Source organism: Balaenoptera acutorostrata, chromosome 4, assembly GCF_949987535.1.
Source record: "Balaenoptera acutorostrata chromosome 4, mBalAcu1.1, whole genome shotgun sequence".
Classification (NCBI taxonomy): domain Eukaryota; kingdom Metazoa; phylum Chordata; class Mammalia; order Artiodactyla; family Balaenopteridae; genus Balaenoptera; species Balaenoptera acutorostrata.
In genome coordinates this window covers 24,457,852-24,746,209 of record NC_080067.1, presented here as the reverse complement: position 1 = coordinate 24,746,209, position 288,358 = coordinate 24,457,852, and the positions used below count along the sequence as shown (strand labels likewise).

Here is a 288,358-nt window from a genome sequence, read left to right as displayed (position 1 = left end):
GATGTTCAAGGGCTTCCCTGGTGGCGCAGTGGTTGAGAACCTGCCTGCCAATGCAGGGCACACGGGTTCGAGCCCTGGTCTGGGAAGATCCCACATGCCACGGAGCAACTGGGCCCGTGAGCCACAATTACTGAGCCTGCGCGTCTGGAGCCTGTGCTCCGCAACAAGAGAGGCTGTGATAGTGAGAAGCCCGCGCACCGCGATGAAGAGATGGCCCCCACTTGCCACAACTAGAGAAAGCCCTCGCACAGAAACGAAGACCCAACACAGCCATAAATAAATAAATAAATAAATAAATAAAGACTTTCTAAAAAAAAAAAAAAAAAAAAAAAAAAAAGATGTTCAACATCACTAATTATTAGAAAAATGCAAATCAAAACTACAATGAGGTATCACCTCACACCGGTTGGAATGGCCATCATGAAAAAGAATACAAATAATAAATGCTGGAGAGGGTGTGGAGAAAAGGGAACCCTCCTATACTGTTGGTGGGAATGTAAATATTCTCCACTATGGAGAACACTCCCACTCCTGGGCATGTATCTGGAGTAAACCATAATTTGAAAAGACACATGCACCCCAATGTTCATAGCAGCACTATTTGCAATAGCCAGGACATGGAAGCAACCTAAATGTCTATCAACAGATGAATTGGTAAAGAAGATGTGGTGTATAAATAAACAATGGAATATTATTCAGCCATAAAAAAAGAATGAAATAATGTCATTTGAAGCAACATGGATGGACCTAGAGATTATCATATTAAGTGAAGTAAGTCAGACAAAGACAAATAACATATGATATCACTTACATGCGGAATCTAGAAAATTGATACAAATGAACTTATTTACAAAACAGAAACAGACTCACAGATTTAGAAAACAAATTTATGGTTACCAAAGGGGAAAAGTGGGGGGGAGGGATAAATTAGGAGTATGGGATTAACATACACACACTACTATATATAAAATAGATAATCAACAAGGACCTACTGTATAGAACAGGGAACTCTTCTCAATACTCCGTAGTGAACTATATGGGAAAAGAATCTGAGAAAGAATGGTTATATGTATATGTATAATTGAATCACTTTGTTGTGCACCTAAAACTAACACAACATTGTAAATCAACTATACTTCAATAAAAAATAAAAATAAAATAAATTAAATAAATACATAAATAGGAAAGAAGTGATAAATCTCCTTTGCAGAAGAATTCCAGATAATTTATGTAGATATTCCCCTGTGTTATGGGTTGAATTGTGTCCCTCAAAAAGATATTTTAAAGTCCTAAACCCCAGACTTTCTGCCTGTGACCTTCTTTGGAAAGAGTTTTGCGGATGGAATCAAGTTAAGATGACGTCATTAGGGTGGGCCCCAATCCAATGTAACTGGTGTTCGTATCAGAAGAAAAGGCCGCAAAGACAACAGGGGGAGAACACTGTGTGCCAGTGGAGGTAGACTGGAGTGATGCATCTACAAGCCTGGCAATGCCAAGGGTCGCCAGCAGCACCTGATGCCAGGAGAGAGGCATGGAGCAAATTCTCCCCTAGAGGCTTCAGTGAGAACATGTGGGAGAATAAATTTCTGTCACTTAAAGTCACCCATTTATGGTACTTCGTTACAAAACCCTAGGAAACTAAGTCATTCATCAAGGAGCTAGAGCATAATTCCCCAGTCCTTAAGTGTGTGTTGGGCATAGTGGTTTCCTTCCAAAGAGCACAGTGTGGAAAGGGGGAAAAGAGTAACTTTCCAATGGAGAAACCTGACAGACATGACCTCAGCCAGGTGATCAAGGTCAGTATCAACAGAGATAACTCATGTTGATAGTGTGCACCTTCATATGATACAATGAATATTGGACTTTATCTTTGTGGTCTTCCTCGCAAGAACCCATAACTCCAGTCTAACCATGAGAAAAACACCAGACAAATTCCAACAGAAAAACATTGTACAAAAGGGACTCATGCTCCTCAAAATCGTCAAGGTCATCAAAACCAAGGAGAAATTCTCACAGCCAAGAGGAGCCTTAGGCATGATAACTCAGTGTAACTCAGTGTAATGGGATCTTGGATCAGAAAAAGGACATTAGGTAAAAATTAAGGAAATCTGAATAAAGCATAGTTAATGATTAATGATTATTTATCAATATTGGTTCGTTAATTGGAGCAAAAGTACCATATTAACGTAAGACGTTAATAGTAGAGGAAGTTGGGTATGTGGGAACTCTCTGTACTAGCTCCTCAATTTGTATGTAAGTCTACAACTGCTCTAAAAAATAAAGCGTATTTAAAAAAAAATTTTTTTTTAATGACAAAAAAAGCCAATGCTGCAAATATGTCAGTATTCTCCAAACTATAAAGGTTGACAGATTTTTTTTAGAAAAGAGATCAAATTTTCTCTGGTGCTCACTCAAAGAAACTTTGGCCTTGGCTCTTCATACCAGTGCTGGTGGTCGCTGTAACAGGGCCACTTGTCTTCTACTGAAGCTTTGTGTTTTTCGTGACAGGACTGTTCCCTGTGTCACTTGATGACTGTAGATGAAAGATCAGGACCAGAAAACCGATCTGACCAGGTGATCTCTTAGGAGTATGCAGAAGTAATAAACAATTCTAGGTAACACACAGAACTTGCTATGTAAGTATTTTAATTATAATGACTCTTTTTATCCTCACAATATCCTTATAGAATAAATATCATTAATTTCCCACATTACATTATGGAAACTAGGGCACAGAGAACTTTAATAACATGCCCAAATCATACAGCAAGTAAATAACCTAGCTGGGATTCCAACCCAAGCCAGCTAGCCCCAGACTCTGGATCTAGACATTATAGCATACTGTGGGAAGCCAAAATGTAATAGAGAATTTCATGATAACTTATGAAATCAGGGGAAAAGCGTGGCTGGAGGGATTATGCAAGTCATAATAAACTATTCCAAACCTGTTACTATACATTTGTATAGGAAGCATAACATAGGGATCAAATCAACTATACTTCAATAAAAATAAAAAATAAAAAACAAAGCAAAACATAGGGATCAAAAATGTGGGCCCTGGAACCAGACTTCCAGAGCCTAAATCCCAGCTCTGCTACTTACTTGCTGTGTGAACAAAGCAAGTTACCTTCTGTGGTAGCCAGAATAATGGCCCCTTCAAAGATGTCCATGTCCTAATCCCCAGAAACTGTGAATATATTAGGTTATATAGCAAAGGAGAATTAAGGTTGCAGGTGGAATTAAGGTGGACTAATCAGCTGGCTTTAAGATACAGAGGTGGTTCTGGGTTATGCAGGTAGGTCCAGTGTAATCACAAGGGTCCTTAAAAATGGATGAGGGAGACTCAAGTGAGATTCAGTCAGAGTCAGAAGAGATGTGACAATAGAAACAAGATCGGAGAGATGCTATATGAGAAGAACTCGACCCAGCATTGCTGGCTTTGAAGCTGGAAGGGGACCATAAGGCAAGCAATGCAGGCAGCCACTAAAAGCTGAACAAGGTCAGGAAACAGATGTTTCCCTAGATCCTCCAGAAGTAAAGCAGCCCTGCCTGCACCTTGATTTTAGTCCAGTGAGATCCATTTCAAACTTCTGACCTCCAGAATGCTAAGGTAATAAATGTGTTGTTTTAAGCCACTGAGTTTGTGGAGTTTTGTTACAGCAGCAATAGGAAACTAATACACCTCTCTATGCCTCAGTTCCCTCACTTATAAAATGGAGAAAATAAAGTTATCTCATAGGGTTATGGTGATGATTAAAGAAAATACAGGTAAAACCCTTGGAAGAGGGCACAGTACATAGTAAGTTGCTCAAGAAATGCTAGAAAAATACTAAATATAAACAGTTGAGGGAAGGAACCACAGTGGATGCTAAAAATATTAGGTGAAATATTGTTCAGGAACAGGATGTCACAATGGTGACCAAAGGTTACCCCACAGTTTACATACTCATTGCAAAGGGGGAAGTGACTTTATGATGGAGAAATCTGCAACCACCACCTAAGCTCAGTCTTCAAACATAACATCACTGAAGGTGGGACCCCAGACGTTGATGTCCCTCCTGATAGGATGCAATTTAAAGTACAACATTGACTTTGAAATACTTCTTACTAAAAAAAGTTAACCTGAATCGAATCAAGCTACAGAGCTGACTTTCCATTTGCAGGAAATGCAAGGAATAGAGGAGGAAGTTAAATAACAACATGAAGAAACATTGAGATAAATCCTGTACGTGGGGATACTCTACAACTGTCCTTTTCTCTTCAAAACTGTTGTGTCATGAACCAAAAAAAAGGTTGTGAAGAGGTGGTTCTCGACTCTACCCGTCATTCAGGAGCCCAGGCCTCTCCCATCTGTGATGCTGCCATGGTTCACACTCCTCCTATAAGGAAGGAGAAGGGGGCAGGATGTTGCGGGATGGCTTTTAATACCATGCCTTAGAGTGGCATACTTCAGCTGCCACTTACATTTCTTTGGCCATCACTTCACCTGGCCCGTACCTAACTGGAAGAGAGCTGGGAGATGGGCCTGGACTCTTGGGAAGGTCAAGAAAGGGGTATGGTGACCATCCAACCAGACTCTCCACACACTTTAACACCACTTACCCCCAGTAATGCAGCGCTCAGCGTGGCCTCTGCCAGGCAGTCCTAAGCCATGCACACCTTCAGTGCCATGGTATTCCTCGATCTGAGATGGACCAGCAATCCAGGGTCCTCCCTTCCCCCTTCACCCCACACAGCCAATCAGTCACAAATACCAGTGTCTCCACCTTTACATATCTCTAAATAACCTTCACCTCTCCCACTGCAACTGCCAGAACCTAGTGCAACAGACTGTGGTCTGGCCTCCCTTCATGCAAGGATCCTGCTCTTGGAGGAGCGGGCGGGAGGTGGGACTATATTCTTGCAACAGGTGGCAAGTGAGCAAATAAATGGGCAAGACAACTTAACTTGCTGTGAATAAGACAGAGACTGAAATGGTAAAGAATGACTCTTTGGGGTGAGGAGGAGGAGTGAATTTATATCGGGCTGTCAGGGAAGGCTGCACTGAGGAGGTAGCTGTGGCAGAGAGAATCATCCAGAAAAGCAATATTCCTATTTCTGTGTGCTGTTGCAGAACCCTGCCGCTCCCCCTTCAAGTGGTAGAGCCTGTGTTTCCTCCACTTGAACTTGCACAGCTGTTTCTTTTTGTTTGGGTTTTTTTTTTTTTTTTTTTAATTTATTTATTTATTTATTTATTTATTTATTTACGGCTGTGTTGGGTCTTCGTTTCTGTGCGAGGGCTTTCTCTAGTTGTGGCAAGCGGGGGCCACTCTTCATCGCGGTGCGTGGGCCCCTCTCTATCGTGGCCTCTCCTGTTGCGGAGCACAGGCTCCAGATGTGCAGGCTCAGTAGTTGTGGCTCATGGGCCCAGTTGCTCCGCGGCATGTGGGATCCTCCCAGACCAGGGCTCGAACCCGTGTCCCCCGCATCGGCAGGCAGACTCCCAACCACTGCGCCACCAGGGAAGCCCTGTTTGGGTTTTTAAAAAATATTTATTTATTTATTTACTTTTTGGCCGCGCAGCATGTGGGATCTTAGTTCCCTGACCAGGGGTGGAACCTGCGCTCCCTGCAGTGGAAGCCTGGAGTCTTAACTGCTAGACCACCAGGGAAGTCCCTGGACAGGTGTTTCGACTTGCAAAATTAATAAAGTACAATAGAAGTGATGCTATGTGACTTCTTAGACTGGGTCATAAAAGACATCACAGCTTCCACCTGACTCTCTTGGGACCCCTTGAACAACCAAGGTCCCTTGCCTTCAACCCTGGTTTAACTAACAGACGACTGCCAGCCCCAGTGTGCCAGCCATGGAAGTGAGCCATCTTTGAAGCAGATCCTCAGATCTCGGTTGATTTGCCCCAGCTGTTGCCATGTGGAACAAAGATGCATCTTCCTCATCAAGCCCTACCCATATTACAGACAGATAATAAGCGAAATAGATAACTGCTGTTCTGAAGCCACTGAGTTTGGGGGTGTTTCATTAGGGAGCGATAGTATTGAGTTAAGTTCTAAATACTAAGGAGCCAGCCATGAAGAAATCTTCACAAAGCATTTTAAGCATTGCTAGCAACAAATCCCATGGCTCTAAGGCAGGAACAAACTTGGCACACTGAAGGAGCAGGTGAGGCCATGTGGCTGAGAGCAATAAGACGTGTGGCTGGAGAGGAAGGCTGGAGCCATATGCAGAGCCTCGTGCACTGTGGTGAGAAGTCTGAAATGTATCAGAAGTTCTGTGGGAGCTTTTGGAGGGGTAAGAGCAGAAAAACAGTGGGATGGGCTTGTCCCTGAAAGATGGCTCTGGCTGCTCTGGGGAGAGTGATCTACAGAAGGACAAGAGTAGAAGCAGGAGGACCAGTTAGCCCATCACTGCAGTTGTTCAACACGAACACAACGGTCACTAAGCGGTGAAGAGAAGAAAATAGATTCTGGGCACATTCTGTAGACACAACAGGCCTTGTTCTTTTGTTTTTAATGAATTTTTTTTAAAAAATATAGTTGATTTACAAAGTAGTGTTAATATCTGCTATACAGCAAAGTGATTCAGTTATATATATACACACACACACATATACCTTCTTTTTTATTTTTTAAATTTTTAAATTTTTGATTAAATTATTTATTTATTTATTTATTTTTGGCTGTGTTGGGTCTTCGTTGCTGCGTACGGACTTTCTCTAGTTGCAGCAATTGGGGGCTACTCCTCATTGTGGTGCGCGGGCTTCTCATTGCGGTAGCTTGTCATTGTTGTGGAGCACGGGCTCTAGGCACATAGGCTTCAGTAGTTGTGGTGCATGGGCTCAGTAGTTGTGGCTCACGGGCTTAGCTGCTCCGTGGCATGTGGGATCTTCCCGAACCAGGGATCGAACCCATGTCCCTGCATTGGCAGGCAGATTCTCTTTTTTTTTTTCCTTTTAAAAACATTTTTTTTTATTATGAAACATATCATACAAACAGAGAATTATTTAAAACTTACATGTTCAACTTAACAACTAGGTATAAAATAAACACCCTTGCCACTATCACCCAGGTCAAGGCAAGAACATGGCCAACAGTCCAGAAGCACCCCCAGTTATAATTATTTTTCAGTTGAATTAGTTGTCAACACTTCAGATTCAGGAGATTTTATATAAAAACCCATTTTCTGGCCTCTCTTGAAAAATCAGACAATGCAGTCGCACTGGACCCACATCCAGCAGGCAGATTCTTAACCACTGTGCCACCAGGGAAGTCCCTATACCTTCTTTTTTTAAAATTATTTATTTATTTACTTTTGGCTGTGTTGGGTCTTCGTTTCTGTGTGCAGGCTTTCTCCAGCTGTGGCGACCGGGGGCCACTCTTCATCGCGGTGCGCGGGCCTCTCACTGTCGGCTTCTCCCGTTGCGGAGCACAGACTCCAGGCGCGCAGGCTCAGTAGTTGTGGCTCACGGGCTTAGTTGCTCCGCGGCATGTGGGATCTTCCCAGACCAGGGCTCGAGCCCGTGTCCCCTGCATTGGCAGGCAGATTCTCAACCACTGCGTCACCAGGGAAGCCCCCCTATACCTTCTTTTTTTAAACATTCTTTTCCATTATGGTTTGTCATAGGATATTGAATATAGTTCTCTGTGCTATAAAAGGACCTTGTTGTTCATTCATTCTGTATATAAAAGCTCACCTCTGCTAACCCCAACCTCCCACTCCATCCCTCCCCCAACTCCCTCCCCCTTGGCAACCACCAGTCTGTTCTCTATGTCCGTGATTCTGTTTCTGTTTCATAGGTTCATTTGTGTCATATTTTAGATTCCACATATAAGTGATGTCATATGGTATTTGTCTTTCTCTTTCTGACTTACTTCACTTAGTATGATAATCTCTAGTTGCATATACAATAGGCCTTGTTGATACACAGGATGAGAGGTGAGAGATAAGGAAAAATGAAGGTGAACTTCTAGTTTTTTCTCTCAAGCAGTCAGGTGGATAACACTGCTACTGGCTGGAAGGGGAGGACTTGGGGAGGAGAAGGGTTGGGGTGGGGAAACTTCCCTTTCCCTCAGGATATCCAATTTCAATGTGGTTGTAGAAAGAATTTCAAGCTGCTTAAACAATGTTCACTAAGTTATGGGGAGGCAAGTATAGAGCTTCCGGGTCTGGTGGGGTTGGAGATTCTGATAACTACTTGACTTTCCTTAAGAGCTCCTTTCTGTTTGTTTGCCTATATAGCTTTAAGATCCTCCATGCAGAGTGTGGTTATTATAATTACTATGGCAAAGATCCCAGTTGGAAGCTAAAACACACCCAGAGGAGGAAATTGAACTCAACATGTGGGGGACCCAGCCAAGCACTTTCCCCAAACCGGATTCCATTAGCTAGTCTGGAGAAGAGTCCCTGAGTGACCAAGAGAAGGGGACCAGGCCTTAGGTGCCTACTGGAAGAATGGCTAAGAAGAGTCAGGGGAAAGAAGGATGAACTTCTGGAAGGACTCTTAATATAGGCAGAAGACCCAGACTGTTGGAAGCAGCTGCTGGGTCTCCTATGGGGAGAGGGAGGAGAAGGGGACATGGGGCTGCCCAGCAGCAGAGGAAGCAATCTCAGGCCAAGCCACACCTAGATGCCTTCCTTAACTTTCCTCTCCAGCCCGAGTTCCAGGAGCTTGCCTGATCCACTCAATTCCCTCCCTCGTTGGAGACATCTCTGAAGCTCAGAAGGAAACTGCTCTTCACCTGGTCTTCAGTGAGGGTCATTCACCTCCAGGCTTCATGGAAATCACCTCACAGGACCCCAGGTTGGACGGGTCAACAGAGGGAAACAGGGTATCCAGCCAGGCTCTCTATACAGGCAAAGGATAGGCAATCACAACAGCAGGGACAAGGACACTCAGTGACCTGGACTGTCTTTGCTGATTCCCACTCAGAGTCCCAATTCTACTGATTCCTCTCTCCTGTATTTTTCAAGTTTGCTTCAACTTTCCACCCCATTGTCTCCTCCATGGGCCCACAGTACTTGCTGCCCAAATACTACTTCTTCCCACTCTCTCTCCAAAATATGGTAAAGGGTCTCAAGATTAACCATGAGCCATCAAACAGCCAAAGATAACTCATACCTGGGAATTGCTTCATTTATTCATTCAACAATTATTTATTGAGGTCCTACCATGGGTGACTGTTAAGGAGGTTATTGCAGTAATCCAAGTAAGAGATGATGGAGACTTGGGCCAGTATGGTAGTAGTGGAGGTGATGAGAGGTGGTTGGATTCTGGATATATTTTGAAAGATAGAGCCAACAGGATTCCCTAATGGATTGGACATGAGGTACGAGAGACAAAAGAAGAGAAAGATGCTTCCAAGTTTTGGGCCTAAGCATCTAAAAGGGTGGTGTTGCCATTTTCTGAGAGAGGAAAAACAGCAAGACAAGCAAGCTGAAAGAACTAAATCAAGAGCTTGGTTTTTGAACATATTAAATTTGAGATGCTTATTTAGACATTCCAGTGGCAATATTCAGTTAGCAGCCTGGAGTTCCTGAGAAAGGTTCAGGCTGGAGATAAAAATTTTCAAAACCTTATCCTGCCTTACTCTGCTCATAAGCAAAAAGAAATGTTGGAATCAGAGGGAAACTGCAGAATTTCAACCAACAAATAGCAGGAAGCATAACACCAACCAAGATATCTAGAAATGTTGTGGTTGGCATTGTCTAACAGAGTTGGTGAGCAACTTCTCTCAGAGACTGAATGAGATCATGTATCTAGAGTTCTAAGCTCCTATACAATGGGCACCATCACTGAAAGTGTCTGCAGTGGTCCCCTGCCCATAGAGACTGATGTAGGAATAATCTTACCCCCCTAAAATGGAAATGGACCAATGGCCTTTCTAGATCTCTTCTCTCGCAAGGTCAATATCACTATTTAAAACCAAACACCCTTTCCTCCCTCAATAAACTTTCTCCTCTCTTCCTTCACCTTGGCCTATCCCTTCTCCTACTTAGAAAATAAAAGCTATCATCCACATTAATGAGGACAAACAGAGGGTAGGGGTAAGGGAGTAGGGAATAAGACATGACCATACCTAGCAATAACCAACCTTAAATTTCTTGTTATGTGTATTTTATTTTATTTTAATTTTTTATTTTTGTCTGGATTGGGTCTTCTTTGCTGCGCACGGGCTTTCTCTAGTTGCAGCGAGCGGGGGCTACTCTTCATCGCGTTGCCCGGGCTCCTCACTGCAGTGGTCTCTCCTGTTGCAGAGCACAGGCTCCAAGCGCACAGGCCCAGTAGTTGTGGCTCACGGGCTCCAGAGCACAGGCTCAGTAGTTGTGGCACACAGGCCCAGCTGCTCTGCTGCATGTGGGAGCCTCCCGGCCCGGGGATCGAACCCGTGTCCCCTGAGTTGGCAAGCGGACTCTTAACCAATGCGTCTCCAGGGAAGTCCCTGTTATGTGTATTTTAAAACAAAATTTTTTTTGCAACTTTTGGAATTTATTTGGATTTGCTTCTTTTTTTTTTTTAAATGTATTTTATTGAAGTATTGTTTTTTTTTTTTTAATCTTTTTTTTTTTATTTATTTTTATTTTTTTAATGGCTGTGTTGGGTCTTCGTTTCTGTGCGAGGGCTTTTTCTAATTGCGGCAAGTGGGGGCCACTCTTCATTGCAGTGCGCGGGCCTCTCACTATCGCGGCCTCTCTTGTTGCAGAGCGCAGGCTCCAGACGCGCAGGCTCAGTAATTGTGGCTCACGGGCCTAGTTGCTCCGCAGCATGTGGGATCCTCCCAGACCAGGGCTCGAACCCGTGTCCCCTGCATTGGCAGGCAGACTCTCAACCACTGCGCCACCAGGGAAGCCCTGAAGTATTGTTTTTTTTGTTTTTTTTTTTTTTGTGTGATGGGAAAATTTTTTTCTTTCTTTTTTTTTTTTTCAAACATCTTTATTGAAGTATAATTGCCTTACAATAGTGTGTTAGCATCTGCTTTATAACAAAGTGAATCTGTTATACATATACAATATGTTCCCATTTCTCTTCCCTCTTGCATCTCCCTCCCTCCCACCCTCCCCATCCCACCCCTCTAGGTGGTCACAAAGCACCGAGCTGATCTCCCTGTGCTATGCGGCAGCTTCCCACTAGCTATCTATTTTACATTTGGTAGTGTATATATGTCCATGACACTCTCTTACCCTGTCACATCTCACCCCACCCCCTCCCCATATCCTCAAGTCCATTCTCTAGTAGGTCTGTGTCTTTATTCCCGTCTTGCCACTAGGTTCTTCATGGCCTTTTTTTTTTTTTCCCTTAGATTCCATATATATGTGTTAGCATACTGTATTTGTTTTTCTCTTTCTGACTTACTTCACTCTGTATGACAGACTCTAACTCCATCCACCTCATTACAAATACCTCCATTTCATTTCTTTTTATGGCTGAGTAATATTCCATTGTATATATGTGCCACATCTTCTTTATCCATTCATCTGTCGATGGACATTTAGGTTGCTTCCATGTCCTGGCTATTGTAAATAGAGCTGCAATGAACATTTTGGTACATGACTCTTTTTGACCTATGGTTTTCTCAGGGTATATGCCCAGTAGTGGGATTGCTGGGTCGTATGGTAGTTCTATTTGTAGTTTTTTAAGGAACCTCCATACTGTTCTCCATAGTGGCTGTATCAATTTACATTCCCACCAACAGTGCAAGAGTGTTCCCTTTCCTCCACACCCTCTCCAGCATTTATTGTTTCTAGATTTTTTGATGATGGCCATTCTGACCGGTGTGAGATGATATCTCATTGTAGTTTTGATTTGCATTTCTCTAATGATTAATGATGTTGAGCATTCTTTCATGTGTCTGTAGGCCATCTGTATATCTTCTTTGGAGAAATGTCTATTTAGATCTTCTGCCCATTTTTGGATTGGGTTGTTCGTTTTTTTGTTATTGAGCTGCATGAGCTGCTTGTAAATCTTGGAGATTAATCCTTTGTCAGTTGCTTCATTTGCAAATATTTTCTCCCATTCTGAGGGTTGTCTTTTGGTCTTGTTTATGGTTTCCTTTGCTGTGCAAAAGCTTTTCAGTTTCATTAGGTCCCATTTGTTTATTTGTGTTCTTATTTCCATTTCTCTGGGAGCTGGGTCAAAAAGAATCTTGCTGTGATGTATGTCATAGAGTGTTCTGCCTATGTTTTCCTCTAAGAGTTTGATAGTGTCTGCCCTTACACTTAGGTCTTTAATCCATTTTGAGTTTATTTTTGTGCATGGTGTCAGGGAGTGTTCTAATTTCATACTTTTACATGTTCCTGTCCAATTTTCCCAGCACCACTTATTGAAGAGGCTGTCTTTTCTCCACTGTATATGCTTGCCTCCTTTATCAAAGATAAGTTGACCATATGTGTGTGGGTTTATCTCAGGGCTTTCTATCCTGTTCCATTGATCTATATTTCTGTTTTTGTGCCAATACCAAACTGTCTTGATTACTGAAGCTTTGTAATATAGTCTGAAGTCAGGGAGCCTGATTCCCCCAGCTCCATTTTTCGTTCTCAAGATTGCTTTGGCTATTCGGGGTCTTTTGTGTTTCCATACAAATTGTGAAATTTTTTGTTCTAGTTCTGTGAAAAATGCCAGTGGTAGTTTGATAGGGATTGCATTGAATCTGTAGATTGCTTTGGGTAGTAGAGACATTTTCACAATGTTGATTCTTCCAATCCAGGAACATGGTATATCTCTCCATCTATTTGTATCATCTTTAATTTCTTTCATCAGTGTCTTATAATTTTCTGCATACAGGTCTTTTGTCTCCTTAGGTAGGTTTATTCCTAGATATTTTATTCTTTTTGTTGCAATGGTAAATGGGAGTGTTTTCTTAATTTCACTTTCAGATTTTTCATCATTAGTGTATAGAAATGCAAGAGATTTCTGTGCATTAATTTTGTATCCTGCTACTTTACCAAATTCATTGATTAGCTCTAGGAGTTTTCTGGTAGCATCTTTAGGATTCTCTATGTATAGTATCATATCATCTGCAAATAGTGACAGCTTTACTTCTTCTTTTCCGATTTGGATTCCTTTTATTTCTTTGTCTTCTCTGATTGCTGTGGCTAGGACTTCCAGAACTATGTTGAATAATAGTGGTGAGAGTGGGCAACCTTGTCTTGTTCCTGATCTTAGTGGAAATGGTTTCAGTTTTTCACCATTGAGGACAATGTTGGCTGTGGGTTTGTCATATATGGCCTTTATTATGTTGAGGAAAGTTCCCTCTATGCCTACTTTCTGCAGGGCTTTTATCATAAATGGGTGTTGAATTTTGTCAAAAGCTTTCTCTGCATCTATTGAGATGATCATATGGTTTTTCTCCTTCAATTTGTTAATATGGTGTATCACATTGATTGATTTGCGTATATTGAAGAATCCTTGCATTCCTGGGATAAACCCCACTTGATCATGGTGTATGATCCTTTTAATGTGCTGTTGGATTCTGTTTGCTAGTATTTTGTTGAGGATTTTTGCATCTATGTTCATCAGTGATATTGGCCTGTAGTTTTCTTTCTTTGTGACATCTTTGTCTGGTTTTGGTATCAGGGTGATGGTGGCCTCGTAGAATGAGTTTGGGAGTGTTCCTCCCTCTGCAATATTTTGGAAGAGTTTGAGAAGGATAGGTGTTAGCTCTTCTCTAAATGTTTGATAAAATTCGCCTGTGAAGCCATCTGGTCCTGGGCTTTTGTTTGTTGGAAGGTTTTTAATCACAGTTTCAATTTCAGTGCTTGTGATTGGTCTGTTCATATTTTCTATTTCTTCCTGGTTCAGTCTCGGCAGTTTGTGCATTACTAAGAATCTGTCCATTTCTTCCAGGTTGTCCATTTTATTGGCATATAGTTGCTTGTAGTAATCTCTCATGATCTTTTGTATTTCTGCAGTGTCAGTGGTTACTTCTCCCTTTTTCTCTTGATGAGTCTGGCTAATGGTTTATCAATTTTGTTTATCTTCTCAAAGAACCAGCTTTTAGTTTCATTGATTTTTGCTATTGTTTCCTTCATTTGTGTTTCATTTATTTCTGACCTGATCTTTATAATTTCTTTCCTTCTGCTGGCTTTGGGGTTTTTTTGTTCTTCTTTCTCTAATTGCTTTAGGTGCAAGGTTAGGTTGTTTATTCGAGATGTTTCCTGTTTCTTGAGGTAGGCTTGTATTGCTATAAACTTCCCTCTTAGCACTGCTTTTGCTGTGTCCCATAGGTTTTGGGTCGTCGTGTCTCCATTGTCATTTGTTTCTAGGTATTTTTTGATTTCCCCTTTGATTTCTTCAGTAATCACTTCGTTATTAAGTAATGTATTGTGTAGCCTCCATGTGTTTGTATTTTTTACAGATCTTTTCCTGTAATTGATATCTAGTCTCATAGCGTTGTGGTCGGAAAAGATACTTGATACGATTTCAATTTTCTTAAATTTACCAAGGCTTGATTTGTGACCCAAGATATGATCTATCCTGGAGAATGTTCCATGAGCACTTGAGAAAAATGTGTATTCTGTTGTTTTTGGGTGGAATGTCCTATAAATATCAATTAAGTCCATATTGTTTAATGTATCATTTAAAGCTTGTGTTTCCTTATTTATTTTCATTCTGGATGATCTGTCCATTGGTGAAAGTGGGGTGTTAAAGTCCCCTACTATGATTGTGTTGCTGTCAATTTCCCCTTTCATGGCTGTTAGTATTTGCCTTATGTATTGAGGTGCTCCTATGTTGGGTGCATAAATATTTACAATTGTTATACCTTCCTCTTGGATCGATCCCTTGATCATTATATAGTGTCCTTCTTTGTCTCTTGTAATAGTCTTTATTTTAAAGTCTATTTTGTCTGATATGAGAATTGCTACTCCAGCTTTCTTTTGATTTCCATTTGCATGGAATATCTTTTTCCATCCCCTCACTTTCAGTCTGTATGTGTCCCTAGGTCTGAAGTGGGTCTCTTGCAGACAGCATATATATGGGTCTTGTTTTTGTATCCATTCAGCCAGCCTGTGTCTTTTGGTGGGAGCATTTAATCCATTTACATTCAAGGTAATTATCGATATGTATGTTCCTATTCCCATTTTCTTAAATGTATTGGGTTTGTTATTGTAGGTGTTTTCCTTCTCTTGTGTTTCTTGCCTAGAGAATTTCCTTTAGCATTTGTTGTAAAGCTGGTTTGGTGGTGCTGGATTCTCTTAGCTTTTGCTTGTCTGTAAAGGTTTTAATTTCTCCATCGAATCTGAATGAGATCCTTGCTGGGTAGAGTAATCTTGGTTGTAGGTTTTTCTCCTTCATGACTTTAAGTATATCCTGCCACTCCCTTCTGGCTTGCAGAGTTTCTGCTGAGAGATCAGATGTTAACCTTATGGGGATTCCCTTGTGTGTTATTTGTTTTTTTTCCCTTGCTGCCTTTAATATGTTTTCCTTATATTTAATTTTTGACAGTTTGATTAATATGTGTCTTGGCATGTTCCTCCTTGGGTTTATCCTGTATGGGACTCTCTGTGCTTCCAGGACTTGATTAACTATTTCCTTTCCCATATTAGGGAAGTTTTCAACTATAATCTCTTCAAAAATTTTCTCAGTCCCTTTCTTTTTCTCTTCTTCTTCTGGTACCCCTATAATTCGAATGTTGGCACGTTTAATGTTGTCCCAGAGGTCCCTGAGACTGTCCTCAGTTCTTTTCATTCTTTTTTCTTTATCCTGCTCTGTAGTAGTTATTTCCACCATTTTATCTTCCAGGTCACTTATCCTTTCTTCTGCCTCAGTTATTCTACTATTGATCCCATCTAGAGTATTTTTAATTTCATTTATTGTGTTTTTCATCATTGCTTGGTTCCTCTTTAGTTCTTCTACATCCTTGTTAAATGTTTCTTGCATTTTGTCTATTCTATTTCCAAGATTTTGGATCATCCTTACTATCATTATTCTGAATTCTTTTTCAGGTAGACTACCTATTTCCTCTTCATTTGTTAAGTCCAGTGTGTTTTGAGCCTGCTCCTTCATCTGCTGTGTGTTTTTCTGTCATCTCATTTTGCCTATCTTACTGTGTTTGGGGTCTCCTTTTCACAGGCTGCAGGTTCGTAGTTCCCGTTGTTTTTGGTATCTGTCCCCAGCGGCTAAGGTTGGTTCAGTGGGTTGTGTAGGCTTCCTGGTGGAGGGAACTAGTGCCTGAGTTCTGGTGGATGAGGCTAGATCTTGTCTTTCTGGTGGGCACGTCCACGTCTGGTGGTGTATTTTGTGGTGTCTGTGGCCTTATGATTTTAGGCAGCCTCTCTGCCAATGGATGGGGTTGTGTTCCTGTCTAGCTAGTTGTTTGGCATAGGATGTCCAGCACTGTAGCTTGCTGGTCATTGAGTGAAGCTGGGTCTTGATGTTGAGATGGAGATCTCTGGGAGATTTTTGCCGTTTGGTATTACGTGGAGCTGGGAGGTCTCTTGTGGACCAGTGTTCTGAAGTTGGCTCTCCCACCTCAGAGGCACGGCCCTGATGCCTGGCTGGAGCACCAAGAGCCTTTCGTCCACACGGCTCAGAGTAAAAGGGAGAAAAAATAGAAAGAAAGAAAGAAAGAGGCTATAATATAGTGAAGTAAAATAAAGCTATTGTAAAGCAAAGCTATACAGACAAAATCTCACCCAGAAGCATATACATATACACTCACAAAAAAAAGGAAAAGGGGAAAAATTAATATCTCCTGCTCCCAGAGTCCCCCTCCTGAATTTGGGCTGATTCGTTGTCTATTCAGGTGTTCAGCAGATGCAGGCACATCAAGTTGTTTGTGGAGTTTTAATCCGCTGCTCCTGAGGCTGCTGGGAGAGATTTCCCCTTCTCTTCCCTGTTCGCACAGCTCCTGGGGTTCAGCTTTGGATTTGGACCCGCCTCTGTGTGTAGGTCGCCTGAGGGCGTCTGTTCCCCGCCCAGACAGGACGGGGTTAAAGGAGCAGCTGCTTCGGGGGCTCTGGCTCACCCAGGCCGCGGGGAGGGAGCGGTACGGAGGAGGCGGGGCGAGCCTGCGGCGGCCGAGGCCGGCGTGACGTTGCACCAGCTCGAGGCGCGCAGTGCGTTCTCCCGGTGATGTTGTCCCCGGATCCCGGGGCCCTGGCAGTGGCGGGCTGCACAGGCCACCGGGAGGGGCGGTGTGGAGAGTGACCTGCGCTCACACACAGGCTTTTTGGAGGCGGCAGCAGCAGCCCCAGCGTCTCACGCCCGTCTCTGGGGTCCGCGCTGATCGCCGTGGCTTGCGCCCTTCTCTGGAGTTCGTTTAGGCGGCGCTCTGAATCCCCTCTCCTTGCGCGCAGCGAAACAAAGAGGCAAGAAAAAGTCTCTTGCCTCTTCGGCAGCTGCAGACCTTTTCCCGGTCTCCCTCCCGGCTAGCTGTGGTGCGCCAACCCCTTCAGGCTGTGTTCACGCCGCCAGCCCCAGTCCTCTCCCTGCGATCCGACCGCAGCCTGAGCCTCAGCTCCCAGCCCCGCCCGCCCCGGCGGGGGAGCAGACAAGCCTCTCGGGCTGGTGAGCGCCGCTCGGCGCCGAGCCTCTGTGCGGGAGTCTCTCCGTTTTTCCCTCTGCGCCCCTGTTGCTGTGGGATCCGCGCTGATAGCCGCGGCTCGCGCCCTTCTCTGGAGTTCGTTTAGGCGGGGCTCTGAATCCCCTCTCCTTGCCCGCCGCGAAACAAAGAGGCAAGAAAAATTCTCTTGCCTCTTCGGCAGCTGCAGACTTTTTCCCCGGACTCCCTCCCGGCTAGCTGTGGTGCGCTAACCCCTTCAGGCTGTGTTCACGCTGCCAGCCCCAGTCCTCTCCCTGCGATCCGACCGAAGCCCGAGCCTCAGCTCCCAGCCCCGCCCGCCCCGGCGGCTAAGCAGACAAGCCTCTCGGGCTGGTGAGTGCTGCTCGGCGCCGAGCCTCTGTGCGGGAACCTCTCCGCTTTGCCCTCCGCACCTCTGTGGCTGCGCTCTCCTCCGTGGCTCTGAAGCTTCCCCCCTCCGCCCCCCGCAGTCTCCGCCCGCGAAGGGGCTCCTAGTGCGTGGAAACCTTTCCTCCTTCACGGCTCCCTCCCACTGGTGCAGGTGCCGTCCCTATTCTTTTGTCTCTGTTATTTCTTTTTTCTTTTGCCCTACCCAAGTACGGGGGGAGTTTCTTGCCTTTTGGGAGGTCGGACGTTTTCTGCCAGCGTTCAGTGGGTGTTCTGTAGGAGCAGTTCCACGTGTAGGTGTATTTCTACTGTATCTGTGGGAAGGAATGTGATCTCCGCGTCTTACTCTTCCGCCATCTTCTCTCTTTTTCTTCTGAAGTATTGTTGATTGACAATGTTGTGTTAATTTCTGCTGTACAGCAAAGTGATTTAGTTATACATATATGTACATTCTTTTTCATATTCTTTTCCATTATGGTTTATCATAAGATATTGAATATAGTTCCCAGTGCTATACAATAGGACCATTTTGTTTATCTATTCTATGTATAATAGTTTGCATCTGCTAATCCCAAACTCCCAATCCAACCTTTCCCCAACTCCCCCTCCTCCTTGGCAACCACAAGTCTGTTCATTAAAAAATTTTTTTTAATTATTGTTTTGTTTTAAGATATTTGCTATCAACGTAATTGTCCTTTTATTGTTGGTTATTTGTTTTTCTTTCTGTATGCTTGGGTGTTCTTTCATCCTCTTGGATTTTTTTTTTTTAATAGACTTTTTCAGAGTTTTAGACTCACAGCAAAATTGAGTGGAAAGTACAACGAGTTCCTATTTAACCCAGACCTCTACACACACACAGACTGTCTTTACTATCAACATTAGTCACCAGAGTGGTAGGTACATTTGTTACAATCGATGAACCTACATTAACACATCATTATCACTCCAAGTTTATAGTTTACATCAGGTTTCACTCTTGGTGTTGTACATTCTATGAGTTTGGACAAATGTATAATGCTATGTATCCACCATTATATTATCATACAGAATAGTTTCACTGCCCTAAAAATCCTGTGCTTCACCTATTCATCCCTCCCTCCCCAATAACCCCTGCCAACCACTCATCTCTTTACCATCTCAATGGTTTTGCAAAACTTTTTTGCATTCTTCTGGAATGTCATATACTTGGAATCATACAGTATGTAGCCTTTTAGGATTGGCTTTTTTCACTTAGTAATATGCATTTAAGTTTCCTCCATATCTTTTTACAACTTGATAGCTTATTTCTTTTAGCACTGACTATTCCATGTATTAATGTACAATGTACACGTTGTGTGATGTACCATTGCCTACTTACCCATTTACCTACAGCCTTCAGTAGTTGATCATGCATCTGTGTTGCTCTCAAGATGCTATTAATATGGTCTCCCTGCCTTCAATCTTCTGCAGTTTCCCTAAAAAGACTGTAGGTTTGGGGAATTCCCTGGCGGTCCAGTGGTTAGGACTTGGAGCTTTCACTGCAGTGGCCCGAGTTCAACCCCTGGTTGGGGAACTAAGATCCTACAAGCCATGCAGCACAGCAAAAAAAAAAAAAAAAAAAGACTATAAGTTTAGATTTATTTTTTTTTATTTTTATTTATTTTTATTCTTGAGATTCATTCTGATTTCCGAACCAGAGAGTTCATATTTTTCACCAATTCTGGAAAATTTCTCAGGCATTTTGTGTTTGAATAATATCTCTTTTCTATTTTCTATATTCTTTTCTTCTGGAGCCCAGTTGTCTATGTGTTAGACCTCTCATTGCATCATTCATGTTTCCTAACATCTCTTTGTTTCTCTGTTTTGCATTCTGAATAATTTCTGCAGCTGTATCTTCTAGTTTATTAATTCCCTCTTCAGTTATATCTAATTTGCTTTTTGACCTGTTCATTTGGTGTTTTATATTTTTTAATTGTAAAAACACATAACTTAAAATTTATCATCTTAACCATTAGTTAGCATACACTTCAGTAATGTTAAGTGTATTCACATTGTTTTGCAACCAATCTCCAGGACTTTTCCATCTTGCAAAACTGAAACTTTATGCCCATTAAACAACAACTCCCTGCATTCCCCTCCCCCTGGCAACCACCATTCAACTTTCCATCTCTATTAATTTAACTAATTTAGATACCTCATATAGGTGAAATCATACATACAGCATTTGTCTTTTTGTGACTGGCTTATTTCACATAGCATGATATCCTCAAAATTCATCCATGTTGTAGCATGTATCAGGATTTCTTCCTCTTCAAGGCTGAATAATCTTCCATTGTATGTATATAGCACTTTGTTTATCCATTCATTAATTAGTTGACACTTGGCTTGCTTCCACATTTTACCTATTGTGAATAATGCCACTATAAACATGGGTGTGAAAATATCTCTTTGAGACCTTGCTTTCAATTCTTCCAGATACATACATACTTCCAGAAGTGAGTTTGCTGAATCATATGGTAATTCTAGTTTTAATTTTTTGAGGAACTGCCATAATGTTTTCCACAGAGGCTGTAACATTTTACATTCCTACCAACAACGCACAAAGCTTCCAATTTCTCCATGTCCTCATCAACACTTGTTATAAAGCACAACTGTCCTGGATCAACAAACACAGACAATTTTGAAGTTCCTCATTTTTTTTAAATTTAATTAATTAATTTATTTATTTTTATGGCTGTGTTGGGTCTTTGTTTCTGTGCGAGGGCTTTCTCTAGTTGTGGCAAACGGGGGCCACTCTTCATCGCGGTGCGTGGGCCTCTCACTATCGCGGCCTCTCCCATTGCGGAGCACAGGCTCCAGACACGCAGGCTCAGTAGTTGTGGCTCACAGGCCCAGCTGCTCCGCGGCATGTGGGATCTTCCCAGACCAGGGCTCGAACCTGTGTCCCCTGCATTGGCAGGCAGATTCTCAACCACTGCGCCACCAGGGAAGCCCGAAATTCCTCATTTTTGAAGGAAGTCTCCAACCACCCCATTTGTGGTTAATTGTTCGTTGGCCAACCTGAGCTATTGACTCCTAAATAGGGAGTTTCATGGATGTGTGACAATAACTAGTGGGAGAGTGTTTCCCCACAGCTTCTGGAGATCAGTCCCCAGAGAAACCTGAGAATACAACTCTGGAGAAAAGTTGGAGGAGGAAGTGACTCCTGAGCAGCTGAGGACCACAGCTACTTCCTCAGGGTGACCAGAGATTAGCAGGTCCTTTGAACAGGTTTCTCTATTCCCTTCCATTTCAAGGACAAGAGTTCCTCTGCCCTTGTCAGAGAATAGACACCTGCTGTGTTCATCTAGAGGAGGATCCTAATCAGAGAATATTCAGCCTTTAGAAAATGGAATGAACTCCCTGGTGGCCCCGTGGTTAGGAATCCACTTCCACTGCAGGTGGCACGGCTTCAATCCCAGGTCATCCCACAAGCTGCATGGCGTGGACACCCCCGCCCCCAAAAGAAAGAAAAAGAAAATGGAGACTTTCTTCGGTGGAAAGAAAGCTGCACTGAGAATCTGCAGCTCAGAACCCTGGATTTCAGTTCTGCTACTTTGGCTCAGAGGTTGTGTGATACGAAGTAAAGTTCCTCCAGGAATTTCCTTTTTCATGGAATACAACTCACTCACCCGCTCTGGACCCAAGGGGGAGACAATGGCTCTCAGAATGCTCTGAATGCCTGTTCTGGTTCAAGTGTGCCTTGCTCTTTTATCATTCATATAGAGCAGTGAAAAGTCCACCTTTATGAGAAATCTGCATTACTATGTGGTTCCTTCCACCACAAAAAGCCAGGCAAAAATATGACCATGTGTGATCCCTGCTCAGGGAAGTACATAGAAATTAAATGACTTGTGCTACAGTAGTGAGACTACTGGGTGGGAAGGGGGAGAGTTATGGGGGCATGAGAGTTTCTTTTTTTAAAGTTAGCTCAACCTTGTTGTTAAAGCTTCTATTTAACGGTAATATTTAAACACAAATTAAAAATTATACAAGTCTTATAAATAAATTATTCCAGTTTATGTAAGGGTGCAGAATGTGAAAAACCCACCCACCTACACTCCACCACTCAATAATTTATTGCCTATGGCAGTAGGCTGGGTACCCCAGGAAACAGACTGTCAGACAAACTTGTGTGCGGGTGGGTTATTGGGAAGTACTTTCAGAAACATCTGTGAGGGAATGAGAGAAGCGAGACGTGGCCAAGAGAGAAGTTAGGTTGCCAAGTAGTAGCAGGTTGCAACAGAGGCTGCAGCAATCCCTGGGGGAGCTCTGAAGCTAGGATTGCCCTTCATAACTGTCCCAAACTGAAGCAAAGAAGACACGCATTTGTACTGCATAAGAACCAGTCACTGGATGCAATCTGTCCCCAGGGAAGGGCTTAAACTTGGCAACACAGCTACGTGCAGCTGAGGGCAATGTCTGGAGAGGCACTCTGCATAAGTTGTCAGCAGGAAACATTCCTGGCAAATGGGTGAAGTGCCTTGGTCTTAAGAAGGTGCATCTGGATGACACTACACAGTATCCAGGACACCCCTCCCCTCGTACTCCCTTCCCCGGAAACAAAAGCCGTGACAGTTAAAGGTGTATCCCTCCAGAACTGGGTTTTTGAATTCATATCTATTTTCATACATGGGCATATACGTATATAACTTTTCTTTTTTTAATTCAAGAGATTCATAAGATATACATTGTTCTGTTGTTTTCTTCACTGGTATTGGAGATCTTTCCACTAAGGTACAAATAGCTCTCTTTCTTGCTCTCTCTCTCCTTTTTTTAGACAACTGCATAATATTTCATATTGTGGATGTTCAATTTTATCGAATGCTCTTTTGACATCTATTGGAATGACAATATGGTCATCCTCAAGCTTATCTGAGTCTCAGGATTGTTCAGATTGAAAATGCATGAGCACAGAAAAGAACATTTTAAAAAATGATCAGTGAGGAGAGCTGCCTTATCAGATAGCAAATCACAGTAAAAGGCAATAGTAATTAACACAATATGGTATCATAGAATATCCAAAAACAGACCCTGTGTATATATGAAAATACATTTAGTTTATAATAAAGATGACACTTCCTTTTTTTAAAAAAAATATTTATTTATTTATTTGGTTGCACCAGGTCTTATTTGCAGCTTACCAGCTCTGTAGTTGCAGCACATGGGCTCCTTTGTTGTGGCATGAGAACTCCTAGTTAAGGCATGCATGTGGGATCAATAGTCCCCTGACCAGGGATTGAACCCGGGCCCCCTGCATTGTGAGCACGGAGTCCTAACCACTGCGCCACCAGGGAGGTCCCAAGATAGCACTTTCAAATCAATGAATTGGAATGAGTATTCAGTGCCTGGTACTGGGCAACTGAATATCTGGAAATTAAGATATATTCTACCTCACACTCTATACTAATAAAAATTCCAGACAGATTTAAGAGCACAATATAAAAACCCATAAAAGTATTATAGGAAAATAAGAAAGTATTACCATAAACTCAATTTATAATGGAAGGTTTTCCTAAGTATGAAATGAAACGCAGAAAACATGAAAGGAAAATTTGGCAATTTTTATTGCATACATTTTAAAATCTTCTATGCAACTAAACACAGACACACACACAAAATAAAAAACAAGATTAAAAGACAAGTGATAGGGGCTTCCCTGGTGGCGCAGTGGTTGAGAATCTGCCTGCCAATGCAGGGGACACAGGTTCGAGCCCTGGTCTGGGAAGATCCCACATGCCGCGGAGCAACTAGGCCCGTGAGCCACAACTACTGAGCCCGCACGTCTGGAGCCTGTGCTCCGCAACAAGAGAGGCCGCGACAGTGAGAGGCCCGCGCACCGCGATGAAGAGTGGCCCCCGCTTGCCGCAACTAGAGAAAGCCCTCACACAGAAACGAAGACCCAACACACCCAAAAATAAATAAATAAATAAATAAATTTATAAATACAAAAGACAAGTGATAAACTGGGAAAATCATATAATTGTCCAAATCACTAATACACAGGATATTCAACCAATAAAGAAGAGACAGTCACAAATTGTAAAAGATAATAAATGTGTAATTTATAGAAGAGATATAAACATCCAACAAAGATATGAAAAGTTACTCAACCTTCCTAGTAATCTGAGAAATGTGAATTAAGACAACATAATACAATTTGGGGGGAGGAGGGCAGAATTATCAACAATTTAAACATCCGATAATATACATTACTGGCAAGCTATGGAAAAATGGGTGCTGTATTTTATTGCTGAGCAGAAAATAAATTGGTGAAGTCTTTTGGAAGGGCAGTTTAGCAAGTTCTATCCAGAATTTAAGTGGATAGATCTTTAGCCCTTAAATTCTGCTTCTCTAAATTGATCCTAAAGAAATACACACGTACACAAGTTAGTACATGCAATTATATTGAATGCAGTAGAGTTTGTAATTGAAAAAAGACTTTTTGAAATGACCTAAACATCCATTAATGAGAACATTTAGTCAAATTACAATACATTCATGATACAAAATTAAACAGCAATTTAAAAGTGATAGACCGGACATTAAGTCTTCAATATACAGTGTTAAGAGAAACAAGCTTGATCATATGTTTAAATATATGTACCCATGCATGTCTACAAATACAATAAATTTTAACAGTGGTTATAAACTTGGGAGGGAACTGGTATTGACTGGCCCTTAGGTGAAGTGATCCTTTCACTTTTATATGTAGTTGTCTGTGTGATATGAAAATTTTACACTGAGCCTACATTACTTTTGTGATTTAAAAAACAACTTAAAAAAGGAAAAGGTAGGGACTTCCCTGGTGGCTCAGTGGTTAAGAATCTGCCTGCCATCGCGGGGGATATGGGTTCGAGCCCTGGTCCGGGAAGATCCCACATGCCAATCCCACATGCCACAGAACAACAAAGCCCGTGCGCCACAACTACTGAGCCCACGCACCTAAAGCCAGTGCTCCGCAACAAGATACCCGCCCCCCCCCACCGCTCACCGCAACTAGAGAAAGCCCGCGGGCAGCAACGAAGACCCGATGCAGCTATAAATAAATGGAAAAGGTAACACCTACTGGTAGAAAGGATATAAAGAAAACTGAATCACTTTGCTCTGTACAGCAGAAATTAACACAATATTGTAAATCAATGATATGTCAATAAAAAAGAATAATTATTTTTAAAAAAGAAGAAAAATCAGCTGTAATCTCATATTAAAAGAAAAATCTGGGGCTTCCCTGGTGGCACAGTTGTTAAGAATCTGCCTGCCAATGCAGGGGACACAGGTTCGAGCCCTGGTCGGGGAAGATCCCACATGCTGCGGAGCAACTAAGCCTGTGTGCCACAACCACTGAGCCCGCGCGCCTAGAGCCTGCGAGCCACAACTACTGAGCCTGCGCACCTAGAGCCGTGTGCTGCAACAAGAGAGGCCACCGCAATGAGAAGCCAGCGCACTGCAATGAAGAGTAGCCGCCCACCCCCCCTCCACCCCCCGTCACCGCAACTAGAGAAAGCCCGCGCACCAACGCAGCCAAAAATAAATAAAATAAATCAATTTTTAAAAAATTAAAAAAAGAAAAATCTGTTAACATTTTAATGTTAATCTTTTCAGCTCCTTTTTTATGTATGACTAATTTTTTAACCTAGTTGATAGACTGAATGGTATTCAAATTCTGTTTATCCTTCTTTCTTTAACTTTCTCTGGAGCTTATCTCTAGTCTGGAATTCTCCCTCTTCCTTTGAAGTCACTATCTTCATTCCAGCTCTGCCTTTGGGTGAAAGACAAGGCCACTAGCTCAGGAAGGACTCTCCCTTGCTGACGACTTTAAACTCCAGATCCTAGCCCCAGGGCACAGGAATGGCCCAGCAGGAGTCACTATCTTCAGACTGCTCTGGGGCAAGCAGGAAGAAAAGGCATTCCAAGGTGCAGGACTGATAGGGCTTGAGGATCAGAAAAGGGGACTGAGGATCCCCTGGCTGTGGCTGACGTTGATTATTGAAAAGAACTACTCAAAAGACAACAATTAGTAAAAGAAGTATCCCCAGGTGAGACTGGTCACTGCTTCTGCCAGGATCAGGACCCCACAGAGTCTAAACTTTGCTCCCTTTAATCGGGTTGCAAGGTGGTGTGAACCGGAATAAGGGCGTTTACTGCACCATGAGCTCTGGCAGTCAGGGATTCCTTAACACTTGAGCCTAATTCAGGAAGGAAAGTGTTTACCTAGACCACAAGGGCAAATCTACATTTCTGGTTTAGAAAAGACCCTTGGAAAACGCTCCTTTAAACTTAACCGCAGGAGGAGCAGGCCAAGCTTCCGTCAGAGTCTTAGCCAGAAAACTACTCCTTAGGGGTTCCAGCTGCGCCTGCGCAGGACTGCATCTGCTGGGGTGAGCAGAACCTGCACCCGGGTGAGCGGGCCCTGACGTCTGGAGAAGGAGCCACCAGTTACACTAGCATCTGAACTTTATATAATAGTGATCTTGTACACTATGGGATAAGAATCCATGGATAAATTTATAATCAGAGGAAATAAACATTTAGTATACAAGAGTCAATAAGGAGATGAAAATCCATTACAGAACCAAAAATGAAAGTTACCGAGATTGGTTCAAAATCCCTTAACAGTAATCATTTTGCAATAGCTTCATATATCAAATCATTATGTTGTATACCTTAATATAATACAATGTTATGTCAGTTATAGCTCAGCAAAACTGGGAAACGATAAAACATAAAATCCTCTTTGGGAATTCCCTGGTGGTCCAGTGGTTAGGACTCCGCACTTTCACTGACGAGGATGTGGGTTCAATCCCTGGTCCGGGAACTAAAATCCGCCAGCCGGCCAACATGCCCCCCCCCCCAAAAAAAAATCCTCTGGTCCTCTGCTGTCACAATCTAGACCCTAGAATATTTTAGAAGTTCCTATAGCAAACATACTTGCTGATTTATAAATGAACACTACGGCAGTAATATTGTCTTTGCAATGGCCAAGGTCTTCATGATTAAGGTTTGGACCTGCCACCTCTTTACATCCCCTGCTCTTTTACCATAGTCTGAAGCTTCATAAATGTTTTTGGTTGATGGCAAAGCTGTTGAGTTTCAGTAGACAAATCTGATTATTCTCCCGAAGGAGTGGGAAAAAGGCACAAATAATTGACTCCATGAATATATTTGATTTTGAAGTATAATGGGATAATTTTATGATAAGTTCGCCTTGGTATTCACTTTACTAATAGTTCCTGAGCATAAATTAATGACTAGGAAGCTGCAAGTGTCCCTAGAAGATTCTTTCAATAGGAAGTTCCTCTCACTGCCCCCTTGGGGCATGTGACAGAAGCTCTGCCAATCAAATGCTGTCTCCCAGGGCTTTGATATTTCAACAAAAAGGAGAGGAGGGGTATAACCTTTGGTCTCAGTGGACTAAGAGTGGGGTAGGCTCTAAAGACCAAAAGGAATTTACTGTCCATATAGTAAACTCAAAAAGGGACACTAGGATTCAATTCCCTCGTTAAATTATTCATTTTACAAACACTTACTGAGCATGCAATGTGTACCAGGCATTGTACTAGATGTTTGCACATACTCATTTCATTTAACAGACGAAGACAGATTCAAAAACTTTCAAGATGGGCTTCCCTGGTGGCGCAGTGGTTGAGAGTCCGCCTGCCAATGCAGGGGACACGGGTTCAAGCCCTGGTCTGGGAGGATCCCGCATGCCGCAGAGCAGCTAAGCCCGTGCGCCACAGCTGCTGAGCCTGTGCTCTGGAGCCCGCGAGCCACAACTACTGAGCCCGCGTGCCACAACTACTGAGGCCTGCGCGCCTAGAGCCCGTGCTCTGCAACAGGAGAAGCCGCCACAATGAGAAGCCCATGCACCACAACGAAGAGTGGCCCCCACTCGCCGCAGCTAGGGGAGGCCCACACGCAGCAACGAAGACCCAATGCAGCCAAAGATAAATAAAATAAATAAACTTATTAAAAAAAAAAAACTTATTAAAAAAAAAAAAACTTTCAAGAAACTTGCTCAAGGTCACACAGCCAGGCGAGGATCCAGGCCCCTGAGTCCATTCTAGTGCTTTATCTTCTATTCCACAGCTTACGCCAAGGCTTGCCCACATCTAGTTTTAGGGGTAAAATGAAAGAAAAACACCAAACAGATTCTTTTTAAACAGATGAGGCTGACTTAAAAAGTAGAATTAACTTTATTTCAAGTGAGTATTAAAACTTATGTACAGTCCCTGAGAACACATGGCTGGTAGGGGTGGAGACTGGAAGGGAGATTTCCCGGGAAAGAATGGGTGAGGCCACACGCACACACACCAATACACACAAAACAGAATTCTCCCCCATCAGAGGGGATGAACCTCAAACAGCCAATAGAAAGCTGACGGTTGAGGTGCTTGGAATGAAAACGGTTAACAGTTAGCCTGCCAAGTGAAAGAAACCCAGCTCTACTAGCTTAGACAACCACAGAAACAGCCTCAAGGGCAATGGCAAGTAAGACTGACTCTCTCTTTCTCCCCTTCCTTTTCTTGTCTGTGCATCTCTCTGTAGGTCAACCACTTTGTCTCAGTCAAGTTTCTACAAGTGAATGGAACAATAGCTGTTGGCAGTTTTCAGACTGCACCTCCCACCCAAGAAGAACTTTACACCTTCCCCTAGTGCCAGTTCAAACATCCTGGTGTAGTGCCAGAGTGTGTGTGTGTGTGTGTGTGTGTGTGTGTGTGTCGTTAGCAGTGAGGGAGGGGGAGGCAGCCAGTGGTGATAATTATCCAGGAGAAATGGGGAGATATGAGCCTGCAATGAAAACATTAAATGTCCTCCACATGGAGTTATCATTCTAATAAGCCTCTGTTCTTTCTGGTTATAATTGCATCATTGTCTCCACAAGTTCAGGAAAGAAGTGGCTGAAACAGGAGGTTAATCAGCTCAGCTGTATCCCTCATCTACATTAACAGCATCATTATTTTCATTTATGGGTCTATTCTGTTGATTAGCTTTTATGCCTATTAGCTTTGACGGACTGTGACGTATGGAAATGTGAGCGTGCTGATCATCTCTGATAACCATCCTAGACTTTTCTGTAGATTTTCTTTCTATATTGACTCAACTTCTATTTCTGTATGTGGCCCATTAACAAGAATAATTCCAAAGACTTAAATATAACATTTCAGAATTGATCAAGCATGTTATATCCCAGTAGGTAGATTCAAACCGATGTTTGCTTGCACAAGAATTCATTATACTGTATAGCAAAGGGAACTATACCCAATCTCCTGGGATAAACCATTATGGAAAAGAATATTTTAAAAAATGTATATATGTGTATAACTGAGTCACATTGCTGTATAGCAGAAATGAAGCACAACATTGTAAATCAACTATACTTCAATTAAAAATATAGATTAGAGGGCTTCCCTGGCGGCGAAGTGGTTGAGAATCTGCCTGCCAATGCAGGGGACACGGGTTCGAGCCCTGGTCTGGGAAGATCCCACATGCCGTGGAGCAACTAGGCCCGTGAGCCACAACTACTGAGCCTGCACGTCTGGAGCCTGTGCTCCGCAACAAGAGAGGCCGCGACAGTGAGAGGCCAGCGCACCGCGATGAAGAGTGGCCCCCGCTTGCCGCAACTAGAGAAAGCCCTCGCACAGAAACAAAGAATCAACACAGACAAAAATAAATAAATAATAAATTAATAAGTAAATAAATAATATATATAGATTAGAGCCCCATATTTGTATTTTCCTCCTCATTTAGCGTAGGATAAAAAGGGGGGAGCAAATTGGGGTGGGAGTGTGGGCTGGATTGACTCCCTGCCTTATCACACACCCTGTGACCTTGGGTAGGTCCTTTAGTCATTTAAATTTCCTTTTCATTCTCTCTGAAATGGTTAACATCACCAATTTAGGGATATTGGGAGGAGTAGAGATAACAGATGCTTAGCACAGGGTATGGGAGGCTTAATAAATGGTGCTTATTGATTTTAACCAAAGCCATTCTCCTACAATGCCCTGAGAGATCTTTATCCCAGGTTGGGAGGACTCAGCAGTGCTCCACTATACACTCATTCACCTGTCCAAGGTACATAGAAAGCGATCAATCATCAGTTTACTGGGATATTTCCTCTCTGAGCCCAAATTGCCCTGCACAGCTCATGGTCCATTTGATCTTCCTATTGCACTGCTGTATGACATAGCTTGCATTGTTAACTCAGACTGTTAACTCTTACATTGTACAATGTTTCACCAACAGTTGCCAAACTGACCTCATTTCCTGCCAAGTTAACCTCATTTCCGTTTTTGATAGGGTTGCTAAACTGAACGGATTCCGAGAATACTGCAGACACAGTATTATCTGGGTTCTGCCAGGGGTACGATAAGGTCCTGTGGTGTCTCTGTGGCCAGGATGGCCAAAAGAGTGGGGAGACAGTGTAGATAGCAGGAGTCATAACTGGCTGGACAGTTCCTCCAGAAGCCCTTTGATCAGACCAAGAAGTTTGGTTGTGGGAAGTAGGTGGGTACAGAGAGGTCAAGCTGGGAATAAGAACTGAAGTGGTCATGAAAAATATCCTCCAAAATCTAGAGTAGGACGCCCTTTCACTCATTCACAGAGCAAACTGAGTGCATGGGCAGGGCACTGTGTAAGGCTCTGGGGATAGAAGAGAACAAAACAGACATGACTTCTGCCTTTTTGGAGCTTACATTCTAGTGGTGGGGAGAGAGACAACAAACACACAAATCATCTGGAATTTCTAAAACTGATGTGATACCAAGAAAGTAGCATGACTTGGGGCAGGAGAGGGGTGCTCCTTTAGGTATGATTGCCCAGTGAGCTAGAGAATGAGTAGCCAGCTGTGTGAACTTCTGGGGCCATAGCCAGCTAGGCGGAGGGAAGAGCAAAGGCAAAGGTTCCGAAAAGAGAACGTGCAGGGCTTCCCTGGTGGCGCAGTGGTTAAGAATCCACCTGCCAATGCAGGGGACAAGGGTCCGAGCCCTGGTCCAGGAAGATCCCACATGCCGTGGAGCAACTAAGCCCATGCGCCACAACTACTGAGCCTGAGCTCTAGAGCCTGTGAGCCACAACTACTGAGCCCGCGAACCACAACTACTGAAGCCCGCACGCCTAGAGCCCGTGCTCCACAACAAGAGAAGCCACTGCAGCGAGAAGCCCGCGCACTGCAACGAAGAGTAGCCCCCGCTCGCCGCAACTAGAGAGAGCCCATGCGCAGCAATGAAGACCCAACGCAGCCAAAAATAAATAAAATAAATAATTTTTTTTAAAAAAGAGAGAGAGAATGTGCTTGGTATATTAAGGTCTAGAAAGAAAAGCAGGTCTGGGGAGCAGAAATGGGGTGGCGAGGGGCAAGGAGTGGACCTTCTAGTGAAGAGCCTCCCAGATGATGTGCCCTAGGGGGTTTCACAGGGCCCCAGCTGTAGCTCCCTCAGCAAGTCAGCAGAAATAGGGCCTGGAGCAGCCTGATTCCCTCCTTACCAACACCATCACCTTGGACTGCAAAAAGTTCATCTACTTACCCCAGTGTTCAGTGCACATTTACAATTTCCTTTGTGTTCCATGATGTAGAAGGTTGGGAAGCACTGATGTAGCTTTTTGTAGATCATGTTTAACACTTTAAATGTTAACGCCTGTATAGTCTCAAACGACAAAATTAGAACTACTGCCTAGAAAATATAGAGAAAGAGATATACCTCAAAACAAGGGGAACTTTAAAAACTATCAGAATCATCCAATGATAGAATGTGTTGCCTCAAAAAATAGTCTGATAGGAAGAGGAAAATACATATATTGGGTAGGAAGACTCAATATTATAAAGATGTCAATTCACAATAAATCAGTCTACACATTTAACATAACCAGGATTAAAACATCAAGTTTTTTTTAACTACACAATTTTTAAATTTATATTCTAAGAATATCTGGGAAAATTCTGGGAAAAAAAAAGATGACCATCTCTTCTAGGTATTAAACATATTAAACACAGAATAATAAAAACAGTATGGTAAGGGACATGAGGAAAGTTAAAAAGAAAACCACAGTCCCAAAATGGCATCACTCATGTTAAAAGCCCATGACACCAAACCTAGATTTAATACCTGATCTAATTGCAGTTTCAACCTCTCCCAGAAATGTAATCTTAACCAACCAGTCTGGAATTTTCCGATCAAGCACCAGTAAGGTAATCTGTCACATGGGCCCTCTCCCTTTCCACCCCGCCTTCCCCAACCAAGAAGAGCCAATCTGCATGACAAAACCTTTGCTGTTCCCTTCCTCTAAAAAAAGATGCCCTAGCCTAAAAATAATCTTTTCTTTTCTTTTGCTAATAGCTCCCTTTCCCCACCCTTCTTCCTATAAAAACCTTCCATATTGTACAACTCCTTGGAGGCTCTTCTAGTTGCTAGATGAGATTCCACCCAAATCATGAATCGCCTACTAAAGCCAATTAGATCTTCAAATTTACTTGGTTGAATTTTGTTTTTTAAACACTAGGCAGGGGACTTCCCTGGTGGTGCAGTGGTTAAGAATCCGCCTGCCAATGTAGGGTACACGGGTTCCAGCCCTGCTCCGGGAAGATCCCACATGCCGCAGAGCAACTAAGCCCATGAGCCACAACCACTGAAGCCCGCGAACCGCAACGAAGAGTAGCCCCCGGTCAGCGCAACTAGAGAAAGCCTGCACCCAGCAACGATGACCCAATGCAGCCAAAACAAAAAACAAACAAACAAACAAAAAACACTAGGCAGATAAATCAATGAAACAAAATTAAAAGCCCAGAAACATATATATGTGTAAAATTTTATATATAATTTGTATATATAAATTTAGTTTATTATAAAGATAGTATTCTAAAAATAGATTATTCAGGGAATTCCCTGGCTGTCCAGTGGTTAGGACTTGGTGCTTTCGCTGCCTTGGCCCAGGTTCAATCCCTGGTCAGGGAATTAAGATCCTGCAAGCCACGCAGCGTGGCCAAAAAAATAAATTAAATAAAAATGGATTTTTTTCTTTTTGGCTGTGCCGGGTGGTTTGTGGGATCTTTGTTCCACAACCAGGGACTGAACACGTGCCCCCTGTGGTGGAAGCACAGAGCCCTAACCACTGGACTGCCAGAGAATTCCTAAAAATGGGTTATTCAGTAGAAGGTGTTAGGAAACTGAAGAGCAATCTGGAAAAGAAATACAATTGGATCACTATTTTATAGTCTAAAGGAAAATAAATTCCCGATGGAGGAAAGGTTGGAATGTGAAAAGTGAAAGAACAAATGTACCAGAAGAGAACGTGGTAGAATTTTTGAATCTTGCTATAGACAAGCTTTGCTCAGTATGGTAAAACAAACACTAAAATAAATAGATAAAACAAGATGCTGTAAAAGAAAATACTAATAAGTTCCAGCTTCCCCCCCCCCCCAGTTTTACTGAAATACGATTGGAAAGTGAAATTGTATATATCTAAGGTATACAACATGATGTTTGGATATACATTGTGAAATGATTACCAAAATCAAGCTAATTAACAAATCCATCACCTCACCAAGTTACTTTTTTTTTTTTGGTGATGGTGGTAAGAACCCTTGAGATCTACAATGTTAGTTGATTTCAAGTATACAATACATTATTATTAACTCTAGTCACCATGCTATACATTAGGTCTCCAAAAGTTATTCATCTTATAACTGAAAAGTTGTACCCTTTGACCAACATCTCTCCATTTCCCCCACCCCCAGCTTCCAGTAATGAGCATCCTACTCTGTTACTATGAGGTCCATTCTTTTAGATTCCACATATAAGTGAGATCATGCAATATTGGTCTTTCTTTGTCTGGCTTATTTCATTTACATTCACTGAATTGAACAATTAAAAAATTTAAAAAAAAATTTTTTTAATTCCTGCATGGAAAAAGAAAGTCATAAGAGAAATAACAAACTGGAAAAAATTTTCAATTTAAATTGTTCTTATTTAAAAAAACATATGTATATATAAAGACTAATATTTACAAGAAAAGCAACAAGGAGAAAAAAAATAGAAAAACAGGTAAAGGATATGAACAGACGGCACACAGAAAATAAACACAATGACTCTCACATATATGAAAGATGCTCAGCTTCATTCATAAGAGAAGTGCAAATGAAAACAGCTAAAGGTAACTATTTTTAACCTACCAAGTTGGCATAAGTTAAAAAAAAAGTAATTAATATCCTAGTAATAGCATGGGCATTACATAATGCCAGCTCTCATAGTTGATGAATGGAATACAAATTGATACAACATCTACTGAGAGCAACTGGCAATATCTATCAAAATAACAAATGTTATTTGTTATTTTGATCCAACAATTCTACTTTTAGATATTTATCCCACAACCTTGTGTGCACGTGAAAAAAGATGTAGTGTAGTCAAAGTTATTCATTGCAGCCTTGTCTGTAATAGCAAAAGGGCAGGAACCCCAAAATAGTCATAAATAGATTGATTTATTAAATTATGACATATCCATACAATGAAATGCTATGCACCTGTTAAAAGGAATAAAGCAGCTGGCTCTAAGTATGGAATAATTTCTAAGATATGTAATTAAGGGGGAAATATTGTATTTAATCTGCTAACACTTGTGTTAAAAAAAAAAAAAGAGGGACTTCCCTGGTGATCCAGTGGTTAAAACTCTATGCTTCCACTGCAGGGGGCGTGGGTTTGATCCCTGGTCAGGGAACTAAGAACCCATATGCCACGCAGTGTGGTCAAAAAAAAAAAAATAATAATAATAATAATAACATATATACTTGTAAAACGCACAGACTATCCCTGGAAGGATACATATAAAAGTAGTAACAATGGCTGCCTCTGGGGAGAAGAACTGAGGTACTAGAGGGAGAGGGATAGAAGAGACTTTCTTTTCATTGTATATTCTTTCATACCCTTTGATTTTTATATTGTATATGTTATCTAATTTTAAAAATAGATTACAATTGAAAGTATGGGGTGAAAATGTCCATATATGTGTTTGTACAAGTATAGAAAATAGCCATTCTTAGCATCCTGTAACAAATGGTAGGGAGGTGGGGGATTTGAGGTGAGGCTTGACTTTTTACTTTGATACTCTGCCGTATTTTTTCAATGTGTTACATTAAGCACATACAGCTTTTCTAATTAAAAAAATTAATAGTAGTTTTCTCACCAGAGGAGTGTTGGTACAAAGCTGAAAAGACTATTTGCAGAGTACTTTGTATGGGGAGTTCCACCTTGGTAGGGAATTTCAGACCAGATGGGTCTTTAAGCAGATTTCAACATAAAACATTCCTTAGTTCTATGATCTATAATTCTAGGTGGACGGGCCTTATTTCTCCAACTGGATTATAAGCTCTTTAAGGATGGGGAGTGTCAATTTTGCTTAAAAAGAAAAAAATGTCCCTCATCTCTTAGCACAAAGGTACATAACTTGCCAAATAAAGTCTGTGACTTGAACGAAGGGACATCTATTTTTTTCACAGGTGACATAATGCAGATTCAGTGCCCAGAGTTGTTAAGGTCACATATTGTTGTTCCTTTCCTATCACAAAGAGAAATGTAATACAGTTTTACTGGTAAAGAAGGCTTAGTCAGCACATTTTGCTTTGGGTTTAGTAAAACAAGAATTTATTTGGTCAAAGTTAGTGGACCAAGAACTGCTGGCCAGCACACCACGGTGATCTCCATTTACGTAATGCCAACAACAGGACTGTAGGTCTGGAGCCTGGGACTTTTCCCTGGGCACCCACTTGGGTCTCTAATTATCATCAATCCTTCTGGCATCAAAGTAGAGTCATAACTCTTTTTTTTTAAGTCACAACTCTTATAGTCAATGTGTACTGAATAAACGACTGTGCTAACGTACGAATACATGCCCAAATGAATAGATGGATCAATTATTGGGTAAATAAGTGCATAAATACATGCATTAATTAATGAATGAAACACTTTCTCATGGGGCAGACAGACATACTATGTATGGGTCATGGACGCTGACAGACCTAGAAAGTAGAGATAGGAACTATGGAGTGACAGGCACTCGGAGCAGTCCCCACGGCTGTCCACAACCTGTACCTGTTTGACTGGAATGGAGTGTGTCTGCATTACTGCGAGTGGCACCGCAAGAAGCAAGCAGAGGGCTTCCCTGGTGGCGCAGTGGTTGAGAGTCCGCCTGCCAATGCAGGGGACACGGGTTCGAGCCCTGGTCTGGGAGGATCCCACATGCCACGGAGCAACTAGGCCCGTGAGCCACAATTACTGAGCCTGCGCGTCTGGAGCCTGTGCTCCGCAACAAGAGAGGCCACGATAGTGAGAGGCCCGCGCACCGCGATGAAGAGTGGCCCCCGCTTGCCACAACTAGAGAAAGCCCTCGCACAGAAACGAAGACCCAACACAGCCATAAATAAATAAATAAATAAATAAATAAATACTTTAAAAAAAAAAAAAAAAAAGAAGCAAGCAGAGATCCCCAAGTAGGAGGAGTACAAGCTGATGTACGGGATGCTCTTCTCTATCCTTTCCTTTGTCAGCAAGATGTCCCCGCTAGACATGAAGGACGGCTTCCTGGCCTTCCAAACTAGACGTTACAAACTCCATTAGTACGAGATGCACGCTGGGATCAGCGCTGTCATGAATACTGACTTGGGCGTGGGACCCATCCGAGATGTGCTGCACCACATCCACGGTGATCTGTACGTGGAGCTGGTGGTGAAGAATCCCCTGCGCTTGCTGGGCCAAACTGTGCAGAATGAGCTCTTCCGCTCCCGACTGGACTCCTGTGGCCACTCTCCGCCCTTGTTCTCCACCTGGGCTGGCTGAAGGAAGAACACCCTACCTCACCCCTCAGAAGAATCCCTGTCTGTCTGGGGACCTTCCTAACCTGTTTCACCCGAGGGCCCCCTACTGCAAATGCCACCACCCCAGCACCCCCAGCCCAGTGAAGCTCCTCGGTAGCCCTCCCAGGGGAACAGCCTAAAGCCATCCCTGGTGCCCTCCCTGGCACAGGAAGAAAGCCTACCAGAGCCCCTACACCTCCAAAGCAGGCCCTCTCCAGTTTTATCCCCTACCTGATGCTTCGAGAAGTACAGAATAAACTTCTTATCACTTAAAAAAAAAAAAAAGAAGAAGAAGAAGAAAGAAGGTAGAGATAGACACAATGAGCACAATGAGCTCAAGACTGGGGCCCGTCCTGTGAGGACCACAAGCGGCCCCATCTCCTGGTCAGTGCCTAAGAGTGTGCCCAGCCAAGCAGAGTACATAGCACAGGGTCAGAGCCATAAACGCCCAGATGGGCGCCCACCAAGGAACCTTTTATCCCTCCTAAGGGCCAAGATTAGGCTGCCACTTCAAGAAATACCTACCCGGGCTTCCCTGGTGGTGCAGTGGTTAAGAATCCGCCTGCCAATGACACGGGTTCGAGCCCTGGTCCGGGAAGATCCCACATGCTGCAGAGCAACTAAGCCCATGCGCCACAGCTACTGAGCCTGCGCTCTAGAGCCCGCGAGCCACAACTACTGAGCCTGCGTGCCGCAACTACTGAAGCCCACGCACCTAGAGCCCGTGCTCCGCTACAGGAGAAGCCACTGCAATGAGAAGCCCGCACACCACAATGAAGAGTAGCCCCCGCTCGCCACAACTAGAGAAAGCCCACGCGCAGCAGCAAAGACCCAACGCAGCCAAAAATAAATAAATACATAAATTTTTAAAAATTAAAAAAAAAAAAGAAATACCTACCTAAGCCCTCTGATTAAAAATATTTGGTTTCCTCTGTATTTGGCTCTTTATGATTCCAGATATTTTATCTCCAGTTTTTTTCACAACAGGAAACATGTATATGTCAAAGTGTGGTCATATCAAAAAAAATTTTTTTTTGCCACTTAACCTCTCTCTCCCTCTTTCTCTCTCTCTCTCTCTCACACACACACACACATCAGAGCAACAGAAAATGGCAATTACATCTCAGAAGTTTACAAAGTCCAAAAGGTGGTCAAGATAAATGGCGATATAACATTCTACCTTGATGAAAGGTATCCAGACTCACCTATTAAATTGGCAAAGGTTTTTTTTTTTAATAAGAATGCTCAGTGTTACTATGGTCAAAGCAGCTCATTTGGCAAACTCCTGCTGGTGGTGATATAAACTGGGAAAACTCTTGGGAGAGCATTGGGCCATCCATCTTGAAAGCTTTAACAATATTCCTACCCTATGTCCTAGTGACCTCACTTCTCACAACAGCGATGTGATGCAAAAGAAATAATTCTTTATTCTTAGAACATAATCCCAAAGCATTTTTTTAAAGACTTAAAATAGCAAACCCCAGCCATCCACCCTCATCCGCCAGGCTCTAATCTCCTTTCCCTGCTTCTCTTCATAGTACATATTATATATTCATGTGTTTGTCTGTGTTTCCTCCCCACCCCTCCCAAAGAATCAAAGCAAACTGTGTCCCTAGCGCCCTTGAATAACTCCTTACACATAGTAGGTACTCATAAATATCTGTTTAACTAATGAATTATTTATAATAGTGAAAATTAAAACAAATTTAAAAATAGAGTAATAATGATTAAGTACATTTTGGCAGTCCTTTGATTGGCTATTGTGTAGTCATTACAAATGTAATTATAAGAACTATATCAACTTGCAAAATAAATATACTGTTAAGGGAGAAATCAAAATGCAAAACAGGGGATTTCCCTGATGGTACAGTGGTTAAGACTCCACGATCCCAATGCAAGGGGCCCGGGTTTGATTCCTGGTCAGGGAACTAGATCCCACATGCTGCAACTAAAAGATCCCGCCTGCTGCAACTAAGACCTGGCACAGCCAAATAAATAAATAAATATTTTAAAAATGCAAAAAAAAAAAAAAAGCAAAATAGTATGTAGGTGTGGTTGATTGTTACAGTAATGACCCCAATGAACCATGCCTACCTGTATCTGTATTTTCTTTAAGTCTCCTCTCACACTGACTCTGGGCTTCACCATGTGACTTGTTGTGGATGATGGGACATGAGCAAAGATGATTCTGGCAGCAGCTTGAAAAATGTTTGCACAGTGGGTCTTGACCTCTCTCCCTTGCTGCTTTTGGAACCCAGCTGCCCAGGTAGCATGCTGGAAATATACCACCCAGCCCGTAGCCAGCGCCAGACATTGAATGTCTCATTCATTGAATGAGGCCATATTATACAGCATCCAGCTCTAGTTGAGCCAACAGAAGACTGCAGTGGCATGAATGACCCTAGTTGATAATAGCAGAAGAAACGCCCAGCTGAGCTCTGCTCAAATTGATGACTCACAGAATTGTGAACAAGTGAAAGCGTTGTAGTAATAAGCAGCAAGTTTTGGGGTGGTTTGATATAATATCTGCTTTGTTGAAATAGGTGTGCATATGGAGGAAAAAAGTACAGTGCTGTTTACACAGAAAGAACTCACAGCAATCCTGTGATGAAAGAAACTCAGGTGAGGAGACCTCTTGACTAGGCATGACTTACCAGGCACGACTCTGTCGCACAGAGACCAATATATTCTAGAGGAAAAACAAGCACACAAATGAGTACAGAAGTTCTGTTTAGAGTGATGAAAAAGTCTTGGAGATAGATAGTGGTGACGGTTGTACAGTATTGTTAACGTAATTAATGTCACTGAATTGTATAACTTAAAAATGGTTAGTTAAGGGATTTCCCTGGTGGTCCGTGGTAAAGGATCCGCCTTCCAATGCAGGGGACTCCAGTTCGATCCCTCGTCAGGGAACTAAGATCCCACATGCCTCGGGGCAACTAAGCCCGTGTGCGCCACAACTACTGAACTCACACGCCTCAACCAGAGAGCCCGCATGCCGCAAACTACAGAGCCCACCACCCTGGGGCCCGTGTGCCACAACTAGAGAGAAGCCAGAGTGCAGCAACTAGAGAGAAGCCCGAGTGCTGCAACGAAGAGACTGTGCACCGTAACAAAAGATCCCGCATGCCTCAACGAAGATCCTGTGTGCTGCAGCTGACCCAATGCAGCCAAAAAAAAAAGGAAAATAAATAAACAAAATAAATTAATATTTTTAAAAAATGGTTAGTTAAAATGGCACATTTAGTGGAATTCCCTGGCTCTCCAGTGGTTAGGATTCTGAGCTCCTACTGCAGGGGGCACGGGTTCGATCCCTGGTGCGAGAACTAAGATCCCACAAACCGCAAGGCATGGACAAAAAAAAAACCCCACAAAGAAACAAAACAACCGCCTGCCCCGAAACCATATAAGCAAAGTCACCTATCACAAACTTCCTCCAAAGATGGCAATCTTTCCCTAACATGCAATACAATTGGTTCCTCAGCCACTGTGAACAGCTCTTACAGTGGGCCAATATCCACCCAGGATTACTTTCTGTCTTTCCCTGCAGACCTCGGCTGAGTGATGCAACCTGGTCCTGCCATCCTTTCAACAGCTCTGAATGTCAGGATGGGGTGGTGGAACTTACCTTCCTCAAAGGAACCAGATGCCAGTTGGCCGATCCCCACACCCACCGTTCCTCACTCTCTCCCGTGAGGCACACACTGCACTTAGCCATGCCCATGACCAAGAATGTTCTTTGGTTTCAGAGCATGCTTCCTTGCCTCCTGCAGCAAGATGTGACAGTCACCACATCATCTGTTACTCACCACTTTGCCCTCTGCGCTATGCCAACCCTGGCTTTAGACAGCTCTGTGAAACCGACGGGCGGCATTCCTGGCTGAAACCTCCTGCAGAGGAAGCGAAGGGGGATTAACAGGGCACCTCACTCTCACTCTCCCTGAGAAGGAGCTCTTCCGCAAGGTCCAGGGCCCCCCTAGTTTCCTGCATCTGGCTGGGGTTCCTCACTGGATAGCCAGCGAGCCCTCTCACAGGAAAGGTGTTTGCCCAGTGCCTTCCCAGTGGCTTTTGCCCTAAACTTGAATCTGGTGGCACTGACTCATCCTTCCCTTGCGGCACCGATACTCAATACTAGGCCACGGCAGCCGCCGTGAAATACCGGCCTGGCTTGTAGCTTTCTCTTTTCCTCTCCCGATCCTGCCTGGGCTCAGACCCGGCTGCCTACCTCAGCTTTCCCCAGTGCCTGTGCAATTCACCGCTGAGGTTTTTTACTTTTTTGCTTCCCCGCACAAGTGAATATTTGTTACTAATTTCCCCACTCTTTTGTGGGCTGCCTTTAGCCCTTCTTTCTGGGAGCTACTTTACCTCTGCTCCAGGGTCCTGGTAATTACCCTTCTAACTCAATTAGATGACCTTATTCTTTCCCACTTCCTCTTTCCTTCCATTGTTATGCAGAGGGAGGGGAGGTGGCTGAACGGGGGCGGAGAATTGGATTAGGTAACAGGGTAACTCAGCAGCTGTCTTCGGGGTTCTGCCTCTGCCCCTGCTTCCAACGAGCCCCACACCCGCTCCACGCTGTCTTCCCACCTGCAAAACCAGGAACAAAGGAGCCAGGAGTGTGGGAGAAATGAATAAGGGGGCCTTGGCTGAGGCAGTGGAGAGGAGGAAAAAGTTTCCCTCTTAGGGCTCCTGGCTGGGTATGAAAATTAAACTGACAAAGACGGATTAACAAGAGAACAGCATACAACTTTTATTAAATTTTTATTAAATTCTTCGCAAGAGAATGAAGACCTGAAGAAGTGACCAGAGCAGGAAACTTTTTTTTTTTTTTTTTTTTGAGCAGGAAGCTTTTATATCTCTTAGACAAATAGTAAATGTGTGAAGAATTAACAACACAAAGGGGTTTGGGCTAGGAGTAGTAAATGGTGAAGAAGTAACTAGGAAGATAAGGGTTAGTTTAACCCAGTTTGTTTATACAGCCTCCGTCCCAAATTCCCTGTCCCTGGTGACAAGAAAGTCCTCCTTCCTCCTAGTACAGGGAGGGTACTTTTCACATGGGAGTTTTATGACCTGTTTCAGGGAAGAAGGGCAGGGAGGTCACAGAGTGACCCTCCTGCTCCTGCCACTTTTTAAAATTCCTTCAGCTTAAAATACTTAATACGCCAAGGTGCTATATTTTGGGGTTGCGTGTCCTGAACCCTGTCAGCGTCTTACTACGATTTCCTCAGATGAACGGGAGATTGTGACATTACAAAACAAACGCCAAGAGACTATATACAGGAAGAAAACAGTAGTGTTGGGAAGAAAAAGTAATTTGGTTCAGGGAAATCGATGCGGAGAAAATTTATATACAACCTCCGTCTTGGACTACATTCTCAAGTGATTATTCTTATCCTTCTGGGGGGACACACACCCCTTTGAGATGAACGATAGAGGATCATATCCCCAGGAAAATACATGTAAACACAGAAACCAAACATTAGGGGCTCACTACCTCCTTGAATCCTGGCGGCACAGGGTAAGTGGGTAATTTCCGTCTTTGTAACCCCATCTAGAAGCTCAGTGTGGTTTGGAGAAAGCATTCATTTGTTCATTTATTCAACAAGTAACTCTTTGAGAAACTTCCAAGTGTCAGGCCCCACGCTGGGCCACATTGTGAGGCAGAAAGAGGTGAATCGGACACAGTGCCTGCTCCCGGGACGCTCACGGTCTGGTGGGGAGACCTACAGAGAGCGCACAATGAGGGTAACAGTGATGGAAGAGGCAGCCGAGCGAACGGTGGGAGCCTGGAGGGAGGGGGCAGAACTGCTTCCCACCCTTCCCCCTTCTCCCATCCCCCAGCAGTCAGTCCTGCACCTCTGACTACAAAGCAAAGTGGTCTGAAAAAGCCCAAGTATGCCCTGAGGGGCTAGCTGAGCGGTCCGGGTCTGAGCTCTCACGCCCCACCCACGCCCCAGCCAGCGTTCACACCTCCACTGGGATGGACCCGTTTTCCTCTCTCCCCAACAGGCTCCCTGGGTGCTGTCCATTCACAGCCAGCCCACCCCCCGCTACCCCATCTGGGGCTGTTCTCAGCTCCCCAGGCCAGCTTTTAAATAAGTAGCCAACCCCCCATTGCACTCCCTCCTTTCGTTGCTTAAACCCTATTCATTTTACTAGTTAAGCTGCAGGGAAATAAGGAATAACAAAAATAACTAACTTTAAGGAAGTTACAGATTTGCAAGAAACCTGGGGAGTCCTGGTATGAGCTGGTCTTTATTCACTTGATGGAAGGCTGGGCTGGGCTGGGCTAGGCTGGACCTGGCCCTGCTTCCTCTCACCTCTTCCCTGAATTCTCCCTTCTTAGAGTCCCAGGGAAAACCCACTTGCTACAAGTTTGCGTGTCAACCATCCTGCCTGTCTGGGTTGGATGCTAAGCTACTCCACTTATTCCAGCTGCTTCCCTATCACACCTTTGGCTACTGGAGCCCCAGAGCACCCATTGGAAGACTCTGGTTGCCCCTCTTCCCTTCCTGGTTTCAGCTCTTGACTCCTGAGGGAGAAAGTCCCTTTCCTCTTTGGTTTTGTTTTGGTTTTTAAAAATATATTTATTTATTTATTTTTGGCTGTGTTGGGTCTTCGTTGCTGCGCACGGCCTTTCTCTAGCTGTGGCGAACGGGGGCTTCTCTTCGTTGTGGTGCACGGGCTTCTCACTGCAGTGGCTTCTCTTGTTGCGGAGCACGGGCTCTAGAGCGCGGGCTCAGTAGCTGTGGCGCACGGGCTTAGTTGCTCCGCGGCATGTGGGCATGTGGGATCTTCCCGGACCAGGGCTCGAACCCGTGTCCCCTGCATTGGCAGGTGGATTCTTAACCACTGCGCCACCAGGGAAGCCCCCTGGTTTTGCTGTTGTTGTTGTTGTTGTTCGTTTTTCGTCTCTTTTCTGAATGTTAAGGGCCCCTATACTGTAAACTCCTTGAAGGCAGGGACTGTTTTCATCTCTGCTCTCCTAGCTTCTACCACAGGGTCTAAGACATTCCAGCTGCTCTGTGACTGTCTAACTCAGCATGTGTTAATTTATCCATTTTATTCATTTGTCTTGACAGTTCAGTCCCTTATATCTAATCCATGACCAAGTACTAGCAGCTCTACCAAAACTGTTCTTAAATTTGCTTCTCTTGATCTCTATTACTGGCACCACACCTTCGTCTAAGCCACTCTAGCTAGATATTTTTGTAGCTGGGAATATACCATAGCTTCCCAGCTTTCTCTAAAAACTCCTGTAAACTTTCTTCACTCAGCTGATACAGTAATGATAGAGAGAGAGAGATGGAGTTTGAGAGAGAGAGAGAGAGAGAAGGAAGGAAGGAAGGAAGGAAGGAAGGAAGGAAGGAAGGAAGGAAGAGAGGGAGGGAGGGAGGGAGAGGAGAAAATGACCAACCTCATAAATCTGGAACTCTTGAAACCTGGCATATTCCAGGCAGATTTCCCATTCGTGGAAGTATTGTGTCTGTGACCCCACAAATATTTCTGTTCTTCTTTTAAAAAAGAAATTAATTGGCTTTCTACCCTTCCTTTCACACTTGCAGTCAGTTGCAAATAGCAGAGAACCAACTAAAACCAGCAATAGGAAAGAATGGAGTTAATAGCTCAAACAATTTTGAAGTGTTGCTGGTCTGCTGGCTTGAGGCCAGTCTGGACCCAGTTTCACTTGATGTTCTTTCTCCTTCTATTGCTCCTGCTTTTAGCACTCTCTTCTTCTGTATGTCGGTTTCATTTTTTTTAACCCACTCTCTTCACACAATGACATAGAGCTCTGGCTTTACTTGATATTACAGAGAAAAAGAGACCCTTTCCACATGCCAATTATAAAGGTGACCTCGATTGGTCCAGTTAGAGTCACCTGCTCAGACTTCCCTGGTGGCACAGTGGTTAAGAATCCGCCTGCCAATGCAGGGGACACGGGTTCGAGCCCTGGTCCGGGAAGATCCCACATGCCGCAGAGCAACTAAGCACGTGCGCCACAACTACTGAGCCTGTGCTCTAGAGCCTGTGAGCCACAACTACTGAGACCATGCGCTGCAACTACTGAAGCCCACGTGCCTAGACCCCATGCTCTGCAACAAGAGAAGCCACTGCAATAAGTCCACGCACCGCAATGAAGAGTAGCTCCTGTTCGTTCACTGCAACTAGAGAAAGCCTGCGTGCAGCAACGAAGACCCAACGCAGCCATAAATAAATACATATATTAAAAAATTAAAAATAAAAAAATAAAATAAAGTCACCTGCTCCTCCCTGAACTAATCACATTCATCACTGTTGTCAGGAAGGTGCAGAGCTCTGATTGGCTGGGCCCCAACTCACGCGTGTGGGATAAGCGCAAAGCTCCCACAAAGCAGTCCTACCAGGCCCATGTAGAATAATTGGTCAGGGCTTCCAAAGGAAAAGCTGGGACACAAGCAACACAGGTCCAGGCCCCTTTTTGCAGAGTGGGTATGGGGAGGGATTTTACATGTGCCCAACTCTTTCTTGCCTCTGTTCATTGACATGAGTGCTCTTTCCTCTGCCTGGAATGCTCTTCCCACTCACATCCTATGTACCTAACTTCTACATGGACTTTAGGTCTCAGCTTAAATGTCACTCCAAAAGATGCCGCCCCTGACCCCTTACATTGTTATCTATATCTGACTGACATTCTCATGGCAATTTTTAAAAAAATTATTATTAAAGGTCCTTTTTATCTGTAAGACTCTGACTCTGAGTATTGAACACCCACATCATGGAAGGCACTATACCCGATGTTGGCTTTTTTTTAAAAAAATTATTATTTATTTATTTTATTTATTTTTGGCTGCGTTGGGTCTTAGTTGCAGTATGCGGGATCTTCGTTGAGGCACGCGGGACCTTTTTTTGTTGCAGCACACAGGCTCTTCTCTGCGGCACGCGGGCTTCTCTCTAGTTATGGAGTGCGGGTTTTCTCTTCTCTAGTTGTGGCGCACAGGCTCCAGGGCACATGGGCTCTGTAAGTGTGGTGCGTGGGCTTAGTTGCCCCACGGCATGTAGGATCTTATTTCCCTGGCCAAACATCGAACCCACGTCGCCTGCATTGGAAGGCAGATTCTTTACCACTGGACCACCAGAGAAGTCCCTAAAAGATTATTTTTAATTTAATTTCATTTTGGCTGAAAGTCTGTCTCCCTCAGTAAGCTCCACCAGGGCAAGGATTCCCTCAGCTTTGGCTCTTAGTTTTGCTCATGATTGCATTCCTAGCTCCTGGTTCAGTTGCACATGGTAGGTATTCACTCCTTCATTTATTCAGAAATAAATAAATAAATAAAAGGGGGTGAGTGATAAGTGCTAAAGATTCAGGTAAATAAGATATATGTATCCCTGACTCAAGGAGTAGCAACTTTTATATTTGCATTAGACCAATGTTTTTCTTTTTTTTATTTCGTTTTTTTTTAAATTTAATTTTATTTATTTTTTTATATGGCAGGTTCTTATTAGTTATCTATTTTATACATATTAGTGTATATATGTCAATCCCAATCTCCCAGTTCATCCCACCCCACCCCCCTGCCACCTTCCCCCCTTGGTGTCCATACGTTTGTTCTCTACATCTGTGTCTCTATCTCTGCCTTGCAAACTAGTTCATCTGTACTATTTTTCTAGGTTCCACATATATGTGTTAATATATGATATTTGTTTTTCTTTTTCTGACTTACTTCACTCTGTATGACAGTCTCTAATCCATCTACGTCTCTACAAATGACCCAATTTCATTCCTTTTATGGCTGAGTAATATTCCATTGTATATATGTACCACATCCTCTTTATCCATTCATCTGTCGATGGGCATTTAGGTTGCTTCCATGACCTGGCTATTGTAAATAGTGCCGCAATGAACATTGGGGTGCATGTGTCTTTTTGAATTATGGTTTTTCTCTGGGTATGTGCCCAGTAGTGGGATTGCTGGGTCATATGGTAATTCTATTTTTAGTTTTTTAAGGAACCCCCATACTGTTCTCCATAGTGGCTGTATCAGTTTACATTCCCACCAACAGTGCAAGAGGGTCCCCTTTCTCCACACCCTCTCCAGCATTTGTCGTTTGTAGATTTTCTGATGATGCCCATTCTAACTTAGACCAGTGTTTTTCAAATTGCAAGACTAAATGGATGGTGAAATTAACTTGGTGGATTGCAACTACAATTTTTAAAACATGAAACAGTATAGCATAGAAAATAGAAATGGCCTAGAAAACATCAGAGTGCATCACACATGATAAGGGTGTTATTCCATCACAGTTTTATTTCAGCGTGTAATATAAATACACACACACATACACACACCTCCTTATGTATTACTTACTGGGTTGCAGTAAAATGCTTCTTTTACTAGAGGGTGGGTCAAAAAGTTTTGGGAGACTTGCATGAAGCTGCTTGGACTGAAGTGTGATAAGATAGTATCTTTCCTGTTCAGATCAACCCAGAGCTCCAGATGTTGTCATGTCATCACTGGAAAATAACACATGGGAAGCTCATTCTCATTCAAAAACCCAGAGTGGAAGTAGAGACACAATTTCAGGATGCTCTTGTAGGGTGAACTCTGGGTTTCTGTGCTTTGGTTGGCTTGTGTTACATCCTCAAGGCCATTTAATCATATGTACAGTTAAGTGTGTTTTCTCTATTCTTTCTTTTTCAAATAACAGATGACTTAATGGTTTTCAAAGTTGAATACAAAATTTTAAAAAACTTTTTCTTGCTGCCACATATGGTTGGGCCATAAACTGCATATTCCTAGAAATCACTGAATTAATTAAGATCCTGGAGGAATAGAACTCAGGGAGACTGGGGTGGTGTGAGTGTGGTGTGGAAGGAACTGGGGCTATTGTCCTGAACAGATTGGGCTTGAATCCCTATTTCAGGACTTGCTATGTAGATTCGGGTGAAGGGATCTAATACGCATTTGCTAAAGACTCATTCAGAGCAAGGCCCTGTGTCAGCTGTGGGAAGTACAGAAATAAACACTATACCATCCACTGTCTCCAAGGAATATACAATCTGGTAGGAGATACAAGTACAACTGAGCCTCAGTTTTCTCATCTGGAAAATGCATATCATAATAGACCTTCATTCGGTCTATTAGGAACATGAAATGAACAAATTCAGATACTTAGCTTGGTGTTAATAGACAGTAGAGAGGCACGTGATAAATGTTTTCTATTCAGCTTTATAAAATGAAAAAAACAGTCTTCAATGTTTATAACATCATATAGAAAATCAGATGCTGCAAATCAGGTGCAGTTCTGAAAAGCTAGATATGGAAATTCGTAACTGAATAAAGGTCTGTGAAAGCAGATGAGATGTAGATATAGTTGTAGATGAAAGAAAGTGTGTAAATTCTGAATTATTTTAACGGTTTTCCTTTGGGTTATGTGTTTCCTCTGTAGAGTTTCTCAAAGTTGGGTCTATATCAGTAAGATATAGGTTTGCTGCAGTTACAAACAACTCCTAAATCTCAGTGGTTGGATATGGCGAAGGTTTATTTCTAGTTCACGCTCAGTCGGCTCCTGTCAGCTCTCCAGGGTAGCCATCCTTCATGTGTTGTCTCCAAGATCCACAGCACTGATCCTTTCTTGTGGTACCTTTACATCAGCATGTGGGAAAGAGGACCTGGAGAAAAACACACTCCATTGCGCTCTCTCCTTTTTTTTTTTTTCCCGACCATGCTGCAGCTTATGGAATTTTAGTACCCTGACCAGGGATTGAACTCGGGGCTTCAGCAGTGAGAGTGTAGAGTCCTAACCACTGGACCGCCAGGGAATTCCCTCGCACTCCATCTCTTAAATGCTTCCATTGAGAGGTAGCAGATGCCACTTCTGCTCACATTTCATTGGCCAAAGCAAGCCTTATGGCTCTGCTCAACTGTAAGGATTCCATCTAACTTCAAGGGAGCAGGGAAGTACAGTCCTCCCAAGCGCTCTGCAGGCGAAGAGAACTGGAAGTATTAGCAAGTGGTAGTAACCTCTCCTGAGGGTCTCATACTGTTACCAAGGCTGTTACCCCAGAATCATACTCCTGCCCCTCCCTCAAATGCAAACCAATTAGTCTTATCTACGTTTCAGGAGGGAGCTGCAAAGAGAAGAAAACAAGAACTGCTTAGGCCTAAGATGGTGTAAGATTCAACTTCCAGTAGATCTTGAGCCTCATTATATGCTCAATGTGATGCATTAGCATGCTCAATGACACAGCCACCAGGCCATGACAGTTGACAATTACCATGACAACAACCAGAAAAGCCCATGCAAGGACTGAAAAGGAGATCTGCATCAGTTCCAGGTCCAAACTACACCCCTGTTCTAGGATAACTCATGAATATTCCTCCTACTCTTTCCAAATCCCTCCCTTCTACTTTGACCCTCCAATATATTTGGTGTCTCCACCAGAATTGGAATGAGAAGTTGATTTGTGAACTAGGTTCCTGCTTCTCCATTTTCTGGCTATTGAATAAAGTTTGTGCTCTTCTAGTCTCAGTATAGGTTTCGTTATTGGTTGTGGGAATCTGGTTGGAAAAAGAACCTCCCTATCTGAGACAAGGGGTCTCTGGCGCAGGTTCAGTGGACCAATTTGGCAAGAATACCATGGTTCCTGCACTCCAGCTGGTCTTTTTGGTTTTTCAAGTGGCCGTGCACAGGACCCTCGCCTTGGCTGTTTTTTCTGATTGCAATACTCTGGGCCCCCACTCTTTGCCTGGTTTCATCTTCCTTCAGACTGAGGCAAGTTTTCCCTTCCTTAGAGAAACTTGCTTTCTCCTCTCAGTAAATTCCTCCGTTATTACTTACTTTCAAAGTGTCAGGCGCTCCCCACCTTATGACACTTAGCTGTAATTTGCAGTTAATCATGAGATGACTTCATTAATGACTGTTTCCTCCTTTGCAGCAGATGCTGTAGGAATCATGTTGTTTTGTGCACCCCCATATCACCACCATTTATCCAGTGCCTGGGACTGTTGCTGGTGAATGAAGAAGTGAATATTCTCAAAAGTCTGGGACAATTTTTTTTTTTTTTTAACCCTTCAGTCTGTGTATTATTGGAATTTAAAAACACTGTTTTCGGGGCTTCCCTGGTGGCGCAGTGGTTGAGAATCTGCCTGCCAATGCAGGGGACACGGGTTCGAGCCCTGGTCTGGGAAGATCCCACATGCCGTGGAGCAACTAGGCCCGTGAGCCACAATTACTGAGCCTGCAAGTCTGGAGCCTGTGCTCCACAAGAGAGGCTGCGATAATGAGAGGCCCACGCACCGCGATGAAGAGTGGCCCCTACTTGCGATGAAGAGTGGCCCCCACTTGCCACAACTAGAGAAAGCCCTCTCACAGAAACGAAGACCCAACACAGCCATAAATAAATAAATAAATAAATAAATAATTTAAAAAAACAGAAACAAAAAACAAAAAACACTGTCTTCTATGAATTTCTCTCGGTATCTGTTAAGGAGACACTTGACAAAAACTTGCTGATTTCATTGTGGAAGTTCTGTCCGGATGGAACATCCCTGAACCCTCTGAATATGTAAATCTTATTTTTAAAAAATAAATTTATTTATTTATTTTTGGCTGCGTTGGGTCTTTGTTGCTGTGCGCGGGCTTACTCTAGTTGTGGCGAGCGGCGGGCTACTCTTTGTTGTGGTGAGTGGGCTTCTCATTGCAGTGGCTTCTCTTGTTGCGGAGCACAGGCTTTAGGAGTTAGGGCTTCAGTAGTTGTGGCATGCAGGCTCAGTAGTTGTGGCTCGCTGGCTTAGTTGCTCTGTGGCATGTGGGATCTTTCCGGACAGGACTCGAACCCATGTCCCCTGCTTTGGCAGGCGGATTCTTAACCACTGTGCCACCAGGGAAGTCCCCAGAATGTGTAAATCTTGATCCTTGTAAGAGGAACATTTATCCACCCCTTGACCAATCTGGGGGATTGAGGACTAGAGGGGTCATTTCACATTTTGCTCTTGTCCCCAGTCTTTCAAATTGAGCAATCCAGGTTTCTGTTTTCCAGAGCCATCCTGTACCTGCTATTTTCCCCATTCATTTGCATAGGCATTTCAAGACTGCTCTAGACATGTGAGCTCGGCTTGATTGAAGTATCAAGATTTGCTACAGGGACTTCCCTGGTGGTCCAGTGGGTAAGACTCTGCGCTCCCAATGTAGGGGGCCCGGGTTCCATTCCTGGTCGGGGAACTAGATACCCCATGCTGCAACAAAGATCCCACGTGCCACAGCTAAGACCCAGAGCAGCCAAAATAAGTAAATAAATAATTAAATATTTTTTAAAAAGTTGCTACAAAAAATCGAACTGTCTCTTCTACTTACATTTTGAAATATAGACTTGATTAAGAAGCAGAAGTAAAGTCAACTCTTTGGTTTGGTGTTTGCTTAAAGGAAAAAAGGCTCTGATGAAGCTCATTTTTTAGCTAAAGGAATTCCCTTTGAAGTTAGGGCTTTATTTTGCAAATATAAGGCTCTGTGAGCTACCAGAGGAGCTGAGTATAGGCTCTCCAATAAAATTTCAGTAGTGGGTGAATCAGGGTGAAACTGCAAATAGGCCACTGGCCAGTTTGAGACATTTCTGCCTCTGATGCCTTCTTAATGGGCCACAAATTTCTGGATTCCAGCTCTTCAAGGTAGCAGGTTATTTAATATGTTAATTTAATTACATTGCATCCTTTCTTATAGAAACAGGTTAAACTGCAGTTTCAGGTGGCTTGTCCACAACAACAAACAGGGCGGAGCCTTTGTTGATAAAGAGCTCACATTCCACAAGGCAGAGTCACACCCAAACCCCTTGGGAACCAGGGCTACAATCTTTGATCCAGCTAACCCTGCATACCAGAGCTAATTGGTTTTAAAAGTGCCTGATTTATTATTTTTCAACATTCAACTTATATTTCTTTAGTGAATGACACCATTCTAGACTTGCAAGTTAATGAGGCTGAAGACAATTTTCGCTTAACATACAGTGTGATCAGGATTCTCAATTTGCAAGGCTCGTCCTTGAGTGGTCTTCCTGTCCTTCTAATGCACCCACTGCCTCACTGGCTCCCTTACTAGGGCTCCACCCCTTCCTTTCTTGTTTTTTGCCTCTCCTTACTCAATGATGGTCAAACTTCTGGCTAAATTACAACTCTTTTATATGCTTTCTCTATACATATATTTATCTATATATATTTATATAATAGGTAATATGTGAGCATGATAAAATTTCAAATAGCATAAAAGACAATAACCATAAAAATTAATTCCCCCTTCCACTCTTGTTTCCCAACCTCTAGTTCTCCTTTTCCCAGGCAATCAATCACTGATAGTTTCTTCTGTCTTTCTGATAATAATCTATGCATATACAAATAGTAGCTGACTTTACTGTTCTGCATCTTGCCTATTTCATTAAATAATATTTTGGAGATTGTTCCAGATCAGTTCATATAGAAACACCTCATTATTATTATTTTAAAAATAAATTTATTTATTTTCTTTATTTTTGGCTGCGTTGGGTCTTTGTTGCTGTGCGCGGGCTTTCTCTAGTTGCAGAGAGCGGGGGCTACTCTTTGTTGCGGTGTGCGAGCTTCTCATTGCGGTGGCTTCTCTTGTTGCGGTGCGCAGGCTTCAGCAGTTGTGGCTCACAGGCTCTAGAGTGCAGGCTCAGTAGTTGTGGTGCACGGGCTTAGTTGCTCTGCGGCATGTGGGATCTTCCCGAACCAGGGCTAGAACCCGTGTCCCCTGCGTTGGCAGGCAGATTCTTAACCACTGCGCCACCAGGGAAGCCCCTGCCTCATTATTTTTACAGTTGTATACAGTCATATAATTCACTTATGACCCGTTTGTATGTATGTGTGTGCTCACCTGTGTGTGTAATTGTTTTATTGAATTTCCCTTCAAAGCCTTATATATATCTTACTTTGCTTTCCAGGAGAATGTGTCTGGTTCCCCCTGAGTCCCCTCTGTCCTCCACTGCCTTTCACTTTCTGTTTCCTTTCTCCCAAGGTTCATGGCCTTGATGTGTGTGTGTGCGCGCGCGCGTGTGTGTGCGTGTGTGTGCGTGTGTGTGTGTGTGTGTGTGTGTCTGGGCCTTTTTGAAGTGGTCTTTGAAGGCAGTTGGGGAAGAGGAGGGGAGAGAGAGGCAGCATGCCAATAGCTGTGGCAGGACAGGATGTTTGAGGCTTTGTTGGCTCTCTCTGATATGGAGACCAGCATCCAGGCCTCCTTCTTCAGAGTTTGGGGATGGTAAGTAATTTGTTCTAGGACTTTGTGCAACTCCTTTCATCTTTAAGGGCTTAGATTTCTCCCAGTGTAAGATGAGTAGGCTATACAATGTAATTTCTAAGTCTCCAAGCTCCAAGCTCTAAAATTCTAAGAAAATAAGCTCTCAAGTATTCTGCTGGTGGGAGTGTAAAGGATACATTCCAGAGAGAGGGCAATTTGGCAATATCCTTCAAAATTACAAATACCTATACCTATTGACCAAATAATTCTACTTCTAAGGATTTATTCTGTGGTTACACTTGCGTATGCACAAAATGGTATAAATTCAAGGTTGTTCATTGCAGCATTGTTTGTATATCAAAAAATTGGAAATAGTCTAAAAATATTCATCAGTAAGGGATGAGATATAGTATTGATATATCCTTGCAATGGAACATTATACAGCCAGAAAATAGAATGCAGATACAATGAAATACTGTATCACAATGAGAATGAGCAAAATACAGTTATATGCAGTAGTGTATGAATATCAAAACAGTGTAGAGGAAATGTAGGGCAAAAGAAGCCAAACTCAAAAAGAGCACACACTGTATGAATCTATTTAATTAAAGTTCAAAAACAGGAAGAAGGAATCTCTAGTGATAGAAGCTGGATTGTGGCTATCCCTGGGGGCAGGGCAGTGACTGAAAGGGATCAGAAGTGGGTTCTGAGATATTTGTCATGTCCTCTATTGATTTGAGAAGTAATTACACAGGTGTGTTCCGTTTGTGAAAATTTATGATGTGGGCAGTATTTTCTATTCTGCATAGCAGTAACAATGTAAAAGAATACATAAACTCTATAAGCACTGATATCAAACAACCTGATAGATATTATGTGAAAAAAAAACTAAGCATGAATCAAACACTTCCATATGTGTTAAAAAATGGAGAAATATACCTGTACTTGCTTATATATGTATACAATACTTCTGGAAAGATGCTCAAGAAACTGACAACGTTGGTTGTCTGTGAAGAGCGAGTAATAGCTGAGAGAGAGACTTTTACTGAACGTTCAGTTGTACATTTTGGATTTCAAACCATGCATATTTATTACTTATAAATTGAAGAGGAAGCACTCAAAGTCTAAAAAGGAAAAATAAAAAATGTTTGTGAGCCTAGGAAATACTCAGAAGTAAGGAAGTACTCATAAGTAAGAAGAAGGAAAATAGGGGGAAAACACCCCCTAAAAAACACCAAAAGATTATGTATTGAATATATAACTCAGAACTCAGTAGTGGGGAAGTAGAGAACATTTGAGTCTTCTAAAATTGAACAGATAGAACCTTTTCTTTATGTTCACCACTTTAATCATGATTTAAAAACTAGTCACAAGTTTTTTTTTTCTTTAAAGCTGTATTTATTAAAGGCATAAGATAATACAATTTTTTTTAAAGTTTTGGTTTTTTTGTTTTTTGTTTTTGTTTTTGTTTTAATTTTTTATTTATTTATGGCTGTGTTGGGTCTTCATTTCTGTGCGAGGGCTTCCTCTAGTTGCGGCAAGTGGGGGCCACTCTTCATCGCAGTGCGCAGGCCTCTCACTATCGCGGCCTCTCTTGTTGCGGAGCACAGGCTCCAGACGTGCAGGCTCAGCAATTGTGGCTCACGGGCCTAGTTGCTCCACGGCATGTGGGATCCTCCCAGACCAGGGCTCGAACCCATGTCCCCTGCATTGGCAGGCAGATTCTCAACCACTGCTCCACCAGGGAAGCCCCAATTTTTTTTTCACATCTTTATTGGAGTATAATTGCTTTACAATGTTGTGTTACTTTCTGCTGTACAACAAAGTGAATCAGCTATATGTATACATATATCCTGATATCCCCCAAACAATGGTTTTAACAGTAAGATATCAAATATCTATAAAGACATTTCAGCCCTCTGAGCTATCCAATGTGATCAGCCTAGTGTAAATTCTTCAATCCCTTTCTCTATGCCCCCATGGATATATCTATAAATGGTCAGCAATATACTAACAGGATCATACCACTCTTTATCTCTCTTCAATTTGCTTTTCCACTTTAGCAATATATCAAGGACATCCCTCTGGGTCAATACAGATAGGTCCAACTAATTTTCATCATTGATCAGTGTATAATGCTGCAGAGTATGGAGGGAGTACAATTGGTTCATATATTCCATTACCTATGGACAATCACATTGTTCCTAGTTTGTGTTTGTTTTGCACTTCATGTAACACAATAAGCATCTGTGTTAGTTTCCTGTGGCAACTTTAACAATTACCACAAACTGAGTGGCTTAAAATAACAGAAATTGATTCTTTCCCGGATTTGGAGTTCCAAGTCTGAAATCAATGTGTTAGCAGGCTCTGCAAACCTGTTCTGTGGCCCCCTCGAAGCTTCTGGTAGCTGCCAGCAATCCTCGGCATTCTTTAGCTTGTACATGCATCATTCCCAACTCTGCCTCATTCTTCACATCCCCTTTATCTCTGTGTCTCCATCTCAAATCTTTCTCTGCCTTTCTCTTGAAAGGATGCCTGTCATTGGATTTAGGGCCCACCCCAAATCTAGGATGATCTCATTTCAAGATCCTTAACTTAATTACATCTGTAAATATCCTTTTCCCAAGTAAGGCTGTGCTCACAGGTTCCAGGTGGACTTCTTTTGGAGGGCCAACATTCAACCCACCACAGCATCCTTGGGTCCATCCTTATAATTAGTATTTTCTTTAGTTTTTCTATAGGGCAGAGTTAATGCATTTTTGGGTCAATGGATAGGTATATGTATTTTAAATATAAATAGGTATTTCCAGATTACTCCTAGAAAGTTTGTGGCAATTTACACTCCCATCAGAGCTTGTTTCCTATGTATCATTGATTGCTCTTGCTAATGTTTGCCAGTCTAATGAGTGAAAAATGGATTACTGTTTTAATTTGCTTTCCCATGACTATTAGTGAAATAAGCGTCTTTTTAATGAACCATTTGGATTTTCTCTTCCATTAATCGCCTGCTCGTAGACGTTGCCTGTATTTTAAAAACATTGAACTATTTGGCTTTTTAAAAATCCATTTATAGAGACTCTTTTACGTTAGAGATATAATGTGTTTGCCATATGTTTTGTGCAGTTCTATTCCGTCTATTGTTTTTTGTTTTAACTTGTCTTAGTGTGATGTTATGCAAAACTTTCAAAATATTTAGGTAGAAAATTTTTTTTCTTTGATGATTCTGAGCTTCCTGTCTTGCTTAAAGTTATATTACTACTCTTTAAAAAATTTCCTCTAAGTCTTTGTTTTGGATATTTTTAAGTCTTTAACTCTTCTGGAACATATTTTTGAATATGGTATGGCTCTAGATTTATTATGAAGTCAATTAAATCAGGATCATTGATCAAATAAACTATTCTTTTATCACAGGCTTGTTTGCCACCTTTGCTTTATATTAGGTTTACTTGAGATTCCATCCCAGACTAAACTATTTGCCTGAGCTATTACAGTAGCAATAAGTTACAATAACCGTACAATATAGTAGCTTTACAATAAGTTAAATTTTTGGTTTTCAGTAAGTGAAATTGAAGTGTGCCATTAAGAAAGAGGACCATGAGATTTCCCGGTTGAGGTCAAAAGATAACAGGAGATAAGGTATGCGAACAGGGCTGGGTAAACTGTAAGCCTCTGCAGATAAATGTTAGTTATCGCAAAAATGAACACACAGAAAAAGAATCTTGGGCTTGGAATGCTGGACTTTTGCTTTATGACCAGTGCAGGGATTGAAGGGCCAGCTGTGGGGCAGCCGACCTAGCGGCCTCACCCCCAGAAGAGGAGTGACACAGGGGGAGAGGGAAAAGCAAAGTGTAGGGCCCAGGAACCGAGATATCAGTTCAGAGTCGCAGAACTGGGGAGAGTGACTGGGAAGAGAAGGCCAGCAAGGAAACTAGGAACAGAGAAATCTCTCGGAGGCGGCTACGAAGGCCGGGGCAGGTGGTGTGTCTCTCCTGAAAGCGGCTTGCCGGGGATTCCCGATTCCGAGTCCTCCGGGAGTCTCAAAGAGGAGCAGAACTGCCGCACAGCAGCGCCGCTGCTGGGCGGGCAGCCGGAGAAAACTAGACAGCGGTTCAGCCTCCCAGCAGGCACCAACGGAAAGGACTAGGCGGCGGTTTCCCTCCCAGCGGGGACCAGCTCTGCCCCGCCCAGCCCGCAGACCTGGGATTGGCCGGAGCGGCTCACGGGGCGGGGCGAGGGCTGCTGGGAGGTGGGCCCGTGAGGCGGGCGCGCGCGCGCGCGCGCGCGGGCACGGCGGCGGCGCGCGCGTGCTCCGTCGGTCGGTGCGGCGGCGGCGGAGCTGGCCATGGCCGTGGGCGACGGGCTGGTGTAACGCCGCGCGGGGCAGGCGGGTGGCGACTGAGAGAGACGGGCATGGGAGCGCCGCAGCTGGACGGTCGCGGTGGCCTGAGCTGCTAACCGCGCACCTGGAGCCTAGAGCCGGCGGCAGCGGCGGCGGCGGCGGAGCGCCGGGCAGGTGAGTGCAGTGGAGCGGGACCCGGATGCGGCGCGGCTGAGGGGCGGCGCGGTCGCGGCGGGCCTCTGAGGTGCCCCCGCGCGGGCCGGCGGCGCGCTCTTGCCCGCCACAGCCTGCGGCGCCGGCGACTGAGTGGCCGCTCTGCGCTTCCTGCCGGCGCCGAGGACGCCGGCCCGCGGGGGTGCCTCGCTCGCTTGAGGCCCTCCCGGGGCTCTGCAAGGTGAGCGGCTCTCCCCGGCCTCCGGGCGGCAGGGACGCGGCCCTTTGGGTCGCGTTCCTGAGGGGCGTCTGGGGAGAGGCGGCGTCCTCGCCCCCTGTGTCTGTGCGGACACCCGCGAGCTCCTGATCCTCAGATGCCTTTTTGCGCAGGGTGTATTTTAGGGGCGGGGATCCTGGACTGTTGGGATAGGGTCGTGTTTTCAAATCCCGGCGCCGCCACTGAGCAGCCCTGGGGCCTTGGGCCAGAGTATCCGGATTTGTTAGTGGGAATAATTATACGTACTTAACAGGGTTGTTGTGAAGCTAGGACAGGATGATGTACATGACCGAAGAGCGACTGCTCGGTCAGTGGTAGGCTGTTAGGAGTAACTGTTGCAGCATCTTCCCTTGTTAGCTATTGCTGATTCCTGGCTGCGGGTGTACTTTTGGGGGGCACATTTATTTCCGAAGCGCTTTGATGTTGCAGTAACCTCCACTGGAGTTGCTTAATACAGGAGCCTGTTATCTTAACAGTGGCCAAAATACGAATCCTATAGCCTCATCCTAGAATGCTGGAGTCTCTTTTTTTTTGCTAAGGCTGCCTTGGAATACCTGTCTCAGGTACCGAGTGGGAATTGCTGTTTAAATAAAACAGCGAGTTTAGGATTCGCTTCAGATGCAAGGTGGTGGGATACAGTAAACTTGAAGTGCTTTGCTGTTTAAATAATCTTAAGTGACACTTAAACTGTCACTTGTTACAGAGTATAAACAGAGAAAAATATGAAAACAGACTTCTTTTTTTGCATTGCTACATACGAAGGGAGTGACAAGTGCTTTTGAAAACATCATCGTGGGCAGTGTTACTGTCTGGTGAAGTCATCATAGTTACATTAGATGAGTACTTATTTTGAAGCACTGAATGGGTGTTTGGAAATATGATTCCTAATAAAATCATCTCCAACGAGTCAGAATTCTCAGCAGTTCATTAATCATTTGGGGATTTTTAGGTTACATTGTAAGATTTTTATGGTAAAAGCAGAACTGCTTAAGTCATGATAAAGTAGCATAGGAAAGGGTGGTCAGGATAAAGATCTTAACCTAGTTCCAGAAGGCAAGTGTGGAACAAAGTAAAAATCTTAAGCTTTAAAACTGGGATTGTATTCACTAAAGCAGAAATGACTGAAATCAAAAAACTTTTTTGTACAACCCCTGATTCACATCCTAATGAGGGTCTTTTACCTTCAGAGTGGGTTTTTTTTTTTTTTTTTTAATTTATTTATTTTTGGCTGCGTTGGGTCTTCGTTGCTGTGTGCGGGCTTTCTCTAGTTGCCGCGAGCGGGGGTTACTCTTCTTTGCGGTGCGCGGCCTTCTCATTGTTGTGGTGGCTTCTCTTGTTGCGAAGCTCAGGCTCTAGGCGCATGGGCTTCAGCAGTTGTGGCGGGCGGGCTCAGTAGTTGTGGCTCGCGGGCTCTAGAGCGGAGGCTCAGTGGTTGTGGCCCACGGGCTTAGTTGCTCCGCGGCATGTGGGATCTTCCCGGACCAGGGCTTGAACCCATGTCGCCTGCATTGGCAGGTGGATTCTTAACCACTGCGCCACCGGGGAATACGAAAGAGTGTTTTTTAGAAGTGGAGAATATCGAGTTGGGTTTTGATTTATTGCCTTTTTTCACCTCTTGTCTGTATTTCTTGCTTTTCTTAGGGACTCATCCATAAAGGCTTTTGATCCAACTTGCTTTGTGAATGTAAACAAAATACATAGAAAAAAGTTAAAAAAAATTTTTTTTTTTTTTTAAAGGATTTTCTTATTTATTTATTTATTTATTTATTTATTTTTGGCTGTGTTGGGTCTTCGGTTCGTGCGAGGGCTTTCTCCAGTTGCGGCAAGCGGGGGCCACTCTTCATCGCGGTGCGGGGACCGCCCTTCATCGCGGTGCGCGGGCCTTTCTCTATCGCGGCCCCTCCCGTCGCGGGGCACAGGCTCCAGACGCGCAGGCTCAGCAATTGTGGCTCACGGGCCCAGCTGCTCCGTGGCATGTGGGATCTTCCCAGACCAGGGCTCGAACCCGTGTCCCCTGCATTAGCAGGCAGATTCTCAACCACTGCGCCACCAGGGAAGCCCGAAAAAAGTTAAAAATTAACCTTGTAATCTAAATTATCTTCTTCCTTGTAGTCTAATTGTGTTCTTCCTAAATTATAACCTTCCCTGTTGTCTCACTGGTGAACCCAATGGTAGAAGCACTGCTATCCACTGTGAAAAGGCTAGGGGTCAGAAGTCACATCTTGGCTCTTAGGCCTGGTCCTGGGTCCCAGATAGTGGGTCTTTGGGGATGTCACCCAGTCTTCCTGGGCCTCAGTTTTTTTGTTTGTTTGTTTACAGAATTTGAGAGTATGTGGCCAGCAGGATGGGAGGGTGGTGGTGGATTAGAGTATCATATTATATAAAGGAACCTTCCAGGATACTCCACTTTTATGGTTTTTCTTCTCTTCACTCTGTTTCTCTATCTCTTTTGTTGACTTTTCCTTCTCTTCATGAATTCAAAACATCCTAATGCCTCAGGGTGTCCAAGCCCGTCCCTCTACTTTTTTCTACCTGTATTCTCTCTTAGTGATCTCATCAAGTCCTGTGGTTTAAATACTATCACCGTGCTGTTGACTCTCAGATTTTTATCTCCAGTTCTGAACTTCACATTTCTTCTATCTGCCTACATATCTTCACTTCATTTGTCTATCTTAAACTTGACATGTTCAAAGTGGAGCTCTTGATTTCCATTCTTCAACCTGTTCCTTCCCCAGCAGTCTGCATTTCATAAGAGCACCCCTCTACCCACCTCTTCCACCTACTTAAGTGAAAAATCTGGTGGTCATCCTTAATTCATCACTTTGCCTCACTGCTCCCCCACTGCCTCACACAACCAGTCCTTCAGCAAACCCTGTTGATTTTGCCTCCAAAATGTATCCCGAATATATTTACTTCACTTTATTTTTTATTTTTTAAAAATATTTATTTATTTTTTGGCTGTATCGGGTCTTAGTTGCGGCACAGGGGCTCAATAGCTGCAGAGCGTGGGCTTAGCGGCCCCGTGGCATGTGGGATCTTAGTTCCCCTGACCACGGATTGAACCGGCGTCCCCTGCATTGCAAGATGGATTCTTAACCACTGGACCACCAGGGAAGTCCCTACTTCACTTTATTTTTATTGTCACCACCCCAGTTGTTCCTAGGTAGTAGCTTCCTAACTAGTCTCCTTGCCTCTGGCCTTGCTCTCCTACAGTCCATTTTCAGACAGCAGTCAGAGTGATCTTTACTTACTCTCCTGCTCCAGGGGCTTCTTATTGCACTAAAAAGTAAGTCCAAACTCTACCTGCATTATCAGCTAATTATCTTGCTTATTTTCTTGTTTATTTGTTTATGGTCTTTTCCCTCCAGCATATTATAATCTCTCTGATGGAAGGGACTTGGTCTTCCCTGGGGTATTCTCAGTAACCAGAACAGTGTCTGGAAAATTTAACTAATGTTGAATGAATGAATGTGTGAATGAAATACATTATAAAATCTTCCGATTCCAAGTATAACATGTACTGAACACACTTGACCCTTTTTTGGTCCCAGATTTGTGCAAATGAGGAAGTGATCACAGGGCCTAGAGTTATTCTATTAGGTATCCTTACTTTCTCAGTCTTCATTAAGGTACTGTACCTCCTGAAAAGGCTAAGCATTTAGACGTCAAGCCGTTAATAACAAAAACAAATGCGGATTTCGTTCATTGTATACTGGATCATTAGTATTTTTGCGAATAAGAAACCATACAAGTTTTCCAGCCTTGTTTTGTTCTTTAGAAGCGTTGAATTTTGGTCTTGACTGGAGGGGACTGGTTCTATAGAATGTGGTAGTTTAATCCAGTATTGCATACCAAATCCTATAGGGTAGCAGTTGCAATTTTTACAGAGAACAGGTGTTTTTTTTTTTTTTTTTTTATAAATTCTTTTTTAAATTAATTAATTTATTTTTTAATTTTTGGCTGTGCTGGGTCTTCATTTCTGTGCTAGGGCTTTCTCTAGTTGCGGCAAGTGGGGGCCACTCTTCATCGCGGTGTGCGGGCCTCTGACTATCACGGCCTCTCTTGTTGCGGAGCACAGGCTCCAGACGCGCAGGCTCAGTAGTTGTGGCTCACGGGCTCAGGTGCTCCGCGGCATGTGGGATCTTCCCAGACCAGGGCTCGAACCCATGTCCCCTGCATTGGCAGGCAGATTCTCAACCACTGCGCCACCAGGGAAGCCCCAGGTGTTTTTATTTATTTCAATTACACTATTTTTAAAAAATCTGAGCCCCCCCCCCAGCTTGTGTGCATTTATGTAAATATCCTCTGAACCATTTGATTCAGTTATCATATCTTACCATATCTTGGAGAGATAAGTCCCTGTCATTTGGCTTCTGTTAACTGCTCACTTGCAAGCTTTGTCATGTTGTAGAAAGAGGCAAATAATTTAGGATTTCCCCCAGACTGAAGCCCTAAAGACTATCTAGTAGGTTTGTGAAGAAAGAAGGGTATGGAAAAATCAAGGTGTAGAATTCCATTGTCAGAGTAGATAATAGGGAAAAGATACGTTGGAGAAGGAAATCCTAGACTAGAAGAATAATACTGGAAATTTAGTAGAAAAGAAGAAGAAAAGGAAGATAAAGGACAATATTATAGATTTTCAGGCTTGTGTGGGGCAACTTTGCTTCTCACTCCTTTTACCTCCTCATCTCCCTCTCCAAATTTTGACACTTTTTTTTTTTTCCCTCTGCCTTCTCTCCACTCCCTGATTTGTATGGGCTGTTTTTCTAAGGAGTGCCTATGTGCCTTTGGTAGTCTGATGTCTGCAGGGACATCTTGTGTGAAAGGATACTATCCTTTCTTGAAGAGGCCTTTCTGCTTTCTCATAATCAAAGTCTGACTTCCTGGATTTTCCAGCCACTGGGTCGGTCCAGCTTTACCCTTTGGAGTGACTCTAAACTGGTGTACTTCCTTTTTAAGTTGTTCTCTCATATATTCCATGGTAACCTTTATGTTATCATCTCCAGGTTAAATAATCCTGAGTCACAAGCTTCCAGTTGAGAGGAAAAATGAAAGGTATTAGATGTATGGTTGGGTGTGTATAGTGTGTTACCTACCAGTTGCTCTGATAATGCAGGTTGCGTATCTCTAATTTAGACCTTTCTTTTTCTGAGTTGATAGTTTTGTTTTTTTTTTTAATAAAAAAGACATTTCTAAAAGAGTGACATTGAATTTTAAAATTTTACAAAAACTTTTTCATGTACGGTCCTATGAGTTTTAACACATGCCTAGAGTCTTGTAACTAGCACCACCGCTAACAGTGTACAGAATAATTCCAACACCCCAAAGAATTCCCTTATGTTACCCCTTTTACGGTCAGCCTCCCTTCATTTTTTTTTATTTTTTAATTTATTTATTTATTTTTGGCTGTGTTGGGTCTTCGTTTCCGCGCAAGGGCTTTCTCCAGTTGCGGCGAGCGGGGGCCACTCTTCATCGCGGTGCGCGGGCCTCTCACTGTCGCGGCCTCTCGTTGCAGAGCACAGGCTCCAAACGCGCAGGCTCAGCAGTTGTGGCTCGCGGGCCCAGTCACTCTGCGGCATGTGGGATCCTCCCAGACCAGGGCTCGAACCTGCGTCCCCCGCATCGGCAGGCAGACTCCCAACCACTGCGCCACCAGGGAAGCCCCCCTTCATTTTTAACACTTGGAATTATTTTTTTATTTTTTTGGCCACCACGTGGCTTGTAGGGTCTTAGTTCCCTGACCAGGGGTTGAACCCAGGCCCTTGGCGGTGAAAGCGCAGAGTCCTAACCACTGGACCGCCAGCAAATTCCCTGGATTTATTTGTTTTTTTAAAGGGAAGGTCTCTCATGCATAGAATATGTTAGAACTTGGAGTAAGTGGTTAATTGATCAACCTAATTGTTGGTTTTATTTTAGAAATATAAATAAAAGAACTTCAGTCTTCAACATAACGGGTTTACATGCAGTAAAGTAATAAACTTTGTAGATGGAGGAATGTTTAACAGGCTTTAAATTAAAAAAAAAATTATTGTATAACTTCTGGAACCTGTCAAGTGAGGCAAATCCCATAATGTCAAGTTACAATAGGGAGCATCTAACAAAGAAATTTGGAGGCTAAGTCTGTGATAAAATCATAAAGGATGGCATAACATATCTTCTCATGTGTGATAAACCCAGAATCCCATTTACTGCAATCGCAGGGTAAGCTAGGGTAAACTGGAGATTAATTTTGCCAAGGATTATGTTATGAAGTCTCAGCTTTTCTCTCTTCTCTCTCTCTAGCATTGTCACCTCTGCTAGCCTATCCATTTTATTCCAGCACTTAGTTGTTTCAGGTATTCAACTCTTCTAGGGTTTGAGGGAAAGATGTGCTATCTTTATAGCTATGGTGTATTGCAAAGGTAGCTTTCCATTATTCGTTTAACTTGTTTCCAGCCTAAAGCAGTCAATAATTTAGAAATTCCCTCATTTCCTCAAAAAATTTACACATCCTTCCCCTGAGTCCTGGCTCCATGATCTGTCTTGCCCCCACTTCTTCACCAAGAATGTATATTTTCTTATTTTCTTGATTATTTAATTTAAAGTAGGTCACCTGAGGTTATTATTATCTGTTGAGCCTTTAATAGGGGAAATTTACTGCCAAAATAAAGAAAGTTAATCTGGCAGTTCCCTGTGTTGTGGTATTGTTAGAGCACAGGTCAGCAGCTCACAATCCCCTACTGCAAACCCCGGAGGGACTGCTGCATCCCTGACCCTGTAGCTTGTCTCCTGCTGCTCTGGCTACTTGGGAGACCACCAGGCAAATGCTCATTTGCCTTCAATGGAAATGCGAACCTGATTATCCATGCCTTCAGGAGGAGGATTATGTGGATTAAAAGAAATCCATGGGTAATCCAGAAGCTTTATTTAAACTGCAGTTTAACCACATTCCTGACCATAGTTTTTCTTTGCATTTCTAATAACTAATTTATAATATTTACCAATTTCATGTTTACCTCTTTGTACCATTTAGAAGTAATGGTAGTTATGAAGTAGAGAAGATGTGGGAAGGGACAAAGGAGTTAGATAATCTACAGGCATTGCCCCACATAACTTGGTGTTGACTGGATGGTTTAACCAGTAAGGTTTAGTAACGCTTACTAGACCTTGAAGCCCTGAATTCCATGAATTCCTTACCTGCTGAGCCACTGGAAGAAATTTGAGGTGACTGTCAACAAGAGGCCAAACTCCGTTTTGAGACATTTGTACTTTACTAGCTTAAATGATTGAGCTTTTGTGATTTACATGAGTATTGCAGATTGTCAGAATTATAAATCTACTGCAATTTGAAGTTCTCTTTAATGTTTATTTAATCACTTAACCTGTTAAACATTTTCATAGGAATTAAAATGAAGACCTGCTGTTTGAAATAGAGGTGCTCATTTCTTGTAGCCAGGCCACTATTTACTACCTCTGACATGTTACTTACATGTAGTTACACAGTGACTAATTTCTATTAAATAGTTGAAATATGGTCATTTAAAATTGCTTATTCTTGAACTACTGATTTAGTGTAGATCTTGTATTCAGATATCATACTATTAAAATCAGTGTTTTCCTCTGACTTTATAAATCATTACAAATTGCTGCCCTTATGTTATCTGGACACAAATTTATTTAAAACTTATTTCTGCAGTTGTATATTTTCAAAAGTTAGGTTCCATGTTTATCAGCTACATGGACATCATTCCTCCAATGAGATTCATTGTTGTTAATTATTAGAGGCATGTCCTGGGGAAAACCAACTGGAGTTCTCTTAACACGCTTGTTTTTTGCACTGTGAGCCTAAGGAAACATCCATAGAAGATGGTTGTTGATTTTGGACAATGTTATGATCAATTATAATTATTTTATTTTTGTTCTTTTGATGGCTGTGGAAATTTCACATTTTCATTGGAAATCATTAGTTGTCTTAACTCTTGATGTACTTCACCCACCATTCCATTATTAGATTATTAAAATTTTCCCTAACTGAGAGGCTTCTGGGTTTTAGATTCTCATTCTACCTACAAGGAATGTCTACTCTGTGTGTGTGTGTGTGTGTGTGTGTGTGTGTGTGTGTGTTATAGAGAACTATATATGCTGTACCAACGAGTAACAATTGTTTTACCTTTAACTTATGAAGAATGTACTATCTTCTCCTTGAGAGCCAGGCAATTATTTTTTAATCAGTGACTTCTTTAATTCTATGCATTCTGTTGTTACCTGCTTCCTTTTATCAATATGTTCTTTTGTCATTTAAAGCTGTGACTGTCAATATAGCCTATTAGAAAAACTCCTCTGTGTGATTTACTGTATAGGATTAAACTATAACCAAAGTTAACATTATTGAATGCTCACCTATGTGTCAGGTTATGCTAACTCCTCTTTGTGCATTATTCATTTTATCTTCATAAGAAACTTGTAATGAAGGTACTAATGATATTCTCATTTAAGAAATGAAGAAACTGAAGCTTTGGGAAGTTAACATGCCAGGTGGCACACAGCTTTTAAGTGGGAGAGTCAGGTTTCAAACTCAGGTCTGTATGACTCTAGAATTTATGCTTTTGCTTATTTATTTATTTTTAAATTTATTTTTTATTGAGGAATAGTTGATTTACAATATTATATAAGTTTCAGGTGTACAACATAGTGATTCACAATTTTTAAAGGTTATACTCCATTTATAGTTATTATAAAATATTCCCTGTCTTGTACAATATACTCTTGTAGCTTATTTATTTTATACATAGTAGTTTGTACCTCTTAATACCCTACCCCAGGAGTCCCCAACCCCGAGGCCACAGACCGGTAGTGGTCCAAGGCCTGTTAGGAACTGGGCCGCACCGCAGGAGATGAGTGGCAGGTGAGCGAGCGAAGCTTCATCTGCTGCTCCCCATGGCTTGCATTACTGCCTGAACCATCTTTTGCATTATGATCTGAACCGCCCCCTGCCCCCCCCCCACCCCGCCCCGTCCCTCCCCTGGCCGTGGAAAAATTGTCTTCCACGAAACTGGTCCCTGGTGCCAAAAAGGTTGGGGACCGCTGCCCTACCCCATCTTGCTCCTCCCCCCTTCCTTCTCCCTACTGGTAACCACTAGTTTGTTCTCTATATCTGTAAGTCTTTTTTCTTATATGCACTAGTTTGTTTTAATTTTTATATTCCACATATAAGTGTTATCATACAGTATTTGTCTTTCTCTTTCTGACTTATTTCACTTTGCGTAATATCCTCCATATCCATCCATGTTGTTACAAATGGCAAAATTTTCTTTTTATTTATGGCAGAGTAGTAATCCATTGTATATATATATACACCACTCTTCTGTATCCATTCATCTGTTGATGGACACTTAGGTTGCTTCCATATCTTGGCTATTGTAAATAATGTTGCTGTGAACACTGGGTTAGAATTTATGCTTATAACTGATTGCCTCAGTAGTTTTTTTATTTGTTAGGTCCTTCGGAGGAAGGTTGAAAGAGACTATATATATATATTTTTTTCTTTTTCTTTTTTTAAGAGGGCTCTTTCCTTTTTTATTTTTTAAATTTATTTTATTTATTTATTTTTGGCTGTGTTGGGTGTTCGTTGCTGCGCGCGGGCTTTCTCTAGTTGTGGCGAGCAGGGGCTACTCTTCATTGCAGTGAGTGGGCTTCTCATTGTGGTGGCTTCTCTTGTTGCGGAGCATGGGCTCTAGGCGTGTGGGCTTCAGTAGTTGTGGCTCGCGGGCTCTAGAGCGCAGGCTCAATAGTTGTGGCGCATGGGCTTAGTTGCTCCACGGCATGTGAGATCTTCCCAGACCAGGGCTCAAACCTGTGTCCCCTGCATTGGCAGGCAGATTCTTAACCACTGTGCCACCAGGGAAGCCCAAGACTATATAAGTTTAAAGTGTTGTTTTTTAGTGTAATAATCACCAGCTTCATTTTACAGTACCTGGGTATTTGAAATCAGGAAGCAATTTTCTAATCATTTAACCATTAACTTTCATTCACTACTCTTAAACAAGTTTTTATGTGTATAGTCCTGTTTTATGGATTAGAGTTAAGAGTTAAACAATGAATTAGTTATGTGATATAGTGTACCTTTTTTATTTTTTAAAAAATATTTATTTATTTATTTTGGTTGCACCGGATCTTAGTTGCGGCATGCGGGATCTTTAGTTGGGGCACGTGGGCTTCTTAGTTGTGTCATGTGAACTCTTAGTTGTGGCAGGCATGCGGGATCTAGTTCCCCGACCAGGGATCAAACCCCGGCCCGCTGCATTGGGATGGCGGAGTCTTACCCACTGGACCACCAGGGAAGTCCCATACCTTTGTTTTGAATGTAAGATGAGCTTTTCCTTTTCCCTTGGCTTTACAATTGGACTGTGGTTTTGTGGTTTGTCATATATGTGTAAGTAACAAAAATACTTAATGTATGACTTCGTATAGTTAGAGGTCCTAGTCTGCTTGTGTAGATCATCTTTACAGAGTTTTTAAATAAGAAAACACCAAGTTTTTTTTTTCTCTTCTGCTTAGGTAATTTGTTTGGGTGGTATATTAAAACATGTTGCTAAGCTTGATCCTAAATTATTGGGAATAGAAGAAGTTAGACATAAATTTACTTTTTTTTTTTTCATAAATTTACTTTTGAATAAATGAACCAATAGACTACAATTGTTAATACCTTAACTTAAAAAAATAGTGAATTGAGAAGCATTAATACTATTTGGCCTTTTTTTTCATATTCACATGAGAAAGGAATGTGAGCATTAACATTACATCTACCATTAGTAGTACTCAGACACATAGAAGGAGATGCATAGGACACAATGGAGGTTTTCTTTCTAGCTCTGGAGCCCAGTTAACTTGTTTCAGGCAAGTTTCTGGTTGTGATGCCATTATAAGCCATTATGACAGCACGTCCAATCTGCAAATGGGGGATTTGTGATTATTTTCTTTACTGCTGAAGAGTTGAGCTCTTACTGAGTATGCCTCTTGCCATAGACAAGCCGTGAGTGGGCTCAAATTGGGGCAGGTGGGTCACTTTTCCCTCTTAGAAGTCTGAACCTTTTTCTGTTGACAGTAATCTCAGTGACTCACAAATGTTATTTTAGTTACCTAGTTCGCCTTTAACATTATTTCCCAAACTGTGTATTATTTTACAAAATAAAAAGCAAGCACTTAGAACAGGAAAATCCTATCTTATAAATTCCATAATAATTATTTTGAGCTAATCACTATTTTGAATTCATTTATAAGCAATGGTTTCTATAGATGAGAACTGTGTAGTTACAAATTACAGGTATTCTTTCGTCATTCCTGAGTGGGTGTGGAGACCTAAAGCCACCGATGTATTATCCATTTTGAAAATGAACTATTTAATAACTTAAGAGAAGTTTTGGACTGACTACATCTAGTTAGTTGGATGCTAAGGTTGGGATCTAATTTTAGTAAAGGAAAATATTTTTAAGGAATACAATCCTTTTTGAAGTCTTCATATATTATTGACAGTGTCAATAATGTTTGCCTTAAAATGTAATCTTAAAAGGTAGCAATTTCTTTTTTTAGAAATTGCTGAGGTCATTTTATTTTATTTTTTAAATTAATTAATTTTATTTTTGGCTGCATTGGGTCTTTGTTGCTGCACGCGGGCTTTCTCTAGTTGTGGCAAGCGGGGGCTACTCTTTGTTGTGGTGCGCAGGCTTCTCATTGTGGTGGCTTCTCTTGTTGTGGAGCACGGGCTCTAGGCACGTGGGCTTCAATAGTTGTGGCACGTGGGCTCAGTAGTTGTGGCCCACGGGCTCTAGAGTGCAGGCTCAGTAGTCGTGGCCCACGGGCTCTAGAGTGCAGGCTCAGTAGTCGTGGCACACGGGCTTAGTTGCTCCACGACATGTAGGATCTTCCAGGACCAGGGCTTGAACCCATGTCCCCTGCATTGGCAGGCAGATTCTTAAACACTGCACCACCAGGGAAGCCCTAAAAAAATTTTTTTTTATTTTTGGCCGTGCCACACAGGTTGCGGGATCTTAGTTTCAGGACCAGGGATCAAACCTGCGCCCTCGGCAGTGAAAAACGTAGAGTCCTAACTGGACCACCAGGGAATTCCCTGCATTATTATTTAAAATGGAAAAATTCTTTATTTTTTAATGTACAAAGTTTATTTTTTTCAGGAATTTAAAAATACGTACCAATTTAAACTGAATACACATTAAGTTAGTGTTTTATTTCCTAATTATGCAGTTGATATTATAAGGAGCTGCTCCATTCAGTTAAAAACTAATGAATAGGGCTTCCCTGGTGGCGCAGTGGTTAAGAATCCGCCTGCCAATGCAGGGGACACAGGTTCGAGCCCTGGTCTGGGAGAATCCCACATGCTGCGGAGCAGCTGGGCCCGGGCGCCACAACTGCTGAGCCTGCGCTCTGGGGCCCGCGAGCCACAGCTGCTGAGCCCGCGTGCCATAGCTGCTGAGGCCCTCGCACCTAGAGCCCGTGCTCTACAACGGGAGAGGCCACCGCAATGAGAAGCCTACGCACCGCAACTAGAGAAAAGCCCGCATACAGCAACGAAGATCCAACACAGCCAATAATAAAATAAATAAATTTATTAAAAAAAACAAAAACAAAAACCTAATGAATAACATCAACTTTTTCTGGCTTACTTTTCTGAAGATAATTGGTACATAAACATATAATTTTTTCCTTTTTATTATTTATTTATTTATTTATTTATATTTTGGCTATGCCGTGTGGCTTGCAGGATCTCGATTCCCCAGCCAGGGATTGAACCCAGGCCACGGTAGTGAAAGCCCATAATCCTAACTACTAAACCACAAGGGAACTCCCTAGATGCAGCCTTTCTGAAAGGATACCGAAAAACTGCTATACGTTGGTTGCCTCTGGGGAGTGTAACCTCGGATGCTGAGAGACATTTGTGGTAGGGAGACTTTATTTTGTATATCCTTTTGTGCGTTTGAATTATGTGCCTTTGAATTTCTTTTTGTGATTTTGAATTTTGAATTTATGTAATCAATGCATGTAACTACAAAGTAGAGAAATTCAGCTATTTTGATGATTAAAAAGGTAATCTTGTAAGGTATTACAAAATTAAACACAGTGGACACTATAATGTTTAGTTTAAGTATCCTTAAAGCTTAAGAAAATTGTATTTATTCTGTCTTCTACATTGACTTGTATTATACCTGTACAATTAATGCGTAGGTGGGTAAGATGGAGGTCTAACCCTGTGTTAGGCATATTAATAATGATAGCCAAAGTTTATGGAATGCTTACAATATAGCAGGCACTTTGCTAAATCCTTTATGGTGGCATTGCTTGTTTGCTGCTTTCCCTCTGAGGGAAAGTCTATTATCAAGAATATTAATTTTTCATTTCAGTTGTTACCTCTTTCCTATATTGAGTTGTCAAAAGCAATTTTAGGGGCTTCCCTGGTGGCACAGTGGTTGAGAATCTGCCTGCCGATGCAGGGGACACGGGTTCGAGCCCTGGTCTGGGAAGATCCCACATGCCGCGGAGCAACTAGGCCCGTGAGCAACAATTACTGAGCCTGCGCGTCTGGAGCCTGTGCTCCGCAACAAGAGAGGCCGCGATAGTGAGAGGCCCGCGCACCGTGATGAAGAGTGGCCCCCACTTGCCGCAACTAGAGAAAGCCCTCGCACAGAAACGAAGACCCAACACAGTCAAAAATAAATAAATAAATAAATAATTTAAAAAGCAATTTTAGGGCTTCCCTGGTGGGGCAGTAGTTAAGAATCTGCCTGCCAATTCAGGGGACATGGGTTTGAGCCCTCCGGGAAGATCCCACATGCCATGGAGCAACTAAGCCTGTGTGCCACACTACTGAGCCTGCACTCTAGAGCTTGCGAGCCACAACTGCTGAGCCCACGTCCCACAACTACTGAAGCCCACGCACCTAGAGCCTGTGCTCCGCACCAAGAGAAGCTACCACAATGAGAAGCCTGCACACCGCAACGAAGAGTAGCCCCCGCTCGCCACAACTAGAGAAAGCCCGCATGCAGCAACGAAGACCCAACGCAGCCAGAAATAAATTAATTAATTAGTTTTAAAAAAAGTAGTTTTAATATCAAATCCTCACTGGTGGCAGTTCTCAGATGTATTCACATTTTTCTACACACCAGGATCCAAAGCTATTACTGTCTCTTTGAAGGAGATATCAGATTGATCCAGGATGAGCAGGATAATTATTTTAGTCAATAGTTTCTACTCCAAACGCTTCAATCTTTTTATCAGACTGCTTTAGCAGCTATTAAAATTTGTCTGAAATTTAAAAAATAGATTAATTTGGTTACCTCTAATCATCATATTATTTGGAGAATTGCTCAACTGTCCCTTGATTGCCTTTGTACAAGTAGCCCAAGATCCTTGGAGTAGAATTATAAAATATACTTCTGTGATCTGAGGGCAGACTTGGAAGGATTCCCTTCAGAGGTAGGGAGACAGGGAGGGGAGGTATTACAATATGCAGTCCAGAAGAGCAGTGAGGGATGCTTAACTATGACAGTGGGTTTGAGAAGGGGAAATTTGCATTAGAGATATTGAACATTTTTTTTTAAAGATTTATTTATTTATTATATATTTATTTAATGTATTTTTGGCTGCATCGGGTCTTAGCCGCCGCATGAGGGATCTTCGTTGTGTTGCGTGGGCTTCTCTTTAGTTGTGGCATGCAGGTTTTCACTTCTCTAGTTGTAGCGCACAGACTCCAGGGCGCGGGCTCTGTAGTTGTGGCGTGTGGGTTCCAGAGCACGTGGGCTCTGTAGTTTGCAGCACGTGGGCTCTAGTTGAGGTGCGTGAACTCAGTAGTTGTGGCATGCGGGATTAGTTGCTCGGCGACACGTGGGATCTTAGTTCCCTGACTAGGGATTGAACCCGCATCCTCTGCATTCATTGTAAGGCAGATTCTCCACCACTGGACCACCAGGGAAGTCCCAATATTGAACATTTTGCAAGTTACTGGGTTTCTAGAAGGAATAGAAACATCAGGAGGAACAGGAAAGTTTCCTTAATTTTGTTTAACAGGACTGTGTTTAGGTACATATATGTGTGTGGTGTGTAAGAGATTCACGTTTTGGGTAATTTCTTCTGTTAGGAAAAGTAATGCTTTTAGAAAAAGATAACACTCCTGCTACTTTCAGGTTTTATTAAAAAAATAAAGTTAATGGGAATTAGCTTTTAGGTACATTTCACCTTTCCTGAGATGTCCCTAGTTATTCAGTAACCATACGCTAGTTGTAAAAAATTCAAATAAAGAAGGAAAATACAAGAGAAAGTGAAAGTCCCCTTTCAGACCTTTCTATTCCAACCTCCTCTGATCTCCCCATTCCCATTGCCCTCCTCAGAGATAATTATTGTTGTTTTTTTTAACATCTTTATTGGAGTATAATTGCTTTACAATGGTGTGTTACTTTCTGCTTTATAACAAAGTGAATCAGTTATACATATATATATGTCCCCATATCTCTTCCCTCTTGCATCTCCCTCCCTCCCACCCTCCCTATCCCACCCCTCTAGGTGGTCACAAAGCACCGAGCTGATCTCCCTGTGCTATGTGGCTGCTTCCCACTAGCTATCTATTTTACGTTTGGTAGTGTATATATGTCCATGCCACTCTCTCACTTTGTCCCAGCTTACCCTTCCCCCTCCCCGTATCCTCAAGTCCATTCTCTAGTAGGTCTGCATCTTTATTCCCGTCTTGCCCCTAGGTTCTTCTGACCATTTTTTTTTCTTTTTCTTTTTTTTTTTAGATTCTATATATATGTGTTAGCATACGGTATTTGTTTTTCTCTTTCTGACTTACTTCACTGTATGACAGTCTCCAGGTCCATCCACCTCACTACAAATAACTCAGTTTCGTTCCTTTTTATGGCTGAGTAATACTCCATTGTATATATGTGCCACATCTTCTTTATCCATTCATCTGTCGATGGACACTTAGGTTGCTTCCATGTCCTGGCTATTGTAAATAGAGCTGCAGTGAACATTTTGGTACATGACTCTTTGAATTATGGTTTTCTCAGGGTATATGCCCAGTAGTGGGATTGCTCGGTCGTATGGTAGTTCTATTTTTTAGTTTTTTAAGGAACCTCCATACTCTTCTTCATAGTGGCTGTATCAATTTACATTCCCACTAGCAGTGCAAGAGGGTTCCCTTTTCTCCACACCCTCTCCAGCATTTATTGTTTGTAGATTTTTTGATGATGGCCATTCTGACTGGTGTGAGATGATAAGAGATAATTATTGTTATACTCAGGCATATAGCCTGCATTCCTTTCTCTGTACATTTTCATATATATTATCTATCTATTTATCTATGTGTTTTTCTGGGTTATCTTTCCTTTATTTCTTTGGCACAAAGTAGTAGATACATGTATATTTTCTTAATTCCTCTTCTTTCTTATACAAAGAGTAACATATTACAGATATATAATTTATTTTAAATAGGATCATTTTACATTTTCTTTAAGTATCTCTTTTATATTTGATTGAAGTTTACCAAGGCAGTTATCATTTTTGACTTTAACACGTATTTTTCCAGTTTATTATTTTTTAAAATTATTTTTTGGCTGCGTTGGGTCTTCGTTGCTGCATGCAGGCTTTCTCTAGTTGCGGCGAGAGGGACCTACTCTTCGTTGTGATGTGTGGGCTTCTCATTGCGGTGGCTTCTCTTGTTGCAGAGCATGGGCTCTAGGCACGTGGGCTTCAGTAGTTGTGGCTCGTGGGTTCAGTAGTTGTGGCTCGTGAGCTCTAGAGTGCAGGCTCAGTAGTCGTGGCACATGGGCTTAGTTGCTCCGCGGCATGTGGGATCTTCCCGGACTAGGGATCTAACCCGTGTCCCTCTGCATTGGCAGGCGGATCCTTAACCACTGTGCCACCAGGGAAGTCCCCACGTATTTTTCTAACACCTATTTATGTTTTCAGATTTATGCTACACAGACTTTTTCCTTAAAGAGATTCTTTGAAATCTCTTCAAATTGGGGAGGGGATATGTGAACAGGGGAAACCTAGAGACACAAATGTGGTTGGCTCTTGGATTGGAAGAATCAACATTGTGAAAATGACTATACTATCCAAAGCAATCTAAGATTCAGTGCAATCCCTATCAAACTACCAGTGGCATTTTTCACAGAACTAGAACAAAAAAAGTCACAATTTGTATGGAAACATAAAAGACCCCGAATAGCCAAAGCAGTCTTGAGAAAGAAAAACGGAGCTGGAGGAATCAGGCTCCCTGACTTCAGACTATACTACAAATCTGCAGTAATGAAGACAGTATGGTACTGGCACAAAAACAGAAATATATATCAAAGGAACAGGATAGAAAGCCCAGAGATAAACCCACACACATATGGTCACCTTATCTTTGATAAAGGAGGCAAAAATATACAATGGAGAAAAGACAGCCTCTTCAATAAGTGGTGCTGGGAAAACTGGACAGCTACATGTAAAATAATGAAATTAGAACACTCCCTCACACCATACACAAATGTTGTTGGCAAAATATCATTTAATCTCATAGGTTCTCAGAATTTAAGAGAAGACTTAGGAATCACTTAGTTGCTAGACTAGGAAACTGGGTCTCTTGACTTTACTGTTCAGGCGGACTATCTCCAGTGTTCTGCGTTTCCACTTACATAGAGTTTCACTCTCTGGAACTCTGGTGAGAAGATGGAGATAGAAGAATGGATGATAGTACCATTGCATGGTTTTAGGCATGTTTTTTAACCAAGCAGCTATAGAGTAGTTGCTTAATGGATCTCTGTCAAGCTGGAGGGCTATCAGACTCACTGAAAGATATTTTTTATTCAAATTATTAACTTTTTTGGTTACATGATAGATACTACTTTCAAAATTTGAAAGTACCAAAAACACCCTTCCTCTCTTCCCTACAGGCAACCAAAGCCATCAGTTTCTCATATGCCCTTCAGGGAGATTTTGCTTTTTCCAGTATATACATGTGTATGTATTCTACTCTTCCACACACTGTTTATGTAAATATCATATTCCCTTCTTTTAAATTACATAAATAATTAGTAGAGGTTGGAATTACGGAGGGAAAGGGAAACTGATGTATATTGTACCATGAATGATAGCTAGCCTTGATCTACAGAGATAATATGCATAGCTCTTTAGTTGATCTGTATAAGGTATTCTTTTTTTTTTTTTTTTTTTTTTTAAAGGGAACTCTGTTTATTTATTTATTTTTGGCTGTGTTGGGTCTTCGTTTCTGTGCGAGGGCTTTCTCTAGTCGCGGCAAGTGGGGGCCACTCTTCATCGCGGTGCGCGGGCCTCTCACTATCACGGCCTCTCTTGTTGCGGAGCACAGGCTGCAGACGCGCAGGCTCAGTAGTTGTGGCTCACGGGCCTAGTTGCTCCGCGGCATGTGGGATCTTCCCAGACCAGGGCTCGAACCCGTGTCCCCTGCATTGACAGGCAGATTCTCTACCACTGCGCCACCAGGGAAGCCCCTGTATAAGGTATTCTAAGACCAGTTATTACTTCCTTCATCCATTGCTGTACTCAGTAGACTTGATTCAGTTTTGCTTCTGCATTTTTTTTTTTTTTTTTTAAATTTTATTTATTATTTATTTATTTATTTATTTTTGACTGTGCTGGGTCTTCGGTTCGTGCGAGGGCTTTCTCTAGTTGCGGCAAGTGGGGGCCACTCTTCATCGCGGTGCGGGGACCGCTCTTCATCGCGGTGCGCGGGCCTTTCACTATCGCGGCCCCTCCCGTTGCGGGGCACAGGCTCCAGACGCGCAGGCTCAGCAGCTGTGGCTCACGGGCCCAGCTGCTCCGTGGCATGTGGGATCTTCCCAGACCAGGGCTCGAACCCGTGTCTCCTGCATTAGCAGGCAGATTCTCAACCACTGCGCCACCAGGGAAGCCCTTGCTTCTGCATTTCCCTCACTAGGTATATGTGAAAAAATTCTGTACTTTTTTCTTTTTTCTATATAAGCATTTAATCCTTTCACTTCATTTCTTTTTTTTTTTTTAATTTTACTTTTTGGCTGCACCGTGCAGCATGCGGGATCTTAGTTCCCTGACCAGGGATGGAACCTGTGCCCCCTGCAGTGGAATCTCAAGAGTCTGTTAAGTGCTGGACTGCCAGGGAAATCCCCTCTCTTCATTTCTTTATTTTTTGTTATATATTTAGTAAGCAGTTACTGTCTACTATCTGTGGAGTCTACTGCTGTTTCCTCCCCCCCCCCCATATTTTTGGCAGCAGCTTTATTGATATATAATTTGCATATAATACCGTTTATCCATTTCAATTGTACATTTCAATTTTTTTGTATATTCAGAGTTGTGCAAACCTACCAAAATCAATTTTGGAAAAATTTTATCACCTCAAAAAGGAACCTTTTGGGCTTCCCTGGTGGCGCAGTGGTTGAGAATCTGCCTGCCAATGCAGGGGACACGGATTCGAGCCCTGGTCTGGGAAGATCCCACATACCGCAGAGCAACTGGGCCCGTGAGCCACAATTGCTGAGCCTGCGCATCTGGAGCCTGTGCTCCGCAACAAGAGAGGCCGCGATAATGAGAGGCCCGCGCACCGCGATGAAGAGTGGCCCCCACTTGCCACAACTAGAGAAAGCCCTCGCACAGAAACGAAGACCAACACAGACATAAATAAATAAATAATAAATAAATTAAAAAAAAAAAAAAAGGAACCTTTTAGCTCTCATTTTCCAATCCCATCCTTGCTCCTAGCCCTATGCAATGAATAATTTATGTCTGTATAGATTTGCCTATTCTGGATATGTCATATAAATGGAATCATATAATATGAGGTCATTGTGAATGGCTTCTTTATCATGTTTTCAAGGTTCATCCATACTGTGGTATAAGTACTTCCTTTTAATTGCTGAATAATTCTGTTTCCTTTTTCAGTTTCACTAATAAATGTGTTTTGCTAAGTATTAGGGCTGTTAATCAGGAGTATCCATGCCCTAGGTTTTCCTTCTGTGTATTACCTAGTTGTTAACATTTTGCTGTGTATTGGTAAATCTCTAATAGTATTGGCAAAGCGAGGGAAAAGAGTGGGCTGCTTGTTAATATTATTGGCAAGAGTTTTATTTTAAAAGGAGTGCGAAACTTGGGAATTACTCTTAGATTTAATTTTTCATGTTTTTTCCCACAACCCCTAGTATTTGTTTATTTTTCTCAGGAGAAGGATTTATTACTTGCACAAATAAGGAGAACACTGGGGGTCTTTTCCAAAGCAGTGTCTCTTCTATTATTTATTATTTAATAAATTTATTTAATATATTTATTTATTATTTACTTGAGCTAATAAATACTGTCTATAATATCTCCACTTGAACTTAAATTAAGATGGAAGATAGTCAGATGTAGAATTAGAGTGTTGGAAAAGAGACAGTTTCATATCTGGAGCACTCCTATTGTGAAACCCAGTCCAGACTAGTCTCCCGTAAAGAGTTTCACAGAACACCTTGAGTTGCCTTAACTTAATCTCAGGTATTTTGTGGTGTCCCCCCACCCACCCCCCTGCATGGCTTGCGGGATCTTAGTTTCCCGACCAGGGATTGAACCTGCGCCCTCAGCAGTGAAAGCTGGAAGTCCTAACCATTGGACCGCCAGGGAATTCCCAATATTTTAAATAGTGATTTCCGAGTTAATCTATCAGGCATCAAAGAACATTTAACATATGTTATTCTTTGTAAAGAGATTGGTTCCTGAAGTGTTTTGTTTTTGTTTTTGTTTTTTTGGCTCTGATGGGCTTTTTCATGAATAGACAGGAGGTTTTTTTTCCCCCCACATAAGTATTTTAAGATCTTTTTCAAGAACATGAGAAGCATCTCTTTAGCCAGATGATGTCTCTGTTGAATTTTCAGGAGATGGAACTGGTGTGGTAAAAACTCATGAGTAGGCTTAGTTGTCTTGCTGCATCACTGCTCAAAAGTGTGATCCCAGTGCCCATTGCCATGCCCACTGTTATAGCCTTCAGAAATCAAAAGTTAATAATAAGAAAATGTGGGTTTGTATTTTATCTTCATTTTTCTATTAGTTCTTTTTATTGTATTTTAGGAAAGTATTGGATTGCTTCAATTGCGGGGGAACCCCACTAGTTCATTACTACTGACAGTTTGAAAAGCACAAGGAACTGTCAAATGTCTAGGCTCCAGCTTTCAGGGAGCCCCTGGTTACGTGGATTTAGGTTTTCAGGATTTTATTTTATTTTATTTTTTTTCAGGATTTTATTTTTAATTGAAATTTTAATTGAGATAATTGTAGATTCATATGCAGTTGTAAGAAGTAATAGAGGTCTTTGTATACTTGACCAGGGTTCCCCCAGTGGTGACATTTGTAGAACTATAGTATAGTATCATAACCAGAATATTGACATTTATACAATCTACTAACATTATTCAGATTTCTCCAGTTTTACTCATACGTGTGTGTAATAAGTTCTACACAATTTTATCACCTGTGTAGGTTTTTCTGTGCACCATCACAGTGAAGGAACCTAACAGTTCCAATGCCATAAGGATCCCTTGTGTTGCATGTTTATAACCACATCTACCTCTAGCACCCACCCTGCCCACCTCCACTCCCCGCTGTGGTTCTTTATGTAAATGGAATCATTCAGTATGTAACCTTTTGAGATTGGCTTTTTTCACCTGGCATAATTCCCTGAAGATTCATCCAAGTGTTGCATGTATTAGTAGTTTGTTCCTTTTTATTGCTGAGTAGAAGTCCATGATATGGCTGAACCACAGTTTGTTTAACCATTCACCTGTTGAAAGATTTGGATTGTTTCCAGTTTTTGGCTGTTAAAAATAAAGCGAGTATGAACATTTGTTTTTTGTGCGAACATAAGTTTTAATTTCTCTGGGATAAATGCCCAAGAGTGCAGTTGCTGAATTGTATCGTAAATGCATGTTTAGCTTTTTATAAGAAACCGCCACAGTCCCTTTTATCATACAAGAACTAAGAGAAGCCTTCTCTAAACAGATGCTAGCTGCAATATATAAACAAATTCTAGCTGAGCTGCTGTTCCAGTTGAAGTAAGCTTAGAGTTCCACCTGCTTGATCACCACCCAGGGACTGTGCCAGCCTTATCTGCTCTCTTCTCCCAGGCTGGAACTCAGAACTGGACAGGTGAAGTGACTTTAAAGAATTAAAAAAAAAATTCAGAAGTGATTTTAGGCTTATTACTGGCAAAACTGGTATTGGAACTCAGGTTTCTTTCTTTTTTTTTTTAGTTTTATTTTTATTATTATTATTTTTAAAATACGTATTTATTTATTTATTTTGGCTGCACCGCATCTTAGTTGCTGCATGTGATATCTTTAGTTGCAGCATGTGGGCTTCTTAGTTGCAGCATGCGTGTGGGATCTAGTTCGCTGATGAGGGATTGAACTCGGGCCCCCTGCATTGGGAGAGTGGAGGCTTACCTACTAGGCCACCAGGGAAGTCCCTGGAACTCAGGATTCTTGATACCTAGTTTTTGTTGTCTTTATAAATCAGTTATACTTTCATATGTATGGTTTGAAGGATCAAATAGTCCTCCAAGGTTTGTTATAAAAAACAATAGCATTTTTTGAGGGTCTATACAGTATCCAAACAGTGTTTGAAAGTAATGATACAGTCCTGTCCAGTTGATTTAAAACTTGTGTCTAAATTGTCATCAGTGGCACATTGCAAGCAACAACATTAATAAAAGTATAACTTCACAAAAGACAAAGAAAAACAAACAAACAAAAAATAGCATTCTGCTGCCTCACTCCCATCTAAAGTAATTGTACCAGAACATTTACCATTAACATATATATATTATTTGGTACTGAATTATGTTCCTTTTATTTCTACTTTATAATACTTAGGACTCTTCCTAACCTATACATATTTAAAATTATGTTTAATTTGCATTATCTGAAAATTATGTTTCAGAATGATAAAGGGATATTATGAAATAATTGTTATTTTAAAAAAAGGGAGCACTGGGTCTGACGTGACTGAGAACCCGAGGATAGGTGGGATGTGGTGGTGTGTAGCACAGGGGAAACGTTTGGTGGCAGGGAGCCTGGCATCTTGGAGAAACGGAAAAGGAGGCCATATATAGCTTGAGAGGAGAGGGAAAGGGAGAGATGTGTAGAATAAGGGATGTATAGGATGAGTTCAAGAGGGAGGTAGAGTCTGTGTTGGACCTTGTAGGAAGAAGCTTGGAGATTTGTTTGACTAGAACAAAAGCTGGGGTGTTGTGAGGTATAGAGTTGTTTGAACAAGCGAAATTATATCTGAAATGGACTTTAAAGATCATGTAATTTAACCATCCCATTTTACATAAGAAAATGAAAGTGAAGGGAACCTTCCCAAGGTAAAACAATTAACAGATGAGCAGGAGCTTGAACTTGATGGTGTTAGTTCATTAGTTTGGGAGCATTTCAAGTTTTGAGCAAGAGAATTCCAAGATGGAGGAGATGGCTGGATGGCTCTGTGCAGGCTGGAGGTAGTGGGGAATGAGCATCCGTGAAGTCAGGCCCGTGATTTTATCCTTTGGTTAAATAGAATCACTAAGTACGAGTTCGATCTTGACTTATGCTCAGTTATTTAATAGTTTGTGTGTTAGTGTGCTTGTCTCCCCTTCTAGATAGTATGCCCTCTGCTTTTACTTCCCATACATGCTGGCTCAATAATTTATTTTTAAGTAATGAGTTTTACACTTATGTTCCCCCAGCATCAGGATATAAATTGGGCCACCAGCTTACTAGAATCTTCATTTCATCTTCCTGCATTGACTTTTTACCTGGTTATATATTTTGGTTCAATAGACTAATGGTTACCTGCAAAGATTAGTTCATGTTCTCTATAGCAAAGCTCTTCTCTAGCAACCGTACTTTAAAATAATACTGAAAATCAGGAAATAGGAACTCTGTGGTTGAGATCTTGTTCAGAAGATTATTTTTATTTTTTTAAATTTATTTATTTGGCTGCACCGCGTGGCTTGTGGGATCATAGTTCCCCGACCAGGGATTGAACCCCGGGCCCTTGGCAGTGAAAGCATGGAGTCCTAACCCCTGGACCGCCAGGGAATTCCCCAGAAGATTATTTTTAAAAAAGAGTTTACGTGTACTTAATTCTCTTTAGTATTAGCCATGTTTTGGTCCTTCACTGGTGGCATTATGTGCTCACCCAGGTTGGGTGAATAAGCTCTCAAGAATCCCTGGTATTATTTTGTGACTCAGAGTGAGTGCAGGCCCATTGTTACTAAGTAAGTAAGTAATAGTCTCCAAGGAGACAACCACCTTCCGGCCTTTAACTTTTATTTATATTTTAATTAACATTTTATTTATTTTTATTTTCATCTGCGTTGGGTCTTTGTTGCTGTGCCCGGACTTTCTCTAGTTGCGGTGAGCAGGGGCTACTCTTTGTTGCAGTGTGTGGGCTTCTCATTGCGGTGGCTTCTCTTGTTGCAGAGCACAGGTTCTAGGCACGCGGCCTTCAGTAGTTGTGGCAGGCGGGCTCAGTAGTTGTGGCGTGCAGGCTCTGTAGTTGTGGTGCACGGACTTAGTTGCCCCGTGGCACGTGGGATCTTCCCGGATCAGGGATCGAACCCATGTCCCCTGCATTGGCAGGCCGATTCTTAATCACTGTGCCACCAGGGAAGTCCCTATTTTTTTAATTTTTAAAAAAATTTGTTGAAGTATAGTCAATATACAATATTATGTAAGTTATAGGTGTACAATATAGTGATTCATAATTTTTAAAGATTATACTCCATTTATAGTTATTATAAAATATTGGCTGTATTCCCTGTGTTGTACAATGTATCCTTGTAGCTTATTTTATACATGGTAGTTTGTACCTTTTAATCCCCTACCCCTATCTTGCCCCTCCCTGCTTCCATCTCCACACTGGAAACTGCTAGTTTGTTCTCTATATGAGTCTGTTTCTTTTTCATTACATTCATTAGTTTGTTGTATTTTTTAGATTCCACTTATAGGTGATATCATACAATATTTGTCTTTCTCTGTCTGACTTATTTCACTTAACATAATGCCCTTCAAGTCCATCCATGTTGTTGCAAATATCAAGATTTCATTCTTTTTCATGGCTGAATAGTATTCCATTGTGTGTGTTAGGTTGCTTCCATATCTTGGCAATTGTAAATAATGCTGCTAGGAACATTGGGTGTGTGTATCTTTTCAAATTAATGTTTTTGTTTTTTTCTGATGTATCCCAGGATTGGAATTTCTGGATCGTGTGGTAGTTTTATTTCTATTTAACTATTTTATTTAGGTACATATTTATTTTTAATAGTTGATACATACATATCATATAAAATTTAAAACAAATACAGTGAAATGTAAGTCTTCTGCCTCTCATATTCAGGAGGAAATCACTCTTAAGTTTTTGTGTGTTGTTCCTTAGATAACCTATGCCTTTATGAATGTACACACGTGTAAACCCCCGCCCTCACAAATGGTAGAGTGGCATACTCATTGTTCTTTGTGTCTTTTTTTATTACTTAAAAAGATATTTGATATTATGGATCTGTAGTTTCAGAACTGCTTTATTCTTTTTCATGGTTTCTTAGTATTCTGTTGTATCAATATAACATAAATTTTCTCTATTTGTATATGAATTGACATTGAAATTGTTTTTAATCTTTTGCTATAGTTTTGACTAGTTTTGAAGTGGCCAGATTTGAAATCAAGGTTTGCAAGGTATGTGTGGGCACAGAGAGAGAGAAGGGCCATTATAATGATTGAGACAAGGGAGGAGGATGAGTAGGAGAAAATCTAGAGAGCTAGGAGAATGAAGGAAGAGAAAAAGTGAAGCAGAGAGGAATAAAGAATAGGAGTGAAATAGCCCAGGTCTTTCCAAGGCAGATACTAAAACCAGACTCAACCTTTCTATTACTGTCTTGGAACCAGACGGTTCCAAGTTATTAGCCATGTGATCTTGGGCAAGTTATCTGTTCTCTCTGTGCCTCCATTTCCTCATTTGCAAAATGGGATAATAACACCTCATCATATGTTAATAACACATACAGCTCTTGTTACAGCATCCATCCACATTGAGAAAGCTTTCTGCTCCCTCCACCCCCAGCTTTGCTCTTATTCAGCCTTTTATAACTCAAGTGTACTCCTCTCCAAAACCATCTAGGTTGCACCAAGAGCCCCACTTCTGTATCCTGTACCTTTGTCTTAGATTTCACCTCATTCCTTTGAAATTCCCATATCTAATTATTTACCCCTGTCTGAGGGTGGGGAACCATCTTTTGTAGTGTCTTGTATAATTTGGTTTCACCCTGCAACCACCACTAAAATACTTAGCACAGTGCCTGGCATATAGTAGGCACTTGATAATGTTTGACCTAAACTGAAGAAAGCCTTGGGCCTTAGGAACATTGAACCTAGAGAAATGCTAATCTTTCCACCCTTTCCCCAGCCGCCCAGTTTTCATTCCCTGAGGCAACCGTTTTTCCTCGGTTTATATAAACAAATATATATATATATATATATATATATATATATATATATATATATACCTACACACATATTTATATATTTCCCCTTTTTAAAAGTAAAACAATAACATACTCTAAACATTGTTATGCACATTGTAGTCATCCCAAAAAGGAATGAAGTTCAATTCTGTGGGGACTTCACCCAAATGAAATTGTAAGCATTGGTAGATTTTTGTGTAAGACTCTTGCTGGAGTGTGGATAGGTGTGATTGGTGAGTCTACCATCTACCAGTTACAGTGAGATTGTAACAGCATTTTTTTCTGCACAACAAAGAAGCTTTGTAAATAAAATTTTAGCATTTTGAAAAAAAATGGTAGGCACCATTTAATTTTTTTAAAATTTTGAGATAATTGTAGATTCACATGTTGTTGTAAGAAATAATATGGAAGAATCTTGGTTACCTTTTACTCATATTTCCCCAGTGGTAACATCTTGCATAACTATAGAAAAAAATCAAAGCCAGGAAATTGACTTTGATACAGTCCATCCACCTTATTCACAGCTCACCAGTTTTACATGTACTTATTTATGTGTGTATTTAGTTCTGTGCATTTTCATCACATGTATAGATTTGTGTGATCACCACCACAGTCAAGATACAACAGTTACATCACAAGACTCTCCCATGCTACCTCCATCCCTCCCACCCTTTTTAACCTCTGGCAACCAATAATCTGTTCTCCATCTCTATGATTTTGTCATTTTTAAGAATGCTACGTAAGGAATTCCCTGGCGGTGCAGTGGTTAGGACCCAGCACTTTCACCGCTGGGGGCCCAGGTTCGATCTCCCTGTTTGTGGAACTAAGATCCCATAAGCCAAGTGGTGTGGCCAAAAAAAAAAAAAAAAAAAAGAATGCTATATAAATTCTCTCAAAGGTATGTGCCCTTTGAGATCGGCTTTTTTTCATTCAGCATAATGCCCTGAAGATCCATCCAAGTTATTGTGCATTATCAGTAGACATTCTCTTATATAGCCATAGTATAGTTATCAAATTTAGGAAATATAACATTGATAAAATATTATTATCTATAATCCATATACCAGTTATACCAGTTGTATTAATTATACTCTTTATACTATTGCCACCATTGCCCAGTCCAGTATCACATTATGAGTATGATTGTCAGGTCTCTGTAATTTTCTTTAACATGGAACAATTCCTTTTTTTTGTCTCTAATAACTTTGATATATTTGGAAAATACAGGTCAGTTTATGTTGTAGAATGTCCCTTTTTTGGGTTTGTTGTTCTTCATGGTTAGATCCAGATTATTCATTTTTGTCAGGAGAAACATGGAAATGATATTGTATATCCCTCAGCATATGCATGATGGCAGTTCATTCCATTGTTGGTCATTTTAACTTTGATTACTTGATTAAAGTGATGTCAGCCTGATTTCTCCATTTAAAGTTATTAATTTTTGCTTTCGTCATTGATAAGCATTTTCATGGGAGGATACTTTGAGTCCAAGTAAAGACCCTGTTTCTCATCAAACTTTCACCAGTGTTAGCATCCCTTGAGGTTTTTTTTTTTGTACCTGAATTATTATTATCATGGTTGCAAAACGGTGATAAACATTTAAAGGCCAGCAAAAAGGCAAAGCTAACTTCCACTTCAGCATCCAGTTAACAAAGAAGAAAAAACAATTCTTTCTTATATATATGTTAATAATATAAAAACAAGCCTAAAAAGGCAAGGGGTAAATCGTATAGAAAAGGATAATAAATTTAAACCCTCCCCAAGAGTATAATTTTTAAGAGAAAAATGTTACAGTAAGGGGTAATTCTTTTATTTTTTAATTTTTAAGTTTTATTTATTTATTTTTGGCTGCGTTGGATCTTTGTTGCTGCATGCAGGCTTCTCTAGTTGCAGCAAGTGGGGGCTGCTCTTCGTTGCAGTGTGTGGGCTTCCCATTGCAGTGGCTTTTCTTGTTGCGGAGCATGGGCTCTAGGCGCGTGGGCTTCAGTAGTTGTAGCACGCGGGCTTCAGTAGTTGTGGCTTGCGGGCTCTAGAGCGCAGGCTCAGTAGTTGTGGCACACAGGCTTAGTTGCTCCACGGCGTGTGGGATCTTCCTGGACCAGGGCTCGAACCCGTGTCCCCTGCATTGCCAGGCGGATTCTTAACCACTGCGCCACCAGGGAAGCCCAAGGGGTAATTCTTGAGAAGTTAAGATTGCATCGTGAATTACAGAATGATAAAAGCATGTTTGAGAATCTGAAGGCAGAGGTAGTTTAAAAAAGTTTTTTTAGGACAATGTTAGGTTTACAGAAAAATTACAGAGATTGTCCAGAGTTCCCATATACTCTGCATCCAGTTTCTCCTGTTATCAACATTACCGTGGTACATTTGTTACATTTAACAAACCAGTGTTGATAAATTGTTATTAACTGAAGTCTATATTTTATTCAGATTTCTTTGGTTTTTACCTAATGTCTTTTTTCTGTTTTCTCATTTTGTCCAGGATACCACATTGCATTGAGTTGCTGTATTTCCTTAAAGGTCCTCTTAGCTGACAGTTTCTCAGACGTTCTTTATTTTTGAAGACCTTGACAGTTCTGAGGAATACTGTTCAGGTGTTTTTGCGCAGTATCCTTCAATTGGATCTCTCTGATGATTTTTTAAAAATGATTAGACTGTGGTTGTGACTTTTTGGGAGGAAGACAACAGAGATAAAGTGCATTTTCATCACATACTATCAACATGACTTACATTGTTGATGTTGAGGGTGATCACCTGGCTGATATGGTGTTTGTCAGGTTTCTCCATTGTAAAAGTTATTGTTTTCTTCTCCTTTTCATCTTATGCTCTTTGAATGAAAAGCACTATGTGCAGCCCACACTTAAGGAGAGGGGCGTTGTGCTCCATCTCTTTGAGGGGGGTGCGTATTTACATAAATTACTTGAAATTCTTCTGCATGGGATATACATCTCCTTCCCAACTCCCATTTATTTGTTTGTTTAGTTATTTAGTGTGGACTTGTGGATTTTTATACTTTAGGTTACAATTCAATACTACTTAATTTTGTTGTTCAAACTGTTACAGCTTGGCCACTGGGAACTTTTTCAGTTGGCTTCTGTGTCCTTTTGACATTGTTGTTGTTGTTGTTTTAGCACTTTCTTACTTTCTTGTACCACAAAATGTTCAGGGCTTATCTTGTTTATTTCCTTCTTCACTCCTAGGATCAGTCATTTCTCCAAGGGGCCCTGGTTCCTTTCATTGGAGGATGGTATTTAGAAACTAAGATCTGAGCATTGTGTGCTTATTACTACTAGGGTATCGTTGCTCCTAGGCCTTCTTGGCTGACAGAGCAAGGAAATATGTGAATATCTGAACCTGTGAATATATAATTTCTATAGATATTTCTTTTATTTTGTTTATTTTTAATTTTTTAATTTTTAATTTTTTGGCCATGCTGCGTGGCATGCGGGGTCTTAGTTCCCCGATCAGGGATCAAACCCATGCCCCCTGCAGTGGAAGTGTGGAATCTTAACCACTTGACCACCAGGGAAGTCCCTTGTTTTAAAATTTTTTAGTTATTTAAAATTTAAAAAAATTTTTAATAAATATTTTTATTTTTAACCATCTCATTCCATGTTAAACTAAACATGAGTCTCTACTAATGTTTCCAACTCTAAACCATCCCAGCTTCTTGTTGCTTAACTGTCCCACTGCAATGGTAAGTAACCTGGCTTTTGGTTTTGTTAACAGTGTCTTTCACAGAACAGAAGTTTTTAATTTTAATTAGTCCAACTTACCATTTTCGCCCCAATGGATCGTACTTTATTTTTCTTTTTTTCCTTTTTAAAAATTTTTTGGCCATGCCATGCAGCACGTGGGATCCTAGTTCCCCAACCCGGGATCGAACCCGTGCCCCCTGCATTGGAAGCACGGAGTACTAACCACTGTACCGCCAAGGAAGTCCCTGGATCCTGCTTTTGATGTTGGCTGGAAAACTCATAGTGAAACCCAAGGTCACATAGATTTTCTCCTGGAAGTTTCATAGTTTTGCATTTTACATCAGAAATAGCTTTTTGAGCTTCTTTTTTTCTTTTTTTTTTTAAAGTATTTTTATTTACTTATTTATTTGGTTGCACCGGGTCTTAGTGGTGGCAGGCGGGCTCCTTAGTTGTAGCATGTGAACTCTTAGTTGCAGCATGCGTGTAGGATCTAGTTCCCTGACCAGGGATCGAACCTGGGTCTCCTGCATTGGGAGCACAGAGTCTTACCCACTGCGCCACCAGGGAAGTCCCTGAGCTTCTTTTAAGTGAGAGATTTTTACTAGTTGAATAAGTAATATATTTTGGCTTTTTCTTTCTCCTTTTAATTTTTTGGATGGGATATAGATGTCAGTCTTAAGTTTCATGGTTAGAAATGGTGAAATGAAATTTTAGAACTTTAGAGGTGAATAAAAAGTTCCAGTAATTTCAGAATTGAAATACCATATGTCATATGGAGAAAATAAATCTATCTTTTCCCAGCCGTTACTCTGATTGAGGGTACAAGACATATACAGTACAAATCAACATTAAGAGACAACATATAGGGCCTTCCCTGGCGGCGCAGTGGTTAGGAATCCTCCTGCCAATGCATGGGACACGGGTTTGATCCCTGGTCCAGGAAGAACCCACGTGCCGCGGAGCAACTAAGCCCATGGCCACAACTACTGAGCCTGTGCTCTGGAGCCCGTGAACCACAACTACTGAGCCCACGCACCACAACTACTGAAGCCTGCGTGCCTAGAGCCCGTGCTCCACAAGAGAAGCCACTGCAATGAGAAGCCCACGCACTGCAATGAAGAGTAGCCCCTGCTTGCTGCAAGTAGAGAAAGCCCACGCGCAGCAGTGAAGACCCAACTCAGCCAAAAATAAATAAATAAATTTATTAAAAAAAAAAAAAAAGAGAGACAACATATAGGGTAATGTTTAATTGTGTTTTAAAAAACCCTAAAATTCTGAGGGGACCAAGGTCAATGTGAGCTAGACTAGTAAGGGAAGGCATCCTGGAAGCCAGACTTGAATTTGGTCTTGAAGGACTTGGCGATAAAACTTTCTTAATTGAGGGGTGGGACAAAATGTAGATTGTAGGCAGTAAGGGAGCTAGGGGGGAAAGACAGATGGAGATAATCTTGGCTGATGAGGAAAGGAGAAAAAGGATGGAAGGAAAGAAAGGAGACATGTGAGGTGTGTGTTTTTGCATTCAGAGGTGAAAGATCCGATTGGTAGAGGGGATTGAAAATTCCCTTTCCTGTACTTGGCAGGAATCAGATGCCTCAAGTATAGGAATTAGATGCCTCAAGATGCTGGATTTTGTGGTTTTTAAAAAAAATTTATTGTTTTTGAACAAGTAGTACACTCCTATGATTCAAAATTCAAAAGGAAACAAAGAGCATACAGTGAAGTCTCCTTTCTGCCTGTCTCCCAGCTACCCAATTTGCATTCCTTAAAGCAACCAGTGATAACAAATGCATTTTTCCTAAGTGCTGTATAAGCAAATATATTTGTATTTATATATTCCCCTTCCTTTTTTTAAAGAAACAAAAACATAGCGTTCTCTAAACATTGTTCTGCACATTGCTTCCGGCCCCACACTTAATGTACCTCTACTTAATGTGATGTGTCAACTCATTCATTCCTGGGGTGCCTCTTTCTGCTGAGCATGTATAGTTATCATGTGGCTGAATGAATGAAACAGTGATAGTCCTCTGAATGTTTCTTTTCAAGTCTGAAAATCACTGAAGATTTTATAAACAAACCACTGATGTGCTTGTAATTGTGTGTTAACATGTCTATCTCTTAGTCTATGTAGAAACTGTTGCCCTGCTGATCGAATTAAGGAAATCCTGATTCTTTTTGTAAGGGGAAGAATCCTTTTGAAATGGGAAGTGGACTTCCTAATGCTGATTTTAATACTTACTGAGTTTTCTTTTTAATTTTATTTATTTATTTTATTTATTTATGGCTGTGTTGGGTCTTTGTTTCTGTGCGAGGGCTTTCTCTAGTTGCGGCAAGCGGGGGCCACTCTTCATCGCGGTGCGCGGGCCTCTCACTATCGCGGCCTCCCTTGTTGCGGAGCACGGGCTCCAGACACGCAGGCTCAGCAATTGTGGCTCACGGGCCCAGCCGCTCCGCGGCATGTGGGATCTTCCCAGGCCAGGGCTCAAACCCGTGTCCCCTGCATTGGCAGGCAGACTCTCAACCACTGCGCCACCAGGGAAGCCCTTTTTTTTTTTTTTAAAGAACTGGCTCTGCGGGCTTCCGTGGTGGCACAGTGGTTGAGAGTCCGCCTGCTGGTGCAGGGGACACGGGTTCGAGCCCCGGTCGGGGAAGATCCCACATGCCGCAGAGTGGCTGGGCCTGTGCGCCACAACTACTGAGCCTGCTCTCTAGAGCCCGTGAGCCACAACTACTGAAGCCCGCACGCCTAGAACCTGTGCTCCGCAACAAGAGAAGCCACCGCAATAAGCCCACGCACCACAACGAAGAGTAGCCCCCGCTCGCCACAACTAGAGAAAGCCCGCACACAGCCACAAAGACCCAAGGCAGCCAAAAATAAATAAATAAATAAATTTATTAAAAAGAAAAGAACTGGCTCTGGAGTCAAACCGCCAAGCTTTTTTTAAAAAAATTTATTAAATTAATTTTTTTGGCTGCGTTGGGTCTTAGTTGTGGCACTCAGGATCTTTCGTTGTGGTGGGTGGGCTTCTCTCTAGTTGTGGCACGCGACCTCCAGAGAACGTGGGCTCTGTAGTTTGCGGCACACAGGCTCTCTATTTGAGGTGCGTGAGCTCAGTAGTGTGGCACGAGGGCTTAGTTGCCCCAAGGCATGTGGGATCTTAGTTCCGTGACCAGGGATTCAACCCGCATCACTTGCATTGTAAGACGTATTCTTTACCACTGGACTACCAGGGAAGTCCCCTTACTGAGTTTTCTAAAGGCTGGTGCTCCAAGTATGCTAGGAAAGAAATTGCAGAAATTAAGAATTCTTAAGGAATTGTGTGTCATGCATTTAATGACCAGATTTTAGCTAATTTTATAGAGATGTTCTTAACAGTTGGTGAGAATATCAAATGAGAATAATAATCATTGTTGTATCCACTGAATTTAAAGGCCATATGAGGGCTTCCCTGGTGGCGCAGTGGTTGAGAATCTGCCTGCTAACGCAGGGGACACGGGTTCGAGCCCTGGCCTGGGAAGATCCCACATGCCGCGGAGCAGCTGGGCCCGTGAGCCACAATTACTGAGCCTGCGCGTCTGGAGCCTGTGCTCCGCAACAAGGGAGGCCGCGATAGTGAGAGGCCCGCGCACCGCGATGAAGAGTGGCCCCCGCTTGCCACAACTAGAGAAAGCCCTCGCACAGAAACGAAGACCCAACACAGCCATAAATAAATAAATAAACAAATACTTAAAAAAAATTAAAAAAAAAAAAAGGCCATATGAGGCTTTTCTTTTTGCGGGGGGAGGGCGCGTCAGGTGGCAAGCGGGATCTTAGTTCCCCGACCAGGGATTGAACCCATGCCCCCTGCATTGGGAGCTCGGAGTCTTAACCACTGAACCGCCAGGGAATTCCCTGAGGCTTTTTGAATAGGTCACATAAAAAATAAATAAAAATGAGAATATAGTGAAATTGTAGTGAACATAATGGATAATAGTTTCTCTCCCCTTCACAAAAAAAGCCTGTTTTTTTTTCTTCCTTTTTTTTTTTTTTTTGGCCATGCCACGTGGCTTGCGGGATCTTAGTTCCCTAGCCAGCGATTGAACCCAGGCCATGGCAGTGAAAGCGCTGAGTCCTAACCACTGGATCACCAGGGAACTCCCGGAAAAGTCTGTTTTCTAAACTATGCCATTATTATTGTTCTGTGAATCTTGTTCTAAGAGTATGCCAAAGTGAATGTCTTTGTGTGGTACCATATTTACAGGTTGTGGTGCCAGTGAAAAATATGTCGTGATTTTAACTACTAAAAGTTTAAGTGATCTGCTTTTATAAAACATAATAGGAACTGGGAAATTATTTTAATGACTATTTTCTAAAATATTCACATGGCTTTTTCTCTTTAAGAGGTCAAGTAATTTGTCTAGAAAATGTAACAGTATTAACCTGTGTTGTAAGTGATTTAACAGTAATTGAATGCTTTGCTAATATGATGTGGAATACTAGTGAGCTGACCCTGGTCAAAATTCAGACCTTTGGAATGTCAGATTTGTTCTTCCAAGAGGTTGGGGCTTTCCTAGGCACGCAAGGTAGAGACTTCCTGAAAATTATGGCAGAGAGCCTCTGCATTTTAGAGCTTTATTTTACAGTTGAGAATGGAGACCTAGAGAAGGAGGCCACCACCTCTAGGGTGTGCAGGCAGTGGCTTCCCTAGGGCCACAGGCTCCTTTAGCTCTGCATTGAATTTACCCTTCATGCTTGAGAATTGTTCCAAGAGCTTTTCTCATCGACTTGGTTAGTGTGACATCCCACCCTAACCCCATCCCAGGCCTTACTGTAAAAGGATTTCTTTTTCCCTGGCACAAGTACTTCTTCAGATACCCAATTAATGAACAAACCTAGAGATGTTGGTTGAGCATTGAGGTATTGGGCTAGGTATAAGTGAGAGAGGCAAATATGTGTCCTATCTTCAGGGATGTTATGATGTTGTTGTTTAATTGGATCGGGAGGGTGATGTTCATTCATAGAAATGTAAGGAGGCATTGATTTGAAATCAAACAATGCAAATAAAGACAGGAAATATGTTTTTCATATTCTAATTGGGTTGACAAAATTTTAAGAAATTCATAAGCTGAGAATACCTGTTTGATCCTTAGTCATCCATCACTGGAACTCGCCCTCCCTTGACACAACCCCCCCTCCCCCATTTTTTTTTAAAACAGTGGTTTAATTGTCTTGTTGCAGAGGTGGTACTTTTATTTAGTCAGAATGCTGGAGCAGTGGGTGTTTGTTTATAGTCTAAGATGCATTTTAGGGTGTTCTTTTTTCCCTCAGGGCTGAACTTTGTAAAGTTCTAATCTGGTATGATTATGCTAGGTCTGAATGTATCCTTTATTCTACTTTTAGCATTGCTGTCAATTTATCATAAGATTTTTCTTTTATACATTTCTGTTAGCTGAAGAGTTGGCCATGGAAAATCTGCTTCATTCACATATACCTTTGTCTATTAGAGTGTGTGAATATTTTCCTATATTTACCATTTATTCATGGAATGTTTATTGAGAAGATATATGCTCTATGCTGTATGAGGCGCTGGGGATGCAAAGTTGAAGAAAGCTCATGGCTTGAAGGAACTTTAAGAGAGTCAGACAAATGAACAGATAATTCTAATACTGTGTGTTACGTGCAAATGATAGAGCCTCTTCAGGGTATTGTGGGAGGCATAGAATGGAGCAGTGGTTCTCAAAGTACAGTCTGGGGACCTCTGGAGGTCCCCGAGCTCTTTCTCAGAGATCTGCAAGGTCAAAACTATTTTCATAACTTAAGACATTATTTGCTTTTCTTTTGCCCTTATTTGTTTACAAATATACGATGGAGTTTGCCAGAGGCAATATAAATTGTAATATCTCAGTAGATTGGGTGCAAAGCAGAGATGAGAATCTAGCTGTCTTCTATTAAGGCAGACGTTAAGGAGATTTGCAGAAGTGTAAAATTGTATCACTCTTCTCACTAAAGGTTTTCTTTGAAAAATATGGTTTTTAAAACTAAAATATGTTTAAAAATAAAATGTTTTTAAGTAAACATTTAATAGGTTTACTATTTTTTACATGAATAAAAATTTAAAATCCTTGGTTTTAATTTCAAATTCAGTAAATATTGATAGATATAACCTACATAGACAAGAGCTTTTGAGTCCTCAGTAATTTTTAAGAGTGTGAAGGGAAGCTGAAACCAAAAAGTTTAAGAACCACTGGAATAGAAATTTCTAAACTGGTCCTCAGGAGAGAGGTGGGCAAGGAAATATTCCTGTGGGATGTGATACCAGGGCTTAGTCACAGGTGTTTAAAAAACTGCCAGCTGTAATGTAAAGAGGGAGGGAGTTTCAGAAGATAGGTAGGAAGAGGTGGATCACAGAAGACCTTGTATGACAGACTGAGAAGTTTGTTTCCTCTCCCATAATCAGAAATAATAGTTTTTAAAATATGTTAATTTCTAACCTTACATATGAAGTGCTATTGGAAGCTATTTTACTATATATGTATTTTTAAATATAAGGAGGTTAGAAGATTGTGTTTTTGATTTTATTTGCTAAATTGGCTGTCAGCATTTTGTATATCAAGGCTGTTCTTTGCTTACAATACTATTCAACATTGACAACAGATGAATAATCTGTGACTTCAAGTCCTTAAAGAAATTATTGTATTTCCTATAAAATGTGGGTTTCAGGTAACCATTTGTCAGTGATACCAAATTCTTGTAAACTGTTTTTAATATGTCAGTTATGGTTGTAAGTTAATACTGACACTTTCTTCTGAACCTAGAGATTAAGTTAATAAGAAAACTCAGAGCCTAATGTTCAAATAGAGGACCAATGAGAAAATATTAGAAAAGCATATATCTGATAAGGAATATATATAATAATATAAAGAACATTTACAACTCAATAATAAAAATTTAAATAATCCAACTTAAAAATGGGCAAATAAACTGGTTTGAATAAATGTTTTTCCAAGGAAGATATAAAAATGGCTAATAAGCACATGAACAGTTGCTCAACATTATCAGTCATTAGGGAAATGTTAATTGAAACCATAATGAGATGCGCTTCACATTACAAGTATGGCTATAATCAAAAGGTAGACAATAACAAATGTTGCATGTGGATTTGGAATCCTCATACATTGCTGGTTGGATTGTAAAGTAGTGCATCTGTTTTGGGAAAGCACTTTGTCAGTTCCTTAAAAAGTTAAACAGAATTACCATATGACACGGCAATTCCACTGCTAGGTTTATAGCCAAGAGAATTGAAACACATGTTCATACAAAAACTTGTACATGAGTGTTCAGAGCAGTCTTATTCATAATAGCCAAAAAGTGGAAACAACCCAAATGTCCACAGCTAATGAATGGATAAGCAAAATGCATTTTATCCATACAATGGAATAGTATTCAGTCTTAAAAAGGAATGCAGTTCTTATACATGCTGCAGTATGGATGTTCCTTGAAAACATTATGCTAAGTCAAAGAAGCCAGTCACAGAAGACTGTGTATTGTATGATTCCATTTATATAAAATGTCCAGAATAGGCAATTCCACGGAGAAATATTTGAAACAATTTCAGACTTAATAGAAAAGTTTAAAAAATGATAGAGTTAAAGTTATATGGATTACAAGCGATCCTCAAGACTTTTCGTATTTTCCTGTGGAAGAAAAAAACATGTAAATAATAAATGAGAATTGCAAGTACTATTAAGTATTATGAAGGTAGTAAAGTGGTAGGGAATGAACCAGGTTACAATCTTAATTGTTGTGGTACACAGGAAACTTCTTAGAAGAGGTAACTTTTGAATTGAGACATGGGTGTTAGAAGGTGGCAGATAACCTGGGGCAGAACATTCTAAACTGAAAGAATAGCAAGTACAAAAGCACTAAGTTAGGAACAAAGTAAGTGTGAGAGGAACAAAAAGCAAATCATTATGACTAGAAAGAAGTCAATGAGGAAGAATGGAAGATGAGGTCAGAGGTAGACAAGTACCAGATCATAAAAGGTCTTTGTAGTGCATAGTTGCAACTCAGGTAGGGTTACAATAGGAAGTTTTGGAAGGTTTTAAGCAAACAATTGGAGTAATCTGATTTCTGCTCTGTGAGGTACATTGTAGTTACTCTGACACAGACAAACTGTAGAGCAGCTAGAGTGGAGGCAGAGAGACTGATTAGGAGGTTGTTGAAGCAGAACAGCCCAGAAATGCTGATAGTGTCTTAGACCAACGGTCCCCAACCTTTTTGGCACCAGGGACTGGTTACGTGGAAGACAATTTTTCCACGGAGGGTTGGGGAAGGGGGTGGTTTCAGGTTGATTCAAGCGCATTACATCTATTGTGCACTTTATTTCTATTATTTTTACATTGTAATATATAATGAAATAATTATACAACTCACCATAATGCAGAATCAGTGGGGCCTTGAGCTTGTTTTCACTTGCCACTCACTGATAGGGTTTTGTTATGAATCTGCAAGCAATTGATTTATTATGGTCTCTGCAGTCAAACCTCTCTGCTAATGATAATCTGTATTTGCAGCCGCTCCCCAGCACTAGCATCACTGCCTCAGCTCCACCTCAGATCATCAGGCATTAGATTCTCATAAGGAACACGCAACCTAGATCCCTTGCATGCACAGTTCACAGTAGGGTTTGCTCTCCTATGAGAATCTAATGCTGCTGCTAATCAGACAGGAGGCGGAGCTCATGCGGTAAGTGAGCGATGAGGAGCAGCTCTAAATACAGATGAAGCTTTGCTTGCTTGCCCGCCTGCCACTGTGTAGCCCGGTTCCTAACAGAGTATGGACTGGTACCGGTCCATGGCCTGGGGGTTGGGGACCCCTGGCTTAGACTGAGGCTATGTCAGGGACAGTGGGAGTGTTGGTTGAGTTTGGTATGTTTTGGCTGGTAGAGCCAGTTTTTTTTCTTTTTTTGTCTGAGATGTTGTTTGAGGGGGAGCAGAACAGGAGGATATCAATAGTTTACACTGTTAAAATATTGGAAACAATCTAAATACCCATAAACAGTGGTATATCTACACAGTGAAGTACAGTCCAGATGTAAAAAAAAGAATCAGGAAGATCTCTATGAACTGATACAAAGTAATTTCCAGGATTGTTAAAGAAAAAAAGCAGAGTACAAAAGAATAACTATCTTTTATGTTGACTAGATTAACTAGGATGTATTTAAAAGGCATCCTTAAAGATTGCTTTTCTCCTTGTTTCCCAGCTTTTGCCAGTATTTGATAAAATTTGAAAACCCGTTTTGAATTGTAAACACCTGTCTGTCGCACAATTCTTAGGTGTATTTGAATACTTGATTATTCTGTTTTCTGCTTCCTTTTCCTCAAGCCACATGGGACAGCCCATATTGGAATGTCTGTATCAGTTAGTGTTTGAGACTCTGGGAGAAATGCTTGGTCCCTATAACGCTATCTACCTTCTTAGAAAATGTTATATATACTTATTTCTTGTTATCATTATATCTCGTAATTTCTTTAAAACAAAAAGTGAACAAAAGTTCATAAAAATTTAGCACTCCAACATCAGCTGTTTTTCTACTTTATTACCATTTTTTTGGGGGGGGGGGTCATGCCACGTGGCATGTAGGATCCTAGTTCCCCGACCAGGGATCAAACCTGTGCTCCCTGCAATGGAAGCATGGATTCTTAACCACTGGACTGCCGGGGAAGTCCCTTTATTAACTTTTAGTAGACATACTTAACTTTTTACATAGTTTTATGTAACACTTCTAAAGTGACTGAGATGTTTTCTTAATATTTTCAGTGATTTTATATGTATGAAAGCTTTACATCTAAGATACTGATATATTTCAGTAAGGAAAAGTGTTATTGGAGTTGCTGTTTTCTTCAAAACAGGGACTGAATGAAGTAAAATGCCTTTGGGGTTAAGCAGAACGTTAAGTGGGATTTTAGCTACACGTGTAGTTTCTTTAATTCATTCAGTGAACATTTTTGATTACCTGCCCTAATCAAAGGCATTTTGCAGGTACTTGGATTGTAAATATGAATGACTCTCTACTTGCTCTGAGGGATCCACAGTCCTGTAGGGGAGATAAGCAAACTAATATTTGTAATGCACTGTAATAAATGAGTTACGTACAAGTCACAGCAGGATCCCATGGGAGTAAGCCTTGGGGGATCAGAAAGGGCTCTAGAGAAAATGCCACCTGAACTGGTGTAGGTGCATAGGAGCTGGCCTGATGGACAGACAGCAGCATCTGCACAGAGGCTTGCACCCCAGACTCTCTCATACTTAATCTTGTTGTTACCAGAATTTAGTCAAATAGTGTCTTGCATTTTAGGTAAATGAGAGATGGATGATATAATTCAGTATGGAGGACAATTCAGGATAGGAATTATCTCATTGTTTTCGTTTAAGGAGGAGATACTATTGGCGGCAAACACTAGATGCCTCCCTTTTGTACATTCCCTTATTTATTAGACCATGATTTAGTTGTTAGGGTGAATTACTGGTGAGTACAAAAGACTAACCCCTGGACTTACAAGTGAGAGTGCGAGAATCCTTAGGTGAGGCTTTTGTTCAGAAGAGACATGAGGCTTTATATAACTAGGGGAGAGGAGGTTGACCCTGACTCTGAGAGAAGCAAAATGGAATTTTGGAGGAAACATGCTTTCTCAAGGAAACTAGTATTAGAGATCTTGGGCTGATGACTTAGGCCAGATAGATGTGTTCACACTACAGACTTCAGTGAGATGGATAATGTTGTTGCCTCAGTTACAGAGACAGTAAAAGAATAGTTTTTGTCATCGTGTGTGTATGTTGATAGTATTTGGACCCTATTTTGGTTTATTAATTTACTAATCTATGTATAATAGTAATAGATTCCCATGGGATTAAAAACCTTTTCAATATAAGAAAGTTGAACAGTAGAAACTCTCCCACCTCTAGCCCTCAGCCACCCTGTTCCTATTTACTGCATTCCTCCAACACTCCACTCTGTCCCGGAAACTATTTATTAGCCTCTTATGTATTCTTCTAGAGTTTCTTTACATAAATAAAGGCAATAAAAGTACAGGCACTTTTTTCTATCCAAAAAACTCACCAACTCCGAAGGTAGTGTATTATACCTGTTGTTCTGCAGATTGGTCTTCTTACCCTCCCCTTTGTACATTGTGTTTTTTACTTAACAGTGGAGATCTTTACCAAAGATCTTTCCATAGAGTATATCGTTCTGTTTTGTTTTTTAACTTGTATGATTTCCCTTTGGATAATTTATTTAACCAATTCCCTGTTGGTAGACGTTTGGCTTGTTTCTGATTTTTTATTATTGTAACAGTATTGCAGTGAAGTACCTTGTACATATGGCATTTTGCCCATATGCAAGTATATAATTATGGAATAAATTCAGATGTGGTATTACTAATAAAAGGCCATATATCTTTGTAATTTTGATAGATATTGCTAAATTGCCTTTATATTTGGACCCTGACTCTCCCACCAATGAAAAGGGATAATGTGTGTTTCTCTCCCCCCTTCCCCAGCTTTATTGAGACTTAATTGACATATAACATCGTGTAAATTTAAGGTATACAATGTAATGATTTGATACAGGTATATATTGCAAAATGTTTACCACAATAAGGTTACATAATTCACATACTTACCATTATGTTGTTGTTATGCCGGATGATGTGTATTTCTTCACAGCCTTGCCAACAATGTACCATGGCAAACAGGTTGAAAATTGTGTAGTTTTAATTTGCATTTTTCTAATGAGTGAGGTCGGGAGTCTGTCCATATTTTTAAGACTCCCCCCCCCCCCATGTTCTGTGAACTTATTTCATGGGGTTTTTGAAGCAGAAATTGTTATCCTTATTTATACTTTTTTTTTCTAATTCAAGTGTAACATATGTACAGCAGAGTGTATAAATCTTAAGGGTGTAGTGAGGTGGATTTTTATGAGCCTCTGACACTCATTCTGGATGTTTTTTGGTGATTTTTACCAAAAGATGTCAACAAAGATTTCAGACTACAGCCAGGATATATATTCTTTTTTCAAATGGTCCTTACATGGTTTGTGTACTAAAATATTAAAGGTTGTAGTTGTCTTATTAGGACATCAGGAAAAAGAATCAAGTTCACATGAGGCATTCCTGCTACCTGATGGTGACTGTAAGATGCATTTCTATATCAAAGGTGTTAAAATGTGGAAAACACTTCATCTTAAAAATAATGAAATATGTTAGATAATGCCAGATTGGTTTCCTTAGAGGTCATACTAATTTATACTGTCACCAGGAAGGTAAAATGTTTTGGTTATTCCACATAATCTCAAACAGTTGATACTGTCAGATCTTTTTGTCAGTCTAACAGATGCGATATAGTGGTTCACTGTGTTTTTTTTCTTTTAACTTTTTTCAGTGAAGTATAACACATGCAGTAAATGGCTAAAAATCATCAATATATAGTATCATGATTTATCACAAAGTAAACAGATCCATGTAACCATCACCAAGAAGTAGAACACTGCCAGGAGACCAGAAACTCTCCTTATGTGTACCACCTCCCACCCCACTCACTTCTGCTTGCTTCTTTCCCAAGGGTAGTCACTATTCTGACAGCTAACACCCTAGAATTAGTTGTGCCCATTTTTTGAATGTTATATACATGGAATCAAGCAGGTATCTCTCTCTGTTCTCCACCATGTGAGGATACAATGAGAAGATGGTGGTCTGTAAACCAGAGGGAAGTCCCTCACAAAGAACCTGACCATGCTGGCACCCTGATCTCAGACTTGCAAGCTCCAGAACTGATGTTTGTTGCTTAAGTCAACCCTCCCCACCCACCCCGCAAAAAAAGCAAAAAACCCCAATGTGTTCATGAGATTTATCCATGTTATGTGTAGTTGTGAGTTGCTCCGTGTAGCTTAGTAAGATGAACAAAGGTATATTCTCATTCTTACGGTGTGTAAAAGAGTGGTTCCCATTATTTGTGTGTGTTTGAGGCACACTTCTGGTTTTTATTTTTTTGAGGCGTTTGCAAATTATTTTTATTGCTGAAATATCTTTTTTAATTCAGATGCTCATATCTAAATAGATTTAAAAAAGTGGTTTTTGAATCCTTTTTCTGGATTATTTATATTTGTAATATGTAATAGATTACTGTGGTTCAAAGATTAAAAAGTATAAAAAAAGTAAACAGTTTCCCACCCTTTTCCCAGCTACCCAGTTCATGTCTACCCCAATTCCCTAACATTTCACTCTGCCCAGGAAACTAATGTTACTAGTATCTGTGTAATCTTCCAGTGCTTCTTATACTTAGAAGCAAATATGAATATAGATTTTTATTTCTTTACATCTTTATCCCTTTGCCAAAGACACATCATAGCAACTATCCTGTGCTTCTTTTTTTTTTTTTTTTTGCTTAACAGCTTGCATATTTTTATGTATCAGACTGTGTTTATAAAGCTCTAAGGTACTAAATTCATTTTCATTGCAATATAGTATTATATTGTGCTAATGTATCATAATTTATCCATTCTGTTTTGGGTTTATACTTTTTGGCTAGTCTGAGTAATGCTGCTGTGAACATTCTAGTAAATATCTTTTGGTGAAACGTGTACACATTTCTTTTGGATTTATATCTAGGGTGGAATTCCTATGTCATAAAGAATGTAAATTTCCATTGCTCTCCATTTTCAACAAGCCTGGGTATTATTAGTTTCTTTAATTTTTACCTATCCTGGTGGGTACACAGTGGTATCTTATTGTGCTTTTAATTTTTATTTTCCGGAGTACCAGTGAGATTGCTTTTATTCCCCCCTATGTTTACTGGCTATATTGGTCTTTTGAGAAACTGTATTTTTAAAAAAGCCAGAATATATAATCTCCATTTGTTAAACAAAAAGAAAGAAAAACAGACTAACAGACTCATACACTAGCAGTCTTTTTTTTTTTTTAATAAATTTATTTATTTTATTTTTATTTATTTTTGGCTGCGTTGGGTCTTTGTTGCTGTGCGTGGGCTTTCTCTAGTTGCGGCGAGTGGGGGCTACTCTTCGTTGCAGTGTGTGGGCTTCTCATTGCGGTGGCTTCTCTTGTTGCGGAGCATGGGCTCTACGTGTGCGGGCTTCAGTAGTTGTGGCTCACAGGCTCTAGAGTGCAGGCTCAGTAGTTGTGGCGCACGGGCTTAGTTCCGCGGCATGTGGGATCTTCCCGGACCAGGGCTTGAGCCCGTGTTCCGTGCATTGGCAGGCGGATTCTTAACCACTGCGCCACCAGGTGAGCCCCACTAGTAGTTTTAATCTGGTTATTTCTTGGGTAATGGAGAAATATTTGATTTCATGGGTATCAAAGATTTTTTGCTTTTTTCTTTTTGGCTGTGCCGTGTGTGGGATCTTAATTCCCCAACCAGGGATTGAACCGGCACCCCCTGCAGTGGAATTGCAGTCTTAACCACTTGACGGCCAGGGAAGTCGTCAAAGAATTTTTCTAAAAAATTATTTATTTATTTATTTTGGCCATGCCATGCATGGCCTGTGGGATCTTAGTTTCCCTACCAGGGATCAAACCTGTGCCCCCTGCATTGGAAGTGTGGAGTCATAACCACTGGACAACCAGGGAATTCCCTCAAAGAATATTTTTGAGTGTTCTAATTGCATTTTATAAACATAAATGTTGGAATAGAAATTGCATTTCTTTGATGTAGGGCTAGGACTTTGTGGTAGTATGTGAAGAGTACTGTGGGTTCAGTAGGAAAAGGAGAGAGATGAGCACCTCTACTACGAAGTGATTTTTGGAATTTATTTTTTAATAATACTATTATTTTTAAAATAGCAACATTGTTACTGGTTTGTTTATTTTATTTTATTGAGATATAGTTGATTTAGAATATTTATAGTAGTTTCAGGTGTAGGTACAACATAGTGATTCAAAATTTTTATGAATTATACTCCATTTATAGTTATTGTAAAATATTGGCTATATTCCCTGTGCTATACAATATATATTTGTAGCTTATTTACTTTATACATAGTAGCTTGTACCTCTTAATCCCCTACTTCAGTCACACCCCTCATCCCCCCCACTGGTAGCCACTAGTTTGTTCTCTATATCTATGAGTCGGTTTCTTTTTTAAAATTTAAAAAAAAATTTTTATTTTTGGCTGTGTTGGGTCTTCATTGCTGTGTGCGGGCTTTCTCTAGTTGTGGCGAGCAGGGGCTACTCTTCCTTGAGGTGCGCGGGCTTCTCATTGCGGTGGCTTCTCTTGTTGCGGAGCACGGACTCTAGGCGCATGGGCTTCAGTAGTTGTGGTGTGCGGGCTCAGTAGTTGTGGCTCACGGGCTCTAGGGCGCAGGCTCAGTAGTTGTGGCACACGGGCTTAGTTGCTCTGTGGCATGTGGGATCTTCCCGGACCAGGGCTCGAACCTGTGTCCCCTGCATTGGCAGGCGGATTCTTAACCACTGCGCCACCAGGGAAGCCCCCCCCCGCCCCCGCTTTTAAACAACTATTTATTTATTTATTTAATTTTTGGCTTTGTTGGGTCTTCATTGCTGCACACAGGTTTTCTCTAGTTGCGGTAAGCAGGGGCTACTCTTTGTTGTGGTGCGCGGGCTTCTCATTGCGGTGGCTTCTCTTGTTGTGGAGCACAGGCTCTAGGCGTGCGGGTTTCAGTAGTTGTAGCACATGGGCTCAGTAGTTGTGGCTCACGGGCTCTAGAGCACAGGCTCAGTAGTTGTGGTGCACGGGCTTAGCTGCTCCACGGCATGTGGGATCTTCCTGGACCAGGGCTCGAACCTGTGTCCCCTGCATTGGCAGGTGGATTCTTAACTACTGCACCACTAGGGAAGCCCTAGAAGAGTACTTTTGCTTGAACAGGGACCAGAGATAGAACCTGTGTAGGGGTTTTGGTTTCATCATCTGATGTTCTCAGTGCTTGGATGAGCTTTTGAAACTCTCCCACCACCCCTTTAAAGTTTAATGAATATTTGTCCAGAACTTTTTTCTTCTAATAAATGCTGCTTGATTTCTTTTCACAGTGAAGTTGTGAGTGGATCTTCATGGTAAGGTTGTTAATAACATTGTTTTTACCTAAAGGATTATTAGGAACTTTAAGAATAAAGTTTATTGAATTCTGTGTTTGAAGAAATCAGAGTAATTTTGTTTACTGTCCAAGAAGACTAAGCAGTATACTTACATTCATTATTAACCTATATTGTATCAAATTGGTTATTATTTTTTGCTTTCCTTTTCTCTTTTCCCTTTTAAATAGACATTATTTTTTTAGAGCAGTTTTAGTTTTACAGTAAAATGGAACAGGAAGCACGTAGAGTTCCCATTTATCCCAGCCCCCCCACCCCCCACCCCCCCCCACACAGCCTCCTCAGCTGACAACATCCTGCACCAGAAATTTGGTTATTTTTGAGTTGACTAATTCCTTTACTTTTGGGAAAGTAAACAGTTTGATACATTTTGACATCATTCTAAAATTTGTTTTATAACTTTCCTTTCACTTTAAAAAGCATATTATTGACCTTATTTCAAAAGAAGACAAGACTAGAATAAAATTATTTGCTTCCTAGCCAAATTTTATTTTGAAGGTTCCAAATGAAAAAGATTTTCAACTTTAATAACAGCAATCATGCTCTCCTTTGATTCCTGCTAATTTAATGAAACTTGAAGATTTTCCAGCCTTTTCTCCCTTTTTTTTAAACATAAAATGTTCTAACCAGATGGTTAAAATTTTTTATTAAAATTTCTGACTTGGAGTATTACTGACAAATATAGACAATTCCAGACTTGGCATGTGGCACAAGTTCCAGTCCAATTTGGTTTTTAAAAATTAATTAATTAATTAATTTGTTTGGCTGCGTTGGTCTTAGTTGCGGCACGTGGGATGTTCCTTGCGGTGTGTGGGCTCTTTGTTGTGGTGAATGGGCACCAGAGCATGCGGGCTCAGTAGTTGCAGCGTGTTGGCTTAGTTGCCCTGCGCCATGTGGGATCTTAATTCCCTGACCAGGGATCGAACCTGTGTCCCCTGCATTGGAAAGGCGGATTCTTAACCACTGGACCACCAGGGAAGTCCCTCCAATCCAATCTGAGTGGGCTTGCCCAGAAATGAGTTCAATGATAATGATTAGGACGCTACTGTCACAAAGGTCATAAAGTCCCGAAATGTTGTTTGTGAAGAATGGGACATAATGGCTGAGAGGAGAGAGCTGTGAGCTCACTGATCTTTGGAAAGCACTCATGAATTAGAGCTCAGATGAAAAGGCAAAGCCATAAAGTTTTATGAAGTCTATAGGATTTTCTCAGTCAGCCAGAAAAGTGACTCAAAAAATGATTGATATTTTTCACTACATTAAAATTAATGTCCCTCTAAAAACACCATAAGGAAGATGAAAAGATAAACCACAAACTTGGGAGGAAAATTGTAATATATGTAATAGAGGATTAGTGTCCTGAACAGGGCCACCTTTATGGATGTACAACCTGTGCAGTCACACAGGGCCCCACACTTATTTTAATGCTAAGCTGTTACTGTCTTGAAATTAATTTTTGAATAAGTGGCCCTGCTTTTTTATTTTGTACTGGGCACTGCAAATTATGTAGCCAGTCCTGGTCCTGAATATACAAAGCATATTATTTCATAAGAAAAAGACAATCCAATAAAATTGTCTAAAAACTCTGAACAGAGGAATGCAGAAAGGAACATAGATCATTAATAAACTTGTGAAAAGGCCTTCAACCTTATTAGATCTTAAACCTAATCAAGTACAAACAGATTACAGTGTGATACCATTTTATGTATTCTGTATTGCTACAAATTAAGGAATCTGACTCTACCAGGTATTGGAGAAGATGTGTTAGCGATTCATATACTGCTGGAGAATTGGTAAGGTGATTCAGTTGAAGACATGTTGGCATTTTTGGTAAACTTGGGAATTTGGATGTCCTATGTATGACTCACCAATTTTCCACTTCTAGGTTTAAAGCCTAACCCTAAAGAAATTCTTCTGTAAGTGTACCTGGAGACCTGTATAGTAATGTTGATAAAAGCAAAAAACTAAACCATACAAATGTTTGTCAACAGAGTAGATAAATACACTGTGGCATATTTATATAGTGAAATACCATATAGAGCAATGAAAATGTAACATGGATAAAGCTCAGAAAAATATTGAGTGAAAAAATTCAAGTCGCTGAAGACTTCATTCATATTTAGAAAAATATTGAGTGAAAAAATTCAAGTCCCCGAAGACTTGGTATGCTATGATAACTTAGCATACCAAGTTATCAAGCTGAAAAAGGGAGCAGGGGACACAGAACTAAACAAAATATTGTTTAAGGACATAATACATATGTGACAAAGTATGTTTTAAAAAGTAGTGGAATAATAAATATTTAGGATAAAGGTTGGGAGGAGAGGAGCATGTAGGTAATGTTACTGATGTTCTTATGTGGCGTGGTGATTTACAATTTACAGTGTTCATCTTAATGCTTGCTTACATTCATCTTTCCATATATTTTGTGTGTGTCAAACATTACATTAAAGAAGAAAAGGGGAAAAATGAAATAAGTTACTCATGGTTAGTAGCTTATGATCCAGATGGAGGAATAAACTGGGAAATAGAAAGAAAACTAGCATATTACAGAAAAGAGGTTTCAAGAAAGAGGAGGTAATCTACATAAGATAATTCAGATAGTTGCACAGGACGTCCACTTAACTCCCTTACAGCTGTAACATTCTGTAACTTAAATATTGTGGTTCATGTGTTTTCTGTATTTTCCCCATATTTAAAAATACAGTTATAAGCAATTATGTCATGTAAGTAGTAAAATTACTTTTAATTTAGTCCATTTAGGTGTTAATATCTTTTATCTTCACCCTTTTTGGCAGTATATCTTCTAATCTGAAAAAGTCTTCCATGAAAACTTCACTTTTAAAAAATAAGTAATGCCATCTGTTTTCCTAAAAGACTGAAATGGGGGCTATCATTTCAAGGTAAGTATCCAATTTCGTATCTTTAATTACTTATATTATTTTTTCAGAAGTTAAGTAAAGAAGGAAGATGTGAATCTTGCTTAGATCCTAAATCTTTTAGTTATTCTGGGGTGGGGATGGGAAGGAAGTCCTAGGCCTTGTTTTAAGATAGTCAGGTACTTAGGATTATGTTTACCACAGATTAAACCCAACTTTATGAAGGAGAGAGGAGGGGTCAGTAATGTTTAAAGCTTTTTAGAGAGGTTAATTGAAAACTGAGAGCCTTTTGGATTTGGCAGTTAGGAGGTCATTGCTGACCCCAGCAGAGGCCATTTCAGGACAATGTTTGTGGCTGAAAATAAGTTTGCAGTAAAGAGTGAAGAGAAGGTGATAAAGTGAATATTTTAGCTCTTAAGTGATTTATTGAACCAATATACGGAATGTACTTAGGATGCAGCAGTCATTTCCCCAAGCACTGGAGTTCTAGTGTGACAATATATATCTTTGTTTAAGCCTCTTGTAGATAATTTAATGCCCAAATATTTTTTCTCCAACTTTATTTAGATATAATTGACATACAACATTGTGTAATTGCTGAACTATCTTACGCCATTTTTTACTCTTGTCTTCTGTGTAATAAATTACATGATCTACCCTAGTTATACTGTTAACGAGGGCAGATATTCTCTGCCTGGGGAATGTTAACTTGTGTGTTAGACTGGGCTGATAGTCTAGCAGGCAAGTTAGGTGCTTAGCACTTGTCACTGTGATAAGTGATGCAAAAGTGAAATAATGACTACCTGAATGAGTGGTGGGAGTGGAAGCTGGTGGTCTGTGAGTTCATTTGGCAGGATTTCAAAGGCAGATTTGGCAGGGAATATGGAAGAAAGAAATCATATATATGAATCTAAGATTTTGAGTGGCTACAAGTATGATGGTACCATAACATAAGTAGGGAAACCACAAGGAAAGACTGGTTATTAGGGGGCAAGTGGATGGGACTATAACATATGAATTCTGTGAGACACATTTTGATTTTGGAGGTACAGGTAGAACTTTCAGAATATCTCCTTAAATGTGGAAATATGAGACTAAAATTTAGAAAAAAGATAATTTAGGGCCCAAAGATACAGATTTTGGAGCAATTCACATAGAATTTAAGCTGTGGAAGTAGATAACATTTCCAGTATCCTAGCAGAGAGAAAAAGGTAAAGTACAGAACTTTAAATGTTGTTAAAAAGAATCAGTAAAGGAAAAATAAGAGGAAAGGTATGAAGGTATTGTGTCTTTCTTTGAAGCATAATGAAGAATTTCAAGGAGAGGTTCTTGAGAGGGATGAGATGCTTAGAAAGATTTAGGGTTTTAATACCCTAGAAGGGCATTAAATTTAATTAAATTCAAGAACCCCTCTAGGGCATTAATATAACCTAATAATTAATAATTATTAGGTTCATTATGTAATAAAATAAGATAATTATTAAGAGGTTCTTGATAACTGAGAGAACAGATTGAGTAGACCAGGATGAATTATAAGAGGTTAAGTAAATGGTTTTACAAAATACAAAAAAGGATGAAGTATAAAATAGAATGTTTTTCAAGAAGTTTGTGCAGGAAATGAGACAGTGATCATTTTGAAGAGTTAGCCACATAGAAGATATTTTAGCATTAGCACTTGGTATATTTTAGGTGAAAGGGAATGATCCATCAGAGTAGTTTAAATATGTAGAATAGTTTAAATATTAGAGTGATTAATTGCCTGAAGGAGGTAAGAAGGTTTGAGATCAAGGACCTGGGCAAAGGGCTTAACTCCTACAAAAGAGTAGCAGCCATTCTGCTTAGAAACCAGAGGAAGGGAAGAGAGGATGAATCAAGGAGTTTGTAGGCAAAGAGGAAGAAAACTGTAGAATTTCTTATCCTGCTTTTCAGAATAAGATGGGGATTGAGGTTATCTACAAGGCAAATAATCAGTGGTGGGATTGGGATTCTGGAAGGAGAAAACATTTAGGAAAAATGTTGTAGAGTAATTTCCAACTTCAGCAGATATTCATTGGACACCTGCTTTGTGCCAGGTGTGTTTTTATTTATTTATTTTGTTGCGTCGGGTCTTAGTTGCAGCTCGCTGGCTCCTTAGTTGTGGCATGTGAACTCTTAGTTGTGGCATGCATGTGGGATCTAGTTCTCGGACCAGGGATTGAAGCCGGGCCGCCTGCATTGGGAGCGTGGAGTCTTAGCCACTGTGCCACCAGGGAAGTCCCGATAAGTTTTCTTATGAAGCCGATTGTTGAAACGAACAATAAAAATACCAAATTGTAATGTGATCTGAGGAGGGCAGTTGATAAAGTGACTTATTGGCTACTTCTGAGGAGATGACTTTAAGGTAAGGTATGAAAGACAAGGATTCAGTCACCTGAAAATAAAGCTAGCATAAAAATCTCAAGGTAGAAATGAGCTTGATGTATTTGAGGAATGGAAAGAAAGCCAGTGTTCTGGAACAGAGTGGATGAGGACCATAGAGTCATGAGATGAAGTTAAAGAAGTAGGCAGGGCCAGGCCATGTTGGTTCCTATGGTCATGGTAAAGAGTTTAGACTCAAGGAAATCTTTTAAGGAGAGGTTTTACACAGAAAAGTGTCATGATATGATATATGTTTTAAAGATTCCTCTGGCTGCTTTATTAAAGATGGACTATAGGAGTACAGGGGAAGCAAGGAGATCAGTTAAGAGACTGTTGGAATTGACCAGGCCAGAGACCATGGTGGAGGAACTTAATATGATCACCAGGATAGGATAGAAAGGATTGTTGACCAATCATAAAGGCTCAGTTCAACATAAACAACTTGACATGGCAGGCAGTGTGAATTTAGCTAGCATAACCTTTAAGATGGAAATGAGAAATTTGGCATTGGTGGTTGGAATAACCGTCTGTGGAGATATAGGCTTGGTAAAAGGTAATGCACAAGGGACTGGAGGCCATGATTGGTTCAACACATATTTATTGAATAATATATTCACCTCCTAATATACCAAGAACTGTGCTAGCTGCTGGGGTTATAACAGTCAACAAAAACAGAGGCTCCTTTCTCATGGAATTGATGTTCTAATGAGGGTGGGGAAGATAACAGTAAGTAAATATATACTGTGTTAGATGGTAATGAGTACCATTAAAAATATATTAGGGAAATGTATTAGGGAAAGGTAGATATTGACGGCGGAAGGGTAGGCTTACTGTTTTATAAGGTGTGGTTAGGGAAGCCCTCTCTAATTAGGTGACATTTGGGCTCACAGCTCTAAGTGAAGTTAAGGGAGCAGACCAGGTAGATACGTGGGTTAGGGGTGGGGGAGCTGAGGGTGGACTGTACTTGATGTGTTCTAGGAGCAGTAAGAGGGCCAGTGTGACTGGAATGGAGTAAGTGAGGCAGGAGGAAGTAGAAGCTGACATTGTGAAGGTAGAAGAGCTAGAGTCAGGTTGTAGACTTTGGGTTTTCTTCTTTTTGATGGTGGAGATGCAGATCCAGGGGTGAGGATACAGGAGGGGTGAAAGGCAAGGCTATGGCTGAGCAGTGTAGCTTGTGGCTAACCGTGAGGCCAGATGTTTGAAGTGTCTGAGGTAATGATAAGAGAAGGGGATGTACAATAAAACAGATTTTTTTAATCCCACAGGGAAGTAGGAAGAGTAGAGAAAGGTGGATTGGATGCATGAAGGCCTTGTAGTTCCTGATGAATAAGTTTATTTTGATTTGGGTTTTTAAAATTAATTAATTAATTTTTAAAAATATCTATCTATCTATCTATCTATCTATCTATCTATCTGGCTGTGCCGGATCTTAGTTGCAGCATGCGGGATCTTTTACTTGCAGCATGCGGGATCTAGTTCCCTGATCAGGGATCGAACCCTGGCCCCCTGCATTTGGAGCGTGGAGTCTTAACCGCTGGACCATCAGGGAAGTCCCTGGATTTGGGTTTTTTTAAATTGTAAAATGTGCATAACAAAATTGACCAGTTTGACTTTTTTTTTTTTTTATGATAAGTTAACACTTGCTATACATGAATTAGGTAAGCTTCTTCATGTGTACAAAGCATCTGAATGTTCAGTTTCATCTGCACAGTATTGCTCACGTTTCTTTACTCAAAGCAGATATAGGGACTGAGATGGATTGAAAGAATAAGTTGGCTCATTTCACATTGTCAGGGGGGCCTTCTCTTGCTGTTGCTTCTATCTGTAAATTGAGAAATGAAATACCCAAGAGTACTCCCTTTTAAAAAACTTTAATAAAAAGGGGATTTCCAAATCACATCATGATTGATTGAGAGATGGTGTCAGAAGTACAGAAGCAACACTCATGATCAGTTAAAGACCTTTCCCTGGAAATTCCCTGGCAGTCCAGTGGTTAGGACTCCGAGCTTTCACTGCCAAGGGCCCAGGTTCAATCCCTGGTGGGGGAACTAAGATCCCGCAAGCCACGTAGTGCAGCCAGAAAATAAAATAAAGACTTTTTCCTCTAAATTGAAGGAAGAGGTCTGGTTACTTTGCTCATTGACATTGAATACTAAGAAAGAAAACCCCACAGCTATAGAACTCCAAATTGTCTCTAAATCCAGTGCTCCTTAGCTGCCTAAAGCTAATGAAGTAAAAATACATTAGCCTCACCCTTGACATTTTCAGATTTAACATATTCAGAGATCCTCTGTGATCTCCAAAACACATGATTCCAAATTGTGTCCCAGTAAAATGGCATTTATTACTAGTGCATCATGACAAGTACTCAGCATGAGTGAGCTTAAATAAATGTTAAGCATCTACAACTCTATGTGACTTTACTGTTCTTATTTTATCATCATATTTCATACTATCAGTAACTTCCTTCTGAAATAAGTAATGAAGGAATTTTATAAATTTCATAAATGAAGGAATCATTAAATTTGGGATATGTACAAATGTGGGCATTTGGAAAGAGCTCAATGTGTTCTTCCTGAACATTGACAATTTTAACTGTTTTTATTTTAATTTTTTTAACTTATTTTTAATTCTTATTTTTATTTTATTTTTTTGGCTGCGTTGGGTCTTTGTTGCTGTGCACGGGCTTTCTCTAGTTGTGGCGAGCGGGGGCTACTCTTTGTTGTGGTATGCAGGCTTCTTCTCATTGCGGTGGCTTCTCGTTGCAGAGCACGGGCTCTAGGCACGCGGGCTTCAGTAGTTGCAGCACGCGGGCTTAGTAGTTGTGGTTCGCGGGCTCTAGAGCACAGGGTCAGTAGTTGTGGAGCACAGGCTCAGTAGTTGTGGCGCACAGGCTTAATTGCTCTGCAGCATGTGGGATCTTCCTGGACCAGGGATCAAACCCATGTCCCCTGCATTGGCAGGCGGACTCTTTAACCACTGCGCCAGGGAAGTCCCTCACGGTTTTTAAATGTACAATTCCCTGGCAGAAATATATTCACAGTGTTGTGCAACCATCACCACTATCCCTCTCTGCAACTTTTTTATCAGCCCAATCCCTGATAACCATTATTCTACTTTCCGTTTCTGTGAATTTGCCTATTCTGGGTAGCTCGTATAAATGGAATCATACAATGTTTGTTCTTTCATGGCTGGTTTATTTCACTTAGCATAATGTCCTCAAGGTTCATCTGTGTTGTAGCGTGTATCACAGTGTCCTTTTTAAGGCTGAATAATATTCCATTGTATGTACATACCATATTTTGTTTATCCGCCCATCTATTGAGGGAAATTTGAGTTGTTTCCACCTTATGGCTATTGTTAATAATACTGCTATGAACATGGGTGTACAAATATCTGTGTGACTTCCTCCCTGCTTTTAATTCTTTTGGACATATACCCAGAAGTAGAATTGCTGGATCACATGGTAATTTTGTTTAAATATTTTAAGAACTGCTGTATTTTCTTCCACAGTGGTTGCACCATTTTACATTCCCACCAGTAATATACAAGGGTTACAATTTCTCCACATCTTTGCCTGGATTTGGTTTATAGTTTGTTTTTGGTTTTGAACAGTGGAATGTTTTAAGTATATTTATTTCCTTAAAAGAAGGTTTATCTTAGATCATTTTCTAGTAGGTTTAGAAGTAACACATCCTCATGCTCTGCTATAAGGTCGGAACTGGTAAAGAAAGTTGTCACCTGGTTAAATTTTAGTGAGAGATCCTCACAGGAATTAAAATTATGGACCCTTGAAAAGAATTCATTGCCAAAAACTTATGGTTATTCTGTCTATGTAACCTGGCTGTGGTGTTTAATGTACCAAGTACCTTCACTTGGCTTAGGAGAAAGCTATGTGTTTTGATTACTGGGCAGGAATAACTGTGATCTCCCAGGATTGGACAAGATGATTAAATGAGTTAGAATGCTTTTTTCCCCCAAAGGATACACTTGAAAATTGGAAATTTTATAAGGAGGTGGAGAAATTTTCATCATGCTGTTGACTGACACATTTTCTGTGTAACAGTTAGGAAAAGACGTTCCTTGTTCAGATGGATACTAGACTGATAAAAGTTATTAAGGGAAAAAAAAAGTGCTGATGGGATTACAGCTCCTGCAGAGAGGATTTTGAAGCTTTGTACCTTGTTTGCAATTGTCATTAAGATTTGGAAATTTTGAAATAGATCATATTCATGCTTCAATGTTGTTATAGTCATGCTTTTCCTTGGTAAATCACGTTTTAATTTTAAAAAGTTTACTTTAGAAGCTTCTTATCATGTTACATGAATATTATGAATAAACTGAGTGGTTTAAACTTGCCTTCCAGTTTTTACTAGTTCCTCTTCCCCCAGTTCTTTGTCTTTGATTCAGGATTCTTCTTCCTTAATATGCACTGGATGTTTCTGCATTAGAAAAATGTTCATAAAGATTATATTGTTGAGTGCCTACTGTTTCTGGTTCTTTGATAGCATGCTTTTTGCTTTTTCTCAGAAAATAACTGTGGTTAGATTGTCATATAGTCTACCACAGACAGTAAGGATATTGTGAAAGAAATTCTGGCTATCTGTGTAGCATGACCTTTCAAAACTGTTTTCTTTGCTGTAAGCATCTCACTTAGCCTTTTGACTGCCACATGACAGGGGAAGTGGTATATAAAAGGCAATATAAATGGCTGCCTTGTTGATCTCAGTACAGTTTTCCAATATAAGAGCTTGCTAAACAGTCACATGTTATCAAATATCATCATTTTGTTTATGTAGAGGATGAACTAGTTTTATGCATTATACACAGAGTACATTTTAAATGTAATTTTTAAAATAAAATAATAGTAAATTATAATTGTAAAAATTGAAATGGAAAATCATTTATGTTACTTTGAAGGAGGATCTAAATTTTTTTTTTTTAATTTATTTATTTATTCATTTTTAGCTGTGTTGGGTCTTCGTTTCTGTGCGAGGGCTTTCTCTAGTTGCGGCGAGCGGGGGCCACTCTTCATTGCAGTGCGCGGGCCTCTCACTATCACGGCCTCTCTTGTTGCGGAGCACAGGCTCCAGACGCGCAGGCTCAGTAATTGTGGCTCACGGGCCTAGTTGCTCCGCAGCATGTGGGATCTTCCCAGACCAGGGCTCGAACCCGTGTCCCCTGAATTGGCAGGCAGATTCTCAACCACTGCGCCACCAGGGAAGCCCAGGATCTAAATTTTTATTCAGAGTTTTAAGAATTATTAATGAATGGAGATTATTATATACAGCTGATGACTACACATCTACTATTTTTGTGGGCAGAGATTTTAAAGCAACTTTGGAATTGTCTTTCTGTTGTTCCTGAGCAACCAAGAGAGTCTTTAAAACTGTGAAAGGGCTTAGAGAACATGAGGAAGCACCAGTCTGATTTTAAACTTTAATCTTATTTTCACTAGTAGCTTAGCTCTGTAATGTATTTATTTATTCATCAATCAGCAAATAGTTACTGATGTCCTGTATCAAGCACTGTGCAGAAAGAACCGCAAAGATGAAAGAGCCTATACCTGTCATTCAGGAACTCACTATCTAGGTTTCAGCAAGGGTGGCAGGAATGGCGATGAGCAGGATCACAATTCCTTGCTGTAGATGCTAATGTCACTTCCCTCCTAGAATCTAGAGTTAAAGACAAAGGTGATAAGGAGAAGTAGTTAGGGGCATGAGGATGGTCAGGATTCTTAGGTAGGAATAGAGGAGAAGAAGCAACTGTGGGTGATAGCAAAAATCTAGAACTTAGGTTTATCATTAACACTGAGGTCATAGTCACAGTAAAATGGGGAGTGGGTTCCCATCAAATGGATTCTCCACACCAGATGCTGCCGAGGGGCTTTACATCTGTTATCGCTGTTAATCCATTTTAAAAAAGTGTGAAATTTAGCATCTATACAGAAGAGCACATGAGAACTTAAATTTATAGTTTAAAGAATGATGAAAAATGAACAACTCTGCATAACAGCCAGATCAGTAATGAGTGCCTTCTTCGATCATATCTCCTTCCCTCTCCCCAAGCTATACTTTGCTGAAATTTTTGTTATTTTTTTAAGCTTTTCTTTATAACTTTACCATCTGTTTGCATCTCTGAACAATATTTGACTTTATGGAATCAAATATTCTTTTTTGATTTTACATTGTTAGTACGGTTCATTCATGGTGATGTGTATAGCTGTATTAATTTCCTGTATTGTAAAGTATATAATTTATTGATCCATTCTATTAATGCACATTTAGGTTGTGCTTAGTTTTTGGATACTGTGAAAAATTTTACATTGAATACCCATGTACGTGTGACAACCTTGGATAAGAGTTTTTCTAGGATGTATACCTAGTAATGGAATTTTTTTTTTCTTATTTTATTTATTTTTGGCTGCGTTGTGTCTTTGTTGCTTTGTGCGGGCTTTCTCTAGTTGTGGTGAGCAGGGGCTACTCTACATTGCGGTGCGTAGGCTTCTCATTGCTGTGGCTTCTCTTGTTGTGGAGCACACGCTCAGTAGTTGTGGCGCTGGGCTTAGTTGCTCCACGACATGTAGGATCTTCCCGGACCAGGGATGGAACCCGTGTCCCCTGCATTGGCAGGAGGATTCTTAACCACACTGCCACCAGGGAAGTCCACTAATGGGATATTTGATGCCAAACTTCTTGGAAGAGGTTGAATCAATTCATTCTCCCTCCAGCAGTGATCTATGAAATGGTATCTCATTGTGGTTTTAATTTACATTTCTTTGGTGACTAATGAGGTTGAATATTCCACCCCCGCCCCATATGTTTATGGGACTTTTGGCTCCTGTGAAATTTCTATTTAATTATTTTGCCCATTTTTCTGTTGGGTTTGTGTTCTTTGCCTATTCATTTTCTCACTGTAGTGTATAAAAATTAATTTATTCGATCAATTTTTATTCACTTGTTTAACATTCTTCATTGAGTCTCCTCTTGTTTTTTGGATGAAGAGCAATACCTTAATGTGGCCTACCAGAATGGAGATTTGGCCAACCCCTCCACTACCATTCTGCCTCTGTTTTCCATCTCTCTGTTCCAAAGGGTAATCTTTGAATTCCTCAAATACTTAAGCTTTCTTAGGTCTTTGCATATGTTCTTTTTCCCTTTGCCTAGCCAGTTTCCTCTTCAAGTCTCTGTTAAAATATCCCCTTCTCTTGGAAAGCGCTCTTGGCTCTACTTGCCTCAAATTCAGCATACTTTGTGTCTCTACACTTACTTATGAAAAATAAAGTAATTTTAGTCAGATGACTAGTCAGGAGGAGAAAGAGAGCTGTCAACATGTTCATTTCTACCAGGGGATTAAAAAATGTATGTGTAAAGTGATAAACAAGGATTAAAGCTGTTGAGTTTAAATAGTGAATGATTTGGGGACATCATAATGTTAGCCTCATCAATGTTGTTGCCCACTCCTCTTCATAATTCCGTTTTCTGTTTGGTTGGAGAAGGGTGATAAGGAAAACACAGTGGTAGAGTACACAGAGCATTGGACTGAATGTAACTGAGGGAGCATATATGAGGTTTTTTTTTTTTCTTTTTTTAAATTGGAACAGTTGATGTACAATATTATGTTAGTTTCAGGTGTACCACATAGTGATTTGAAATATGCATACATTATGAAATGATCACCAAGATAAGTCTAATAAGCATCTATCCCTATACAAAGTTGTTATTGACCCTATTCCTTATGCTGTATATTATATACCCGTGACTTATTTATTATATAACTGCAGGTTTGTACCTTGTAATCCCCTTCACTTATTTTGCCCATTCCTCACCCCCCTTTCTTCTGGCAAACACCTGTTTGCTCTCTGTATCTATGAGTCTGTTTTCATTTTGTTTTATTTGTTTGGTTTTTATTTATTTATTTATTTTTTTAAATTTATTTTTTTTTAAATTTATTTATTTTTGGCTGTGTTGGGTCTTCATTGCTGCACGCGGGCTTTCTCTAGTTGCAGCGAGCGGGGGCTACTCTTCGTTGCGGTGCGCGGGCTTCTCATTGCAGTGGCTTCTCTCATTGTGGAGCATGGGCTCTAGGCGCGTGGGCTTCGGTAGTTGCGGCACACGGGCTCAGTAGTTGTGGCTCACGGGCTCTAGAGCACAGGCTCAGTAGTTGTGGCACATGAGCTTAGTTGCTCCGCGGCATGTGGGATCTTCCCGGAGCAGGGATCGAACCAATGTCCCCTGCACTGGCAGGCGGATTCTCAACCACTGCGCCACCAGGGAAGCCCTGTTTGGTTTTTAGATTCCACTCGTGACTGAGATCATGCAGCATTTGTTGTTTCGTCTGACTTATGTTACTTAGCACAATGCCCTCTAGATCCAGTCATGTCGAAAATGGCAAGATCCCCTCCCCCCTTTATGGCTGAGTAATATTCCACTATAGATATAGATATTACATCTTCTTTATTGATTTGTCTATTGATAGACACTCAGGTTGCTTCCGTATCTTGACTGTTGTAAATGATACTGCAGTAGACATTGGAGTGCATATATCTTTTTGAATTAATATTTTGATTATTTTCGGACAGATTACCCAGAAGTGAAATTGCTGGCTCATATGGCAGTTCTATTTTTAATTTTTTGAGGAGTCTCCATACTGTTTTCCAATAATGGCTGCACCAGTTTACAATCCCACCAACAATGCACAGTGTTCCCTTTTCTCCACATCCTCGCCAACACTTGTTACTTGGTTTTTTGTTTGATGATAGCCATTCTGACAGGTGGAGGTGGTATCTCATTGTAGTTTTGGTTTACATTTCCCTGATGATTAGTGATGTTGAGCATCTTTTTAATGTGTCTGTTGGCCATCAGTATGTCTTCTTTGGTAAAACATCTGTTCAGGTTCTCTGCCCATTTTGTAATTGGATTGTTTGTTTTTTGATGTTGAGTTGTATGAGTTTATATTTTGGGTGTTAACCCCTTATTGGATATCTTGTTTCTAGATATCTTCTCCCATTCAGTGGGCTGCCTTTTCATTTTGTTGATAGTTTCCTTTGCTTTGCAAAACCTTTTTAGTTTGACGTAGTCCCACTTGTTTATTTTTGGTTTTGTTTCCCTTGTCTGAGAAGACATACCCCCCAAAATATTGCCAAGACCTATGTCAAAGAGCGTGCAGCATGTGTTTTCTTGTATGAGTTTTATGGTTTCAGACATTTAAGTCTTTAATCCATTTTGAGTTTATTTTTGTATACTATGTAAGAAAGTAGTTCAGTTTGATTCTTTTTCATGTAGCTGTCCAGTTTGCTGAACAACATTTATTGAAGAGGCTCTCTTTTCTCCATTGTACATCCTTACTTCCTTTGTCGTAGATTAATTGATGTATAAGTGTGGGTTCATTTCTGGATTCTCTGTTCTGTTCCTTTGATCTGTGTGTCTGTTTTTGTGCTAGTACCATACTGTTTTTTTGTTTGTTTTGTTTTGGCCATGCTGCATGGCTAGTGGGATCTTAGTTCCCCACCCAGGGATCAAACTGGGGCCCTTGGCAGTGAAAGTGTGGAGTTCTAACCACTGGACGGCCATGAATTCCCCCATACTGGTTTTTTCTTTCATAAAAATATTTATTTATTTATTTATTTATTTATTTATTTATTTATTTATTTGGCTGTGCTGGATCTTAGCTGTGACATGCCTGATCTTCGTTGCGGCGTGTGGGATCTTTACTGCGGCATGCGGGATCTTTAGTTGCGGCATGCCAACTCTTAGTTGTGGCATGTGGGATCTAGTTCCCTGACCAGGGGTTGGACCCGGCCCCCTGCATTGGGAGTGTGGAGCCTTAGCCACTGGACCACAAGGGAGGTCCCCCCCAATACTGTTTTGATTACTGTAGCTTTATAGTATATGTAGTTTTATTTCAGGGGGCATGATACCTCCAGCTTTGTTCTTCCTCAAGATTGTTTTGGCTATTTGCGGTCTTTTGTGTTCATATGTGATTTTTAATCATGGCCTTGCAGCTACCTAAACTATGTGTTTCACTAAATTAGTGAAGTCCAAATTGCTACAACAGACTGAAAATGAATAATATCTCAAACATAATAGATGTTTATTTCTTACTCATGGAATAGTCCAAAGTGGATGGTCCTCTTTGGTAGGTGGCTCTATTCCAGGTGGTTTCTTTCATCTCATGACTCTTTCTTCCTTTGTGACCAGTGGAAGAGGAAAGAGAAGGTATAGGTGGCATACAAACTTTCTTAAACGCCCTAACCTGAAGTGACACAGGTCATTTCCACTCAACATTCCACTGGAGAGAACTTAGTATATATATGATCATTCTTACTGCACAGGAGGTTGGAATATCTAGTGTGCCAAGTGCACAGCCACAGTCCCATAACTGTGGAAGGAGATAAGCAGTCTCTGCCACAGTGGTCTTAAGAAAGTCATCTTATTTCTGTAGGTCTTAGTTCTTAATGTATAAAATAAAAGATATGTACTCAGAAGATTTATAACACACACATCCTACTTCCGTAGTGATTCACATTAAAAGGCACAAGGAAAGTGTTTCTATTGTGTCTCCATTCACCTTCCTTATTTATTTAGTTGCACCGGGTCTTAGTTGTGGCAGGCGGGCTCCTTAGTTGCGGCTCCAGGGCCTCTTAGTTGTGGCTCACCAGCTCCTTAGTTGTGGCAGGCAGGCTCCTTAGTTTAAGCGGCTTGCTGGCTCCTTAGTTGTGGCATTCGAACTCCTGGTTGCAGCATGCGTGTGGGATCTAGTTAGTTCCCTGACCAGGGATTGAACCCAGGCCCCCTGCATTGGGAGCGTGGAGTCTTATCCACTGCGCCACCAGGGAAGTCCCTACATTCACCTTCTTATGCAAATTTTAAGGAATATGAGGTGATAAAGCTACTTTTCATCACTGTTGGTTCCTTGTTATCACAGCCAGGCTGCTTATAGTTCTGTAACTTTATCCAGGTCCTGGGTACAAACCTCATCATGGTCCTATAGTGAATGGAAGCTTATTATGGGAGATGAAATAATTCTGAGGTTATGTATTTGTGCCAAGTTGTAGACAAATATATTATTTGGTTTTGAAATATTAAATTAAGAACTTGTTTAAATATTCTATATTTTCTTTGGAAAACATAAGAATTTTACATACAAACATCTAATTAAGGAAGCTGACTAGAGCTTGTATCAGTTTGTTCATAAATTTGGATTCTACTTTTCAGTAGTTATGATTTCAAGAAAATTGTCTTCATAGTTTTTGTAACTGAAGTTTGATAGATCAAAGTTGAGTAATGGAAATATACCTCCTTTTTTGAGGGAAATGACACTAAATTACTAGACAAGATTATAACTGGTGATTTAATTTTAGCTTTTATTTCTCAGTTCCATTTAAATATCAATAGGATTTTGGTCTGAGTGATTATAATTTCAGAGGTTAACTTATTTGCTAATATAATGAAGCTATTTGTATATAGGTAGAAAAGATTTCTTATGAGAAATGCCATTGAGAAAAATATGTATTTAAGGAAGTGTGTGTGTGTGTGTGTGTTTCAAGAAACAAATGAGGGCTTCCCTGGTGGCACAGTGGTTAAGAATCCACCTGCCAACGCAGGGGACACAGGTTTGAGCCCTGGTCCGGGAAGATCCCACATGCCATGGAGCAACTAAGCCCGTGCGCCACAACTACAGAGCCTGCGCTCTAGAGCCCATGAAGCACAACTACTGAAGCCCGTGCGCCTAGAGCCCGTGCTCTTCAACAAGAGAAGCCACCGCAATGAGAAGCCCGCGCACCGCAACTAGAGAATGCCTGCAGGCAGCAGCGAAGACCCAACACAGCCAAAAAAAATAAATAAATTTATTAAAAAAAAAAAAAAGAAACAAATGAATCAATTCTTGGCTGTAGTATAATTTATTCTCTTAACCTAGTATATCCAATTATCTATTGCTGTAACAAACTATCACAAAACTTAGTGCTGTAAAACATCCATTTTGTTATTCCTTTGCACTGTGGTCAAGAACTTGAACAAGGCACAGCAGGGTAAGCTTGTCTCTGGTTCATCATGTCTGGGCCTTAGATGGAGAAACTCAAAGTCTGAGGGTCGGAGTTGTAAAGGCCTAGTCACTAATAAGTCTGGCTGTTGGTGCTGGCAGTCATTTGGGGTTGGTCAAAGCACCTATATATGGCTCTTAAAATGAGCATCTCACAAACAAGTGTTGGAATAGATAACAAGTGGAAGCTGCCAGTTTCTTAAACCTGGGTCTACTAGTGTATTACCTCTGCTTTATTTAATTGGTCAAACAGTCACCAAATTCAGATTCAAGGGGAGGGAACATAGCCCTCACTTCTTAATAGGAGGAAGGTAAAAGAATTTGGGGGCTTGTTTTAAATTCATTCCAGGTCATTAGGCAGAACTCCTTATCATGTAATTATAAGTCTTTTTGAGCTAGTTTTCCATGCTCTGTTAGATAATTTGTTCTTAAAGCTCTCTTTCATTGTGAATGTTTTAACCAATACATTTTAAAATTCCTTGAGAGTATTCCCTCAGTTTCCACATGATTTCAGTTTTGAAGCTGAGAAGTGATGTGAAATGGACCTCTAATGGTAGCTTTTACTTAAAAATTAGACAGCCTAAAATAAATGGATAAATTTCCAGAAACATACAACCTTCCAAGACTGAATGATGAAGAAATAGAAAATCTAAACAGACTGATTACTAGTAAAGAGATTGATCTGTAACAAAAACCTCTCAACAAACAAAAGTTCAGGACCAGGTAGCTTCACTGGTGAATTCTACCAAACATATAAAGAAGAATTACCAGTCTTTCTCAAATTCTTCCAAAAAATAGAAGAGGAGGAACACTTTCAAACTCATATTATGAGGTCAACATTACCCTGATACCAAAACCAGACAAGGACACCACAACAAAGGAAAATTACAGGCCAATATCCCTGATGAACATAGATGCAGAAGTCCTCAACGAAATATTAACAAATCAAATTCAGCAGTACGTTAAAAGAATCATGCACCATGATCAAGTGGGATGTATTTCAGGTATGCAAGATGGTCCACATTTGTAAATCAGTCAATGTGATAACACCACACAGACAAAATGAAGGATGGAAATCATGTGATCATCTTAATAGGTGGAGAAATTTGACAAAATTTAACATCCATTTATGATAAAAACTCAACAAACTGTGTATTTAGGGAACGTACCTCAACATAATAACGGCCACATAGGACAAGCTCACAGCTAACATCATACTCACTGGTGAAAAGAAAAAGCTGAAAGCTTTTCCTTCAAGATCAGGGACCAAAGATGCCCACTCTTGCCATTTTTATTCAACATAGTCTGGAAGTCCTAGTCAGAGTAATTAGGCGAGAAAAAAAAAAAGGCATCCAAATTGGAAAAGAAGTAAAACTGTCCCTATTTACAGATGACATGATATTCTATATTGTATATAGAAAACCCTAAAGACTTCACCAAAAATATGTTAGAGCTGATAAATGAATCTAGTAAAGTTGGCAGATACAAAAACCAATATACAAAAATCTGTTGCATTTCTATATGCTAACAATGAACTATTAGAAAGAAAAATTAAGAAAACAATCCCATTTACAATTGCAAGAAATAGAGTAAAATATCTAGGAATAAATTTAACCAAGGAGGTCAGAGACTGAAAACTTTAAGACATTGATGAAAGAAAGTGAAGAAGACACAAATAAACGGAAAGATATTCCATGCTCATGATTTGGAAGAATTAATGTTGTTAAAATATCCATTCTGTCCAAAGCAATCTACAGATTCAATGCAATCTTTATCAAAATTCAAATGACATTTTTCACAGAAATAGAACAAAGAACCCTAAAATTTCTGTGGAACCACAAAAGGCCGCAAATAGCCAAAGCATTCTTTTTTTTTTTTTTTAAAGCATTCTTGAGAAAAGAACAAAGCTGGAGACATTATACTTCCTGATTTCAAACTATGTCACAAGGTTATAGATATCATAATAGTATGGTATTGGCATTAAAAACAGACATATAGACCGATGGAAAATAATAGAGAGCCCAGAAATAAATCCATGCATGTATGGTCAATTAATTTATGACAAAGGAGCCAAGAATATACAATGGAACATGACAGCCTCTTCAGTAAAAGGTGTTGGGAAAACTGGACAGCCACATGCAAGAGAACGAAACTGGACCACCATCTTACACCATACACAAAATAAACTGAAAATGGATTGAAGACTTAAATGTTTTAGACCTGGAACTATAAACTCCTAGAAGAAAACATAGGCTTTAACCTCATTGTTGTTGGTCTTGGTGATGACTTTTTGTATTTAACATCAAAAGCAAAGGGAACAAAAGCAAAAATAAACAAGTGGGACTACATCAAATTAAAAACCTTCTTCAGGGAGTTCCCTGGTGGTCTAGTGGTTAGGATTTGGCACTTTACTGCCGTGGCCCAGGTTCAGTCCCTGGTTGGGGAACTGAGATCCCACAAGCCACATGGCATGGCCAATAATAATAATAATAAAAAATAAAAAGCTCCTGCACAGCAAAGGAAACCATCAACAAAAAGAAAAGGCAACTTAGCAAATGGGAGAAAATCCTAAATGCAGAACGAGTGTTGTATGTGGAAAAAAGGGAACCCTTTTGCAGTGGTGGGAATGTAAATTGTTGTAGTCGCTATGAAAATAGTTGGAGGTTCCTCAAAAAATTAAAAATAGATCTATCATATGATTCAGAATTTCTTCTTCTGTGTATTTGTCTGAAGGAAACAAAAACACTAAAAGATATATGCGTCCCCATGTTTATTGTAGCATTATTTACAATAGCCAATACATGGAAACAACCTAAGTGTCCATTGATGGATAAATAGATAAAGAAATTGTGGTGTATCTATATCTATCTGTAGATAGATAGATATAGATACACACACAAAGGAAAATTATTCAGCCATAAACAAAGGAAATCTTGCCTTTTGTGACAACCTGGACGGCCCTTGAAGGCATTGTGCTATGTGAAATAATTCAGACAGAGAAAGAGAAGTACTGTTTGATCTCACTTATATGTGAAATATAAGATAAGCAAACAATCAAAAAACCCCAAACTCATAGATATGGAGAACAGGTTGGTTGTTGGTTGCCAGAGGCAGGGGAGTGGTGGGGGATGGGCAGAATGGGTGAAGGGGATCAAAAAGTACAAACTTCTCATTATAAAATAAATAAGTTATGGGGATGTAATGTACAGCATGGTGACTATAGTAAATAATACTGTCGTACATTTGAAAATTAAGAGAGTAGATCTTAAAAGTTCTCATCACGAGAAAAAAAATAATGCCATTTTAGAAATAGTGCTGTTTGACGTTTTTGAAACAAAATGTGATTTATTAGATTACCTACGATGTAGTCTTGTAAATTAAATACAGCACAGTATCCAAAAGCCGAGTTTGAAGCATAAATAGATGAAGATTTCAGATTTCTTTGGAACCTAGAAATAGTGACCTATGATGAATTATTATCCTCCAAGCCGCGTAACTCCCAGTAAGGCAATGAAGGGGTTTCATGACAGTGATACTGTGGTGCTACCTCACCATTTCAGGTGAGGTCTCCTGATCCCCAGCTAATACTACTTTCTGTACCACTTTGTGAAGTTTAAGCAGGTACTCCATACCTCCCCTTTTCAATATGCCATCCTCATCTCTTGTGGTTGAGATTCTGTGTGGGTTGAGGTGGAAAACACTGAAAGCAGTCATGTAAGCTTCAGTATATGTCTTTATTTTACATTCCCCAGCAGTCTGAGAAGGAGCACCTTCTGAACGAAACAGAACACGTACCTCCTCCCACTAGTCTCTCTCTCAGCAGACCTCAGTGCTCTGGTACACACTGGGTTGCAAACTTCTCCGTTTTATTTTTTTGATCCCCTCCTCCCCCAGTCAAGTGTGTGATATGGCATCTTAAATAGAACGAGTACTTAGTAAATATTTGTTAACTTGCATTCCAATCATTTTTGCTCTCTTCTCTCTTGATTGAGGCCTAGCACTGAGATGACACTATCAGCCTGCTTCTCCTGATATGTTCTGTAGAGAGAATAGGCAGTGAAAGAAAAGTTGGTACCAGGGACAGATATCTCTTCAATTTTTCCTAGGTTTTTTTTTTTGTATTCCCTGTTTAGTGTCGGTAGTAAAGGGGCTGTGAAAACTACACACAGAAGCATTTTGTCATTCATGGCTGGATAGTTTACGAGGAAAATTGGTCTCCAAGGAAGAGTTTTAAAACAGACAAACAAGTACCTGCATAGACCAAACTTACACCAGTATGCAGAAGAGTAATCCTGAAATGGCTTGGGAGAAATGCTAGCATTTTAGGACTCTCTTTTAATTTTTACGTTGTACAACTTATGTTCAAAATGACAGCAGACGGAAATAACTAAAAGGTTCAGAGCCTGGGATAGTGCTTTTTCTACAGCTGTAAGCTATTTAACATTCTTCTCATGTTACTGTTTGCCATTCAGATGGCTTTCTGGCACTGGAGCAGTTCCTAGATGTTGGTTAGTTACTCACCAGCATCACTACACACTTGTACAGTCTGGCTCATGACTCACTCTCACAGCACTTATATGTGGGTACCCTTTGCTATACAGTCATTGCTGATTATTTGATGTCACTTGTTATAAACAAGTACCAGGATTGATTGAATACCATGTCTTGAATAAAGGTTTGTTGTCATTTAAAAAAAACAAAAAAAAACAAAAACAAAAAACAAAAAAAAACCCACCCTGGTTAGTCTGTTGGTTCCATTGCTACTGGATTGAAAAACAGAAGCAGTTGTCCAGACTATGAAACTTTTCTCTAAAGTATGTATCCCACGATAGGTACAAAATTGTATCCAGTAAGCCAGAATTATTTGCTTCACTTTAGTGCTATTACCTAAAATGATTAAAATGCAAAAATGGGCTACACAGAAGTCAGAATTCCTGAGAGATGAGGGAGGGGGTTGGTATCTGGAACAAACATCCAAGGAATCTCTGAGGTGCTGGCAGTGTTCTAATTCTTGACCTGGCTGGTGGTTTGTTTTACAGGAATTCGTTTGTTACTTTTCTGTTTATGTATTATTTTAAACAAGAAAAATATTTTAAAATAGAAAGTACTTGCCCATCATGTAGGAGAATTCCCTCAGCTGTATCTTCAATGGCCTACAGAAGGTCACCATATTTTATAGTAGATATTAGTAGTAAGTCTTTGTCCTATTAATATGATATATTTAGGAAAATAATCAACCTAAAACATGGTAACTGTCTACCAGTGATTGAAGTAGGTTTAACAGTTAGTTCCCATGCCCCAAATACTATTCATTTGGAAGTGGAAGAGAAGGGACAGGGTGAAGGGAGAACATTGTGGGAATGAAATATATCTTTCTTGGTAATATGTATCCAATTAGAATAATTTATTATTTCTTGTTGGTAAGTATGATTGAACATTTAGTTTAGAATACAGGAGAGCAGACTGAAAACTAGGAACACTGAAAAAAATTAATTAGCATTATTTAATAAAAATTAAATATTTGAATCAAAACCACTTAAATAATTTTAAATTGAGTATCTTAAAGAGGTTAGCAGTATACAATCTATTGGAATAGTGGGGTGATGTGACTTTTTTTTTTTATAATCTTTGTAGGAAGATTGTTAACATTCTTTAGACCTGGGAATCTGCTGAATTAAATTTTTTCATTAGCCCATTTGGTCTGAAGAAATAATACCAATAATGTCCTGTCTCCACTCCCCATTGGAGTCATTGTTATGGATTATGTATCTAAATTTCCATTTATACTTTTATCTGACAATAATGACTTAAAAAGTTGTTGGGAATGTGGGAGTTATTTAAAATTCTCTACTATCTTTTAAATAATTCTAATTTATATGACTTGTTTCAAACCTTGTTATTTGTTCAGAGATTATGAGTGGAAGGAGCAAGAAAAAGGTAGTGTAAAAAGTATGAATTGTAGAGCACGCTGTGGTTTGATGTTCCACATGCATTTTGAGATTCACTGCATTTCTAAACCTGTCTTAAAGCATAGACTACTGCTCAGACTCTGCTGCGACTCTGCTGCTCTGTGTGACCTTCAAGATTGTAAGTTCTCAGACGATAGGCTTCTGGGATTAGCCTTGACTGATTTTGGAGAGGCCTAAATTCTTACCACATAAAAATCCTCAATAGAGAAAGATACCATACCAGTTAGAAATGAAAAACACTGACACTCCAAAATGGGCCATGGGTGACAAAAGTTGGTTTAATTTGATTTAATTTATTTTAAAAACAGAATGTCTTTTATTTGAATACTGAATACATTATGTTAGTACACAGAGTATGCTGAGAATGGAATTTTTTAAGGAAAAAATAACAGCAATACAATTAAAATGGAAAAAACGTAGTTCCTAATAATTTTTTAATATAACATGAATGACAAATAGATATGTCAGCATTCTGTGAAGTCCACTTAGGGCATTACATTACCTGATAAACTGTAGTTTAATTTAAATTTACTGCAGATGAATATTTGGAATTGGAATGTATTTGGAATTTTTTTTCCCTTGGAAAACAGGGTTTTATTGTGGGGTGCTCTATTTTATCACAGTAAGAATTATTCTCAAAGCAAATAATCTCTAAGTTACTGAAGTATTCAGTTTATTTGGATAGTAGACTTATGAAAAGTTTCAAAGCCTAAGGTAAGCAAGCAACAAGTCAATAAAATCACAACTCAGTTCTAACATTTTCATGTGGTATCATTCACTATGAAATGCAAAAAGACAATGTTGACGTGAAATGACCTCTAACATAAATTACATCAGTGTGATCAAACATATACAGAAATATAAATTCTAGTAAATATAAAAAATTTTTGATTTTTTTTTTTTAACATCTCAGGCAAATTTTATTTATAAGCCACATGCCTAAAACCAAAATATGGAGAGATTGAAAATAACCCACTTCTCTTTTCAGCAGTTGCCCACTGCTTTGAGTGTATAAGGACTTGGGAGAAGAAGAGGAAGGCACGATGTTGTGGGCGGTCCCAAGTAATGCTTCTCTTGGGTCTCCTTTTTTCTCCAGAAGAGCTGTGGGGCAGCCCTCATGTTATCTGTCCACTCACCCCTACAGTACTGGGCTCAGTCTGCTGTGTTATTATTATTATTTTAAAAAATTTTTGGCTGCGTTGGGTCTTCCTTGCTGTGTGAGGGCTTTCCTCTAGTTGTGGTGAGCAGGGCTACTCTTCGTTGTGGTGAGCAGGGGCTACTCTTCGTTGCAGCATGCAGGCTTCTCATCGTGGTGGCTTCTCTTGTTGCGGAGCATAGGCTCTAGGCACTCAGGCATCAGTAGTTGCAGCACGTGGGCTCAGTAGTTGTGGCTCACGGGCTCTAGAGTGCAGGCTCAGTAGTTGTGGTGCATGGGCTTTGTTGCTCCGCGGCATGTGGGATCTTCCCGGACCAGGGATGGAACCCGTGTCCCCTGCATTGGCAGGCAGATTCTTTAACCACTGCGCCACCAGGGAAACCCTGCTGTGTTACTGTATACTGGAATACATCAACAGCAGCAAGGCAAAGAGCAAGGCCTCAACTCAAAAGTCTTTTGTAAGACAGTTCTTTGAGAATGGTGTCTTACCCTCCTACACTCTGCCTGTTCTCTCCCTCCCCGTGGAGTTCTTGTAGTCTTTAAAAAATTTTTGATTTTACAAGTAATCAGAAATGCAGATTAACTCAGATAACTTTAAATAATTGGCTAAGATTAAAAAGCTTTATTACAGTTCTGTTAATGGATACTGTGTACATCCATTAATGTAGTAGGGATACAAATTGGTAAAACCTTTCTTGAAAGTACCTTCTAGGAAGTTTTGCTATATGTATAAAGAATCTTAAAGAAGTTTATAATAAAGATTCTAAACCCTGTTAGACCCAACCCCCTTTTTGTAGTATGTTTTATAATACTTGTTTTACTATACTGAAAAGAAATTTATAGGTAATATAATCTACTTACACACATAAGAAAAATATGCTTTAGCTATAATATAAAGAAAGTTCATTTGTGATAAAAAATAGTGTGCTATTTACATGCTAAAAAATATGTGAACCCTCAGGTACAACTGTAGTAGACCATAGTCAGATTCTTGTATCTGTAGTTAGATCATTTGTGAATGCATTGACTACAAGTAAAGACTGACACAGGGATGTTGTGTTGGTAACTTAAATTCCATGAGAAGTACATGCAACTGCTATTTTTGTTCTACATCATGGCTCACAAAATAACGAACCAAATGAAAAATCCTTACTCTGGTTGCATGGCTTTTCATTCACAAACAGAACAAAAAGTCACTGAACACTTCTCTCTCAGGAGCCGTGATAGATACTCCAGGGGTTTTGGGCTTCATAAAGCAAAATGTCTACTAATGTACACACGAGGTAGGAATTGCTCTGTCATGTTCTATGCCATTGACATTATGCAGCGCCCAGTGTGTAGTTTGATGAAGGAATTTTTTCTTTTTTTTTGTTTTGAATTTTATTATTTTATACAGCAGATTCTTATTAGTTATCCATTTTATACATATGAGTGTATATATGTCAATCCCAATCTCCCAGTTCATCCCACCACCCCCGCCCCCGCCACTTTCCCCCCTTGGTGTCCATATGTTTGTTCTCTACTTCTGTGTCTCTATTTCTGCCCTGCAAACCAGTTCATCTGTACCATTTTTCTAGGTTCCACATTATATGCTTTAATATACAATATTTGTTTTTCTCTTTCTGACTTACTTCACTCTGTATGACAGTCTCTAGATCCATCCACGTCTCTACAAATGACCCAATTTCATTCCTTTTTATGGCTGAGTAATATTCCATTGCATATATGTACCACATCTTCTTTTACCATTCGTCTGTCGATGGGCATTTAGGTCGCTTCCATGACCTGCCTATTGTAAATAGTGCCGCATTGAACGTTGGGGTGCATGTGTCTTTTTGAATTATGGTTTTGCTCTGGGTATGTGCCCAGTAGTGGGATTGCTGGGTCATATGGTAATTCTATTTTTAGTTTTTTAAGGAACCTCCGTACTGTTCTCCACAGTGGCTCTAGCCATTTACATTCCCACCAACAGCGCAAGAGGGTTCCCTTTTCTCCACACCCTCTCCAGCATTTGTTGTTTGTAGATTTTCTGATGATGCCCATTCTAACTGGTGTGAGGTGATACCTCACTGTAGTTTTTTTTTTTTTTTTTAAATGACATCGGAGGAGGTCAGAAATGGAGTGACATCCTGCCGAAGTTTTTTTTTTTTTTTTCTTTTTTCTTTATTTATGGCTGTGTTGGGTCTTCGTTTCTGTGCGAGGGCTTTCTCTAGTTGTGGCAAGCGGGGGCCACTCTTCATCGCGGTGCGCGGGCCTCTCACTATCGTGGCCTCTCTTGTTGCGGAGCACAGGCTCCAGACGCGCAGGCTCAGTAATTGTGGCTCACAGGCCCAGCTGCTCCGCGGCACATGGAATCTTCCCAGACCAGGGCTCGAACCCGTGTCCCCTGCATTGGCAGGCAGATTCTCAACCACTCTGGTTGGTTTGTTTTTAATATTGAGCTGTATGAGCTGTTTATATATTTTGGAGATTAATCATTTGTCTGTTGATTCATCTGCAAATATTTTCTCCCATTCTGCGGGTTGTCTTTTCATCTTGTTTGTGCTTTCCTTTGCTTTGCAAAAGTTTTTAAGTTTCATTAGGTCCCATTTGTTTACTTTTGTTTTTATTTCCATTACTCTAGTAGGTGGATCAAAAAAGATCTTGCTGTGATTTATGTCAAAGAGTGTTCTTCCTATGTTTTCCTCTAAGAGTTTTATAGTGTCTGGTCTTACATTTAGGTCTCGAATCCATTTTGAGTTTATTTTTGTGTGTGGTGTTAGGGAGTGTTCTAATTTCATTCTTTTCCATGTAGCTGTCCAGTTTTCCCAGCACCACTTATTGAAGAGATTGTCTTTTCTCCATTGTATGTCCTTGCCTCCTTTGTCATAGATTAGTTGACCATAGGTGTGTGGGTTTATCTCTGGGCTTTCTATCCTGTTCCATTGATCTATGTTTCTGTTTTTGTGCCAGTACCATATTGTCTTGATTACTGTAGCTTTGTAGTGTAGTCTGAAGTCAGGGAGTCTGAGTCCTCCAACTCTGTTTTTTTCCCTCAAGACTGCTTTGGCTATTCGGGGTCTTTTGTGTCTCCATACAAATTTTAAGATTTTTTGCTCTAGTTCTGTAAAAAATGCCATTGGTAATTTGACAGGGATTGCATTGAATCTGAAGATTGCTTTGGTAGTGTAGTCATTTTCACAATATTGATTCTTCCAATCCAAGAACATGGTATATCTCTCCATCTGTTGGTATCATTTTAATTTCTTTCATCAGTGTCTTACAGTTTTCTGCATACAGGTCTCTTGTCTCCCTAGGTAGGTTTATTCCTAGATATTTTATTCTTTTTGTTGCAGTGGTAAATGGGAATGTTTCCTTAATTTCTCTTTCAGATTTTGTCATCATTAGTATATAGGAATGCAAGAGATTTCTGTGCATTAATTTTGTATCCTGCAACTTTACCAAATTCATTGATTAGCTCTAGTAGTTTTCTGGTGGCATCTTTAGGATTCTCTATGTATAGTATCATGTTATCTGCAGACAGTGTAGTTTTACTTCTTCTTTTCCGATTTGTATTCCTTTTAATTCTTTTTCTTCTCTGATTGCCGTGGCTAGGACTTCCAAAACTATGTTGAATAATAGTGGCGAGAGTGGACATCCTTGTCTTGTTCCTGATCTTAGAGGAAATGCTTTCAGTTTTTCACCATTGAGAATGAATTTTGCTGTGGGTTTGTCGTATATGGCCATTATTATGTTGAGGTAGGTTCCCTCTATGCCCACTCTCTGGAGAGTTTTTATCATAAATGGGTGTTGACTTTTGTCAAAAGCTTTTTCTGCATCTATTGAGATGATCATATGGTTTTTCTTCTTCAATTTGTTAATTTGGTGTATCACATTGATTGATTTGCGTATATTGAAGAATCCTTGCATCCCTGGGATAAATCCCACTGGATCATGGTGTATGATCCTTTTAATGTGCTGTTGGATTCTGTTTGCTGGTATTTTGTTGAGGATTTTTGCATCTATATTCATCAGTGATATTGGTCTGTAGTTTTCTTTTTTTGTAGTATCTTTGTGTGGTTTGGGTAGCAGGGTGATGGTGGCCTCATAGAATGAGTTTGGGAGTGTTCCTTCCTCTGCAGTTTTTTGGAAGAGTTTGAGAAGGACGGGTGTTAGCTCTTCTTTAAATGTATGATAGAATTCACTTGTGAAGCCATCTGGTCCTAGAATTTTGTTTGTTGGAAGATTTTTAATCACAGTTTCAATTTCATTACTTGTGATTGGTCTGTTCATATTTTCTATTTCCTCCTGGTTCAGTCTTGGAAGGTTATACCTTTCTAAGAATTTGTCCATTTCTTCCAGATTGTCCATTTTATTGGTATGGAGTTGCTTATAGTAGTCTTTTAGGATGCTTTATATGTCTGCAGTGTCTGTTGTAATTTCTCCTTTTTCATGTCTCATTTTATTGATTTAAGTCCTCTCCCTCTTTTTCTTGATGAGTCCGGCTAAATGTTTATCAATTTTGTTTATCTTCTCCAAGACCCAGCTTTTAGTTTTATTGATCTTTGCTATTGTTTTCTTTGTTTCTATTTCATTTGTTTCTGCTCTGATCTTTATGATTTCTTTCCTTCTGCTAACTTTGGGTTTTGTTTGTTCTTCTTTCTCTAGTTCCTTTAGGTGTAAGGTTAGATTGTTTATTTGAGATTTTTCTTATTTCTTTAGGTAGGCTTGTATTGTTATAAACTTCCCTCTTAGAACTGCTTTTGCTGCATCCCATAGGTTTTGGATTGTGTTTTCGTTGTCATTTGTCCCTAGATATTTTTTGATTTCCTCTTTGATTTTTTCAGTGATCTCTTGGTTATTTAGTAACATATTGTTTAGCCTCCATGTGTTTGTGTTTTTTACATTTTTTTCCCTGTTATTCATTTCTAATCTCATAGCATTGTGGTCAGAAAAGATGCTTGATATGATTTCAGTTTTCTTAAATTTACTGAGGCTTGATCTGTGACCCAAGATGTGATCTATCCTGGAGAATGTTCTGTGTGCACTTGAGGAGAAAGTGTAATCTGCTGTTTTTGGATGGAATGGCCTATAAATATCAATTAAATCTATCTGGTCTGTTGTGTCATTTAAAGCTTGTGTTTCCATATTAATTTTCTGTTTGGATGATCTGTCCATTGGTGTAAGTGAGCTGTTAAAGTTCCCCACTATTATTGTGTCACTGTCGATTTCCTCTTTTATAGCTGTTAGCAGTTGCCTTATGTATTGAGGTGCTCCTATGTTGGGTGCATATATATTTATAATTGTTATATCTTCTTGGATTGATCCCTTGGTCATTATGTAGTGTCCTTCTTTGTCTCTTGTAACATTCTTTATATTAAAGTCTATTTTATCTGATATGAGTATTGCTACTCCAGCTTTCTTTTGAAGATATTTTCTTGGGTCCTTTCTCCCTCTCTTCTCCTTCTGGGACCCCTATAATGTGAATGTTGGTGCGTTTAATGTTGTCCCAGAGTTCTCTTAGGCTGTCTTCATTTCTTTTCATTCTTTTTTCTTTATTCTGTTCCGTGGCAGTGAATTCCACCATTCTGTCTTCCAGGTCACTTATCCGTTCTTCTGTCTCAGTTATTCTGCTATTGATTCCTTCTGTTGTATTTTTCATTTCAGTTATTGTATTGTTCATCTCTGTTTTTCTTTATTTCTTCTAGGTCTTTGTTAAACATTTCTTGCATCTTCTTGATCTTTGCCTCCATTCTTTTCCGAGATCCTGGATCATCTTCACTATCGTTATTCTGAATTCTTTTTCTGGACGGTTTCCTATCTCCACTTCATTTAGATGTTTTTCAGGGGTTTTATCTTGTTCCTTCATCTGGTACATAGCCCTCTGCCTTTCATCTTGTCTGTCTTTCTGTGAATGTGGTTTTTGTTCCACAGGCTGTAGGACTGTAGTTCTTCTTGCTTCTGCTCTCTCCCCTCTTGGTGAAGGAATTTTGCAGTAGCTCGTTCTTCTTTCTCTCTGAGTATTGTCATTAACGTTATCATTGGAACCTTTTTTTTTTTGCAGTTGTGAAATTGTGTTTGTTTTGTTACAAGGAATGTAACTTTAATTTTTGCCCCTCTGATTTTGGTCTCTTTGAATTAGTTTTGAGCCACTGATCCTAAGGTGAATGATACAACATAATACTAACAATAAATACTTAACAAAAGTAAATGCTGTAGCAGAAGTGAAGTAAAAATATATTTGCTAAGATTTGGAAGCATCCCATTAACTGTTATCCAAGGGAAATTGAACAACACAGCTCTGCTAGCATAGAGTTGTGTTGTGGGATTTTTGTAGAAAATGTAATTAATTTGGGGAAATGTATGTGAGCAAACCACCTGTAGGTCACTAGAGACCATCTTTTAAGAAATACTGTTTTAATTTCTTTCACATCAACCAAACAAGACTGATGATTTATGCTGTGACTAGGAGGCATGGCTGTTCCTTTTGTTGGAAAGAAACTGGTCTCGCTGTAAATTAATATGTCATCAATTATTGAGATTTTGTATTTTGTTGTTGTTGTTTGTGTTTTTGTTTTTTGCCACACGGCATGCGGGATCCTAGTTCCCCAACCAGGGATCAAACCCATGTCCCCTGCAGTGGAAGTGCAACATCTTAACCACTGGACTGCCAGGGAAGTCCCTTGAGTGCTTTTTTTTTTTTTTTTTAATATTTATTTATTTATTTTTAGCTGTGTTGGGTCTTCGTTTCTGTGCAAGGGCTTTCTCTAGTTGCCGCAAGTGGGGGCCACTCTTCATCGTGTTGCGTGGGCCTCTCACTATCGCGGCCTCTCTTGTTGGGAGCACAGGCTCCATATGTGCAGGCTCAGTAGTTGTGGCTCACGGGCCAAGTTGCTCCGCGGCACGTGGGATCTTCCCAGACTAGGGCTCGAACCCGTGTCCCCTGCATTGGCAGGCAGATTCTCAACCACTGCACCACCAGGGAAGCCCCCCTTGAGTGGTTTTTTATGTGAAGTGCTATGCAAAGTTCTTTTCTGTATGTGCTGTTTTATTTAATCCTTTAACTTTGCAGGGTGGAAAGTTCTTATTCATAAATTAGTTGTCCAAGGTTATGAAATCCAAGCTATACAAAAAACACGTTGGTGAAACAGTATTACAAAAAGGACTACTTAGTGTTTCAATAATAAATCTTTGTGGATCTGGATATTAATGAACTTCATACTAGATAAAGAGAATGACAGAATGACTGGTTCAGTGACTTAAGATTAGACTTTATTTTAAATATTCAAAATAGAAAAAGTAACATTTACATACTAGATAATTTTATGAAATGATTCCTTTATTGAATTTGAAATTTATACTTTGGAGCTATGTCTTTTAAGATCTTAGGATAGTAATCTGGTTTTTGGAGGGGAATTTAGTAATATTATATATTTTATTTAAATTTGTACGATTTTAAAATTAAAAAAAAATTTTTATTTTTGCCATGCCACGCGGCTTGTGGGACCTTAGTTCCCCAGCCAGTGATCGAACCCGGGCCCCCTGCAGTGGAAGTGTGGTGTCCTAACCACTGGACTGACAGGGAATTCCCTGTACTATTTCAGGTTTAGATATATACTTTCCTCTTCAGGATATTTACTGTGATTACCAGCTGTTTGTGCATTATAGGTTGCTTGTTGGGGAAAGTTTTAAAAGAGAGGAATTGCTTAAGCAAGACAGGAGTTAGTCTTGTCAGTGTCTAGGTTAGACAGAGAAGCCGTCTTGGTATATTAAGTGTTGTGGTTTTAAAAAATTGCTCTGCATTCATAGACATTGAAATAAATCTGGCTTATAAGAAATATGCTTGTTTTACAGAGACATATTAAGTATTTATAAATGTATTCTATTTATATTAACATTAACTACTAAGAATGAAAATCTGACATTTGGAAGTACTGATGAACACCAACATATTAAGAATAGCTAGCCTAGCTCTAACCTGTGTTCTTCCTTTGGACTATTCTAAGTGTCTTGAATAATAGAACTTTTTAAAAAAGTATATAATATGTATGCTCTCATTAATAAAACATTGAAAAAAGCAAATATTTATTTATAGTTACTTTTGAACTATATTAGTATATTTCCTTCCATCTTTAATTTCTTTCTTTTGTTCTTTCAGTTTTGTTGAGATATAATTGACATCCAGCACTGTATAAGTTTAAGTCATACAACATGATGATTTGACTTACATACATCATGGAATGATTACCACAGTAGATTTAATGGAAATCTGTTATCTCATATTGACACAATATTAAAGAAATAGAAAAAATATACATTTTTTCCTTATGAGAGCTCTTAGGATTTACTCTCTTAACAACTTTCAGGTATAATGTATCGTAGTGTTAGTTATTTTCATCATGTTGTACATTACATCTCTAGTACTTATTCATCTTATAACTGGGAGGTTATACTTTTGACTAACTTCATCTAATTCCCCCTCCCTCCCTTTCCCCCTCCCAGCCTCTGGTTTTCCAGCCTAAATTTCCATGCATTAGATTGTACTTACGATTTTTTCCTTTTTACAGTTAACAGAATTCTAATTATACTTTTTGTACTGCTTTACATTTTACTCTATCCATATCATCTATAAACATGTCCATAGTATTGTACAAATATGACAAACTTCAGTATAAATAGCTGCTTAATATGCCATCAAATGGGTATATCATTGTTTGTCTAACTATTTCTTGATATTTGGACCGTTAGGTTATTTGCAAGTTTGTCACGTTTGTATGTTTTTGCTTTGTGTATGAAAATTTTCCTGAATTCAAGTTTTTAAATAGGTAAATTACTGGGTTAGTAGGTTTAAAAAGTTTTCAAGGCTCAATGCATATTTGCAAATATTTTCTAAAGGCTATTTAGAGTGCCACCTTCTTCTTCTTCTTCTTCTTCTTCTTCTTCTTTTTTTTTTTGCCACACCACGCGGCATGCAGGATCTTAGTTCCCCGACCAGGGATCAAAAAACCATGCCCTCTGCAGTGGAAGCGGGGATTCGTAACTACTGGATCACCGGGGAAGCCCCCACCTTCTATTTTAAGAGGATAAATTTGAATGTTATTTCAATATAAATGATAAGGTATACAGTACTGTTTTAGCAGTTATTCTTTAATAATTTGTAGAATTACTTTAGAGAGATCTTTTACATGGAATTACAGTGATTCAGATAAAATAACCATCTTTAACAAATGGAGTTCTATACTGTGCAGTTTTTCAGTGTTCAGTATAATGCATACTTCATTGTAAACAAATCAGCAAACAAGGCTGATTTGTTGTCTTTGAACAGTAGAAGTGGGGGGAGGGGAAGGACAGAAACCCAGATAAATCAAAATCCCGTCACTTAAATTGTCTGTGATTGAAACCTGAAGGTTGAGATAATAAATGTGGTGTTCATGATAAGTGCACTGCCCCTTCCAGTTATTTTATGAACATTAACCTGTCTTCTAGCTATATCTTATAATAGTAAAGAAATAAATACTAGGTAAATACTATTGCATTTAATATTTTTAAAAAATTCACTTTCAATCTCTCAAGTTTTTTTTCCCATGATTTTCCAAAGAAGTTTTAGTGTGAACTACTTGTTCATCTGTCTAGCAAGTTTATGTTGGTTTCTACTTATCACTTGATTGAAAGAAGTAAAATCCTGTAGTTCTGCTGGCACATTGCTAGGGAAGCTGAGAATGTCTAAACCCTTTCCTCTCTTTCTGCTAGTGAACAATTGACAGGATATGGGTTTGTAATTACAGTCTAAGTGTTTAGTTGAGTTAATTGTCACTACTGAAGTTCCTGTGCCCTCTGATAGCTTCCTTGAAAAGTTGTTTTCATAAGTAGTTTCATGCTTGTCCTCAGCCTTTGATCATTTGCTTAATGCTCAAACAAAAGAGTGATACCAGACTGAGGTATGGTCTTGTGCTTGCTGTACTAGGTTAACCCTGTGCTAGAGTCACCCTGTGAAGGATTGTTGTGCTAAGGCAACCCTGTGAAGAACATTTCCTTTAAAGAAGGAAAAAAAAAAGGTAAAGAAATAATAATTGTAAAGTATGTTAATTGCTTGGAAAAAAATCTTACTTCCGTCCTGGCTCTGTTTTTGTATCACCTGGGTAATTTACTTGATTTATCTGGGCCCTAGTTTCCTCATCTTTAAAATAGGAAGGGTCTGTCACTCCTAAGGTACCTTCCAACCTGAAATTCTAAGTTACTTCTCGGGCTGGACTCTTGTGTGTGATGCTCCCTATAAACTAAGGGTGACTAAGGGAAATAGGAACCAGAATATATTTATTTTCAATTATGTAGCAGTAATTTCATTTTCTTCAGAATATCTTTATAAAAGATTTATCTGTTGCCACTTGGTTTGTTACCTTATTTGTTTAGCAACAGTGTCAGTTTTAGATCAGATAAAGGACACACTATTTTTAATTACAGCACAGCACATTTTGTGAGTATGCCCCCTCTCTCAATACTTACCTTAAAAGTTATGTGTATAGGGATGGGATAGGGAGGATGGGAGTGAGGCTCAGGAGGGAGGCTCAAGGGGGAGGGAATATGGAAACATATGTATACATATGGCTGATTCACTTTGGTGTACAACAGAAACTACCAGTATTGTGAAGCAATTATACTCCAATAAAGATCTGTTAAAAAAAAAAGAAAATATTGTACGGTACAGAGAAATACAGCCATTATTTTGTAATAACTTCAAATGGAGTGTAATTGAGTATAATATATAAAAACATTGAATCACTATGTTGCACCCCTGAAACATTATATTGTAAATAAACTAAAATTTAAAAAAATAAAATTAAAGGTTAAAAAAAGAAAAAAAATGTATATGTATACGTATAGCTGATTCACTTTGCTGTACAGTAGAAACTAACACAACATGTAAAGCAACTACACTCCAATAAAAATTTTTAAAAAAGTGTTATGCAAGAAGCTCTTAAGTGCTACAAGTTACCCTGTAGTTTTTTGTTTTGTTTTGTTTTGTTTTTTAAAGGAATTTTAAAATTAATTAATTAATTAATTTTTGCCTGAGTTGGGTCTTTGTTGCTGCGCGCGGGCTTTCTCTAGTTGCGGCGAGCGGGGGCTACTCTTCGTTGCGGTGAGTGGGCTTCTCATTGCAGTGGCTTCTCTTGTTGCGGAGCATGGGCTCTAGGCACGCAGACTTCAGTAGTTGTGGCGCACGGGCGTAGTTGCTCCACGGCATGTGGGATCTTCCCAGAGCAGGGCTCAAACCCAGGTCCCCTGCATTGGCAGGCGGATTCTTAACCACTGTGCCACTAGGGAAGCCCTGTTTTGTTTTGTTTTTTTAAAAAACTATGGACTTCATTTAATAATAGTACATTGGTTCATCAGTTGTAACAAATGTGTTGCACTAATGTGAGGTAATAATAGGGGAAGCTGTGGGGGAGAACTATCTTACTTTCTGCTCTGTTTTTCCATAAACCTAAAACTGCTCTAAAAACAATTCTATCAATTATTTTTTTAAAACTATAAATCATTAAGACATAGAGGAATGAGGTGTCTCTTAACTTGGGGGGCCATTTTTTCTTTCTAAAATGTTAGAACTGGTGCACCTGTCTTTCTCTACTGATTAGAAAGGAACTAGGAGGAATTGAGAAGAGAACCATTATTCTCCTGTATCAGACAGAAATAAAAGTGAATTGTAGCCATCAGTTCCTTTCTGCACACTCCAAGCTGGGAGATACAGGAGAAAAAAGATCCTTCTTTGACTTTTCTGCTGGGTAATAGATGGCTTATGTTCTTTTTTTTTTTTTTAATTAATTTTTATTGGAGTATGGTTGCTTTACACTGTTGTGTTAGCCTCCACTTCATAACAAAATGAATCAGCCATACACTCCCCTGTAGTTTTAGTTAGACTACCCCATCAGTATGTTTAGTAAGGGTCTTGAAAACTAAGAGCCAATTATACTGGCCTTACATTCCTCTGATTGTTTAGGGGGCTAAAGTTTTCTTGACTTACAGCTTCTTTTACCCTTCAAGAATTAGCCAAAGACAACATAGCCAAACACAAGAAACACTATTGATTGTCAAGTAGAAATGTATGGGAAATTATGTTCATTATTGTTTTAAATACAGACTACAGTTAGGTCTAGATGAATTGTGAGACCCCATTAATCCTTTGAGAAATAGTAGGAATTGTCCTAGAGCAGGGGTTCTGAAACTGGACAGTGTGAAATCCCCCCCTGTAAGATACTTTTGAAATTTGTAGGGGGTGATATTGTTGTACCTGTTGCTGATACAGTGATTGGGGGAGGTGCTACTGTTATGTAGTGGTTAAAAGTCTTATTATTATCTGAGTCTAGATCTGAACTTTATTTATTTACATAAAAATATAATACACATCATTTTTTACATGATTTTAATACATTAATTTTGGAAGATATAAACTTGGAAGGTAAAGATTTGTAAAATCAATGGCACCAGTGGCTTTTATGGCGTTTGATCAGTCTGCATTTGTAGTTGTCACATCCATGGTGAGTCTATGTATAGATTCAGACCTCTGACTACTTCATTGTGTAGGGGTATGGTTATGTCCAAGTATTCACATACTGAAATATACAGTCTTATTTTCTTTTATTTTCCCTTTATATTATAATTAGGACATGATATGAGTATATTTTGAAATTGGCTATATATGTATGTAAATTATATGAATAATTTCATTTCAGATTTTTAAAGTATTTGTAAAATACTTATTTAGAAAGAATATTGAATATGAAGATTGAAAACCAGTCTCTTAGGTAGTATTTAACTTAAAGTACTTTGAAAACCTTGAGAAGTGGCCTAATAAAAGTGCTTTTATTAAAGTGACACACAAGTACAGCCTATATGTTAGGCTGTAATTACATGGTATATGTCTATCTGTAGTGTTTATAAAGTCTGACAACCATTCTAACTCAGTTTTTAGTAACTTATTAATATGATAATATCAAGGTAGAAATTTATGTACCTGGACGTAACCTTTCATTACAGTTCACTTTCAGTATCTACAGAGGTTTGGTTCCAGGAGCCCTCACTGATACCAAAATCTGCTGATGCTCAAGTCCCTCATATAAAATGGTTTAGTATAATGAATACAGTCATTATACTGTATCTGTGAAATTTTTATACGTGGTTGGTTGAATCTGCGGATGTGAAAGCCATGGATACAGAGGGCCTACTGTATTCCCTTTGATAATTCACTCCTTTTTGAGAAAAACATTTCTAGTTCTCATTTAAACACAGTATTGCTTTTCAAGCATCATCAATATTTTGATGAATCATTAGAATCTTTCTGATGATTTTATGTCAAAAAGTTGATATTTTCAATATGAGAATTTTGTCCTTGAAATAGAAGATAGAGGGATAAACAACAAGGTCCTACTGTATAGCACAGGGAACTATATTCAATATCCTATGATAAACCATAAAGGAAAAGAGTATGAAAAAGAATGTACATATATGTGTAACTGAATCACTTTGCTGTACAGTAGAAATTTACACAACATTGTAAATCAACTATACTTCAATAAAATAACTTTTTTTGAAAAAATTAAAGGTAGGGGAATTGATTTTGGAGATTGGTGTGATATTGCTTCAGTAAGCAAAGAGCATGGTTAACTGTAAAGCTAAAGGATTAACCTTTACGATGCATTCTGAGATGGCAGGAGAGAAATACTTGACACTTGCAATTTACTTTGCCAGTTCCTAATGCTATTTATTTATTTATTTTTAGCTGCGTCGGGTCTTTGTTGCAGCCTGCGGGTGTCTCTCTAGTTGTGGCACGTGGGCTCTGTAGTTGTGGCACGTGGGCTCCAGAGCGCGTGGTGGGCTCTGTAGTTGTGGCACGTGGGATCTTAGTTCTCCGACCAGGGATCGAACCCGCATCCCCTGCATTGGAAGGCGGATTCTTAACCACTGGACCACTTGGAAAGTCCCTAAATCACATTTCTAAGGGGGACTTCCCTGGCGGTCCAGTGGTTAACGCTCTGTGCTTCCACTGCAGCGGGCATGGGTTCGATCCCTGGTCGGGAACTAAGATCCCGCATGCTGCGCAGCGCGGCCAAAAGAACAAAAAAAAAAAATCACTTTTTTAATGATCTAATATAATTGTTCTAGTGATTTCTGTAGAATTCGAATTCATTCAGCCAGAAGTAAATATTTATTGAGCCAGAAATAGTAGGAGGTTGGGAAGTTCTCACTAAGCAACAAGCTTCAATATAGTGTGCTCCTGCTTTGACACAGATATGCCCTGGTGCTTGGGTGCACAGAGGAGTATTAGGGGTGGATTCCAAGAGTCTAGAAGACTAAGAGTTGGTCAGGACATATGTAGCTGAGGACAACCTAGGGAGAGGGATGATAGGTTTAAGGTAGGAGGCAGGAGAGAGTATGGGAAATGCTGGCAAGTATCGGCAGTTCAGCAAGGCCGGATTAAGGATAGTATGTGTGGGAATGTTGAATGACAGATCTAGAAAGTAAGGAAGGTAGGGGCCCATGAATTCATTCTTGTAATTCATTTTAGGTATGACTACTTCATCAAGAAATTCTTAAATCTGCCATAGTGGTTTTGCCTCTAATACCCGAGAAGTTTAGAATTTGAATCTGGGGAGTTGATGCTGTTGGGTAGTGAGGTGCAATATGTCTCCTTGAAAAGGTTGCTGCTCTGGGCTCCAGAGGCTCAGGAAGTCTCATCATTTCCAGTTGTCTGGTAAGGGTGAGGTCTCAGAGTTTTTGTTTTTATAGTTTCGTGCTCCTGTATTACTATGGATATTCATCAGGTGATTTGGCTTCAGTTGTGAGAATCTTGCCAAAAATCTATGCTGAAGAAACCAGGGGAGTATACAGGTTTATCTTGATTGTAATTCTGTGACAGTTGGCTGATGTTTCATAAACTCATCTCAGTTTTAAGTGCTAACTTTAGTTTGTCCTGTCAGCTTTTGTTGACAACTCCTAACTCATATGTAATACTTGGTGTTCAGGAGATGGCTTTCCCCTGTTTGTCTTTGCATGGTGGTATTTGAAGGTAAGCAAAGCATGGTCTTTAAAATTTGATGTAGCATGTTTTCATTCCTCAGATGTTTCTTGAATGCCTAATACTTGGAAAGTTGAGAAGCTCCTCCACTGAAGACAGTCTCTAAAGGCTGTTCTGCAGTGATTTGCCTAAAGCCTTTCTAGGATCAGCGACAGTTAATGACATCTGTAGTAACTTTGTGTAGTTTTGTTCTTGTCTGTGAAAGTTTATCAGTTTAGAATTTCTACGTATAATGATTGCTCTGTACACTTTGGTGAGAGACAGTATTTTAAGAAGCATGGCACAAGACCTCAAGGAGCTTACAGTCAACGTAATGTGGTTTATTATGGTTAAATGTCTCAGACTCTTTTTATGGTGCTTTAGTAGTTATTATGTAGAGTGTGGTGTTGGGCTCACCCTGTAGAGTTAGACCCAACTTCAAATCCGAGGACTGCTGTTTTTTATCCATGAGATCTCAGATTTTCTAAGTCTCAGGTGCTTCTTGAGGAGTAGTAGTATTACCACAGGGTAGTAGTAAGGATAAAATATAGTAATGCATGTAAGACTTTAGTAGAATGCTGACACATAGTAAGTACTTACCTTTAGGTGTTATAAATTCAATTATCCTGTGAGCTTTTTTTTTTTTTCCTTTTTTTTAATTGTTGGAGTAGGGATAATAGTGTTTGGTCTTAAGTTCATTAAACAATTACAGATGGCTACTATCTGCTAATCACTTTTGGGGAAACAAAAGTAGTTGAATATATGTGGTTCACAGCTCAAAAGAACTAACAGTTTTTGAATTAAAAAAATTAGTAAGTAGCAACAAACATTGGGCTTATTATATTCCAGGCATTCTTTACTCAGTGTTAATAAGTATGCTATGAGGTAGTTACTGTTGTTTTCACCATTTCACAGATAAAGGAATTTAAGTAGGAAGAAGACATGTGATTTGCCCAAGATCTCTCTGCTAGCGGAGTGATGGAGCCAGGTTTTACAACTAAGCTGTTAGACTCTGAGAACACAATCTTTAATCGTTGTTCTGTTCTGCCTACAGAAACAAGGCTTGTTTATGACAGTGTCAGTGTGGTGGATCTAGGCTATGGGGTGTAAGAGTTAGGAGGAGGAATCAGTAATGGCCAGGATGTTCAGTAAAGGGAGAAAGCTGTCATTTAGCAGAACTTGCAATGTGTCAGGCTCTCACATATTAGCTCCTTCATTTGTCACAGTGTTCCCAGGAGGAGCATTTTATTATGAATCCCTTTTTTAGTTAATGGAGGCTCAGGAAGTTTAAGTGACTTACCAAAATTCACATAGCTGGTAAATGGTATAGATGGGACTTTTTTTTTAATCTTTTTTTAAAAAAATTTATTTATTTTAGTTATTTATTTTTGGCTGCGTTGGATCTTTGTTGCAGTGCGTGGGCTTCTCATTGCAGTGGCTTCTCTTGTTGCGGAGCATGGGCTCTAGGCGCGTGGGCTTCTGTAGTTGTGGCACATGGGCTTCAGTAGTTGTGGTTCGCGGGCTCAGTAGTTGTGGCTCACAGGCTCTAGAGTGCAGGCTCGGTAGTTGTGGCACGTGGGCTTACTTGCTCCGTGGCATGTGGGATCTTCCCGGACCAGGGCTCAAACCTGTGTCCCCTGCATTGGCAGGCAGATTCTTAACCGCTGCGCCACCAGGAATGTCCTTAGATGGGATTTAACAAAATCTTTTTTACGAAAATAGCAACCATATACAAAAGCAGAGGAGTAATACAGTGTACTCCTCATCACCCAGCTTCAGTAAATACCAACATTTTGCCTCTCATTTCATCTATTTCTGTCACTTTTAAAAACAGTTTTATTGAGGGATAATTGACTTAAACTGCACATATTTAAAGTGTATACTTTGATATATTTTGACGTATGTACACACCCCTGAAACCATCATCACCATAATCAAGGTAAATAAACATATCCACCACTCCCAAGAGTTTCCTTGTGTCCCTTTGTAATCCCTCCTTCTTACCTCTTCCTGCTTCCCTGCCCTCTCCCACACAAGGCAACCACTGATGTGTCACTATACACGAGTTTACGTTTTCTAGACTTTTATATAAATGGAGTCATACAGTATGTACTCTTTTTGTCAAGCTTCTTTCACTCAGCATAATTATTTTGAGATTCATCCACATTGTTGAATGTGTCTGTAGTGGATTTTTGTTTGTTTGTTTTTGCTTTTTTGAGTGTATTCCATTGTATGAGTGTACCACTTTTTAAAAAATTCATTCACTTGTTGATGGACATTTGAATTTTTCCCAATTTTTGGCTTCTATAAATAAAGCTGCTATGAACAATTATGTACAAGTTTTTACATGGATATATGCCTTCATTTCATTTGGGTATATATTTAGAAGTGGGATGACTTGATCATATGGTAAGTGTATGTTAAGAAACTGCCAGACTGTTTTCCAAAGTAGCTCTATTGTTTAACATTCCCACCAGCAGTGTATGAGAGTTCCATTTCCTCTTCTTCCTTGTCTACACTTGGTATGGTTGGTCTTTTTAATTTTAGCCATGTAAGAGGTGTGTAGTGGTGTCTTACTGTTGTTTTAATTCATATGACTAATGATATTGAGCCCTTTTGTCATCCATCTATCTCCTTTGATAGCCTCTGTTCAAATCATTTGCCAATTTAAAAAAACTGAGCTGTTTTTCTTTTTTTTAAAAACAAATTTAGGAATTCAGGATGTTCTTTTTTTTAAATTTTTATTTATTTATTTATTTATTTATTTTCAGCTGTGTTGCATCTTCATTGCTGTGCGTGGGCTTTTCTCTAGTTGCAGCGAGCGGGGGCTACTCTGTTGCGGTGCGCGGGCTTCTCATTGCGGTGGCTTCTCGTTGCGGAGCACGGGCTCTAGGCACGTGGGCTTTAGTAGTTGCGGCACGCAGGCTCAGTAGTTGTGGCACACGGGCTTAGTTGCTCCACGGCATGTGGGATCTTCCCGGACCAGGGCTTGAACCCGTGTCCCCTGCATTGGCAGGCCAACTCTTGGCCAGTGCGCCACCAGGGAAGCCCTGAGCTGTTTTCTTATTATTGTATGTTGAGGGTTCTTTATGTATTCTGGATACAAGTTCTTTATATGATTTGTAAGCATTTTCTCCTGTCTGTGGCTTGTCTTTTTATATTATGGGCAGTGTCTTCCTTAAGAGCAGAAGTTTTTAGTTTTGGTGATGTTCATTTTATCAATTTTTTATTTTATGAATTGTGCTTATGGTGGTGTATCTAAGAATTCTTTGCCTAATCCAAGATCACAAGATTTTCTCCTATGTTTTCTTCTAGAGGATTTACAGTTTTAGTGTTTACATTTAGGCCTACAATCCATTTTGAGTTTATAATTTTTGACGTGAGATATGGATTGAGCTTCATTTTCTTAGCATATGGATGTCTACTAATTCCAACACCATTTGTTGAAAAGACTTTCTTTTTTCTCATCGAATTACCTTTACATCTTTGTTGAAATCAGCTGCCCATTCACATTTTAAAAAATGGAATAATTTAAAGCAAATGCCAAGCATAGTGTCATTTTATCCCTATATATACTTCATTATGTGTCTCTGACTGATAAAGACTGGTTTTTAGAAATATAACATTCCACTATTATACTTCACAAAATGAACAGTTTCCTTAAAATTATCTGATATTTAATCCATATTTAACTTTCCCAGGTTGTTTCAAATCAGTCTCTGAAGTTGACCAATAAAGGGTTTTTCTCTATCATTATTGTCTCATATTTGTATATATTTGATGTGTTTCAATCCATGGATGTCATTATTGTTTTTGATGCCCCAAAATGCTTCAAGTTGGCGCCTGTCTCTTTTGACACGATACTTGAATGTTTTGAATAAATGGGATTTGAACCTTGTTTTGTTCTTTTGTTTTTTTTAACTTCAGTGCCCATGTTCTTCCCAGGATTATCGTTGTGCTTTCTTGACTGAAGCCCTTAAGAAATAGATGAGACTTAAATGGCCCAGTTGAAGGGTGCATTTGTTGGAATACTGGTTTGGTACGGGCAGTGTCAACATATCTGTGAACATAGGTCTAGCAGCAGGAGGCAAAAGGCACTTGTGGCACAAGAGCCTAGATTGTGGAGTAGTCAGAGAAGCAAAGAGAAACAGGCCAGAGTCATAGCGTAAAGGGCCTTGCCAGCTGGTTTGGGGGATTTGGTCTTTTTAATACTTTGGTGGTGGGTCATGGGACTAAGTTCATGACATTTTGTTTCTCTCGTGAGCTTGATAGAAAATTATTTTTGAAGGAAGGCCCTCTTTTTTTTTTTTTTTTTTTTTTAAGGATTTTCTTTTTAATTAATTAATTAATTTATTTTTGTCTGTATTGGGTCTTCGGTTCGTGCGAGGGCTTTCTCCAGTTGCGGCAAGCGGGGGCCACTCTTCATCGCGGTGCGCGGGCCTTTCTCCATCGCGGCCCCTCCCGTTGCGGGGCACAGGCTCCAGACGCGCAGGCTCAGCAATTGTGGCTCACGGGCCCAGCTGCTCTGTGGCATGTGGGATCTTCCCAGACCAGGGCTCGAACCCGTGTCCCCTGCATTAGCAGGCAGATTCTCAACCACTGCGCCACCAGGGAAGCCCGGAAGGCCCTCTTGATTGCCATTTTTCATGGAGTTTGCCAAGAAAAATTTGGTTGAAGAAGCGGATATCAATTCTCTAAGTAAAGTCTGGAGAGAATCCCCTATTGAGTGGTTGTTAACTGGATTTCTCAGGAGCCTGTACTCCTTAAACCTTTCATCTTTCACATGTCATATACTTATTATGTTGAATTTGAATCAGTATGGTATATATACATAATTTATGTAGTGATAACCAAAAATATTTTTAAGTTACAGTGGCTTACTCTTGCTTAACTTAATTGGGCTCCTGTTACATTGTTGGCTATATTGAAATCCAAGGACTAATTATGGATTGGTGAGCTTTATCATGTTTTAGTATAAAATTTGGCTAATTAATTCACTAAGTTTTACTTACTGATTTCTAGAGCCCCATGGTTATGAATGTGCTTCCGCTTCATAATGCCTCCTGCTATGGCAGACATCCTTGACATCTGGGCAGTGGATTCACAGATAGCATCTGATGGCTCCATACCCGTGGATTTCCTTTTGCCCACTGGGATTTATATCCAGCTGGAGGTACCTCGGGAAGCTACCATTTCCTATATTAAACAGGTATGTTATCAGGCTGAATTTCTATAAACATAGCTTACTTACTATATCACTTAGGGGAAAATGTTCCTCCATTTTAGAATGTTATTAATGTAAATCATATGGTAAATTTGAGAGAAGTTTATAAGTCATTACATGTTAAAGATTTTGATCCATACTGTGTCTTGGATCTTGTTTATTGGCTATATAAAACGTTCTCATTCTCACTCCCACTCACTTTTAATTTTTTTTTTTTCACTTTTAATTTTTAAAAAAATCCACGTGTGATACCTGAATGAAGACAAATTAGCTTATGTTAGCTAGTTTGAAAGGTTTGTTCAGGTTATCAAAAGGAATTTGACATTGTTCTAGAAAGTTTTATTTTGAGGTAAGATCTTTGTACTAATTGTCTTTGAGCTTATCACGTTTGTTTTTCCTCAAGTGATTTTTCGTTGGTTGTCTCTTCTCTCCTTTTCCTTCCCATTCTAATCCCCATTTTCTGTCCCCATCCCCACTATTTTTCATCGTCACTCTGGGGGAAAAAAAGGTTTTCTGCTGTTCAGTAGATTTTTTTCCCCCAGTAATGAATGCTGTGTCCTCATTTGAAAGCAAATTCTTTCACATAACAAGGCTTGCATGTTTTGTTGGATGATTTTTTTCAAGCGAATTGGTGAGTACTATTGATTTGTGAAGATTATGACTTATAAGTAAAATTATTTTCCTAAACTTTCTCTTTAATGTTTTTCAAATAGCTGAACCCAATATGGAAATTGGGGTTTATGATATATTTAAGAAAAAGTATTTATGACAAACCTTTTTAAAGCGCTTGACTTTGGACAGCCTTTTAACTCTTTTCCAAGCTTCTTCATCAGGGAGACATAAGAATTCTAGAACTGCATAATCCCTTAAGTGAAAAGGATCACTTTTTAATTGTTTTAGGCACCCTACAGGGGCAGATAGTGCACTTATTTTTATAGTCACAAGTGACAGGTATGGATGCCTGTGGCTATAGCTGAAGCTGAATTAACCATTGAAACCTTGCTCCTTTAAAAAAAACTTATTGTTGTAAAATATGTATAACATAAAATTTACCGTAAGAGTCATTTTTAGGCACACAGTTTCTTGGTATTAAGTATATTCACAGTGTTGCCCAATCCATCACCACTATCCATTTCCAGCACTTTTCATCATCCTAAACACAGACTCTGTACTTAGTAAATAATAAACTTCCCCTCTCCTAGTCCCTGGTAATCTCTGTTCTAGTTTCTGTCTATATGAATTTGTTTATTCGAGCTACCTCATGTAAGTGGAATCACACCGTAGTCAACCTTTTGTGTCTGGTTTTCTCAATTAGCATAATATTTTAAAAGTTCATTCATGTTGTTACAGGTATCTAAATTTCATTCCTTTTTAAGACTGAATATTATTCCATTGTATGAATATACCACATTTTGTTTATTCATTCATCTTTTGATAGACATTTTGGTTATAATCATCTTTTGTCTTTTGTGAATAATGCTGCTCTGAACATTGGTGCACAAGTATCTGTATGAATCCCTGCTCTCCATATGTTGGATCATATGGTAATTCTGTTTTAACTTTTTAAGAAACTGCTAAACTTTTTTTTTTTACAATGACTGTACCATTTTACTTTCCCACCAGGAGTGCAAAAGGGTTCCAGTTTCTCAAAATGCTAGCCAACACTTGTTTTCCTTTTTTTTTTTTTTTTAGGTAATAACCATTCTTATGACTGTGAAGTGGTACCTCATTTTAGTTTTTATTTGCATTTCCCTAACTGCTAATGATTTCAAGCATCTTTTCATGTTCTTATGGACCATTTGTAGAATTGTCTGTTCAAGACCATTGCCTATTTTTTAATTCAATTGTTTTCTGTTGTTGAGTCATGGGAGTTCCTTAATGTATTCTGGATGGTAATTTCTTAGCAAACATATAATTTGAGAATAATTTCTCCTATTCTGTGAGTTGCCTTTTCACTTTCATAATAGTGTCCTTTGATACAGAAAAGTTTCTAATTTTGATGAAGTCCAGTTTACCTATTTTTTGTTATTTTTTTTTGCCTAGCATCAATTTCTCTTGTTTGTTTTATATAACTGAATCTGAGGATTGGCCACGATTTTTATCCCTCAGCTGTTGGCTTTTGTCCTGGTTGCAGTTAAAATATGTAATCCACCTTGTGTTTGTGTGATGACCTTTTATATGATCTCATCCAGGAGACTTCAGGGGAGCTCATGAGAAATTGATTCTGCTCATCCTGACAGGACAGTGCTAGTTAATGGAGATAACTCTGGTGAATAGAAAAGAATTCAGGACAAAAATAATGTAAATTTTGTATGGAGGTGATAGATGATACATACTTTAAATGTTCTTTTTTTTAAGTAGAAATTATTTATGTTCACAAGAATGCTAAATATGGAAGTCTTCAGTGATTTGTATTCTTCATAGATTTTCACGTTTAATACTTTTGTTTATATAAATGCATTTTTTGGCATTATACCATTATATTACTTTACAAAAATGGGTTAAATACCTTTCATATTCTCTTACAATTTGCTATTTTTAAAAGAAACCAACCTTAATATATCTCGTATAGCTTTCCATGTTACCGTGTTTTTCTGTTTAATTTTCACAGTTCTGTAATATTCCGTAATTCACTTAACTGATCCCTTATTGCTAAGCATTTTGCTTGTCCTCAGTTTTTGAGTTTTCCAAAGAGTGCTGCAGTGAGCATCTTTGTAGATATATCTTTGTACACTTGAGCAAGTATTTCCATTTCAGAAGATGTCTTATTACTTTTTCCTGCAGATGTTATGGAAACAAGTTCATAATTACCCAATGTTTAACCTCCTTATGGAAATTGACTCCTATATGTTTGCATGTGTGAATCAAACTGCTGTATATGAGGAGCTTGAAGATGAAACAAGAAGACTCTGTGACGTCAGACCTTTTCTTCCAGTTCTCAAATTAGTGACAAGAAGTTGTGACCCAGGGGAAAAATTAGACTCAAAAATTGGAGTCCTTATAGGAAGAGGTAATTTAAAAAATTCTTATTATGAATTTTTAACATGTTTGTTGCTATCTGTATAAACATGTAGTCAGTATGATCTGAGACGTTGCTTTGCAAGGTGTGGTCCATGGACCAATGCTGGTCTGTACATTGTTACCAGTCTGAGATAAAGTAAGTATAGAAATCAAGAATAAACTTTTATAGCGATGTGATATTGCCACAACATCCAAGGGTGTGTGTATTTTTTATCTTTTTCTTTTCCAGTGACTTATTTTTTTTAAATTTATTTTATTGAAGTATAGTTGATTTACAATGTTGTGTTAATTTCTGCTGTATAAAGAAGTGATTCAATTATGCATAAATATACATTCTTTTCCATATTCTTTTCCATTATGGTTTATCACAGGATATTGTATATAGTTCCCTGCACTATACAGTAGGACTTGTTGTTTATCCATTCTATATATAATACTTTGCATCTGCTAATCCCAAACTTCCAATCCATCCATCCGCCCCCCCCCTTGAAAACCACAAGTCTGTTCTGTATGTCTGTGAGTCTGTTTCTGTTTTGTAGATAAGTTTATTTGTGTCATATTTTAGATTCCACATATAAGTGATATCATATGGTGTTTGTCTTTCTCTTTGTGACTTACTTCACTTAGTATGCTAATCTCTTGGTCCATCCATGTTGCTGCAAATGGCATTATTACATTTTTTTTATGGCTGAGTAGTATTCCACTGTGTATATATACCACATTTTCTTTATCCATTCATCTGTCGACGGACATTTAGGCTGTTTCCACGTCTTGGCTATTGTGAATAGTGCAGCTATGAACATAGGGGTGCATGTATCTTTTTGAATTATAGTTTTGTTTGGATATATGCCCAGGAGTGGGATTGCTGTATCATGTGGCAACTCTATATTTAGTGTTCTGAGGAACCTCCATATATTGTTTTTCACGGTGGCTGAACCAAGTTACATTCCCACCAACAGTGTAGGAGGGTTCCCTTTTCTCCACACCCTCTCCAGCATTTATTTGTAGACTTTTTAATGATGGCCATTCTGACCAGTGTGAGGTGATATTTCATTGTAGTTTTGATTGGCATTTCTCTAATAGCGATGTTGAGCATCTTTTCATGTGCTTGTTGGCAATCTGTATGTCTAGTGAATTATTTTTATTTTATAAAAGTATTGGTTTTTTGCAAATTTGAAATTAAAAAGTTGTTCCTTTGCCTCAGGTACTTTGAGAAGCCCCTTTTTAGAGATGCATCCTCAGTTTCTTGTGAACTACCCCTGTAGTATGAATGTAATTTATGCACAACTCTCTATGCTAACCGAGACTTTAAGCTGATTGATGTTTCCATAAATTTTACTCCATAAGTAAAATTATCTTTTTTAAAAAATTATTAATTAATTAATTTATTTATTTTTGGCTGTGTTGGGTCTTCCTTGCTGCGCGCGGGCTTTCTCTAGTTGCAGCGAGCGGGGGCTGCTCTTCGTTGAGGTGCGTGGGCTTCTCATTGCAGTGGCTTCTCTTGTTGGGAGCGTGGGCTCTAGAGCGCAGGCTCAGTAGCTGTGGCGCACGGGCTTAGTTGCTCCGCGGCATGTGGGATCTTCCCGGACCAGGGCTCGAACCCGTGTCCCCTGCATTGGCAGGCGGATTCTTAACCACTGTGCCACCAGGGAAGCCCTAAAATTATCTTTTAAGTAGAAGTTACTTTTATAGCAAGTCAAGCTATATCATGCCCACATTATTCTTTGCATATTAATTTCAGGGAGAATTGTAACACAATAAACACGGAGCAGTCTCTCTTGCTATAGTAATCTTAGATGTCTAAAGGGCCAATGGTATCCTGCCTTAAGACAAGGTATTAACTTGAATTGCATACTGCAGGGGATTACTGAGGAGGAGGCTTTGAAGTTTAAGTACAAAACCAAAAAAATCTGTAGAGTGTTGGATCTGGATTGGCTACCTGTATTGATCACATTCACTCTTATAGGATAATATAGTACCATCCCCTTTAAGATAGTAAGTACCTTTAAGATACTATTCTTTGATCTTGACCTATAGTTAATTCAGGCTAGCTAATGATTACACAGTGGGACTAAACTCTTCCCTTTGAGTACTTAGAACAGCAGCTTGTTTATTTACTGAATGACACCCTGGTATTTAAAAATGTTTGATTATTTCAGATGATAGCTAGTTTGCTTTGGCAATGACTTTTTCCCCCATTAAATAGGCTTGTAATTGTATACCGTACAGATTTTTCACAAATATATTAATAGCTTCAATAGAAAGCATTCCTTTCTATTTTTTAGAGCTCCAAAGATTTTTTTTAAACTTTTAATTATTCTCCATTAGTAAAAATTTTTCCTTTGAATTAAATAATGTATGTAAAAGTAGAAAGAATAAAAAAATCACTTATAGTCTTATCCAAGACAAGAATATCCACTGATAATATGTTGATATAGTTCTTTTAAAGCAGTTTTGTGTGCGTGTTTGTGTAAATATTGTTTTTCTGTATTTTTCTGCTGATATTTAGGGAAGCTGAAATATTTGACAATTCAAAAGGTTAGCATCACAGAGAGAGTTAACTTTTATGAGAATATAGGTGTCTTTTTGAGATTTACCATCTTTTCAAAATTTAGATCACTGTGCTCTCTTTGGGTCTTGATCTCCAAAGCATATGGAATCATTAGCCACCATTATCTGTATCTAAGCTTGTCAGATTTACCAAATAAAAATACAGTAGATCCATGGGATACTCTTAATGCCAAAAAGTCATTCACTATTTATCTAAAATTCAAATAGAATGGACATACGGTGTTTTTTGTTTTTTGTTTTTTATTAAATTTGACAACTCTAACTTTACCCTACTAACAGCACAGAGATCTAATGTATATTGAAATTGAATTTCTCTTTCTATAAACAGTGTACCATATTTCATATTTCATTTAGTGTATAAAGCTTATTGTACAAAAATTTTTTTATGCAATGTGCCCTGCAATTTGAATGACTAAGAAAATGCCACGAGTGTTTTTATTGCATTGAATTAAACAGTTGATAAGCTCTTAAAATTTATAAATTGTACTTTAGATCCTCAACAGTTTAAGAAAGCTGGCCTTATGATCATATACACAAATTCAAATGTTAACATTCATTTAGGAAGTTGAGTAAGTCTGTTTTGATGTTTTAGAATGAAATTTTACTTTAAATACCTAACAAGTCATTTTTTGCAGTTGCTGATTTGTATGTGATGACTACAACCGGGACTTTGTGAGGTCATGCCTCCTGGGAAAACAATGAACAATTATTTCAATTTAACTTCAGGAACAAGTTTGCTGCCTCCTCCTCCCCAACGAAAACAATAGAACCTTTACAGACATAACTGCCCTGATGGGTCTAAAAATACCTTTTCCTGAAAGACGATATGCCTAATTATTTCATTTTCTGTTTATCCTCAATAATTATTTATAGAGCTACTGTTGAGGTTCTGATTATTCTCTGTAGTGAAGGTACTTGTTACTCCTGCGTTAATTTCTCCAAATACCCAGTAGTAAATCTTGATCAGAGGATTTTGTCAGCATCCTGAAAAAAGTATTTGAACACTTCCTTTTTCTCCTCACCTATCTAAAGCTGTGGCATACCTTAAAGTGAAGGAAATACATAGTCTGTAGGATTTTAACAGTATCTTTAATATGAAGAAATTATTCATTTAGTACTTTTTTAATATCAAAAATTTATATTTGACTATAAACTATACAGTACTCTTATCTTAAAATTTAAGCTTTGCTATCAAATTTTCATACCACAAGACATATAGGCAATTAACTAGGCTTAAAATTAAATTCCTTAGCCTAACTTTTTATTTTTGGCAAAGTTTCTATTTTTAAGAGATGTTTATAGTAGTTCCCCAATTCAGGCTTCATCCGTTTCTTCCTTTTTCTTTCTTTCTTTTTTCTTTCTTCCTTCCTTCCTTTCTTTGTTTTAATTTTTATTGGAGTATAGTTGATTTACAATGTTGTATTAGTTTCAGGTGTACAGCAAAGTGAATCAGTTATGCATACACATATATCCACTCTTTTTTTTTTTTTTTAGATTCTTTTCCCATATAGGCCATTTCTCAGTATTGAGTAGAGTTCCCTGTGCTATACAGCAGGTTCTTATTAGTTATCTATTTTATATATAGTAGTGTGTATATGTCAATCCTAATCTCCCAATTTATCCCTCCCCCAGTCATATCCCCTGATAACCATAAGTTTATTTTCTACATCTGTGACTCTACTTCTGTTTTGTAAATAAGGTCATTTGTACCCTTTTTTTTTTTTAAGATTCCACATATAAACAGTATCATATGATATTTGTCTTTCTGTGTCTGACTTACTTCAGTCAGTATGACAATCTCTAGGTCCATCCATGTTGCTGCAAATGGCATTATTTCGTTCTTTTTGATGGCTGAGTAATATTTCAATGTACGTATGTTCCACATCTTCTTTATCAGTCCCTCTGTCGATGGATATTTAGGTTGCTTCCATGTCTTGGCTATTGTAAATAGTGCTACAGTGAACATTGGGGTGCATGTATCTTTTCAAATTATGGTTTTCTCTGGATATATGCCCAGTAGTGGGATTGCTGGGTCATATGGTAGTTCTATTTTTAGTTTTTTAAGGAACCTCCATACTGTTCTTTATAGTGGCTCTACCAGTTTACATTCCCACCAACAGTGTGGGACGGTTCCCTTTTCTCCACACCCTCTCCAGCATTTATTGTTTGTAGATTTTTTGATGGTGGCCATTCTGACTGGTGTGAGGTGATAATGTCATTGTAGGTTTGATTGCATTTCTCTAATAATTAGTGATGTTGAGCATCTTTTCATGTACTTTTTGGCCATCTGTATGTCTTCTTTCGAGAAATGTCTGTTTAGGTCTTCTTCTCATTTTTTGATTGGGTTGTTTGTTTTTTTGTTATTGAGCTGCATGAGCCGTTTGTATACTTTGGACATTAATCCCTTGTTGGTTGCTTTGTTTGCAAATATTTTCTCCCATTCTGAGGGTTATCTTTTTCTTTTGTTTATGGTTTCCTTTGCTGTGCAAAAGCTTTTAAGTTTAATTAGATCCCATTTGTTTATTTTTGTTTTTATCTTCATTACTTTAGGAGGTGGATCAGAAAAGATCTTGCTTTGATTTATGTCAGAGTGTTCTGCCTCCATTTTCCTCTAAGAGTTTTATAGTATCTGCCCTTACATTTAGGTCTTTAATCCATTTTGAGTTTATTTTTATGTGTGGTGTTAGGGAGTGTTCTAATTTCATTCTTTTACATGTAACTGTCCAGTTTTCCCAGCACCACTTATTGAAGAGACTGTCTTGTCTACATTGTATATTCTTGCCTCCTTTGTTTTGTTGTTGTTGTTGTTTAAAATATTTATTTATTTTGGCTGTGCTGTGTCTTAGTTGTGGCACACGGGATATTTGTTGTGGCATGCGGGATCTTTAGTTGCGGCATGCAGACTTCTTAGTTGTGGCATGTGGGCTTCTTAGTTGCAGCATGCAGACTGTTAGTTGTGGCATGCATGCAGGAACTAGTTCCCCAAGCAGGAATCACATCCTGGGCTCCCTGCATTGAGAGCGTGGAGTCTTAGCCACTGGACCACTAGGGAAGTCCACTTGCCTCCTTTGTTATAGATTAGATAACCATTCTTCAGTTTCTTAAAAAGCAGATTGTCAGAGATTGGGATTTAGTGAGTCTGGGATGTATGAAAGAAATCTGTACTTTTCAGTTGACTCTCATAGTTACGTGAAAAGAGTCCCTTATTTATATTATATTGAAAAAAATTACCAAAACAATAGCAATTGCAATTCAACAGTTTATATTGAGTATTTATACTTGAGAACCACAGCACTGAACTTGGGTGATATGGTCTTTGTCTGCTTGGAGCTCACAATCCAGTGGGAAATAATGGATCAGTAAACAGACAGTTACAATACAATGTATAAGCTGCTATAAGTCAAGGAGGGTCACTTAAATCAACTGGGTGAGTCACGGACTTCCTCTTTGCAGACAAACAGCTAAACGGCGACTTAAGCGCTCATTAGGAGTTGAGTAGGTGAAAGGAGATGGAAGAAGGAAAAGCAAATGGGAATGGCATATAGGAAGGATGGCCTATTCAAGGAATAAAAGAAATTGACTGGGCTTCCCTGGTGGCGCAGTGGTTGAGAATCTGCCTGCCAATGCAGGGGACACGGGTTCGAGCCCTGGTCTGGGAAGATTCCACATGCCGCGGAGCAACTAGGCCCGTGAGCCACAACTACTGAGCCTGCGCGTCTGGAGCCTGTGCTCCGCAACGAGAGAGGCCACGACAGTGAAAGGCCCGCGCACTGCGATGAAGAGTGGTCCCCGCTTGCCACAACTAGAGAAAGCCCTCGCACAGAAACGAAGACCTAACACAGCCAAAAATAAATAAATAAATAAATTTAAAAAAAAAAAAAAAGAAATTGACTATGATTTGCTTAAGGGGACAGCTAGGATAAGCAGGAAGTCCAGAGAGGCAACTGGCTTCAGAGCATGCACAGCCATCCAGGCCATGTAAAAAGTAGAGATTTAATTCATAAGAGCAGTTGGGAAGCTGTTGAAGGGATTTAAGTGGGGGAGTAACATCATCAGATTTTCATTTTAGAAAAATTATTTAGGTTGGGGAATGGAAATGCATTGGAGGGATTAAGATTTTGAGTAGAGAAATTAATGAAAAATTGATGTAATAATTAATCCATGGGAGAGATGGTGGTAGCCAGGATTAAGGTAATGGCTATAGGACCTAAGAGAACTGGACAGAGTTGAGAGACATTTAGAAAGTGGATTAGACATGACTTTTAGTAGATAAAGGGAGATAAAGAGTTTGATTTTTGTTAGATGTATCTATTATTAGGTATTCAGTTCCATTTCCTTATCTGTAGTACCGATGATCTGTGAATAGAAATAGTTTGAACAGTGCAAAGGAAGAAGCTCTAAGATACATAGTTTGCTTAAATTACAGTTCATTCATATAGCTGATTTAGAGTAATATATTTTATTCCAGATCTAAAACTATCCAAGAAATCATATTTTACCCTCAAGATTTTACCTTTGTTGTATTATGGAACTTAAACATTTTAATTTTTCTATATTTAATACCTCAAATCGATGCTAATATTTATTTTAGAAATAATGACTGTTTTAATAGATGTAAATAGACAATGCAGGTAAGTCCACTATGAAGATAACACTCATTGATGTGCATATATTCAAATGATATAGTATTGATTTGGCCCTACAGAATGAAAAGTAACAGCTTGCCCCACTGTGCTTCCCTCTCCAACACTATGAAATGCTGTTAATATTATCTCAATTTTCAAGGCAAAAATTTATACGCATTCTATATTCTTTGTTTTGAATTTGCATAAAAGGAATCTTGAGAGACCCATTGTGTCCCTGCTTTATATATTTAATATATCTGGGACTTTTATCCTAACAACACAGATCTATTTCATTCATTTTAGCACTTGTACCACTCTATCATGGTATATGGATGTATCTTAATTTTTTTAACCAGGTCTTAATGATTATCTTTAGGTTATTTCCAGTTTTTTATTTATTATAAACAAAGCTACAGTGAACATGCTTGTACTGATATCATGTTATCTGTACAATTATTTCCATAGATTTGTGGAAATAACAATCATGCAAATGAGAACAGACTTTTTACTCAGAGCTTGCTATAATAAAGGAATTTTGTGTTTGGCAGTGACTCAAAGTCAGGCAGGGGAGTGATAAAGTTTTATGGTAGAGAAAGTGGATGGCTTTCATGTATGCCTGATGGAAGTTGCTGGCAGGAGGAAGCTCAAGGTGGGCTCATGAGAAGCTGGGCATCTTACGTGGTTGGTTTGGGGAACATATTTGACTTTCACTGGTTGGTCCTGAGTCTCTCAGGTTGCAGTTCCTGTTGGTGGAATACCAAGGTCAAAACGTGTGTGTGTGTGTGTGAGTGTGAGTTCTAATAAATATTAAATATGCCTATTTCTCTTCTATCCCTTCCAGCTTAAGGTTTTGTCCAACTTTAAAATGTTTGCCAATCTGATAGGTAAAAACTAATGCACATATAAAAATTTATACATGTTCTTTTATTATTTTAGATATCTAGAATTATTTATTAGAATAATTATAAGCTTATGAACAAGCTGTTATATAGTTATCTTCATGGCAGAAGTGGTTCATAATTCAGTACAACAAAAAATAGTTTTATGTTTATGAGATTTTTGACTAATTGATATACTATAACCATTGTTGAAAAATCACAGTAAACTGAAAGTTTATAAAATTTAAGTTTACTGAGTTTTAAGTTAAGTAATAACTTGAGTTTTAGGCTTATTTGTAAAGTTTTCAGATTCTTAGCCTTTCTTAAATATTTTAAATGTGATTTACTTGATTTGTAAAGAAAAACTGTGGCTCTTTCATATGTGGTTTTAAAATAGTACTGTGAATTTCAGTGATTATCTTTTTAAAATTGGTAACCAACTATATTTCTTTAAGAGGTTTCAAGTTTGTATTCTTTAGAAATCTAATTGTATGTTCATCTTCTATACATGAAGTTTGTTATTTTATCTTGAATATTCTTTTTATCTTTCATAATATTTTCCTGCTCAGTTTTGTTGGCTTCATAAAAACCAAGCATCTAAATTATCTTTTTTTGAGTATATTTTGTATTCTCTTAGCTACTCAAAATGACACGTTTAAAATTTTTGTTTAGGTCTGCATGAATTTGATGCCTTGAAGGATCCTGAGGTGAATGAATTCCGAATAAAAATGCGCAGATTCAGTGAGGAAAAGATTCAGTCGCTTGTGGGATTGTCTTGGATGGATTGGCTAAAGCACACCTATCCACCAGAGCATGAACCATCCATTCCTGAAAATTTAGAAGATAAACTTTACGGAGGAAAGCTCATTGTGGCTGTTCATTTTGAAAATTGTCAGGTAGTATTATATTATTTTAAGAAATACTTTATAATAAATTTGTGAATTTTACCAGAATGCAGCACCAATGTTAGAGGAGGCTGTTGCTCACCTAGTAAACACTGACAAAGAGCATTTTTAGATTTAAGATGGAAGTATATTTAGGATTATATCTGACAACCTAAAGTGACACATCCTTTGCACATGTATGGTTTTTTGATGCATTTTTGTCTAGATCGGGGTCCGCAAACTGCAGTGGTTTTGAATGGTTTTTATATTTTTAAAGGGATGTAAAAAACTCAAAGAATTTTGAAGGATGTTAAAAAGAAAAGAAAGAAGAATATGCGACAGATACTCATATGTTGTTAGCAAAGCCTAGTTCTTTAGAGAAAAAGTTTGCCAACCCCTGGTATAGATAATGTTCTTTTTTTTTTTTTAAAGGTTTTTTTTTTTTTTAAACATTTTTTAAAAAATTTATTTATTTTTATTTATTTTTGGGTGTGTTGGGTCTTCGTTTCTGTGCGAGGGCTTTCTCTAGTTGCGGCGAGCAGGGGCCACTCTTCATCGCGGTGTGCGGGCCTCTCACTATCGCGGCCTCTCTCGTGGCGGAGCACGGGTTCCAGACGCGCAGGCTCAGTCGTGGCTCACGGGCCTAGTTGCTCTGTGGCATGTGGGATCTTCCCATACCAGGGCTCGAACCTGTGTCCCCTGCATTGGCAGGCACATTCTCAACCACTGCGCCACCAGGGAAGCCCCGATAATGTTGTTTAATGTAGATATAATTTCATTTTCTCATGTGATTTTTCTCTTCTCTATAAAATGAAAGGTTTGATCAAAGAGCTCTTTTTTTCCATTTTCTTACATTTGCATTCTGTGAATATGTGAACTAAGTGCCGATACGGAATTGGGCATTATAATAGAGTGTATATATAGTTAATCTGTATCTGAATGTTCATAGCAATTTTACAAACTAGATTATGCTACTGCCTTTATATGAAGTGTGCTCATTTTATCATCTAGTCTCTGGCCTTGGAATTAGGGTAGGAGTACAAGGATATTTTGTTTTGTTCTTCAATTAACAAAACCTTTATCAGTAGCCATTCTATATTGAGCATTTTACTATGCCAGGAATTATGAAAGGTATTTTTGAAATATATTCTCTACTTCTCACAACAACCCAATAAAGTGTTGTTATTTTATCCCCATTTTATAGTGAAGAAACTGAAAGGGAGAGAAGTTTGAGTTCTTTTGTGCCCTGCTTCATAGCTGGTCAGTGGTAGAGCCAGGATTTTTTCCAGGTGTTTCTCATTTTATCAAGTTGGCCTCCTTTCCAAAAACACGTTATTAAGTATTTGTTAGGTCAGATGTAAAAAAAGGATCCTACATTCAGGCATTTTGCAAGGGAAGTTTGTCTAGAGAAAAAAAAAGAAAACAATTTGCCACTGTATACTGAGATATGTTGAGACTCAAGTTCAATTTAAGCCAAGAATTGGATATCATAAAGTGTAAAGATCAAATTTAAAATACTGTTTAGGGAATTCTGCATTGTTGAAAGAGCTGAAATAGGGAATTTTACTGTTAAAAGGTGATTAGAATTCAACCTGAAAATACCTGCTCCGGGCAATTTGTCCATCTAGGTCAGTTTGAATTTCATCACATATGGGTCAAACCTCTACTGGATATACAAATTTTAATCTGATCATCATTGTAACAAAGTATATGTGAAAAGAAGTGTTTTGAAGTTAGAAGAGAAATATAGATGTAAAATCTTATTGGATTCAAGCAGTCATAGAACTTAATGGTGAAAGGAGTTTAGACATCATCTAGGCAGACTCTTTATATAACATAATAATTCTTTTCACCATCCTTTATATCCTGTGTCTCTAACCAAATACATCCAGTTGCTATGGGAGCCCTCTGCCTACTGAAGTAGCATGTTTTCACTGTGAGCAAGCACACATTTAAATTTTGAATTTAAAAAGTTAAATTCAAACGGTCTTTCTGTGACTTCTGCTCGTCTGCTTATACTTTCCTATTTAAGAAGTATCCATTCAATCTCTCTTTATTCTACATGCCAGATATTCAGATAATTGGAATATAGCTATCATATGTCTCCTTAGTCTCCTTTTCTTCTGGCTAGATACTTCCCAGGGATTAAACCAAAAATTCATAGAGTTTTTGATCATACAGAATTATAAATTTTTAAGTTATGAAATAATTTTAGGAAGTCACATAGAGTTTATAGATTTTTTTTTAAATAAATTTATTTATTTATTTTTGGCTGTGTTGGGTCTTCGTTGCTGGGCGAGGGCTTTCTCTAGTTGCGGAGGCTACTCTCCGTTGCGGTGCACGGGCTTCTCATTGCGGTGGCTTCTCTTGTTGTGGATCACGGGCTCTAGGCACGCGGGCTTCAGTAGTTGTGGCACGTGGGCTCAGTAGTTGTGGCTTGCGGGCTCTAGAGCTCAGGCTCAGTAGTTGTGGCGCACAGGCTTAGTTGCTCCGCAGCATGTGGGATCTTTCCGGACCAGGGCTCGAACCTGTGTCCCCTGCATTGGCAGGCAGATTCTTAACCACTGCTCCACCAAAGAAGCCCGAGTTTATAGATTTTTATTTAGGCTATTATTGCTTTAAAAAAAAAAACCAAACCCCATACTGTAATTTTTTGCCAACAGTATTTCATAAGTGAATAAACATTTTACCATCAAAAAATAGGAATGACAGAATCTCAGAATAAAGGATGTTTGGCAACCTACTCCATCATACATGCATCTCCCCGCCCACCCCCCCTCAAATTCTATAAAATTCTCATTTGGCCATTTCACCATCACTGCTGATAAACCCACATTGGGAAGCAGCATGTGGGAACACTAAACTAAAAATGAGATGAACTGTAACAAGGTATTCATTTAGGTTAAAAAATGATTTTCCAGGATTGGTAGGGGGAAAGAAAATTTACTGGAAATTAAATGTAAAGGATGTACATGTGTAAACATTATGTATAGTTGTATACAGTGTAATACTTAATAATAAGTACAAATGTAAAGAGTGATTTTTTTTTCCAGTGTAAATACAAAATTGCTTCTTTTTTCTACCCCCCTTTTTAGGATGTGTTTAGCTTTCAAGTATCTCCTAATATGAATCCTATCAAAATAAATGAATTGGCAATCCAAAAACGTTTGACTATTCATGGGAAAGAAGATGAAGTTAGCCCCTATGACTATGTGTTGCAAGTCAGTGGGAGAGTAGAATATGTGTTTGGTGATCACCCACTAATTCAGTTCCAGGTATGTGTTTTAACTATCAATTTACCATTTATTTACATTTAGTCATGAATTCTTTGAGTAGGTGTTTTATGCAGGGAATTGATGTGCCTCAGGTTATTTTTGGAGTATAGTGGAGTTTAAATAAGATATGTGCATTGCGACACCCCTTCCCCCAGCATAAGGTATGCTATTTAAAGAAGCTTTGCCTTCAAGGAACTTGAGGATATTTTTGTTGAAATTACATTTGGAGACTAAAAAATGGTCTTTACATAAAGAATGCTGGGTTAAGTGCCAAGTTAGAGGTAAATAGTAACAGAATTTTAGGAAAATATGTGATTACTCTTTCTTTAAAAATTTATTTTATTTATTTATTTATTTTTGCCTGCATTGGGTCTTCGTTGCTGCGCTCAGGCTTTCTCTAGTTGCGGCGAGCGGGGGCTACTCTTCGTTGTGGTGTGCGGGCTTCTCATTGCCGTGGCTTCTCTTGTTGTGGAGCACAGGCTCTAGGCGCACGGGCTTCAGTAGTTGTGGCACGCAGGCTCAGTAGTTGTGGCTCGTGGGCTCTAGGCTCACGGACTTCAGTAGTTGTGGCGTGCGGGCTTAGTTGCTCTGCGGCATGTGGGATCTTTCCTGACCAGGGCTTGAACCTGTGTCCCCTGCATTGGCAGGCGGATTCTTAACCACTCTGCCACCATGGAAACCTGTGGTTACTCTTATTTGTGATTTTTGTTGTTTGTTTTAAAAAAGAGGGATACAGGCATGCCAGTTATTAAGTGATGTCTGTTTCAGAAGGAACTCTGATTTATTACCAGGTAACAGGGGATTTTGTATCCTCCCCTTCTTTTTTTTTTCAAATTTTTAGTGTAGCCCTTAATCCTTGGTTTAGTAGGTAGAAGGTCTAGCAGCAGTTATAACCTCTGTGCACAGCTTTGGGATCTGTGGCATTCTGACAGTAAGTGCTTGAACTCTAGCCTGTGAGAGGAAGAAGGAAGATGAAAAGTGCTTGGTGGTAACATCTAAGTACTGACTTCTTCCCTTCATGTTCTGCCATCTTTTAAGTAGCCTCCTGCTTCTTTAACACTTTTTTTTAAACCTTAATAAGGGGAAAGTATATTGTTTTGCTCAAACTGGAATTTGTTATTACAAAGAAAACTAAAGACGTGTGTGTTTTTTGTACAAGGTCATGTGAGAAAGAAAATATACAATGAAGGTGAAGGAACCTGAAGGAAATGAAATGATACATCTTTCATAGTGAAAAGTTTTTGAATGAATATATTTATCATTCTGTCATGTTAACTCCCACTTGTAGGCCAGTCTGGAATTTTTTTTTTGTTTTCCAAAAGTGTATTTTCAGTGGTTCTGAATTGAATACAATATACTGAGTCACACTTTATATCTGTATAGGAAATTTATTATAGTGAGGAGTACATTGGATTTCTATTCATTATGTTAGGAATCTTTGGTAATGTGAATAACCACCCCTCTTCTTATATGCCTCTGGAGAATCATCCTGGTTTCATGGAAGTGAAACTGAGCATCAAGCTCGGATGGCCAGTAAGTTTTTGATGGAAAGGCAGTAATGGATGCCTGGAGCCCTGTGCTGAAAAGGTACCAGGTCTGCCTCAGAGATCCATGGAAATGTGGCCACCTCAGGACTTATAAAAAATGGCCACATGTGTACTACGTATTCACCTTTCCTGACTTACTGGTCAGAGCTTGCAGTGTGGCATCACAGTCTGTGACGATCAAGTCCTGCCTCTGGAAAGGTGTGCCAGTTGGTCATACTGTCATGTATTAAGTGCAGAGAAGAGAAAACAAAACATCTATACTGTGGCACATATTTCTCCAAGGTTTAGCAAACAGAAAAGAAGTCAGACAGGTGGATTTAAATCCAGGTGTTAAAGATACTAGCTGTGTAACTTAGCCTTCTGATTTTCAGTTCTTTAATCTATTAAAAGGGGAAAATCTGTCTTTTAGAGTTAAGAAGATTAGCTCTAACGTACAAGAAGTATCTAGTTCAGTTCTCAGGTGCGTAGATGTTCAATTAATTGTAGCAGTTTTATGTTGTGATTTTTATTTCTCATATTCTTGACATTGAGTTGTTGTTTAAGATACACTTTCACAGTGCATTTGTTCTAGTGTTGTTCAGCTTAATTTTATTCTTCTGTTGATTTAAGTTTTGCTTGAAAATCCTTACCTTATTCTTTCTTGCCACTGTAGTATATCCGGAACTGTGTAATGAATAGAGCCTTGCCCCATTTTATACTTGTGGAATGTTGCAAGATCAAGAAGCTGTATGAACAGGAAATGATTGCCATAGAGGCTGCCATAAATCGAAATTCATCTAACCTTCCTCTTCCTTTACCACCAAAGAAAACTCGAATTATTTCTGTAAGTTTCATGTGTGAACCTTTGGTAACCCCAAAAGGCACGTGATTTTTTTGGTTAGGTTGTATGCTTAAGCCTCACATGTATATTCTTTGCTTAGTTTTCCTTCTGTGGAAAATGCATCTTTTCCACAGAATATTAATATTAATATGAATTAATATTAATATTCCACAGAATATTAATGCATATTTGCCAAAGATCCATCACCATTTATTAGTAATTATCTTTTTAGCTACCCTTCTTTTTCCTTACTCAGGCTACATATGATTGTAAACAGGCCATTTATGTTTTCGATTATCTTTTGGTGCTAAAGATAAATGCCCTCAAATTTGAGATATTTTGAGATTAGAGCTAAATGTGGGACTTCAAAGAGCAAGTTGAGCATTCTAGTAGAAAAGTTAGATGTGCTGAGATAGTTGATTTTCTGGTATATCTCATTTCTGTCAGTTTATCTATAATAGTGTTTTGGTATAATTTGTCTGTTTTCTTTCTTTCTGATTGAATACTTTTAGACTTTAAATGTAACAAAGGCATCATTTTTTTCTAGAACGTAATATATTTGTATAAAGCAAATCTTAAGTTTGTATTCATTAGAACACAACAGTTTTAAAATAGTTCTTCAGTCTTAAGAAATTGCATGTTTAACCATTCCTTGATGATTAAGTTATTATCTTTATATTAATTTATTGGTCAATTCTTAATTTATGCAAAACTTTTAATACTATTTTTTAATGGTGTTTAGTGAATTTCTTAGCAATACTGGAATGCTGCCTGTTTTGCCTTGAGAACTAAGTGCTAGTGGTTGTGATGGTTAATTTAATATATGTGATTTTCAGTTGTTAGTTCAGAGGTGTATTTTCATTATTTTACCAATGGAAATGAGAACTGATAAGGCTATTTCATTACTAGCATAGAATATTCATTTCGTTCATTAAAATACTCTGTCTTTATTTCATTTTTTTACAGCATGTTTGGGAAAATAACAACCCTTTCCAAATTGTCTTGGTTAAGGGAAATAAACTTAACACAGAAGAAACTGTAAAAGTGAGTACTTGTTAAGATTTGAATTTATCTTCTGCTCCATTATTTGAATAAGTCACTGATATGCTCAGTCAAAGTCACATTGGAGATGAATTTTACCCATATTGGTTAACTACAGGAGATAGAGTATGGTATATAGGACAATTAAGAATTTTTGTTTTAAAATATTCTTTGAATAGTTTGAGATGTACTGGATAGATTGACATTTTCCCAGTGTATATAATGGAAAAGAAATTGGTTTAGATCAAGAATTCAGCAAGTAAAATTTAAGCCAAACCTATAGGTCACGTGTTTCTGTGCAGGCTTACTCTCCTTTCTCAGCTTTGCTTAGAGCTGCACAATAGCCTCTCTTACCCCCTCCCCCTTTTTTTTCCATTTAAACTTGCAGAAAATGTAATATTATTTCCTGAAATAAAATAGATGACTCTATTGTAGACCACAACTTGTTAACACATGAGGATTTATTGCACTACCCCTACAGTTAAGACTTAACAAGGCATTTTGTCTGAAAGTGTAAAGCATACATTTTCCTCTATTTTGCTTGGCAGGAAATTAAGTGAATAGTTTTGTGATCCAAGAAAGAGATTCAGTTACTTTGAGATGTTTGCTGGCATGAGGATATATTCAGGAGCACCTTGCCAAAGATTACCAGTGGCTTGCTTTTATAAATGGACATTAAAGATTCTTTGGGTAGCTGTCATTAAAATAAGGGATTTTTTTCACTTATATTCTTAGCTAGATTTTAATTTTTTTTTAAATTTTATTTATTTATTTATTTATTGGTTGCGTTGGGTCTTCATTGCTGCACGCGGACTTTCTCTAGTTGCGGTGAGCGGGGGCTACTCTTCGTTGTGGCGTGGAGCACGGGCTCTAGGCGCACGGGCTTCAGTTGTGGCATGCGGGCTCTGTAGTTGTGGCTGTGCTAGAGCACAGGCTCAGTAGTTGTGGTGCACGGACTTAGTTGCTCCACGGCATGTGGGATCTTCCTGGACCAGGAATCGAACCTGTGTCCCCTGCATTGGCAGGCGGATTCTTAACCACTTTGCCACTAGGGAAGTCCTAGATTTTAATTTTTAATGAGTATGCTTATGGCCAATTAGCCTTTGTTTTCTATTTTAGTGGTAATTTAATTTTTCCCTTTAATTTAAATTTTCTTTATTAATTTTTTCCAATGGCAAAAGTATAACATGATTGTTGCAACAGGCAAAAAAAGTCCAAACATGATTTAAGAAAAAAGTTGCTGATCTCTCCTCCCCATCTCTTTACCATCATATGGGACTCAAGGTCAACAGGCCTTGAGTGACCTCCATGTTTATACAAATATATATTCACATATGGTTTATACAAATATATATAAACATATTGTTGTGTTTATTTTGTTGATTGGTCGGTTTCTTAAAGAAAAGGGATGATGTTATATATATTATTCTATAATTTGATTTCTTCACTTTATATCTTGGATGGTCCTCTTGATTATTAAATATTTAGTAGAGTTCCTCGGGAATTATATTTCTTTCTTTTTTTTTTTTTGACTTTTTATTTTATTTTATTTTTTTCACGCACACACACCGTATTTTATTTTTACAAGAGATAAACTGACACCAAGCATTGTAAATGGATGACCACAACAAAAGCAACAATGATTGCAATTACCAAACATGAAACACACTCATACTATGTCATAACATTGACAGTAATCAGTCCAGTAATCCTCCACTGTAACAGCTCCTTTACTTTGCAGCAAAAATTGATTTGTATATTTTTTGCCTCTGAGTCCTTGTGGGATTTTTTTTTTTTAAATTCAAACAGAAAGTCACAAAAATTATAATCATCCTCATCAGTTCACTCAGTCCCATGGAATTAATTTTTTTTTTCATCTTGATCTTTTGTTAGCACTTTTATGAATTCATCAGTTTTCCATTAGAGTTCTGAAAATGCTTATTCATTCAGTTCAGCAGTATAGTCAGTTACCAGAAACCTGTACTTGTCAGAGTCTTTTCCATGAATTCCTTGAAGATGAAACCCTTTTATAGGAACATTTTTGCAAAAGCATCAGAGTACACCCAGAACTGTCTGTAAATGACAAAAGACTTAAAAATGACCATGGTTAAAGATTTGATGAGAGTTCATAATAATGCAATTGACAAAGAAATTTAGTTATTTCTGAGATATACATTTTAAAGTAATAACTAGAATTATGACTTATAACATTATACCAGAACATACAAGATTTTTAGAAATTTCATGTAATGTCTGAAACATTTATATTAACGTATTTCCATACAAATAAACCAAACAAAGTTTAATATTAGTTGTTTGTTTGTTTGTTTGTTTATACTGCAGGTTCTTATTAGTCATCAGTTTTATACACATCCGTGTATACATTGTCAATCCCAATCGTCCAATTCAGCACACCGCCATCCCCACCCCACCGCGGTTTCCCCCCTTGGTGTCCATACGTTTGTTCTCTACATCTGTGTCTCAACTTCTGCCCTGCAAACCAGTTCATCTGTACCATTTTTCTAGGTTCCAAATATCTGCGTTAATATACGATATTTGTTTTTCTCTTTCTGACTTACTTCACTCTGTATGACAGTCTCTAGATCCATCCACGTCTCAACAAATGACTCAATTTCGTTCCTTTTTATGGCTGAGTAATATTCCATTGTATATATGTACCACAACTTCTTTATCCATTCGTCTGTCAGTGGGCATTCAGGTTGCTTCCATGACCTGGCTATTGTAAGTAGTGCTGCAATGAACATTGGGGTGCATGTGTCTTTTTGAATTATGGTTTTCTCTGGGTATATGCCCAGTAGTGGGATTGCTGGATCATATGGTAATTCTATTTTTAGTTTTTTAAGGAACCTCCATACTGTTCTCCATAGTGGTTGTAGCCATTTACATTCCCACCAACAGTGCAAGAGGGTTCCCTTTTCTCCACACCCTCTCCAGCATTTGTTGTTTGTAGATTTTCTGATGATGCCCATTCTAACTGGTGTGAGGTGATACCTCATTGTACTTTTGATTTGCTTTCTCTAATAATTAGTGATGTTGAGCAGCTTTTCATGTGCTTCTTGGCCATCTGTATGTCTTCTTTGGAGAAATGTCTGTTTAGGTCTTCTGCCCATTTTTGGATTGGGTTGTTTGTTTCTTTAATATTGAGCTGCATGAGCTGTTTATATATTTTGGAGATTAATCCTTTGTCCGTTGATTCATTTGCAAATATTTTCTCCCATTCTGAGGGTTGTCTTTTCGTCTGCTTATGGTTTCCTTTGCTGTGCAAAAGCTTTGAAGTTTCATTAGGACCCATTTGTTTATTTTTGTTTTTATTTCCATTACTCTAGGAGGTGGATCGAAAAAGATCTTGCTGTGATTTATGTCAAAGAGTGTTCTTCCTATGTTTTCCTCTAAGAGTTTTATAGTGTCCGGTCCTACATTTAGGTCTTTAATCCATTTGGAGTTTATTTTTGTGTATGGTGTTAGGGAGTGTTCTAATTTCATTCTTTTCCATGTGGCTGTCCAGTTTTCCCAGCACCACTTATTGAAGAGACTGTCTTTTCTCCATTGTATATCTTTGCCTCCTTTGTCATAGATTAGTTGACCATAGGTGCGTGGGTTTATCTCTGGGCTTTCTATCTTGTTCCATTGATCTATGTTTCTGTTTTTGTGCCAGTACCATATTGTCTTGATTACTGTAGCTTTGTAGTATAGTCTGAAGTCAGGGAGTCTGATTCCTCCAGCTCCGTTTTTTTCCCTCAAGACTGCTTTGGCTATTTGGGGTCTTTTGTGTCTCCATACAGATTTTAAGTTGATTTGTTCTAGTTCCATAAAAAATGCCATTGGTAATTTGATAGGGATTGCATTGAATCTGTAGATTGCTTTGGGTAGTATAGTCATTTTCACAATATTGATTCTTCCAATCCAAGAATATGGTATATCTCTCCATCTGTTGGTATCATCTTTAATTTCTTTCATCAGTGTCTTATAGTTTTCTGCATACAGGTCCTTTGGTTCCCTAGGTAGGTTTATTCCTAGGTATTTTATTCTTTTTGTTGCAATGGTAAATGGGAGTGTTTCCATAATTTCTCTTTCAGATTTTTCATCATTAGTGTATAGGAATGCAAGAGATTTCTGTGCACTAATTTTGTATTCTGCAACTTTACCAAATTCATTGGTTAGCTCTAGGAGTTTTCTGGTGGCATCTTTAGAATTCTCTGTGTATAGTATCATGTCATCTGCAAACAGTGACAGTTTTACTTCTTCTTTTCCAATTTGTATTCCTTTTATTTCTTTTTCTTCTCTGATTGCCGTGGCTAGGACTTCCAAAACTATGTTGAATAATAGTGGTGGGAGTGGACATCCTTGTCTCGTTCCTAATCTTAGAGGAAATGCTTTCAGTTTTTCACCATTGAGAATGATGTTTGCTGTGGGTTTGTCGTATATGGCCTTTATTATGTTGAGGTAGGTTCCCTCTATGCCCACTTTCTGGAGAGTTTTTATCAGAAATGGGTGTTGAATTTTGTCAAAAGCTTTTTCTGCATCTATTGAGATGATCATATGGTTTCTATTCATCAATTTGTTAATATGATGTATCACATTGATTGATTTGCATATATTGAAGAATCCTTGCATCCCTGGGATAAATCCCACTTGATCATGGTGTATGATCCTTTTAATGTGTTGCTGGATTCTGTTTGCTAGTATTTTGTTGAGGATTTTTGCATCTATATTCATCAGTGATATTGGTCTGTAATTTTCTTTTTTGTAGTATCTTTGTGTGGTTTGGGTACCAGGGTGATGACGGCCTCATAGAATGAGTTTGGGAGTGTTCCTTCCTCTGCAATTTTTTGGAAGAGTTTGAGAAGGACGGGTGTTAGCTCTTCTCTAAATGTTTGATAGAATTCACCTGTGAAGCCATCTGGTCCTGGACTTCTCTTTGTTGGAAGATTTTTAATCACAGTTTCAATTTCATTACTTGTGATTGGTCTATTCATATTTTCTGTTTCTTCCTGGTTCAGTCTTGGAAGGTTATACCTTTCTAAGAATTTGTCCATTTCTTCCAGGTTGTCTATTTTATTGGCATAGAGTTGCTTGTAGGAGTCTCTTAGGATGCTTTGTATTTCTGTGGTGTCTGTTGTAACTTCTCCTTTTTCATTTCAATTTTATTGATTTGAGTCCTCTCCCTCTTTTTCTTGATGAGTCTGGCTAAATGTTTATCAATTTTGTTTATCTTCTCCAAGAACCAGCTTTTAGTTTTATTGATCTTTGTTATTGTTTTCTTTGTTTCTATTTCATTTGTTTCTGCTCTGATCTTTATGATTTCTTTCCTTCTGCTAACTTTGGGTTTTGTTTGTTCTTCTTTCTCTAGTTCGTTTAGGTGTAAGGTTAGATTGTTTATTTGAGATTTTTCTTGTTTCTTGAGGTAGGCTTGTACTGCTATAAACTTCCCTCTTAGATCTGCTTTTGCTGCATCCCATAGGTTTTGGATTGTCGTGTTTTCATTGTCATTTGTCTCTAGGTATTTTTTGATTTCCTCCTTGATTTCTTCAGTGATCTCTTGTTTATTTAGTAACGTATTGTTTAGCCTCCATGTGTTTGTCTTTTTTACGTTTTTTCCCCTGTAATTCATTTCTAATCTCATAGCATTGTGGTCAGAAAAGATGCTTGATATGATTTCAATTTTCTTAAGTTTACCGAGGCTTGATTTGTGATTCAAGATGTAATCTATCCTGGAGAATGTTCCGTGCGCACTTGAGAGGAAAGTGTAATCTGCTGTTTTTGGATGGAATGGCCTATAAATATCAATTAAATCTCTCTGGTCTATTGTGTCATTTAAAGCTTCTGTTTCCTTATTTATTTTCGTTTTGTATGATCTATCCATTGGTGTAAGTGAGCTGTTAAAGTCCCCCACTATTATTGTGTCACTATCGATTTCCTCTTTTATAGCTGTTAGCAGTTTCCTTATGTATTGAGGTGCTCCTTTGTTGGGTGCATATATATTTATACTTGTTATATCTTCTTCTTGGATTGATCCCTTGATCATTATGTAGTGTCCTTCCTTGTCTCTTATAATATTCTTTATATTAAAGTCTGTTTTATCTGATATGAGTATAGCTACTCCAGTTTTCTTTTGATTTCCATTTGTATGGAATGTCTTTTTCCATCCCCTCACTTTCAGTCTGTGTGTGTCCCTAGGTCTGAAGTGGGTCTCTTGTAGACAGCATATATACGGGTCTTGTTTTTGTATCCATTCAGCCAGTCTGTATCTTTTGGTGGGAGCATTTAATCCATTCACGTTTAAGGTAATTATCGATATGTATGTTCCTATGACCATTTTCTTAATCGTTTTGGGTTTGTTTTTGTAGATCCTTTTCTTCTTTTGTATTTCCCACTTAGAGAAGTTCCTTTAGCATTTGTTGTAGAGCTGGTTTGGTGGTGCTGAATTCTTTTAGCTTTTGCTTGTCTGTAAAGCTTTTGATTTCTCCATCGAATCTGAATGAGATCCTTACCAGGTAGAGTAATCTTGGTTGTAGGTTCTTCCCTGTCATCACTTTAAGTATATCATGCCACTCACTTCTGGCTTGTAGAGTTTCTGCTGAGAAATCAGCTGTTAACCACATGGGAGTTCCCTTGTATGTTATTTTTTGTTTTTCCCTTGCTGCTTTCAATAATTTTTCTTTGTCTTTTATTTTTGCCAATTTGATTACTATGTGTCTCGGCGTATTTCTCCTTGGGTTTATCCTGTATGGGACTCTCTGAGCTTCCTGGACTTGGGTGGCTATTTCCTTTCCCATGTTAGGGAAGTTCTCAACTATAATCTCTTCAAATATTTTCTCTGGTCCTTTCTCTCTCTCTCTTCTCCTTCTGGGATCCCTATAATGAGAATGTTGTTGCGTTTAATGTTGTCCCAGAGGTCTCCTAGGCTCTCTTCATTTCTTTTCATTCTTTTTTCTTTATTCTGTTCCACAGCAGTGAATTCCACCATTCTTTCTTCCAGGTCACTTATCCGTTCTTCTGCCTCAGTTATTCTGCTATTGATTCCTTCTAGTGTAGTTTTCATTTCAGTTATTGTATTGGTCATCTCTGTTTGTTTGTTCTTTAATTCTTCTAGGTCTTTGTTAAACATTTCTTACATCTTCTCAATCTTTGCCTGCATTCTTTTTCCGAGGTCCTGGATCATCTTCACTATCATTATTCTGAATTCTTTTTCTGGAAGGTTGCTTATTTTCACTTCATTTAGTTGTTTTTCTGGGGTTTTATCTTGTTCCTTCATCTGGTACAGAGCCCTCTGCCTTTTCATCTTGTCTGTCTTTCTGTGAATGTGGTTTTTGTTCCACAGGCTGCAGGATTGTAGTTCTTCTTGCTTCTGCTCTCTGCCCTCTGGTGGATGATGCTATCTAAGAGGCTTGATGGGAGGGACTGGTGGTGGGTAGAGCTGACTGTTGCTCTGGTGGGAAGAGCTCAGTAAAACTTTAATCCACTTGACTGCTGATGGGTGGGGCTGGGTTCCCTCCCTGTTGGTTGTTTGGCCTGAGGCAACCCAACACTGGAGCCTACCTGGGCTCTTTTGTGGGGCTAATGGCAGACTCTGGGAGGGCTCACGCCAAGGAGTACTTCCCAGAACTTCTGCTGTCAGTGTCCTTGTTCCCACGGTGAGCCACAGCTCTACCCCGCCGCCTCTGCAGGAGACCATCCAACACTGGCAGGTAGGTCTGGTTCAGTCTCCCCTGGGGTCACTGCTCCTTCCCCTGGGTCCCGATGCGCACACTACTTTGTGTCTGCCCTCCCATGCGCACACTACTTTGTGTCTGCCCTCCAAGAGTGGAGTCTCTGTTTCCCCCAGTCCTGTCGAAGTCCTGCAATCAATTCCCACTAGGCTTCAAAGTCTGATTCTCTAGGAATTCCTCCTCCCGTTGCCAGACCCCCAGGTTGGGAAGCCTGACGTAGGGCTCAGAACCTTCACTCCAGTGGGTAGACTTCTGTGGTATAAGTGTTCTCCAGTCTGAGTCTCCCACCCAGCAGTTATGGGATTTGATTTTACCCTGATTGCGCCCCTCCTATGGTCTCACTGTGGCTTCTCCTTTGTCTTTGGATGTGGGGTATGTTTTTTGGTGTGTTCCAGTGTCTTCCTGTCAATGATTGTCCAGCAGACAGTTGTGATTCTGGTGTTCTCACAAGAGGGAGCGAGAGCACGTCCTTCTATTCCGCCATCTTGGTTCCTCCCTCGGGTATTATATTTCTAAAGGCAGAAATCACGTATAGGCAAATACACCCTCAAGTCATATGGAGTGTTTTTTTTAAACATATATGTATGATTTTGCTTAGTAGTTTGTATGTATACATGTATAATTTGCATTCTAAAAATGGGAATTCCTACTTGTTCTTCCCATTTTTTACGTTATTGTATTTATTACTTATTTAATGCTTTTGTAGTTATTATTTCTCTACAGCCTTTTGTTGTTACTTAGTTTCTTCCTGAAGAAGACCAAAGAAGCATTCACTACATGCTTTATTTTTCTTGAGCATTATGCTTTATTTTTGTCATTGACAGATTATTTCTTAGTGACATTTTATTTCCATAGGTTTTAACAACTTCCATCAGCTATTTCAAGCTGGATTGATTCTATTTTTTGTGGTCATATATTCATAGGAATAATGGGCTTAATTAAAAGTACCCTCCCCCCCAGTCCATCTAATTCTCTAGTTCCCCCTCCTCCACCTTTTTCTCTTTCCAGTGGGGTTACATAGTTGAATTTAAGTAAATTAATGCAATTATGGCATGACTTTCTTGTAGGTACACCTCATTCTTTTTAATTGCTACACAGGTTAGGAGTTCCATTACAATGTTGAAGAGAAATCTGGGGGGAAAAAAAAGGTGAGGGGTAGATGCGGAGCAGGGAACTTTCTTTCTTTCTTTCCAAACTTTATCCTTTTCTTAATGTACTGGCTAGGACTTTCAGTATGATGTTGAATAGAACTGCTGAGAGTAGATGTATTAGTCAGGATTCTCCAAAGGGGGGAAAAAAATAATATGGTGTGTGTGTGCGTGCATGTTTGTGTTCACACACACACACACACACACACACACACAGATTTATTTAAGGAATTGGCTCACGTAATTAGTTGGCAAACTAGAAATCCAGACAAGCCAATAGTTTAGTTCTAGTCTGAGTCTGAAGGCCTGAGAACCAGGAGGCACCTATCATGAAGTTCCTGTTGAAGTTCTGTATGCTGAAGACCCAGGAAGAGCTGATGTTAGATAGTCAGGCAAAAATTCTTTCTTACTCTAAGTAGGACCAGTGTTTTTGTTCTATTCATTTCTTTCACTGATTGGATTACCACCACCTACTCTAAGGAGGGTAATCTGCTTTAGTCAGTCTACCATTTAAATGTTAATCTTATCGGGGAAAAAAAAATCACTCTCACAGAAACACCCAGAATATCTGGATACCCCAAGGCCCAGTCAAACGGGCAAACGAAATTAACCATCACAGTAGACATTTTTGTTTTGTTCTTAAAGAAAAGCATTTAGTCTTTCAACTTTAAGTATAATATTACCTGTAGGTTTTTTGTACATGCCTTTTATTCAAGAAATTCTCTTCTGTTTCTACTTAGCCAAGAGATTTTATCCTGAAAGGGATAGAAAAAGTTGCACTTTGTCCACTGCTTTTTCTGTATTTATTGAGGTGATTGTGTAGTTTTTATATTTTGGTCAGTTAATTTGATTGATTTTCAAAAGTTAAGACCAACCTTGCATTTCTGAAATAGGCACCACACATTGAAGATGTAGTAGCCCTTTTATATATTGCTGGATTTGATTTATTAATATTTTGTTATGAATTTTTATGTCTGTGTTCACGGGGAATATTGGTCTGCACTTTTCTTTTTGTGTAATGTCTTCCTTTGGTTTTGGAATCAGGAAAATGTTGACCTTATAAATTGAGTTGAGAAACCTTCCCCTCCTCAGTTTTCTGAACAAGTTTACGTAGGATTGGTATTATTTCTTCCTTAAATATTTGGTAGGATTTACTCCAAGCCACCTGAGCCTGGAGTTTTTTTTATGGGAAGGTTTTTAATTAGAAATTTAATTTCTTTAATAGATACATAGATAGTCATATTTTCTGTTTCTTTTGTGTCAGCTTTGATAATTTTTGTCTTTCGAAGAATTTGGTTTAAGTTGATAAATTTATTGGCATTAAGTTCATAATAACCCCTCAAATTAGTTTTATGTTGCTGTGTAACAAATTACCACAAACCTAGCAGCTTAAAACAACACCTGTCTATTAGCTCATATTTCTGTTGTTCAGAAGTGTAGGCATGGTGTGGCTGGGTTTTCTGCTTATGGTCTTACAGGGTTGAAATCCAGGTGTTAGTTGGGCTACATTCCTTCCTGAAGCTCTAGGGAAGAATCTGCGTCCAGGATGATTCAAGTTATTGGCCACATTCAGTTCCTTGCAGTTGTAGGCCTGAGGTTCTCCTTTGCTTGATGGCTTTTGGCTAGGGATTGCTCTCAGTTACTAGAAGCACCTTTCAGGTCCTAGCTCTGTGGCTCTCTCTATTTTCAACTCTAGAAACAGAGAACTTCTTAAGCATTAAATCCTTTTTTTGCTTTGAATCTCTTGCCAGAAGATCCTGGTCCCTTTTAAGGGCTCACCAGTGGGTCAGGCCCAGGAAGGATAATCTCCCTTTCTTTGTTTTGTTTTGTTTTGTTTTGGCCATGCCGCTCAGCATGTGGGAACTTAGTTCCCAGACCAGGGATCAAACTGGCGCTCCCTGCAGTGGAAGCACAGTCTTAACCACTGGACCGCCAGGGAAATCCCTCCCTTCCTTAAAGGACCCCATGTCATATAGTAAAATGTAATCACGGTAGTGAAATCCATTGTAATGGCAGTCCCAGAGATCTTACTGGGCACATGATTCTCTGGAGTCTGTAATGAAATCCTAGGTGTTCAGTGAAGATTCACTACTGTGCCTGGCTGGCATTTGAATGTCTTTCACTGTTAAAATGCTTAGAATTCTGTAGTATACAGCTTCCTGGTTGATATTTTCCCCGCCTCGTGGCATTTCCCTTTTCAGGTCTGCATCTTAATATTCAGGAGAAGCCTTAAATCGGTGCTGCTCAAAATCTAGAAGATGGTATTAGTGCAGATATAGAGAACTCAGAAAGCCCTCTAATTATAGCACTAGTTGGAATGGGTTCTTCTAACTCTCAGAGAGAGTGGGGATCTCCCCATTTTTTCCCTCTCTTTTTTGTTTTCTGTTCTTTTCTCTGTTCTTATTTGCCCTAGTCTCCCAAGAAGTCCTGTGGCGGCAGTAACAGAGCAGCAGTGGCAGAAGCAACAGTATTGGGGACAGGCCTAAAATGCAGAGTTGAACCTTCCTCTTTGACTAGAGGAGTTGTAGCCCTAAGAGAATGGGACATATCCTGATTGGCCTCCCTCCTTTCCCTTTCTGTCCTTCTCTTTTTGGAGTAGTTGTAGGAAATGTGGATGAATAAAGCCTCAGTTTTCTGGCTAGGTGACAAGAGGAGGGGAGCCCCAGGCAACCAAAAAATACTTGGATGGGGCTTCCCTGGTGGCGCAGTGGTTGAGAATCTGCCTGCCGATGCAGGGGACACGGGTTTGAGCCCTGGTCCGGGAAGATCCCACATGCCGCGGAGCAGCTGGGCCCGTGAGCCACAACTACTGAGCCTGCGCGTCTGGAGCCTGTGCTCCGCAACAAGAGAGGCCGCGATAGTGAGAGGCCCGCGCACCGCGATGAAGAGTGGCCCCCGCTCGCCGCAACTGGAGAAAGCCCTTGCACAGAAACAAAGACCCAACACAGCCAAAAATAAAATAAATTAATTAATTAATTAAAAAAAAATACTTGGATGATTTCAGAGTGGGACGAGCTCAGGAAACTTCTAGGTTTATTCCTGAGCTGTACATATATGGATCAGCGTCATAACTGCCTATATACTTTGAGAACTGAACTGTGGCCTAAACCACCACCCAGGTCTCAGACTAGTCACTGTATGGTGCACATGCAGGACAGATCCAGATAGCCCTGCAAAGAATTTGAAAACTGAACTGGTATTGGAACCACAACTCACAGAAGGTTTGTTGGAACTTGCAGCCAGAACCTAACCATTGTCTCCTAAAACAAACATCAACATTCTCTGTAGAATATAAACAAAACTGAGAGTCTTATAACATAGTAGTCAAAATGTGTAGGATATATTTCAAAATTAATTGGCATATAAAGAACCAGGAAAACCTCAAGTTGTATGGACCATGAGAATCAACAGGCATCAGTGCTGAGATGACATAGATGTTGGAATTATTCACAAAGTTGTTAAAGTAGTTATTATACAAATGCTCTAACAACCAAGGGCAAAACACAAACAATGAAAAGGAATGGAAAAATAGAAAGTCTCAGCCAAGATATACAGTTGTCCATCAGTATCTGCAGGGGTTTGGTTCCAGGACTCCCAGAGGACACCAAAAGCCACAGAAGTTCAAGTAAGTTCCTTATATAAAATGGCATAGTATTCTTATACAACCTATGCACATCCTGTACTTTATTATTATTATTATTATTTTTTTTAACTTTTGGGTTTATTTATTTATTTATTTATTTATGGCTGTGTTGGGTCTTCATTTCTGTGTGAGGGCTTTCTCTAGTTGCGGCAGGCGGGGGCCACTCTTCATCGCGGTGCGCGGGCCTCTCACTATCGCGGCCTCTCTTGTTGCGGAGCACAGGCTCCAGACGCGCAGGCTCAGTAAATTGTGGCTCACGGGCCTAGTTGCTCCGTGGCATGTGGGATCTTCCCAGACCAGGGCTCGAACCCATGTCCCCTGCATTGGCAGGCAGATTCTCAGCCACTGTGCCACCAGGGAAGCCCCATATTATTATTATTTTTAAAATTAATTAACTTATTTTATTTTTGGCTGCACTGGGTCTTCATTGCTGCACGTGGGCTTTCTCTAGTTGTGGTGAGCGGGGGCTACTCTTCTTTGCAGTGCGTGTGCTTCTCATTGAGGTGGCTTTTCTTGTTGGGGAACACGGGCTCTAGGTGTGCGGGCTTCAGTAGTTGTGGCACATGGGCTCTAGAGCGCAGGCTCAATAGTTGTGGCGCACAGGCTCAGTTGCTCCGCGACATGTGGGATCCTCCGAGGCCAGGGCTTGAACCCATGTCCCCTGCATTGGCAGGCAGATTCCCAATCACTGAGCCACCAGGGAAGCCCCACATCCTGTACTTTAAATCATCTGTAGATTACTTGTAATACCCAATACAATGTAAATGCTACGTAAATAGTTACTGGAGTGCAGCAAATTCAAGTTTTTCTTTTTATCACTTTCTGGAAGTTTTTTTCCGAAATATTTTTGATCAGTGGTTGGTTTAATCTGTGGTTGCAGAACCTGTGGATAAGGAGGGCCAGCTAATTAAAAAACTCTGGGGAAAAAAAACCCCTCAATGGACTCAATAATGGAAGTAGTGTGAAAGGAAAGAGTAGTGAACTTGAAGATTAATCAATAAAATTTTCTAGTTTGAACGGAGAGAAAAATGGTTGGAGGAGAAAAAACTTCACAGAGTCTCAGATACCTGTATGACAATATCAGAAGGTCTAACACGTGTGTAATCTGCATCTCAAAAGGAAAAGGGAAGGAATGAAGCTGAGAAAAACTAAACTAAAGAAATCATCACTGGGAGCTTTCCAAAGTTGGCAAAAGACATAAATATAACATGTTTAAGAAGCCCAACGAACCCTAAGCATGATAAACCCAGAGAATTCCAAGCTCAGATATATTCCATATCAAAAATCGTAACTTGGCTCTTCCTAGTTAAAAATCATAACGCCTCATAAGCCTAGTTACATGGCTCTCACCACTCCTAACCTGTTAAAATAGATATAACCTCAGGAAAGAAAAAACTATCTTAATCTTTTTGTCTTCTTATTTCAGTACCTAGAACACTCAATAAATATTTGTGCAATGAATGAATACATTTTAATGTAACTGTCTCTAACATCTTTATATCCTTAGTTAAAGGTAGCACAGGACTCCTCCCACTAAGCCAGAACAAACCTGCCTTTTATTGTGATATACTTCATGAAACCCTGGGAATTTCAGCCTATTCATGTTACTGATCTTTTTTTGGGTGTCTAATATCAGAAGGGTAAATGTAGTGGATTTTGGCCATATCGTCGAACGAGAAGGAAATTAGGTGTTGATGTTGGGAAAAAGTTTCATATCTTGGCCAACACAACATTTTTAATTGGTGAGTTCAGGAATGCGGTCTCTGCAGGCTTGGCACACCCTTGCTGTAGCACTGTGGAACGTCCTTTACATAACAAAGCCTGCCTTCTCTCCATCTCCAAGTATTCTGGGACTTGTGAAAAAGTGTCTCTTTGGAAGCTTACTGAAGTTGGACAGTGAAACATGTGACTGTAATTAAACGTGATGGTCCTTTAAAATTCTCAACTTTTCAGAGCCTGAAGGTGATTCAGACAAAGCATCAGGAAATGTGACAATTTTGACAAAATTTCACATGATATAAATTTAGAGAATGGTTTTTCTTACTGCTTTTTCTGAAAACAAAAACCTTTTTTAATGTCTTCTACTATGGGAAATTCTAAGCTCAGAAAACACAAATTTTTTCACTTTATTTTAAATGTAGATAATTTTTTCTTCTCTTGTTTGTTTTTAACCATGTATGAACTTCAATTATTTTAGTGAATTACCAGGAGATTTCTCAATCAGACATAGTCCTAATGACTTGGTCTTAAGTATATCACACTTTGACTATTAGAGAATGATTGATATTTCAACAGTTTTCTTCAGAATGTGCAGGGTCATTTTTGTTTATTGTTACCACACCCAAGTTAGATTCATTCTTTATTGTTATTCTTTTCCACACCACACCCTTGGCTGTTGCTGTTTACAGCTAGTATAGGACTTTGCTAGGTCATTATACTTGAGTGCTTTTTTGAGCTTTGTATCCAACTGATCCATAATTTTACTGTGTTCCATATATCTGAATTTTGCCAGAAGTTGGTTGATAGAACTATTACCAGCATTTTTTGTTTTGGTTTTTTAAGTATTAACATTTATTGAGTACTTATAATGTAGTGGGCCCATTTGTTTTTATTTCTCAAAAACTGTCAAAAACCAAGAGACACAAACGTTTTTAAGCTCAGCAATTTATTTTAAGTAGCTTGTTTTTATCACAAAAACGTGGAAAAATATTTATTTTTAAACTTGTGATTTTTCTGAATAAACTATATATTCTGTATACAAAAGGTGATAAATTCATAAGTCTTTAATGTCACTGAGAGTAAGAATTGAATATCATTTTTATTCTGAAATGCCTATCTTCCATCCTGTCATACGAAAGTTTTATGTATGTTTTGTTTTATTTATGATTTATCTACTCTCATTTCACAAATGGTTTGAGGTAAGCTCGCTTGCGTGTCCCCCCCGCCCCCCCCCCCACACACCCAGTCTCTCATATATACACAAAAAAATATACAAAGTGTGACTTTTTAAAAAATAATCGAGGATATTTAATAGTTGAAAAAGCCAAGAGCAAGATTTGCGGTAGGTAGTTATATAATAGGATCCTGTATAACTGCTTGATGTGGACTACCGATTTCACTCTCTGCTGGCAATATAGGTAGTAGCCAAAGCAAAGGAAACATGATCAGTTATAATATTTAGAATCTCTTGAGATAAAAATAATCTAGTTATTCATATGGTTGTAGTTCATCCTTATGTTGGAAATGGAGAGATGTTTAGCAGTTCCTTATGAAGGAGACACAGTGGGTGATAAAGTGCGCACCAAAATCCCTGCCAACATCATTATAGTGGGTAAAATAATGTTTCACATATCTGTCTCTTATAATATCTTTCACTGGGTAGACTTAAAATATAATATTGACAGTGCAATTCAGAAAAAAATCATTCTGTGTGATACCAAAGTCATTCTGTGTAATTCAGTCTAAGTACCGTACTCAACCATATGAGTATTTAGTTGAATGGTAATATTTGGACTTTCCGAAGAAATAAATATATTGCATGACTTTCTGGAAGTTCCGTATATGTATTTTTACTCAAAAATGGGTTTTGGATAAAGATTAGGCAGTAGAGACTTTGTTGTGGCCATTTAAGCTCAGATATATATATATATATATCTGATATTGATTATTGATATATATATATAAGATCAAAGCCTAGAGTGGAATTAAAGTAGTCTTATAGACATGAAGTTCTTACATGGGGTTTACATATGAATAGATGACAACCCCATCCCATCAGCCGTACACCTTTACATGGAGATCTGTGGAGTGTCAGGTGTCTATGAATTAACCTGCATTTTTCAGGAAGAAAATACACTTTAAGCCTTCTACTTCATGTAACATACACCCTATCCTCAATCTGCCCCACCCACATGACTTCAGAATTTAGTAACAATGATCTATCTGTAGTTGGTAAGTATTGGATTCTGATTTTTATAGTCGGTACATAATTTGGTCTTCCTCATTACTTGTTTTCCTTATAAATAATAGTTGTTTAGTATTTTATTGCCCTAATGTTTCATAACTTCTAAATAGAGTAGATTGACAGATAGGACATATCCTTCAGAACATGTCATCTTCAAGTAATAGACAACCTGACAAAACAAGTAGCTTAAATAGGGCTTTCAGAGGAGAGTAACTCTGTGGAAGTTCTCAGCAGTGAAGGACAGGTAAGAAATAGTTCTTGTAGTGATGAAAGAATAATTTTACGTTTGGCTTTGGTCGGTCATGGTGCTGGTCTGCCCAATAATATTTGGCATGGAGGAGAGGCAGGTAATCAAGTTTATCCAGGACATGGGCCTCAGATGAGTATGCCAAAGGAGAGACAGGCACTGGCAGAGGGTTTTGGTGAGGGTGAAGGCAAACAAAGCTAATGGAGAAATGGGGAGGTGTTGATTATTGAAATGGAGGCCTTAGTGAGGGCAGGGAAGTGTTCCTTTGGGAGTATTGGAGTGAGTTGGAAGGTGAGATAGTTGGAGAGTAAGATGTAGGAATTATTGATTTGGAGGTGCTAGGGTGTGGTAAGGTCAAATTCAGGGTGTGATCGTGGATTGTGTGGCTGAAGGGAGTGAGAGAAAGTACTGTGGAGATTTTGATGGCAGGGTCCTTAGAGGTCAGATGGATTGTTTGCTTCAGGCATGTGGACCCTGCCTCAATACCTCTTAGTGGTTTACCTCTTGCTGATATTCTTCAGATCTTGGAAAACAGTAACTAATATCTTCTTTGTAAGAAAATTGAAAAAACTACTACCTTTGCTTATGGTTCTCAAACCTTTGCTTCCAGCCCAGATATCTATTCAGTTCCATTCTCTGTTTTCACATGGTACATACACATTTTTAAAGCCAACTTATGTTTAACTTCCCCACCTCATTCTCTTCCCCCCGAGACTGCCGTTCCTCTTATATTTGGTAAGGCAGCTAGAGTTGCCCTTCCCCCTTACCTACCATCGATAATCAATTGATCACATAGTGTTGATCCTACTTCATTAATATTCTTTACTATGTATTTCTTCCTCTTTGCCTTCCAGACCTTTTCATAGTCCAGGCCTTTACTGTCTCTCCCTGAATTACAACAACAGCCTCCTCACTGCTCTCCTCGCCTCTATTTTCACACCTTTCCTTATGCCCAAGCATCTCTACCCCCTGAAGACAAAGTAGTCCTTTAACTGTTTAAGTTGTATTCTGCTTGGTGGTCTTAAGTGGCACGGACTTTGCTGCTAGCCTCTCCAACTCGGGCACCTGCCACGGTCCTCATGTGCATCTAGCGGTACTAGGCTGTTTTTCGGTTCTTCAGGCATGCCAGGGGAGTTTGTCTTTGCACAGACAGTAGGTTTCTCCGTTTTTTTTCTCTGCCTGTTGAACTCCTTTTGATATAATGTTTGGTACAACAGTGGTGGAACCTTTCTTAACCTCCTGATAAATTAAGACCTCCCATCCATTGCCTGTCTTCCTGAGGTATATTAGAAAGGAAAAGAAAACTTAGAAATCCAGGTTTGGTGCTCTCTCTCTTCCTACCTTTCATATAATTTTACTAACACTAAATGCCATTTATTGAGCATTTCATGATGGGACCATTTCTTAATTGCTTAGGAGAAAGTATTGTTTTATAGTTCTTACAGGCAACTAAAATTTTCTTTACAGAATAAAGTAATTATGAAAATGAGAAATTGTGTTTCAGTATGCTTTTCCTATTAGTATGCTTATTCCTATTCTGTCTTGGCTGTTAAAAATAGTAGTCTTGTCAGGTTCTCATAGTTTAGATACTTTGAGGATAGCATAAAGATAGACACAAAGGTTTCCTAAAAGTACTGTTACATAAATCCTTCTTTGTAATTATCCTTATTTTGTTTTTCACAAACTAAAAATGAAAGCCCCCAGACTTTTTTGCCTAATTTCAGGATACACAGGGAAATATTATTTAAGGTAGTATAGAGCCATGGACTTAAACGAAGGTTGGTTAAGGCTATGGCTACTAAATCTTGAAACTAGTGGTTTAAAAACAAGGAGAGAAATCTGAATGGTTGTTTTAAAAAAGTAATACCAAAAAAAATCATTTCCATTTTCATTCATACCTTCATTAAATTTAATGAGTTTTGGATTGATCGTGTGCATTTGGTGTTACTTTGGTGTTTAGGATCTTAAATTTAGAGCATCTATCTATTTTATGTGATACTTTCTAGAATATTTATCTTAAAATATTTTAAAGATAAAATTATAGATTCCATATATAAGTGATATCATATTTGTCTTCCTCTTTCTGGCATACTTCACTTAGTATGATAATCTCTAGGTCCATCCATGTTGCAAATGACATTATTTGATTCTTCTTTATGGCTGAGTAATATTCCATTGTGTATGTATGTACCACATCTTCTTTATCCATTCATTTGTCCATGGACATTTAGGTTGTCCAAGATACAAATGAACTTATTTACAAAACAGAAAGAGTCTTACAGGCATAGGAAACAAACTTATGGTTACTAGGGGAAAGGGGGGTGTAAATTAGGAGGCTGGGATTAACACATACACACTACTGTACATAAAGTAGATAAACGACAAGGACTGTATAGCACAGGGAACTGTACTCAATATTTTGTAATAACCTATAAGGGAAAAGAATCTGAAAAAGAATTATATATATTATAATATATATAATATATATATTCAGTTATATATAACTGAATCACTGTGTTGTACACCTGAAACTAACATGACATTGTAAATCAACTGTATTTCAATTAAAAAAAAGATACTGTATATATGTCGATGCTACTCTCACTTCGCCCCAGCTTCCCCCTCCCCACCTGTGTCCTCAAGTCCATTCTCTACATCTATGTCTTTATTCCTGCCTTGCCACTAAGTTCATCAGTACGATTTTTTTTTTTAGATTCCATATATATGTGTTAGCATATGGTATTTGTTTTTCTTTCTGACTTACTTCACTCTGTATGACAGACTCTAGGTCCATCCACCTCACTACAAATAACTCAATTTCGTTTCTTTTTATGGCTGAGTAATATTCCATTGTATATTATGTTCCACATCTTCTTTATCTGTTCATCTGTCAGTGGACATTTAGGTTGGTTCCATGTCCTGGCTGTTGTAAATAGTGCTGCAATACACTACTGAATGTAAAATAGATAGCTAGTGGGAAGCAGCAGCATAGCACAGGGAGATCAGCTCGGTGCTTTGCGATGACCTGGAGAGGGTGGGAGGGAGGCTCAAGAGGGAGGGGATATGGGGATATATGTATGCATATGGCTGATTCACTTTGTTGTACAACAGAAACTAACACAATATTGTGAAGCAATTATACTCCAGTAAAGATCTATTAAAAAAAAAATCCTGTGCCATACATTCAGTCACCAAGAAAAAAGAAAGATGAAATTATGAAATATAATCCAAGATCACTTAAGAGAATGACAAAACACCAATATTCTTGGTATCCTACTATAAACTACTTTTATTTGTATTCTTCTCTGCACACTGTCAAAATGTGAATATGCTTTTAATGAGTATATATAGTATTTATTATTTTATTTTTCATTTAAGATTATATCATAAATCATTTCCTCCTTGTATACAGTGTAGGCTTCATGATGGATTGAATGTAGGAGACATAGAGTGTCTAAGCTGTTGATGCTATTCTCATTAAGATTAGTTAGGTTCTAGGGAAGTTTTTTGTTTTTGTTTTTTTGTTTCTTTGTTTTTTTGAGTTTGATATGGGAGAGACTTACATAGGTTCATTGCCTCCTGGGGAGGAAGATTATTTTTCTGTGTAGAGGAGCAAAGGAGAAAGGTCTAAGTACTTGGGAAGTTGGAGCAAGATGGAACCAGGGGCCTTGAGCAGAAGGAATACCCCTTTTCCTGTGAAGTTGAGGGGAATCAGCTGTGTATTCAGATAAAAATTCCTGGTGGCCTGAGAGTTTACTGAAAGTGTTTTTAGTAATCCTTTGTAACTCCTATACTTTAATCTTTAAATCTATCTGTATTTGGAGTAAATAATCAATTTTCTTCTTTTTCTTCTTTTTGTTTTAATATTTATTTATTTATTTGGCTGCACCAGGTCTTAGTTGCGGCACATGGGAATCTTCCTGCGGCACGTGGGATCTTTTTAGTTTCTGCACCCAGGATCTTTTAGTTGCGGCTTGCGGGCTCTTAGTTGCGGCATACAGGATTTAATTCCCTGACCAGGGATCGAACCCAGGCCCCCTGCATTGGGAGCTCGGAGTCTTAACCCCTGGACCACTAGGGAAGTCCTTCAGTTTTCTTCCTTTAGTTTAAAAATGTTTTTAAAGGAAAATTCAAACATACACAAAAATAGAAGAGTGTAATCGACTTCCATGAACTAATCACCCAGCTTCAATGATTATTCTGATAGCTTTTTAAAGGTTTTTCTTTTTAATCTGCTTTTCTGTGATTTTAAAATATTTAACCATTAATCCATCTCTTTATTTTGCAGGAGTTAGATAAATGAGTACTATTTATTAAGCTGTCCTTTCCTTGTCACATTATGAAGAGTGTATTCTACTAACCTATAGTTTTATTTATGCCAGTACAGCATCATTTTAATTATTTTATAGGTTAAAACTCATACTTGTAATATATTATAAATATTTGTAATAATTTTAAAAATTAAAGGTATTATCAATATTTAAAATTTTATGTTACTATAGAATATGTTTTAATATCTAGACATTTTTTGGTATCTACCTTTTCAAAATTATGACAGTAACTCTTTTAACAAGTCAAAATTCTTATTGATAAGCTTTTTTTTTTTTAATTTTTATTTATTTATTTATTTATGGCTGTGTTGGGTCTTCATTTCTGTGCGAGGGCTTTCTCTAATTGCAGCAAGTGGGGACCACTCTTCATCGCCGTGCGCGGGCCTCTCACTATCGCGTCCTCTCTTGTTGCGGAGCACAGGCTCCAGACGCGCAGGCTCAGTAATTGTGGCTCATGGGCCCAGCTGCTCCGCGGTATGTGGGATCCTCCCAGACCAGGGCTTGATCCCGTGTCCCCTGCACTGGCAGGCAGACTCCCAACCACTGCGCCACGAGGGAAGCCCCGATAAGCTTTTTTTAAAAAATAAATTTATTTATTTTATTTTATTTATGTTTGGCCGCGTTGGGTCTTTGTTGCTGCATGTGGGCTTTCTCTAGTTGCGGCAAGTGGGGGCTACTCTTCGTTGCGGTGCGCAGGCTTCTCATTACAGTGGCTTCTCTTGTTGCAGAGCATGGGCTCTAGGCTTGCGGGCTTCAGTAGTTGTGGCACGAGGGCTCAGTAGTTGTGGCTCGCGGGCTCTAGAGCGCAGGCTCAGTAGTTGTGGCGAATGGGCTTAGTTGCTCCGCAGCATGTGGGATCTTCCCGGACCAGGGCTTGAACCCGTGTCCCCTGCATTGGCAGGCGGATTCTTAACCACTGCGCCACCAGGTAAGTCTGATAAGCTTTTTTAAACTAAAGAAAGACAAACCTAAATAATTCCACATATGCATTTATTTCATCCGTAAATATTTATTGAGTACTACTGTGTGCTGATGTCACATCTGAATTAATTGATTAAAAAAAGTTTGATCTTAAAGTATTTCATTTTGTTTTTTGTTTTTTTTTCTTTTGGCCGTGCCTTACAGCTTGCAGGATCTTCTTTCCCTGACCAGGGATCGAACCCATGCTCCTTGCAGTGGAAGCATGGAGTCCTAACCACTGGACCATCAAGGAATTCCCAGTCTCTGTGTTTTAGTACTGTTTTTAGTTCTACTTTTACCACTCAGTTTTAAATCAGAGATAATCATCTCGTGTTGTTTTAAAAAAACTATATAAATGACTGAACAAAATTTTCTGGGACATTTTACCTGTGTCCTGCATCACTCTGGACCTGAGTCTTTAGGAGAAAAATGAAAGACAGTAGTGTGTAGGATAATCATAAATATGGTTAGATAACTTTAAGTTGACTTTTATACTGACCAATTCATAAATTATTTCGAAGTAGAAGGAGACCTTGGAGACATTTTATCCACCCCTTCCTTCCCAACTATACAGATAACTAAGACAAGGCCCCAGGTAAATGAAGTGAGTGGAAGTAAGCATATGATAGTAGTTTTTATATTTATGGTCTTGGTTTCTTTAGACCCATTTATACCATTGAGACCTTTGGCATTTTTTAGCTGGTCTGCTTAGTAAGTGAAAAATAGGTTGTACTAACAGTGTGGTGAATTATATGCTGATGAATTATAGTCTAATGGTTCTGTGGACGAATAGGCTTTCCTAGAGTTTGTCTGCTTCTGCCAGTATGTGTTTCTTCATTCTCCCAAATAAAGGTGTTTTAGTGGTGCAGTATTCATGATTCTGTATTTGTTTTTGTCTCCATCATTACAGGTTCATGTCAGGGCTGGCCTTTTTCATGGTACCGAACTCCTGTGTAAAACCGTTGTAAGCTCAGAGATATCAGGGAAAAATGATCATATTTGGAATGAACCACTGGAATTTGATATCAATACTTGTGACCTGCCACGAATGGCTCGATTATGTTTCGCTGTTTATGCAGTTTTGGATAAAGTGAAAACGAAGAAATCAACTAAAGCTATTAATCCCTCTAAATATCAGACCATCAGGAAATCTGGAAAAGTGGTAATTATATACTAACTTCTGAAAATTTTTTATAATGGACTAATAATAACATAATGGAATAATTTTAAAACTTTGAAATAATAGAGTAATATAAATGAAATTATGTCATATAACTTTTGTCCCTAAGAACTGATTTCTAAAAAAGACAGTAAGTCTCCATTTTATGTCCTTTTCATTTTTCTTTTGGCAACTTTTAGTATATGTCATACTGTAAGTGTTCTATTATAAATGTAATCCTTTTTAGAAAATAGTTTAAAAAGAATGAAGAGATTTAAAATATTACAGGTCCACAGTCCTTTAACTGAAGTTTCAGGTGCCAGATATGTTTGAGAATTCAAAATTTTATGCATTTTAGAAAGATCATAGATCACTCAACACACCTTGTAGGGTCTGGGACACAACTCTGTAATCAAACACATCAGTTTCTAGCAGTGAAATATATGAATATTCACACTAAATGAGACAAATGAAGGCTGTCATTTAGCTTCATGTTATTTCTGGTCATGTTTTACTGTTATATGAGTTATGAACAAACCTTTAGTTGTCAGAGTTTCTTGGACTTTGAAATTGTGGATAAAAGATGGTGAACGTGTTCTTATGTTCTCATCTTCCATTTCATAATTTTATTTAAGTCTTTTTAATTTTCTTCTTACTTTATGGAAAGTTTTTTTTTGGAGGATGGAGACATGAATTTTATACATTTTAAAAAGTCTGGTGACTATATTTATCTACATGAATTTGTATCCTTTTATTCTTAACATGAGAATATAAGCCTTTCCTCTGGTTATTATCATATAGTGTTTTAAAAAATGAATTTTATTGTCTAAAAAGTCACATAAGAGTTATTTCCTTAGTTTTTTTCCTCCACCGATAGAGAATTGTACTCAGAGTGTTCAAGTATTTATAGTTTTTTCATAGACTGTGACCAGATTAATTAGTCTGAGTGTCTACATAAAAGTCCTATTAGCTTGGTGCTTCCTTTTTAGAAATATAAATAAATTCTACAAAACCTAGAGACATTGCCTTCTGCTAAATTAAGATTTATATAGACTGAAAGATCTTAAAACATATAATCTAACATATCACACATATTTTCTTGAATCATTAAAAATTCCTCATCATTTCCAATGGCTGCACAATAAATATTCTACTTTTTGGATACTGTATTTTATTCTGAGACATTAATTGGCTTTTAGGATTTTCTTTAACCATTATAAAGATGTTGAACATCTTTCCATGTACATCTTGTTTTTATATTGGATGGTTTTGGGGGAAATCATCTAGAAAGCTAGAAACTTCTAGAACTAACATTATTGAAGCAAAGGGTATGTGCGTGTTCACACCTTAAAGTTTATTCTTAGCATATTTATGCAATGGTATCTTTTTCAACAGGATTATCCTGTAGCCTGGGTAAATACGATGGTTTTTGACTTTAAAGGACAGTTGAGATCTGGAGATATAATATTGCACAGCTGGTCTTCATTTCCTGGTAAGATTTACATACTAATCCTTAGTGTTAAAGAATAATTTTTGGCATGTGGAGTAGTTAACATTTTTTTATGACTCACTCTTTTTTCAGTCCAGTAAAGAAACCATCTTTTCATATTTTTATTGTTTATTCTAAAACAGATTTCCCAAGATTATTTTAATATACTTAAAAGTGATTTGTATCTGAATATATTTATTTTGATGACGATTTTCTCACTTTAAATGTTTTATTGTTACAGGTTTTTGAGACATTCTCCTAAGGAACAATGTCTTCTTTATAACAATCTCTATGGTTCCTAGTTGTACTAAATTTCTGCTTCTGCACTAGAAGGAACATTAACTAACATGGGAAGGATAGTAAAGACCCTTCCTTCCTCTTTAGTTGGCGTTATCTTGAAATTTGAGCTAAGAGGAACACCTTCCACAAGCCTGTATTTCTCAAATACTACTCAGAGTATCCCTGTGAGGTAGATGGCTTTGTCCCATTTTAGAGATGAGAAAAGTGAAGTTCAGCCATAAGCCAGTCTTACATAATTGGTTCTTCAAACCTAGGATTTGTCCAAAAGATTGCTTGACTCTTTCCATTGTTCCTACTGCTTTCCCAAATGTGGGAAATTTTCAGTGTTATCTTTGCATTATAATAGTGAGGGGTTTTTTTTGGTCTTCATAGTTGGTTAATATATATAGTAAAATTGTGCACTTATTTGCATTTAAAAATTATTTTGTGGGTGACACATTTAAGAATGTTCTATTTTAGTAGTTGCTACCTGAGAAATTGTTTTTGGATAATCAGTTATCCATGAACATATTTATAAACTGCTCACATCCTAGCATTTTATTTGTATATATTCTTTTATTCCTACCCTTTCCTGCATATACCTCCAATAATTTTCACTAATCACATTATTCCCCCAATATAGGAGAGCAGTGTGCTCTTCTTAAGAGGAACTGTAGTTTCACAGTTAGAGTAAAAATTATTCATTTCAGCAGTAAACTTTTTTGCAAATCTTAATTTAGACTCACACATGTTCTCCAAAATCAGTAAGCAACTTAACTGATATTTTTAGAAAAATTGACAATTTTTTGCAATTAACTTGGTATATCATGGACCTGAATTTATCTCTAACAAAATGTTAGAGATGTTTGTTCTGCATGTTTGGTTCTAGAATTCACATTTATCCTAGTAGGAGCAAGCCGGAAACACAGGAACTACAAATACTCTAATTTCTAGAGTACCTAGGTCATCATTAGAAGGTTTATAATCACATTTATTGGTTGCTTTTGTATTTCCAGAATTCTTCATGTATATAGCAGAAAATACAAATATAAATTTCTACTTTTCTCCCTATTCTTAAATAAAATAGCATATTCTGTGCAGTGTTCTGTTCTCCATATGTTTGGGGCAGATAATACTAAATTGCTACACTTGACTTTAGATAGGTTGCATTTGATAGGACTAATAAATATAACGCTACTAGATAGCACAAATATAGGATATTAATTTGCTGAGAAATCAGCTTCAGAAGTGTATAAATTATGAGAATTCCTTCAGTCCAGGTCAAAATGGAATCTGTGAGATGTGAGAGTATTAAACAAGATAAGCAAAGGGTTGATTAAGGAGCTGAAACTTGTAAATATTGGATGGGTCAAAAAAGTGCCTTCGGTTTTTTAAGTAAAAATAAAAGACACATTTTTCATTTTCACCAAGAACTTTATTGAACAACATATTCACCTTTTTGTTCCACCACCTTCTGCCATTTTTCAGGCAACTTCATAATTCCATCTTCCCAAAACTTTTTATCTTTTTGAGAAAAGAACTGTTCCAGGTGCACAGTCTTCCAGGGAATTGAAATTTTTTCCACTAAGAGAATTTTGTAAAGACCAAAATCAGTGGAAATCCGAAGGTGCAATGTCTGGGGAATACAGCCGGATGAATCAGAACTTTCCAGCCAAGCTGTAACAGTTTTTGCCTGGTCATCAAAGAAACATGCAGTCTTGTATTATCCTAATGGAAGATTATGCGTTTTAGATTAGTCTGTTGACTAATTCCAGACGGTTTTTGTCGAGTGCCGCTTTCACTTGGTCTAATTGGGAGCAGTACTTGTTGGAATTAATTGTTTTGTTTTCCGGAAGGAGCTCATAATGGATGACTCCCTTCCAATCCCACCATATGCACAACATCACCTTCTTTGGATGAAGACCGGCCTTTGGTGTGGTTGGTGGTGGTTCATTTCGCTTGCCCCGCGATTTCTCCCATTCCACATTGTTGTACAGCATCCACTTTTCATCTCCCGTCACAATTTGTTTTAAAAACGGAATGCTTTCATTATGTTTCAGTAGAGAATTGCATGCGGAAATATGGTTAAGAAGGTTTTTTTTTGCTTAACTTATGTGGAACCCAAACATCAAAGCAATTCACATAACTAAGCTGGTGCAAATAATTTTCAGCACTTGATTTGGATATTTTGAGTATGTCGTCTGTCTCCCGTGTGGTATAACGTTGATTGCTCTCAATTGATGTCTCGATTTGATAGCTATCAACTTCAACTGTTCCACCTGACCGCGGAGCATCGTCCAGCAAGAAATCTCCGATACAAAACTTTGCAAACCACTTTTGACACGTTCGAACAGTCATAGCACCTTCTCCATACACTGCACAAATCTTTTTGTGTTTCAGTTGCATTTTTACCTTTCTTGAAACAATAAAGCATAATATGCCGAAAATGTTGCTTTTTTTCTTCCATCTTCAATATTAAAATGTCTACACAGAAATTCACCAATTTTGATAAGTCTTTTTTTAAATGCACGCTGATATGACAGCTGTCACATACAATCTAACAAAATTGTTTCAAATGAAGTTAAAGACAGCTAAGTGCTATTAGAGCCATCTTACAGAAAAAACTGAACAAACCTTTTGGACCACCCAATACTTTGTAAAGATTTTCTAGCTTTGGGAGATAATTCTCAGTGTGCATACTACCTGGACATTAAGCCTGGACAGAATGTACTTTTATCTTTTATTTCCTTAGGAAGTACAAAAGAACAACTGTGCAAAAAATCAGTTATAAGAAAAGAGAAATTAGTTTGCAGAGAGGAGACTTTAGTTTGTACTGCTAACTCTTGTTTTCTCAGGGTTTAATGTCTCTTCAACAGTTTACTTCTCTGTGAAATGAGAAAGTTATATGAGCTCTAGGGTTTAAGATAACATTGAAAAAAAAAAAAAGATAACATTGAAATTCTGATTCCCATGCCCAATCTGTGAATAGAACATATTTAGGGTGGTAGAGAAGAGGAAGGAGTGCCTTGAAGAATGTCACAGTTGGTGAGGTTAAAGAAGTACCACTTGGATGGAATGTTTGAGAAACTACCAGAGAAGGTGTTTAACTACATCAGCAGTTATGAGATTATAGAGGAACATTACCAACATTAGGTTTGTCAAAAGGAATGTTATTAATGACTCTCAAAATATCAGTTTGGGTACTGTGATGACCCTGGAAATCAGAACATATGTGACTAAGAAATTGATATATAGTGATGAAATAATAAAAATTCCTATGGGCCACCTAATTTTGATGGGACGAGAGCAGTTCCATTTTTTTTTTTTTTTGTAGATTGAGAATACTTGAACACATTTGAAGAAAGAGGTGAGGTAGCTATTAATTTCTGTTAAGTTTTTCATTTTAAAGATGTATATAAACTCATATTCAAATTTTGTGCCAAGCATTAAGAAAATTAGAGGCTTACTGATACTGTCTGCCAAACTTCCTTAGGTGACACACTTTTAAAGTAATGGATTGAAATCCATTAAAGTTTTGTTTTAGTTTCAAAAACATTTTCCTAAGAATCAAAATTATTTGCATGTTTTAGATGAGCTTGAAGAAATGTTGAATCCAATGGGAACTGTTCAAACAAATCCATATACTGAAAATGCAACAGCTTTGCACATCAGATTCCCAGAGAATAAAAAACAACCTTATTACTATCCTCCCTTTGATAAGGTAAGCTAATTATTTAAAGGGCCACTGTGTATGAAATAATTGGATTATTAGTTCTCGGCTCTATATGTTTATCATTTAAGCGATATATGTCTTTCTCTTTCAAGACGTCATATACATTTACATCTTGGTTCAGTGGAAAGACCACTGAGCAGGAAGCCAACTGTATTTAGTACTGGCTTTATCACTGACCGAGTGAGACATGGCCCCTCTGGAGTTCAGATTCCTCATTTATAAAATGAGGAAATCATAATTGTTCTCTGAGGTCCTTTTCAATTACAAGGGCTATAAATGCATTCATATGTAAATCTAATAAACATGTGAAACGTGCAGTGAAACGTGCCCAGCATGTTGGTTCAGATTAAAGACAATCACTACTGTGTTAGAGTTGGTATTCAAAGAACAGATTATTTATGTTGAATATTAATATAGTAGGACTTCCTAAGGTGCTGTTATTTTTGTAGAATCTATAGCAAGGGCTTCTATTTCTCAACACATTTCCTTAGTCTACAGGCTGCATGTTTTGGGGATATGGAGAGTGTCTGGTGGGGGTTGAAAGCTGGGCTATGATCATTTACATGCTAAGAGAGCTGAGCTGTCATATGTTGTACCTTCAGGTTTGGCCTCTTTGTTTCAGGTATGATTGATGCTGATTTTCGTGAGGAAATCTTTGAGCAAATTCTCACATAATAAACAGGAATTTTATTTGATTTACTTAATGCATGTGAGACCAAGCTGCCTTTAAAAATTGGTATTATACTAAAATTTCAACTAATCTACCTATACACTTAATTGTATTTAACATTCAGCACTATCAGACCTATACAGAGTAGATTTTAAATATAGTGTGTAAATTAAATTAATGTAACTCAAATGTTTCTTTATTTTCAATTTAGTTGAATTTTATCCACGTTAGAAGTAATTTTTCATTTCATTTTTTTTAAATGTTCTTCCGATCAGTAATATACAACAAAATTAAAATTTGTGATTATTACAGCAGTAGAAATCTCACATGTCAAGAACCATATACCTTAGTGTTACACTGAGTAGAAGAAGGTACATTTTGATGCATCCATTACATTTCTGCTATGGCTTTATTCCTTAGAATAGGAATTTATCCATAAACTATAGCTACTTGTGATACAGTTAAAAGTCCAAGCTCTTGACTTTTTTTGTGTTCAATTATGGTATGTATTCAACAGTCATTTATAGTTTCTTTTGGATCAAATGAGTTGCTTTTTGAAGTGTTTTTACAAATATAATATCTTGGGAAAATTTAAGTATTTTTTATCTAATATTTCAGGATAAGTCCAGTTTCTTTAAAATGTTCTGTTTCAGCATTGTTGTCAACAGAGTCGTCTACAACTGGCCACTAAACTTTCCTTTTGCCTTTCTGATCCCTTGGAGAGTCTGTCTTTGAAGATCTACTTGGGATGGAGATTTTAGTCTTTAAATATGTATAATATATTTATTGGTTTTCTTGTAATTGTACAATTTTATATATGATCATTAAAAAATATAATGCAGATATAAAAAGTGAAAGTTCCTTGTATTTTTATTTAATGCTTTTTGCTGTACTTGTATACATTTTGCTTTTCAAATCAACTTTTATGGTTATTGCTTAATTTTATTAAATATAATCTCATTTTATCACATAACAACCTTATGAAATAGGATGGAAATTACCAGTACATTTTACACATAAGGATTCAATTAAATTATTTGTGGAGAATTAGTCAACTCAGTAACTGGACATGGATCTTAAGATTTTTTTACCTGCTGAGCCTTCCCAATAGACTAGTGGGTTCCCCATCTTTTCAAGAATCAGAGCCTCTTTTGAACTTAATGAATTTAAAAAATATTTTTAGGTTCTCCCTTGATATTACTTCTACTTTTGATATCTGTTCATTCAGAAGAAAACATGACAAATGACAGAAACTTATTCTTTGTTTCATAACTCTTACATAACTGCATTTTCTTAACCAGAAAATATTTACCTATATTAAAATTTTGTTCACATATTACAAGCCACTGCTTATTTTATCTATAGACAATCCTAGTGTACCCTGGGAGTTAACAATCCTTTATAGTAATACCATTGCTTCCTGGTTGTCAAGAGTTTGAAGACTGGGAATCACTGCATAATACCATTTTGCATTTAAAATTCATGCTTATGTTATAAACCACAGAAATGCCAGATCATATGTAGCTCCTTATAGTCTGTATACAAGTGTAGTAATTTACACTTAAAATTTTACAAATACAAGAGCCAAATTTTAATTTTCTTAATTTTTTTAAACAGATTATTGAAAAGGCAGCTGAGATTGCAAGCAGTGATAGTGCTAATGTATCAGTAAGTATCAAGGTTTTAAAATAGCCCTTATTACAAAGTTGTGTTCATTATTAGTTACCTTCATGTCATACAGGAGACCATGCTCATATGCAAGAACAGTCTGAGTGTGTGTGAGTATGTACATGCTAATATTTTGTTAAATGGCAGCTGTTTGTGGTTGGTCTGTGTTCAGCTGGTAAGCCCTTTTGTGATACAAGCACAGGTTGAGCAGGTAGTCTGTAAGGGATGCTATGACACTTCATAGATTAACAATACCATCTTTTTAAATATTATTCAGTTGAATGAGGAGGCTGTAATTTTCTTTATTTCTTTGATATAACAGAGCAGATATATTCAAGGCAGGTTTCGCAATGCTGGGGACCCAGGTTTCTTGCATCTTGGTGCTCTTTCATGTTAATATGTAGTTTTTGTCTCATGTAATATTGGTGCCTCAGCTTCCTACATTACTACTTTCCAGCCCACAGGAACAGGAAAAGCAAGACTAGAGGCTGCACCCATTCTTTTTGAGGATATCATTAATATGCTTCATTTCTGCTCACGTCTCATTAGCCATAACTTAGTCATATGGCCATACCTAACTATAAGTGAGGCTTGTAAATGTAGTTGTTAGCTGGGCAGTCGTGTGCTTGGCTAAGAGTAAGAGATTGTAGTTAATAAAGTAAGAAGGGGAGAATGCATATTAAGAGACAAATAGCAGTCTCTGCTACATACACCATTCCCATAGTTTCTGCCCAAAGACTACAAAATAGATTACTTTGTTTATTTAGTTTACAATATATATAATATTTCTACCATCTGTATTTTTTAATTTAATTTTTTGACTTTCACTTTAAGACTTTGCTGAGTTTTAATCTGTTTTTTTCTTTTCATGTCACCAGTTTATAACTTTCAAGTGACTTTAGTAATGCCATTCTATATAGAATGGTAATTAGATAGAAGCCAGGAGACAAATGGAGATAATGTATATGCTTTTGTTATTTGTACAGAATGAAAGCACTATTTAATGTTGGTTAGTTGGAGAAGCATCTGGCCCAGGCTGTCTTCTATTTTTGTTTGTTTCCCTTTTTTTTCTTTTCTTTTTTTCTTTTTTAATTGAAGTATAGTTGATTTACAGTGTTTCAGGTGTACAGCAAACTGATTCGGTTTCATATATATTTATATATATTTTTTCACATTCTTTTCCATTATAGATTATTACAAGATATTGAATATAGTTTCCTGTAAACTATATTCAGTAGTTTGAATAAAGTTGATTATCTATTTGATATATAGTAGTGTGTATCTGTAATCCCAAACTCCTAGTTTATCCCTTCCACCTTACCCCTTTGGTAACTGTATGTTTGTTTTCTGTGTCTCTTCTATTTCTGTTTTGTAGATAAGTTCATTTGTATGTTCACTTAGTATGGTAATCTCTAGGTTCATCCATGTTGCTGCAAATGGCATTATTTCATTTTTTAAAAAATTTATTTTATTGAAGTATAGTTGATTTACAATGTTGTGTTAATATCTACTGTACAGCAAACTGATTCAGTTATACATATATATACACATATTCTTTTCCATTATGGTTTATCACAGGATATTGAATGTAGTTCCCTGTGCTATGCAATAGGAATTATTTCATTCTTTTATGACTAATATTCCATTGTGGCGTGTGTGTGTGTACATGCAAATACCACATCTTCTTTATCCGTTCGTCTATCATTGGACATTTAGTTTGCTTCCATGTTTCGGCTATTGTAAATAGTGCTGCTATGAACATCGGTGTGCATGGATATTTTCAAATTAGAGTTTTCATCTTTTCCGGGTATATGCTCAGGAGTGGAATGGTTGGATCATATGGCCACTCTATTTTTAGTTTTTTAAGGAAACTCCATACTGTTTTCCATTGTGTGGCTGCACCAGTTTTCATTCCCACCAACAGTGTAGTAAGGTTCCCTTTTCTATACACCCTTTCCAGTATTTATTAATTGTAGACTTTTTGTTGATGGCCATTCTGACTGGTGTGAGGTAGTACCTCATTGTCGTTTTGATTTGCATTTCTCTAATAATTAGAGATGTCGATCATCTTTTCTTGTGCCTGTGTCCATCTGTACGTCTTCTTTGGAGAAATGTCTATTTAGGTGTTCTGCCCATCTTTCTATTGGGTTGTTTGTTTGTTTTTGATATTGAGCTGTATAAGCTGTTTGTATATTTTGGAAATTAATCCCTTGTTGCTTGCATCGTTTGAAAATGTTTTCTCCCATTCTGTAGGTTGTCTTTTCATTTTGTTTACAATTTCCTTTGTGTAAAAGCTTTTAAGTTGAACTGTGTCCCATTTGTTTATTTTTGCTTTTGTTTCAGTTACTCTAGGGGACAGATCCAAAAAATATTGCTCTGATTCATGTCAGAGTGTTTTGCCTATGTTTTCCACTAGGAATCTTACAGTACCATTTTGAGTTTATTTTTGTATGTGGTGTTAGAGAATGTTCTGATTTCATTCTTTTACATGTAGCTGTCCAGTTTCCCCAGTGCAACTTATTGAAGAGACTGTCTTTTCTCCATTGTATATTCTTGCCTTCTTTGTTGTAGATTAATTGACCATAAATGTGCGGATTTATTCCTGAGCTTTCTGTTCGGTTCCATTGATCTATGTGTCTGTTTTTGTGCCAGTACCATACTGTTTTGATTACTGTAGCTTTATAGCATAGTCTGAAGTCAGGGAGCGTGATTGCTCCAGTTCCATTCTTCTTTCTCAAGATTGTTTTGGCTATTCCGCAGGCAGTCTTCTGCTTTACCATTAGAGTTCTCAAAAATTTCAGTAGCCTTTCAGTGCAAGTTATTTGCTACTACAAATACTTTAAGAGTACAGTTGACCCTTGAACAACACAGGTTTGAACTGTGTGGGTCCTCTTACCGCAGATTTTTTTTCATTAAATAGATACTACAGTACCACATGATCTGCAGTTTGATTGAATTAATGGATGCAGAACCTTGGGTACAGAGTATCAACTGTAAAATTATACATGGATTTTCGACTGTGCAGGTGGTCTGCATCCCTAATCCCCATATTGTTCAAGGGTCAAGTGTAGCTCTCTATAATGAAATAAGTTTATTATAAGTATACACTTACCAGCTTGTCTGGCAATTACTGAAACATATAATTACAGTTTAAGAAATAACAGTTATGTAGGCCTATCTTAATTCTCATGCCTATTTTTAGTTACCTTTTATTAGTCTTAATATTGCTCCTTGAACATCAGAAACGTAAATTAATTTTTATTATTTCTGCTGTGATCTACTGCTGCCTTACCTAAATCAGAGAGTTCCCTCCTTACTGACGATGCAGTATTCTTGCCCGGATTTGTTTTTTTTTTTTTAAAATAATCCCACGTGCAAGATCTTCTTTATGGTAATGCAGGATCTTTTTTAGCTGCAGCATGCGGGATCTTTAGTTGCGACGTGCGGGGATCTTGTAGTTGCTGCATGTGGGATCTTTAGTTGTGGCATGCAAACTCTTAGTTGTGGCATGTGGGATCTGGTTCCCTGAGCAGGGATCAAATCCGGTCCCCCTGCATTGGGAGTGTGGAGTCTTAGCCACTGGACCACCAGGGAAGTCCCTCTTGCCCAGGTTTGATGTACTTTTTTTTCTTTTTTGGTGGGTACATTAATAAATTGTGTGAAACCAAAAATGAAAGTTTTTAAAATAACTGCCACTTACCTTTCTCGCTCAGAGATAACTATATAAACAGTTTAGCTTTGTGTGTAAATATCTATATATTTTTAAAATATATGAGATCTTTATATATATAGTTTCTTCCTTTTTCACGTAACGCATTTTATGGATCTTGTCATGTCTGTATGAAGAGCTCCCCTGCTCTCTTTATAAAGCCTTGTTTACATTTCATGGCATTAATTATTGGTAGCCATTAGTTATTAAATATTCATACTTCTACTGATGGATGTTTTGCTTATTTCTAATTATTTTCCACTGAAGCTGTGTTGCAGTGAATACTTTGTACATCTTTATATACATGTTTGTATTTTGTACGATGGATTCCTAGAAATGAAATTATAGATTGAAAGGTATGTCCCTTTTTAATAAGAATTCTGCCAAATTGCATACCCTAAAAGAGTTAAAATTTACAACACACCCACACTGTGAACATAAAAATGGTGTCATTATTTTAACTTGCATTCTTTTATTATTAGTCAGGTTGGAGTTTGTTTCTTTTTTCTTTTTAAAATTTTATTTATCTTTTAAAAGATGTCTGTTAATTCCTTTTTCATGGCTATAATGTCACCTTAGTTCTCTCTGAGGAATTAAATAATCTTGTTTTTGAAGTGGTCTTGCTTCTGCTTTTGACATCTGTCTATCTTCATATGGGTTTTTCTCAATATTTGGTGATTCTTAGTTTAGCTCTTTTGTACTTGTGACTCCCTGGTTGTTTGCTTATTCACTGTAATCTGTGTTCAGTATCTGTAAGACTTAGGGTAGACTGTGCTGACAATGGGTCCCCTGTATGAAGATTTCCATACCTTCTGAGATGAGGTGGCTCCTTATGACTCAGTACCCATGCTCCTCACCTCAGTCTAGGGCTGATCCCATTGCTGTTTCAGCTCAGCATAAACAGAGCAAGGGGCATGCCTGACCAAAGCAGCTGCTCCATGTGCAGATCCTGTGATAACTCCCCTGACGATTCCCCCTGGCCTCCTCTCATCCCTTGTATCCTCTGATTGTGAGCTGGAATGCCTCCTGGAACTGTGTGTTTCACTACCGCTTGAATCTCAGCAGATCTGATCCCTGATCCTATCTACTTTCTCTCATTAAAGGATTCCTATGTTATGCATTTTCCCTTGTATCCTAGAACTGTTACTGATCTATATTTTTATTTTTATTTATTTGCCTGCGTTAGGTCTTAGTTGCAGCCCGCGAATCTTTGTTGCAGCATGCGAGATCTTTTGTTGTGGTGTGGACTTCTCTTTAGTTGTGGTGTGCGGGCCCAGTAGTTGCAGCATGCAGGCTTAGTTGCCCCGTGGCATGTGGGATCTTAGTTCCCCTACCAGAGACCAAACCCGTGTCCCCTGCATTGGAAGGTGGATTCTTAACCACTTCCCACCAGGGAAGTCCCACTGATTAGTATTTTTAAATACTTGAGGCACTTCATGGTCTTTTGAATGAAAGGAATGAAGAGAACTAAGTTCTCATTCCACTGTTTAATCCACTCTTCATGTGTATGCCAAGAGCATGTTACATTCCTTAATAAGATCATGGTAAGTTGACTTGTTGAATTGTGTGTGTGTGTACATTTATAGGTATATAGATATATATTAAACATGTATACGTATAATATGTACACACATACAATTTATTTTTGAATTTACCAACACCTTACAAAGGAACTTAAGCCTGCTCTTGGAATTTAAAAAAATTTTTTTAATTGTAGTAAAGTACACATAAAATTTACCGTCTTAATCATTTTCAAGTGTACAGTTCACAAGTGTTAAGTATATTCACAATATACTTAAAACATTGTTATGCAATTGATATCCAGAACTTTTTAATCTTGCAAAATTGAAACTCTGTATCCATTAAACAACTCCCCATTTTCCCTTCCCCTCAGACCGTGACATCCACTGTTCTACTTTCTGTCTCTATGAATTTGACCATTCTAGAAACCTCATATAAATGGAATCATACAGTGTTTTATCTTCCTGTGACTGGCTTATTTCACTTAGTGTAATGTCTTTAAGGTTCATCCATGTTATAGCATGTCAAAATTTCCTTCCTTTTTAAGGCTGAATAATATTCCATTGCGTGTATGTACCAGATTTTGTTTATCCATTCATTCGTCAATGGACCCTTGGTTCGCGTCCACATTTTAGCTATTGTGAATAACGCTGCTATGAACATGAGTGTACAATATATTTTTGAGATGTTGCTTTCAGTTCTTTTGGGTATATAACCAGAAGTAGAATTGCTGGATCATATGGTAATTCAGTTTTTCATTTTTTGAGGAACTGCCAGTGTTTTCCACAGTGGCTGTACCATTTCACATTCCCACCAACTGCAAAAGGATTCCAGTTTTTCCATATCCTTCACAACGATTCTGTTCTTTTGATGGTGTTAAGCCTAATAGGTGTTGGCAATTTTTTTTTGTTTTTTTTGTCTGCATCAGGTCTTAGTTGCGGCACACGGGATCTTTGTTGCTGTGCGTGGGCTTCTCTCTAGTTGTGACACGGAGGCTCCAGGGCACGTGGGCTCTGTAGTTGTGGCGTGAGGGTTCCAGAGCACATGGGCTCTGTAGTTTGCGGCACGCAGGCTCTCTAGTTGAGGCTCATGGGCTTAGTTGCCCCGTGGCATGTTGGATCTTAGTTCCCTGACCAGGGATCGAACCTGCATCCCCTGCATTGTAAGGTGGATTCTTTACCACTGGACCAGCAGGAAAGTCCCAGTGTTGGCATTTTTTAAAACAAGTGGTTGTCAAGGATCATGGGTCTGTAGAATAGAAAAAAATGTGGTCTTTGTGAATTATGATTATTGAATTGGCAGCTTTTGATCTTCCTATCCAGTGGTTCTCAACCTGAGGCTATTTTGCCTTCAGTGGGGCATTTGGCATTGTCTCAAAATTTTCTTAGTTATCTCAAGTCATGGGAGGTTGTTTCTGGCACATAGTGAGTAGAGTTCAGGGGCTGCTAAACTGTCTACCATGTACAGGACCATCCTCCTACAACAAGATAGCATGGGGGTTGAGAAACCCTGCTCTAATTTAAAATGTGTGTTATCAAGTTTGTCTTATTTTCTTATTGCAGAAACCCAGACACAAAATCTTAATGGCTGGCTTTTGTGAATGAAGATGATGACTCAGCCTTTAGTTCAGAGGTTCTGGAGATCTACCTAGAATGTTTTCTTAGTAGAATGATTTGGGGTCTTTACAGCCTTCAATTTTAGGGAAGGAAAGAGCAAACATGTTTTTAAAAATTTCAAACTCACTGAAAACTTGGGAGAAGAGTACAAAGAATTCCCATACAACTTTCATCCAGCTTCCCCAACGGTTAACATTTTACCACATTTGTTTTATCGTTTTGAGTGTGTGTATTCAATTCTTTCTGAATCATTTGAGATGAGGTGGCATACATCATGACATTTTATCCTTTAATTCTTCAGTGTATATTTCCTAAAAACAAGGATATTCTCATAACTAACCAGAATCAATTCATAAAAATCAGGAAAATAATATTGATACAGTTCTGTTGTCTAATTTACACATTCCATTCATAGTTAGCCAATTGTCTCAATAATGTCCTTTATAGGTCCAGGATCCAACCCAGGATTACTTGTTGCATTTCTTTAACATGTGTCTTTAGTTTTCTTCATTCTAGAATAGTTCCTCAGTCTTTCCTTATCTTTAACGACTCTGATGTTTTTTAAGAATACAAGCCGGTTACTTTGTAGAATGTCACTCAGTTTGGATTTGCCTAATGTTTTGTCATGATCAGATTCCAGCTACGCATTTTTAGCATAAATAGATTGAAGTGGTAGTTTGTTCTTACTGCATTTTACTCAAAGGCAAACAATGTCAACCTGTCCCATTACTGTTGACGTTAATTATTATCACTTGGTTAGTATAGTGTCTACTAGGTTTTTCTACTGTAAAGTTAATAAGTAAGTAGTTTGTGGGCATATTTTGAGATTAAGTAAACATACTGTTTCACATCTAACTTTCACCCACTTGTTTTAATATTTATTAATATATCTTGCCTGAACCAGTATTATTACAATGGTTTGCCATATGCTGATTTTCAAATTTATTTTCCTTTTGGATTTGTTAGTTGACTTATACCATGGGGTCGAGGTTTTTCTTCTCCCCCATTTATTTACTTACTTTAAAAAAATTATTGGATTTGTGATTTCTGTTTTATTTAATGACTTATAATTAGTAACTGTCATTAATTTTGATGTTCAGATTTTACCTAGATTTGGCCAGTGGCAACCCATTCAAGTTCCGTCTTGAGTCTTTTTGACACGTCTTTATAGCCGATTCTTTGAGCGTTTCCTTCTTTCTGGTACAACAAAGTGTTCCAAGGCTCATCTGGTATTTTCTCTACCCTAGCTTTGGATTCAGTCATTTCTCCCAGGAGACCTGATTCCTTTTACTTGTTAAAAGTATTTAGAATCCAAGTTCTGGGCACTGGGTATGCTCATTACCCTTGGCATGCAATTGCATCTAGGCCTTTTCATGAAACAGAACTAAGTAGTATGTGTTTGACTGCATAATATTTGAGCATATATAAGCACAGAGATATATTTCTTTATCTGTCTGTTAAAAACTATAAGTTCTTATCAATGTCTCCAATTTGGATTCACCACCACAGGATTTTTTTCTAGCCTTTTGCCTTAACATATTTTAAATTACCTTTTCTGACAGTGAGAAATCTGGATTCCTATGAACCTTAACATATTTACTTATTTGCTCAATCCTCTGTAATCAATCTCCCAATCATATAAACATCTTCTCAGTCTCTTTCCCACCAGCCCTGACTACGTGGGCTGTCTCATCCTCCGGTTGTGTGTTGGTCAGTCTGGCCAACACATAGTTAATTCCATCCTTGACAAGCACACGGCTAACACGCTGTTTTGAGTTTCTAGACCCTCTAAATATGACAGATGAGTTTTCCAGCCCCACCACCCCAGTAAGGAACGGGAAAGAGCCACAGTCCTTTTTTCATTTGATTATGGCAAGATATATATGTTGTGTTTTATTTTGGTCAGTAATCACTATTATAATGTGTATATAATTATGAAAAATATAAACATAAAAACAAAGCAGAGAATATAGGTGTTAACTTTCATTGCTTTCTACCATTATTTTAATGCAAGCATTTTAACATGTGTGTAAGTTCATCAATTGCACTACAGTGTAATTTTTCATTGCTGATTGTTCTGAGTTTTGTAAAAGGATGTAAGATTCTGTGGTTTTTTTTGGCTTACTGCCACATTTCTGGTAGTTGTTTGTTTTTACCTTGGCTTTATCCAGTGCTGTGCTTTTCATAGCTCAGTAAACAATCACACTACAATTATACAGCTAACCCCCTGCTCTTCCCTCTTCATTTATTCCTAGGTCTTCAGGATATTTACTTACAGTAGGTCTGTAGCGTCTAATTTTGATCCATGAAATTACAGTAGTCTGCTAGGTTTTGCGCTATTTAACTTAACAGCAGTCTGCCTTTCTCAGGCATGAGCAATTTATACTTTTTGTTGTTTGCAGTAACAGGTTTCACTTTTATATGTAAATGTAGGAGTTACATTTTCAAATTCTGATAACTTCTTATGATCATTTTGCAAAGAAAAAAGAAACTCAGTCAAGTTTGTAAAATAAAGCATACCCTTTTTATTTATTTAAAAAAAATTTTTTTTTTATTTACATGGGTTTATCCCCCCAGCTCTTACTTTTCTTTCTTTCTTTTTTTTTTAATTTTTATTTATTTATTTATTTATTTATTTTTGGCTGTGTTGGGTCTTCGTTTCTGTGTGAGGGCTTTCTCTAGTTGTGGCGAGCGGGGGCCACTCTTCATCGCGGTGCGCGGGCCTCTCACTATCGCGGCCTTTTTCTTGTTGCGGAGCACAGGCTCCAGACGCGCAGGCTCAGTAGTTGTGGCTCACGGGCCTAGTCACTCTGCAGCATGTGGGATCTTCCCAGACCAGGGCTCGAACCCATGTCCCCTGCATTGGCAGGCAGATTCTCAACCACTGTGCCACCAGGGAAGCCCAGCATACCCTTTTTAGATTGAGGCTCTGAGTATAAAACTGTAATCATACATAGAGAGAGAGAGAGAGAGTGTGTGTGTGTGTAAGACTTAATTTTTGCAAAGAGCATTTTAGACTCACAACAAAATTGGGAGGACTGTACAAAGATTTGCCATATATCCGTGCCCCTGCACATGTATAGCCTCCCTCATTATCAACATCACTCACCAGAATGGTACATTTATTACTAAGGATGAATCTACATTAATACATCATAATCACTCAAATGTCCATAGTTTACCTTAGGTTTCATTCTTGCTGTTGTGCATTCTGTGGGTTTGGGCACATGTATAATGACATATATCCATCATTATAATATCATACCAAGTAATTTCTCTGCCTTGCAAATCTGTGCTCTGCCTGTTCATTCCCTCACCCTATCTTCTATCCCTGGCAACCACTGATCTTTTTATTGTCTCCATAGTTTTGCCTTTTTCCAGAATGTTGTAGTCAGCATCATTTTACATGTAGGCTTTTCAGATTGGCTTCTTTCAGTTAGTCATATGCATTTAAGGTTCCTCCATGTCTTTTTGCGGGATGATAGCTCATTTCTTTTAGTGCTAAATAATATTCCATTGTCTGTAGGTATTACAGTTTATCCATTCACATACTGAAGGACATCTTGGTTGCTTCCAAGTTTTGGCAGTTTTGAATAAAGCCAAATAAACATCCGTTTACAAGTTTTTTTGTGGGCATAAGTTTTCAACTCCTTTTGGTAAATAGCCAAGGGGCATGATTACTGGATCGTATGGTAAGAGTATATTTAGTTTTGTAAGAAATCGCCAAATTGTCTTCCTAAGGGACTGTAGTATTTTGCATTTCCACTAGCAATGAATAAGAGTTGCTCCACATCCTTAGCAGCATTTGATGTTGTCAGTGTTCTGGATTTGGGCCATTCTAATAGGTATGCAGTCATATTTCATTTTTGTTTTAATTTGCATTTCCCTGCTGACATGATATTAAGCATCTTTTTATATATATATTTTTGCCAACTGTATATCTTATTTGATGAGGTGTCTGTTCAGGTCTTTGATCCATATTTTTTTGTCTGGTGGTTTTCTTGTTGTTGAGTTGTAAGAGTTCTTTGTATATTTTGGATAACAGTCCTTTATCAGATATGTCTTTTTGCAAATATTTTCTCCCAGTCTGTGCCTTATCTTTTCATTCTCTTGACAATGTCTTTTGCAGAGCAGATAATTTTAAATTTAATGAAGTCCAAGGTATCAGTTCTTTCAATGACGGATCATGAATTTGGTGTTACATGTTAAAAGTTATTGCTAAACCCAAAGTCATCTAGATTTTCTCCTGTGTTCTTCTAGGAGTTTTATAGTTTTGCTTTTCACATTTATTTTTATCTAAGTCAGGTAGTGTCGGTCCTTCAACCTTGTTTTTTTTAGAATAAATTTTATTTATTTATTCTTGGCTGTGTTGGGTCTTCGTTGCTGCGTGTGGGCTTTCTCCAGTTGCGGTGAGTGGGGGCTACTCATCCTTGCAGTGCACAGGCTTCTCATTGCGGTGGCTTCTCTTGTTGCAGAGCATGGGCTCTAGGCGTGTGGGCATCAGTAGTTGTGGCACATGGGCTCAGTAGTTGTGGCTCACGGGCTCCAGGGTGCAGGCTCAGTAGTTGTGGCGCACAGGCTTAGTTGCTCCGTGGCATGTGAGATCTTCCCAGACCAGGGCTCGAACCCATGTCCCCTGCATTGACAGGTGAATTCTTAACCACTGCACCACCAGGGAAGTCCCTGTAGTAAGTTTTAAAATAAGGAAATGTGAAACCGCCACCAGGGAAGTCCCTCAACCTTGGTCTTTCTTCTTCCATACTGTGTTGACTATTCTGGGTCTTTTGCCTTTCCATATAATTTTAGAATCAGTTTGTTGATATCCACATAATAATTTACTGGGATTTAAATTGGGTTTGAATTGAATCTGTTGCTATTAAGTTGGGAAGAACTGACAATATTGTGATTGTCAGTTCATGGATAAGAATATTGACAATATTCTTATCCGTGAACATGGAATGTATCTCCATTTGTTTAATTCCTTGATTACTTTCATAAGAGTTCTGTAGTTTTCTCATATAGATCTTGTACGTATGTTGTTAATTTCATACCTGTTTCCTTATTTTGGGGTGCTAATGTAAATGTTATTGCGTTTTAAATTTCAAATTCCGCTTATTTATTGCTAATACATAAGAAAAGGATTTACTTTTATATATTGACCTTGTATCCCACAATTGCTGTAATTGCTTATTAGTTCCAATGGTGTTTTTGTTGATTCTTTCAGATTTTCTACATAGACAATCATGTCATCCTAATTATTTTAACATATGCATATACTATTTTGAATCTCACTACTTTAGAAAATTAGTGATATGACTTTTATTTATTTTAATGTTTATATGAAATCCCAGTTAAAATAATTTCAAGTACAAAATAATATGCTAATGGAATATAAATCCTTACAGAATCTTGTCAGATAATTCTGGAGATTTTTTTGGGGGGGTGCGGGGTAAGGAAAGGATATGCTTTCGCCTAAATGGTTTAGTTTTTCTTTAAATATGGGGAAATGTACCTTTTTCTTTTTATTTTCTTTATTTAATAAATTTATTTTATTTATTTATTTTTGGCTGCGTTGGGTCTTCATTGCTGCGCGCGGGCTTTCTCTAGTTGCAGCAAGCAGGGGCTTCTCTTCATTGCGGTGCACAGGCTTCTCATTGCAGTGGCTTCTCTTGTTGTGGAGCACAGGCTCTAGGCACGCAGGCTTCACTAGTTGTGGCACACAGGCTCAGTAGTTGTGGCTCGTGGGCTCTAGAGTGCAGGCTCAGTAGTTGTGGCACACGGGTTTAGTTGCTCCATGGCGTGTGGGATCTTCCCAGACCAGGGTTCGAACCTGGATTGGTAGGCGGATTCTTAACCACTGTACCACCAGGGAAGCCCCCCTTTTTCTTTTAATGTTAGTATAATTCAGAGTCTGGATTCAAAAAATAGTATGGTCCATTTTCTTTATTTTAATATATTCTTATAAGGATTGGGAAAGAAAATGGGATAACTGTATTTTTTTATGTTTACTTTTAGCCAAGTTTCAGTCCTTACTCTAAATGTTTTAATGCCTCAGAGCCAAGAAGGCACCTATTAATTTTTTTTAAAACTTTATAAATTTGGTTCATCTTTGATTTTTGTTTTTTTCTTTATAGAAATTAAAAATTAAAAATGATGAGAAACTCAGTTCAAATAATGACTTCTTTTTAATCCAAATTACAATTCTGCCACCTAGTGTTTGCATACGGATTTTTTATCAGTATTCTTTTTTCTTCCTTTTAAAAAACTGTTTGAGAATAATATTTTCCTTCATCCTTAGCTTACAAATTTAATATTCAGCTTAAGAAAAACTTTTAAAGGGGTATCCAACTTTTTACGGAATTAGATTGTTAATATCTCAAATTTTAAAGCTCATACATTGTTGAAAAATTCATTGCGTAGTTAACCCTTGAACAACACGGGTTTGAACTGTGCAGATCCACTTACAAGTGGATTTTTTTCAATAAACACGTACTGCAGTACTACGTGAACCGTGGTTGGTTGAATCTACGAATTTAGGGATTTTCTACTGCTTGGGGGTTGGTGCCTCTAACCCCTGTGTTCAAGGTTTGCCTGTGATGTTTACACAGTTCAGTTCTGTAATGAGTAATTTTACTTTCTTAGAGTCGAGGTGGAAAGAAGTTTCTTGCTGTACTGAAAGAAATCTTGGACAGGGATCCCTTGTCTCAACTGTGTGAGAATGAAATGGATCTTATTTGGACGTTGCGACAAGACTGCAGAGAGAATTTCCCACAGTCATTGCCAAAATTACTGCTGTCAATCAAGTGGAATAAACTTGAGGATGTTGCTCAGGTAACAAAAGATCATTTCTGTAACTCCATTCAGCAGTATATGTTACTTTGTTGATTTCATGTAAATTGTCCTTTCCTACATAGGTACGTTTCCATAGGTTGGATAATTTTCTGCAGGAGAAATTTTGAGGTTTTAAACTCTTACATATTCTGGTCTAAATGGTAAACCAGAGAGTTTTAAGATTTCAAAATCCAAGATTCTGGGTAGGTTTTCTATATCTTTTACTAAAGATAATTAAGACTTAGGTCTTGGTGTAATCATCTGTAATTACTACCAGCATGTGGTAGGTTCTGGGCTACTTCTAACAGTTTCATCAATGAACTCCAAGGTTTTAATCTTAAGACGCTTTGCAGTGAGTGTCCTAAAATGAATATGTATTGTTTGAAAATTACCTCTTTTGTAAAAGTTAACATTTTAGATCTTAAGCCATTTAGATCAATTTTACTGTTTATTTAAAGTTGGTCAGTGTTGATGAATATTTGCCTTTAAGCAGAAAAGAAAAAGGGGAAAAAATGTTTGATCCGAAAAAAACCACCAGATTTTAGCTACTTGAAAAGCACTGGCATTATTAAATTCACTTGGTCATCAGTGCTCTACAGAAAGATTCTTGGAATTATTTTTTAATCAGAATGAATACATTTGGCATATTAAAATAACGGTATTCACCTTACTTGAATTCAACTGATCTTTTAAAATTTTTTCTTGTCTTATTAAATCTATAATGACTTTAAAAATTTAGTCAAGAAATGTATATTTCTTTTAATCAGGTATATTCTTTTAAATCTTTGATTTTATTGTTTTACTTCGTAAATTAAGTTTAGAAAGGATTTCTTTTGAGTTTATTCCTAGGGTCTAACAATTTTTTTGGAATCATGTTACAAAATTATATGATGTGCCTTGGTTAAACTGGTTACACAGACCACATGAAAATTACTTACTCTGAAAAGGAACTATTTTTGTCATCTAGATAGATTTTTTTTTTTTTTTTAACTTTTGGGTTTGTTTATTTATTTATTTATTTATTTTTGGCTGTGTTGGGTCTTCGTTTCTGTGTGAGGGCTTTCTCCAGTTGCGGCGAGTGGGGGCCACTCTTCATCACGGTGCGCGGGCCTCTCAGTGTCGCGGCCTCTCTTGTTGCGGAGCACAAGCTCCAGACACGCAGGCTCAGTAATTGTGGCTCACAGGCCTAGTTGCTCCGTGGTATGTGGGATCTTCCCAGACCAGTGCTCGAACCCGTGTCTCCTGCATTAGCAGGCAGATTCTCAACCACTGCGCCACCAGGGAAGCCCAATATTTCTTTATTCGAACCCCAGGGGCAGAAATTTTTACACTGAGGAGTTTAGTATATTTGTCTCATTTCCATGAGTAAATCTAAAGCATTGTTTTCAGATATAACTTAACTTCCTCCATTGTGGTAGAAGAAAGTCTGTAGTGTAACTTAGTATTCTTATAGAAAAACCTAAACGTGTGTAAGGAAGTATAGGAAGGCATGAATTTCACAATCCTAATCCCCCCTTTATTAGTCTAGAAAAGAAAATCAGCGGAATAAAAAGTAATGTGTTTTGGCTTCTCCCCCAACCCTATCCCATTGCCAGTTACACTGAACTGGTACAAGAGAATATAAACTGTATTTTCAATGAATTGACTACCTAAGAGAAGTGGAGAGTCAGAGCCTGGTGCACATATTCTGCAGGCATATGCCACGGGTGAAAATTCTATAGAAGGGTAGCCTCCCATTAATCCACAGGAAAACATTCTGTTGGCATACTGCAGAAGGGGTTTCAATAGTCTCTGCAGCAGACAGGTAATTAATTAGTCAGCACTGCTTTCGCTATTTATATGGCTGAGTCAGATTTCCCTTCCTTATTTGCTTCCATAGCTTTCCCCAAACTGAAGTGATGAGTTTTGGTAATTTATTTAATTTTATGTTTATATTATTGATTTAATAATTATAAATAATCTAGCAAAAGTTATAACTTTTCAATAGTAGGGCTGTTTTTAACCTATACCATAGTTGAACCTCTGGTATTACATAACATTATCTATCCTTTACAGTATTGTCTTTGTGGAGCAGTGTATTCCACGTGTTAACTGGGGTTGCTAGGAGGTTTTTTTAAACTATCTTTTCAGACCCTCAAGAATCAGTCCCCTTTATCCATAAGGAGGACTGCTAGTCCATTAGGGCCCTGGGGAAAGTGGGCAGGGAGCCCCATCAGTGATAAAACGTGGGGTGACGTAGGTGTTTCATATCTTTAAAGCAGTATTGCTCAAACTTTTGTTCATTATTACACTCCTTAGGACCCTTTTTACATATTTTCCCCTAATAGCCCCATCCCCATGGGATTTTGATACCACAGGTAAGTGTATGTCTGCCTATGTAGTGTATGCATATATGTACTTTATATGTTAAAAGAGCAAGTATAAGACAATCTTTTTATTCAGTATAAGTTTAAGAATAATTGAACCAAAATTTAAGGTAAAAGTTAAAATGTGAAAACTAACATTTCAGTGTATTTGTTGAATAACTGATGTAATTCATTATGTAAATTGTAATGTATCACATTTCATATCCATGTTAGTAATTTATGTAAATGTATACTAAAAAGGCAATGCAGTCAACTTTTAAAAATTATTCAAAAGGGTTATTTTTTTCTGCTAATGTAAAATAATTGAAAATTAATTTTTAAAAAATTATCATTAGAGAATTTAACTTTTAAATTTGCTTCATATGAGAAGATACCTTTTAACTTAGCTGCTAGATACTCATTTAGATATTGACTTTTTTTGAGCACTTGACAAGTTAATGAGAGGTTGAATAATTTGGAGAATTAAAATAATAAAATAAATTATTTTTATGTAATTTTCAAAGCCCAAGTCTCTCACAGATGCTCAAGTGACAAACTACAAGGCAGGCAGCAGGTACTGCAGGCCATCTCTTGCAACATGACTTTGAGCAGGCAATTGAGAGAAAAGCCTCCAACCATTGCCATCTATTTGCCATATTCTTGTAGCTCTCATCTTGCATACATTTTGTGTTTCTTCCTTGGGCTTGATGTCAGTGCTACATAAGTGATACCCAAGAAAACCCAACAATATAAATCAGATATTAAGGAATAAGATTTTGTCTGATAGGGTTGAGCTTTGGAGGGCCACAAATCATAATTATCAAAAAATGTTTCGCTTTCCTCCATAACCACTTTTCTTCCCACTTACCATCCCTGATAAGAATGTAAGCTATAAACATATCAAAACCATGAGGAGGAAGGGACTCTTTCCAAAATCGACCCTTAAAAAAAAAAATCAACCTGATGAGTCTCACTGTGTTCTGATGGGAGGCAGGTGAGAATACTTTCTAGAGATTTGGGTTTTCTGGAACTAGGGTTTCCAAAGATGTGACCATGTCCACCTGAACCCACCCTTCACCAGTACTCCCAGCTCATCCCCCCATGGGATTCTTTTTTATCCTATATCTAGGTCATTTCTAAGTGGCATCTGTAAATGGGAAACTGGCTGTATTTATCTTGTGTATATAAAATAACTAGGTACTGTGATTTAACAGATTTAAACATGTTATAGTCAATAAAGTTTTGTAAAGTGATACTCTTAAAAATATTAAGAACTAAAAGTAAACTTCCTCAAGATAATTTTCTGTTGTTATTAATGTACTTTTTATATGTAAATTGCCTTTCATTAGTTTGAACCTTGCAGCTTATATTTGTACTTTGAATTTGACCTTTAAGTATTTCTTATTTCCCTCTGCTGTTTCCCCTCTCCCCTTCCTCTCACCTTCCCCCCCACCTTCTGCCCCCACCTTTTTTTCCTTTAAAAAATTATTTAATGGCTAATGATTGTAGAATTCATATATTCAGTGTATCATTCTACTTCCAGGTAAGTACATAATAGCTTTTTTACTTGCTTACCGATAGACTCTTTCAACAGAGACAATCTTTATTAATCTGTATTAACAGCAATGGATTTTTGAGGCCTTAGTAACTGCAAGTATGCTTCTCCTTTCTTTTGACCCATCTCTGCTCCTGTGTACCAAGGAAAAATAGATTACTTTTCTTTCCTATAATTTCTGAACCAGTTTCAATTTTTAAACAGCTTCAGGCACTACTTCAGATTTGGCCTAAACTGCCCCCCCGGGAGGCCCTGGAGCTTCTAGATTTCAACTATCCAGATCAGTACGTGCGAGAATATGCTGTGGGCTGTCTGCAACAGATGAGGTATCTCCTGCAGGAGGCTTTTTTGGGTCAAGGAATAACTTGTGGGTGGGAAGAGAAGTTGATGTCTGCTTGAATGTCTTGTAAGAAAGGAAACGGATAGGAATGATTGAGTTCAAAGCATTTGTTCCCTCCTCCCTCCCACTCTCTCCCACTCTCAGCCTCTCCTATTTTCTCACCTGCCACCCCCCGCCCCATATCTTCCGATCCTCCCCCCCTCTCGCTCTCTCTCTATTTTTTTTTTTTTTTGGCCTGGCTGCCTGGCATGCAGGATCTTAGTTCCCGACCAGGTATCGAACCTGCACCCTCTGCAGTGGAAGCGTGGAGTCTTAACCACTGGGCCACGAGGGAAGTCCCCACTCTATATGATAAAACGAAACAAACAAAAACTGCATCGGGTGGTCCCCAAGAACACCCTCAGGTTCCATGACTCACTAGGAGGACTCATAGGACTCAGCATATAGTCACTCTTGGCTAAGATTTATTACAGAAAAAGTATACAGAGCAGAACTGGCAAAGGAAGAAAATTCATGGGGCAAAGTCTGGAGGAAACCAGGGAGATGCTTCTAAGAGTTCTTTCCCAGTGGAGTCACACTGAATACACTTAATTCCCCCAGCAACAGGTTGTGACAGCACCCCTGAATACTGTCTACCAGGGAAGCTTGTTAGAGACTTGGTGGCCAGGGTTTTTTTTGCAGAGAGGGCAGTGCTAGTCACATAAGCACCCTCTGCCTAGCATATTCCCAAATTCTAGACTCCCGGAACAAAAATGGGTGTTGAGCATAAAACATACTGTTTGCAAAAACAGTTTAGGCACAGTAAGCCACTCTTATCTGTTAGGGTGGTGGGAAGCCTTCCGAAATCTACATTCCGAGATGCCAGTCAAGGGCTAACCTTGTAAGCATGCTTTATCAAAGGATAGCAGTCAGGCTTGCGCCTCTGTTAACTCTTTTCTGTCCACTACCCACAATTAAGAAATGTTAATATTTTTTCTTTTTTTAAATGTTAATATTTTTGACTTTTTTTAAGTTTGTATTTTATTTATTTTTTTAAACTTTAAAAAAAAGTTTTTTTTTTTTATTCTTTGGCTGTGTTGGGTCTTCGTTGCTGCACGCAGGCTTTCTCTAGTTGCGGTGCGTGGGCTTCTCATTACAGTGGCTTCTCTTGTTGCAGAGCACGGGCTCTAGGCACACAGGCTTCAGTAGTTGTGGCATGCAGGCTCAGTAGCTGTGGCTCGTGGGCTCTAGAGCACAGGCTCAGTAGTTGTTGCCCATGGGCTTAGTTGCTCCGCAGCACGTGCGATCTTCCTGGACCAGGGCTCAAACCTGTGTCCGCCGCATTGGCAGACGGATTCTTAACCACTGCGCCACCAGGGAAGCCCTGAGTTTGTATTTTAAAGCAATTAACGTTACAGTTAAAGTCCTCATAGTTTCCTTACTCAATCCTGATTACTTTCACTTCCCAGAGGCAACTGTTATCACGAATTTGGTGTATATTCTTCTATACCATAATTTTCTGTTTTTACCACATTTATATATCTATAAAATACAGATATGGGATAATATTGTACATTTAAAAATCACAACTGTGTCTTGCCATATATATTGTTTTTTGTTTGTTTTTTGTTTTAGAAATACTCGAACTGTGTTTTTTGTTGTTGTTTTTTTAAAATTTATTTTTATTTATTTATTTTTGGCTGTGTTGGGTCTTCGTTTCTGCGTGAGGGCTTTCTCTAGTTACAGCAAGCGGGGACCACTCTTCATCGCGGTGCGCGGGCCTCTCACTATCGCGGCCTCTCTTGTTGCGGAGCACAGGCTCCAGACGCGCAGGCTCAGTAGTTGTGGCTCACGGGCCTAGTTGCTCCGCGGCATGTGGGATCTTCCCAGACCAGGGCCCGAACCCATGTCCCCTGCATTAGCAGGCAGACTCTCAACCACTGTGCCACCAGGGAAGCCCCATATATATATTGTTTTACATAGTTTTTTTCTTTTATTCAACATTAGGTTTTTGAGGTCAGTCTCTCCTGTTACATATAAGTGTAGTTTATTCCTTTCACTACTGTGTAATATTCTTTCATAGAGATGTATCGTATTTACTCCATTTCTCTATTGAGGAACATTTTAAATTTTCTCAAAATTTCCCTCTTAACAAACAATGCTACAGTGAACATGCTTGTACAGTAGTACATGTGTGAGAATCTATGGGATTTATTGGATGAAATGTCATTATTGAGACAGTCTTAGACAATGGGCATTTTCAGGTTTATCCATTTTCTTACTAGCCTCAAAATGAGGGGTTATACTGTATGGTTATTTGAAAAACAAAAGTTCTCAGAAAATTAAGGATACTGTGATACTTTTTTTTTTCCTTTTCTTCTTTTAAAAATAAATCATTTATGTTTTAAATTGTGTGATCTCCAAAACAAATTATACAAACTCTTCAACAGTGGTTATTTTGGGGGAGTGAAATAAGAAGTGTAAGGAAAGAGGAAGCCTCTTCTTTTCTATACTTCTATCTTTTACACTATTTATAGATTTTATAGTGGGCATGGATTTTACAATAAACTTAAGATGGTTTTATAGATAGTTTTAAAAAATGAGGCTCCCAGTTGTTCCTCAGTCTCTCTGTTTGCATTGGAGACCTGAAGGGGAGGGGCTACCTGGCCCCCCTTGGACTGAGCTAAGTGTTTTTCTTAAATATATTGACCCCTAGGAGGAGATTGCTGTGATCCCCATGTTCCATATAGGTAATTCTAATGTGTCTTCCTATGTTAAATTTTCTGGTATGAGGTTTTTTTCTAGTGTATAGTGTCCTAGGTTTCAGTCCCAGGTCAGTATCCTAGGTTTCATTCCCAGGTCTGCTTTAGACTACTGCTTAACCATTTATTGTCCAGGACTATAGTCACCAAGTAGAGGACTTGGGATACATATCTTACCTGACTACTGGAATTGCCTTTGGTGGGAGTGTGTTTACATGTGAATAGTTTGGAGATGGATACAAAATAGAGAGCCCGAACATTAATTCAGCTCATTTAATTACAATATTATGTCAATTCAATGAATCCATTCGCACTTACAAATACACTCTTTATCCTTCAAACTATTTGAAGATTTTAATTGTTCATTCATTTTCTGGGAGCAAAAATTACTTAATCCCAATGATATGAAAGGAAAGTAAGTTGAAGTACTGATGGAATTTGTATTTTAAAAAGCTGGTTGGTTGACTGAGTACGTAACTTTTTCAGCATGATCAGAAAACTATTACCTAATTTTATTATAACTCTCGGCTGATTGTAAATACAATCATCAGTTGTATAAACCTAGTTAACTTAATAAAAATGCCCCATATATCTGCTCTTTGCTCCTTTTCACTCTTCTGCCCATCAGAAATTCTCAGCTTTTCTTATGTTATTGTAACAGTGAAACAGTGAATGTAAGTGTTCCCCAAGCTTGACCCAAAAGAACCATTGTGTTTCAGTAAGTTAGTATTTGATAAGTTTGATAGGAAGGGGTCTTTTTCCAGCACCGATTGTTGAGTGACTTACTCTGTCTTTTGTTTCTTTCAGTGATGAAGAACTCTCTCAATATCTTCTACAGTTGGTGCAAGTTTTAAAATATGAGCCTTTTCTTGATTGTGCCCTCTCTAGATTCCTACTAGAAAGAGCACTTGCTAATCGGAGGATAGGGCAGTTTTTATTTTGGCACCTTAGGTAAGTCTTTTATATTTCAAATCAAGTCCACCACGTGCTTTTGTAAATATTAACCAGCATAATACAGGGCATGTAGTAAAACAGTCTAGCTGCTTTAGTTGTTTATGAGCCATCCATAACATTTATGCTTTCTTGGTATCTACTCCTATTTCTTGATACCCAGACTCTCAATTTTCATGATTTGGCAAAGTAAGTGAGATAAGTGTCCCTTTATGCCTCCTTGATTTATAACTGAAATTAATAATTTTTTATTATGATAATTATAATTAATAATAATTATTATAATGTATTGCTATTTTCCAGTAAAGTATACTTATTGTGTTAATATTTTTGGACTAAAAACGTACTTATTGGGTAATGGTATCATCATTGCTACTATTGCATGAATAAAGATTTTAAAGTTTTCCTATAACAACAGCAACTTTATTTTTAGCTTCTTTATTAACTAAGTCATTTTCAGAAATACATGAATCTTATTAAACCAAGTTTATATAGGAGTAAAATCGGGAAAGAGAACTAAAGTTCTTTTGTTTCCTAGGAAGATTGTCAGTTCCTCATTTCTGACTCTATACTTGGACATTTGTGATTTTTTTCCATCTGGACTTCAGAGTACTGAAGCTAATCATTAACAGAAAAAAATAACTTTTCTCCTTTTTGGCTAAGCTTCTTAAGGAAAATAAGCTGTATAGTATTTTGATGTTAATTTTAGGAGTTATATTTCTGAATCTTGATTTCTTTATTATTCATAGTTTTTCCTTTCTTGTTTTTAACTTGTCTTCTTTTCTCATCCATTTCAATCTTCTTATTTTTAAATCCCTCAAAGAATAACAAAATAAGGTATTCCTTCCTTTTTCACATGTGTACACCATTCTTTAAGTGAAAAAAAAAATCACATAGAAGCTAATTGAGGGATTAGTCAATTGTGTGATCTGAGTCAGATCTGTGTTTCATCTGAGTTGTCTGTAAATTGGTAATATTACCATTTCACTCCAAAAAACAAATAAGACATGATAACTTTGGATTTCTTGGAGTAAGCAATTAACTAATGATAAAATTACATATCTTTTTGAACTATAGTGTTTAAAGAATTAAAAGTTGAGCATCCCATCTGTGATTGTGTACAAGATGATGTGTTCTCCCTTTCTTTGATTAGCATCATAAGTTAATTTCATAATAGAATAAAGAAGTCAGTATTTTTATTTGGTGACCTGAAGTGTTTGATAAATCTTCATAATATTAACTTTCCGCAGGTCAGAAGTGCACATTCCTGCTGTTTCAGTACAATTTGGTGTCATCCTTGAAGCTTACTGCCGGGGAAGCGTAGGTCACATGAAAGCGCTTTCCAAGCAGGTATCAGCTTATTTTAATCTTCATGTTCACTTTGTCACATGGTATTTGATAAATTGTGTCATATGCTAGTTCTCCTATCACAGTATTTCATAGAAGTTTCAATAACTGAACCCAGTTAATACATTTTTTAATCAAAATGTAAGCCAAGAAATGAAGTTTCAACAAATTTAGCAGAATATTATTAATTGAATGCTATCTGAAAAATTAGGATTCCTCATAGTATTAACACCATGCCTTTAATTTTAGTAGGAAATACCTATTTAGACATGCTTAACAATGGATATGATGGTAACAAAGATTATGAAATCTTTAGATGCTGTTTTTCCATACCCCTGAGTTATTCTTTCCAGTTAGTATAGTATTTATGATTCATATGCTCTGCCATTTGTTTTAAACTGAGATATTTTGACACCTAAGTTTGTAGGTGTTACAGCTTCTAGAATTCAGAATCCTCAAGCTGCTTTTTCAAACTATATATACATGCCTGAAATTGTGATGCTCTCCCACATTCCCTCATTTTCTTCCTAGGCCTTCATTTTCTAATCATTTCAGGTGATGAGTTATTAGTGATACTAATAGGTCAGATATTAAATGCTTACTGTATGCCAGGAAGTATACTAAGTGTTTAAAGTATGCTATTTTACTCTCCTAATAATGTGCCACAGTATTTACTGTTACTGTCTGGATTTGACAAGGTGAAAAAACAATCTCTCCAAGAGATTAAGTAACTTGCCTAAAAACCCACAACTATTAAGTAAAAGAGTAAGTTTCAGACTTAGCTCTGTCCGACTGTAAAACTAAATCTCTTTTTATTATACCGGGAGTTTTCAAACCTTTTTAGCAAAACCTCTCTTTTTAAAATCAAAACTGAAAGATAGATCCATTTTACAAAATAGACAACAATGTCATTTTATCAGTATAAATGTATCTTTGAAGCTAAAATAAAACATAAGCCATTAAACAGAATCATGATGCTGTTTTATTGAACACAGAATTTCATCAGGCGTTATTGTTGACAGTTGTCTCAGTATCCAGTTATTTGTGTATTTTATTTTGGAGATAATCCTGACTTATACCACTAAGTAATTACAAATAGTAATGGTTTTTAAAGAGCTTTTTTGCAAATGAGAAACATAACCTTGGCCCAAGCTTGATTTGTTGGTGGCTTCTTGGTCCCCTGAAGGATGAGATGAGAGCATTTCTGCCATCAGGTAAAGCAGCCCTGTATTAGCTTCTTCATGCTGGAATCCTTCATTGACAGATAGCAACGATATGCTCTTGTTCTCTAGCAATAGTTTTTCCTAAATTGAGTATTATCTAACATAACACAAGAAGATTTTTTAAAATGATTTAATACATATTTACTCAGAACTTGCTATATGCTAGGGTTTGTGTTGCTATTGGTGATGTGAAGTCATATTAGCTATGTTGCTGTCATCAAGGATTTTATATTCCACAGAGTAGGTATACAAATTAGTGATATTATGATGGCAGTGTTATTAATGGGAGTATTATGTATGGTAGCACAAAAAAGAGGCACATATTCTAGCTTAGGGCATTAGGCAAGAGGTCACAGTGCAGGTGACACTTGTGGGTTTTGATGATCTAGTTAGCTAGTTGGAGAGTGTGGTAGTCAGTGCTCTACAGAGAGACAATTGTGTTTGTGTCTATATAGAGAAAGAGTGAAGGGAGCAGGTGGGTGAGATTGAGATTTATTATAAAGAATTGGCTCATGTGATTATGGAGGCCAAGAAGTCCCAAGATCTGCAGTCAAGCAAGCTGGAAATCCAGGAGAGCTGGTGGTGTAGTTCCAGCCTGAGTCTGAAGGCCTGAGAACCTGGAGAGCCAATAGTATATGAGTACCAGTCTGAAAGCAGACAGACTTGACACCGAAGAAGAGCCATTGTTTCAGTTCAAGTCTGAAGGCAGGAAAAGAACAATGTCCCAGCTCAAGGCAGTCAGGCAGGTGGAATTCCTTCTTTCTTGCAGGAGGGTCTGCCTTTTGTTCTATTCAAATATTTGGATGAGGCCCACCCACATAAGGGACGGCAATCAGCTGTATTCAGTCTACCTAATCAATTGTTAATCTCATCCAGAAACACCTAGAATAATGTTGGCCCAAATATCTGAACACTCCGTGGCCCAGTCAAGTTGATACGTAAAATTAGCCATCACAGGTCAACTTGGCATCCATATGTAGCTCCTTAAACCCTTACTTAATCTCTAAATAAAGCCAATAACAAGGTCAAAATTCCACCTAACATGATACAGCAACCCTGAGTACCACCAATTACTCATTAACTTCTTTCTCAGAGGAGGAGATAATATCCTTGAGTGGCGTTTGTTCTTCTCCTTAATTCCCTGTAAATTAAATAGTATGTTGTAAAATTAATAATACTTAAATATTAAGATTTAAGTAATGATATAAAGTTAATGTATCTTATGTTACATGTTAAGGGAATAAGAGTGAGAAGGAAACAAAGACATTTGTTATATATGTGTGTATATATGTGTGTATACACCCATATTCATAACAAAATAAGATATTCATGACAGTTCTCTTTTCTGTAACTGATCACGTGGTTATATCTGGTATTTATCACTACCCTCTTCTAACCCATCCTGTATTCCCTTTGTCTTCGGCAAGCACCTCAGTTGGTTGTGTTTTTACATGCTGGGATGACCTAAACCTTCATTCTTTTTTCTTTTTTTTTTTTTTTACTGGGTTTTCCAGTTTCCTCATCTCTGAATCGAGAGGGTGAAACTGGACAGGTTTTTTTTTTTTTTTTAAAGATTGATTGATTGATTGATTGATTGCTATGTTGGGTCTTCGTTTCTGTGCCAGGGCTTTCTGTAGTTGTGGCAAGCGGGGGCCACTCTTCATCGCGGTGCGCAGGCCTCTCACTCTCGTGGCCTCTCTTGTTGAGGAGCACAGGCTCCAGACGCGCAGGCTCAGCAGTTGTGGCTCACCGGCCTAGCTGCTCCGCGGCATGTGGGATCTTCCCAGACCAGGGCTCGAACCCGTGTCCCCTGCATTAGCAGGCAGACTCTCAACCACTGCGCCACCAGGGAAGCCCCAAACCTTCATTCTTGAAGAGTCTAGGCCATGAGTAGTCCTACCTGGATTGACTTGTAATTTCCCATTGATCTTAATCACAGGACATGGTAATACTAAGAGATCACCTATATTCTAGACATACTCTTCCCTAATTTCTGCTTTGTAGTCAGGATCAATCATTCTAGCCAGCACCATAATGTACTTCTTTGCCTGTTGATCCAGAAGCATGAGGACCCCAAAATGGCTGGGCAGGAGTCTTACCATCCAGTTCAATGGAATTGTTGTGTCTCCCAGTAGAATCATTCTTCTCTCTGTAACTAAGACCTCTGTGCCAACAGAGCATAAGATCTCAGGAACAGGAAGCAAAAATTTTGTTAGTGGGTCATTAGGGGTAATAGTGAGTGGGTACTACTTACATTTTCACACCTTCATGGACCTGTGAATCCTGGCTATTGGAGAAACAGCATCATTTATTGGATTCTGATTCAGAGCATATACAGCCTTCTACAGAACCTTGCCCCAGCCCTGCAAGGTATTCACATCTAGCCAGCACTGTAATTGTCTTCAAAAGGCCATTCCACTGTTTTATCAAGGCAGCTACTTCAAAATGGTAGGGAACATGATAAGACTACTGAATTTTATGAGCATGAGCCCATTGCTGTACTTTATTTGCTGTGGAATGGGTTCCTTGATCAGAAGCAATGCTATGTGGAATGCCATGATGGTGGCTAAGGTGTTTTGTAAGTCCATGGATGGTAGTTTTGGCAGAAACATTGTTTGTAGGCAAATTCATATCCAGAGTGTTTGTTCCAGTAAGCATAAGATACTGCCCTTTCCAAAAGGGAAGCAGTCCATGTAACCAACCTGTCATCCCATAGCTGGCTGAGCATCGCCAGGAAGTGGGGCCATGTCGGGCGCTCAGTGTTGGTCTCCGGTGCTGGCACATCAGGCACTCAGCAGTGGCCGTAGCAGGTGGGCTTTGGTGAGTGGAGGTTCATGTTGCTGAGCACATACATAACCTCCATCCCTGCCACTGTTCTCCATTGGATGATGACCGGGTTGGCTGAGGAAAGGCTGGCTGGTATACATGGAATGGGTCATCCTAGCCACTTAATTACACAAATCTTCCAGGGTTAAACTTTGGTGAGCCTACAGTGGGACAAAAATATCTTTTATTTTTTTGTCCATTCAGAGAGGTCTATCACATACCTCTTCCTTAAATTTCCTTGTCACTAGTTTTCCAATCATGTTCCTTCTAAGTCTCTGACCATCAGCTAAGGGTTGGTCACAGCTCGTGAATTGGTATATAATTGCACGTATGGCCATTTCTCCTTCCAAGCAAAGTGAACAACCAGGTGCACTTTCCGAAGTTCTTCACACTGGGAGTATTTCCCTTCACCACTGTCCTTCAGGAATGTTCCAGAAGGGGGCTCTAGTACCACAGTTGTCCACTTTTGTATGGTGCCTACATATTGTAATCCAGTCATCTGTAAACCATGGTTAAGTCTTCTCTTCCTTTGTCAACTGATCATAAGGAACTCCCCATGAGGCCATGCTGCAGGCTAGGAAAGAGAAGGTAGTATAACAGGAGTGAGAAACCACAGACATTTGGGCCACTTCTTCATGTCACTTGTGCCTTCAGGACCTGATTAGGCCCAGTCTCGTATATAACCACTTTCACTTGATGATGGAGTGCCGCTGTGCTTGCCCATCTTTATGTGTGGTGGGTCAGATAACACCTGGTTCATGACAGGCAGCTCGGGTTGCATGGTTACTTCGTGGCCAGTGGTTAAGCGTTCAGTCTCTACTAAAACCCAGAAGCAAGCTAAGAGCTGTTTCTCAAAAGGAGAGTAGTTATCAGCAGGGCATGGTAGATTTTGTTTGTTTTTCCCCAAAATCCTAAGGACCTGTGCTGTGATTCACCTATAGGAGCCTGCCAAAGGCTCCAAATAGCATCCCTATATGTCACTGACAGATCAAGCACCATTAGGTCTGCTGGATCATGTGGCCACAATGTGCATGGCAGTTTGGGCCTGCTGCAGAGCATTCTCTTGTTCTGGGCCTCACTCAAAACCGGCACCTTTTGAGGTGCTGGGTCACTCAGTAAATAGGCCAAAGTGCATGAGGAATATGTTGCCTCCAAAATCCAAAGAGGCCCACTAGGTGTTGTGCCTTATTTTTGGTTGTAAGCAAATAAATTATTCTTCACCTTAGAAGGGATATCTTGACATGCTCCACACCACTTGAACCCTAGAAGTTTCACTGAGATTGAAGGCCTCAAATTTTTGTCGGATTTATTTCCCACCTTCTAACATACAAATTTCTTTAAGTCTAGAGTAGTTGCTACATGTTACTCACTAGGTTCAATCAGCATAATGTTATCACTGTAATGGATCAGCATGATATCTTATTGAAGGGAAAGTCGATCAAGATTCCGGCAAACTAAACTATTACATAGAGCTGGAGAATTGATGTACCCCTGAGTTAGGACAATGAAAGTGTATTGTTGGCCTTGCTAACTTAAGCAAATTGCTTATGGGGGTCCATACTGACACATACGGAGAAAAAAAGCACTTGTCAGATCAGTAGTTGCATACCACGTATCAGGGGGTGTGTTAATGCAATGAAACTACATCTGGTATACCACCTGGTTAATGCTGTAACAATCCACTGTAATTCTCTAAGAGTCATCTATCTTTTGCACAGGCCAAATAGGCAAGATGAATGAGGATGTGATGGGAATCACCACCTTGCATCTTTCAAGTCCTCGATGATAACACTAATCTGTACAGTTACTCCAGGAATGTTTTTACCGTTTTCTTGGGAAGGGACAGTTGTAATAACTTCCACCTGGCCTTTCCCATCATAATAACCCTCACTCCACGGGTCAGGGAAACAACATAGGGATTCTGTCAGCTCCTGAGTATATCTATTTCAGTTATGCATTCCAGAACTAGAGAAATAACCACAAGATGGGTTTGGGACCCACTGGGCCCACCATGAGACAGATTTGTGCTAAAACTCCATTGTTAACTTGGCCTCCATAAGCCCCTACTTTGGTGGACCTCAGTGATGTTTTGGGTCTCTTCGAATTAGTGTCAATTTAGAACCAGCGTCCAGAAGTCCCTGAAAGTTCTGATTATTTCCTTTCCCCCAGTGTGCATTTGCTATGGTAAAAGGCCATGGGTCCCTTTGGGGAAGCCAGGGGAAAGTCAGTTTCAGTATGGTTGATATAGGAGAGTTCACAGGCGTCATTCAGCGTTGATGAAAGTATTGGGGGATTTATTAACTTTTTAGTGTGTCTAAGCCTATGAGTACATGTTAGAGAAATGAGGTGTTTATTATTGTCATGGTGTAAACATAGACCATAAGCTGTATGTGACTGTAAGTATTACAGTATGTAAGCTGTAAGTATTAGCAGGGTAGTTTCATCTAGCTGATATAAACTGAAATCAGTATATTCAATCCACCTAACTGAAATTTTCTGTAGTATTAAATCTTCTCTCCCAGACTTTACTTTTTGGTACTACATTGTTTTTTAATTGTGGCAAAGACTCCCCTACCTTTTTACCTTTTCTAACTTCTCTATCTCATTTGAAGGCCATTTGTTTCCCCACTCCTAACCTTCTGTTCATTCCTATACCTCTGTGGTATCACACCCTATTTTTATATCAGCTCTCTGTAGTATTATAATTTCCAGTTCCACTACACTTTTTTAACTCATTTGCATTGCCAGAGGAACTACCGTAGGTTTTCATAGATGATTTTAATATTTACGGTTTTTTATTCATGTTAAAATAACTGTATCTGATCCCTCCTTTTTGGAAAGCCCTTTAATGATGGTAATAATAGCTAACATTTATTCACCACTTATTATGGGCCATTTATTCTTCACAAGAATATGAGATAGATACTATTAGTCCCCTTAATTTTATAGTCCTTTTAAAGATATATCATACCTATCAATTTCTCTTGTGTTCATGGCTACCATCCTTGTCCAACCCACGATCCTTTCTCACCTGGATGTCTTCATTAACCTCCTAAATTGTGCCCCTTGTTTCCATTCTTCTGCACGCACATGTGCACACACACACAGAGACACACACACACACACGTACCTTCATTCTCTACCCAGCAGATAAAATGATCTTTTTAAAATGTCGATGTATTCCCTTTTTAAAATCCCTGCAGTAATTTTCATTGCATAGAGAATAAAATCCAAATTTTAACAAAGTCTATTAAGACCCCACTTGATGAGGTCCCTACTTCTTTGGCCTCATTCATATGAGCAGACAACACTGGACGTTTTTTTGGTTCTCTGGGAACCTCAGTTTGACTTTTATACCAGCAAACATATGACATATGTCTGATCATATTATTCTCACTCTTTTCTTGACAGATGAACAGCCAGGGGAAGATTGTACCCTTTACATGGCAGTTCTTGTTATCACTGTAAACCTATAGTGTGACAAGGTGTTGAAACACTTAAAGTATTTGACTTATGGCCATGTGGGTATTCAGAACGCTGTTCCAGGAAATGGATATCAACATAATTAGGGTTAGGCCCTGAAAATTCACAACTGTACAAACATGGAAGAAATTCAAATTTGAAATACTTCAAAAAGTTCCTGTTTGCATAGCCCATTTTTCAGCGAGTTCCCTTTTCACCAGTGTTTGTACAGCTCCTGAAATTGTTGAGAAATGGGGTGTCTGTGGTTTTGACAGATGGCTAACTTGGCAAGCTTCAGCAATCTCAATTTTATCATCAAGCTACATAGAACCTTCCCAGTTTCCTGTGAGCAAGCCCTCAGCCTGTCTGTAGAAACTGCATGCCGAATTCACCTCCCTACAGAGTCTTAGTGGTTTCCTTGCATAGAAGCAAAGTTCAAAAATGAAAACATGGTGTAAAATAAATCTCCTGTTCATCAAAATGCAAGCCATGGTGTTCATAATATTTGTTGCCTACATATTTTATATGCTTGTTATACACAATTCACATGTTGATATATGTATTCTGTTTTTATCATTTGTTGTTTCCAGTTTTAATGACATAATGATAAAATAAAATATTCCTTTTTATGTTTTATAGCTGGCTGAGGCTGGGTCTTACAGAATTTGACATAATATTACATGGAAAGACCTTGAGTTACTAAACAATAAAGTTGACTTTTCTTTCCTTCTTTTTTTTTTATAAATTTATTTATTTTATTTATTATTTTTGGCTGTGTCAGGTCTTCGTTGATGTGTGCGGGCTTTCTCTAGTTGAGGCGAGCGGGGGCTACTCTTTGTTGCGGTGTGCGGGCTTCTCATTGCAGTGGCTTCTTGTTGCAGAGCACGGGCTCTAGGCGTGCGGGCTTCAGTAGTTGTGGCACATGGGCTCAGTAGTTGTGACTCACAGGCTCTAGAGTGCAGGCACAGTAGTTGTGGCGCACGAGCTTAGTTGCTCCACAGCATGTGGGATCTTCCCGGACCAGGGCTCGAACCCATGTCCCTTGCATTGGCAGGTGGATTCTTAACCACTGCACCACTAGGGAAGCCCAATAAAGTTGACTTTTAAACACATGGTTTTATTTATTTATTTATGGTTACACTAGGCCTTCGTTGCTGCATATGGGCTTTCTCTAGTTGCGGCAAGCGGGGGCTACTCTTCGTTGTGGTGCGCGGGCTTCTCATTGCGGTGGCTTCTCTTGTTGTGCAGCACGGGGCTCTGGGTGCACGGGCTTCAGTAGTTGTGGCACGCAGGCTCAGTAGTTGTGGCTTGCGGGCTCTAGAGCGCAGGCTCAGTAGTTGTGGCGCACGGACTTAGTTGCTCCGTGTCATGTGGGATCCTCCCGGACCAGGGCTCGAACTCGTGTCCCCTGCATTGGCAGGCGGATTCTTAACCACTGCGCCACCAGGGAAGTCCCAAACACATGGTTTTGATTCAGTTGGCCATTGTTGATTCCCCTTGTACTACTTGCATGATTTTTTTTTTTTTGCGTAAGTGTTGATAGCCAGAGTTACGTCATTATAAAAACCACTTAATTTAGACTTGAACAATAGCTACTGTTGTCTATATTCATATCTATTTTATTGCACAAAAATTTACTTTATACTCTTAGTGGAAAGAGAATACACTGAGAAGATGTTACACAAGAGTGATGACAAAGATAGTAAGGTTGAATGTCAACCCCAGGGTTACTTGTACATAGATTTTCCTTTCGTACTATGGAGTTGCCCAATTAGAGTGGTTCAGATTAATTGTGTTTCAAATTCTATTACTCAGTTGCAGAGTTCTGAGTAAAGTTTCATGCTTATCTTCTTACCTATAATCTATGTCTCTTTTCTCTAATTTATAAGATTTTATTTAAGAAAAGGGTTCAAGAACATTTGAAAAATGGTGCTTTAAGTAACAAGTGGTAACAATTAATTTATTTCGTTGTATCTAATATTTTTGTCATAAACCAAGCACTGTTTTTACTTTAGCTGGTTGTCCTGCGTGTGTATTGTGGGGAGGAGGGTGGTGAGGGAATGGTATTGATTAATATTATCACATGATATTATTTTTAACATAAATGAATTTTGGTGGTGGGGAAACTTATTTTTCAGGTTGACGCACTCAATAAATTAAAAACTTTAAATAGTTTAATCAAACTGAATGCAATGAAGCTAAATAGAGCCAAAGGGAAAGAAGCAATGCACACTTGTTTAAAACAGAATGCTTATCGGGAAGCCCTCTCTGACCTGCAATCACCTCTGAACCCATGTGTTATCCTCTCAGAACTCTAGTAAGTGACCTTCTGTACTGTGCTTAGTGACTCTCCCATTAAATAGCAATGCAGAAGGGATTTCTGAGTGACTGCCTTAGGGGAGCAGTAGGGACAGCTGTTAGCCTCAGTAAGTGGAATATAATTAAAAAAGGAAAATGTTAAAGTTCTCAAGTTATTCTTGTGTTAATAGGATGTATGCCTTCTAGCTAAATTTGCCTGTGGGATTAGTGAAAGTTAATGCAAGTTCATTTCCTTTCAATTGTATGTAATTAAATTTGTTTTCTATATTACCGGTTTCTAAGAGTTGAAAATCCTATGTAAGCAAAATGTTGGCAGCCATCATAGATTATTTACTAATTAAACTTTCCTATTTCAAAATGAGATTTTTGAATGAATTTAGAAAATTATTTCTCATTTTTACTTTTCCTACAAAAGTAATAATGGGAAAGTGATAATTATGTTCAGTATATCAGTATGCAAAATTGATCCCTCTTTAAGAAATCAAGAATGGACTTAAAATCCAGTGTTACATTCTGATTTTTATTGTCTATGTATAATAACATAAAGTTAAGGAAGAATAAGGGAAGAAAAGGAGGAATTTTAAATGTAGCCATAAGAAGGGCAAATCTGGGTTTTCAGTCCAGCTCACCTGGCGTCACTACATGCCAGCCAAGGCTAGCATTGCGGTTGCTTTTCTGCCAAGAGGAAATGTTCTGTTTCTGACTTCTGTATACCTGGAACAGGTGAGGGGTTTTCCCAAGCCTAGTATATCATGGCAACGTTACAGTCTTGCCGTATCTTTAAATTGAAGTGGGCTAATTTTCCCCTTTCTTCCTTTCAGTATTGAGAAGTGTAAATACATGGATTCCAAAATGAAGCCTTTGTGGCTGGTGTACAACAACAAGGTGTTTGGTGAGGATTCAGTTGGAGTGATTTTTAAAAATGGTGATGGTATGTACGGAGGTTTTTACAGTGCCAAATTCCTTAGTATTTTTCATTTGCTGTCCATTTGCTTTATCTGAAAGGTGATGTGTAAATGTATAACAAACAGATGGCAGCCAAGAGGTAGCTATCAGTGGTCATAAATTTGAATTTGGCATGTCATAAATCCCCTTTTTTTTTCGCTTTGGAGAATGATTTCTACAGCTTACTTACATACATTGTTCTAATAAACCTTCCTTTTTTCCTACAAAATACAAAGCTGTCTACTCCTTTGGTAAAAAGCTTCTGAAATGCAAGAGAATATTTTCAATAATATATTCATACATCCTGTTTCAATGATAGCAATTTTGATATTGCTGCCATAGTTTTGTGTTTTAATTAAAATATCTTACCCATACTTCATAAAGGAAATGCCTGTGAAGTAATCACACCAACCAGAAGATAGTCATGACTGCTACCACTTGTTAGTTTTGTGATTGCAGGCAAATCATAAAATTCATTGAGCTTCAGGATCTTCTTGTCCATGAGGATTATAGCATCTCTGTGTTGGGTTTATTAAATGGAATTAAGTGAGATAACATAAGTATATGTGCTTAGCTTAGTATGTGCTTACCACTTTTTTTTTGTTTTTTGTGTTTTGGAATATAGTTGCTTTGTAGTGCTGTGTTAGTTTCTGGTATACAGCAAAGTGAATCAGTTATACGTATACACATATCCATTCTTTTTTAGATTCTTTCCCAGTTAGGTCACCACACATCACTGAGTAGAGTTCCCTGTGGTATACAGTAGGTTCTCATTAGTTATCTGTTTTATACATAGTAGTGTATATATGTCAATCCCAGTCTCCCAGTTCATCCCACCCCACCTTCCCCCCTTGGTAACCATAAGTTTGTTCTCTACATCTGTGACTCTATTTCTGCTTTGCAGATAAGTTCATGTTTACCATTTTTCTAGATTCCACATACAAGCAATATTATACGATGTTTGTTTTTCTCTTTCTGACTTCATTCTGTACAACAATCTCTAGGTCCATCCACATCGCTGCAAATGGCACTATTTCGTCCCTTTTTATGGCTGAGTAATATTCCATGGTATATATTACCACATCTTCTTTATCCATTCCTCTTGCTTGCAACTATTTTTAAAAGAAGTTTTAGTATTTCCTAGACATTTAACCCCACTTGATAGTATAAATGTCATTATGTGGAAGTCTGTACTTTCACTACCTCTTACCTAAAAATTACCCTTGGACATGATAATAAATAAAATCAACGATTACAGTTTTGTGAACCCATCATACAGTTAACTTATGTGATTCTTAAGAATTTCTTCTGCATCCCTAAAGACAAACAAGAAGAAAAAAAATTAGCAATGTGAATTGTATGGATGCTGTAACACAGCATTACTGTATTATAGCAGTATTACAGCACCCGTACAATTAGTATAATAGCTTGCACATGGTAAACAGCTAAAAATATGTTTTTTTTCAAGAGTTCATCTAGCAACTCTGAAGCCTGTGTTTCTTTTTTTTTTTTTTAATTTATTTATTTATTTATGGCTGTGGTGGGTCTTCGTTTCTGTGCAAGGGCTTTCTCTAGTTGTGGCAAGTGGGGACCACTCTTCATCGCGGTGCGCGGGCCTCTCACTGTCGCGGCCTCTCCTGTCGCGGAGCACAGGCTCCAGACGCACAGGCTCAGTAATTGTGGCTCACGGGCCCAGCTGTTCTGTGGCATGTGGGATCTTCCCAGACCAGGGCTCGAACCCGTGTCCCCTGCATTAGCAGGCAGATTCTCAACCACTGCGCCACCATGGAAGCCCACAGCTAAAAATATTTTTAAACTTAATTTCTGAAGTAGTTACAGGAGCATGCTAACCAACAAACCTAGTATTTAACATAATGAATACGGTCAGCATTAAAATTCTGGAGAAAAATTAACAGAACCATTATTTGTCCGTGTTTTTCCCCAGCCAGTTAATTCTGGTTGAATTAGCTAATCTTGAATAAATGTTATTAAGCATAAAGTGGAAAGCACTTATAACATAGCAGGGTTCTTTCCCCTTAGATTTACGGCAGGATATGTTGACACTCCAAATGCTGCGCTTGATGGATTTACTCTGGAAAGAAGCTGGTCTGGATCTTAGGTGAGATTTCTAGTGAATTTATTTTTATCTCATGTTGTAGTCCTTCTACAGTAGAATTTTAAAATTATAAAACCTTCTTGATTTCTTCCTGCTATTATTATTGGTCGTTCATAATTATATTTATATAACGCTTTATAGTTTACAATGTGCTCTCAAATACATTATCTTATTGAAACCTCATCAAGTGTAAAACTATACATGTGACAGCAAGAGTCATATCCCAATCTGTGGTTTTGAAGGTGGTCTCAGGAAGGATGACTGGTGGTCATGGGAGTGATAAGCCAGAAAAGGGCCTGCCCCTCTTCTTACTTAGCTTAGTAACATTGATTCTTCTAATCTTCCCGAAAGGGAAGTGTTTAGGTGGGCTTTCAGGGTTTTTTGCTGGCCACCATTGTTAGGGGTAGACAATGAGCAGAACAGATTTATGGCGACAGAGAAAGAGGAAACATAATGGATTTTAAAGTTTAGTTATTATAAAATCTTTTAAGATAAAGAGCAGATGAAGGTAATTGCAAACAAGACCACATAAAAATATAAGATTTGAATGTCAACAAACAAAAGTCAAGCCTCTGGGCATTATATTCATAATGAACAGGACAGGGGGATAATAATTCTAAATATTTAAAGAGTTCATAGAAATAAATATATGGGGAGAAGATATGAAAAGGCCATTCAAGTTATAAAATAAATAAACTAATAATTATGCGAAGACTGTCAGTTCTAATGTAGAAGTATGAATTAAAAGAACAATTAGATAGCTTTGATTTCCTTGCAAAAATTCTGTTAAGTGAAATGTAGTCTGGAACACTGTTGAAGTAACAAAAACACAAATATTGTCATATACCATTTTAGATGAATATAAACCTCTCTGAATCAAGTTTATTTATTCCCTATATCCAGTATTTCCAGAATTTAATTTAAAATTAGAAATGTGAACAGAGACTTACGCACAGAGATATTCATCCTTGACTTATTTACAGTAAAAGAAACATTGGGCCACCTTTTGAACATTTGCTCAATAGGATAACAGTTTAAAAGATGATTAGCTTTCACATATGACCAAACATCTCAGGTATTTAAAAGTATTGTTTATGGAGAATTGCTAACAATTTGGAGAAAGTACTATCTTCAAATGTCAAATGAGATAAGTGAGATGCAAAAAAATATTTTTATAGAATGATTTCAACCATGTTAAAAATTCCTGAAAAATGACACACTAAAATGTTGACAGAAACTAAAATGTATAGTAGACATTACTTCTGGGTGGTAGGATTAAAGGTGATACAATCTCTCCTCCCTGTCCCCCCTTTTGGTATACCTGTTTATCTAGTTTTCTATGGTGTACTCCTTTTTTAATCAAGGGGGAAAAACATTAAACATATTTCATGATACAATACAGGGCCATACAATTAAAAATTTTTTTTCTATGCTAGTTATTAATGAATAACTTCATCTTTTACCTAATTCTTTTTTTAATTGTGGAATATTTCAAACATGAAATATAGATGATAATTGACAACATTTTTTGTGTTCTTAAACCCAGACTTGAGTATACATTTAGCTATTAAATGACAGATGTTAACATGTTTCCATATTTACTTCTTTAAAAAAGGAATTAAATATGCAGATAAAATTAATGCATTCTTATCCTCTTCCACTTTCTCACAACTCAGGATTTACCATTATTCTAAACTGTAATATATATGTTTTTGTGCTTTAACTATATATTATGTATCCATTGAATGTTTTGAACTTCCAGTAAATACTGTCCTAGCACATGTAACTTTTTGAAGTTTACTTTTTTATTACATTTTTTGAGATATATCAAGATTAATATGTGAAGTTCTAATTTGTTGTTTTCACTTCTCTATTAATGTTTTGAGTAAATACAAAAATTTATCCATTCCTCTGTTAGAAGCTATTTGTGTTCATTTGTTTTTGTTTTTTATTTATTTTTTAAACCTAAAGTTTACACACTTTTCTTACGTTTGGAAGAGTTCTTTAGTTTATATAGCCAGAAGTGGAATTGCCGGGTCATAAGGCGTGCATATTTTCAACCTTACCACCATTGCCCAACTGGCTTCCAGAATGGTTGTACCAGTGTTATGTTTCTACCCAGAAATATCTCCTTGCCAATCAGACTTGTTAATTTTTTGCAAATCTAATGGATATAACACAGTATTGCATAGAATTTTAATTTGCATTTGTTTGGTTGAGTAATTTTTCAGTGTTTATAAGTATTGTGTTTTCTCTCTGCTATAAGTTACCTAGGTTACTTCAAGGTTTATGCTTTTTGTTACATTATTTTAAAAAAATCCTTCCCTGTACAGTTATCTTAAAGATGCTGTCTTATATTTTATTTTCCAAATTTTAAACTTGATATGCTTTCTTCTCTTCTGTCTCTGCAAAAGTTTGGTCCTGGTGTTGATTTTTTGGGATCTAGGTTTTTTTGACTACTGATTTTCCTTAATGGTTATTGGACTCTTTGGGTTGTTTTCCCTCTTGAGTCACTTTGAGGCTAAGAATTGTCCAGTTCATCATTGTTTTTGAATTTATTACCATACTTTTTTTTATAACATCCTCTTGTAATTTAAAAACCTCTGCTATGTTTAACATTTTTCTCCTTTTGCATTTGTAAAATTATTTTGTATGCAATATTTTTTCCTTATTAGCCTTATTAGAGGTTTCCATCTTAGTATTTTAAAAGAGTGGCCTTCTAGTTTTATGTTTTCATTTTCTGTTTTTTTTTTTAAATTTATTTATTTATTTTTGGCTGCGTTGGGTCTTCGTTGCTGTGCGCGGGCTTTCTCTAGTTGCAGCAAGCAGGGGCTACTCTTCGTTGCCGTGCGTGGGCTTCTCATTGCGGTGGCTTCTCTTGTAGCAGAGCATGGGCTCTAGGCACACGGGCTTCAGTAGTTGTGGCACACGGGCTCAGTAGTTGTGGCTTGTGGGCTCTAGAGCGCAGGCTCAGTAGTTGTGGCGCACGGGCTTAGTTACTCCGTGGCATGTGGGATCTTCCTGGACCAGGGCTCAAACCCATGTTGCCTGCATTGGCTGGCGGATTGTTAACCACTGCGCCACCAGGGAAGTCCCCATTTTCTGTTTTATCATTGATTACATCTTTATAGTTTCCTTCCTTTTATTTGTGTTAATTCTGTTGTTCTGATTTTTTGAGATGAACATGTAGAACATTAATTTCCATTTTTTTCATATATACAAATTAAAACCATGTTTCCTCTAACTACTGCCTTAGCTGCATCCCGTAAGTTTTAAAATGTACTTATTTATGCATTTTCATAATACATCACACTATATGGAATTCAGTTCTAAATGTTTTATTTCCATTTGTATTTCTTCATTTCCTGAACTAGTTTAAATTATTATTTTTTTTAATCTGTGTTTATTTATATTAAATAAAGATCTTTCCAACATGCAACAGCTATCTGTTTTGTTTTTTAAATTTATTTATTTATTTATTTATTTTTGGCTATGTTGGGTCTTCGTTTCTGTGCCAGGGATTCCTCTAGTTGCGGCAAGCGGGGGCCACTCTTCATCGCGGTGCACAGGCCTCTTCACTATCGCGGCCTCTCTTGTTGGGGAGCAGAGGCTCCAGACGCGCAGGCTCAGTAGTTGTGGCTCACGGGCCTAGTTGCTCCGTGGCATGTGGGATCTTCCCAGACCAGGGCTCGAACCCGTGTCCCCTGCATTTGCAGGCAGATTCTCAACCACTGCGCCACCAGGGAAGCCCCTGTTCACTTTCTTGATAGTGTCCTTTGATACACAAAATTTTTTACTTTGATGAAGTCCAATTTATCTATTTTTTTCTTTAGCTGCATGTGTTTTTGGTGTCAGGTCTAAGAAACCATTGTCTAATCCAGTGTCATGAAGATTTATACCTGTCCTTTCTTCTGAAAATTTTAGTTTAGCCCTTATCTAGGAGGTCATTAATCCATTTTTAGTTAATTTTTATATGGTATGTGGTAGGAGTCCAATTTCATTTTTTTGTATTGGTATCCAGTTGTCTCAGCACCATTGTTTAAAAGACTGTTCTTTCTTCATTGAATTATCTTGGCACTTGTGTCAAACATGGATTGACTGTAAATGTGAGGGTTTTTTCCTGGAGTCTAAATTCTGTTTCATTGACCTACATGTCTATCTCTGTGCACAGTCTTGATTACTTTGTAGTAAGTTTTGAAATTGAGAATTGTCTGCCTACATTCTCTTATAGGAGTTCTATGGTTTCAGGTCTTATATTTAGGTCTTTAATCCATTTTAAGTTTGTTTTTATATATGGTGTGAGAAAATGTTCTGTTTTCATTCTTTTATATGTAGCTGTCCAGTTTTCCCAGCACCGCTTATTGAAGAGACCGTCTTTTCTCCATTATATTTTCTTGCTTCCTTTGTCGTAGGCTCATTGACCATACATGCATGGGTTTACTTCTGGGCTCTCTATTCTGCACCATTGATCTATGTGTCTGTTTTTGTACCAGTACCATGTTGTTTTGATTACTGTAGCATTGTAGTATAGTCTGAAGTCTAGGAGTGTGATACCTCCAGCTTTGTTCTTTTTTTCCTCAAGATTGCTTTTGCTATTTGGGGTCTTTCGTGGTTCCATATAAATTTTAGGATTATTTGTTCTAGTTCTATGAAAAATGTCATGGTATTTGGTTCATTTAAATGATATCTATTTATAGTCTCTGGTAATTCATCATTCTTGTACTTCTCTTTTGTTCTTTAGACATGGTTCCTTTTACTTCTTTGAACATACTTAAAATAGGGGTTTTAAATTTCACAACCCTGCAAATCAGATTCTCTCCCTTGTTCAGGATTTTTTGTTGTTGCTGTTTGTTGTTTGTTTCGTGACTTCTCAGCTAATTATGTAAGGTTTTTGTTCTTTGTCATGTGTGGTCACTGATTTCTCTGCCTGGTTAGTTTATTGGTCAGCTGATTAACCACAAATTTCCTTAAATGCCTGGAATTCTTAAGTCTTTCAGTCTTTACTGAGGGTTTCTGTGTGCATGATGGGGCATTCCGTCAGGAGTCAGCCAGGTAGTTCAGAGCTGTGCCTTAGCCTTAACTTGTGTAAGCCTCAGAGTTAGTAAGAGGTGAGAGCTAGGGCCTTCTAGCTTCTTTCCTGTCCATTTGCACAGCCCCAGGAATGCATACAACCATTGCCATGCACATGGCTTCTAGATTCCTAATGGGCATGTTGTAGTCTTTCACTGTCCCCTGTGAACATCTCATTCCACAGTTTATTCTTTAAGTTTTTTAGTTAGCTTATTGTTTGCCCCAACTACTTTTACCCCTAAGACAGCTGCAGTGTTAAACAATTGATTCAGATTATTTTTGAGAAACACCGCTAGCTAAAAGGCAGTTCACAGTAGGCAAGGTCTGAGTCAGGTCAAAGAAACAGTGTGAGTGGAATCTTCCTGGAAACTACTAGAGAGTTCAAAGAATGACAGTTACATAGAAATGAGGCTTTGAAGGAGCTCCAACCCCATTTTTGCCCCCTCTAGTGGCTACCAGATTGCTGTAGTCACAATGATTATGCGCCATTTGTTGCCAGGTCTACTGCAGAACTGGGAAGTAGGCAAGATTAGAATAAGTAATGGTAAAACTCAACTGAGATTCAGCCATTTTCTTCAAGAAACACTCCCCAGATTGTTGCAACCCATTTTTGTATTTCCATATTACTGAAATAGTTGATTCTTGACAATTTTTTGCCAGTGTTCTTGTTTTTATGGAAGAGTGGATTTTCAAATGTCCTTTAACTCCCTGTTTTTGCTGACATTACCTGGTTATACAGCTGCTTTCCATAGAAACCTTGAAGATGTTATTCCATGGTATTCTGACCTCTGTTATTATTTTTAAAAGTCTGCTGTCAGTCTAAACTGACATTGCAGAAAAAAATTTCTCTTTGCCTTTCATTTCTGCAGTTTTATTGTAATTTGTCTGTGTATGGATTTCTTTTTATTTATTTTTACTTCCCCATTCTCATTGTATCTTTTCAATCAAAGAAAATCACCTCTTTTAGTTTCTACAGAATGTATCCATATTCTTCAGCATTGCAGTTCTCTCACTCTCACAGTCTTCTCCTGCAACTTTAATAGATGTATATTGGTTTTTCTTGTTCTGTCTTGCATTTCTCTTAACCTCTTTCCTATTTCTCTCCTTCTTTATGCAACATTTTTTTGTAGTTTCTTTTATTCTGTCTTCCATTTCACTAATTATCTCTTCAGTATTGTCTAATCTCTTGTGTATCAGTGTAGTATGTTTATTTCAATGACTTTTTATTTAGGAGTTGTATTGATTTTGTTTTGTATACCTGTTCTTTTTTTAATACTATACTCTTCTTATGCTTTCTATTCCTCTTCATGTCTTTCATCATTTTAGCATCTCTTTCGTATTGTTGTTCTGTTTTATCTCTTAGGGTGTCACCTTTTCATTTATCTGCTTAATCTTATTCATTTCCTTGTGTAGTTAATAATACTTGGTTTTGAATTCATTATTGGTGAGTTTTGTGTGTTCTGTAAGGGTCCTTTCCTCCCTAGGGTGTGAAAATTTGCCCCCCAAAATGAATTTTGGTCTAGTTTGTGCTTTTGCCCAAGCTCTTTATGCACAATCAATCAGTTTTTATGTTAATTCTTTGCCTTCAGGCTCTCATACTTCATAAGTATTTATATTATATTTGAATCTCATAAGAATATGGGAAGGCTTGGGGTTTTTTTGCACTTTCATGAGCACCTCCTCCCGTTTTTATTGCCCACCCAGGGCCCAGGTTAGATGTCAGACTTTCATGGTATATCGTCTCATCAATGAGCAGACCTTTTCTAGTTCCCTTCATACATTTGACAGCCCTTTTAGAGCCCCAGCTCCTGCCAAGTCCAGATCCTGCCTCTCATGGACTCAAGACCATGTCTCTTTTCTCGTGGGCATTAAAATGTTAACCAAGTCAGTAACTTCCTGAGCCACTACTATGAATAATCTATATTTCTGAGATACAGAAGTCTCCTTTTTTTCTTTATTAATCATAACATTTAAAAAACTTTTTTACTTTATCTGTTATTTTTTAATGTGTTTTAGTATCTACAGCAACTTTGTCTACAAGGTTGCTAGAAACAGTTACACTTGTGATTGACTTTATCCCTGTAAGATGATAAATATTTCTTGATTTCATTTTAAGTTTAATTTATTAAAAACTTAAAACAGTTGATATTTATTGACTGAACCAGGTTTTGTATTAGGTTCTTCACATGTGTAATGACATGTAATTTACAACTTTATGAAGTTGTGTTATTCCTTTTTACTAGATGAGAAATTTAAACTTAAGGGACTTTAAACAGTTTGTCAAAGGTTACAAAAATAATAAGTGGTGGAGCTAGATTCAAATTGGGGTCTGTCAGACACTAAACTTGATTTCAGTTGTTTTGTTATTTTGGTAGTGTAAGTGAGAAAAATTGCGGTAAGACCTATCTAGTAACTATTTGTTTATCAAAGTATTCTGGTGCCCCAAATATGTAATTGTCCATTGATTTTTTTTTTTTAAGAGGTTTTTAGTCTTTAGATTTTTTTCCAGCATAAACTTTTCTAGTGCTATTGAGGTAGAAAGAACAATTTGCTGTGGGTTTTGTTCCTTGGATGGGACTTGTAGGAATACCGAATACAGAAGTATTGGAATACAGAAGTGAGATTATAGTTCATATATAAAGGACCTTTGAGTACCATAAATGACAAAGAGTTTTGCTTTTAAGTTAGCAGTAATTTCTAATACACCTGTGTAAAAATAGAATAGGTAGTTTTGAATAGGTAGCAAAATTTTTGGTCAGTCACTTACTCATAAGAAACACTATGTAGATAAGAGGAGAATGGGTGATTGTAAGAAACTCTCCCTGGGGAACACAAACCCAGAGGGGTCTGGCTTACCTTTTTTCTTTTTTCTTTTGGTTTTAGTGGCACACAGCCACAACCCGTTTGTTTACATATTGTCTATGGCTGCTTTTATGCTATAACTGCAAAATTGAGTTAGTTACCTTATAGTCTACAGCACCTAAAATATTTACTATCTGGTTCAGTCCAGTAAAAGTTTATTGACCCTTCTTATAAAGTAAACCCCAATGAAAATGATTTTACTTGATTTGTCCATAAAAAATGGGGAAAACTTTTCAAGCATAGGCTCGTAACTTGTTGGTTCTTTCCAAGGTCAGCACATAAGCTACATAGTGGTCTCCTTTGCTAAGAGCAGATTCTGGCCATATGATGAGTCTTGTTAATTACGAAAGGCTGAGCTAAAGACTTTGTCCTCAGTTCAGTCAGACTAATTGAAAGCCTCAACTAAGTTCTTTTCTCTTAGTTTTTTGTTTTACCCATTCTATTTAACTGTAAAGCACATTTAGCATCAAATAAAGTTCATTGTGACCTCAGGCAAAGGGAGGCAGCCACATGTGGGAGTGCTAGAAATAAACCTGGTATCTGTCTGAGGGGAAGCAATGTGTGTCTAACAAGAAAAAGGAACTTGTCTGTTCAGTGAGATCTTTGCTGACTTTTTGTACTCTGACCCCATGTTTAAAAAAATATGCAGGACTTCAATTCTTTTGAGTTCATTTTCAAACCAATAGCTTTTTTTTTTCCCACCAAACATTTTTTACTGTTTCTATAAATATACATGCCCCAGTGTTCCTGTTGTACGTGTTTTTCTTTTGGCCAGCTGTTCAGGTTAAACCTGTTCATGTAGCACACACTCTCTTAAGTTCAATGTCAAATCTTCAAATACCTTCTACACATTACTATTTTGATCAGAATATTTTAGCACCTGCAAAAGTGCCATGTTAGCATGAATGAAAGTGTATATTTCTCATTTCCATTTTTCTCTGATGTCTCAAAATATTCTTTTGGTATCTTCCATGCCAAATTAGAACATTTGTAAGCCATCAGTATGTTAGAACACTCTGACCGTTGGTCAACAAATAGGTAATTAGACTTTTCTGTCAAGTCTGATAGGTTGCATGTAAATCTACCTGGCGTTTTGGTAGATTTGACAGTCCCGTCTCATGCCCCGCCACCCCCCCCCCCACCCCCCCATACAGATGACATTGAATTTTGGAGAGTTGTCTTCACTGTGACTTTATATTTGAGTTGCACTAATGGGGTTTACTTCCCTTTTAAGAGAGCTACACAGCAGTTCTAATGACACTGGTTTCAGTAGTTAGAAGGATGAAGGAAGAAGATGGAAGCAATGCAAGCCTTAGGTAAAAGAATTATACTTGCCTCCTTTTGAAGCAATGGGCTAAGGTACCACTGAGACTTGGAGTCAAGGCCAGAGAAAACTTTCTACATACTCATTCAGAGTAGGGTGATGGGGCTGCCATCCCCACTGCTGTAGAATTAATCTCATTTTACAATTCTTGCTTTAATGGAAAGATAACAAATTGCTCCTTGGGTCAGAGAGTCTGAGAAAGGAAGATAAACATTACTAAGCGTTGTCATGGCCTTTATAAGAAGTTGAGTGCAAAGGGTGCCCCCATAAGGTGGTCAGGGCTCCAAGAGTTTGTCCCCAGCTTGACTTCTGTCAAACTGTCTCTATGACAAGGATGTTTTTTCCTTCCCATTGTGAGCATTCCATCCTCAAGACACTAAATGCTTTCATCATTGTCTGCTTTTGAAGAGGAAATCGTTGGACTTTTGCCCAGTTTGGCTGCAAGTAGGGTAGGAGGAGATGTAGGAAAGTGAGCCAAAGTGCACTTTAACCAGACAGTGTTTACTTCACATGTGTTGTGTCATGATAAGAATAGGGGTATTGGTAAAAACTTTCATGCTCCATAGCTACCTTTTCTAGTGAAGCGTAAACTTTAAAAAAGAGAAATAAATTAATAATGCAGATGTAAAGCAGGCTATTGGTATATCAGGCTGTCAGCATGAAGTTTCACAATTTTGCTTCCAACCGTATTTTGCTAGAACTAGGGAAGTGCTTAAAGAGACATAAAATTGAATTGTTGGTTGGAAGGAAATTTAGGAACTATTAAATGAAACTCTCCTCTTTTATCTGATTATTACACACACTACCACACTCATTCATTCCCCCAACACACACGCGTGCACACACACACACACACACACACACACATTTTTTCTCTTTGGTAAAGTCCTTATGTGGCAGATAGAGGTCCGCATGATCTTTCCAACACTGACTCTTTCTTCTCCTCACCTGACTTTTGTGCTCCGCCTGTACTTTCCTCTGTCCCTCATGTCCTTCCTCCTCACAGAGATCTTTCTTGACTATTGACACGTTCTCCTGGCACTTCTCATTTATCCACTGATCACATGCACATCGTGCATTTGTGGTTTGTCTGATCTGTGAGAGCAGGGACTGCATTTTTGGCTCATTTCTGTGTCACCAGCAGCTAACACAATGCTTGGCACATAGCTGCACTCATATATGTATAGAACCCGTGAATTCCATCCATTGCATTTTCTGTAGTCACCTGACTTTTATTTGAACTTTGCAAGGTATTTTATTCCATTTTGTATTTGCTCTAGTGATAATACCATTTTTAGAAAACTGAAGAAAATGTTGACAACCAAAATGAGAAAAGGATAATATTAATATATGAAGAATTCATATAAATCTCTAAGGAAAATGTTTAAAACTCTAATAAATAGACCAAGTATGTGATTAGCTAATTCACAAAAGAAATTCTACATAAAATTGCTAAAAGAGACCTGAGAAAATGCTTATTTTCACTAGGGATCATATAAATGCAAAGCAAAGCAAAATCCTACCTATAGATTTAGCAAAAATTATTTGGCACAAGAAGCAGCCTGAGAGACCTCTTACACAGTGACTCTGTAGACTGTGTTAGGTTAAAAAGATAGTTTTAGAGCCACTCAGACCTAGTTTTAAGTCTTAGATCTTCCACTTGGTTAAATGTATGACTTCTTTGCAAATTAATTTTATGTCTCGTTTGTAAAATTGGGAATTTACCTATTTATAGGGATTTTGTTATTGTTTGTTTAATTCATTCAGAAATACTTATTGAGTGCCTGCTTTGTGCCCAAACACATTCTCAGGTACTGAGGATACACAATGAACAAATTATTCCTGGCTGATGGAATTTACATCCTAATGGTAGAGACAGACAATAAACAAACACATAAATAAAATGTACAGGATGTTGGATAGTGTTGAGGGCTATAGAGGAAAATAAAGCAGGGAAGAGATGGCAGGTAGTATGTCACTGTGTTGCTATTTTAAATAGGATGATTCAGGAATCCCTTACTGAGACGGTGACATTTCAGCAAAGATTTCAAAGTGGTAAGGGAGTAAACCATGTAGATGTCTTGGGGAAGAATATTCCAAGCAGAGAAAATAACACAGATAAAGGAATGAGGGGATATTGTACCTGATATGTTTGGGGAATAGCAATGGAGCCAGTATAGTAAGAACAAGTGAGCAAGGGGAAAATACTAAGAGAGGTGAAGGGGGACGAGATTGAAGGCCTTGTGAGCTACAACAAGCGGGTTGGCTTTCACTTGGGAAGTCATGGCTGAAATTTCAATCAGGGGAATGACATAATGTGAGTATATTTTAAATGGATTATGTTGCTGTTGCATTTAGAACAGACTATGCTGTGGAAGCAGGTAGACTAATTAGGAAACTTGAATTTTGAATAGGGGTTGATGGTGACCTGGACTAGGGTGGTAGCTTAAGGAAAGGTGGAGACAGAGAACTACTTAGACTCTGTGCATTTTCAAGGTACGTAAATATTAGGCATGAGAGGAAAAGTGAAAAATTACGTTAAGGTCTTGGGCTTGAACAACTGGAAGGATGGAGTTGTTGTTAACCAAGGTAATGTGTAGAGTGCTTAGCCTGCTGTGTGGCACCTACTAGATGCTCCATAAAGGGTGGTTCCCTTCCCCAAGATTTAGGGTAAAAATGAAAGACTTTTCCTTTATCTGATGTGCTTGTGTCCACCTACACAAACAAATAGAATATTTCACCAGAATAATTAGATAACAAATTATACATTTAGCTGGCACACTGGAGTTTAGTAAATTACTCCATCTCTTCACCAAGATATTTACACTCTAATAGAAAGTGGAACTAATATTTTTCTATATGACTGAAACAGTAATGGCAAGGGTATCAATAGTAATAAAACTTTTTTAAAAATCAAAGAAAAAACATACTCTGTCAGTGTTTCGTTTTATGGATAACATACACATGTGACTCTTTATGCCCCTTTTTTTTCTTTTCAGGATGCTGCCTTATGGCTGTTTAGCAACAGGAGACCACTCTGGCCTCATTGAAGTTGTGAGCACCTCTGAGACAATTGCTGATATTCAGCTGAACAGTAGCAATGTGGCTGCAGCAGCAGCCTTCAACAAAGATGCCCTTCTGAACTGGCTTAAAGAATACAATTCTGGGTTAGTGTATTTTGTTTGATTATCATTCTTCTGAACAAACCGCCAAACAAATAACTGTTCTCGCAGTTAGAATCATCAGTGTCCTAGAGGAAATATTAGTGTTATTTATTGCTTCATTTCAGGTTAGATCAAAATGACAAATAGGCCTTCCTAAAATCTTACAGAAGATTAGCATTGAATTCTGCTTCATCTAGATCAAATTTCAGAGCTGGGCAGTAGTTTAAAAATCTAAGAATTTAAGTGTTTAACAAATAACATATAACTTTTTAAGTGCATGGACTTCCGTAATTATGTGAATGTATGAACCTAAGTAAATTTTCAATAGGTTTTTAAAATAGAAGTAAATGAGTTTGTACACTGATCTCTCCAAACTAAAAAATACAGTGCTAGTAATTGTGTTATTTACAATTATTGTGTTGGAGAAGCCCTAATACATAGGAAATTAAGGAATTTCACAGTGAGGGGAAAACACTGCAAGTATTTTTGGCTGAAGATTTTGAAATCAGACTTAAACGTTATCATTGGCAAAATCCAAGAACTTGGACGTCCCTGGTGGCGCAGTGGTTAAGCATGCGCCTGCCAATTCAGGGGACTTGGGTTCGAGCCCTGGTCTAGGAAGATCCCACATGCTGTGGAGCAACTAAGCCCGTGTGCCACAACTACTGAGCTCACGTGCTGCAACTACTGAAGCCAACGCTCCTAGAGCCCGTGCTCCACAATTAGAGAAGCCACCGCAATGAGAAGCCCGTGCACCGCAACGAAGAGTAGCCCCCGCTCGCTGCAACTAGAGAGAGCCTGCATGCAGCAGTGAAGACCCAATGCAGCCAAAAATAAATAAATAAATGAATAAATAATAATAAAAAAAAATCCAAGAACTTGTATGTGAGAATTAGTTTTCAAATTTTGATTTTAGGGCCTTGTCCCTAAAGGGTCTATATTAGTTACTTCTGATTTAAGTCAGTGACTTTAATGGTTGGAACTGCAATACTTAACTCTTAAAATATGGAATTCTAGTCTTCAGTCAAAACTACAAAAGTGTTCCAAAGCCCAGCATCATTCAGCCAAGCTGATGGTCTCCTCTCATTACTGTGCATATGAACCTACCCCCGTCCCCCACGGAAATGTGAGCCCCAGGACACAGCAGTTTGAATAGTTGATGTCCAGTTATCTGATGTCTGTGAGCAAGCCTGCTGACTCCTCCCTGCCCTGCTCCTCTGGTCATCATCCTCACTCTTGGCTGATCCAGCATCTTCTCCTTATATGGTTTTGGCAGCTCTGTGTTGCAGTTGTTCTCACATTAAAAAGGAAACAGAAGTGTGGATTGGCTCCGTCCCACACATTTGGAGGCTGAAAACCTTCCTTGCTCCTATTTTTTCTCTTATTCAGGGATGACCTGGACCGAGCCATTGAGGAGTTTACCCTGTCCTGTGCCGGCTACTGTGTAGCTTCTTATGTCCTTGGGATTGGTGACAGACATAGTGATAACATCATGGTCAAAAAAACTGGCCAGGTAAGCAACTTCCCAGAGTGCCAAGGGCCTCAGTGATGCTGTTACTTATGTGCAGCACAATCTCTTGTGAAACTCAGATTCTTTATGAGTCTCAGTCATGCCTTTGTCTTTCCTTTTATTTCCCACCCCTTGTTTCATATGCCATCTGCTTCATATATTGGTTTGTTTGCTTGAAGTTAGGTGATAAGCATTTATTTAAATGTTTAAAAAATTATTTAGGTTATTTACAAGTGACCTATTCCTTCAATATAAGAAATTGTATTTGGGGCACATATGTACCTAAGAGTAGAAGGAGCAGATAATGTGCAGGATGTATTAACTTTAAAGAAGATAAGTGTTAAAAAAAGAAAAAGTTGAGACAAACCCCACTTGAGGCATTTTTTCTTTTAGAATATCAAATATAATCATCTGTGGGAGTAAGGCGATACGGAGTATGACTAATATCATTTTGGGGTAGCTAGGGAACTAGACCAGGTTATCTAATATAAAGAAGCTCTTAGTTTTGAAGTGAAAATTTTCTCATTCTTCAGAGTGACTTTTGTTTGTAAATTCTTTAATATTAAGCAAAGACAGATGAAATAATTTGAGACTTTTTCAGTTTAGCCACCCTTAGAATTCCCTGACACTAGAGGCATTCCAGAGTAAAGACTCTGAGTCACTCTGTGAACTCTGGCTCTAGGTGGGACCCAGAGTTTTACACCTCCTTGGAGATCTGGGTAGTTCTGGCTTGAGCTTTTGAGAGTTGAACCTTGTGTTCACACTTAAAAGGATTCCCTCCGACTTCTGGTTAATCAGGTTGAAACACAGGTTTTTCTCCATTCTTTCTTGATGCCCTTCTAATATATTGAGGAATAAGAAATATGTAAATCCAAGAAGTCAAAGGTAATAGGAAAAGAGGCCAACAGTGGGTGAAAGACATCAACAGATTTGGGGATGAGCAAAAGCAAAATGGAAAAATAGCAGTGACTCGGCATAGCTGAGAAAATGGCTACTTGTGGAAGGGTGTGTCAGTCTGAGGAAAGCTCTGGAATCAGGGGCACTAGGTGCTGCTGAAGGTGGGGAAAGGGGGAGAGGCTGAAAACAGGATTGATTGGCAGTTTATATATGGAGCAATTAGGTGCTTATATCTCCTTCCCAACTCCAAGAAGGGTTAGAGGATTTATTCTCTGAAGAAACCAATTCTTCTGACTCAAGGACAAACAGGTTCTATGGAAGCTAAGGGTAAGGTGCCATATTAAAAATAGGGATGGAGTGAAAGTTGGCATGATAAATGGTATGATTCCCAGCCATTTCTGCTTGCTTTGCTCCAAGAACAGTAGCAACCAGGTGTATATTCCCACTCTCGCAATAGACTAGATAGTTCTTCTCAAGAGAAACTGATCAGTTCCAGTGAAAAGGCTTACAGATGCTGACTTTTGAGGTCTCTCCGCAGATACTCTGCAGGGAAGCCCACTGATCAACAGTCCTACCATGTCCATAGATTTTTCATTCATCTTTTTAGTGACTCATTGTTAAATATGAATGGTCAGCCAAAGATTATCAGACATTTGTGGAAAGCCTCCACCATGAAAGAGACCAAATCAAGCAAAATGGGGGGAGGGGGAAAGAAGAACTCTGGGAAAACAGTACCTGCAGTAAACAGAGGATGATTTAAGAAGTAAAAACAGAAAAGATATTGCATCTATGAAGTAGTAAGATTCTATTTTTAAAAATTAGAAAATAGAATTCTTAGAAATTAAAAAGAGGAACAAATAAAATTAAAATAGAAGAAGTATAAACTAAAGATCAACTAACATTTCTTGAACTCTTTAACTTGTGGAAAGCACAGTTCTTTAAGTTCTTTATATACGTTAACTCCTTCAATCCTTATGATAACCGTACAGAGTAAGTGGTAGTGTTATCCCCATTTAAAGGTGAGAAGATTGACACAACAGAGAGTGGACATACCAGGATTTAAATCCTGGCAGTTTGGCCCAGATTCTGTTTTTTAGGCACCAGGCTATATATTGCCCTTTAATATCCCCAAAAGGACCAAGATATCTGATAAGTAGAAGAAAGAAGATCCAGAAATGATAGAAGATCAGTCCAGGGAGGTTCGCCATCTAGCCTAATAAAAGTTACAGAAAGAAGTAGCGCACAAGAGGAAGGGAAGGAACTTACCCCAAAATAATACAAAAACATTTCCCAAAGCTGATGTTTGTGACTATCCAGTCAAAAGGGCACGAAAGTTCCCTTACAGTAGATGAAAAAACCCTTACTAAGGCCATTCACCGTGACATTTCAGTGCATCAGGCATAAAGTGATGGTCTTAAAACCTTCCAAGAGATACAGCAAGCCACTTACCAGGGTTCAGGAGTCAGAAAGACTTGACTTCTAAATAGCAACGTTGGAAACTATTAAGACAGTGGGAATTAGCCTTCATGATTTTGAGTGAAAATGATTTCTAACCTAGAATTCTATACCAGACTTTCAGTATGAATGTAGAACAAAGACATTTTCAAACATAAGGTTTCAAAAGCTGTATCTCTTCTGCATCTTTTTTCAGGAGGATGCCAGAATAAGGGCATCCATGAAAAATAAGGGTCTCAACTGGGGTGCTTTTGCCCTTGGGGGACATTTGTCAATGCCTGAAGACAGTTCTGGTTGTCAGGATGGGGGAGGGGGTATTCTACAGGCATCTGTGGGTAGAGGCTAGGGGTGCTGCCAAACATCTTATAGTGTATGTAAGATAGAACCTCACAACAAAGAATTATAGGGCCTAAATGTCAGTAATGCCAAAAGTGAGAAAGCCTGGTCTACACCAAAAGAGAAAATGATGTGGAACCCAGGAAACAGGGACTGCAAATGGGAGGAGAGTGAAGGTTGAGCACGGGGTGGTGGTTCTTTGGCAGGCTTAGAGAACAGCCAGCCCAGACAAGAGCTAACAGATTACCTGACCATGTGGAAAACCGTTGTGAAATGATTTTTAGATTTTTAAGATTTTGTGAAGAATTAATGACCAGATCATAGAACACTAAGACAAAAAATAGTTTTGTCAAGAAAAAAGATGAGCAAAAAAAGGAAGTGTAATCATAGTATACTATTACCACATGGCTTATGTAGTTTGAACAATATAAACACTGGATATTGATTTAACCAGAAATTATGATATAATGTGTTGCATTATGAGGCATGACATCAGCACAGGAGTACTAAATCTTTACCTTCCATAATAATCCAAAATTAGGAAGTAAAAAATAATTATAAACATACTATTTAGAAAAATGAAGACATATATCAGGAAAAACACGTGGAAGGGTGGGGAGAAGTTACCTCTAAGTAGTAGTGCTTAAGGTGGTGAGGGAACTGGTGGGGCAAGGATGTACTCTCTTTTTGTTTTGTTTCTGTGTGTAAAACTATTTGATTTTTTTAAATCAAACATGTTTATTATTTGGATGTATTTTTCTTTTTAAAGATTCATCTTTCCCACTGGGTATATGCAGTTTAATATCAGGGTTATTATTTAATATAAAAGACCTTCGAATGTCAGAGCACTCTTTTCCCAAATGATGCAGGAGGCTGTGTAGTGTCTCTACTACTACTCCATTTGATGTAGTGCGTGGGGGTCTAGGACTGCTGAGGCCTTGCGTTTTTATTTGGAACCCACCAGAAAAAAAGGGGAAATTAAATCCCATTTCTTTTCCAGCTCTTCCACATTGACTTTGGACATATTCTTGGAAATTTCAAGTCTAAATTTGGCATTAAAAGGGAGAGAGTGCCTTTTATTCTTACCTATGATTTCATTCATGTGATTCAACAAGGAAAAACAGGAAACACGGAGAAGTTTGGCCGGTGAGTATTGTCCTCGTGTCAGCGTAAATGCATCTAATGTTTTCTCAACTGACCAGCTAGACTAGCATTTAGCTGAGAGGTATATTTAGATTGGGGAGATAGTCAATCTGCTAACAGGAGGCTTTGGGGGAACTTGCCTGTCAGATCCTGTTCTGGTTCAAAGAAGAGAAAAAAAATGCTAGAAATTTGAAATAAATTATTGTTTTATTCCAATAGTATACCACCTTTTACCTGTATTAGAAAATTCTCTGAAACTGTTAAGACATTTGATAGTGAGACGCTGAGAGGGACTGGCATTTTGCTGTCATTCTATATGAAGTGCAGTAAGAGAGTCAGGGTTCAGGGAAAGACTTTGTAATCTCTGATCTATTCCTTGCTATTTGTAGGTTTCCAAGCACACTACTTGTCATGTCGTCTTTACTTCTTCATTTTAAATGGGGACAAAAATAATTATATTTCAGGGATATTTTGATAATGAGAGATATGTTACATGATGTGATCAACTCATCCATATGCTTACCAAATGATTGCTATTATCATTTCCAGTTCCGCATGGGTTTCTGCAGAATATAACTCTGGATCCATTTTCCTCTTTGGCAAAATTAGGGAGATAGGATTGGGTGGTCATCTTGAATGACCAGCTTGAAGAGGAGAGAGAGGGAAGGCAAGATGACAGGAAGGTACAATGCAAATTCATTGACACTGATTTGGGGGACATTAAAGAAATTAAGTCTCTGGAGTCAGACCACAATCCTTATTATGATTATAATCACCACATTTTTATAATTAATTTTTGTGACACATAGAATTAAAAAGCCTAGATTAAGTGTTAAATTGCCTTTTATCATATAATTTCTATTTAATTTTGTTTTTGAAAAAGATATGTGTGGTTTTAGAGAGCTTGATTTATTTTATGTAAATTTTAGTCCTGGGACAATTTTCAAAAGAGTAAAACTCAGGAACGAACTTTTAGTTCAGTAGAAATTTTCCAGCTCTTATGGAAAGTCTAGCTATATCTGTCATTTTCCTTTATGAAATTTGCTATTTCCGTTCTAACATCATACTCTTGTGATTTGCTGCATCAACTAAAGGTTCCGCCAGTGTTGTGAGGATGCATATCTGATTTTACGACGGCATGGGAATCTCTTCATCACTCTCTTTGCACTGATGTTGACTGCAGGGCTTCCTGAGCTCACATCAGTCAAGGATATACAGTATCTTAAGGTATAAACCTCTTTTCTTTGTAAATTGGACTTTGTGAGCATAGAGCTTAGCCGTACCTACCTATTTCATTCAGATGTTCAAAGGGAATGGAACAAAGTCATTTCCTGTGAGACAGTTTTACCCAGGAGTGGTAGTGACAAGCAGCTAAGTAGTTGTCTTGCAGTAATCATAAATTCATTTCATCTTCAAAAACCCTCTGGCAGAGGTCATATTATCACCATACCTTGGTGTTCATTCTCTCTCCCATAAATGGTATTTGAATAAGGACATGGGGTATGCTGTGTGGCCAAGTCAGCCTCCTGCAGACTTTGAGATTTGCACCTCACTACAGAGAATATATAAAATCAGATTTTTTTCCTTCATTTTCAGGACTCTCTTGCCTTAGGGAAGAGTGAAGAAGAAGCACTCAAGCAATTTAAGCAAAAATTTGATGAGGCACTCAGGGAAAGCTGGACTACTAAAGTGAACTGGATGGCCCACACAGTTCGGAAAGACTACAGATCTTAACGATCAGCCTTTGCTCCTAATGTATTTGTTGGTTTCGTTTAGTTTTCATTTTGCACTTGCACTAAATTGAACGTGACCCTGCCAGAGATGTTATAAAGGGAATGAAATCCTGGAACCCAGAGTTAAATTAAAAACAATGGCATCCCACAGAAACCTAATCTGAACAATCCCTGATGACCACCCTCTGCTTTTGAATGCTTCCAAGATTCATCATGCAAACTGTCAACATTATGGATAATCATTTCCTGCTGACTTTGCACGCCAAGGAATGCTACTAGAGATTGTTTTTTGTCTTTCTGTTTTTTGTTTTTGTTTTTTTTTAAGTATTTGGTACTTTTCTGGAAAGGTGTAAATACTTCTTTTTCATATTGTGACCAAGTGTTATCACTCAGCCAACTTATCCACACCTGGGGACTAGTAGCTGTTCTTACTTTCCAAATGAGGCTTAAAAGAAAGCTTTCTTTCTTCCCTTTTTAAATTGTGTAAACTACAAATTATAATATAATTTGAAATTATGATTATTTTTCAAAAGAAATCTTTTAAACCTGTGGAAACATTAATTCTATTGTTGATACTTATCTACTGTGATAGCATCATCCCAGCCAGACTTGATGAAAATCTACTTGGTGAGGCAAATATAATTTATGCTGCATATATATTTATAAAATTTCTAGTGGGAGTTCTATATAAAAATGTTATTTTGATTTTCTTCAGCCTGTGTTTTAAAGTTTTACAAAAGCAGAGCTTTTTCCTAAGTTACTTTTTAGTTAACTATGTGATCCAGTTCTTCCAGCTGCTTCTATAATGAGGCACATATTAATACAGTTTTTACATGGTATCTATGAAAGAGTTCACTTCATAGAGCATAATACTTGAGCAAATGTATCCAAGACAGAAAGCAAATGAAAAGGAAACTATTTATGGAATAAACTCCAGGCCTAAAAATTCAGTATTTTAGTAAAATGCCAGCTGTTCTTACTGTATTTATTAAAACTTGTAATAATGTGATTTTTCAAGGATATTAGTTCAAATTGAAATGTTTCATGCCACATGGAATTCTTTAATTTATTTGTTGAGGTACCATATATTTAGGGTGCTAGATGGCAGAAAATGTTAATATGTGCAATAGGAACTACTGGTTTGAATGTGTAAATGGAGGCTCTTTCTGAGCACTGGCAACATCCAGCAAAACTACTGCTTATTCTCCAAAGACTATTGGGAGCTCTCAATCCTCAATGACATGGGAAAGAGAACTGAGTATTTGCCCTGCGACTGAGTTTTCTATAGGAATTTTATTAAAGATTGTTTAATTTTGTTGTCTTCCTTAATGTTCTCAGTCAAATAAATGGGTGAGCTGGTTTTGGCTGCTCTTGGGATGTGTGGGCCTCTTCTTTATGGGCAGCACAGGACCTTGGCACTGGGACTCTTTAAGAAATGGTCAAGTCAATAGACAAACCAACCTCAGGGGTAAGCTAAGGCTCATGGTCTCTTCCGTGACTTCTCTCCTTGTTTCCCAACCCCATCAAGCAGTATGGGAGGCCTTTTGGACTTTGGTTGGGAGCCTGAGGCAAGAGGGTGTCTTCACTGAGTTTCCATGCCTTTGGGAGGTATCCTGAGGTCTGGAAGAATGTCCCTTCAGTTACTCGGTACCCAAGGCCAGACTAGCCACTTTGTAGCTCTCTTCCATTGGGCAGGTGCTCAGAGCACAGTTTCTTGGAAATAACTCAGCTGATGGTGGGGATTGAACTCTGAACTGACCATTCCCAGGGCTGCTCTAGACTTGGTGAGAGTTGCAGAAATAGGACTGTAGGAGGACAGGTTTGTTCAGGGATCTTTGTCTGATAGCAGTCCACCATTACATGTACCAGGTTACGGGTCAGGGGTTTGGAGAGTGGTGAGCATTGCCAGGCAGAAGTGGGCACCATTGTTTCCAGAGGGGTCTCCTCAGCCCATAGGTTCCTTGGTAAATATATGCTAAATCAGTGAATGTGAATGTCTTTAAGAGTAAGAAAGGGAAACGAACCTGCCCAGACAGTGCTGGACCTGAGGCCAGCATGGCTCTTAACCACCTCTGCTGTAGACCCCCCATAGATAGCATGATAGCCCTCAGTAGCTGCTGAGCACTCCTACCAGGTGCTCCCTACACACTTGCTGACTTGCATGTCCCTGATTCTCAGGGGCTCCGCCTGAGCCAGAGAGATGGAGGTGGAAGGCAGAGGATAGCCAACCAACAGAGCAGGTTAGGGGTCTGGGGTGCAGGAATAGTTCCTCGCCTGGGGGCTGGTTACCCAATGCCTTGGCTCCCTGTCTTTTGGTTATTTCCCAAAACAAGATTTTGGGAGCTCTATACATTTCCATACTTGAGGACAGCATCTGTGTCTACCCTGGACTGGGAAGGCAAAAGATGACTTTGTTGAACAAGTAATTCCTGAGTATTCTCCTCATGTCTATATTCAAGACCCTGGGCTGCAGAAGCTAGTATTTGCAATCCAGCTCTGCCTCTCTGACCTTGGAGTAAGGTATTTATTTTCTTTCTCAGGGTCTGAGCTTCCTATTTGTAAAGTGGGATTGGTAATAACTGCCCTACTCACTTCTGTGGGAGAGGCTAGTTTAAGACTGTGATTGGAACGTGTGCTGAGTCCCAACTCAGAGGCAATCTCATTCCTTTCCCTGCTTCCCCCTCCTGAAGGGAGGAATCTCAGGGAAGGGAAACTCCTTCCAGAGCTCTATGCTTGTCTCCTGTCTTCCAGTGCATTCTCAGTTCTGCCTTGTGCAGCCCATATCCCTGACTGTCAGCACCAGATCTTAGCCAGGCAGCCTGTAATGCAGGATTCACCTGTCTGCAGAAGGTGAAAGATTGGTCCATGACGTGGAAAGCAGAGAGGTACCATGCCATGGGACCCTGACTATAGGGGACAAACAGCTCTTAGGAGGGAGGAAGCAGGGGCTGTGGTTTCCTGGAGAAGTGGGCCTCTGAGCTGAGTCTTCAAGGACAGATAGGAGCTAGGTGAAGAGGTAATGGGAAGAGCATATTAGGCAGGAAGGTACAGCATATATAAAGCATGATTCATGGGCATTAACAGGATCAGCAGTTGCTTATTTCCACCTGCCTCTTCCCCTTCCTCCACACCAGAATGCTGCATCTCTTCCCAGGTAGGATCTAAACACCAGTCGTGTCATCCTGGAGCTTCTTCCTCTTTCAGTAGCAGTAGCGGTTTTGTCCCCTTTTCCAGTGATGGAAAAACTGTCTGACAACACTTTCTGGGTTATTCCTACGTGAAACTGTATAACTAATAGATTTTTGATACCTTTCTACTTTTAGCAAAGCCCAGGTTTAACACTTAGAGGTCTGGCCTTTCAGATCTTCTCCACCTTCTTCTCTAATACCTTTTTTTATTGTGGAAAAAGGCACATACAGAAAAGTACATAAAACAATAACATATAAATAATATTAGCATATTATAGAGCAAACATTCAGGTAACCACCACACAGGTCAAGAAAGAACATTGACAGCACCTCAGAACCCTACAAATTCCCCTTCCTGGTGAAGACTCCCTCTCTGCCAAGGTAATCACCACCTCTTCTTTTATGGCAATCATCAGGATTCTTCCCCTCAACATCATGTTTTTAAGATTCAGCCATTTAGTTGCATGTATCTCCAGTTCATTCTTTATCATCACTGTATAGTATTCCATGTTATGGATACCCTATAATTTACCTATCCTTTCTACTGTTGGGACACATACAGGTTGATTCTAGAGAATCATACAGATGCTGCTGCTGTGATAATTATAATTTATCTTCTGTTTCACGTATGTACATATTTCTTTGGATGTATATACTTAAGATTAAAATTGATGGGTCATAGAATTATGTAATCCTTTTTTTTTTACCAAGTAATGCTAAAATGAGTAGTTGTACCAATTTATTTTTTCCTGGTACTTAATTCTTGTTGCTCCACACTCTCACCAACACCTGGTTAACCAACATTTAAAAAATTTTAGCTATTCTGGTGTTTATAGTGAGCTAATTTGCATTTCCCTGATTAGTAATGACATTGAATTGCTTTTTCATATTTGTTTTCGCCATTTGGATTTTCTGCTTTGTGAAATGCCTTCTTAAGTCCTTTATCCATTTATTAATTTGGTTACCTGTTATTTTGGTTTTTTGTTTTAAGGAAGGATTTTTAAATTTTGCTTTTTGGTTCTTGTTATGTGAAATTCTGTATATATTTTGTCTACAAGCCTTATCTTTCTTCTAATAACACAAGATCTTAATTTTAATGTCAAATTTATTATTATTTTCCTTTGTGGTTAATATCCCTTATGTGGTATTTAAGAAATCTTTCCCTATCCCAAGGTCATGAAGATATTCTCCTGGATTACCTTCTGTAAGCTTCATTTTTTTCCTAATCCATTTAGATCTGTAGTCTACCTGGAATTGCTTTTTATGTATAGTGTGAAGTGTTTTTTCCTAGTATCTTTTATTTGGAAAGATAATCCTTCTTTCCCCACTGTTCTATATCCCCCTTGGTCATAAACCATCTGTCCATATATGCATGAGTCTGCTTCTGGACTCTAGAAGATATTCAGTAGATTTCATCTCCCTATTTTATTTTAATTATTAAACTCATGCATAGTACATATTGTGTGCTAGGCATGCATCTAAACTATATATATTTAATCCTTTTAACAGTGTTGTGAGATAGGTACACTTGTTCTTTCCCACTTTGCAAATGAGAAAATGGAGGCACTTTGTCCACAAAGTAGGAGCCAGTATTCAAACTCAGGGAGTCTGTCTTAAGTGTCCATGCTCTTTATTCACAGTTACCAATGATGCCTCAGTATACATTTCAGAATCTGCTTGTCGAGATGCCCAAAATATGGAAATTTTAAATGGAATTGCACTAATTTGTAGATTAGGTTGAGTCAAATTGACATCTTAAGAATATTGACTCTTACAATCCATGACAATGGAGTATCTTTTATTTAGATCCTCTTCAGTTTATATCCACTGTGATTTATAGTTTTCTATGGAGAGCCTTGTCTATATTTTGTTAGATTCCTGGGTAAGTGATTTTTTTTTTAACATCTTTATTGGAGTATAATTGCTTTACAATGGTGTGTTAGTTTCTGCTGTATAACAAAGTGAATCAGCTATATGTAAACATATATCCCCATATCTCCTCCCTCTTGCGTCTCCCTCCCACCCTCCCTATCCCACCCCTCTAGGTGGTCACAAAGCACCGAGCTGATCTCCCTGTGCTATGTGGCTGCTTCCCACTAGCTAGCTATTTTACATTTGGTAGTGTATATATGTCCATGCCACTCTCTCACTTCTTCCCAGTTTACCCTTCCCCCTCCCTGTGTCCTCAAGTCCATTCTCTACATCTGCGTCTTTGTTCCTGTCCTGCCTGGGTAAGTGATTTTAAGTTTCCTTGTTGTTGATCTGTTATATAGCAATTGTTCTCAAAGTGTGGTCCCCTGACTTGGGAGTATTAGCATCACCTGGGAACTGATTAGAATGCAAATTCTTGACCCCCACCCCAGACCTACTAAATCAGAAACTTGGGAGATGGAATAGAGCAACCTGTATTTTAATAGTTTTAACTAAAGTTTCAGAGCAATCAATAGATATACAAATAATATTTCTATTTCTCAGACATACCAAACATTCTAATTAATCCTAACAATTTATAGAAATTATTTTGATTTTGCATGTATCATCTACAAATGATTAGTAGCTTGCTTGCTTGCTTTCCATTCCCTTCAACATTTTATTTCTTTTTCTTGACCTTCTGCACTGGTTAGGAATTCCAAGAAAAGGTTGAATAGAAGCAGTATTCTACCTTTTGCTGATCTCAAAGGGAAAGTCTTCCATATTAGGTATGGTGTTTGCTCTGGAATCTGGATCTTTTACTAGGTTAAGGAAGCATGTTTCAATTCCCACTGGATTTGTTTCAAAAATCATGAAGTGATGCTGAATTTTATCAAGTTATTTTCTGCATTTTACGAAGATGATCATATGGTTTTACTCATTTGGTGAGTTATATTGATTGATGTTCAAATATTTACCCAAATATTTACATTCCTGAATGAGCCCAACTTGATTGTGATGTATTATCTTTTTAAAAATATATTGCTGGATTTGATTCGCCAGTAATTCATTTGGGATTTTTGTGTCTATTTTCATCAGTGGGATTGGTCCATAAATTTCTTTTAAGGTCTGTTTCAGGTTTTGTTATCAAGGTTTTGGTGACCTTATAACACAGGTAAGATTGGCATTATTTCTTACTTAAAAGTTTGATAGAATTTTGCTAGTGACTTTATGCCTGATGTTTCTTTGAGGTATGGATTTAATTTCTTTAATAGAGGAATATTCAGATTTTTATATCTTACTGTGTTTGTTTTGAAGAGTTGTGATTTTCTAGGTATGTGTCCATTTCATATACCTTTTCAAATTTATTTTTATAAAGTAATCCGTGTGTTAAGAGTTCATTAACGTTGCGGGATTGATAATGATGTCCTCTTTTCATTCTTGGTTTTGGTTAGTGCCTTCTCTGTTTTTAGTCTCACTAGAGGTTTTTCAATTGTATTGGTCTTTACAAAAATAAGCTTTTGGCCTTTTTGATCCTCTGTTGTATGTTCGTTTTCTACTCTGCTTTTACCCTTATTATTTCCTTCCTTCTACTTTATTTGTGTTTATTTTGCTGTTATTCCTCTCCTACAACTTTATAAAATGGTTGCTTAGCCGATCAAGTTTAGCTTTTATAATAACAATCTTTATCTGCATCCCATAAGTTTTGATATGAAGTCTTTTCATCACCATTCAATAGAAAATATTTTCTGATTATCATTTTGGTTTCTTTGTGACGTGCTGGTTACTTCAAAATATTTATTAATTTCCAAATACAGATGGATTTTCTCATTTTTTAAATTGATTTCTAGATTGGATGGCATTCACAGAACTTATCTATGAGTTAAATTCTTTCAAATTTGTGGGACTTATTTTTTTTATGACTCACAGTATCGTCAAGTTTTATAAATGTTCAGTGTGCACATGAAAAAAATCCATATTTTGCAGCTTTTGATCAGCTGTTTTACATATGTTCATTGGATCAATTCTGCTATGTTGTTTAAATTTATATATTTTTACTGAATTTTTGCCTAGCATTTATGAAAGCGGTAAGTTAAAATACCCCACTATGATTTTGGATTTGCTTATTCTAGTTATGTCAATTTTTATCTTATAGAGTTTGAAGCAATATAATTAGGTGCATCCAAATTTAGAGATGATTTATATCCCTGGTGAATTGAACCATTTTAAAAAATTATTTTAAAGTGTTAAACCGTTTCTGATAATGTGTTTTGCCTTAATGTCTGCTTAACTGATATCAATAGAGTTATATTAGCTTTCATTTGGTTAGTGTTTGCATGGTGTGTTCTTTTCTTGCAACCTTTTGGAATCCTTATATTATAAATGTCTCTCTTGTAAATAGGATATAGTTTTGTTTTGTTTTATTTTAATCCACTCTGACAATCTTTACCTGTGAATTGAAACATTTAGTCTATTTACATTTAATGTAATTGCCTGTGTATTTGGGGTTAAGTGAACCATCTTACTCTGTAGTTTTATTTTTCCTAGATTTTCTTTCTTTGTGTTCTTTTTTGAGTTATTTTCTTTCCCATTTTAATGGAATGCTGAAATAACTTTTCCCATTAATTTGGAAATCATACACTCTTTTACCATTCTTTTATTGATTACACTAGATGATAACTTGCGTATTAGACTTTATCTGAGTCTAATGTTTATTGGTACTTTTATCATCTTCCCAGACAATGCAAGAACCTTAGAACTCTTTAAATCTGTTTATTTCTCACCCAACCTATATGCTATCGTTGTTGGATTTTAATGATATATCAGTGTTAAATCCCACAAGAAAGTATTGTTTTATACAGTCACTGTCCTTAAATATACAGTTTACCCTTGAACAACGTGGGGGTCGAGGGGGCCAACCTCCTGCACAGTCAGAAATCTGAATATAACTTTACAGTCACCCCTCCCTATATGTGGTTCCATAGCCACGGATTCAGTCAACTGTGAATTGTTTCGTACGTATTTATTGGGAAAAAAGTTTATTATAAGTGGACCTGTGCAGTTCCAACCCATGTTGTTCAAGGGTCAGCTGTATATACATTTTTACTCTTATCATTGCTTTTTATCTTTTTTCCTGCATTTTCAGGCTTTCATTTGGGATCATTTGTTTCTTAGACCAAGGAATACCCTTTCATATTTCTTTAAATACTCTTTAAAGAAATACTCTTCTACTCTTGGTTAATTCCTTCAACTTTTGTTTGCCTGGGCACAGAAATTTAGGTTGGAAGTTGCTTATTTCAGCACGTTGAAGGGATTTTTCCATTGTCCTCTTGTTTATATCATTTCTTTTAAAAAGTTAACAGTATTTTCATGTGTATTGTTTTTCTACTAGCCACTTTTAAAGGTTTTGTTTGTCTTTTGTTTTTAGCAGTTTTCCTATGATATACTGAGGGCTGGTTTTCTTTCTATTCTTCCTGCTTGGTGTCTGCAGATCTTGAATCTATAGCTTGCTACCTTTCATCATTTGGAAAATTCTCTTCAAATCTGCTTTTGCATAATTCTCTGTCCTTTTGGAACTCCATTTACACGTATTTGACCTTTAATTATGTAGTCTATATTTTAATTACTCCCTTCTCTATAATCTCTTTGTATTTTTCTCCTAGATATTTTCTTTTCACCTATTTCCCAGTTTATTATTTCTCTGATTTTGAGTTATTAATTTCTTTATTGTGTTTTTCAGTTCTACAGTTTCTATTTGGTTCTTTTTAAATTCTGCTGTGTCTTTTTATATTTTTCTGTTCTCTGTGAAATTCTCAGAGTTGTCTTTTTATTACCCTGAACATTTTAAACATAATTATGTTAAGCTTTACATCTAATGAATTCTTAATCTGCAGACCCTGTGGGCCTCTTTCTATTGTTGGTTATTTCTGTTGATGCCCATTCATGTTGTCCTGCCTTGTTTGCTCATTTATTTATTTATGCTGTATACTCACATCTAAGGTAACTCTTATTTCAAGAACAGATCAACTGTTTATTCTTTTTAAAAAATATTTATTTATTTATTTATTTTTGGCTGCATCAGGTCTTAGTTGCAGCACGCGGGATCTTCATTGGGATCTTCCCAGCATGTAGGATCCTTCGCTGCGGCATGCGGGCTCTCTAGTTGTGGCCCGTGTGCTCAGTAGTTGCAGCGCATGGGCTTAGTTGCCCCACGGCATGTGGGATCTCAGTTCCCCGACCAGGGATCAAACCCATGTCCCCCACACTGGAAGGTGGATTCTTAACCACAGGACCCCCAGTGAAGTTCCTCTTATTTCTTAAGTTATGGTCTTTGGGGTCCCAGCCCAGAATGTGGGAGTTTTGCTAGAGCCTCCCAACATTGGCATTCCTGGACCCCACATTCATCTCCCTAGCCTTGCAAGGCTGTCCAAAGTGCTGTTTAGATGCCTGACCTCCTGTTGCAGAATCAGTAAACAGTCCCAGGATTGCTAGTAATCCAAATGCCTGGATTACTACTATGGTTTCTGTTTCCTCCTGCACACCTTGGCATAGAAATTCATCACTGCCTTTTTTGCTTTCTGGTGCCTTCAAGAAGATATGTTTTATATTTTGACCAATTTTTCAGTTGTTGGTAAGAGATTTGTCAGCATTACCTTGTCCACCTTTACTCCTTTCTCTACTAACTCTTCAACCACTTTCATATGGCTTCTTCCTCATTTCATTGAGACCGATTTTATTAATTTTTTCACCAGCATCCTTGATGTTGCCAAATCAAATGGACACTTTTCAGTTCTCATGCTTCTCATCTTCTCAGCAGCAATTTGACATAGTTAACTATTCCTGTTTTGTAATACTTTGTACACCTTAGGATTTTCCACTGTCTCAAAACACTCCTCAGTCTGTTTTTCTAACACTTTCTCTTCTATACAATCTGTTTTTCCTTTGTACATTTCTTACAAAAATTTTTTAACAAATGCATAAATGTGATCATAAATGCTTTCTTTTTTAAAGTTGAAATCTTATATTTTTTCTTGGATTTTGTTTAGTTATCCCCACCCCGCTGTCAGCCTCATTCTCTATCCCCAGTAGGTAGCTCATGTCACCTGTTTCTAACCTTTCATATTTCTCTCCATGCTTGTATAATCATATACAGAAAAAGATATATACACACACACATTATACAAGGTGTCTATTTTTCTTTTTCTTTCTTTTTTTTTTTTTACACAATTGGACTATATTATGCCCACTTTTCTGCAACTTGCTTTTTTTTTTTTTTTTTACTTTAAGTATTTTTATTGAAAAATACTTTATGGAAATCTCTCCAGTTCATTCTTCTAAATGGGTGAATTGTAGTTAATGGTGTATAATAATTTATTCAATCATTTCTCTGTAGATAAGCATTCACAATTTCCAGTTTTTTCCCCCCACTATGCACAATGCTGCAGTAAACATCCTGGTAAAAATATCCTTATGCTGACACCGAAGGCTTTGTTTTTATGGCATAGATTCCCAAAGAGAAGGGTGTGTGAGAGGTGTGTGTGTGTGTGTGTGTGTGTGTGTGTGTGTTGTGTTTTAAAAAACTTTATAAGTACGCTTTAAAATCTTTACTGAAATTTAAGCATTCATACAGAACATAACATACAGACAGAAAGGTAAAAATCATATTGGCATATAGCTTCATTAATTTTCACAAAGTGAATACATCTTTGTAAATGGCATTCACATCAAAAATAGAAAATTACCTTCATCCCAGAAATTTCTCTTGTGCTCCTTGTTACTAACTACACCCTAAAGTGAGCATTATGTGGACTTCTAAGACTATATATTAGTTTCTGCCTGTTTTTGAGCTTTATATAAATGGAATTTTTAATTTAATAAATGTCAGATTGCTTTCCTAAGAACTTACTTATTTTCATCACCAAAGTGTGAAGGGGTACCCTTTCTTCCATATCTCAGTCAGTAATATGTCATTGCTCTTTTAAATATTTTTTGATGTTTTCATTGTTAAAATAATACCCCTAGCTATAAATTGAGCATTTAAAAGATATATTTGTTGGCTATTTGGATTTCCTTTTCTGTAAATAGGCTATTAACATCCTTTATCCATTTTACAATTAGCCTGACTTTTCTTATCAATTTTTAAAAGCTCTTTATATATATGTTGGACCTTGTCATCTACATTATAAGTGTCTCCCCCATATCTATTGTTTGTTTATTGACTTTGCTTATGGTATCTTTTACCATACAACTTTTAAACTTCTAGATAATCAAATAGGTTGTTGTTTGATAGCTTCAGGATTTCCTTACATAATGAAGATCTCCCTTGCCTAAAAGCTGTAGCCCTTCAGGGTTTAACCGTCCCTTCCTTTTTTTTTCTCTCTACAACCTTCCTAGTTGATGTTATTCATTTCCATTGCATGAAATCTCCTGTATATGTTAATGATGCTCACAGGTATATCTCCATCCCAGACCTCTCCTCTGAGCCATTAAATAAATAAATAAATAAATAAATAATAAATAACGCCCTTTATTCAAGGGAAATGAAAACGACCACACCCAAACACTTGAAAGCAAACCCAAAAATGAGTTTAATAAGCCTCAGAAGAGTCCCTCTTAGTTCATTCATCTCCTAATCTTCCCGTGGCAGTGAAGGAAGGCTGGGGGGTGGCATGGGGAGAGCAGGGGGATGATTCCTATACATGTGGTATGCTAACCTTCCAGTCGTAAGACTTCAAATAAAACAAATGTCAGAGTAGGTAAGTCACAGGCTAATTTTAATATGCTCTGCCACCATGCATGTTGCCTGCCGGGGCCCCGCCTGTCTGAGCCACGTTCCCTCGCTGCTGTCCTGCCCCTCAGTTCCTCGTGCCTGATGTTAGAGCGTGGTTGTGCCTCTGTTCTGCCCCAAATCTCTTAGAAATACGTGAGCGGCAGGGAGATGGTAGTACAGCGTATAGGTTTTAGCGTCAGAAAAACCTGGGTCTAAATCCTGCCTGTTCCAGTACGGAACAGCTCACTAAGCTTGAGACAATGTCTCTAGGCCAGTGCCGTCCAATCAGACTTGGTATGATGATGGAAATGTTATGTATCTGCACTGTCCAATGTGGCGGCTGCTAGCCCCATGTGACTGCTGAGGACCTGAAGTGTGGCTAGTGTGATAGAGGAATTTTTAATTGTTTCATTTTAGTTAATTAATTTAACTTAAATAGCTACATGACTAATGGCTACCGTAGTGGACCGAGCAAGTCTAGAAAATGGAGAATTCTCCCTCTTATGGAGGATCCCCATGTGATAATGGACATGAAATACCCCGCTAAAAGGCTCTACTATTAAACCATGTCCTGCCCTGAAAGACCTTCAGAAACGAGTACTGACACAATCTGGACCACTTCCCGTACTGAGGCGGCATCTCTGTGAATCTGCCTGGGTGGGTCTGCTTCAGTCACAAAGCGCTAACACCTCCACACAGGTGTGCAACTCTGACTTTCTAAACACTGCCTGACGATGCAACTGATGCTGTCTGGTGTAAAGAAGTTTGCTTCTTCCTTTTTTTTTTTTTTTTTTTTTGTCCTGATCATGCTGATTAAACAACTGCATTTTCAGAAACCTATTTTTAATTAAATTCTTACGTGACTCTCCTTAACATTGTTTACAGATAGAAAATGCTTCTCATTTCAGTTAAACTAATAATACCATTGTATACCAACTGCTTTAAACTAGACTATCTGCACAGGTTAAAAATATACAAAGACATCCATTTTAAGAAACACAAATCAAGCAGCACCAATTTTACTTTATAGCATTTATTATAGTAAAAGTTGCTCTTGTAAAACACTAGTGATTTTTGGTCCGTATCTTATTTTCCATTTGACGTTAAAACATTTTACATTATTTACAAAATAAATTGCAATATTTATGATACATAATTTTTTCTTCCTGACCTTTGGAACATTGCAGTTCAAGTAACTAAAAAATAAAAACATGGCGACTAGATGTACTGAAAAGTACATACTGAACATATTTAATCACCACAGTAATTTAAAAGTCCTGATCTTTACTTCTTAAGATTAAAATTCATTAACATGAAGTCATTCAGGAATCTCCGGGATTTCTCTATTATCCACAATGAGAGTATGAATAATCCCTTCTTTCCGCTTCCCACTACTGACAGCCTTTATGTAACAGTCATGGTTCCCAATACTGAAGTGAGTTTCAGTCCCGTCATCTACAAACTCACCCTGGGCAAACAAAAGAAGGAGGAATTAGTGTTCCAGAAACATTTATCTTTGTCTAGAGCATTAACATCACCTAAAAAGGGAGGTATAATGAAGTACATATTAGTTCAATGTTAAACTTTGCAAGATTAAAGTTAGAAGCTTGTATTTAGATGCTTTTACGTCTCTGTTATGAAGGTTTCTTATTTGTACCCCCTACAATCTTTAAGAATCTTAAGTTTCAGAGAAAAAAAAAGTGTTTCTAATGGCTATGTGTCTATAACATATACTATGTAGACAATGTAGACTATTTTCAAAAGTAAAAATAATAAACCTGATAGCAAACATTTATTAGTGATTTATTCTATACAAAGAATGGTTTACATGCATTATTTTATTGCATCCTCACAATAACCTGATTGGAGTACGATTACTATCCACATTTGATATGTGAGGAAACTGAGGCACAGAGTGGTTAAATTACTTGCTGAAGGCCCCAGTCAGTAAGGGATGGAGTGTTCTTAACCACTCTGAAAATCTGATTCCCCAGTGTATAAGGTGGCTTACAATAAGTACATAACATAAAAAATAACATAAAACCAAACACTACTGAGTCTAGACTTGCTCTGTCCAGTACAGTAGCCACTGGCCACATGTGGCAACTGAGCATGTAATGAGGTGGGTCTAAAATGAGATACTCTGTTAAGGGTAAAATATACACTGGATTTGAAGACTTAGTATGAAACAAAGAATGTAAAATAACTCAGTAGAAACTTTTTATATTTATTACATGTTAAATGATATTTTTGATATACTGATTTAAATCAAATTTTTATTAAGATGAACTTCACTGTAAAACTTTTGAAATCTGGCTACTAGAAAAGTTATATATGAAGCTCATATCTGTGGCTCATATTTCTATTGAACAGCACTGATCTAGAGTAAAAAGATAGGGGCCAAGTAGTACAGAGAAGGAAGGAAGAACAGGAGGCTTAGAGGATAAAAATGAATTATGCAAGGAAGCACCATCAGACTCACAACCTGGCTATGAGCTTCCTGGCAGCCAAAGCAGACAGAGCAAGGCCCCGTAGCTAACATTATCTAACCAAAGAAAGCACAGGAGGCATCAGAGAGGGAAGCTTTTTCTTAGCTCTGGGAAGAATCTGGCCAACACGGAGGTGTACTGACCACAAGGACTAGGGGTGCTGGTCCTGGAGTCTAGTGTGTTCTTTTTACCCCTTTTCACATTGAGCTTTGAAAAAATCCTTCAGGTCATACTTCTGTAAAAATCAATTTAGAGGGCAGAGGAAGGGTTGAATAATACAGTCCTTGTAAGTAGCTTCTTGGTAATATGACAGATACATAGTCTTGGTCACGATGCTTTGAGATGAAAAGGAAATGGAGAAAATAAGCTGTAACTCACAGGCAGCAAGAGCAGGTGTACATAGTGCTGGGGAAGACTGCCCGGATATGGAGCTGCCAAAACTGCCTAGCAAACTAGGTTGTAGTTACAATGAGGAGGCAACTGGGTGAGACAGAGCTATTGTCCAAACACTTGTGGTTTCTTGTCAATTACTGAGGAACAAAGACATTGTGGATGGACATTATTTTCAACTTCCTACTTATTTACAACCACATTTTTAAATCTCTCTTTACATTTGCACTGGAGAATTCCTGAAGGGTGGAAGGAATGTGATCCCAAACTGCAGACTCTCCATCTAGAGAATTCCAGGGTAGGAAAGAAAGAATAGGAAGGACTAGCAGATGTGGCGTCGGGCACACAGTAGGCATGGAAACTTAAGCTGGTCCAAAAGGAGACATAAAATACTGAAGAGCTCTCCAAGCCTCTCTGCATACAAGTCTCGATGGGTAGGTTTAACCCAGAGGGTGGGTCAAACTGTGGAGGATCAATTTTGAGTGAGCCCTGGTTACACTTCCCTTCAAGAATTAAAACTAGGATTAAGAAAGAGAAAAGCATTAATCTTTGTAACTTTTGATTTCTGGCTTGGGCACTTCCTTAGAAGCAGATTGGCTATAAGACCCAGCTAGTCTGCTGAATAAATTCATCCCAGACCTTCCCTCCAAGCACATCTCCTCACCTTCCCAGACCTACAATAGAGAAGGGAGGTAACAGCAACCACAACTTGCAGCTAGATAAACTGTGCCAGGGGAAGAGAGCTTCTCATGATCTCTAGCCCTGGTGTTCATGTCTGAAGCCATGAAAGGGGACACCAGGGCTGGTATACCGCCTGCTTGCCAGCTGACCCCAGAACACATGGGAATTTCCACCCAAAGATTTCAGCTCCTGCTCCCACACTCCCAGCTGTCCAGGACCGCCTCCCCTGCTTCACTTCCTCCCCTGCTGTACATACCACTATTATTTCCTTCCCACTTGAGATGCACTCTTATATTCATCCCACCACAGCCCTAACAGTGCAAGCAGCAAAAGCCCAACACACTGGGGTTTGGATGGGGATTTCATTGTGCTCGGCTTCAATGGGTGGGGTAGCCTCTTAGCACTGCTACTCTACAAATTCCACTTGTCTTCTGGGGTTCGTGACAGTGCCTTTAGACAGCTACCTGCCTTTGTGTCACCTGACATTGTGTGCATCATTCCTTTTTCACAACCTTTGCTTTTAGAAAAGTACTATCTGCTTTGAGTGTATGGTGTAAAGCCTTCCTATTCAAAGTGTGACCTGTGGACCAGCAGCTCTGGCAACACCTGAGGACATGTTAGAATACGCATTTTAACAAGATCCCAACTGATTCTATGCATGTAAGTTTGAGAAGCAGTGGTATAAAGCACCCCTTTAACCTGGATAAATACAGGAGGACGCAACCTTTGGGGAGGACTTTTTTTTTTTTTTTTTTTTTTACAAACCCTGTGTCGAGGGCTGACTTTCAATAATAGTTTGCAGCAAGGGAGCTGCTCTGCTAGGTACGAAACCCGGACCCAGAAGCAGATCGTCTACGAACGGTTTAGCACCAGGGTCCCCACGAAACGGGCATGATGGGCGAGGGGGCGGCCACCTATCCAGCCGCGCCCGTGACCCAGGACGAAGGGCTCTCTGCACCGGACCCCGGTCCCGAAGCGCGGCAGATTGCGCTGCACCTCCCCGGGGAGGATTCTGTAAATGCCGGAACTCTTTTCAGGGTAGAGACTGGTCCAGGAGAGGAAAGGTAGAGTATGAGGTTGGTGCCGGACAAAAGTTGTTACCAAACTCTCACTGCCCCAGGCACTGCCCAGGAAAGGTCTTCAGATTTTGGAGTCAGGATTACTTCATCTCTTTTTTGTTTTTAACCAACAGGACCTTCGTTACTTATAAAATCTCCATAGTTAGGAAACACAGCAACGTTTCAATGGTCACTCACGCACATGGTGAGAGTAATCAAAAGGTCAACTTACTGCTGTCTCCATTTTTTTACCATTGCACCATACATCCATAGTGTCTTTTTCTGTAAAAGTAACAGATGAAAAAAAAATTATAATCTGTGATTTAAAGTTAACACTTCATTATTTTAAGAAGAGTTTGTTAAACTGGATTTTGAAAACGCCATTAATTCCATTCATGGCTTTGAAATTCTTCCAAATTTGAAGAAACTGTGTTTATCTTTTGTTCGCAGACAAAATAAAAATGAAAGCAATCTTTTAAGAGAAAATCATGATCCCAATACAAATTAATGAAGACTTGTTAAAATCTTTAAAGGAGGATGCAGACAAATGAATGCGAAGAGGGACCTTTCCACACAGAATGTCTTTTTTTTTTCATATCATCTGAAATGTTTTAATAAAATTTTAAGGTCTGGTTGTGAATCAAAGAAGGGTTTACACACTCCCAGGATTACAATGTGTTTCCATTTAGGATACCAATATATTTTAGCAAATTAAAGAGTGCTTTTGCAGGGAGATCAGCTCGGTGCTTTGTGACCACCTAGAGGGGTGGGAGGGAGGGAGATGCAAGAGGGAAGAGAAATGGGAACATATTGTATATGTATAACTGATTCACTTTGTTATAAAGCAGAAGCTAACACACTATTGTAAGGCAATTATACTTCAATAAAGATGTTTAAAAAAAAAAAAGAGTACTTTTGGCTTTTTAAAAACCTATGTACTTCAAGTAATGTAATATTTGACCTTATCCCTTTTATATTTTTATTTTTTGGATTATAGCAAGTATTGCTTTTCTTTCTTTTTTTTATTGGAGTATAGTTGATTTACAATGTTGTGTTAGTTTCAGGTGTACAGCACAGTGATTCAGTTACACACACACACACACACACACATACTCTTTTTCAGATTCTTTTCCCTTATAGGTTATTACAGAATATCGAGTAGAGTTCCCTGTGCTATACAGTAGGACCTTGTCATTTATCTATTTCATATATAGTAGTGTGTATTTGCTAATCCCAGACTCCTTATTTACCCCTCCCAGAACGTCCTTTAACATCAGTGACTAGATGATTCCTCCTGCCTCTCACTAACCCAACTGGATGATGGCACAAAGAGACCACCAGAAAAGGCTACCTTGCTGTTCATACAGGACAGATAGCAATTTAGCCTTAAATTTCATACTGGATAGCACAATAATCTCTATTCATTTTGTTATGGTTTCACTTTGGGGAAAATTACTGGATCATAAGAAAAAAAATATAGGTATGGTACTTGATGGACTGTTCAGAGTACAGTGCTGACACAATAGAGCAAAATGTTGCCACGATACACTTGGGCATTAGCTAAGCGGCCGCAGCTCACTCCAGGGAGGTGTGTACATGTGTGCGCGTGTCACAAACGCATGTGCATTTTGGGGGAGGATCCCTAGAGCCACTTGTGAATGTCAGTGTCCCAGGGAGTGGCAAGAGGGAGGACTGCACTCATTAAGCAGCCAGAAGATGAGCTTCAGGTGTTATTACGAAGACTAGAGAGCAGCGGGACCTGTGTGTGCACACGGAGCCCAGAGGTCAAAACCTGCCTGGGCCCCAATGTTCACTGCAGCATTTATAATTTATAATAAATTATAATAAATTATTAGCTATTTATAATAGCCAGGTCATGGAAGCAACCTAAATGCCCATCAACAGATGAATGGATAAAGAAGATGTGGTTCATATATACAATGGAATATTACTCAGCCATAAAAAGGAACGAAATTGGGTCATTTGTAGAGACGTGGATGAACCTAAAGACTGTCATACAGAGTGAAGTAAGTCAGAAAGAGAAAAACAAGTAATGTATATTAACGCATATATGTGGAATCTAGAAAAATGGTACAGATGAACCAGTTTGCAAGGCTGAAATAGAGACACAGATGTAGAGAACACACATATGGACACCAAGGGGAGAAAGGAGGGGTGGTGGTGGGATGAACTGGGAGATTGGGATTGACATATATACACTAATATGTATAAAATAGATAACTAATGAGAACCTGCTGTATAAAAAATAAATAAAATTAAATTTAAAAATTCAATTCAAAAAAAATTACATGCTTTCTTCTGGTAATTGTTTGCTTTTAAATTTCAAATCATTAAAAAGTACTATTCACATTTAAAAAAAGAAAAAAAAAAACCTGCCTGGGTGTCAAGGCTGAGATGCCTTGACACTGACAAGCCGTCTACTCCAGGAACACGGTCTCTTCTCCCTGCACCTCAAGATGCGAGCCTCACTTAGAGAGTGGAGAAAGGACTTTGAGCTGGGCTAGAGGGAGAGAGAGAAGGGCAGAGGCGCCCAGGAGGTATGGGAGGGGAAGCCCAATGGCAGCCTGAGTGGGAAGCATCTACGGCCACAGTTGTGGGCAAACCCAGCTCAGCCGCCTGGATCAGAGCATACGGTGCTCAAATAAACCACGACAGTGGTGACAATCGGAATTTTATTTAGTGGGACAACTGAACGTGTACATGTACTCAGATTTTCTATAATAGCAGTTATTAACATGCCTCTGAAGAACACTGCTAATCCAGAAGCCATAAAAGAAAAGGGGTAAGTAAATCTGACTACATGAAAGTAAAAAAGATTTCTTCATGATTAAAAAAATACATGCATACGTATAAGCAAAGTCGTCTAATAAATGACAGACTGGGAAAAATACTTGAAGCTCACAATACAAAGAGCTAATTTTAGTAATATAAGGACTCCTAGCAATCAAGGAGAAAAAGACCAACAACCCAAGAGAAAACAGGTCAAAGGACACATACAGGCATTATCAGAAAAGAAACACAAAAGGACCTTAAACACATGAAAAGAGGCTCAACCTCACCCAATTTTGAAAAAGGCAAATAAAAAACATACTGAAATACCACTTTTCACCTAAAAGTAAAGTAGCTGGTAAGCCACTACATTTCTAAACACAACACTGTAAAATTCTGGAAGATAAAGATGAGCCCACAAAAGCTTCCAGAAAGAAGAAACTAATGAGATTCAGATTGGCATAGAACTTCTCATTCAAAACAATGGAGAATAGAAGACACTGGAACAAGGCTTTCAAATTTCTCAGGGGGAAAAAAAAAAAACACATTTTAAAGCTAGAACTCTATACTAAGCAAAAGTATCAACTTCGTTTAAGGGTCACATAATATTTAGCTCCTAGGCACCCTTTATTAGGAAATCACTTAAGGATATTTTCCAGTAAACAAAGGTGAAACTGGCAGTTGTGGGATTCAATAACTGATGGAACTAAAGCTAGGGTTCCATGAAAGCAAGCCCAGGACGGCCACTGGGCAGCAGGCCTGGGAAGCAACTATCTAGTTTTGAACAGGAAGTCAAAAGACGCCCAAGAACACTGTCATTAAGAATGAGAAGATTTCGAAGCAATAGATAATACGAGTAAAAAATGCAGACAGACATTAGGAACATTAGCAAAGAAGATATATTTCCATTTCCAACAAGAAAAGAGAAAAGCCACCAGAAGAGCCCAGAAAAACAAAAGACTAAAAAAAAAAAAAATCAAGGTCCAATTGTGAAGAAAACAAAAAATGAGGTATAATTTTGAGAAACTGGTAGATTATAGAACAGAAAACCCACTTGACCTTGACACTAAAAACAGCTTCCTTTGAGTGGCACAGGGGGTGTGACAATAATACAGAGAAAGAATGTAACCATGGCCCACTCCAAAAATATTTACAAAATCACAATAATATAAATGTTATTTATTGGTTTTTAATTTTAGAATCAACCTATAGAAAAAATACAGGAGAACACAGTTATGGCTACAGAACAGAATACAAATATTAACTACTCTGATGATGTCAAAGAAAAGGTAGAGAAGACAGAAGTTGAAGGCGGTGAAGGTGGGAGAGGAGCGGCGGGGGAACTATACGTTCACAGCCTCACCTTACTCAACCGGGGATGAAGTAAATTTGAAAGCTGATGATGAAGATGGTGGTAGTGGCAGCAGAGGCATGAGTTTTTTACTGTCTCCAAATTTCCCCTGCTAAAACAGACAGGGCAACAGAACAGAACCAAAGACCCCATGGACAGTATCTACGCCACAAACTACAATACCAATAGGTGGGGGAACCACGGGCAACTACGAGACCGTAGCTGTAGTATTGGCAACCACGCAGAAGGAAGCAGAGGGAAGCAGCAGAGCCTCTGGTGGACCTAAGAATCCCCAGACGGCAGTCCCGGTTCTAACTGGAGTGTTCGGAGGGGCGATGTGTGAAGAGCAGCTGAACTAGAAGGGGTTTTACATCCTGACAGTGGATGGGGTGTGGCAGCGGTGGGAGGGGTCTGAAAGGGCTACAGCAGTCTGGGCCCCAGGAACCCTCAAACCAACCCGCCGAAGCTCCCTTCCAGCACAAACCCCACACTGAGAAGAAACCTGTGGGAAGACAATCCAAACTGAGCACCCAGGGACACGAGAGTTAAAGAAAGAGAAAATCTAGAAAAAATGGGGTAAGGAAACAGCAGCCATCTCAGAAAGTGTGCCCCAATGATTTTAACATCATCCAAAAACGACAGAAAAGGGAACTCAAGAACCTGAAGTTTAAAAAGCTACACAAAACCACACTCCCTTCTAAAAATTCAGAAAAACTAAGATCACATAAGAATTATCAAAGAAAGGTATTGAGCTCTAGATCCATACAAAATTGTAAGAAAAAAGAACAGACTACCATCATTACAGAAAATAGAAGCATCAGAAAGACATGCTTGGGCTTCCCTGGTGGCACAGTGGTTGAGAGTCTGCCTGCCAATGCGGGGGACACAGGTTCGTGCCCTGGTCTGGGAAGATCCCACATGCCGCGGAGCAACTACGCCCGTGAGCCACAATTACTGAGCCTGCGCGTCTGGAGCCTGTGCTCCGCAACAAGAGAGGCCGCTACAGTGAGAGGCCCGCGCACCGTGATGAAGAGTGGCCCCCACTTGCCACAACTAGAGAAAGCCCTCGCACAGAAACGAAGACCCAACACAGCCATAAATGAATGAATAAATAAATGAATAAATAAAAATTAAAAAAAAAAAAAAAAAAAAAAAAAAAAGAAAGACATGCTTACATGAAAGGTAAAGCTGTAAAATACTATTTCAAAATGAGCTGAAAGAAATTAAGAAAATCATACAAGATATAAAAGAATGACTAAACAATGATTAGAAAAACTCTGAGAAATGAAGTATAGAACTCAGTAAGAATTAGAAATAAAAGTAATTTCAGAAATGAGGACTAAACTAAAAGGAACACAAAACAAACATAATAATTCCTTAATAGAAACAGAAAATGAAGAGGAGGAAAATTTTTTAAATCAAAAAGAAATAAAGATGACAGTACAAGTCACAGGCTGGAAGAAAATAACTGCAAAACGTATCCGATAAAGAATGTGTATCTAAATATCTTTGTTACATTTTTAGAATTACTGATTGACAGGAAGTATTTAAATGGCAACCTAGACACAGTCTTTTAAATATCACTGAAGCCAAAATGGTTGAAAAAATTAATCTGCTTTTTTCTCATGATATATAAAACAAATCTCATAATGCACTAAAGATTATGGTTCCAATTTTTTTAAACTCGTTATCTAAAATATACCAAGAACTCTTAAAACTCAACAGTAAGAAAACAAACCACCCAATTGAAAAATGGGCAAAAGCTCTATAGAAACAGCTCACCAAAGAAGATACACAGATGGCAAAGAAGCATATGAAAAGATGCTCAACACCACATATTATTAGGGACTTGCAAATTAAAACTGAGATATCATTACACACTTATTAGAATGACCAAAATCCAAAACACTGGCAACACTGCTGGCAAAGATGTGTAGTAACAGGAACTCTCACTCATTGCTGGGAGGAACACAAAATGGTACAGCCGCTTTGGAAGACAATTTGGTGGTTTCCTATCCTCTTCAAGAAAAATTGACCCAATTTCTTTAATAAATAAACCACACAGGAGTTTCTTGGTTTCCTTTTTTTCCAACTATGTGCATTTATTACCTGATAAACATTTTTCATTCTTAAAAAAAAATTTTAAGGTACTTTCTAGCATTCAACTAGACTATATACTCTTTTTTTTTTTTTTAATAAATTTATTTATTTTTGGCTGTGTTGGGTCTTTGTCGCTGCACGCGGGCTTTCTCTAGCTGCGGCGAGCAGGGGCTACTCTTTGTTGTGGTGCGCAGGCTTCTCATTGCGGTGGCTTCTCTTGTTGAGGAGCATGGGCTCTAGGTGCAAGGGCTTCAGTAGTTGTGGCACGTGGGCTCAGTAGTTGTGGCTCGCGGGCTCTAGAGCACAGGCTCAGTAGTTGTGGCGCACAGGCTTAGTTGCTCCGCGGCATGTGGGATCTTCCCAGACCAGGGCTCAAACCCGTGTCCCCTGCCTTGGCAGGCAGATTCTTAACCACTGCGCCACCAGGGAAGCCCTAGACTATATACTCTTAAAAGACACAGACAGGGCTTCCCTGGTGGTGCAGTGGTTGAGAATCTGCCTACCAATGCAGGGGACAGGGGTTCGAGCCCTGGTCTGGGAAGATCCCACATGCCATGGAGCGAGTAGGCCCGTGAGCCACAATTGCTGAGCCTGCGCGTCTGGAGCCTGTGCTCCGCAACAAGAGAGGCCGCGATAGTGAGAGGCCCGCGCACTGCGATGAGGAGTGGCCCCCACTTGCCGCAACTAGAGAAAGCCCTCGCACAGAAACGAAGACCCAACACAGCCATAAATAAAATAATAAAATTAAATTAAATTAAAAAAAAAAAGTAGAAAAATGTTTAAAAAAAAAAAAACAACTATACTTCAAAAAAAAAAAAAAAAAGACACAGACAAAATCTCTTCATTTATGTATCCTTAAGGCCTGGTACACAAACTGCCGTTTAAGAGGTTCTCAATAATAACTAAATAAATGAATCAATGAATTAATGAGATGATCTACATAGTTTTAACTTAGTGATATGAGAAGCAGGAAATACTAAGAGTAACCAGAAGAGTGAAAAGGTAGTAAATATTTGTCTTGCAAGTTTTGTAGGCCCAACAGAAACTGAGAACACAGATGGCAATCTGTAATAGCAGAACTTAGCTTAAAGAGCAATGGCTTACTTTTTATTTTTTAATCTACTTTATCTGGACTGATGATTTTGATCTGCTGCAGTCCTAAACCTATTGCTACCTAGAGAAAAATTCCCTTTTTACTGATGTATCTTTAATTTCCAACTGCCTTTAGACATGCTTTTAAAGAGAAATATCAATTAATAACAAATGTCTACATCAATATTTCTTTTTTTAAACCCAAGTTTATAATCCTCGAATCCATCACTATAAAATCTGGCTCTCATATTCTCCATATAAATCAGTCGATTCAATGAATACTTCATTTCCACAGGACACATGAGAAATACAACTGCACTTAACATTCTGTCCTATTCAAAGCTCCCATAAAAGGTCTGGACAGTTAGAGGAACTAATTAAATGGCCACCATAAAAAGCCAATAAATTCTGCAGAAACGGCTCTCACTTACCCAGCACAACTCTAAAGTCCTCACCATCCAAATGTAATACCCAAGTATTGGTGGTTTTTGATCTGTTCTCCATATACTTCTTGAGACTTTTCCCATTAATTTCCAGAGTATATTCATAAGCAAAACCACTGACAGCATCTATATTTATGGTTGCTTTCATCTTTGCAGCTCCAACACAGAAGGTTTCTTTGCCCACTAATTTGAACATCCATTCTTTTCTTATCTCTTCCTAAGTAATAAAATATAAAAGTTGAAAACACATAAATGGAAGAAAATTTAATATTTTCACGATACAAAGGTTTTAGAAAATAAAGTCATTTTAAGTTTAAATATTAGATGTTATAGTCTATGAATTGCACAACTATTATTAGTTTGCTTTGTATGGCAAAATGATACAGGCCAATATATAAAGATAACCACTGTAAGAGAAAAGCCTTGCATTCACATATGAAGAATCTACATTATTAGCAAAATCCAGCTTCCCTGTACAAGCTTCTCTGTACACAGGATGTACACATATTTTACGAAGTGACCTTTTCCCCTACCTTTCCATCTACATATACCACTCGTTTGCCTGACGTGGTCCCATGTTCGAATTCAATCTTATGGACTCCATCACTTAAAGCAACATCCCAAACAGCTACGAGATCTGTCATTTTTTCCAGGCTGTAAGGAGGGCTAAGGGAATAAAATTAAGCAATTATAATAGGCCAAAACAGTAACAGAAAAACCAATTAATCCTTCCAAGGTGAAAATATCAGATTTTAAAAAGCCCTGAAATTATAAAATATTAAAGTGATATTAGCTAAGAAAGCCTACTTACAGCACATGTAACTATCTTCTCCCTCTTATGCATTCTTCTTTTAAGATGAAATTACTATATATGGGTATATAGACAGATAATTCCAAAGTCACCTTAATATAATAGGATTAAGAATCAGTCAGTTTATCCACGACAGTATTCTAAGCTAGGCCACAGAATAATGCTTGGAAAGGTCAGTATAAAGTTTCTACTTCTCCCTCCCGTCACTTAAAAAGCACGGTATTTAATTTTGGTTTTACTTTTTCAGATCCAATCACTCGAAAGCAAGAATTCTCAAAACATTTTATACTTAAACCAATAACCAGGGATTAATTTTAACAAAAAAGGTTCTAATTTATAATACTAAGACTGAGGAAAAAAGAAGTCATGGAAGAAATGTTCTATAATAGATATAAAAATGTTATGGAAGATAGTACTCTTGTCATTATTACAGGAAATCTTATTAAAAATATAAAAGATTCTGTTTTGTCAAGTTTCTGGCACAATTTAAACACATAGTTTATATTAATATTTTAATATAAAATATATATTATATGTGTGTCCTATGTGAATAACCTGTTATGTATAATGCGTATGTAACATGTAAGTACTATTTTGATACTGATATAGATCTTTAGCTTTGAGAGAAGTAACATTTATTACAGCAATAATGATCATAGCTAGCAGTTATTTAGTACTTACTGTGTGTCAATCACTGTGCTAAGAGCTTTATATATATTAACTCAAAGAATCCTCACCATGAGGTGGGTACTATCATTATCTCTATTTATAGATGAGGAAACTGAGGCTCAGAGAGGCTAAGGGCTTGTTTAAGGTCACAATGACAGTAAGTGGCAGATGGGATGTAAACTTAGTAGGACTCTGGCTCCAGAGTCTGTTCTCTTAACTACATCCTGTTCTTCATTCACTCTAATCTCCTCTGTAGGCTCTAAATCAGAGACAGTAAATGGATTTTATATCATTTTGAAGTGACTGCCAAGAATTTTGTGCTGAGACGGATTTGGAGACCTTACATCCAGGTCCTATGGAAAAGGATGCCACATTAGTGCTGGCCACCTCTATGCCAGGTGTTTACCGCCCTTTCTCGAAATCACAGAAAAGCAAAACTATGTGTTCTGCAATATTACAAAATGTGTCCTTTAAAAAGTAGCCTGGATAAATAACTCTCCTGAATGATTAAAACCATCTTGAAAGTTTCATAAGCTAGTTTTATTGCAATGCAAGACATTTACCTTTCGTCATCTTCAAAGATAGGACTGTCATCTCCAGATGCCATGGTTGGCAAAACAGTCTTTAATCCAATTAGCAGCCAGGAAAGAGAAAAGGAGAATTGCAGCAAAGAAAGACTGAGAGCAACAAAGATGACATTTGCAAAGAGTTTTTCTAACTCTGCAATCCATTTCTTAAATTGCATGCAGTTTCTGATGAAACAGCATTTACATACAATAGAATTGCAATATCTAATTTTCAGGGAAAGAAGTTAAATCACGCAAATTAGCCAATCATATTTTTACCTGTTATGGATTTATAATTTCCTAAAACCAGAGAATAAACTCTAGTTTATGCCACTGAACTAGGGAAGCCAGGGAAGCCCCCTGAACTGTATATTTTAAAACGGCAAATTTTATGTCATATATATTTTATCACAACTTAAAAAATTAATACTGTAATATACAAAAAAACCTATTGAATTATACCCTTTAAATGGGTGAAATGTATGGTATATGTGTTAAGCTTGCAAGAAGCATCCAGGGGTATGCCAGTTTGCTTTCTAAGAGCAAACTTAATTTGCCCACTTACTCAAGCCCACTTAATTTACTAGTGCCAATAATGAATCCATAAAAGTTACGTAGTTTGCTCAGGTCACTAGAAGAGCCCAAGCCAAAACTAAAGTCCAGAACTCCTGTGTAATTAACTAAACAGTATCTGGGCTGTAATGCTAAAATCAGAAGCACACATAATACTCACACGCATAGGAAACCCCCCACATTTGAAGATTTGGGATTAACAGTTGTACCCCTGCCAAACCTATTGAAAAATAATTTCAACTATTTTTTTGCTCCCAAGATCTACTCTAGTCTAGCCTTTTCTGTATAGATGTCCAAGGGTGCTCACTCCTTGTAAAAAACGGGAGATTGACAATCTTTTTGGTCTGGAAACAGCCAGAAGCCATAAATTGTTTTTAAAAAGATATTAAGGGCTTCCCTGGTGGCGCAGTGGTTAAGAATCCGCCTGCCAATGCAGGGGAAACGGGTTCGAGCCCTGGTCTGGGAAGATCCCACATGCTGCGGAGCAACTGAGCCCGTGAGCCACAACTACTGAGCCTGCGCTCTAGAGCCCGTGAGCCACAACTACTGAGCCCAAGTGCTGCAACTACTGAAGCCCGTGCGCCTAGAGCCTGTGCTCTGCAACAAGAGAAGCCACCGCAATGAGAAGCCCGCTCACCGCAACGGAGAGTAGCCCCTGCTCCCCACATCTAGAGAAAGCCCGCGCGCAGCAACGAAGATCCAACACAGCCAAAAATAAATAAATAATTAATTTAAAAATTTTAAAGATATTAAAGAAGACCTTAGCACCCATAAAAGCGATCCAACAGGCAAAGAAAAGCTAAGCATTTTGGAATGAAAGCTAAAGATTCAAAACATATTGTACCTAAAATAAATCCCTCTTTTTTTTAGCACCTTATATATTTGTGGATTTTTCTAGTCTTAAAAGTATTTCTTAGGGGGACTTCCCTGGTGGTCCAGTGGTTAAGGCTTTGCCTTCCAATGCAGGGGGTGCGGGATCCATCCTTGGTCAGGGAGCTAAGATCCCGCATGCCTCATGGCCGAAAAACCAAAACATGAAACAGAAGCAATACTGTAACAAATTCAATAAAGACTTCAAAAATGGTCCACATCAAAAAAAATCTTAAAATGAAAATTTCTTAGGATAGCTCCTATGAAAGTGGAGGGTATCCTGCAACTATCAAAGCAAAGAGAATACATAGTAATAGAGTAAGCCAACAGCATAATATAAACTTAAATCAGCATCCTTTGTAAATCAGAGTAGACTTTGGGATATCATTCAAAATTTGCTCTACAACTTTTAGAGACTCTAGAAAGTTCAGTAATTCAGCAAACTTGAAAGAACTGCCCAATTTTCCATTATAAGGAACTTCAAATATTATCACACTAAGATAAGGCATGGTACCATATTAATTATAATTATATTTTATATAAAGTATAAAAGACAACACAGCAAATTAGAAAGGTTAGAAATCAAGATCACAGAAAAAAATTTTTTCCCTCAACTATCAACATTCATTTATACATTCAACATTTATTTACAGAGTATCAGTTTAAGGTGTTGAAGTTTTGGAAATAGTGGTGACGGTTGCACGACATCATGAATGTACTTTATGCCACAGAACTGTACATTTTAAAACAGCAAATGTTATGTCATATATATTTTACCACAACTTAAAAAATTAATACTGTAATATACAAAAAACCCGTTGAATTATACCCTTTAAATGGGTGAAGTGTATGCTATATGAATTATATCTCAACAAAACTGTTTAAAAAAAAAACCCCAGGTGCCCTGCCAGTAGTGTTTCTTGGAATATGATTACACCTATAACCAAGAGATGATCACAGCTGTCCATGTCCCCGATTTCTACCTTACTCATATGAATAATGAGAAATATCTGTCTCACACACATCTCTAAGCTACAAATTGGACTTAATAAACACATGTCATATTCTAAATTCATCCACCATACATACATTTAATTATCACGACCATGTGACCAAACTGGAAAATGATCATTACAAAGAAAAATCCCCTGTATTTCAGCACAAAGTTTTAAGAATGTAAATAAAAAGGATGGAAAAACAAATTCCATTTATTTTCACTGATAAGGACAATGTCACTCACTCACTTGAAACTTTACATGTCTTCAAAGGAAGCTTTCTGAGTATCTGGTGATATACCCATCAGCATAATCCTTTAAAATCCCTTCCCTAGCAACCCAGCATCCATGTATCAGAGAGTATGACTTAAATATAAAACAGTTTCCACTGTTCATTTAACCCCAGCTTGAATTTTGCTTTAACTTAGGTTTAGTCGTATTGGAGACTGTAATGGTTTATCCAAGCTAAACCTAAGTCAGTTTTAAAAATTACTAAGGTACTCACAGTTCCTTTTCAGCAAAGCTCTAGGTAAGGCCAGCTACAAGGCAGGTCAAACTTAAAGAGGTGTTGACACCGTCCGCCCGATCCCTTGTGAAGCACTGGGATCTCCAGCAAAGTCTGTCAGAAAGCTCCCTAAGCCAGGTGTTCCCAAATGCGAGGCACAAAAACGTAAATAACTTTTCCGAGGTGCATTTTTGCAACGTATACCACAAGCCTTAAGAGGGATTCTCTCTAAACAAATAATCGTGCTCAAAAAACCAGACGGAACAGTGCTCAACGAATTGCTTTTTGTAATAGCTAAGAACTGAAAACCACCTGTACGTTCACCATCAGAGAGATAATCCATTAAGTAAATCACAGTCCTGTCACTCAGCGAGCGTCAAGCCCCGGCCTGGCGCGGTCAACCCGGCCCCAACACAGCCTAGCGCGGCCAATGAAAAGGATGGAGAAAAACATCGAAAGCCGCGCGCAGACGCGTGGGATGTATTAGCAAGACAAAGAAGCCGAGCTGCGGCACTTTATGATCCAGGTTCTGCAAAAATACAGCCCGCTCATGCTTGCAGGGAAAAGGGGACTGGAAGGAAATACACCTTAATGTTAACCCGAGTGTCTCCCGGGAGCGGGGGTTCGGCTCCTGCGCTTCCTTGCTCGTGCTTTTCTGCTCCACTTTTCCGACGGCGACAAGTATGAATTTATACTCGGGGAGAGGCCGGAGCCGCGGGTGGCGGGGCCTGGTCGGGTAGGGGCGCCCCGCCGCCCGCCCCGGTCCCTGCCGCGCCCGCGGCCCGGCCGCCGGGAGGCGCCAGGAGCCCCCTCCCCGCCCCCCGTGCGGGCCCGGGCCTCACCGCAGGGTCGCCAGGCCGCGGAGACACCGCCCACCGCTCGGCGCGCCCACCGCCGCCGCCGCCGCCGCCGCCGCCGCCGCCGCCCGGAGATGGCGGCCGCCAGCGCCGCGGCGGGGTCGCCTGGGGCTGCGGGCAGGGGCTTCCGGGCCGGCCGGGCCGCCCCACCTGGAGCGCGGGGCTCACCTGGGCGCTGTGGGCCGCGGTGGGGCTCTGGGCCCAGCGACCGGTGGGTTCCGCCGACTCGGCCACTTAGGCCGCGTGGCCTCGTCCCTTCGCCGAGAACCAGACGCAGCCTCCGCGGAAGCGAGAGCTCGGCAGGCGCGAGTCCCGAGCGCGCCGACTCTCTGTCGCGCTTCAGGTCCCCGGGGGGTGCCCCGTTCAGGCCGCCGTCCGCCTCCCCGCGCGGCGACCCAATCCCGCCCGCCGCTCCCGCCGCCGGCTTTGCGTTCTCACCCCCTCCCTAGATGCCTCGGTAAGAAGCAGCGGATAGCCGGCGCTGGTCGGACGCTGGGGAAATCCAGGTGGGCCAAACCCTACCTGCTTTGTAGCCGCGGGGCAGGTAAATCCGATCGTGGCATTCGCTCCTTGAAACCCTGTAAGGCTGCTGGCTGTTTCTTTAAAGATCAAAACTCCTTAGGGTTGGCGCGAGGCCCTGTGTTTGATGTTGCCCCTGCCTCCTCTGGCTTCATTTAGATCCTCAAATGTTGCAAGGTCCTTCTCACCCAGGGCCTCTGCAGGTGCTCTTCCCTCGGCCTGGACGCTCCTCCCTGCCTCTTCCGTTAGTTAACCTCCATTTTGCTGTTGAGAGTGTTCTTCAAATATCATTTCTTAAGGAAAACTACGCTGGCCCCTAAGGCTTGCAACACCTGGAATTCTCCTCAGCTCCATTCAGGGTGTGCAAGTATTCTTTGTAATCTTTGCTGAATGTGCAGTGTAATTGTACACCGAGGTCCAAGAAGGCGGGGACCGTGGCCGCTTGGTTCTCTAGCATCTCCCACGTCTGCACAGTGCAGGCTTGTATTAGGCTCTGATAAATGTTTTTTTTTTTTTTAAAGGATTTTCTTATTTATTTATTTATTTATTTATTTTTGGCTGTGTTGGGTCTTCGGTTCGTGCGAGGGCTTTCTCCAGTTGCGGCAAGCGGGGGCCACTCTTCATCGCGGTGCGGGGACCGCTCTTCATCGCGGTGCGCGGGCCTTTCTCTATCGCGGCCCCTCCCGTCGCGGGGCACAGGCTCCAGACGCGCAGGCTCAGCAATTGTGGCTCACGGGCCCAGCTGCTCCGTGGCATGTGGGATCTTCCCAGCCCAGGGCTCGAACCCGTGTCCCCTGCATTAGCAGGCAGATTCTCAACCACTGCGCCACCAGGGAAGCCCCTGATAAATGTTTTTTAAATGAACGAATGAAGAGCAGGCCTGAGTAATGTTTTAGGTGGCCTCGATTTTTTTCACTTTAAGGAAGAGACAGCATCACTGCAGGGAGGGAGGACGGTGGGTGAGTGGGCCATCTGAGAAGAGCAGTGAGTGGTCCCTGTGGAGAGTGGGCCCCAGCAACAAAATGGAGACGTGAAGGGATTCTCCGGGGGTCCTGGGGCTCTGAAGATTTGGAGGTACAGGGACACCTGGGCCCCATTGTGTAATTTCTTCCTGCAGCTTGATGTTAGCATTAAAAAAGATTCTTTCACCTCTGGGATTGGTAGTGAGGATGCCAAGCAAGTATGTGAGAGAAGGGGAGTTGAGAAACTATAAAGAACAATCTACTGATGAGGTCAACCTGTCTGCAAAGTAGTAGACTGAATCTCAGAGAGCACTGATTTCTTGTTTGCCACCTGTACTGAAAGCTCCCTGAAGACAAAGACTTTTCATATTTGTATTTTTTTCTGCACTAGTGTCCTGAAAAGAGAGTTTTCAATAAATGATTGTTAAAAGAATGAATTAGGGGGCAAAGGTAAAAGGCCTCACAATGGTGATTTCCAGAGATGAGACAAGGCTAGCTGAAGATACCTCCCTAATTCCTTTCTCCCAATCCTTAGTTCTTCTGAGAAACAGCTGTGAGTTGTTGGGCTAGGACCAGGAAACCCTGGTTGGGCAGCAGCTCAAAAATATTGTTTAATGAAGAGTCATATTTTCTTATAAAACTTTGGGAATCAGAATATCTTTTACAAGACCAATGATGTGTAATTTATCGAATGCTTGCTTTGTGTATCATTGCCTGTAGTTCTCACAACAGTCCAGTGATTATACTTAGACCTATTTTGCAGAGAGACCCAAAGCCCTTCAGAAGTTGTAGAGCCAGGCCTGTGGGATTTGAAAAGTTCGTATTAACAAGGCCTGTTATTAGAAAAGTATTAATTGTGCATGAACAGAAATATAGGTCCTGTCTTAGAGGCCTGGGGAGCCCCTCTGCCCAGGGGCCCCAGAACGTAGTGGGGGTCAGCCCACTCGTGAAGTGTACCCAAGTCTGTCCCCAGAATAGGCGAGGCAGTCTGATTTCTCCGCTGGCTTCTTCTGTGCCATTGTTTCCTCCTTGGGTATAGGTTCTGGGATACCTGGAATTAAGGGACATACCAGTTTGGGCTGTATTTTCTACCTACTCATTCCCTGGGCCCAGGACACTGCAGATAGGAATAGTCACTTGTTATCAAACAGGACTGTCATGGAAAGAAACTCTGAACAAAATACTGTGAAAGGTATTGAACTGAGTGTGAAACGTACTCATGTGGCTGATCCTGCTTTTGACTTTATTTCCACTCTCAGAGTGTCTTCTTGTTTCCCAAGAAGTACCTAAATGTTGCTTTAACCTCTTAAGCTGCCTCTCACCAACCTGCCCATGGACGTCAGTGATTTATGTTAAGAGAGCAGCTAAAACTGCTTTCATTCACAATAGTCCATGTTTTCATCGGGCCTCCATTGGAAAAGGAAATTGTTAATGGATTGACTGATTTTCTGAACTTACTACTTAAACAGCATGAATGGACATCAAAATAAAAGGGAAAAGTTGCATAATCTGATACCTACAGGTTTAAAACTTTCCATGTGCCCTTCCAGTGTTGGTCCAGCGTGACTGTTGGCTGTGTGTTAAAGGAAGAGGCACCAGTGCTTTTCAAACGAGCCCAGGGCCCAGGACTCTGGCCTCAGAGGATTGTATGTCAGCACCAGTGCCAGTAACCACAGCCTCCTGTTGCCAGTCAGGCTGCTGCTGCTGCTTGGGTCTCTCTCCTTCGGCCCACGGAGGCTCTGGCTCCATCTATACAAAACACAGAAAGTGGAGAAGCAGTGAACCAAGGTGATTTTGTAGAACTTCAACCCAGAAAAGTTTGACAGTTTCAGGAGAAAATAGGTTTTGGTCTGAGTCATCTGGAGAGTGGGGTTTGTAGATACCCCCTTAATTAGAGCAAAGAGCCAAAGGAAGGCACTTTTTAAGTGCCTAAGGAGCATTCCAAGGCACATGTTCCAATTGGTTAAGACTAAAAATCTGTATCTAGTTCATTTTGAGAAATTTTAAAAATATGGAAAAGTACAGAGAAAAATACGCATATTCCCACCACCCAGAATTGACCATCATTAAATGTTGGCTCAATAAAAAAATCCCAGTAGAAGATAAAGCCGTATCTGACTTTCACCCCCAGCACCATTACTTTCTTGTCCTCCCCAAAGGCCAGCATTCTCATGAATTTGGTGTGTTTGCTTCCAAGTCCACCTTCTATAGTTATATAGAAATTATATACACGAGTACATGTTTTAGGGCATGATATATTTCTGCTTTTAAAAATTATTTACATGGTACCATAAGTGGCAACTGGGAATTTGTGTGAGAGCAGGACAGGATTATAGGAAGCCACCCTTTGGAATTCCTATTGTTGCCAGAGCTGCTCCTGGTCTCTGCTCACAACCCTTCAACCCCGCCACCTTTAGCACGAGTTAACCTAAATCTTTAAGTTAAAGGGTCCAGAGATAAGAAAGGAATCTATAAACAAACAAACAAAAAAAAAACAGATGGAACCAGCTGGGACCAAGATGGTGATGAATCTGACCTACAACAGACCCTGAGTCTCATTATACGTTGATTTAACTACCTTAGCATATTAAATGACACACCCTACCAGCCACCATGACATTATAGAACAAAAAGGATAAAAACGGGGTGGCACGCCACTCCCTTGGAAAAAGCCCTGCCCCTTCCCTGGTAGAGTAATGCACATGCCTCCCTATCATTAGCCTCACTCCTCCTCCCTTTGTCTTTACAGTACTCTTTAACATTAAGTCCCTCTTGCCAGGTGGGTGAGAAGATGATCTGTGAACTTAGTTCCCCCCTTCTCTATTCTTTGGCCACTGAATAAAGCCTGTGCTGTGTTCATCTCAGCTTTGGTTTCATTATTCACTCAAACCCAAACGGAAAAAGAACCCTCCCTGACAAAGCAGAGAGCCTTGGCCGGGCTATGGCCTGAGTAGGGTCCATACAACTTAATTCAGTAACAGCATCACCATC

At 38.9% G+C, this 288,358-nt stretch overlaps 2 protein-coding genes across 11 annotated transcripts; one reads left to right on the top strand and one right to left on the bottom strand.

Annotated features, from left to right (window-relative positions):
• The first annotated feature begins 57,277 nt into the window (after positions 1–57,277).
• On the top strand, positions 57,278–255,102 carry PIK3CB (phosphatidylinositol-4,5-bisphosphate 3-kinase catalytic subunit beta). Of its 4 annotated transcripts, none has more exons than XM_057545915.1 (24): positions 57,278–57,495; positions 106,858–106,962; positions 148,553–148,739; positions 151,539–151,764; positions 160,522–160,745; positions 163,829–164,008; positions 166,208–166,378; positions 167,342–167,419; positions 190,350–190,601; positions 191,994–192,090; positions 195,957–196,087; positions 198,387–198,437; positions 211,926–212,114; positions 216,219–216,340; positions 219,903–220,046; positions 221,297–221,396; positions 231,043–231,221; positions 232,045–232,154; positions 234,209–234,287; positions 246,540–246,707; positions 248,094–248,217; positions 251,903–252,048; positions 253,140–253,272; positions 253,642–255,102. In XM_057545915.1, the coding sequence occupies exons 3-24, from the start codon at positions 148,569–148,571 to the stop codon at positions 253,777–253,779; spliced, it is 3,213 nt and encodes a 1,070-aa protein (XP_057401898.1). In that variant the 5' UTR covers positions 57,278–57,495; positions 106,858–106,962; positions 148,553–148,568; the 3' UTR covers positions 253,780–255,102. The 4 variants fall into 4 exon arrangements, with proteins under 4 accessions (XP_057401898.1, XP_057401899.1, XP_057401901.1 ...); XM_057545917.1 differs by lacking the exon at positions 57,278–57,495 and adding an exon at positions 57,603–57,715; XM_057545916.1 differs by lacking the exon at positions 106,858–106,962.
• An 11,398-nt stretch (positions 255,103–266,500) lies between these two features.
• FAIM (Fas apoptotic inhibitory molecule) lies at positions 266,501–284,831 on the bottom strand. 7 transcript variants are annotated; one of them, XM_007170329.3, is made up of 6 exons: positions 284,409–284,428; positions 280,084–280,142; positions 278,574–278,706; positions 278,029–278,257; positions 270,497–270,546; positions 266,501–267,114 (listed from the first exon to the last, which is right to left on the bottom strand). In XM_007170329.3, the coding sequence occupies exons 2-6, from the start codon at positions 280,125–280,127 to the stop codon at positions 266,965–266,967; spliced, it is 606 nt and encodes a 201-aa protein (XP_007170391.1). In that variant the 5' UTR covers positions 280,128–280,142; positions 284,409–284,428; the 3' UTR covers positions 266,501–266,964. The 7 variants fall into 7 exon arrangements, with proteins under 7 accessions (XP_007170391.1, XP_057401264.1, XP_057401266.1 ...); XM_057545281.1 differs by lacking the exon at positions 284,409–284,428 and adding an exon at positions 284,055–284,181; XM_057545283.1 differs by lacking the exons at positions 280,084–280,142; positions 284,409–284,428 and adding an exon at positions 283,872–283,952 and having other exon boundaries at positions 266,503–267,114.
• Between the last annotated feature and the right edge of the window lie 3,527 nt (positions 284,832–288,358).

What these genes read in the sequence shown, in the direction of transcription:
- PIK3CB (XM_057545916.1), top strand. Translation starts at nt 148,569, where the DNA reads ATGTGCTTCCGCTTCATAATGCCTCCTGCTATGGCAGACATCCTTGAC. An exon ending in CTTAAAGAATACAATTCTGG is followed by an intron (nt 246,708 to 248,093) that starts GTTAGTGTATTT and finishes TCTCTTATTCAG; the next exon opens with GGATGACCTGGACCGAGCCA. An exon ending in AACACGGAGAAGTTTGGCCG is followed by an intron (nt 252,049 to 253,139) that starts GTGAGTATTGTC and finishes CATCAACTAAAG; the next exon opens with GTTCCGCCAGTGTTGTGAGG.
- FAIM (XM_007170329.3), bottom strand. Translation starts at nt 280,127, where the DNA reads ATGGCATCTGGAGATGACAGTCCTATCTTTGAAGATGACGAAAG. An exon ending in ATCTTTGAAGATGACGAAAG is followed by an intron (nt 278,707 to 280,083) that starts GTAAATGTCTTG and finishes TTATTCCCTTAG; the next exon opens with CCCTCCTTACAGCCTGGAAA. An exon ending in TGGTATATGTAGATGGAAAG is followed by an intron (nt 278,258 to 278,573) that starts GTAGGGGAAAAG and finishes TTTATTACTTAG; the next exon opens with GAAGAGATAAGAAAAGAATG.